This window comes from Falco biarmicus, chromosome 8, assembly GCF_023638135.1.
Source record: "Falco biarmicus isolate bFalBia1 chromosome 8, bFalBia1.pri, whole genome shotgun sequence".
NCBI lineage: Eukaryota > Metazoa > Chordata > Aves > Falconiformes > Falconidae > Falco > Falco biarmicus.
This window is the reverse complement of record NC_079295.1, coordinates 58143097-58423231: the sequence shown is the minus strand read 5'-3', so window position 1 is coordinate 58423231 and position 280135 is coordinate 58143097. Positions and strand designations below refer to the sequence as shown.

The window sequence follows — 280135 nt, the reverse complement described above, 5'->3', positions numbered from 1 at the left end:
TTTTTAGGCTTATCTGTATGTAACTGACATGCAGTCTTCCAAATCGGTTGAGGTTTAACCCGGAGGGCAACAGGTGCCTTTCTCTGTAAGTTTCCCTTAATTTAGAAAACAATTTAGATAATGTTGGTATTTGCATACTTTGTGTATGCCGGAGTGAACTGAAAACCCTTGGGAAGTGAGAGACTTTGGTGCCCAACTCTTCTTTTGGATTTTGGCCTGAGTGGATTTAAGGGCTCAGGCAGAGGGTGATCCTCAGAAACCAGCCGATCCTCTGAAGACCTGCCACCCTAAGCCCACAGTTCTTGCCAGTCAAGCCCTTGGGGTGTGTGCTCACATTTTGCTCCCAAGCAGCTCATGCTGCCTCCCTGAAGCTCAGCAACCATCCTTAGGCAGCCGTCCTCGGCATAGAGCACCCCTTGTGAAGGATGCCGAGTTCAGAGCACAGCTCTCACACCTGTGCGTGAGCTGTGTGGGACTCCGGGTGCTGCATTCAAAGCCCAAAGCTCTGGGGTGGAGGGGAGAGGAGGACAGTGCCCCGACACCCTTCCACAAGGATCCTTGAAGAGGTGCAGTAGGTGCAGCACTCGATTGACTTTGCCTCCATGCTTTGACTGTGCAAAATGACAAATAATCCCAGCTCTGTGTCTGAGAGGAACGGCTCAGCATCAAAGCATACAGACAGGTGTTAAGCATTTGATTCTTATGCAATATAGAGGCCACCTGGTACGTTAGGGCTAAGTGCTTAAGACCTGGAGAAATCAGAGGTCAAAAGCCTGTCTTATGCAGATGTTTTCAATTTGATCCTGAAGGTGCCTACAGACCTTTCTCAAGGACGTAGACCCCACTGTGGGAATCACAGAGCTGGAAGTTGAGCTGAGAGATGCACAGCACTGCAATATCAAAGTTTTATGTAGGTTTAGCTCTTGACAACATAGATGTAGTCATCACTCAAGTGCTCCAAAAGATATTCTCTTGTCTTGCCTTATTCTTCATACCTTGTCAGTTATGTTGGAGTACACCAAAATTTTTCTGTTCAACGTAAATGGAAGCAAAATGAAAATGCCCTGTTCCCTTTATCAGAATTGATGTCTGTATTTGAACTTTTCCAGTATTTGTTTATGAAAACTGCTTGTTTCCCCTTCTGAAATCTTTTGTCAGAGCAGTTCAATACAACTTGGATTAAAGGAAGTCACAAGAGGTTAGAGAATCCCTGAAAACTAGAAAAAGAAGATACTAGACTGTTCTGTAGCATTACCCTGCTGGTATCAAAATTACACTGCTACTTTTGTAGAGTAGGCATTTGGCTATTATATGTAAAGAAATTATGCAAGAAGCCAAGTTATTTCTAATTAAATCCAGGTTATGAAAGAATTATCTTGAGCTCACTACAGCTGTGACTTACCTGTCTTGGGCTTTTTTTGTGTAGAATTTTTCCTCACATTGAAGAGTGTTTAAAGCTATTTTAGGTCTGTTGTTTTGCTGGCCTGTAAAAGTTCTTGCTTTTGAGTAACTCTTGAGATAATTAGAAAAACAGAATTAAATTCTTTGGGGCTTTTAGGGAAAAGTGGTGGCTTCAGGAGGTTTGATTTGTATTTCTTTAGCATGCAGGAGGCCCAGTCAGTAATCTGCAAGGAGAAAGTAAAACACCCAAAGGAAGACTGCTTCCCATAAAGCAACATCAACTGAAAGTATTATTTATTTTCCATCCCTAAAGTTGCTGTATAGAAAATGCCTTAAAAATTAAATTGTTTGCTGGTACTTGTACCAAAAAAAGCAGCTTCTCAGCAGTGCAATAATTTGATTTTATACTGTGTAACAAATACTGCACAGCTTTTTGAAAGGGACAGCTGGATTTTCACTGGTGACTGAATCAAGTGTTTAAAGATCTTGGATGTTTTCAGTCGTCTTATGTGTGGTATTTCTCTAGGTTTTGTAATTGCTTCATACTTGAATCCACTGGCTCAGGCATGAGACTTATGGATCCGGTTTCTTCTTCCTTAGCTTATTAGAGCTGTGAAAGGATCTGACTTTGAAACCTTGACTATTTTTAATCTCTCTTAATTCCTTCCAACTGTTAAAGGTCTGAACATTTAAGAGGAGCACCAGCTTACCTCATTTGTGAGTCATACCTTCACAATAACAGAATGTCTTTGGTAAAATGTTTTCAAGCTCATTGAAGCTGGATCAATTAGTGATGGGTTTATGTGGGTTTTTGCCTCTATCTGCAGCCTGTTTTTTTAGCAGAAATACGTGTACTGGTGGCTCTTTGAAAGGGTGCTGTCCATGGATAGCAAAGGAAAGGCAGTGGCTCTGGCTGGAAGATCGGCAGTGAGGCACGATGTTCATCTTCCACTTCTGATGGAAGGCTGTTGAAATCCATCTCTCTCTTGTCCGTGAAGGGTTGTGATGCACTGTTAAGGCAGACTTGTTCATAGACTTCAGTGATCTCCTCCATTCAGGAGGTGGAAAAGAATACCAAAGAAAACTTTCTTCCATCCTATTTATAAATTTTGTCAGTTTAACATGAATGAGTTTGGGCATGTGTTCAGTGCAGCTGGGTGATGCTGTTAGGATTCTGTTCTGGCTTGCTAAACAGGAACGATGCATAACACCTTGCTATTCAGTGTGTGTGTGTAATCTGTTCTTGGTTCTGTGCAGTCAGCAGGAAGGGTCAGGTATTAATGAAAGAGAAGATCAGTTCATGCACCTGGATCTTGTTTGAAATTACAAAGCTTCAAAAGCCTCTAAAAGCTCTCAGTGGCTCCTCGAAAGAGGAAGCTAGTTGGCAGAGAAGACCCTGAAAGCTACTTGGTTATAGAGTACTCTTAAAATTTAATGAAATATGATCCAACATCTTAATTGCATCTCTGGGTTTACACATTTAATGTTGACTTTAGCAATTCTGCTTAGTACCTAATGGGGCTAAACTCCTTGTGTAACAATTAATCTCCTCCAAAAGATCTCAATCTTAAGGAATACTAATACTTGAAAAAGCAGGGGGAGAGAGACAGCAGTTGCAAAGGTATCACCTGGCTTTCTGAAGCTCCTCAAGTTTTAAGTGTCTTGTGGTTCAAAGCAATCTTGGCTTTAGCTTATTTTATGAAAATTTCCTTCCTACTATTCTGCAGAATGGCTTGGACAGCCTACAGCGAGTATGTGAGAGATTACTGTGATCTGCAGCCAAAATGGTGGATGCATTAACCAATGCTCTTTAGCAAAAGAACTGCAGAACAGCTTTCCACAGGAATTTATTGTTCTTCAACCGGTAGCCACAAATGCTGGCTTGTGTCCCTGGAACACTGAATGTTTGAGGCATGGCACGGTTTGCAGCAGGAGTTAGTCAACAGTTAGTTTAGGTCCATGGCTGCCATGTGATGCTGTACTATCACTTCAGCAGTCCTGCAATATTAGTTTTTTGCTTCTTTGGCTTCTGCTTACCAATTCTGCCTTTGCTGAGAGGTAAAAATAAAAGAACACAGGGAATGCTGCTGGACCTTTTATCCTTTGAGTGCTGTATCTGAGATCTTCATAATTTATATATTTGGGGTTGAAAGGGTAGACAGGGAAGGTGGTGTCATTCCTTGGACAGTCAAACTGTTAAGAGGTTTTTTTCTCTTACACCTTTGGTGTACAGCAGTGTGCCTAGTTTGGAATGGGATGCTGCCTGAGTGATTCTTGCTCTTCATCATGGTTTACATTCAACCCCAACACAGGACAGTAAGAGAACGAATGTAGTTCTTGCCAGTCACTTATTCACAGACCACAGGAGCGTCACTAACTGCACCCCTTTCCAGCTGCATAGTCTGATGTGGGAATGGGACTGGATGCACTTATCTGGAGCCGTGGACTTCAAGGGGAAGAGGAAGTAAATGTCCCTTTCTTTATCTTGTCCTCAGACAACATGCTATTCCAAACCCAGCTGGCAGAATGGCCTGCATTGGGCAAAACACTTGGCACTAACTCTTAACAAGGCTGGTGGTTTTGTAGTACCAGACAGCTGGCATCCTTGCTGGGATTGCCTGAGTGGGCTTAATTTTTCAGCAAGGTGGATGCTTTGAGTCCACGGGACTGAAGATGCGCTCCTAAGGCACCCACCCAGCTCAAAGGTGGGAACCATGTTCTGGCACAGCAGGTTAACGTGCAGCTGGTACAGGAAGTGCTTGCAATAAAGCAGCAGTCTTGGAGGTGGTGGATTGATTGCATATCCTCTCTTGCTGTCATCCGTCAGGATAGCTCTGGTTTCTCTAGTGGTCTACAGCTTGAGACTGAAAGAAAATGTCTATCATGTAAACGCTTTTGTGTGTGTATAACAGACTGTAAATGTTAAGGTGTTTTAGTATCTTGCAGTGTCACGTACCATCTAGAAACGGTGGCATCGGTTGGATGAGCAGCTTTCAGAAGGGGAGAGAGGTGTCTTTGCTGTAGCTTTTGCTGCTCCATCTTTGAGTTTCTATTGCTAGAAGACCTGCTGTACTTTGAAAAGGTTGTAGTTGAAAGAAGTTACAAAGCAGCACCCCAGCAGGGTATAATCTCCTCAAAGTAATCTTTTGGGAACTGCATGTACTTGATAGACATTTCAAGGCATAAACTTTATAGAAAGAGTAGAGAAAAGTTCATTGGTATCCAGGCGAAGACCCTTTGGCCATCTGGACTTGACTTAGATGTTGTCTGCTCCTTGTGGTGTGGGTAAGGAGTGCTGTCTGAGCTGTGGATATAAGGTGCTATGCAACATATTTTAGTACCACTTAAGCTCCCTTGACCTAATCTGCTTGCTTTTTTACTGGAGCACGGATTAGCAGTGGGTTGCTAGTGTAAAAGTAAGCAGCAGTTAATTCTTGTAAGTCAAGTCCTGTGTGACTGTGATTCGGGTAATGGAAACTTTTTGGAAAAAAACAGGGAAAACTCCTCAAATGAACATGATAGGGGATAGCCAGGAGTGATTCTCATGCCAAATAGTGATGTGACAGGCAAATTGCGTGTTAAGACTCGGATGATGCTGGCTACTTCAGCTGCTGCTTTCCTTCTCCAAGTCATGACTGATCTCAGCTCTTAGCCAGAGCAGGCTTCCTTTGGAGGCCTTAACACATTCCACAGGATTCCAGATTGTTCTGAAAATACTTTCTAAATGCTGTCTTAATTAAAGATTTCTTTAAGTCAGAATTAAGTTATTAAAATGTTCCAGGCATTTTCTAGAAGTCTTTGAAAGCTGACTGAACATTCCTTTCAAAGTTGACCTACTGCCTGTTGTGGGTTACAAAGTAATATTGTGCTGCTTGTGGGTTACAGATAAGTTCAAATATATGTTGGTGGTTGTGGGTTTTTTTTTAACTTGCAGGAGTTTGCTTTTTTGTGAGCTTACGCTGCCATTGAGTCACTCTTCAGGATTTTGCAATTGTGTAGTTGTGGTCTTTCAGCAGTAATGGAAAAACAAGTCTAGCGTTCCTAGGAGGGCATTTTGAAAATCTCTGGGTATGTCAGACTAGATAGTGCTGCATAAGACAATAGACTAACAGCCATCTAAACCGCTTTAGTTTTGTTTTGCAGAACCTGTGGCTGCTTCTGAAATACTGGGTGATCATACACAATAGGGTTTTTTGTACTTTACAGGAAAAACTGCATCCTGTGGAGTTGTAGACAGCTTGCAGAACTGTGTTGCTGCAAGCATTGAAAACACTGCTTAGGTGATTTGAGGAGATAAGAAATGCTGAAGAGATGTGCCCTTAAAGACTAGTTGCACTGTCCTGCGTCTGTCCCTGTCAAGAAGTGTGAGAAGAGGTGGTTCTCTGCCATTAAAGTAGTGATTAGAGCCTCAAACCCAAACTGTGTTGTGTGGATTGAGTGCTGCTGGTTTGGGGGTTTAATTAGGGTTTTAAGATTGTAAAGGCACACTGCAACTAGCTGTATTCGGTGTATCTAACTAAAAAGGCTGCGTATTGGAGGGAACTGAATTTCTGTAACAGTAAAGCAGTGTTCTTGCCTTAAAAGATGGGTTTGTAAGAGAGCTCTGGGTCTGCTGTCTTTCCAAATCAATGTTCTGCATAGGTTATGTTCTTCCTTGCATTTTGCAGGTAGTTTGGAGAAGCTAGTGGCTTCAGTAGGGTTGTCACATTTTCCTGGTGAGTGCCGTTAACTCCTGTAGAAGATTATATCCAATTTGCTGTTTACTTAGCCAGCGTTAGGCAGACTGGGCTGCCGGTTCAAAGATGGAGTCAGTGCAGAGGTGTCTGTCTGAGCTTGAAGCTGGCCTCTGACACTTTGCTGTTCAGTTCTATAAAGTTTCAAGAGTTGGTTTTTTTTTAAAAAAATAATAATCAGAACATTGTCAGTTTATGTTGCTTCTGCTGGGACCCGTGAGCAGCTGTGAAACTACTTATCAAGTTAATGTTCAGATTCTCACTGGAAATTGCAAGAGCGTGTCAGACCAGGACTCAGCCCTAAAACAGATGTGTGGTTATAGATAAGCACTATTGTCATGTACATCAACCCAAAATTTTTTACAATAACTGAAATAGAAGCAATTAACATTTGCTTTGCAATCTTCTGATGTATCAAAAGCAGTGTAATTATTCTCATTAAAGGTTCTGCAGTGGGAATGGATGACTGTCTCCATATTTGCTTGCAGTTACTGATAAGTAACAGTAAAGTCTGCTAAGTGGTTAGTCAGCAAAAGCATTACTGGGAAACTACAGGGCTATTGAGCACTTAAAAGCTGAAGACAAATTTTGAAGTGTCTTTTGTGTTCTGAAGGAAGGAGAGGAGAGAGAGAGGCAGCGCTTATGAACTTTGCACTGAGATCAGAGACTAAGCGGTGAAGGCAGTGAGTGAGTGCATTAGTCTATGGGGCTGAGCAAAACATTTCCTTCCTAAGAGAACAAAGTTTGACAGGGCTGTTTATCTCCCTTAAGTTTCCCAGGAGATACGAACCCAAAATACATTACACTCAACCTCTTCTATCACTGTACTAGATAATTTCTTTGTAGAACAACTTACCCGGAGAGGTCAGTTTTCTAGCGCAAGCCTTGCTCCTCTGTTCCTGACAGTGTTTTGCAGATTTGCCTTGTTCGTGCAAGGTCCTTCCTCCAGAGCAGAATAGGTAAAAAGAGGTTTAGAGCTGCTCACGTTACAAAGACAAGGCAGTAACAGTTGTGTGACAGTTGCTTCTCTCCGACCCACAAACCAACATATATTGGGAAGCTGCAGTTGGGGAAGGTGTACATAGTTTTTGTCCACTTCACTGCAATGTGAAGTACAAGTTTGGTGTTTTTTCAGAAGATTTCCACTTGGCAGTGTGTCATTCTCCCAGTTCTCTCACTCTGGATCTGGACCCTGGCCTGTCCTTATAGGTGTGGGGCTCTTTGCTCACAGACCAGGAACTTGTGCTGAACGCTTGCAATTCCTTTTGAGCTGGACACACTTGCCTGCTTGTTGGGCAAATTGTTTCAGTTGGCTTCGACTTTCCATACAGGAATGCCCGTTTGGGCTGTAGGAACAGCTGAAGTAGCTGGGTTTCCAGAGTGTTTGCTTGAGTTGTCTCTGCCAAAACCATGGAAGGCTTTTTAATACAGTAATTTGGCATGAGCAAATGAGAAGTTAGGCAAAGCATGTTGAGCTGGTGGCAGTTGAAGGTTTGTTTAGAAGCACTTCCTAAAGGAAGGGAGAGGCTTTCCAGGGTGCCCTGTCAGTGGCTGGTCCATGCACAGCCGTGAGACTTTGCCCCTGTTATATTGCTGGGGGTGAGTCCCCAGCCCTGTCAGTCTCAGCTATGCCTGTGATGCAAGTTGCTGTGCTTTTCCAGCCTCTGTGTTGGTGTACCTTACATCTGTGCTGATTTATATAGCTCAAGCACCTTTGGAGCAGAAAAACACTATCACCTTGTTTGAATGGCTTTCATTCAGAGGGAATGGAAGACCTGGGTCAAAACAGGGTTTCTGACTGGATTAAAATCCCTGCTCTCGGTCACTTCATTGGAAGCAGTAAGCCACTATTTGTTTGAGATAGAGTTTAAATTTTAAAACCACAACGTAAATCACTGAGGAAAGGGTGTCATTTTGTGCACCTGTAATGGTGATAACCTGGATAAAGCAATCTCAGGAAACTTATTTCTGGGGGAGGAGTGAAGGGAGGTATTCTGGGCATGGCACTTTAATGATAACTTCTAGGGCTTATGCCTCTTATCAGAAAGATTTTTGGATTTTTGACTGGTAAAATCAAAACCGGCTGGATTACGGGAATTTTAAGTATTTTTTTAAAAGCATTTTTTTTGAAAAGTCCAAGAAGTCCAATTAGTAGAATTCAATTCATAAGAGTTTAAAAATAAATGGTAGGTTACCTTATAAAATATAGATCACTTGAGACTAAAGTAAGAGCAGGCATATGGTTTTGATTTTTTTTTTTTCCTTCAAACACTGGCACAGTACTGAGGCCAGACAACTTTATTTTCCTGATGCATTATAACCAGCTGCAGATGTTTTAGACTTTATCGCTTCTAAATGGGCTTTGACAAATGTCTCCTGGAAGCCAGCAGCTCTAAATATTACATGCAGTGTATTCTGAGGAAATGTTGAAAATAAAGTTTTAGGAATTAAACGTTCAGTGTATGAATCAAGAAAATTTACTTTCTGCTTTTGTCAGATTTGCTAGCTTAAAGCATTCTTTTGCGAGACATGCACAGATGTTAGTTGGGGGACACAGACTGGGACAGATACTGCCGTGGTCTTGCATGGTATGTTATTTATTGATCCTCTATTGCTAATACTAGAAGGTAGACACTTGCTTGAAAGGGTACTTCAACATCTGGCTAAATGCTGAACTGAAATTTGTAACAGGTATTCAACTTTTCAGCATTGAGGCAAAAAAAAATTAAGTATGTATTTGAACATCTGGAAACAGTTTCATTCTTCAGTGACAACGGCATGGCTCTTTACTACAGAAACTTTTGTGATGTTTCAATTACTCTGTTCAGGATTAAAGAACTTTAAGTAAAGATCTCTTTGTGCTTTTTGTATTTACATATTCAAATGTATGGCTTTGGGGTGGAGAGGAACTGACTGTATGATTATTGACATGAGAATTGCATCAGATGTCCTTGACTTCCAGAATTCAGACAGCTTGATTCATCGCTACATAAACCATTCACTCATTTTTCCATACCCTGAGAGAGACTGGGAAAATATCTGTGCTTTGCTGTAGACGCCTCACTGAAGCAGGATTCAGTATGCAGCACCCTGACTTCTCAGCCTGGTGAATGCAGGAGAGAAAGGAGGTGTCCTGAGAGGACAGGCTGAGTGCCTAAAAGCTGAATGCTCAGAACTAGGTAATGGAAATACCCCCCAATGTCAGGATGTGCCAAACAGGCAACGTATCTGATAAAGATTGTTTATATGTTGGCAGTTCATCAAGTAATGATAGTCCTAATTGTTTGAAATTGTTGGGGGATTGCCAGAAATCTTCATATAGAGTTTTAAAGGGAAATGGGGATTGCTTAAGTGTTATCAGTAGCTTTTTGTACAAGGACCTGTTTAGTAAACAGGTATTTCAGAACAAGGTATGTACCTTTATATATATATATGTGTGTAAGGTTAATGATGCATCTAACTTGTACCACACAGGATAACCAAAAGGAATCTCCTTGCCTGTCTGTGTTACCCCTAAAGAGCCTTCCTCCAGCTTTGGACCAGTTTAAATATAAGCCAGCTTGTGCTCATTGAAATCCTTAGTGTCTGCCTGGCACTGGGGAGCAGTTCCAAGAGAAGATTAGAGATGGCAAGCATCAATGGGTAACTGCTTGAGCAGGGACCTGCATGCTTTGCTTGAAGGGGCATGGCATACTGCCCTGCAGCGAGGAGCCGAATCAAGCAAATGCAAGTCTAATGATTTGGATTTTGCTACTTCACATCAGTGTTTAAAACTGCTTAGATATAATCCTCCTAGCAAATCTCTCCATGCTTTGAGATGGTGAACATTCACTGCTGCACACTGATGTTTAAGTATGAACTGGTTATACTGAATTCTTGTGCAGCTGAACAAAGGCTCTCACTGATGCCTGGCAAAGAGGAGAAGTTTTCATGTTTGATTCTGTTTGTACAGAAGCATAAAATGGTTCTTTGTATCAATGTACTATAACAAGTGAAACATTCAGCCAGAGGGTTGGTTTTCATAGTTGCCAATTGTGTAGTGACTCTGGAAAGTGCATATGTCAAATACTTGGCAGGGTGGGGGGAATTCTGCTAAGTTGCTGTGGAGCTACTGGTTGCATGGGTTTAGTTGGACATGTTTTCTTGCCGTATGAATTATTGTTAATAGAGGTTGCTGTTCATAATATGATTCTTTTCTTAGCGATGGCTCACCTGAGCCACAAAGGAAGTTGTTTTTTTTTTTTTCCCCAGTTACCCAGGATGATTCTACAATCTGTAGAGCTTGCTCTGGTTTCTTGCCATGACTTAATCAGAAAAAAAATAATCTCAAAGGTAGTATGTGCCCCTCATATGCTGTTATCTTGATATACTTATTCTCAGAGGTTCCCTCTCTACTGTGTATGGAGCCTAAAGTCATCACATTTCTGACTAAAAGACAAGCCACCATTCATTTTCTGAAACAGCAGTTAAAAGCATATAGTATTTTTATGTTGCACTTGGAAGGTTGATGGAATACTTTGAAATCCATACTAGCTATGAACTTTGGCTTGCATCTTCTTGTATGGAAAAGAAAATTATTCCACCTTTAATGGAAACTAGCAGAAAGCTGCTATTTAACTTGAAGGAATTTGGGGTGCTTTCTCATCCCTGTAGTTTAAGTGGAGTTATCTTAGCTTGTCTGAAACAACTGCTGCTTTTTGAAATGCATTTGAAGGAATTTTGGAAGATAAAGTATTGGATTTCTCCCAGATTGCCACAGTGTACTGTAGTTTCTTCATACATTCCCTTCTTAGATGAAATGTTCAGCTTACTGCAGTGAGAGCCGCTATGTAAATTGTTCCGGACAGTCAGAGTAGTTCTTACCAAGGATGTAGGATTAAGTGACGAAGACTTTTAACTATACGTGAGCATTGGGGGTTTTTTGCATGCAGTGATCTTTTGAAAGCTTGCAAAGATTATTTAAATAGAACAATGTTGCTGTGGAGTTGTTGTTTAATCAGGATTTTCTTCGGCTTTTACTGAGATTAAAAAGTTAGCAGGGACTTCATGTACTTCTGAAAACTAAGGCAAGTGCCTGTTTAATGTTTTATATAGGAAGGTGCTTTTAAGTTGGAGCAATCAATTAGATTCAATTGTTTGGAGAGGTTAAAAAAAGGTGTACTAAGCAGCCAAAAATGTGTTGAATTTCCCACCTACTAGTAAGCATTTATTGATTCCTTTAAGGCTGGCACTGAGGCTTTCATTCTGTTTTTACAGAAGCAACTTTCTGCTTTAGAAGAATTTTAACCTCTGGTTCAATAAACCTGAAAGTTGGGGGAAAGTGAAGATCGATACATGTTCCTGTATGAGGGAGTATGAAAGTGTGAATTTGAGTTTTGTCAGTTTGTGAACAGGAAGAATAGTAAATTGCCTGAATAGGCTCTTCTGCCTGATGAATAATGGTCCAGTAACCAAACAGTGCATGTTAAAGATGGCTTTGACACAAGTTGCCTTAGTAATAGAGGTTTATTTGAAGATCTTGCCCCCATCTTGCAGCTTGCTTCCCCTTCCATTGTGCTGGTATGCCTCTGGTTGGGCACCTACTGTAAACTAGATCGATGAGACTAGCTGGTTTTGAAACAAGAAAAAAGCCTTTTGACCAAGCTTTGCTCCCAACGATGATGAGGACAGAATAACAGTGTAATTCAGCAAGCTGTTCTTGCCCAGCTGTGTGGAAGAGAGACTGTTGGTCTCACATGTTCAAAGAATTTGCAAAGATTTACTTCAGACCGTAGACAAAAGTGTCAGGATCTATCAATCTAAGATTAGTTTTACTTGAAAGTACATAGCAGCCTTGATTTTGCTTGTTTTGTTATGTGAATTGGAAAGTAATTCCACTAAATTGAATGTATTAAGGATTTTATTTTTTGCTTTTGGCAAGATTGACATCTCATCATTACAGTAAGCGTTATGGTCCTTCCTCCTCCTAATGTCATTTGTGAAAATCCAGCCCTATGTGGGCTGCTTCTGAGCAGCTGTCCTAAATGGGATTACTGAAACACTGACATTTATCTGAGCTTTTTACTTTTATAATTCATAATAGCCAACTGCTCTGGCTTATGCTTTTTGGGATGGTGAACTTGTCTTGCCTCTCTGCACAGTGGTAAATCTATGGTAAACATAAATATTTCCTGATCTGGGAGCATCATATGGATAGTTAAATCTTGAAGTCTCTTTGCTTGTTACTTCGAGTTTCAAGAGATGTTGTAAGAAGTAAAAAAAGACTAGTTCATTTAATATGTGGCCCCTAGAGTATTTTATAACATGAGGTGTGGGAAAATAGGTCTAGTTAAAGGTGCCTGTGAAGCGATACTGAGAGAAGTAAAATCTTGAGGAGGGGTGAACGTATTTCATTGGTTTGTACGCATGTTGAATGAGTTTAGATGCATCTCAGAGACCACTCTGGCTGGCAACTTGTTATGCAATACTGAGACTGACCTTTAGTATGTGTTAGATATGAATTATGAAGCGATCTGAGTCCATATTCAATGTGCATCTCTTAACAGCGTAAAATTATTCAAAGTTGGGCTGTTTCTAGCATTAAATGTCTGGCATATTTATGATTCTCTTGCCTTTCTAGCAAAGGTGGTAACTTTCACATGTAGCGTTTTACTTCATTTTCAGGCGGCCCTAGAACATGTAGCTTGTTTCCCAGTGGTCTTGTGTGTGCTGACATGCAAATTTAATGGATTTAGTTTGGGATTCAGGCTAATGTTCTTGGGCAAGAAAAAGCTTGTCCCGTTCCATGATCTCCTGGGGAGAGATCGCTGGCAGGTTTAAGTATGGCCAGCTTCGGTTTAGGCTAAATAATCTGCTTGCTTATTACTACTAGTTTTGGCGAAGTGTGGTGCGCTTTTCCTGAAGATTGATAATCAGCTTCCCTCTTGTGGTTCCACTTCTATTTAAAAAGCCATCTTTCTTACTGCAGCCTTTATCTTCCATGCATCCTTTCCCTAAGAGTAGCAACTGCAGAGGTGGCATTTTCAACAACAGGTTAGTTGATTAAATGCTATGACAAATTATTACAGCTGCTGTTGTATTTAATTTTACAGTGTCAAGTTACTCTGTCTTAAGTAAGTGCCCAAAATCTCCAGTTCCCTTTTGTAGAGGTCGTTATATGTGGCTCACCTGTAAACATGTCATCCCTGTATGTCCTCTCCTTTAAAGAGGAGAGAACAGATGTTTCTACCTACCAAAAGATGCTTCAGGCACTTGCTGCAGGAGATGGTCACCAGGCTGTCAAAAGCAATCTTTATGGGCAGGCTGGTCTTTCAGAAGGAGATGTGTTTACAGAGCATGAAATTAACATTTTTGCAGAGAGGCAAATAATTGCTTACAATGGAGACTTTAGTAGCAGATTTGAAGCTTGAATGGTTATTAGTAAGGTCAGATGGAGCACATAGTGATGTCCACCTCCTGAGCAAAGTCATTCAGAACTTTTTAGCCGTTCATTTATGCTGAAAGGTTTTAAGGTGTTGTAATGTTCACGCCTTGAGCTTCTCACTTTTCATAAAAACTTGTAATGGGCTGTATCTGTATACATGGTATGGTTCCTTCAAAATCGTTTTTGAATGGAAAACTATTTTTTGACTTGCAGAAAGAGAGGGGAAAGCCTTATCCCTATTATCTTAGTCTTGAATTATTATTAGTAGTGCTCTAGTGATTGCAGGGTTTTAAGATGCTTTGCACGAAAAGTCTGTAAGTAGGCAGTTATTATAAACAAAAGGGATCTCTGTGAAAGCTTTCTGTGGTCAGGAGATGGGTCTAGAGGGCCAAAGGTCTCAGGTGGTGTTGGCTGTCCTAAGCTGCTCTGGTTAATGCTCTTGCTTGTCAGGTCAGGGCTTTTTCTTGAGCAGCAATGTAAAACTGTCTCCAAAGAATGGATATTGGCAAAATTAATCAGATTGATTCTTTGCTTATGACACCGATCAAGTCTTGAACTTCAGTCTTCTATGGTAATAGGACCAGTTCATCATCACTAATTGCATCTCTTTGTTCCCAGTTTCCTCAGCCTGCTTACTCCTTCAAGGTGACTTCCCCACTTCAACAGACGTGCATGTGTGACAACATTTAAAAACCACAGAGCCTGAAGTAGATGAACTTCTTGTAAAAGAAATTCTGTTCTATTGCAACTAACCACGTCACAGAATTAATGTTAAATGTAAGTGTTCAGTCAAACTTCAAAGTGGAAGTAGCTTTTCCTCTCTGCACGCCACAGTTGTAAATGGCACTTAAGGCTTGGGGCACTCAGTTTTCAAAACATCTGTGCTTCTTCAAGGGCAGAGGGGGTAACCAACGTGACAAAGGCTGCTCTGAAAACCTTTTTAAAGTGCTGCATGTTACACTCGTGATCTTCCCACTGCTTTTCTGTAGGACATCATTCTTCAGAGTTAGTGGGACTTCTTACTCTGTTCACACTGTGCTGAACAGCCTTAATCATAACCCCTTTCGGTAGAGTTGTCCTTGTCTGTACTGAAAGCCAGTGAATGTGGATCTTAAAAACATCTAAGCATTGCCCAAATACTCCCCAGAACAACTGTCTTCATGTTCTGGGAACACCCAAAATCTATGATACAGGATATATATCACTCCCTGCCCCTATTAATAGAAGGCTTTAAAATAGTTTAAGCTACTTCTTCGCAAGACCGAGCAGAGATTCACCTTCAGAATTCTTCCAAACAGGTGAAACGGAACTCAGTTTCTGCACACTTTGTGTAAGCTGTGCAGTAGCACTGTTTTGCCAGCACTGTTTTTGCTGTGAGTTACACCATAAATTTGCGGAGGACATGAGAGAGGTCATGCATAGAATGAATTACTCAGATGCTCCGTAACAAGACTTGCTAACAGCCTACCCTCTTTGAAATAGTCCTAGCAGCGTGAGCTTTTTGTTTTCCTGTTTAATGAGACTTGGTAAAACAAACACCTAAGCAAATCTGAGGAGTCTGTATCGGTCATTCTCTGCTGTATCTTATGTACAAACATGCATTTTGTTTCTTTATTGATTTTTTTTCTTTTTTTGTCAATGCTTAAACAATATTATTTCAATATGAGGTGAGACACAAAAGTACTAGATATAACATGTTTGAGTCAAACTGGGTAGTACTTTATTCTGGTATGACAAGGTACAAAGTCTCTTTCAGAGAATGTCCTACTATACAGCGATTTTTCTCAGTCCCATGGAGCTTCATTATCGTGAGGTCAGACTATGTGCTGTAGAAAAAAAGAGGTTTTGTTTTTATTATAGGACTAACTGCTATGCACTTGTAATGACCATGAAGGACAGCAAATGCTCCAAATCAGTTTCTTTGGAATATAGTCCTATTGTGCTGTAGGAACTAGAGTAGATCTAGGAAAAGAGAAAATACTGTGATTCCTGCTGGATGCTTGTGAGATTGTTCAGCTGCCATAGTCCTGTCCAGAAAGCGGACAGTGAAGATTTCTGGAATTCAGTGTTTTCAGTGTATTCTCAAGGGAGAGATCTCCCTCATGATAAGATGAGACTCCTCAAAGTCTAATTGCCTCTTGGCCCAAGACAGAACCTACTAATTTCTCGTGTAGTTGAAAAAAGCCTCTTTCATAATTTCATGTGTTCTGCATTTAATTTCATGTCTTTCAGTTTTCTTCTTTGCAGCAGTGTGGAAATGATTGAGGACTATTTGTAATACTTGCCCTTCCTTTCCTTTCTGCCCAGTCATCTCTGCCTAGTCAGCACCCATTATTTTGCATTTTTCTGTGTATGATGTTTCTGTAAATATCTCGGGCTGAAACTTGCTGGTTTTTTTTTCCAGACAGTAGGACACAGATTCATACAGTCTATGATCTATCATCACCGAAAAATGGTGATAAACCAGCTGCTGAACAGCTGCATAAGAAGTCGTTCAAGTCTTGCGTTTATACAGTTAGTGCCTTCTTTACCCACCCTTTGAATTGTATCCCAGATTTTTTTGATGTATTGTTCTGTTGTCAGGGCCACTTTTGAATTTTAATCCTGTTCTCCACTCAGTTGGCAACATCAGCAGATTTAACAAGCATGCTTTTCATTCCAGTATTGAAATCGATAGATAATTTTACAGGGTCTAGAAAGATTCTTGCAAAGACCATTGTGACACGACCTGAATGTTCACATCAAGATGTGTAAGTTTTGATTAGATTGGGGTGAATTCCTGTTTGAATATTAACAAGACTCTGTATACTCAGGTCTGCATGGAGTGATGCATCTGTCCTCTCTCCTGCCTGCCCAGTTGTTACCTGTCCCAGAAAGAAGCTGCTTGTTTCTTAGCTTTTGATCCCGACACTGCTGTAGTTAGTAGCTGTTTGTCACTTTCAAGGTGACGCCCAAAAGAGCGATTTGTCACTTCTTAGGCATGTACAGTGTTTTTATATCAGCATCCCCAGCCCTGCTCTTCCTCGGTTCCCCAAATGCGTTCGTTATCTTTCAGTTATTGGAAATCTCAGGCACCCTGAGACCGTCAACCAGCTTCTTCCCAGGCCCGACCAAGTGATTTTACCAGTTTCTATTTTTTCCCTATTGTACCCTAACAAGGCTTAGTGTGCCCTCTTGCTACACTGGCACTATGAGCAATCGGGTAGTTTCTTGCTGTATTACGTACTTGTAGCTGCCTATGCCAAGTGGTGAAGCACCTCTAGGAGGAACCAATGTGCATACGTAGGATCTAGCCTTTAGATTCAGCATTTTAGTGTCGATCACTTGATCTTTTCCTGGCCTTGGGTCAGCCTCATCTCGGCCTAGGGTGGAGGCATGGGCAGTTAAAAGCCTTGGGATGGCATAAAGATGTGTGTTGTTCACAATGTCATGCTGCATTCAAGAGGGGTAGAGTCAGACCTCTTGAGCAGCTTGCTTAGGAGACAAGTATTAAACCTGGGAAGTGTGATCAGATGGCGCATACAGTACACATAAGTGCAGGGAGTTCTGCCAATGCTTTCCTTGTAGAAGGAGTGGCAGAAGGGTGGTAGACACTCTTTTGCCGGGTATGCATGCTTGGCACTTCAGCTTTTAATGGGTGAGAAGTCTTTATCTGTTATTGTAAATGCAATTTATTTTTACGGTCCCCAGAAGTTCCCATGGAATCGCCCTCCCCATATGGTTCATGGTGGGATTTTAGTCCTTACTTGTGTGATGTTCATGTTCTGCAAGTCGTCTTTGCAACCTGTCAGTGGTGGCTTGGTTTCCTGAAGAAGGTTTAAGGCTGAAATTGGGATTTTTGCGCTTGTTTTTTTTGTTCCCAGTGGCATAATGGAGCTTGTGCCTTGTCTCAAGGAGCAGCTCATGCTTCCTGGTGAGAACAACTGCTTCCAGGAACACTGTAATGGTACAAAGAGTCACCTACAGCTATTGCCCAGCTGCTCTGCACTGCAGTGTACAGCAGGACTCCTCCTCACCATCGACAGCAGTAATTCTGTGTGCTGCCTTCTGTAGAAGGAGAATCTGGAGATGCAAACAAAGCACAAGTACATCAAATAACTGACAAGATAAACAGGGGGAAATTGGTGGTAGCATGGCTCAGATTTTTTTCAGTAACTGGGGTAATAGCAGTAAGTCTCATTCTGAGAGGAGTGTGATTAATCCTGGCATAGATCTGTGCATTTGCTATTGCTGTGTGCAATGTACTAGTTGTCTGAGCAGCAGTTAAATAACTTCTTAGGAAGAAGAGGCGTGTTAAATGTTGCTTTTTAGTGCTTATGTTTTCAGTTTAACGTAACACTGTCAAGAAGCATCAAGTCTCCCAGGAAGTTGGTAGAGAATTTACTTGAACATCTTTAAAATAGCTAAAAGGCAAATAGTGGTATCCTGTTGCTGAAAACCAGAAACGTGGTTTTGCTGCATTGCTGCTAACAAAAAGCTGTGCATAGACCAGTGCTAACATTGTCAGTCAGGAAGCACAGCAGAAGGTGGGCTACTTCAGAGCACCACCTGAAGTAACAGTAAATGAATTGAAAACTATGATTTTTTTTTTTAATTTTATTTTCTAAACCAAAGCTGTCAAAGTGATTGTTACAGGTACTCTTGGTTTCTCAGTGACTGGAAGACAAGCAAACAGTGTGTCGGCACTGAAGGTACTGCATGAAGAGTATAGAAAACAAAATAGAAAAATGCTCATTTTATTTATTATTAAAATTTTATTTATTAAAAACTTTGTCTTATTAGAGTTAGCAACTATTTTGTTCATTACGTTTAAGTATCGTGTGAGCATAGTATTGTTCTTGGTAGCAGGAGATAACTGGGGGAATGGTCTTCAGTTTTGCATAGAATTCTTTTGGCCTGGGTCTTTATTCAGCAGGGGAGGTTGGGAGGGAGAGGGGGGTCCTGTGTCACCTGGCCACATTTCCTGGGACAGCTTATTGTTAAACTGCAACTGTGATCTGCTGAGCAAGGTGAGCTGTCTGGCGATTATGTCCTGTACTAACAGGTGAATGCTGCTGGTAGATGATTCAACATCCTCTGGTTTTGAGTCTGACTTTTCAGCAGACGACATTGTCATTCTTGGGCAGATTGTATCTCCTTTCAAAACTCTTGACGGGAGATATTTCTATAAATTTATGTGTAACTCCAAATGATGGATAAGGGCTCAAGAAAAAGCTAAAATACAGACTTTTTTTTCCCCCCAGTATCTTTCAAAATTCATTAGGGGAGAAAGCAATTCCTAAGCTTGACGTGCAGCTTACGATGGGAAGTGCTCTGTCCACTGACATAAAACAAAATCTAAGTACCTGGCACACAACTAAACGGGAATTATCATTCCAGTTTTTGAATCGTATCTGTCACATAGCTTTTGTATGGCTTGGATATAGTTTTCAGTAGCAGTAAATGCTGAGGGATTTTTTTTTTTACCTTTTTGGAGTGTTTCAGAACAGTGGTATTAATCTTCTTGAAACTGGTGTACTCTGCATGCTGACAAATCTTTGCCCCTCACTGGGCTTCAGACTTCTGTAACATGCCCTTGAATTTTGCTTAAGTTCGGCATCAGCCCAATTTCTGCAAAGAAAGCTAAATATCTGACCTACGCTGTCAGCTGTTGCAAAGACTGCTGCAGCTCTGCGAGGCTTATAGATAACTTACGGTGCTGTGTCTGCTTTTCCAGGCAAAATCTAGATCACTTCTGTTTACTATTATGAACTATAACTGTTGGCAAGCCTTCAAACAGCCTTGAGCATCCTACCTCAGAAAACATGTTATAATGCAGTCTCTTGTCTTACTTGTGCCTTTCTCTATGACAGTGCAAGGCATCCTGGTAGTGTAGTTTGCACACTGGTAGGTCCCAAAATTGAATAGTTTTCTCTTGATTTGTCTGTTTCTGGAAAATATTTAGACTGATTCCTTTGGGTGGCTAGCAAGAAAGAGGTTTTATCCTGTCCTTGCTTCAGAGATTGTTGGAGCATTAGCAGACATCTCTTTTTATGCCAGGATTTCCCCAGGACCCAGTGCCCATCCAGGTAGATTCCGTTTTATGAAAGGGAAAAATTGTCGTAGTTTTTTCATCATTCAAATAGTTACAAATGCTGTAATTTTTCTGTGAACTGGGCAAAGTCAAATTTGCAGTCACGTGTTTGCCAGGTCCACCTACGCGAAGCACCAAGCCTAGCTGTAATCTTGTATTGGCTGCCTGAGTGCTGTGAATTTTGATTCTGTGCAGTATTTCTGTGTTGAGAATATATGGGATGCTCATGGGTGTATCTTTAATGAGACTTCTGCTAGTATGATACATGGTTTGATTCTATGCTAGCATTCAAAATATTTGGAAGTCATGTTCACTCGAGCAGTCCTTGATTGGCTTAATGTTCCTATAACCTGATCGGGAGTTTATAGCCCAAGTACAGGGAGTTCACGGAAATGATGGAATTAATAGGTTTTGAACCCTGCATTTTTTTCTAAATCTTAATGCAGATTATTCAGGTGTTTCTGCATATGCAGCATAATCTGTAAGTCTTAACTGGTAAGTCAGATTTCAGAAATGGTGCTCCAAAGTGTGTTCTTACAGGAAACCAGTATAGCTTGTGTGCCGTTTGCCCAGGTTAAATGGAGCATGTATGTATGCAGACATCTGGAGGGTTCTGCTTCAAATGTCTGTTCCTCTAATTATTCTCCAAACCAGCTTGTTCACTCTTCTTTCTGTGAATATCAGGCGTGTTGTATTTAGGACAGCTTCAGATACCACTAAATGCTGTGGGAAACAAAGTCCATCTCTGTGGATTTCATACTCGCGGCTTCTGCCAGGAGTCGCAGTCAAAAACCAGCTCTGGGACACACAGTAAAATATTACATGTATGTTGGTTCCTTGGGAGAGCTCACCCAGTTTTAAGTTTCCAAAAAGCATGTAAAGCAGAATGGGAAGGTGGGAGGAGTGGGAAATCTTCAATGTCATTTGGAATGGCAGTTCAGAGATGTCTAAATCTCTGAATTATCTACATCTTCATACTCAGTGTATTTTCTGTCAGAGTCCCTCCTGGCTGTTGTGCCTCAGGCAGAGTGAGTAGCGTGTTGTATCCCATCTTGACCGGAGGGTAGCCCAGAGAGTGAGACTTGTTTGGGAATTTTATAATGTGTTGCTGTATCTTAAAGCAAGGTCAAAGAAACGTGCTTATAGCTTGAGGGGGAAAAACAAGGAGGTTTCTGATGCAACTAAATGCCTGCAGGAGCTTATTCCACAGTTTTGAGCAGATCCCCGCGACATGCTACTGTGTGGGAAATGGAGCGTTTCTGCAGATGGGAAGGGCTGTAAACGTTTTAGTGAACAGAAAAAACGAGAAAGCTGTTGTGGGCAAATGAAAGCGACGAGTCCTGTTCTGAAGTCTAAAACTAGGCCAGCTGGGTTTTTAACAGCTGAAAGAAAAGTCAGAGGCTAAAACTGCTGCGCTATCACAAGGTGTGCTAAAACCCAGGGGAGAACTCGCTGCTTGATGCTGTGTGCTGACTTCAGAAAGGCACTGTGCGTTTGGAAGCCTGGATTGAATTAGTCAAACAGTAAGTTTAGAAGAGCAAACATTGCAAGATTGTAATACCATTTCTAAAGGTAAGTGAAGACCAAAGCGTAAGGTGTGTTGGTAGAGACAGATGGCTCAGCTGGATGTTGTATCGCTGTCCTTAGCTGATGTCTTTAGACTTCAATAGGCTGATGAACCAGGACTTTTTGCTAGATAAAGCTGTTGTGCTAAGGGATTTTCAGCAGCTGAGGTTGACTAAAACTTGTTACCTGGAGGAATTGAAAGAAGGGGAAAAGTTTCAGTTTGAGCAAATACTGTTCTAGCACTTGATACAAAAACGATGCTGCATTACAAAGTAGTCAGCTAAAATTGGGTCATGCTCGAGCAGTAGCTTGTCCTGTCCACCATGGAGCTGCAGGAACGTATTTCTTCAATAGCTCTACAAGCAGCTACCAAGTATCACTGGGTGTTCTGCAGAAAAGACTCTGCTTTGTGTCTGTATGCACTGATCCATTCAGCTGGTTCTGGTCCAGCTCTGGTTTAATTAGCTGGCACAGGACAGGGACTGATCCTAGAGTGCCCACAGTTATTTGTGGTGTTAACTTTCTGAAGGAAGTAGGCAGGTTATTTCCATACCTTGAAGCACAGCTTTCTCCAAAAAAAAAAAAAAAAACAAAAAAAACCACAACCAAACAAAAAAAAAAAAAAACCCAAACACAAATCTGAACATGTGGATTCCAATATTACCAGTGTTCCAATATTACAGGTGTTTCAGAGCATGATGGCCAAATGGTAGCATCGTGCAGGAAACTTAAGTCTGGTTTGAACCTATTGCCTGGATCCAAGTCACAACACAGCGGTGAAGATGTACTTGCCTTTTTCTGTCTTTGAAAGCACTTTATCGTTCCACCTGGTGTGCTGCCATTTAGTCCTGTGTTGCCTTTTAATAGTTCCTGAAATGTTGAAGGTATGGATTATGTTAATGTAGCTTTGAAATTTTTAATGGACTGAAATAGCTTAAAAAATTAACCTTTTGAAAACACTGGGGTGGATGGCATGACAGGCTTTTAGCAGCTTGCTTTTTCTAGTACTATGCTATCTCCTGTTCCAGTAAATGCAGAGCTTTGACTGACTGAGGTTATGCTCAGCTTCCTGACTCAGGACAAATGCTTCCAGCTGATGCTGGAGATATTTTTGTTTTTCATTAGACCATCTGAAAATCTCAGCTGTTTTTATGGCAGTACAAAGGATGGAGGCTGTATGTGCTGTGCAGGTGTTCTACCAATTAGCATGTTGAACAACCAATAGATCTCTGAGAACCCAAAAAGGAATTATATTTCTTCATGGTGCAATAAGTCTTGATATCTCTTTATTTATGAAAGTTACCTATGTTTAGCATGGATTGTCCCACAATCATTAAATCCTGGGCTTCTCCTGCAGCAAGATGGAGGATTCTTCCTGATTTTTGCCAGACAAGGCTTCTCTCATGTTTCCAGCCTGCCAAAACCCCTTGGGTGCTCTAAGATTTGGAAGACTGGAAAGAATCTACCTATAGATGTTTCTTATTTCTGCTTTGCCATGACGCAGATCGTGACAACTAGGTTGTTTCCAAGGTGCATACTCTTGTCTTCCACGGAGTCCACCTCGGGTTGCAACTTTCTTTAATAAATAGAGGAATGGTGTCTGTTTTGCTCTCCCTTTTCCTGTTGTTTTTCTGGATTGTTTTGTCATCTTTGGCATCTTGTTGTAAGGTATAAGTGCAAGATATACTTGCTGAGGTGCTGGGATAAATGAAGAGACCGGGGACAGAAGAGATGCCCCATTTAATGCTGTCCCCAAAGACCATACTTGGGTCTGATCATAGTTCCTTGTATTAAAAGAAAATAATAAATCGGCAAAACAAATTTTTGAACAGGGTTTAAGATCTGTACAGCATTACGATTAGTTTATGCACTTCACGAAACCTTTTTTTTCCCTTGTGTGTAAAAAAAAAAAAAAAAAAAAAAAAAAAAACCCCACCAAAAAAAACCCTCTTGGCTTATGTCTCCATCCACCTTTTATTTTATTCTGGCTGGAGCCACTGGAGCCAGGCACACTAAATAGTGATTAAACAGAAAAATTAAAATTCCATTTCTGTGCATTTGGTGTTTGAACGCTGATCAATTGCTTTGGCGGCATGTTAAGTAACAGGATGGTAGACAACAGAAGGGGCTTATTTACAGCAATCTGTCTAAATCCCTTTTCAATGTATTGCTTAATATGCCTTTCTGCTTTAATTCATTTTCAGTTTTTAAAAAATGAAGGATAGAAACAGGCAGGAGTTTAGTTTAAGATATTGCTGGAGAAGTAATCACTCCTTAATGGTAAACAACTTCCAGTTCTTAAGGGAAAGAAAATGTGCTTGAGCTGAAATAGAACTTATGGGCTTGCTGTAGAGAGTTTATGGATCAAATTCAATGGCTTATGCACTTACATAGCTTGACTAGATGATCATAATGAACTCTTCATGCTTTGAAATCTGCTTTTTGCATTGCTGTTTACAACTGTCCATTTCAAAAACAGAGATTTTTGCAAAATGAGAAGCTAAGGTAGAGCAAAGCAGAAAATTGTAAAGACTATATGCTGCCCTGTTTTACAGGGACAGAAGTCCAGATCCATAATGTCAATTTACGCTGGCCATGCAGCACTGATAACTGCAATGTTCAAACAATGGTCACCGTATTGCACCGTTAAAATGCAAATATGGGGGGATGTGCTGGTGGCTTTTGGACAAAAATATTATGCCCCCTGCTATGCAGTTAGAATTAATGGAAATTAGGATAAAAGTGAAAATTGATGTGAAATACAACATTACACATAAGACAGCTCTCTGCAAATGAGATGCTTGTTTAATAGTTAAAGCAAAAGTTAATCCTAGGAAACTTGCTGCATTTTGCAGATTGCTTAGATATCACAGTCTAGAGCGTCTGTTGAAGGGGTATCAAGTTATGTAATTTGCATAATTGAGTCAAATCCCATGCAGCATCCCTGAAGGAAACCACTAAAAAAAGCAACATTCTGGTCCCTGTGTGCTGTGTCTGGATTTCTAGAGCTCAGACATCTTCTACAAAGAGGTGGGGGGGGGGCTTCCACAATGACATCAATGTCAGCAACCTGCCCATTTTCCCAGTGAGAGAGACTCTGAGTGCATATGTGTGTATCTTCCCTCTGCCCGTGATGGCATGCTGCCCACAGCTTTACACACTGCTCTGCTAATAGTGACGATATGAGCATAAAAATCGCAGTCAAGGGGCGGAAGGCAGTGTTTTACCATTCACACTATTTTTGGTAGTCTGCTGAAATCAAGTTGGTCTTGAAAGCGTGTTTCTTAACAAGAAATACAATGCTAATCAGCCTGCTGCAGCTACACCTTCCCTTCGGGGCTATGTGGATTGTGGGTGCTGGCAAGGTCACTGAGGCAAAGACAGGGATATTCATTTTCTAGTACAGAAAGTCACTTCAGAATTAATGTTCAGACATTGTTGACAGAAATTGTCAGTGACTCACCGCAGACTTTTCAGATACGGTGTTTTAATAGCAACCTGCAAAACCAACGTAAGCGTTAACGTGTTTGCTTGCCGGGGATACAGTTAGAAATATTCTAACCTCTTAACATTTACCCAAGTTGAATTAAATTTAATGGAGCATTTCTGATTTGGATTGACTAATGTAACTTCTTTACCCAAGACTAAAAAAGCTCCAGAATGCAGCATGTCTGTCATGACCATCTGCAGCTATGTCTACCCTTCAAGATTTTAAAAGCTACTTAGAGAGGGATGTCGATCCAACAGAGATTAATGTTGTGTTTATCTTGTGTGGATCTCATTTGGCTTTAGTTGTCCAGGGCAGTAACACCATGAGCGCTGCAGCGGGAGGAACGGATAATGTCACCCTACTCTGTCCTCATTTTACTTTGCCGGTGCCAACATAGAAGACAAGTCGGTCCTTCTGAGTCTCTGAGACTGAGAACTACACAGAGCCTGTTCCTCAGGAATTAAGGATCAATAACTCATTCCATGTGCCTCCAAAGTCCAGTACTGCAGTTTGTAAAGGTCTAAATAACTGGTACACGTACTCCATAGCTTCTCCTCTTGCTTAAAGTTCACAAACTAAAGTTTCTCTCTCAACATGTGTGGCCATGACAGAGCTCAGCTTAGTCCAGCTCAAAGATGTTTTCACGTGTAAACTTATCTGGGAGTGGGAGAAGTAATGCGTCTATCCACTAGACTTCCTACTGTCTGCCTGCCTGATTTGGGCTCTACGCAATACCATGGCGGTCTCTGATTTCTTTTTTTTTTCTCCTTTTTTTTTTTTTTTAACAGCATTGGAGGATGATGTGCTACTGCCTACTTTCACTCAGTATCGCAGTGTTTAAATGGCTCGTGTCAGGTTGTTGCTTGCTCTGAGGGTATTTCAGTGCACGTTGCTGACCTCTCTTGAAGAATGGCTTGAAGCTGTGCAGAAAATTGACTTCCCTGTTCACGTTATCCTATATTGAGTGTGCAAACACAAGGGCAACTCCAGCCCAGAGCCTGGCGGTGCTCGGATGGCTAGAACTACTTTTTCATGGCTTTTGGGTTGCTGCTTGGCCTGATGCACATTGGCTGCTTTTGGTGGTGCTGCTTTGTAATGGCGTGAGATGCCCCTCCTGAAACAGTTGATACCCAGTGGTGTGGCTTCCCTCCAGAGGATGCTGGAGATGTTGGTGTGAGTCCTTTGGGGTATTCTTTGAACTTGTCTCCCATCTCTTAAGAGCTGTTGTGGAGGGGCAGCTCAAGATCCATCCCATCAGCATATTTTGAAAGGAGAGTAATCCATTGCAGCTACCTGCAGCAGTAGACAGCTATCTTCTAAGGGACATTTTCAGACGAGATTAGAGGGAAAGGAGATGCCCCTGCAGTTCTACTTTAAGTTGCCTGAGTAGCAAGAACAGGCGGTATTTAAAACACGCTTACCAGTGTCCTGTTAGGCAGCTTTGATGTCTTTCTGCTGGTGGGTCTCTTTTTTTTCCTTTTTCTTCAGGGTGCCTGACTTCCCCTGGTCACTTCATGGGGCTTGGCATAGGGTGCTGGGTTACCACATGCACAGCGGGTGTAGCGAAGCCCAGAGTCGCCCTGTGTCTCTCTCCTTTTAGGTCTAGTCCCTAGAAACTCTTACATTGCTCTCCTCTTCAGTGGTGGGTGGGATCCCTAGAGTAACTGCTGTAGGGGTTTTACATGTGTTGAACCGCAGCAAATGGCAGAAGGGATAGAGACATTGTAAATGATTCTCCTGGTGTGTTCATTCAGTCCAGAGCGCTATAAACAAGAGACAAAAGAGACTTTAAATATTGAGGTTTCAGTCTTGCCAGTTGTTCCTGTGCCCAGTATGACACTCGTGCACAAGCCTAGCGCTCAGAAAGTTGCCAAAACTCTCTTGGCAAGAAGGTGCTCTGGTCTGCAAGAGCTTTCCAGGACTTTTCCTGGCAGGGGAGTATCCTGCAGAGGAAATTGGCCAGTAAGCAGGCCTGGAAAAGCAGGGATATTGCAAAGCAGAGGCAGAAATCTCATGGAATGGTACTGCGCTCTGTGGGTTATTTAGTGGAGATGATCAGGACAGTGACATGTTGTCTGAAAAATTAGAAAACCACTCTGGTGGCCAGACAAGTAGATGTGCTGGATTGTTGCAGTAGCACAGGATGGCTGCTTGATGGTGCTGAAAATTTGATCTGTTTTACACCCAAAATAATGAAGCTGCCACTTCTTCTGTCTGTCACACAGCAGTCATCCAGACCTGATCACATTAGCTGCTACAAGCTAGCAAAAGTCAGCTAGAGTGTGCATAAATTATTTGTGCAAACATCAGGTCAGACTGAGCCATATATAGATGCAGAGGTTGGGTCTGCCTGCCCCTTGCCCGTGCCGTGCCCTTGCTCACTGCACCCCGAGGAAGCATTTCAAACCATCTCTGCTCGCACCCACTGTGCAAAAGCAGCAGCAACCTGCTGGGGTGGAGCAAACATCCGGTCTCTTGCTGGTGTTGGCATATATCCTGTATTTTTTTCAAGGTGCTCTGTGGTTGTGTTGCTGGCACCCACCTCAGATTGACCCAAGGACTAGCTGCATACTTAGTTTTTCCCCAGAAGTGCTGTTGTCCATGGTGTTCGGTTTGCCCTCCCAGTGCTTTCTTGCATGTTTGGTTCCTGGCTCACACATTCATCTTGACACTTGAAAGTATTTTTTCATTATCGGCAAGTAGAAATTCAGGTATGAACAGTGGTGTTTAGTGGGATGGCTAGAAAACCACAAAGCAGACTGAGCAATTTAGTTTGATACTTCTATCTGGTGAGTTTAGGTGAGCCCTTCCGGGAAGGTTCCTCACCGCGGCTGTGCTGCTCTGGAGCTGTGCTTACCTTCGGAGCGATGGGAATCGGTGAGGCTTTTGCAGTGCCTCTCAAGAAACCACTTTCCCTCAGCAGATGCAAGTCTTCAAAACGTGCAGTCAGAGATGAACTGAAGACATTGGATCACTGGTGGCAATCTTCATTTTATGTCCCGATAGGCGCAGAGTGAAATTCAGGAAGGTGCACTACCCGTTTCTGTATTTGAACAGAAGTAAGGGTTTAAAAGAGTAGAGTTCATGCACTAAAGGGACAGTAATTAACAACATAAAAATGAGCTAGTGCTTTTGATGCATATAATTTCATCAGTGTAATATAAAAGAACAGGTGATGAAGATGAAGAAAATTGAGCAATCGTGTAGTAAATGAAAGAAATAAAGTATACCATCTAAATGCTGCTCTGCTGGGATTTTTCTTGTCGTTGTTGCTTTTCTTCTGAGTGTAACTGTCCTTTCCTGCTAACAACCCTTTTCTGGCAGTTGTCTGGTTTTCACCACTGTTAATCACATCCCATAGTGTGGTCCTGCTCTTCCTGTGCCGCCCTGAGGGTTTCCTTCCCTTCATCTTCCCGCATCATAAGTATTTTTTTGAGAATATTCTTGTTAGCTCTAGGTAGCACAAGTGGGAGTTCCTGAATACCTGTTCACATCGTGAACCAGCTGTGTGACTGACTTCTGGTCCATCCTGAGTGCCCATCAGCTCTCCTTCAGTGAAAATAAAATTAAATTGCAGGAAGGAGGCAGCCTTGAATATTGATATTAGTTAACTGAAATGTATAACTGAGTGTTTGGATTCATGGGTGAAACTTGGCTTCTGCCAGGTGTGTTACCATCTGCAAAATGTCAAGAAGCTGAGTGTAAGTAATTTTATGATCTGTGATTGAAAGGATCTATGTAAAAATCTCTTATGTGGGGTGAAAAAGAAAGTTCTAATAGTTCACAAACCAGCTTTTAATCAGATCGAGCTCTGAATTTTAGACCGCTGGTTTATTATCCTTTGCATGGTAATACAACCAGCGCAACTTGAGGTTTTCAGGCATCTCCTTAGCCAAGGGTTACCACCCGGAACAGAACAGCAGGCGGAGCAGAGCGTGCACCTGTGTTCAGCCACTCCAGGTCACTGATATCTTAGCTGAAACCTGTTGTCGCTGGTGGTTTTGTAAGCTAATACACAGGACTGCCTTCCTGCTGACTGGTGTAAAAGAGGGGTCATGCAATGGGGACAATCTGCAAAACCTTCACAGCAACGTTCACCAGAGCTCATCTGTCAAACTGCAGTGAGGTGGATCACATCAGTCTGAAGTGTAGTGCCTTGGAATAAGAAGTAAAATGTCCAAATGTCCTATTTTCCCAAGACAAATCTAGGCATGAAAATGAAGAGTTTGTAACTAGACAAGCAAATGACATCTGTGTCCCAGATGCCAAAGATGCCTGATAACCCTGTAAGGTTACTGTGCCAGCCGTTGTTTTTTGGTTGTGCTTTGGTTTGATTGACCCATTAGTGAGACTTCAAACCTCTTGCCCTCCAAGCGGGGGAAGCTTGCTTTTTCTTTTTTAGGAAGCTCTGGCCTATGGAGTTCTCTCTGTAGTACTTGAGGAATTAAAAAGGGGAAAACCTCCAAGTTCTTTGTGTAACTACTTTTGCAGTAATGATGCTACAAATGACTTGTAATATGCTTGTAGAGTATAAATGCAACATAATTGAAAACTCATTCTCAGAGATAATGTTCTCTTCTTTACCCTAAAACCTACTTAAATATATTACTTTTACATAAATTTCCTTTGAATTTTGGGGATGTCAGTGTTTGACATCAATATCATGGTTTCTTTCCACACACCATAGTCTCTTTGATCCTGAATTCACCCCGTCTTTCATTTGCTAGCTTCTTTCCAAAACACCCATTGCTTCTGAATTTCAGGAACATCATCAAGAAAAGAGGAGCTCTAATTGGGTTCAGTGCAGGCTCGTGCCTTGTGTAAAATTTGCTTTTAAGTTCAGCAGCAAGAGTCTTAATAAATGACCTTTTAAATCTTATTTTGATTTTTTCAGGTGTGCTCATTAATAATGATCCTGCAATAGGTCTCCCATTACAGCTTTTTTGTTAATTAAATAGGATGTAAGATGTATTGGATGTTTTCAAAATGAAAATGGGAGTTTTTAATGGATTCCCTGATTAAAAATACTGGTCTGCATACATGATGGTGCCCTGAAAAAAATATCACTTAACAACTGTAGATAAAGTACTGTTCTGAGGCAAAAACCCCTTGATTCCTCCCTCACCCCTTTCAGGCTAAAAGCTACTTGCTTGTGATGGTCTTACCTTAAGGAAGGTGTTTAATCTCTTACAAGAAGGGGTGGCTGTTGAGGGAAGGTTTCACATGTTGTGTATTTAATATATCCAATCTCTTGTTTAAAAGGCATCATACGTGAGGCAAAAGAAAGACCCTTACTTTGGTGATGGACAAAGGAAAAAGGACTGGCATAACAAAGAAGCTATAAGGAGGGACTCTGAGCGTGTAGGTATGTGAAATTACTATAAAAATGTTTTAATACTGATTGTAATTTAGTCTTGTTTTATTTGGTAGGCTGAATGCAGAACAGCATGTTCAACTTCAGTCAAGATGATCTTCTTGACGTGATGCAAGTTATTGTTTCTTAGTCCTAGTTAAAGCCTTTTCCCTCAATGTACAATAAACATTTTGAGGTGAAAATGTATTGGTAGCATCTTGGTATTTTTAGGATAGGTGCAGTATTGATTTTTTTTTTAACTTAATTTAAAGGGTGTGCCTTTATCTCTTCCTAAAATTGGAGATCCAGAAAGGAAGGAGGGATAAAAAATACATTCCAGATTATAACATTCATGCAAGTTCTATTCCATAGTTCTGGGATTTTGTCTTGCATTGCATAAGAGCCCATTTTCAACATCACAGCTTTACACTGGTGTGTCTGCAAGGGCTCTACCTCCTCTGTGCAAGAGCTCAGGTTGTTAAATATACATATCCATCTGTGCTGAAAAAAACAACAGTGATGCGGTATTCAAACCGTATGTATTCTTCCTGCAGTGAAACAAAAAACATTTTATAGAGCCTCCACAGCATTGTCATAGCCTCTTCATCTGTTTCTGATGTTAGAAGAAAGACTTTTAACTTCTGCCATCTGCACAATTGAGTAGTTTGTAGCAAAACTGCTTATCAAATAAAATTGTTAGGCTGACATGGTTGACCCAGTGCTAAATATGACATAGAGCACAAAACTAATGAAGGAATTTTCAAAGAGCTGTAAGATGACTGCTGTTCTTTTGATATATGGATTAGTTTCTGGCCAGTTAAGCACCAATTAGTAGTAATGATGAATGTTTACTTTCTGTCTATCCATAGGAAATGGAGAACAGGGAAAACCTTACCCAATGACTGATGCAGAGCGAGTGGACCAGGCATACAGGGAAAATGGCTTTAATATCTTTGTGAGTGATAAAATTTCTCTGAATCGTTCCCTTCCGGACATCAGACATCCAAAGTGAGTATATAGTTTGCATTTCTATGAGTGAAAGTTTACAAGCTGTAAATTAGCACATCTGCAGGAGCATGCTCTTTTTGTTGCTTTTTTGATGATGGACTCTTTTTTTGTTCATCAAATACAGTCCTTTCACAGCTGGGTCCGGCAGTCTCCTTGGTAGAGGACATTGTATAGTAATTGAAATGAGAAATAGGGGAGATGAAATCTAGGGGAAAATACCTCCTTTTAATTCCAAAAGACTTAGAATTACCGAAAACTTGCAGTCCTGTGCAGGGGAGATCTTGAACTTAACCCAGAGGTGGCTACTTCTTTCACCTCTTGCAGTGTGACAGTTCAGTTCCTGAGCCTGCTGACATAGCCAACAGCTTTTAGCAGCTGATAAGGTGGAGCTATTTCTTTCTGTAGTGGCAACTGATGTAAATGTTTGACTCTGTTGACAAGTGCCCTAAGTGCAGTTGGGTGATGACTGTCACTATACACTCTGTCCAGTTCTGATGTTGGCTCCTGGCTGGAAATGACCATGAAATGCTCAGGAGCAGAACGAGATTTGAGTAACTCCACTCAACTGTGTATGAAGAGTTTTATCAGAAATCCTTCTGATGTATGGATTAGTTTCTTAGACATCTTCCTCATAAAAACCTCATCAATGTTTAAGAGTAGAAACTAGTTCCAGTTGAGTGCTGGCTTTTGAGTTCATCTATTTTTGGACATTATCGCTTAGGATGGTGTCAAACTGGATTTTGTGGAAGCCAGAAGGAGTTTTTAATCAGCAAAAGTGCTTCAGTTAGGACTTAACCCTTGTTTATACAAAGCTGAGAGGTTTTTAAATACTGTTTGTGCGGTTCTTAATCTGATAGCATTGTTAGACATTTGAATGGAAGGTTATTTTGTGTAAAGCCGCTTTTATCACAATTTGGTGAATCTGAATTCAACATCTACTTTATTCATGAGAGATAATTTCCAGAAGTCAGACTTTATAATTTGTTAGCGGCACATTTCAGAGATTACCTCTTCAGCTGTCACAGCAAACTAACCAAATACACTGGCATGACATCCCTTCTCAATGTATACTCATGAGCCAGAGTAGTGAGTATAGCTCCATAAATATGTTAGGCATGCAGCTGAAATGTTTAAACATAGATATAAAGCAGGTAACTGGAGATGTTTGTTGATCAGCCCATACTCAATTTCTAGGAAATACAGTTTGAGTTTGCTGACCTAAATTATACCTGGCCTCCATTTACAGGGGTTGCCATGGGCTCTGAGAATTTAAACATCAGCCAATGCCTGTATTTCCTCATCTGAGGATTTAATATATAACTTCACATTCCACATTGTCTCCTGACTCCTCGTTACTAATCCTGCTATTTAAACTTTTTTAAAATGTGAAACTTCTAACTCCAGTCCCCAGTTAAAATTAGTAAGTGAAGTGTCTGGGTCACCAATGACTTAAGCTGTGATTAATGGTGCTGCTGCAGCTGGTTTGCTTGTTGCTTGACACATCCTTTCCCCCAAGGTAGCGAGTTATAATTGTGGATGTTTCAAGGAGGATAAACAGCGTGTGTATAATGGATGCTGGGATTAGCTGGGCAGGGGTAACAGAGATTTGCAGTAAAGGAATACACAACTGAAAAGGTCTGTTCTGCTTTCTGTGTGCCCGTCAAAAAAAAGACATACTTGAAATGGTATGGTTTATGTTATTTGGGAGGTTGATGAGGGCAATTTATAACAAAGTTAGGCTGAGACAAAGTCCATAAAGAGGATTCTAGAAAGAAGGGAGCTGTGTTTTAGAGCACTTACTTTACCTAGCGTTTTATATATAGTAAGAGGTAATAGAGGCTTTGTCATCTGGAGGTGTGCCCTCAGCAGAGAGTGTAAGGAGGAGGAGAACTGGGGGAGAATGTGGCATCTGCCCTGTCCTAAGCTTTGGGGCCACAGCTGGCATCCTCCCCAATAGCTGGCCTGGGTGGGGAAGGACAAAGAAGCAGCCAATATGTTTACACGCTTCTGAGATGGTTTGTGTGGACCGTTACATGCCGAAGCATCACCTCTGCTTTCTGTTGATCAGGGAAATTGAGGGGCAGGCATGTACTGGATCTGCCTGGCGCACACATGCAGTTGTTTGTTTCAACAGTCATGTCTTCCCCGGCTTATATTTCCTTTAAGTGCTTCTGGGTTTTTTAATATTAAATACTAGTTTTGCAGGTCTTGTAAAGCAGTTGTAGTTGTGATAGCTGGAGGGAAAGAATTTCTCTCTATGCTTAATGGTTAAACTTAATAGCTAAAGTTTCCCACTTGTTAAAGTAAGAAAATGAGAATTCCAGTTTAAGAAGAGTTAGAAGGGTTTTGGAGGCTCTTGTTTCGTATTGGAACAGAATTGTTGCTAGTAGCTATTTCAGAAGAAGGTAAAGATTTCAATGCCAAGGGCTGGATGAAAGCAGTCCATGCAGCTTTATTTTGCATCTTGCATCCGTGCATTGCAACCATAGCGGGCAAGCTCTTGGCAGCACCCCAAGACAATTCATTAGACCCAGAATAAGCTACTGTCCTTTCACTCGGGCACCGGAGTAACTTCCTGTAACCCAAGATTTATTGAGCTTATATAATGTAGGTGCATCCTTCTCCATTCCCTGGGAAAGGTACCAGGGAGAAGCTGCCACTGCTAGAGCTGCTTTCATTCCCATCTGGCCTTTTGAGGAACAGGGAGGGAGTTACCGTGTGCGTGCACGTGCTGCGTTGTGGGCAGAGCGAAAGCCTCGCTGTGTGCCTGGCAGCAGAGCGTCTGCAAATCAGCTCTGGGGCAGGCTATGCAAGGGGTCTGGTGCTGGGGCAGGGCAGGGAACAGTGACCTCCTGCTAGTGGAAAGGGGGCAGCCCTGCTAGCAGTCATTAATCTAGTCTAAAAAACTCTGTTCACGTAGCCACCTCTGTTTTACACTGGATGTGTGGGGTTCTAGGAATGTAATAGATTTTTGTCTTCTAGTGAACAGTTACTGGGTGTTTTTTAACGGCAGTTGTTCGCTGTATGGCTTTAGATGTTATCTGTTTAACAAGGTTCAGATTCCGCTTAGGGCCACACATGCAGGAAAATAAACACTGCACGTACCGCCGCAGTTTGAATTTTCTTCATGAAGCTACTCTGCAAACCCCCACAAGCCAAGAGAGCGTTAACCCTAATTCAAAATCAAGAAGATTAATGCTGTGGGGAAATAGTCCCATATTCAAGACATCCATATATGGGGTCTCTGCAGACCTAACTCTCCAGCTTTATCCAAGTTCTTCAGCGCTTTGTGTTCAAAGCCTAGCCTTCTTCACTTCTCTCTGCAGAACTGATCCCAGGTGTCAAACTAGACCTGCTGAAAAATGGGGAAGACAAGATTGATTGTTTAGGAAAATTGAATTGAATAATTGTCCAGCGTGACAAAGGAAGCCTTTGGTAGAGGTTGGAGGTTGATATGTTACTGAGAGAGGTGGGTTTCTTTATTGAGCAGTTCTTACCATGCAATTATCCTGTCTCTTCTGTGTGTTCTTCACGATGTCGTGAACTTCTGGGACTGTTTAGGGAAGGCTGCTGTCACACAAAATCCTGACTTCCTGCATGTTCTGTTTAAAATATTTGGATGACAGTTATACATGTGATTAGAGTGATTTGGTTCTCTGAAAACTGGGAATAAGTGAGCTAAACCCACCTACTGATAATGCCTAGAAGAGATACGTTCAATTTCTGAAACAGCTTTGTATAACAATTTCCTCTTCTTCGTTACCTTTGAGGTGTAAGGACAGGGAAAACAAGTTTTATAGAGACTTTTGTATCTGAAGCCGTAACTGGAGTTTTCTTTAAAAGCAGCTTTGGCACCTAATAGATCCCTCTGACCTTCTGTGTGGCTAAGTGTCACTAGCCATTAACGGTCCCCACTTCATATGGAGGTTGGTTTGTGGGGTTGTTTTTGCGAGGTAGACTAGATCAGGTCAACACTGGCTTGATAAGGCCTGAAAGTTGGTGGGTTGTTTTCAGGCACTTTGCATCAGTTTGAGGAATAAAGAATAAACTAAGTTACTAGATGGCAGTTAATGTGGAAGTGCTGGTGTGTTTTGGCACCACCTTTTGACTTACTCTATCTGTGTCCAGCTGCAAGAATAAGCTGTACCTGGAGAAGCTTCCGAACACTAGCGTGATCATACCGTTCCACAACGAAGGATGGTCCTCTCTCCTCCGGACAGTGCACAGTGTCCTAAACCGCTCCCCTCCTGAGCTGATAGCAGAGATAGTGCTGGTGGATGACTTCAGTGACAGAGGTATGATAATTTGTATGTAACACCTCCATTTTTGCTTACCTACCTAAGGGATCAATGAACATGCACGTGTGTGTATAATGGCTTGAGGTTTTTTTATTTGCCAGCAGTGGAGATCAAGTGAACCTTGCTCTGGTACATTTAAAAGGCTAAAAGTCTGACAAAAAAACTCACGTTCCATATTCAGTTTGTGCTGGTTTAGCTGTTTTGGCATGGGCTGTCCTGTGTTGTAGACAATGGGAATCAACAGGGAAGCTGGTTTTAATATTCTAAGGGCCTGTGTAGCCCTTAACATTTAACTCCAGGGTTAAATGCTTGATGCTTGGAATACAACACACAAAAAAAAAGGGCGGGGGGGGAGGGTAGGAATAGTTCTCTCCTCATGTTCTGCTTTGCTTGCTTTTTTTTTTTTTTTTTTTTCTAGACACAGAAAATGATAAAAGAAGCCTTGATAATAGGTTTCCACCTTGGACTGACTATGATTTGGCTTACTTTTCTCCTGAATATTGTACTCCTGAAAAGTAAATAAGCAACATATAAAACTGTGACTGCGTTTGCTTGCTGACTTGCTTGCAACTGCACTCCTTATTTTGTACTGCATTGCCAGTAGTCATTTTGGATTGGGTTTAAGTGCTACATGCAAAGACGTGTAGTCACTGGCATTAACGCATCACCACAAAGGAGCAATCGCTTGTAAATGCAGCAGCAATGTGTAGATATAGTTGCTGAATTTACTTGTTCAGGCAAGGGTTTTTTTTCTCTGAACATATAGTATTTAAATGCTATATGATATGAATTAAGGTAGGCTTTGCCTTGTAGTTCACACCCTTGCTATGGTGACAAAGGCAATCAGGTAAAGGAGGAATGAGTGCCTAGACATTGCAGAGCTAGAAGGTTCACATGGAAAGTCCTCTGAAGTAGCTGGTGTTCTCCTTTGTTGAAGAGGGTACAGTGACTTTAAGAGGTTACGATCAGATCTAGCAACTCTATTTTCTCCTTTAAAACTGCTAAGACTATTTAGCTTTATGACCTGCAGAGTTAGAGTCTTGCTGCTGAAACTGCTCAACTGAAGGAAAAGAGCTCTCTACACAGATACTAAAGGGTACACCTCCAAAAATCTGACATGTAGGAAGCTCCTAAAATGAGCTTGAAAACAAGCTCGTGAGTATTTAGTGTTCTGACCTATGCTGACTTTCAGGTAAGCACTACCCAATGGCTATAGTATTTGTTTTAAAGTACATCTCTAATTAGTTTGCAAGCAAGGCATGCTGGTTTGAACAGATCAATGTTATATGAAATAAGTATTTCTTTAGAGGATTTTCAGACTAAGCTGGGGAGAGAAAAAAAACACCCTCTTAACAAGGTCTCTTTATTGCTGCTCAGTCTGGAAGCAAATTAGACAAGTTCATACTGTAACCACAGCTGAATTGTACAAACAGGTTTCTTTTGAGAGAAATGGAAGTAATGAAATCTGGTTTCCTGTGGATCTGTTTTTCTTGTTCTCTAGATGTGCCCTTCTGAACAGGCGAAAGAGAGCACTCCCGGCTCTCCCACCCGTGCTCCTCATCAGTCTATACACATGCTGTTTGTTCAGGTTGTTCTTGCACTGTTTCACCTGCCTCTGATAAGATGCAAACTCTTCTCCATCAGTCATCCATCTTTCATACAAGGTTGCAAGAAGTAGCTGAGATTAATTTGCGTGCAGCACCCATTTATGGATGGATGTAATAAACTACTGGTGTTAGACAGTGAGCTGAATTGTCAAGGGAAGAAATGACATGCAGGCAGAGTGAGTGCTAATATTATTTTTTTTTTTAACCAGTGTTTTCCTGCTAGCTCAGTTGATCTATACATGTTGAGACAATTACTAGTTAGGCTGAGACATTTTTCCTTTACTGCTGTCAGTTCTGTATCCACACTGTAGCATTTCCTGCTGGCTGCTGCTCCTTTTCCAGCAGTCAGTGTTCTTCCTTAACCAGACTGGGGTTGGCTTCCACATCCCTCCCTGGGTTTGAATAGATTCTTAGTCTTCAGGAGGCTGTTAAGTCCTAAACACACAATTGAATTGACAGGCAGCTGGTTACAAGTTTCTGGTTTAAATTTATCCATTGTATGTATTTAAAAAAAAAAAAAAGAGAGAGAAAACCAACAAACCCACACTTCAGCCCAATACCTGAGAACTGATAATTTAACACATCAAACTGAACTGCATAAAGGAGCGGAGGCTCTGGGAAACTTACTTTGCATGTTACGTGTTTGAAAAGGGTACATCCTTGGATTTGGACTGTTAGGCCACTGCTCTGGTTATCTGTTTCTCATGATTAAATTGGGCAAGTGATTAAAGACTCTGTGTCCAAGCTGATGATCATCACCACTGTGCCCCAGAGCCAGTGAGCAGTAAAAAGAACAAGAGATTTCTTGATTTTCTTTGAAAATCATAAATTATTAGTCCTCTGCATTGTCTGCAAGGTGAAATGCTGTGCTTCTGTTTCAAATGTTAGTTCCACAAATTTGTAACGGCATCTTTCTTCTGAAATTATAGAGTCACTGTTGGACATTGTGATAGTAGAGGCCACTTTTGAGATCAGAGAGGCATGGTATGAACAGTAAATGTCAGCTTCTTCCCCAAAGAGATCTGTAAATAGTCATAAGCTCCAGTGAAAAGCAAAAGATGAAAAGGAAAATCGCTCCATAAAAATCTATTATTAATTTTTTTTATGTGGAGAGGTTACCCTGACAAGACAAAATATCAGATACTCTACTGTACCTCATGATGGCCTTTCACTTGAGGGTTTTCTAAACAGAGCTGTAGCACTTTAACTCTTCAAAAAGTCTAACCTTTAAAAACTTGGCTTTCCCTGGCAAGGAGACTATATCCCTCTTGCTAGCATTTCTTGTGTAGGGGTTAAACATACTGCGCTTTGCTGAGCTGCCCTTGAGGTTCTGTTGGCGTTGCGCTCTTGCTCTGCTATTCCGCTGGTTTCTGTAGGTGCTGATGTTGGTGCCAATCCATCAGCCTCTTTCATCCGTGTATCTCATACATGGGGAATCTTTGCTTCAGATGAAATAAAGAGGACTTTGCTAATAATAGAAACAGTAAGTATGGAAACCTGGCTACGGCACACATTGGTGTGTTTTCTGACAGATGTTACTTTCATGTTTTTCATCTGTTTTTAAGCTTGAGAGTAAGGAATTTTTGGTGTCACTATGAAGAGGATTGAGAAGTTGGCAAACAAAGTGATAGCAGAGTGAAGACAGATTTCTGGATTAGTTGGTGGCTGCTGTGGTCTGCAGCGTACCTGAGAGGCAGCTGTGTTGAAGCTTTCGGACAGATGAATCATCATCTGGAAGTGTCAACAGCTATTTATTTCTTAATTTGTTTGAAAGAGGCAATTCTGTGACCTTTAGCAATAAGCATTTTTCAACCAAAAAAGGCTGTCCTGATGACAGCAAATCTTAACAGCAAGCAGCAAAAGCTTTACGACTCGTGTTTTTAAAATGTTTCCTTTGCTTTGTATGTGGAAAATAGAAATGTGCTGGAACAACTTGCTGTCTGAAATATTTTTTGCATGTCTGTAGTATAAGGCAAATGATCAAAATCTAGCCTTACTTCAGACAAATTTAGTGCTGGGTTCCACATCAGCCACAGTGCTCTGGGAAAGGCTGCCGGTTGGTGGGATCGGTATAATGCAGTACAGTTGTAGCATCCAAAAAAAAGTAGTTTGCCTTGAGATGCGGACCACGTTGTTGCCTCCAGCAGCTGTCTTTGTTGACACTTGAATCTTTCTTTGTGGGGATTCCCTTGTTGGGTTGGGTTAGCTTAAAAGAAGCCACTTTCCAGCATGTGCCATTGGTCAGAACAGATTAATATTGTGGGGCTGTTTCTACTTTCTCCAACAGTAGTCTTTATTATCAGTGTAGCATTGCCATTAAGACTGCTATAATAGCTTATGCTTTTTTCCCCTACAAACTTAGTTATGATGTCAGTGATATAAGGACTTTTGTCTCCTGACTGTAAGGATTTTGAAACAATTGTAGGGATTTAACGTGCAGAAGAATATAGGTTATTTTAAAGCAGGAGGCACCAGTTTGGCAGACTGTTGTTGGTAGGTTAAGAATTAACCTGCTCAGCGTTGTCTGCCACTTGCTGCTGAGGACTGCTAGAGACCCACAGACTGACCTCCACAGAGTAACCTCAGCTATTTCAGGGTGGTCTGAAATAACACCTACCTTTCTGGATAAGCAGAAATCAGAATGCAATACGTGTGAATTATGACTTTAGAATTCCTCGTCATAAAAACGCTTAGCTGTGGCAGTCCTATGTGGATTTGTGACTTCACTTTTAATTTCTGTAGCTATTCTTTAGTTCTGATCTCAGTTAAATTAAGCCTTTTCATATGCTGGCTTGCAGGGTACTAATTATATCCCTCTGAGCTTGTTGTTACCAGAATGGCCCTAAGTAAACTAAAATGGTTTTTTCCATGTATATCAGTTTTCTCCTGGGGACTGTCAGATGTGAAATTTGTTTGCTTTTAGATTATTTAATTACAGCGCTGCTGAGTGGTAAGTGGGTTCTATTATATCATAGAAATGGGAGGAGGGGAAGAGAAGTTGAAATGCAGGTCAGTTTGTAACACTGCAGGTTTTTATATTGGCTGTGATGGTATTTTATTGTTGATAGCATGCATCAAATAAGTCAGTTCATGATTCTTCAGGGTCTGCTCCAGACCCTAGAACCACAGTCTGAATCTGGCTGTGGTTGTGAGAAACTGAGCTGTTAATCTCTAGTGTCCTTCTTGTACAAAATGGACTGGTGGTCTCCATCTAATTCTTGTAGCTTGTGGACACCTCTGCCGTATAGGCTATCTCTGTGTTTACATGAACAAACGTAAAGCTGTCCTCTGTCTCTTGCTAGATAAATGAACAGCCTTAAGCTGAAGGAACAGAGGATGGCACACTTTCTTTTTGCAGGATGCTTGTCTAAATGTTCTTTGCTTTTCTCCTGGTATGTATTTGGTAGCTCTATGCAGCAGTGGAACATCAAGTATATACTGCTACTGGGTGAAAGGCAGAAGTCAAACTCTGCTCCCTTTTGCCTGTTGTGGAGAGATCTCTTTCAGGTGGAGGCTGAACTGGAACACATAGAGAATCGCAAATAGCTGAGGTTGGAAAGGACGTCTGGAGATCATCTAACCCAACCTCTCTGCTCAGCTACAGCAGGTTTTTTGAGATCTTACTCAAAATCTCCAAGGATGGAGATTTCATAATGTTTCTGGGGAACCTGTTCTGCTGTTCCGTCACTGTTACAGTAACTTAATTTAAAAAAAAAATCTTTTTGAAAAAAAAATCTTGTGTTTAAGCAGTGTTCCCTGTACTTCAATTTGTGCCCAAGAACTGCAGGTATTTTTCTGCAAAGTTCCTTCCCGGATGCTGTGTCCTCAGTCAGTATGGGTGCATGGGGTTACTGCTCCCTGGGTCCAGGAATCTGCATTTCCCTTTGAACTTCACAAGGTTCCTGTTGGCCCATTTCTCTCGCCTGTCAAAGTCCCTCTGAGTGGCACATCAGCCATGCCTCCCAGGCTTATATCATCTGCAAACCTTCTGAGGGTGCATTCAGTCCCATCATACAGGTCTTGAAGGAAGATATGCAATGATATTAGTCCTGATGTTGGCACCTGGGGCGAAAAGCTACTGATGGTCCAGGCCTGCAGCTCACCTTTGTGCTGCCCATTGCAACCCTTAGACCTCAGCTGGTTTTCTGTCCACCTCACCACTGTCTGCTTATCTTGCCCAGATTTCATTAGTTTGTCAACAAGGATGTTATGGGAGGCAGCGGTGAAAGTCAAGATGCCTTTTATAGGTAAGAAAAACTTAAGAATGAGGGAATCCAACCTTATGGAAGAGCAGACCTAATAAAATGGGCTGCGTGAGCCTCCTGTGTGCCCCATTGGCCTAGTTCCCTTGTTGAGTCACAAAAAGGTACAACTATCTAGGGAACACCAATACCTCTAAAACTTTAACTTTAAAAAAAAAACACTTTTTTTTTGCATTTGTATGTTTATCTGGAACAAACTGACATGTATTTTTCAGCCTTTCCTTTAATGTAAAACATGGTAAGGTTTTTACCTTTTCACCCTTTGCAGCAATTGAAAATTTTAAATTATTCAAGACATTGTAAATGTAATGTGTGCTAGAAGGCTGACTTAATTGCTGAATGTCATTTAAAAGAAACATTTTGCAGTGTACTTGGGGCTAGTTATGTGCAGAGAGGAAAATGTGCATGCCACACAGGTGGTTCAGAAATACTTTGAGTTTATCTTATTTTATGGCTTAGCTTGACAGAAATCAGTGATTGTGGCTAAGTGCTTAAATTAAATATAAAAGTCACGTTTCAGCATTCAGTTATTTGCATATTGACTGACAGCCTGTTCTTACTCATTTTTGAAACTACTTTTGTGTAAATGACAGTGTTTTAGAACAAGTGCTGTCCCTTGTTGATGCTGTGGTTCTCATTCTTCAGTCATCTCTAGAGCACGTGTGTTATGCAAAGCACTGTGTTGATACAGTAATAAAGTTGAATGAGGCAGCACTGAAAATACTGCAGTCTCCAAACATCAGGATTGTTCTGGAAGTGTTAACCCAGCTGTGCTGTCTGCCTTACAGCATTGTATGTCTCTACATTGGCAGTACATGAAGACTTAACATCCTTCTTACAGTAACTAGTCAAAATCCGCACCTGCGACTGGGAGGCAGTAATAGTTTCCACTGAAGTACTTGAATATACTTAACCCAATGTGACAATGACATTTGCAAAGTCAGCCTTCTGGCTTTTAGAGTATATTCTAGGGTGTTGTTACCCAAGAGGCATGCATACTTGGCTATAGTTGATTTTGAGGAGACAATTTTGTTATGACCAAGGTGTATGGGATCTCATTTTCCCTTGGGGAGTCGTTAGGGAGGTTCCAGATTTCATCTTCATCTTTCTTCCAAGACTACCCTGATTCCTTGAGCCTTATTTTGATTCATGAAAATTATGTCTGTTTAGGAGTCCTGAACATTTCGCCCTTCTTTACGTTTTTCTTAGTCTTTCCCCAGTTTTACTCACTTTTTCTTAGTTGTGTGTTTTCAGCAGGACTTTGTGCAGTAAGAATTAGAGCTGCCCTTTGACATTTAGGAGACAGCAAAGCATCACGAGCCTAGACACTGGTACGTGGCCACTGCTCATCTTTGAAAGGCAGCAAGATGCTTTTAGACCTTTGAATAAGGGAGTCAGAGAGTGTTTTCCCCAAGCAGCATCATATCAGCCATTGGCTCTGACTAACATTTTCCCCTTCATTTGCCTGCTCCCCTCCTGAGGGCCAGTCAGCTTCCTTTGCTTTGCCCCGTTGTGCCATCTCCACACCATCGTGTAGCTTGCTTGAACATTGCAGGGGAGTCTCGGAGCCCATCCATTCACCGAGTGTCAGAGGGAGCCAGAGCCAAATCCTCCTTTCCCCTTTAAAGACAAATCCCTGTGAGTTTCTAAATCTCCCTTTATATTGCAGTACCAGTAATACTGGAGGTAGCCACATGGGATAATCTGAATGGAAAAACAAATGTGGGTAAGGCTACTTGGCTGAACCACAAGCAGCATAATTTGGTCTGAAGGGCAGAAGTCACTAAGTAGTGTACTGAAGGGAGAAGGCAAGGGGTGATTAATGTGCCATTTGGTGCAGCATCAGGTATGTAGCAAATAGAACTCTGTTCCATTAACCACATCTGCCAGGCCTTAATTGAAAGAAATCATGTTCTTAGTACCTGAAATAGAAAAGGGTTTAATACTTGAATTGTTTTTGGTCTTTAAATGGAACAGTAAAGGATTTATGCAGCTAAAGAGATTATCTTTTCATCTTTAGGCACATGCATTGTGAAAGTAATTTTTTTTTCTCTTAAATGTGCTAAAGTGCATCTGGTTAGTATATCTCTGAATATGGAGTGACTGTGCTTAGGACAAAGTGGTGACAGTCTGTCTTACTGAATTTTGAATACGGTTCTTTTAAAGCTTTTTACCTTAACATATTTCAAAAAAGAAAAAGCCAAGCTTCTCTTAAGCAACTATGCTTTTCCACAACCTTTTCATAAATGTTGCTTTCAAGGTCTCTTGTGGAAGTTGCAGTAACTATTGTCTCAAACAACTGATAAGGGTTTTTTTCTGTAAATAAGTCCACAGAATAAAGAGATTTTTTTCCTTTCTGTTAGAATTCATTGCATACTATCTCAGATCTGCTTAGACTTTCATAAATAACGGCTTTGAAGTAACTGACAGAGAGATCTCCCCTTGGGTAAGTGGGAGAAGGTTGGCTCTTCTAGGTGGGGAGAGACCTGGAAGTCTGAGAAAACAAATGCACTCTTAACTTTCATTAAAATGAAATTCTGTCATGGAACGCAGTCATTTTGATATCCATATCTCACTATACCTCAGGCTCTTGATGATGCTCAGTTTGCGGGCCTGGTCATTCGTCAGGTGGTTTAACACTACCAGGTGCATCAAGTCACAGTGAGCAGTTCTTAGGCTACGGTCAAGTTCTAAGGATCTCACTGTCAAAATGCTTCTGATGGAAGCAGATACTGGTGTCACTTTTCCATGTGGAGAGTGACTTGCCATCTGTTTCTGCTAGGGGCACAAATACTACAGAGTGAAATAGGGTTCAAAGTCGTTTAAGGGGTTGTGACCCAGTCTAGATGTGATGTTTGTTGCCCAGATGCCAGTGGGACTTACAAGTAGCACCACAGAGCATCTATACTGGTGTAGGGGTGAATTTGTCAGTATATACTTTGTCAGAATACTTTGTTCAGTAGTGAGTGCCAAGTGGAGTGGAGCAATAAAATGAAACCTGATGCACATAGCCAATTTTGGTTTATAAAAAGAGAGTAATTTTGTTATTTTCCATTTCTGGCAGTGCCTTGTGGGTGTGGGATACTCTAGAGAACTGCTAGTGACAGAACTTGCTTTGGATCCATCGTGGAATGGGGAGGGATTTGATTTTAATGTTTTCTTTTTTTGAGCATTCATTTTTAATGTGCCTTTAAACACCATTTCTGTACTTGTGTATACCTTTCATGAATCTAAACCTTACATTGTTTGTTAGTCATGAAAAACATATTCTCTACTGTTTTAAGGGACCTGAGGGCCCATTGTAGTTGTTTACTTCAGGGTTTTTTTGTGACAACCTAAATTAACTAACCAGTTTACTTTTCATCATCTTGTATTTATTACTTTAAGACCAGTTGCTATGGCTGAAGGATCCTTCTAGAAAGGAGATGAAGTGGCTTTAAAAGGTCCAGTTTACTATGACCTCCTCCTCAGCTAATTATCGTGTAGTGAAGGATGCCTGGTAAACTGAAGTTTAAAAAAAAAATAAATGAGGAGCAGAGTTTCCATTACAACTCATTAAATCAATAAGAAACCCTATGCATGTAGCTTCTGTTAGTGGAATTTTGCAGGAAAGCAGCTTTAATTTTATTCACCTCACCTTGAAGTACATGTCCTCGTCTGCTAGGAGTCAAAAATCTAGATATCTGCCAGCTGCAGTGCAAATCAGCATTTTAATGCTTTACAGCTGCTTCTCTATAGAAGTTAATTAGAAATGTGATTTGAACACCCTCTGCCAGTACTCATACGATGTCTATTATTGGTAATCATAGTTTCTGCTATTTAAGCATGCATTTTGGGTGGTATTGACAAAGCAGCTGTTCCTACACAGGGACTTGGATAAAGGTGGAAACTTCCTCACTTTGAGAAAATTGGAAGGTAATGCTGCTGCAATATAAAAATAAAAGTGGACAATCTAAAACACATTCCTTTTCTATGTAGTTTTAATTTCAGTGCTATTTACTTAGTGAGACAATGAGGGTGACATTACTCTAGCATCTATTCATAAATGTCACGAGGACCACTGCTGCCTCTTACCCGCAAGCTAGGTATGCATTGATGTCTCCAGTGAAACACAGTAGTTGACCATGCTGAATGGTGCAAGCCGAGGGTCAAGATTTAAAAGCAAGCTACCTTCAGCTATCAGTACTACCCTCTCCCCTCTGTCATCCAGCTAAAATGAGCGTGTCAGTTGAAAATAATATTATCCATGAGATGGTTTCGTTTTGGTGTCAGTACACTGTGAACAGTCTTGGGTTTGTGCTTTAGGATTTAATAGATTTATTGACCTTTCTGGCAGATGTCACTGACTTATTGTGATAGTTGCGTTTCTTGCCAACAAAGTAAACTGGCGTTGGGAACTGATGGCAGAGATGTCTAGAAGAGTAAAGTGTGAGTTTGTAAAATACACTTCTGACATACTACAAGTCAAATGTGTCTGCATTTTTCCTGCAGCTGTTTTGGTAATATTTTCGTGTGCCAAATACTTTGTTTTCTGTTCTCTTACAGGCTACAAGACAATCATGTTTTTGCTTTGTCATTCATGGTTATTAATGTATGAGCGTTATTGTAGGAATGAAGGATTATTGGTTAGTTTTCCAATATTCCATTTGGCTGCAACCCCAAAGCAAAAATTTTGTATACCTGTGCTATTAATTTTGGGCTTCATAGTGGTTCTTCCTCACCTAGATACTTGAGATCAAAGCCTTTGGACTCCAAAGGGATGCATTCCTACCAAATCAAAGCAACTTTCAAGCAGGTTATGTCTTGGACCTAATGGAGCATTCTCTAAAAAGACTGGAGTAGAATTCTCTGTTAATTCTTGTGCTCTTTCTGGAATCTTTCCTTTTTTGTTGGTTTGCACAGAGCGAATACTTTCAGGCCAAGAAGTTACTTGTAAGTGAATTGCTGATAAAGGCAAAGCTGAATCTCTTGAGAACTGGTTTGGTTTGGGGTTCTTTTTTTTTGTTTGTTTGTTTGTTTCCCCAGCAAAACATTACTTCTAAGGCTTTAATCTCACAGCTTTGATATTTTCCAAAATGTTTCAGCATGAAATGTCTTAACGCTTCATCTGCCTGCATCTCTCCAAATGATGGCAAGTTTTGTCTTGCTGTCGGTCATAGGCTTTAGGTTTGTGTTGTGATATACTATCCATTGCATTACTATCAGTAGTGGGTGTAGGCTCTGACATGCTCACCAGAAGCAGCTGCAGCTAACCCCTCTAGTACAGCAGCTTGTTCTGACTCAGTCCATGTGCACCCACTGTTCTGAGCCCTGTGGGTCACAGAGGAGTTGTGTTCACTTGTGTTTGTTCTGTCCTGTGACCAAACTTCTGAAATGCTTTTGCACCCCGGCTTCTCTCTCCAGCGCTCAGAAAGCGGTTAACGATGTAAGTTTAAAGGCAGTTAGACTAATCTGGTCTGTCACAGTTTAACTCTAGTACAGAAAGTAGAGGATAAATTCGAAGGATCCTGAACTGCTGTGTGGTGCATATATTAGCCTTGCACTGCTGGAAGTGGTGATGCCATTGGTATGGTGGCTTGTCTTAACGTTTTCCAGTGTTTTCACCTGCCCATACAGTGTTTATCAATTTAGTAGAAGAGTGTTGTCATCGAGCAGGAGTGTAGACATTGCCTTGGTTAAACAACTGGATAATCAAAACCACTTACTTGGCCTTAAGATGAGGGCACAGATTCCCCAGGTTGAAGGCAGTGTTCCGGACAGTAATGCCCTTCCTGCTAGTCACCATGGCTACACGAAACTTGAGCAGAATATTAAGTGTGCTGCAAGGAGTTCACTCTTGTTTCAGCAGCTATAAAGGCTACAGAAGCCAAAAACTGCAGCTATCTTGTTTGTACGTCAGCAAAGCAGTCTGATGTTAAAGCAATCAACGAGGAAGTGACTGAAAGTCACAAAATCACCTCTTTAGATCAAATGTAGTCAACAGAAGAAAAAGCCAAAGTGTGTGCTTTAATCTTGATACATATTTAATGAAATGGGAAGGCAGAAGAGTAAACTAATGAGAATGACTCTTTCCTCTGGGAAAGATGGGTTGTGGCACAGGAGGAAAAACTAGTGTTGTGGGTTAACCAGGGAGTCGGTGTGCAGGACTTGGGAACTGATGCATACGCCACAGGCTGGCTTCACTGCTTCCAACAAACAAAAGGTGCTTAAAGCCTACAGCATGAAGGAAGGACAAGTAAATGCTTTTTCCTGGATTCCCTCAGGAAGAAACAGAATAGACTTCCATTACAAATGAAACTCTACTGAGAGATTAAGAAGTTATGCTGTAGCTAAGATGATTATTCCCTGTGTATTTCCCTGCTTGGAAATGCAGCCTACTAAAATTTCACTAGGGTCTGGGTGTATTTATGTGCTAATGCCATTAAATGTGAATTTTCTCATTTTAAGATTACACCTTTGTCTCTGCATTCAGGACTACTATCTCCCGAAGCCATAACTGAGCAGGGTTTGGATGTCTGCTGTAGGGTGGAGGAAGCTAAGAAATGGTTCCCTTGGCAAATTCAGGAAGTAGTTGATGATACAGGCAAGACAGCAGTTTGTGCACTTGGGTTTATTGAAGTGCACAGCACAGGCTCACACAAGTGGTCTTTGCCCCAGCAACTTGCGGTCTGGCTTATTTCTTACACCCCATGCTTCCAGTTTTGTGCACTATGTTGTACCTAAAACGGGTGCTTAGTTTTAAAACATCTAGAGGGAGAACAGTAAGTCACTAACCCTTCCAGAAGCCTGACTCTTTTAGTCTTTGTAACGATGTTTGGTGACTGCTATATTAGCAAGTGGGGTGGTACGTATTCAGCTATTATCCCTATGTGCAGAAACCCTTTCCTCCCCCAGTTTTTGTTTGTAAAGATGTGCTGAGACCCAGCACTGATGCAGAATGGGCAATGGAAACTGGGCGCCCTCCCCTTTAAGAGTCTACCACAGAATTGTAATCAGGGAAGCAACAGATATTAATTTTCTCCCTTCCCAAGCCTTTTCTTCTTTGTTTGTAAGAAGATTCAGCTCGGAAAGCTGTGATCAGCTTAATCAGTTTGCTATTATTGGGATTGGTGTTCATAGTACAATTTATTAAATCAGTTTATTATCCTCCCAACCAATTTCAGTGATCAGAGTGTGAAAACATTGAAAGAAAATTAAAACTAGTGTAAGTGCTGCCTGTTTGGATAACAGCACATTTTGCTATTTAAAAGGATTGCTCATCTGTACCAAAACAGGGAGAGCAGTTAATTTCAATGATGTAGAGCTTTCTATTTCAGGGAGGCCTGGCTTGCACATTGTGATGGATTCATGAAGAAGTATAATTCGTTCTTAAATTGTTAAACAGCACGTTAGGGCCAAGTATCTAAGTAAAGATGAATGGATTAATTTGTAATCTTAAACAAGCATGTCTGTGTGTGGGAGGATAGGGATGGGAGACTGGGATAACCCGTAAACAAATGTCAGATGAACAGTTGCACTTCAGGTTTTGGTGGCTGGAGAATAGCCAAAACAACTGGCAGGAAAGGGAAACCAACCCAGTTTGCTTCAAAGGGAATTCTGTAGATCCTCCAGTCGTCTCCTCCCGTGCCATGTGCCTTCAGCAGGATGGGGAATGTTCCCTGAATTTCCAGAGTGGCTCTCCTGTCTTCATAGTGTCTTCAACCTTCTGAGCATAAACTGAAGCAATGCACCTCGGCAGGAGGCAGGATATTGTAGGGCAGAAGGAACTTTGGTGTCACCAGTGGTATCTAAGTAATGCAGGAAGGTGTCTGGAAACATTTCTGATTTCAGTGGTGCTGCTCATTCTGGATTAGGTTGATGGTACTCATATGAGCAAGGGCACTAGAGTTGCAGATGTGCTGTACAGTGTAAAATTCAGAAACCAAAGCTGATAAGGTCTAAAGTAACACAAACCATAAAATGTTGCACTAGTAGGACAGGGGAAACGTTTCTCTCCTAATTCTTTCTCTGAACATAAATCTGTATCATAGTTTCAAGTTCTACTGGTACTTAAAATGAGTTACACTTATTATTTTTTTTCTATGACAAATGGTACTTCCTTCCTTGTCAAATACTACAGAGGTGTTACAGAGACATATATAAAAAGCCGTTAAGCCAACCGTATTATTGGCAAACAAACTGTTTGAGTCCTAAAAACCTTACCCTGTCCTCCTCTGCAGAGGACGGTTTGCCTGAGTGAAAGTGAAGGATTTGCTTGCAGCTCCTTTGAGTTCAAACATCTGTGAAAATGAAGGTTTCATGGGATGGGACCAAAAGAAATCTGCTGTCTTTTCAGCCCTGGGATCAATTAATGACCTTGACAGCTCAAAAGCCTGAGCAATGGCCACATTATTCAAAACATTCAACTTGGATCATTCGAGCACAGAAAGCAAATGTGTATCGAGCACCTCTTGGCTGCAGCTGCCCAAGATTCACTGCAGTCAGAGGTGGAGGTCGTCTTAATCATCTGAGCTCTGAAGAGTGCCGAAGTGCTACCAGCCCATGAGTCTGTTCTAAAAGAGCCCCATGATTTCCTCAAGGCAGCACCCACCTTTGCATCTCAGGAGAGAATGACCTGAGTCATCAGCTTCAAGAAGCATCCGCTTAAAAACAAAACAAACTTTCAAGAACTCAGCAGGCTGGTTACAATCTCTTTTCCATAACTCTGCCAACCTACCGGGAGGCAGCCTGGCAGGTTTCCCTCCCGGGGGAGGTGTGTGCTAGTTGCACGTAGCAGTGGGGTTTGCAGGTGTCTATGGGGAAGGTCACCACCCCATATGCAGTTAGCTCTAAGCAGGTGCTTCAGGTCTTGGTGTGTGATTTGGGGGAGGGAAAAGGGCACAAACAGGCCAAGTTTCATCTGTGACTACAGTGGCCTGCTGCTGCCTGCAAAACTGAGCTGCTTGGGCGCGAGGGAATGAGGTTCCGTGTACTGCAGAGCAGCTCTTGAGGCGAGTAGCTGTTGAACTTAAAGCGTGCGGGCCAGACGTCAGAAACTTGAACCGCTGGATCTCTTCCACTGATTTCTGTGGGGAAAAGAACTTTGGTCAATGCCAAATCAATTCAAAATAGGCGACAAGCCTCCTGGTGATTTTGCACAAGTCTCTGTGAAAATGTGCCCGAGCCAGTGGGATGTGGAAGACAGGGGAGGGATCCAGATGCTGCTGAGCAGGGACAGGCTGCGTGGTTTGCCGTGACAAGATGTATTGAGTTAACTTTTGCTTTGACTTGAACAGTCTAGTCCCGTGGACCCTGCGACTGCAGTGCTATTGAAGCTGTTCTGGTCCTGAGGATCCACATCTAAGCTGCCTTGTTTCTCATGCATTTGCCTCTGTATTTTTTGCTGTATGCTCTCTATATTTTGCTGTAAAAAGAAAAAAAAAATAATAATCCTTGGCCTCCTCTGTCCTCTTCTGGCTTCTGTATATGTTTGGTTTGGAAGTGGTAACATGCTTAGGTGTCTGTTCCATTGGCAGGCAGGCAGTGGCTGGGATGGAAACTCAGCTGAATGTAAGAAATGCCTGTCTTGGAAAATCCTTGCCGTGCTATAAGCGGTCACCAGACTAATGGCATCTGAGGGCAGCTCTGCTTGGCTGGTGAGGCCAGTAGGGAGAAGTGCAGTAAGACCACCATAGGAATTTGACCTGGGGGGGAGGGGGGGGGAACAGTCTTACATTGGCAAGCTTTGGGGCTGCTTATGTTAAGCAGGCCTGCTGTTGAAGCTTCTCTACTATCTTCACACAGTTTTATTTACAGCTCAAAATAAAGCAAGCAGTAGTTCTTGACTGGTACTGTTAATGTATACACTGTATATCAAGTTTATTGCGAAGTCTGTTAGCAAGCTAGAAGCCTAGTTTTTAATCTGCACATAATCTTACTCTCATTTATGTGTTTGAGCTGTATTACTTTGCCCAGCATAGGCGCAGCCATTGGAATCCATCCAGTTCACCTAACAACTTTCATTAAAGAAAATTGCCCTTGTAATAAAAATTACTCAGTGTGACAAGATTCCATAATATATTTTTTAAAGCCTCATAAAATTTTGTAGCAGTTAATGTCACTTGTTTGGGGTTTTTTTGAGATTTTCTTTTAAAAGCAAAAATTGACTTAATTGTGACAACATTTGTAATAGAATGAAATAACTGTTTTCTATCTCAGCATATAGAGGCTGGACAGCAGGAATAGCACAGGGATAATTAAGTAAGAAAACGTCTTTGAAAAGTATATTATATTGTGTTTTGTACATTGTGAGGTTGCTTGAAAAGTCTGTGACTCTTCAGTAAGGGAAAGCAGATACAATAAAGTCTGTTCACTTGCATACGTCATAACCTTATAAAATACAATGATAAAGCATGGGGGTTTCTGCAGCAGTTGGGAGCAGCTTATCTGAGCATCATCCCTCCTGGCCACAAGGACAGCAGTTGATCCATGTGTCCCCTGCATCAAGCGAGAATACATGGGTGCTGCTGGAGCACCTGTAGCTTTTCCTTGCTTCTTCCAGCTGCCAGAGACATAAGATGGTTCCTAATACGTGACACCCTTCTAACCAGTGTAGCATAGAGCAGGCTCCTCGCTGCTAGCGTGAAATGCTTTGGTAATTTTTTACTATGGAAACATAGTAAAGAAGTGCTAAAGAACCAAACCCAGTGTTTGGGAATGGAATGGGAAGTCGGGATTAGACTTTCTGCTGTCTCTTTGCAAACTACTCGCCTGAGAAAGCAGTGTGGCTCCTATGCCGCCTTTTCTTCTGTTACACAATAAAAATGGGGAAAACTCCCAGTTCTTAACTGCTTGTTCATTAGTAGATATAAATCAACCTGTCTTCAGTTAGTCTGTAGCAGAGCAGCCATCATCATTGCTACAGATATGGCCAAGTCCAGTGTCATTTTGTTCACTTGCTGCTGTGTGTGTCTTCCTGCGTGAGACCAGCTCCAAAAACATGCTAGTGTTTCGGGGTAGCAGGCTCAGCTGCGCTGTGCTCCTACCCCTGGAGGAATCTGTCAGGCTGCCTTCAGGTGTCACCACAGATGAAATTGCTCAACAAACCAGGACAGTTCAGAAAGATGTATGATGCCAAAATATAAAATGACCAGCACAGAGGTAGAAGGCAAACCTGTGGGATCTTTCAGTTGCTGAAAGTTGTATCTTTTATTTGTTTGATTTTATTATTTTTTTTGAGCTTTGGGTTTTTTAAGACTTAGACTTTCCAGTGCTTTGTCAGGCTGGTTTAGATAATGGAAATATTGTGGAGTCTGATCTTGCAAGTGCTGCAGCATCTGTGGCTGCTGTTAGGGGAATCAGAGACAGAACTTCTGTGTGATGGTTGCCTCCTTTATTATAATGAGCAGCAGCAGCCACTCTGGTGTTTGTCTTGTGTTAGGTACACTAAGGTGTACCTCCTATCGCAGGCTTAGCTGATTTACGCCTGAAGCGAGGATTGCTTGTTCTGTTTTCTGATGAACTAATCTTTTCTGATAAACCAATAGTAGCAACGAGCGGTGATGTTAAACAGGGGTGGTGGCTTTTCTTTTTTTTTTTTTCTTTTTTTTTTTTTTTGTTGCAGGGGGAAGTAGAGGGTGCAGGAAGCTTTTTAAATCTACCCACTGCCTTAGGAGGAAGGCAGCTGCACTAATAATATATTTAGTCTCTATGGAATGCCCTTATTTGAAAAATCAGTAATTGAGTAGACAAAATTTCTGGTTGCTTGAGAGGATCTATTCAGAAGAGACTCAAAGGATGAGGGAAAAAGTGTGCTAGACAGCAGGAAGTTCTAAGGGCTCTATTGAGCAGGGACACCTATGAAGATATTGTGGGACAATTAGACTTGTCAGGCAAAACACTAAAATGCGTTTGTGAGCAAAAAATCCTGGGGAATGTGAAATAAAGCTTTGAAAAGAGCAAAGAGCTTGCTAGGAATACCTCAAAAGCAAAGAGGTTGATTTTGGTGATCTTTGAAGGAAGGCAGGTGGTGGCTGCTTCAAAGAGAAGATACAGAACGTGTGTTAGTCATAGGGATTTTTCCCATCTTTTGTTTTCTTCCAGTAGCTAAAACCCTGAAGCACAATTGCTGGGTCAGCACCATGGGGGAGAGCTCATAACTCAGCTAAGTTTATTTGCCCCTTTGCTCTTTTTAGAAAGCTATTCCAATACCCGGCTTCCCTGGTGCCCTGTTTGGGGCTACTTCCACGCTGTCCGCCTTTTCAGCCCCTGCCTTTCATGCCTGCTTTGGAAGCCAAGGAATACTCTGCTAGATGGAACGGAATGGATGTTTTCCCTATAGTCAAGCAAAATAAACCTGTGAAGTTGTTTGTATTGGAATGATTGCCTCTCTTCAAGTTTTGTTGCGTGAGATTTTAAGGTTAGTTAATTGCCTAGATTTGACAAAATAGCTTTTGCCTAGCGAGGCTTGTTTCCTTGATCAGTTGCTGATGGCAATGGATAGTACAGTGCATTAATGAACTGTCCCTGGCACACTTTGAATAGGGTTTGCTGTCTAGTCAGTCAAAACTTCAGATGCCTAAAGATCAACCCATTAGTGGTTAGGCCAGCATCAGCTCTTAGTCTGTTTTTAGGTTTTTCTATGGTGCTTCACTCTGATGTAAAGACAGCTGTGTGCCCCTCAGTCTTTATGTAGACCAAGCTTTTTATTTCCATTTCTAAACAAGCTGTCTGTTGTTTTGATCACTCAGTAATCTTTGTCTGCAGTTCTCCTCTTTGAATTCTTGTTAATTGTGGTGACGTGTGTCTGTGCTAATTCAGGTGTGGCTCCAGTCTGTATTCAGTAGAGTAAATATTTCCGTATTTAAATGCAGATATCTACTCTGGCATTTAATGTAGCCATCCAGATACATACAGTGGCTATGCCTGCCTTGCCAGCTTGGAGGGATGGATGGCTGACTGCGCTTTTCGCTGGGTTGTGTATTTATGCATGACTGGATGGTCATGTGTGTTTTGAAGAAGCCAAACGCAACTTAAATGCACTGAGTGCAGTTTCTGAAAGTAAATTGTCCTGTGTCTCTTCTAAGCTACATCATTTTTCTACAAAAGTGTCTGAGAATCCCTGCTCTGATGAAGTTCTCCCAGAGGTCTGCCAGCTGGGGCTTTTTATTCCTTATCCTCTTTCTCTTCTGTTTTCTTTCTCGTCCTGCACGCCATCTTTTCCTAGGTTTTTTTGTTGTTGTTGTTGTTTTTAATTGTTTCTAAGGTTTTGGAACATCTTCAGAAGTCTTATTTAAGCACTTACGTTTAAACCCTGGATTCAAAAGAAATTCTTCTTACTTCCTTTTTCCTGTTACAGCATTTGTTAACTGTTCAGGCTGTACTTCCAATCTGGTAAACTTCTGGTAAAGAAGGAACTACCATTTGGAAGAAATCAGTTGTTACAGTGTTTAATTTTTTATTTAATTACAGTGTCTAAATTTCTCGTTTTCATACAGAACACCTGAAGAAACGTCTGGAAGATTATATGGCCCAGTTCCCAAATGTGAGAATCCTCCGAACCAAGAAGAGAGAAGGGCTGATAAGGACTCGAATGCTGGGGGCCTCCATGGCGATAGGAGATGTCATCACCTTCTTGGATTCCCATTGTGAGGCCAACGTGAACTGGCTGCCACCTCTGTTAGGTAAGTGTGTTGGTCTGTACAGGCTGAAAACTGAAAGCTAAAGAGCTGGCAACAGGTGTTGGTGTTGAATTTTGTTTTATTTCCACCTGCTGCTTTCCCCTCATGCTGTAAGTGAACAAAAGGAAGATTAAATGTCTTAAAAGGGAAAACAAGCCTACCACAAGACTTAAGTGAATTGTTGGCAACTTGTAGCCTTTAATACAAGAGCTCTTTTTCTCTTCTGGAGTCCTGCACTGTACAATAACCCTGTCATACGCTTTGTTTAATTAAAGAGCAGAGATCATATTCTTCTGTTTCCTCATTAAATGAAATCTTAAATAATTTACAGCTCACTAGAAGAGTAAACTATAGAATGGTCATTCAATAACTTGCAGAGAGCAATGGCTTTATGATATAGCGAAGATCTTTACATACAGTTTTAAGTAGCTTTTAAGGGTTTTTCTCGGCTATATAACTATATTCAACTTCATACTCTGCAAGCCTGCGGAAAATACTTCTTGTGAATGACAGCTGCTGGTATGTGTTTGTAGAACATGTGCAGTCCTTTCCAAGGCAGTGCTTCATCTTTAAGGAGACATCAGTTTTACAATGTCAGTTCTTGTCAAGGATGACTAATTGAAATGACAGTACCTTCTGTTTCTGGTACCTGTATGCCTCTGGCCAGTACCAAACTTCTTTACAACCTATTGCAAGTGACCTGTCAAAACTCTTTCTGAATTGTGACTTTGTCAAATAAACTGTGGGTAACAATACTCAACCAGAGATTTAAGAAAAACTAGTCAGATTTGTCAGCAGGATTGTTGGATGGTAATACTGTTGCTTTCAGTACAGTTTGTATCTAGCGATAGCGTAGAAAATTTGCAGCTTCATGAGCCGCAGGGAGGGAGGACAGAATTAGCTCAAATGCCATTTAAATGCGAACACATACAGTATGTTTTAATTTTAAAGCATAGAAAGGATTTCTGTTGGATGTGTATTGGAAGCTGAAACGTCATTTGTCACCTCTGCTCTGAAAGTTAACTTCCAACAAGAGACCATCTCGGTAATAAAGTATTTAAGAAGTTCCAGATGTTTGTGGAGGAATTAATCCGGTGTTGTATTATTTGGTTGGAAGAAAATGTTAAGGGGAGGGGATAACACTTGCATTTCTTGAGCCTGCTGAGACTAGTTATGCCATTAGTCTGAATCCCTTCCTGCCAGATCTGGCATAGCGGTTAAAGCGAGGTGGTACGATGGGCTGTTGCCCTGGCTTTGAGTCGGTGCAGAAAGGGTTGACAGCCTGGTTGCTTGTTAAAACGAGGGCTGTTCACCAAGTACAGGATTATTTGGTTCAAGCCTGGCGGTTTAGGGATCAATGGTAGCGTGGCTGTGTCTTTCTATTCTGCTTCTGGGTGATGGTCACTGTAGCACGAGTATCTCAATTATTGCAGAAATACCAGATAAATGGATATAAATTGGAGCATCTGCCCAAAAAAGAACAAATGGGAAGAAAGCTATGTCATTCTTGGACAGCTTCATATTTTGATGCTCTTTTCTGTAATTTCATGGTCGAAGGAACCAACTGGTGCAGGTTTTCTAACATGTTTCTCCAATCTTCAGATCGCATCGCTCGAAACCGCAAGACTATCGTTTGCCCTATGATTGATGTTATCGATCATGACCACTTTGGATATGAAACTCAGGCTGGAGACGCAATGCGAGGTGCATTTGACTGGGAGATGTATTACAAGAGGATCCCTATTCCTCCTGAGTTACAGAAACTTGACCCCAGTGATCCCTTTGAGTAAGTTACTGAAATGCAGTGTGCCAAGAGCTGGCTAACAAAGTAACACCCTGTTACAGGGTCGGTTTACACCTCAGTGTAGTAAAAGTCAGAAGCTGGTGTTAAGCTACTTGCTTTTTGGCAGCTATTTGCTTTGTTGGTTTAAAAGAAATGCATTGTGTAGTAGCTGTGAACACTTTCCTTTTCATTGCTATTTTTTGCCACCTTAATTTCCACAGTAGTTAACGTTTCGTTTAAAACTGTAATGTGTAACTTTTAATGTGGTCATTTATTACTGAGATCTTTCAAACTTAACTTAGTATCGCTAAAGCTCTGCCAAAACCAACAAACCAATGACGGCTTATATGTCACTCCCAGGTGGGGAAAGAAGAAAACCTAGCAGAATAATTACAGCAATTTTGTTGATTGCAGTGCATTGCAGAAGTAAATCTGTGATCAAGTTATGTTCTGCTGTTGCTGTGCTTGCCAACATTGAGGCAGTTCTGCTGTCCTTTATACTTCTGCAGTGTTCAAAAAAAAAAACAACCCAAACCCTACAAAACACTTTTTGAGGTCAAGCTCAATTACTTGATCGTACGACTGAGATGGAGCACCACATGTGCAGCATATGGGTCCCTCTGGGAGAAGTTATGTCCTGTCACTCAATGGAGAGCTCTTTATGCCTGTTCGGAGGAGAGGCATTGGCAGGTTCTGAAGGGAGCCTAGTCTAGTCCTCCTCATTTGCAAGTGGGAAATTAGCAGATAATGCAAAAACAACTGTCTCGTGCTCCGGCAGGGCTGCAAAGGCACTGGGAACACTGAGTGGTGAAAAGAATATTTGTCAAATTTTGCTTTGTTTTTTAAATGTTTAGCTAGAGATCTGTATCTTTGAATGTGTTTGTAATATGGAGTCTGGTTTTTCCTTAAGGTCTCCTGTAATGGCTGGAGGACTGTTTGCAGTCGATAGAAAGTGGTTCTGGGAGCTGGGAGGGTATGATGCAGGTCTGGAGATATGGGGAGGAGAGCAGTATGAAATATCCTTTAAGGTGAGCTACGTTCTCTGGAAATTACTTTTGTTTTTAAAAGTAAGAATTGTTCCGAAGCGCAGAATGTGAATGATCTATCTTGTCCTTGCTTTTGCGTGTGACTAAAGGTGAAAGAGCTGGGAGTAGTAAGATAGTACACAGAAGAAACAGCGATGATGTGACCAGTCATTTGTGAGGGTCAGTTTTGGAGCATGATTAGCTGGGGTGTCCCCTGTTCTGTGGTCACAGCTCCAGATTCATGCACTCTTCGCAGCGAGGGTAAGTCAGCTTACGTGGAGCTCTCTCTGACTGTTAGGCTTCTTAGTAAACGCTCGGGTAAGATGATGAAAGACTCTCCTCCTTGAGGGAAGGAGGATTCAGGCAGCTCAGTGTTTGCCTATTTGAGTACCTGGGTCCTAAGCTTGAGCTCCCAGAGATGAGAGTAACTTACTGTCTATAGTCAATCCATCTGACTCCTGGCTGCAAGGAACAGAGACTATTAATTACCCTCAGAAAGGGTAATTAATAAGTAAGAAATCCTCAGCAATTGGAATAACAACACTGTTGCTGGCAGTGACTTCAGATCGTTATCTGCCTGGCTCGGGGACAATTCTGTTACTCACTGATCGACCAGGCCCTTCAGTTGAGGGCTTCAAAATAAGAGCCAGCCAGCTGACCAAAAATGCATAATAATAGTAACAGGTCACTGGGACCCCTGAAGACCACTGGTACCTGTGTTATCTTGGAATACGACATCTGAAATCCGTTCTAGGAAACCCACTGGAATGTCCCAGACCACTGAAGGCGGGTGGCTAGTCGTCTCTTCAGTGGTGGGAATCCCTTCCATAGCCCGGAGCTAACTGAGGAAAGATTTCTACGTTAAAATCTGTCTGAGCCTCCATGTTGTGTCTCTTTCAGAGGTTGAATATATAATCTTAGAAGTGTCTGAGTGCCACTGAACTAAGCTAATTGACCTCAGCACGGGACTAGAAGATGGTAGCGATGCGAATGGAGTGCACACTTCAGCTTCAGCAGCTAAAATTCTTCATCTCCCCTGACAAACAAGCCGTGGCTGATCTCTTGCAAAACAGATTTCTAAATCTCAGTTCCTCTATGCAATTCAAAGGCATATCGAACTATATTCAACAAGCCATATTACCATACATACGCACTCCGTACTACTGCACGGCGAACAATGGAAGAAAAGACATTGTTTTCACAACAATGTATTTTCTTCTGTTGTTTGCTCACAAAAAAACCTCTAAGTAATAAAGTCACATTGGAGGTCCCTTGTCCCCTGTAATCGTAGCAGGAAGGCAGGGGCGGGGGGCACCCTCTTTGGAGACGTCATTACAGTTAGAGCCATTTATTCTTTGTGTTGCACGTAATGAAATTGTCTAACGCTGTCATTCTCTGCAGGAGGGGCAGTGGCAGTATTCAGCCTCTTTTCCTTGGCCCTTTTTGAAAATGCTGGTTTCCAAGAGTGATGACAGTGGCTGGGCAAGCCCTTTGTCTCTTGTGCCACAGCAGACAGTCACACTGCTTGATCTGCAGGAAATAAGACTACTTCATTCATCTGTTTGCTTATCCTCTCTGAAACACGCTGTGTTTTAGTTCAGTCCAGAGATGGTAATTTATGGAGGGATAAATTTGCTTTAATTAATCTCTGCAAAGACCCCCTTTTTTCTTTCATTGTGCAACTGAAAAATGAAGTTTTAACTGAAAGAGGCTCAGTGTATTTTCAGAAATTAAGATAAATTGATACATTCATCTATGGCTGATAGATTTAATAATTCTGCTGGAATTGCAAGAATAGAAGGTTTGTTCATAGAATTTATGAAGCTATGACATTTCCTGGCGAGCTTAGAGCTACGTTTTTACCTTTAGAAGCAGACTGGGATTTTGTAGTTAAAGGGGCACTGTCAAATAATTTAAAGCTCGGGGTACCTGCTTTCACATTATTTATTATCTAATGGGAATTCAGATTCTAAGCGTGCCAAATTTACAGCCTGGCTTTAACAAAGAATCCGTTCCTGTGCCTGGGAGTTGTGGGTGCAGGTACCCTTTTGTACTGCTGGTCTTTGATCCATCGCATCAGATCTGGCCTTTGTGAGCCTCCCCAGGAGTAGATATTTATTTTTTTTTACCCTTAAGCGTATTCTTTTTTGGCCGTGTATGGATTGTGCTTTACAGGGGGGTTTTGCCTTTATTTCAAAATCCAGGGCTCTGTTGCTGAGAGACTGGAAATAAACAAGTTTATTTAGGAGCCTCTTGCCTTTCCGTTTTGAGATCATACATATTTCTGTCATCAGCTGGCTCCGCTTCCTTCTAAGAAGAAACTTTCAGGCTGAAGGCAAGCCAGCAGATACCGTCAGTGTTCAGCATCTCAGAAAACATTTAGCTGGAGAATGGATCAAACTCTATTAATAGAAGCCTTGCTCCTTGTGTGGAATGTGTACACCAAACATCACTAGAAAACAGCCTGCTGGAGGGACAAAATATGTAGGTGAACTTCAAATTAGAAACAAACTTTTAAACCCTGACTGCTGGCTTGCAGTTTTCTGGGTCTTCCCAGTCACTTAAAACAGAAATTTCTAGATTAAAAATGAAGGAACTGCTGTATTTGTTTCACATTCAAGCAGAAAACGCATGCTTCTTCCTTCTCTTGATCTGTGTATATCCAGAATAGCTCAGGGCCTATAACCCAGTACTTCTGCAGGTCAGGGGACTTCCTATTTCAGGTCATCCTCAGATGCAACAGGAAGATTGCAGTCCTGAATTCTAGTTGCAGGCATTAACACTTGCTCAAATGAGCCACGTTTTTTCATGACCCTCCTCGCAGAACGCTCCAGGCAGACTGCTCTGCAGACCTGTGTGGTGTTAAGAACCATTCTCCGTCTCGGTGGATTACCAGATGCTGACCTTTAAGTACATCCTTGTAGTTTGGAGAAAGGGTAAACAAGCATGCACATCTATTTCTGTGTAGCACTTCTTACCTTTCTGTTCTGCCGCCCCCTAACCCCACAGCCATAGTTTCTCTGTTCAGTGAACTTCGTTGAGGTTTGGGGTTTTTTTTTTGCTTTTTGAGGGTTGCTTCCATACCTCTCCTCTCTCACAGTTTTTCCTGGCCTTTTTTTCTTTCTGCAATGATGTGAACAAAATTGAATACTTTACCCAAAGTGACAGTGTCTCTTCTAAACACAACTTAATAGCTCCAGTTTTCTCAATGTTCCTGCGTACTTAACACATACCTGAATTCTGCTGCCTACGTACCCACTTTATTTTCTTTGAAATTAATGTATTTTAATTGGGAGTGGTATGCATGAAGCATTTAAACTGTTCCTTTCTGTAAATGCTACTTAGTACAGCACTTACCTATGCTCAGTTTTCTTTGTGATCGTGTTGCCTCTTTTTCCAGTATTTTTATGGCTTCTCTTCTGTTTGGCTTATATAATCTTCACTAAACTGCTTCACGCCTCTCTTCCATAAATATATAGTCTCTGATTTTTTGGGGTGTGGGGAAACAGAAGAAAAAGTGATGTGTCTGACTTGTATAGGCATAAATATAGATGTACTTTGTACCTCAGATCTTGAGTGGTGTGGTTCTCAATCCTGTAATTGTCCATTGTACTTCAAGAGCAAAGAATGAGAATCCAGAGTGTCCCTTGCTAGGTGATGATCATTGCAGTCTTAGAAACATTTGTCTTGTAATTCAGAGATTGTAAAGCCTTCATAACATTCAAAAGGCTTGGTGCAAACAAGCCTTACCAACAGTTGCCCTGAAAGAGGGATGGGCAGAAGGGATGGGCAGTACTTGTGGTCTTCACTCCTTGCTTCAACACTGGTAGCATCCACCGCGCTTACTCTGGTGACCGTAGATCGTTCCCTTTTTGCAGGCTGTTATCCCAAGGCATCAACATGGATTGCTTCTCCTGATTTCCATAGCATAAAACATGTCGCGTGTTTTCCAGGAAATCCAAGTGCTCCGTAGCTTCTGTTTGCATATCAAATACATGCATCTCTTTTGCCCTGTGTCAGCAGCACGTTTCTGATCAACATGTTGCCACAGGCCTCCTGGCAGGTGCATAGTTAGGGTGCAGCTGCCAAGGGATCGCGTCTGACAACATTTCTAGTAGTATTGCTGAAGTTAGTGCTGATTGTGAGACTCCACTGCTTATTCCAGGCACATACTCTACCACCACTTTCCAGCAGCTCACGTTTGCCCACACTGAAACAGGCTGGGCATTCTGCTACCTTTTTTGTGCGTGTGGTTTTTGGTTTTGGGGGTTTTTTAACCCAGCACATGCTGCTTAATTCTAAGGCTGTCAGCTACAGTATAGGATGGCTTCTTTCTCCTTTGCTGGTGATGCAGAGATCAGTTTCAGACCACTGGCTTGTATTTTTTTGCCTGTGTTCACCCTATGTGCTTGGTTCAGGTTCCAGAGCAGCCTCCCCCCAAGCAGCAGCAGAAGGTGGACCCCTCCACTCTCCGAAATGTGATTATTGGAAAGTGCTGTCATTACTTTAACATGCTCCAGACTGTAAAGAGAGACCATGGTGGTATATGTTGTGTGAGAGAAGGCATTGTGCAAACATAGATCCCTGCGCCTTTTGAGCTACCTTAATCTGTTATAGAGCAGTAAGTCCCAGCTGCGACAGCAGCTGATGCTTACAGTACAGAGGATTACAATTTTCCTGAATTATTGGTTGCCCTTGCTTTCATCCTATCACCTACCTTGTTATGCAGAGAACCCCCTTGACTTATCCACTGTGTTCTTTTCTTCCCACCTTTCAATGTGTGCCCAGACAATCAGCCAGCTTCTCTCCAGTGGTCCATCCCATGGTCTGTATTTCAGTTGTGGCTGGCAGAAGCAGCTTTCTTCTCAAGGCTTGACTCTTTTCTTTTTGTGTGTTTTTTCCCTCTCTTGGGAAGCGCTGGCTCATCATGGTGCAGTCTTTGGAAACCATAAACCTTGTATACCCAGATAATTTTTGTTCACACACCAACTGCTGTATTGTATTCTGTGTTTGAGAGGAGAGGTTCAGCTGTTTTATGTGACATTGTTTTCTGAAATAGCAGAAAGGGAATTGGATAAGCATAACATTCCCATGTAGAGAATAGGTGGCATATTATCTTGTGCTTTCATAGCATACTAGCTGAGTCAAAAGCTCTTGAGGCACTTTATGAATATGGAGTTACAGCTCTCCAGGCTACTGAGAAGATGGAAGTAATACCACTGGTGTTTTTATTTTACTTCCCTTGTATATAGTTTTATTATTAGTGTGAGATTGTGGCCTTAGAAAAATCTATTGCAGTATGCCCACTGACCTCAGTGTAGCCAGATTTTCTCTTAATTCTAGCAGATCTGTCAGCTACTAGATTCCTAGCTCAAAATTCAGATTGGTTAAAATCATGCCTGAGGAGGAAGAGAAATTTCCTGTTCTCTTCGAATGAGATCCGATTACATCGTTGTATAAAGTACTGCCTGCCTGACCAGCTTTAATTCTTTTCCTTATGCTGTTCTAGTAAACGGCTGATTTAAATTAAGTGCATCAAGTTCAGGCTCTGGTGTTTACTGTCATGTCAGCCAGGGAGATGAGGCACCATCTCACCCTTCTGTAAAACAACAATGGGAAGAAACCGGCCTAAGGAGAACCCCGTAAGTGACGGTCAGTGTGGCTGTGAAGGCGCGAGGTGCAGCCCCACAGGACAGCGCTGTTCGGCTGTTTGACAGCGCTGTGTTTTCAGCAGCCTAAGTTCTGGTGTGTCGTGCCTGTGAACTGTACCCGTGTTTAGAAACAACCAAGTATCGCTAACGGAGCGGAAGCGTTCTCTCGGCTTGCATGGAGCTATTTTGGGTTTGCTTCACTTGCAGTTATTCCTTGACAGACCCTTGGATGTGACTCCCCTGACCTTTAACTCTAGCTGTCGAATGCTTTTGTTAGCTGTGTTTTACCGATGCGTGTCACGTGCTTTCCCTCTTCTTCCAGTTTTATAGATAAGGACTGGTAATTGTCTTTATGGAGGTTGTAATGAGTTCTGTCACCACACAAAGCAGCTCACTAATAAAATAAATCAAAGCAGCAATGAATGAATGGAAAGCATGCTTTTAAAATTAGATTTGTACTGGAAGTGCCATGCTGTCACTTGCAGCATGAGACAATGTTAAAAAGGCACTGAGTTGGCAAAGTACCTTGAAAGGGTCACTGAGCAATGCTAACAGAAATTGGGGAGCTTTCCGTTGCCTCCATGCAGCACTGGTAATTAATTGCAGCATCATTTGGGAGTAAATATTTTAAAGCACAATTAGGAAAAAAACATGTAAAAGTGATCTTAGATTTTACTTGTTCAGTAACTCGGGTGGCTTTTCTTACATCATTACACGTGTTTATGCAGTGTTATCTTCTGTGCCTGGAGTCTTGTCCCGGCTTGGAGCTCTTGACCCAATGTATCAACATATTATCGGTTCTGTCTAGCCGCCCATACCCCCTGCCTCCGGTGTACCACTCAGTAGGTACGTGCTGCCTGTATTATTGCTTCACAAGATCCGCAGTGCAAGGACAGTGCTCCCCTCTCCAGCTGCACATTGACTGCAGGGGTCTGTCTCTCCCGTTACTTAGGGACCTTGTCTTTTCAGAGATGTGGATGCAGGGTGGCCTGACTGAACGCCTTTCCTCTGAGATCAGGGGCAGGTGAGGCACCCTGTGGGCAGGCAGCAACGATAACAAGCTGGTTATCACATTCAGGCTTGTGTTACGCTAAAATGCAGCTGCTTGTGAACCAATAGGGCTTCCTTCATGCAGGGTGCAGTGCTCCGGGTAAGAATATGGGTTGTTGAGGAGTATGTGTGTCTGTGCGACCGAGCTCCAGGCTTTCTCAGCTGTTCCTGCGGGTTTTTTTATAGTTCCCAGATCTGTTGCAGCTCTTACAGCCTTGCACAAACCATTTCAGTTATAGGAACACAAAACATCCCCAAATTCCTGTTTTCTCAGCCTACCTGTTAATTGCCTAGCAGAGAAATCACACTGTGGGCCTCTGCAGCAAAAAGCACAGCGGCTACAGAGTAAGAAGCATTTCTAATTCCACTAGAAACTTCACAGAAGCTGGGTGATAAGTTTTTTTTTCATCTTCATCTCTTGAGAGGTACCAGCCTCTCAAGGCACAGCAGGGACAAAAGGAATGAAATTCTGTCGAAGGAGTGTTTGTCAACTTTCTTCTTGTCTTTCCCACCATAACGATACATAATTAAGTAGCTTGAACTTTAAAAGTTGCCTGTGAAAAATATTCCTCTAACTGAGAGCAACCAACCTCCATTAAGTTATACGCAGTCAGCAAATGACTGTAATTATTAGGGCCAGTAGACAGAGCTGAAACTCCAGAGGACTTTAGTGTCAGAGCTAATAATTATGCAGCAGCCTTGGCCAAATATTTCTCTTCCAAGCTAAGTATTTAATATTGTCACTGTAGAATATTAATGGAATTGCCTGCTATGTGCGAAGCTGTTGACTAAGCTCATTGTACAGTGAACTGCAGTCGCTCAAATTAGCCACAGTGAACGGAGGGATCAAGAACACTGCATCAGCCTGCAGCACCAGTGGACTTTCTTAAATAACTGCTGCCTTCGGGGCATTAACATAAGATCTGGAGACAAAATGAAGGGCAAGACAGTGTCATGCTTTAAGAATTCAGGAAGTCATTTGTGTTGCATACTGAAGGATGCTTTTTCTTGAAGTATTGATTAGATAACTCTGGGAAGCACATATTAATATATTTCTTAAACCTAGTGAATTAGATTGACTGGTTCAGAAAACATCTCCTTTGGTTTCACTTGGACGAAATAATTGCATCTGTGCTATAAATAAGGAATAAAAGAAAGTTGTTGCAGAGTGTTGGCACAAAGTGAAATCTTCCCAGGTAGGGAAAGACACTTCTGGCCTAATCTAGACATTAACCGTGCACCAAGGTAGTTGTCTTCAAGTAGCAGTGTGTTCCAGCAACTTTCTGAGGGCTTCTTTAAAGCTATTTGTTTTCACCAGGCAGGGATTTCCACTTAATTCTAAAGCTGCAAAAGCAGTGAGTGCATGTCAGCAACGAAACCATATGAGAGCGGTGATAACCATGGGAAAAAGTAGCAGTTTCTTCTGGTTTCCGGCACTTGAACAAGCTAATAAATTCAATGGAGTGTTTTGCATAACACAACCTGTACTACAGAGGTGACCTCCCTTCTAAGCAACATTACACAACCTACACCCAGGTCTTACGTGGCAGTCCAGTTTAACTGTTGTGATTACTATTGCTGTAATAACATATATCAATGTGAAGTGCGGTGTGTGCTGTTCTCTGGGTGCTTGGATGCTTTTTTTCAGTTCTTTTCTCTAAAGAATGCAAAATTGAACTGTTTAGCCATTAGGCTTGATAGCAGTTGTGCTAAATCACGGCTTGCTGCATGGCTGCAAGCAGGTAGTTCTAGGATTTGAGTCTAAGGCAGGGAGGGGAGGGTATTTGGGAGAGAGTGTACTTTGAAGTAAAAAATCTGGGTTAAGCTTTTTCATGACTTGAAAGTCTTTCTTTTTTTTCTTTGTATAACCATGAGTGAATCTGTATCTCTGCTGTTCCGTAGGTATGGATGTGTGGGGGTCGCATGGAGGACATCCCTTGCTCTAGAGTTGGTCATATCTACAGAAAATACGTTCCATACAAAGTTCCTACAGGAGTAAGCCTAGCAAGAGTAAGTGGCAATGGCATTTCCCGTGACAGATTTCTGACTGCAATGTGACCATGCTGTTGTCTCCTCTCATGCCACAATGGGAGGCAAATGTAGGTTTTGTAGTCCATAAACTGTACTTAGGCAGTGATGAAATTGGGCAGTTTTGCAGCGGTGAAATGCGTAGCATGAAGGGCAGAGAGCTAGGGGAGCTGCAGCCTCGTCGCAGCCAGCTGCCATCTCCAGACAGCAGCCGTTGCTAGGTGTTGGGAAGGGACTTTGCGATCAGGCGCTGGCTACGGAATCACCAATAAAAACAAGATATGGCTTGATTTGTATAATACTTAAGTCGTTTTATGGCTTGTGCTCTCCAAGAGCAGCAGGCTTCAGCACGGTGATTGTGTTTTGGTGATTGAAAGACCTCTCAACTTCAAGCATCACGGACACTGAATGGGCAAGCTGTAATTTTCTACAATGGAATGTTCTATGCCATCTTATTTCTTAATCTAGTGTAGCCCAAAGAGGAAAGAGCTTTTGCCTACCGTGCACTGGGTTTCTCCAGTCGATTGCCAGATGAGAAGGGATTGTATTGCCCTCTGGTGGGAGAAAAACATCACAGGAGCCGGGAGGCTGCAAAACTAACAAACACAAAAGGATACCCTGCTGTTCTGCAGTCTTCTGGCTTGCACGCTGTTAAAATGTTTCCCAGTTTAATAGCATCACCCTAGTTATAGATTCGGGTTTATTACTGAGCCCAGCAATGACCTGTCAGACGGACGGAGTGCTCTCCTGTCTGTGCCATCTCTTCAGGAAGGAGCTGTATTTCTTTTGATTCAGTATTTGGTTCTTGCATACTCCCACAGTGCTGGAAGGAGATAGTGGACAGGTGAAGGAAAGGCTGTTAAGATCATACAGTCACTTTGAGTCACCTCAGTCACCCGCTCTTGCCTGTAGGCTGCATTTGGGGCAGGGTCAGCACACTGCTTATTGTTAACGCCCTAATTTTTTGGGTAGTAAATGACCACTGCTGGACTGACCACCGTCATGCAAAGTGGGCAGTGCTGCTGGGTCACTGAAGTCACGACTGCACGTGGCACGCTGCTGTGTGACACCAGGAATCTATCTGATGTTCCCAGAGAACAGTCCAAGGTCCAACAGTCTCTTGAGTGTGCTGTGACAAGCAGTTGGGTGGCTATCTCAAGAGGGTGGTGTTCATTGCTATCTTGGAATTGCACAGTGGATTAAGCTTTAGTGATATGTGACATATACTGCTGCCAGGAAGTAAATGCTTCTATTCTGAAAGTTCATTACCTGAAAGTTCCATATTCCTGCAATACCTCAGAATTTCTCTTAAACAGCTTTTTACCCAAGAAAATGGAAAAATAGTAGTAAGAATGAATATTGTGAACTTTCCAGAAGGGAGTACTGCAAATCCCATTCCTAGATGGATATAAAAGATGCAATAAGAAGGATTTAAGAAAGCAGCTTTTTGTCAGGGACCTTTTAATGTCCAGTGGTATTTACCAGCATCATTTTCTGACTAGCTTCTTTACAGAAAAAAAAGGAAAAAAAATCCCCAACTTTTTTGATTAATGTTGTTTTTCTTAGCTACAAGGAACTAGATATAATGGCCAAGTGCCAGGATTCTGTTTTGACCTCAACTGAAAATATCTTTCTAAAAGTCCCTTGGAACTAGAGAATAATAAAAATAATCTTTGTCCTGAAGCTGGAGAGAAAGAGTGGATGTGAATGAAAATCCTTTCTGAGCAAAAACATGAGAGCTGTTCTGAATGCTAATGTCAGTAGTCCATGCAGAGTGTTCTCAGGTGTTTTTTCCTCTCATTTTCATACATGGCTGTTACCCACAAAGAACCTGAAGCGGGTGGCTGAGGTGTGGATGGACGAATATGCAGAGTACATATACCAGCGTAGACCAGAGTACCGGCATCTCTCTGCAGGAGACGTCGCAGCTCAGAAGGAACTTCGCAACAACCTCAACTGTAAAAGCTTCAAGTGGTTCATGAATGAGGTCGCATGGGACTTGCCCAAGTTTTACCCACCCGTGGAGCCTCCAGCAGCTGCCTGGGGAGAGGCAAGTTTGTGCTTTGAAATCTGCAGTGGGCAAACAGGCTGCAGTTTGGTTTGTTAAAGTTGCCTTACCTGTGTGCTCCAGTACCAGCTCGCTGTGAGTAAGGTGGCAAGTGTTTAAAGATCCTGCTTGATATGTTTCAAAGACCAGAACTCCTCTACCATCGTGTTGGCCTGATCAAAGGCGGCAGTTATGCAACCGTTTCTGTTAGTGCCCAGCTACACAGAGAATAGAGACTTGGCTTGTTCTGCACATTATGTATTTAGTAGAAGACAGAACATGCCAACAAGGAGGACTAGGGAGAGGTGGCAGCTAAGCAGTAGTAGAAATCTTGTATTTCCAAAAGCCTACATAACTGTGCTGAGCTACTCTGCTCCTTAGCTTTCCCATCTGAAAGCCAGGAAAGCCATCCCTGTTTTTGAAAGTTGGCTGTGTTCTGGGAGAAGAGTCACCTAGGAGTGAAGTCATGAATTGTTACACACCACAACATGGTGGGCTCTGCGGTCCTGTAGCTGATGGGTTTTGCTGTGCCCTGGAGGTGGGTCACATTTTGAATTCCAGTGCTTTCTCCTAGCTGTTACCTGCCAACTCAGATGTATAGTTACGTGAGGGTGTCTTCATACAAATACTGCCACTATTTGAGGAAATTTAAGCTTTCTTTTCTGTCACTTGATAAGAGTAGGAGAGTCAGTGACTGATTTACTGTTTCAGATACGCAATGTAGGAACTGGCCTGTGTGTAGATACTAAGCATGGAGCCCTGGGATCCCCACTGAGGCTGGAAAACTGTGTGAAGGACAGAGGAGAGGCAGCATGGAACAACGTGCAGGTAACGGTCCTTCTGATAAATTATCAGCCCCTAAATACATTTGGGGAGGGAGAAGTTATAAGAATAAATGTTTGAGAGGGAAAACCGTCGCAGAACTCTTAGAGGGTGCTGTGCACCCCAAGGCTCATGTGCTAATTATACTTGACAGGCTTGTAGCAGGACGTGGCTTGTGCTTGTGGAAGGGTCTGGAGCCTGGCAGACTTTGTGCAGGGCTTTTACCTCCGCTTTGAAGTTCTCAGAACAAGCAAAAGAAAGCACAAGAAAACAATATGCCAAAATAATAAACCAGTAACAAGGCAGCTGTAATATGTAACAAAGTGAATATTAACTTCAAAGGTTGTGCTGAAAGAAGTGATAGAGGAGCATCATGCATATTAATGAACCTGCAGGAGCGTTCAATAACTGCTTACTATCATCCTTCTGACAGGAGGCAAATGCATTATAAACACCCAACCATTGTTGGAGAGAGATGAAACCGGCCAGGCTATAGATTCACCCTCTCAACATATAAGGTGCCAGAAACGACAGCTTTATTGTAACAGAAAGGAGGGAAATATTAGTTTGTCTAAACTGTAGCAGCTGAGCTGAGAAAAGATCAAGAAAACAATGCCTCTATTACAGAGCCATGCATAACTCTTCAGGGGAACAGCTTCAGTAGTAGAAGACAGAAGGTTGTTGCCTATCAATTTTGATGCATGAAAACTAGAAACCAAACAAATTTTCTCAGGCACGGTCCAAAACTAAGCCTCTGTCGTGTCAGGAGGGTCTTGAACAATTAGCGTTGGCTTATGTTTAGGAGGAGAATGTATTTTGAACTTCTGTGTAGCATTGAGCCTAAATGCGGTCATTTCCCTCACAAGGGAGGTTTAAAAGAGAGAAAGGAACAAAGCAGTTTCTGGGTGCAAGTTTTTGGCCACATTGCCTCAAGTAGTAGCACCCTGCTCATTACTGGTCTTTCTTACTGCTATGTGAAGTGTCTCTGAAGAGAGGATCATACCTCCACCTGTCTCCAAAAGGAGCCCAGAGAACAGCCCTTATCCTGAGGGACTGAGAGGGAGGTGTGCTGGCTAGTAGCCTTGCAGGACCACATTGGCTAGTGCTGGTCACAGAGGACACTTGCATCCTTGCCAGAGATGCTGTTCTTGTCAAAGCAGAAAGCAAAAGCTTGACACCGGTGTCTGCCTTTAAACAAGTTTATCTTTTGTGGGGTTTAGTCCTGCAATGCTTAAAACATGTCATAAGGCAAGCTGCGATCATCAGACCGAAGATGCAGCTGAACCACTCTACTGCCTCAAGCCAAAGGGCAGGGCAAGGGGCAGAGCTCGTATGTGGTGGTACCTCCACCAGCCCGTTGCCCGTGGTTCAGCCCTGCGGCTCAGGGGTCTCCAAGCCCCATGTGCTGGCATCCAGCAGCGCTCATCACGACCGCAGCACTGCCAGGCGTAGGCTGCGCCTGGTTGCTAGAGCTCAAACCCTTCTCTTCTCTTTTCATTTCACCCGAAAGTGCTGAGACGTCGTTGCAGGGTCAGTAGAAGAGAGCACCAGGAAGCATTGCCCTCGTGTTTGCCCTTCCGACACTCCTGTGGAGTGGGGTGGGGAGCTGAGGGCTCCCAGTCTCTTGTCCCAGAAGGTGTGGGGCAGGCTCTTCTCAAGGTGACTGCAGCCTGCCTGTGCGGACTCAGGTGTTTACTGCCCGTGGTAACTCGGAGCTCCTGTAGCTCCCTGCCTTTTTTGCTGGCTGAGAAGTGCTGTAATTGGTCAGCTGCTCACTTAATCCATGATGTATGTCTGCATTGCAGAGACGTTCAAGGCTGCGATTAGTACCCAAGCTAACTGGCATGGCTGTTGGCAGCAGCACGGTCTCGTTTTGCATGCTGTGTGGCAGTCTGCGGGGTAGCTGTTACAGGCTCCCCTAGTCAGCAGTCCCTGTCACCAGAGGTGGAAGCAGTTTGTCTCTAGAAGATGTTGTCCTTTCCCTGAAGCCACCCCACCCTGTGGGCAAAGAAGGGGCTATCGTTCTGCCGGTGAAAGCACGGCGCCCAGTACCAGCCATCCTGAGGGTCCTGTCTGTTTGTCCTGGCAGGTATTCACGTTCAGCTGGAGAGAAGACATCCGTCCAGGGGATCCTCAGCATACCAAGAAATTTTGTTTTGATGCCATTTCCCACAGCAGCCCTGTGACCCTCTATGACTGTCATGGAATGAAGGGGAACCAGCTCTGGAGATACCGAAAAGTGAGTGTGTGTGCATGTGTGTAAGCACATCTGAACGTGCGCATATTCTTATTTAAGGTGTCAAATTGCCTATAGGCGCTTCAGTCTCCTCAAAATGTCACCACTCATGTATTCTATTCTCTTCATGTAGCTGTAGTAAGAGAATCTGCAGACAATCTGTTGTCACTGTGCTATCAATTACCCTTGATTAGAAAGAGGTGATTCCCCTGTTCCACTGGTTAGAAATGGTGAGGACTGCTTCGCCAGCGCTTGCTAAGCAGGACCCTGTCCTTGCTGTGGACACTGTCCTGCCCACAGCCGGCCCCGAGGTGATGCAACACTCCCTGCAAACAGGTTTTGCAAGGGGTGTGCTGTGTTTATTGGTTTGTTCTGAATACTAGAAGATAGAGATCATGGCAAAAGTAGGTAAGGATTTATCCATCCTCCTACTAAGCAATGCTTTTGTGGGCAACAGGTAAGTAAGTTCTTGGCTAAATGCTCTATCGTAGTCCTTGCAGCCTGCACGGCAGTGCCACAGTGCCTGCAGCAGGGTGTGAGCCTGTAGGCTGGAGAACACGGCTTCAGACAGAGCTTTAGACCTTCCTGGTGCAGCTGTGAGGAGTGGGCCGGATACCGTTGCAAGGGGTGGGAATGTACCCTGACGCTTGCCACCCCTTAATTGCGGAACAACTTCTTCGGATACATCCAAATGACAAAATAGCTTGCCTTGGGTTTTAAGATGTCTTTCTGTTGGTTTTAAAACAGCTTTGCTTCCCTGCTTAGCAGTCTCATATCAAATTTCTCTTCTCCAGGACAAGACCCTTTACCATCCAGTAAGCAGCAGCTGTATGGACTGCAGTGAGAGTGACCGTAAGATCTTTATGAATAGCTGCAATCCTTCATCTCCAACACAGCAGTGGATATTTGAACATACAAACTCAACCGTCTTGGAAAAATTTAACAGAAATCTTGATCTTTAAAAGACTGAGAAAAAAAAATATATTTTACAATTATAGTTTTTACTGGGGAGGGTTACAAAAAATTTTTTTAAGAATACTTTTTTTTAAATAGTTAATGAAGGTAAAAGGGAGAATCTCAGGAGAAGGGTAACTAGCAGGCCAGTCTTTATTGCAAAGATGCTGCATCCTTCTCTTCTGGGGATGGTGGAATTTTAAAGGCTTTGCCAGAGCCACTTCTGTGCTGAGACTGAGCAGCAACTCTGTTTTTAGAGGAGTCTGAATGTGATTCAAACTGCTTTTGGGTTTTTTTGCTTTGTTGTTTTGTTTTCTTTCCCATCTGGGTCTGGTGTTAAATGATTTTGTTATCTGAGACCCTCCAGGACTTTTTGTAGCTGCTATACCACCTGCTGAAGCATTCCCATATAGATGCTTTATCTTCCGGAGTCCATATAAGTAAAATCTTGAACAGAAGATTTAAGCCTCAATAAAAAAAAAGGCCATCAAAATGTAAAACGGAATTAATATTTTTTTCCCCTAAACCAAAATATATTTCAAACAGGTTGAGTATTATTACTTTCCAAACCATAGCTCTGATAAAGGAATGAGCTCTAGTGGAAGTGCAGCCAAGTGTTGGGAATATCACTGTAGTTATTAATGATGAGGAATCTGGGTTTCTGGTCCATTCACTTTGCAGTCAGTTTGTCATTCGCTGTTGAATCTTCAAGGTGAAAGATTAGCAGAGGGGTTTTAAGTAAGCATAGTTCTTACAGGTGAAGATTTTTGCTAAGAGCCTTTGGATATCATGTTCCAAATTTGCCTTTTATTCAGTTTTAGCACAGACAGTTTCTCAGAGTTAAATCTACATGAAGGCAACTTCCATTTTTTTCTTTAGAGGTTTGAAGGCTAACTTAATTCACAGCCAGTGTGAGCAGATTAATTCAGGAAAAATAAGTCAGGGCTGAGATTATCCATTGGTCTTTATCCATTTGTTCATCAGTCTGTAGTTCGTTGCAGTCATGTGTCCTGTGGTCAGCAGTGTTCCAGACCTGTGGGAGCGTGCTATTAATCTCTCCTCTTCTCCCAACATCCACAGTGCTGTACAGCTTACTGTGACTGGAAATCTGTTTGCTGAAGTGGAGATGTGGGACTGATGGGCCCATTCCGCTGGTACCTTGTCCCTTGTGTAGTCAATTAGCAGTGCAAGGTATTACCCTTCTGATTTGGCTGCAGGATCTGCCAAACACTGAACCAGAATTGTCTCATCCCAGGAGCTGGAAAAAGGCACTGACACTAAAGGATGGCTGGAGGACTGTTGGTTTCAAGTGTTACCTGAAGCAAGTGTTTTTAAACCAGGGTGGGGTTTTTTTTAGTGAAGTTGTTGCAAAAACTTGATTTACTAGTTCAGCTTAGTCTTATACTGAAGTCGGCAGCGGCATTTTCTAGTAAAAGCTGGGGGGGATGTTAACCTTTTGCAAAGGTGCTGTATGAATAAGTAAAATTAGCCCTTTTCTGGTAATTGCCCAGCACCACAGTTGGTCCAACTGCCCGTGCAGGAGTGTTGTGAGAAGGTAGTGTGCAGGCAGCTCTGGGAGTGAAAGGCTGAAGCACTCGGGGTAGGAGCAGGGCACCCTTCTGGGACTCTCGATAAATGCAGTTAACAGACTCCCCCTCCTCGGAGGAGCAGGGACGCTCTGCTCTGGGATGTCTCTCATGTGAAGGCAAGGAGATTTTTTGCCTAGTGTCAGCAAACAAGCAGGCTGGCTCCCTCTGAAGAGCTTCACAAGGAAGAAGTTGCTTTTGCAAACTGTAGGATCATTGGCCATGTTTCAGGTGTCTTTGAGGCTGTGTAGTGCTGTGTCTGTCAACTGGGAGCAAACTAGGACACAAATATCTGCCTCTCGAGCTCTCAAGTCTGATGTATTGACTGTGAGGCTCAAAATCATTTCCACCTCTCATCCTCGCAGCTGAGGCCGTGTCTGACCTCTTCTGCCAACTTAGGCGGTACGTGCAGCCACAAAGCAAGGGAGACACAGGCACCGTATTACAGCTGGGGCAAGGCTTGCCAAATGTGTTGGTGTCTGATGTTTGGGGAGTGAAGAAAGAAAAAAAAAAAAAAAAAGCTTTAGGCTTTCCTTGTGACAGTTTTGCAGCGCTACTTCTATGGAAGTGAGACCAGCATCAACCAGAGTTGGCATCATATGTTCTCAGTAACCACAGTATGTCTGTCATTAGGATTCCTTCTCGTTTCTGGGAGACAGAGCCACCTTCCAGTGCTTTGTGTCTGACTGTTGCTTTCCTTAAGTTATTCATGCTCTCATTGGTCTAGTGGTGCTGACTGTGGATCATTAGATGGCCTGACTAGATGTCTTTATGAATGTTTTAATACCTGTGGAACAAGAAGCTGTTTGTCCATGAACAGTGCTAGTTTTTTATAATTGGGTCACAATCAGCAAATTATATAAATGGACTGTAGGTCATTCTGCTTGCAGCTTGCAACTTTGTGTGTCTTTCTTTTCCAATGAGAGGATTAGTTTCTGTTTCTAAAATGCATGGCTTGCTTTGTACTTGGGCTCACCTTGTGACAAGAGTCCTAGCCGCTTGGCTTGCTGGATGCTTGCTTCAGAGAGAACTGCCGTAATGAACAGGTCTTTTACCACTTAGTGATCTTAATTTGGAGAGAAAGGACAGCTCTTAGCAGCTTGCACCAAAAGATTAGGTAATTTTTGAGGCAATTCCTGTTTGACAGCCAACCACCAGTACACGGAAACTGGAGTTTTAGTGTGAGTAGCCATACTGGCTCCTTCTCGGTATGGATGATCTGCTCTGTTTTCTGAAGGTTTGGGATCTGAGTGTGATAAGTGCCTCACAAATTCTGTACACTTCTGACTTGCTTGCTGGGCTTTGAGCTATTAATTTATTTACATCAATTATATTTTTCAATACCCTAGAGGCTTTGCTCACTAATGAGAAGAGTGAATATAGCCAACCATCCACTGATGGAAAAATAGAAGCTGTATTTCATCATCTACATCTTTAATTGAGCTTTTACTGGGCAATCTGGTTAATTATTCCAATTATTTTTGGTTATTTGTAAGCAAAATTGCTAAAGCATGAATACATAAGCAAATCTTCACATCCACATGCAAGTCAAGACTGGAGATTAAATACCAGTGATCATCTAATGCAAAATAAATGTTTTCATATTTTTTTCCCCAAATGTATTTAAACGTTCCTCTCTCTGTGGCTGTATGAATTCTGTTCCTTTTAAGTATCAGAATCCCAGACAACCGAGGGGATCCCTGGATGTGTGTTCTGTCGCATAATACTGCTTTGGTTTGTTCTTGAAGCTGTTCTTGATTTACACTGGTGCTAATCTCTTAGGCCTGCAGGCAGAGTAATAGGTTTGGGGCTCTCACATGTGCAAGGTGTCTTTTTTCATGCCTGGGAAATTAACTTTCTTTTCCACATCACAATAGAAGAATGTGTGAGCCTTACTGAAGGGGGAATACAGCATCATTAAAATAAAGATGTGCCTTTTTAAATGTAAATGTACAGCAAATGCTTAAACTTGAACCATTTCCTAGTGCCTTGCTGGACAACAGAGAAGAGGGGAAGGGGTTGGGAGATGAGGATGTAAGAGAAAGCTTGATTCTGATTTGTGCAGTGTTTGTGTTTGTGTGTGTTTTTTAAAATGTCTGACTTTAAGTGCAGAATTTGTTTGAACAACAGTAATTCGGAAGCTCCTAGGTTTCCTCTGTTAAATTGATATTAATGCCTCTGGGTGGGTTTGTCACTCCTCACAGGAGGACTTGGAAAGGACGGCAGCTGCCTCTTGGTATGCTGTAACGACTAAAGCTAGACCAGAGGATGCCTTGGTTGGCTGTTGGATGTTTCGCCTCATGGTGAAGGCTCATGCATTTCACCAGCATGCAAGATCCTGCATTTTCTTTTCTAAGTATCCAAATCAGAAATCACAAGTAGTCCCAAAGGCATATAAAATCTGCAGCAGAAATGTCTTTCAGAAAGTCAGTGCCCTCCATCCCTGGGAAACTTTTAAAGGGTGTGTTCAAATCTCTAATACAGAAGTAGCAAGAAAGCAATGGCTCAGCTAAACTTTCTTCGTGGTTTGTTTTACAGTAGTCTATGCACAGGGCTTTGCTTTCCTTTACCTGGAGAGTTCCAGTCAGCAAACTTTCCTCCTCCCTGCTGCACTGAGATATCAACGTTCTGCAAGTCAAACAGGCACCACCGGCAACCAGCATTGCAAGAACACAGTGCTCTCGTAGCTACTGTAAGATCATTATAGTCACTGTGCTGGCTTACATCACCGAGGGGAGAGGAGAGAGGTCTCCTGAAAGTCATATCAGGTAATTGCATAACTGCTCGGTAAAAAGGGAGAAGCTTTTATTTTAAATTGTCTTTCAAGATACGGACGGACACTTGAATGGGTTTGAGGCGGCTGGAGAGAGCAGCCAGCCTCTAGCAGTCAGCCTGTCACGCTTTCAGTCAAAAGAGCCCTGGTAAAGTTATGTCTGAAACAGTCCGGCTCTGCTAGCACAAGGGACTCCGGGTGTACCTTGCATCCCACGTCCACTCCCAGCTGCTGTGGTTCTTGTTCCTACTCGCCTGCCTTATTTCTAACCACTTGCATCAAAGGAGCCCGGTGGTGCCTAAGTCAGCCCTTATCTGACAAGCAGCAATCTAGGTTTCCATTTTAGCATTCATTTAGCATGAAAAACATCACAAATATTTAGCCAACTGTTGCCAAAATGGTGAGTAGCTTTACGTTAATGTCAGAGTTTGGGGCGGTAGAGTTAAAAGCTCTTTCACAGGATACATAGCAAAAGGGGAGCTGAACTGGGAGTCAGGACCCCTCCCAGTCTACCGGTGGCCTATTACTTGCTCTTAAGCAAGGAACATCTGTGTCCTGCAATTTTCCAACCTGATGATTCCAAGATGTAGCTTTAAGTGCTTTATTTGCTGACCTAGTGAGTGTTGAGCCCGTATTTTAAAACAAGTTGCAAGTCCTCACCTGGTTCAAGTGGAGAGGAGAGGATGGGAAAGCTGAGATCTGAAATTTCCATCAGCATTCAACACAGCGTTGTCAGTTAATTTCATAATCCTATTAACCAGTCAGATTGATTTATTCACATTATAAATTTAGAACGTAACTGAAATAAACTCACCTCCTTCTCTGGTTGCTCCTTTGTAGTGTCACACTTTAACTTGGAGATCTGTGTATGAAACTAGGCAGCGATAGGTTATGGAAATACTAATAAAAAGCCTATGTCTGGGTTTTTCGACACTGCCTCTGCTAGATAAGTATGTTCATTTATTCACTGCATTTGAGCTTTCTTGATGCTTCTGTATGACCCAGAAGGCTTCAATGATTTCAGCAGATGTGAGGGATTTGGGAGTTTTACATAAAGCCATGGGATCTATGTGGTCTTAATCTGCTAGTGTACCTCTAGGGAAAAAAGTCCTAATCCCGGTTAGTGAGCAAGAAAATATGAACTTCGACCACAAAACAAGATAAAAACTGATAAAGCTAACAGACTAAAAAGTTAGCCCTTATGATAACAGTAACAAATAGCTTCAGCCTCTAGGGTGGAGAAGGGAATTGGTTTCAAAATGCATTCTCCAGGATCTCGGTGATAAGGTCCAAGTTTGTCTATTCCTTGTACTGCATGCATTTTATCTGTAAAACTGGATGGTGCCTCTTGAATCGGTGTATATTTATTTTGTGCATATTAGGACCAACAGCCTAATATCTGGGGGTGGTAAAGGACTTGTAGCACTTTAATGTAGTAGCTTTCATAAATTGGGAATCATTGATAGAATGCCTAGTGTTTTTAAAGTTGAATGGACTTCCTTTTATAATATATTTAAAATAAATTTTTAATGTGTTTTATGAAAACTGTGTATGCAGAAATGACTGTCCCTGCCTGTTTTGCTCCAGTGATTATTTCCCTTCTCTCTACTTCTTATGAGAATAAGCTTAGTTACGGGGGTCTGGTGTTTCCCCAGGGTGGGCCTCCTGCCACGTCACGCACTGCTCTCCTCCAGCCCCCTTGGGAAACATCCTTCTCAGCTGCCCTTTGTGTTGGGTGTAAGTCGCAGGGTTTACTGTGTTCATGCACGAGCAGCCAAGAAGCTCGCACCTGAGCGCCGTGTTGGGCGTACGTGGCAGGTTCAGGCAGCTGGGGGCTGCAGATGCCTGTTGGCATCTCTGTGTCTGCCCTTCGCAGCTGCTTCCAGCCAGCTCTGAAACAGATGGAAACAACCCACCGCGCCCCAAAACTCCAGCCTGTCAGAGGACCCTGCAGCACCTCAGCTCAGACAAATTTAACAAAGAGTGGCAGCTGCAAGGGGAGGAGACGCATGAGGAGAAAGATAAGGAGATGTGGAAGGAGATATGTTCGTGCAAGGTGGTGTTCCATGCCCAAGGATGCAGTCCTGGAGGGACTGTGGCTGCGGTGGATGACTTGTGCCAAGGTAGGACACCCCTGAGGGGCAGTGGCCATGGACAGTCCTTGTTGGCAGGGCACACTGAGAAGCACAGAGGAGCGGAGAGAGCCCAGCACAGAGAAGTGAAGACAAACAGTTTCGCACTTGACCCTGACCTCCTGCAGCACCCAACCACCTCACTGAAAGAATGGGGAGAAGCTGCATAAGAACTGCAGCAAGGGGGAGGTGAGGCTGTGAAGGACAGGTATGGGGATGAAATTTAGCCAAAGGAAGGAGGAGGAGGAGGAAAGGTGTTTACTTCAGTGTGGGTTTTTTTCTTTTTTCTCAATAACCAAATCAGTCGTTGAAAGTTTGTGTTAATTGGCGACTATGTAAGTAAAACTTCTCCGGGTTGATACTGTTGCAGATGACACAGTGCTGGAGCATCACCTACTGCAGTGACTGCCTCGTGGCCAAGCTACAGCTGGCTTCCGTAGGGAGGAGCTCTGGAGTGTAGTTGGCTGCTGCTCTGTGTGGGTGAGTACTTCAGAACAGGAGCTGGGGGGGACTCTGAGGCACTCCTGTCCCCCTGACCACACACTGCAATGCAGTCATGCCTGGATGGTGACCCTCCGCAGTCCTCCTCGGAGCATGGGCCTCGCTGTCCTTTCAAGAAGAGCACCTTGCAGGTGAGGTCCTCCGAGAGCTGACACCCACACAGCAGCCACCACGTCCGGGATGCTTCCCTCCCTGAGCCTGCCATCAGCCACGTGGTCAAAGCAACACAAAAAGCTTTTCTCAAAGGCAGTTTGTGTGTTTACTGCTGAGATACATGGCCATGAGAATAGAACGTTAAAGTCACCTGAGCCTGTACGTGCACCTTGTCTGAACTGCTTTGTCCTGCAGTTTGGGGGAGTTCAGCGTCCCACAGGTGTTGCCCAGCTTAGGGCAGGATAAAGCTGTCGCTCTCTCTGCGTTTCTGCCTTGAGAGCAACTGCTGGTAGATCCGTCCTGTGCCTTGGTTTGCAGGGGAGGGTTTTTAACAGCTCGCTGCCCTGTTTGTCTTCTAATCCTCGTGTGGGGAGCGCAGTCTCTCGGCCCAAGCCAAGGTAAGTTTATAGGCATTGCTCATGGCCCTCTCCCATGTTCCCGTTAGGACCCTCTGCACTTTCTACTGTCACCACTTCATTTCTTTTGTGGCCTTCCCAACGTTCCTTTTTACTTGACTCCTTGGGGTGAAAAACTGTAATAAATGGAGGGGAGACAAACAGTAGCATGTGGGAAAATGTGCATGTGTGAAGGAAAGGAAAGCCTTGCTGCCGGGGGACCAGCAGATAACTGCAAGGTGTGCTCCCAAGGGAAGATTGTGCCGTGATTCTTGGCTACGGGAACATTTCCCGGGGGGAGTATGTGCCAAAAGCTGTGACAGAGTAAGCTTTTTAGCAGGTTCAAAATGTGCCACCATAGAAAAATGCTGAAGAGAGTGGGAGTCTGGGGGAAGGTGCGAGGGCAGTGTTTACATTGGTCCCCAAGGTACGGAAGGTGGAAATAGTCCGGTTTTTGATGGAGGTATAAAAAAATAAAAAAGCTTCCTCTCTGGACATCTTTGGCAGCACAGGCCTTTTGGAGAGTAGTGCTTCTGTCCGAAGAACCCCAAGCAGCTCCATTAAAACAGTAAGTTCCGGATGACAGCTACATCACAGACTTATCTTTAGAGGGTAGTGCTGCTCCAGCTAAGATTTAAAGGCCTGTGCAGGTTCCCCTTATTTGATTAGAGGGCTGACTTGGATGGGCAGGCTATTACAGCTTCAAAGGCACTAAAGCTGCCTCGGCGCTGATGGGTTTATGAAACATTGTTTCTCACTTCGTTGCAGCTCCTGCAAAGAATTATTAGATCAGATTAGTGATAGATACCTAATAAAGAATGTCTCTATGAGGCAGTTTATTTCACAGCAAGCTAGTTCCGGACTAGCAGACTGTGAAATCTTGAGGTTCCCACGAGGATAAATATTCTGAAATAAACTGCAATTACATGAACACCTCCATGCACCTTTTTTTTTTTTTAAGACTGACAAAAGGTGTCATTGCGTTAGCCTGAGCTGGAGGTATTTAGCATTGAATTAGCAAACAGTGACAAAAGCAGGGGTGTTTTCCTTTTAGTAGGCATTGCAAAACGACTTAAAATCTTTCCATTTGCATGGGATGAGAGCTTGCAGCCGAAGATGAAATACAATCTGATGGTCTTACAAACCTGTTCTAGTACTGATGGTGCCTGTTTCTCCAGTTGCTCCCAGTTTCCCATTGAATAGTCCAGGGAGCACCTGCAGAATCTCCTCCTCGCAGGGTCAGGAGTAAGTCCTGCCTGTTATGATCATGTTCCCTTTTATCTGCTTGCTTGCTGCTACCATCATCTGTCCCTACAGTCTGTTTTCAACTTCCCGAATGTCAAGACAGTCCTTCTGCGAGATTTCCTCAGGCTGCCGTTGGATTTTTACTCATAATGTTAAGATAAACCTAGAAAGCTTGCTATCAGGAGCTCTGAGATCACTGTCAGCCTTTTGGCGTTTTCTGTTTCCCAAAAAAAAAGGGAGTATCTGTATGGCTTTTGCCAGGAGGGTATTACTTCAGGCAGGCAGATTCCAGGCAGTTTGGCCGGGGGCTTTTATAAGCGGTAGCATCTTGCTTTTTTTAAGTCTCTTTGCTCTTCTCTAACTGCTTGTTGGTCTGTGGGTAAAGTCATTTGTTTCCACCACTTTCCCATTGGAGTGGCCGGCTCTGGGGAGTGGTGTCCTGTGTGGCCAGTACAGAGCACCCTGTGGTTCCCTGCTAGTCAAACGGACAAACAGAAATTAGTAATTGCCTGAGGGCACCAGTAATAAAGACTGAGAGAAGCAGCCAAACTGTTGAGAGGAGAGTATTAAGTCCCTGCCCTCCAGATTTGTTCGGAGGCATTTTTGGTATTGCAAGGACTGCCTGGAAAATAACAGATTTTAGTGCTTCTTGGTCGTCTTGTGGGGAGCAGGCAGAACAGGCTGCGAGATGTCTGCGTCAGTGTTGCTGGAGCAGGCTGATCTGTAACCAAAGGCTTGGAGGAGTCTCTTGCAAAAGTATTTTGTGTGTGTTTCACTGCAGTCCATCCCGTGCTAGCGCACGTTGTTCCACATGTGGGATTTCAGACTTTGAAGTAATTTTAGTCCATAGAACCTTTTCCCTGCTTGTGTAGAAAGTCTTTTCTTCAGGAAGGTGAAATCCTTTCCCAGTTACAGCTGCTCACGCACCCTTGACAAGGGCATGTGCTGTCTGGTATTACAGAGGTCACGGCGTTCCCAGTTCTTTTCCTCATGCATCGGGTAGGAGTTTCTCTTTTCCCCCTCATTCTCCCCACTGCCACCCCCCCTTTTTTACCTGACTTTGGGGCTTTTGGGGGATTGTTTTTTTACTTTCCCTTTAGATGATAGAAATGCTAAGTTTCAAACCAAATTGCTTTGGGAAAGGCTTTTGCAGGTCCCTTCTTTTCATTATCCCAGTCATGTAATTAGGGGGAAACCCGCAGCTTTTAATGACATTCCAGCCAGGGGCTCCCGCCTGCTCCATGAGGAGCCTGGGGGCTGCAGCCGGGCCCGGGCACCAGCCGGGGCTGCCGGCAGGGCTCGGTGCCAGGGCCGGGCTGGGCGCCGCGGGCTGAGCCGGCACCGGAGCGGGGGGCAGGAGGAACCCGGGCGGGGGCCCGCGGGCCCGGGGCTGCGGCGGGCGAGCGCTGCGGCAGCCCGAAGGCCGCTGGGGCCGGGGGACGCGTCCCGGGGCACGGGGCCGGGCACCCGCTCCGGCAGCGCCCGGGCCGAGGAGGGGCACCCGGCATCCTCAGCCGCTTCACGGGGCCGGGGGGCTGCGGGCCGGGGGCTCGGGGCTGGCGGACGGCGGATGGCCGCCCCTGTCAGCGCCGGGGGGGGGGGGGGGGGGCGCTGCGGTGCCCTGGCAACGGCGCGCGGCTCCCCCCCCGCCCCCGCCCGCGCTCGCGCGCCTCTCTGCCGGCGACCTTCCGGCTGCCGTGCGACCGCGGAGGCCGGCCGGGGCCGGTCGGCGGCGGTAGATGGGCAGTGACTCCTCCCAATAGGCTCGCGGAGCGGCGTCGGCGCGCCCCGCCCCTTCAGCCGCGCCGCCCAACCAGCGCCCCGCCTGCAGGCCAGGGGCGGGACTTCCGCTGCCGGGGAGGCGGTTTTGTGTGTGTGTGAGTGGTGCGTGTGGGGTCCCGGCTCCCCCGCGGGCGGCGGCGCTTGGGGGGCCCGGCCCGGCCTCCGCGGCCACCGCTGAGGGGCGGCGGCGGGCGGCCCTCCCGCCGGCGCGGCCCCTTCCGCCGGCGCTGAGGGGGGTCCCCCCTTGAGGGGGCCCCTGCGAGACTGGGGGGCCCCCGCGGGGGGCGCCGGGCGGCGGGGTCCCCCCGAGGGCGCGGGGGCGGCCGGGCGGCGGCGGCCACGGCGGCTCTTTCCCCGGTTCTCGGCTCCCCGGGCGGGGTGAGGGGCGGGCAGGTGGGCGATGAATGGTTTCAGCACCGAGGAGGACAGCCGGGATGGGCCTCCCGCCGCCCCCTTCTACGGCCAGAGCTGCTGCCTCATCGACGACGGGGACCGCTGCGTGCGCCCCGCCGGCAACGCGTCCTTCAGCAAGCGCATCCAGAAGAGCATCTCGCAGAAGAAGCTCAAGCTGGACATCGACAAAAGTGTGAGTGGCGGCCGCCGCCGAGCCCTCGCCACCGAGCCCCCGCCGCGGCCGGCCGGGCGCGCCCCGCCGCCCCCAGCCCGCACCGCACTGCGGTCCCCGCCGGCCGGCCCCGAGCTGGCGGCTGCCCCGGGGGTTCCCCAGGCCCTGCCGGCTGCGGGGCGGGGGCTGCGGGCCGGTGCCGGGCCGGGGGTCCGGCTCGTCCTCACGGCGTCCGTCGCGTCCTGAGAGCCGCGGCCGGCGAGCGAGCCCCGGGCGGGGGCGGCGGGGGGTGCGCAGGGGAGCACAGGAGCCGGCCGTGGCGGCTTTGGGGCGACAGCGCTGGTTTTAATTTCACTTTCGCCTCGAAACCCGCTGATGCTGCTAGGTGAGCCGAGCGGTGCGGGTTGCTCGCTCGGTCCGGTGTCGCTGAGGTTGCTTTGTTAATTAGTTGGAGTTGCGGGGAGGCAGGTGACGGGACGCGAGCTGTCCCAGCGCCCTGGGAAGGTGAGCTGTGCTGCCGTGGAACCGGGCGCTTGGCCGCTTCGCTGGGCAGCGCTGGCGGCCCCATGTGCTTCAGGACAGTGAGTGACAGCTGTCAGCTCCGGAACGGGTCGCTTGCCCAGCGGAGAAACAGGCAGAAGCAGCCTGGCAAGGTTACAGAAGGAAATTCTCCGAAGTGACTCAGCCGACAGAATTCTGCTCTGGATTGCTTTTTATCCCTGAGCTTTAAAGATTAAAACCTTTAAAAACAAAAAGGGTGAAGTTCCCCAGTTGGTTAGGTCCCTTCTGCAGAGCCAGAATACATCAGGGCATGGGAACAGCATGACTCAATTTGAAATAAAATCTTATTCTTAAAACCCAGAGTATTTCTCCTGGTTATGGTCCTCAGCAGATTTGTCTAGTGGTATAGTCGTTTCTTTCATTTTAGAAATGATTCTTTGTTGACAGATGTAAGCCTTTAGAAATAAAAGGAGGTAATCAGACTAATGAAGTAAAAATGAAGGGAAGGTACGACCTGGGCTGCATAAAGTGATTTCGAATGTACAGTCCCTGTGTCACCTGAAGATATTTCTGCCTTCCAGTACCAAATAATTTTGATCATTCGTGGTCCATTGTTTTATATATGCTAACAGTGTGAGATAATATTTGTTACAAAGCGGGTTCTGTGGCAGGATAAGCTATAGGAAAGAGACATTTTTGCTTGTGGTTTGCTTGTTTTAGTTGAGGTAATTAGCCAACTTTTATTTGGTCTAGATTTTGAAATACTAGCATTAATAATCTTCCATGCTATTGAAACCAGAAAGTTGACAAGACCAGCACAGAATAATATTTTTCTTGATAGTAGTCGCCTGGTAGTAAGTCCTGAAGCAAACAGATCTCCTCCAGACAATTACCTATTTTTTTTCTGACATATGACTGCAACCATAAAAAAGAAATATATTGTCTGCAGAGGTTCAGGTTCAGCTGGAGCTGTTGAGTCCTTCATTTTCCTTGCCTTTAGTCTTTGTAATGTAAATTACCTCGAACTCAGGAGTGCGATACCAGGCCTGGGGTTTAAGATTAGAAATTCCTTAATGTCATGAGGCAGTCAGTCATGCCAGTCATGAGCGATGCACTCTTGAATGCTGGTGTCTGGCTGCTGTTGAATGCTGTTTCCACAGTACCTGTTTTGATTGTTTTTTCACCACTTCTGATTCTCAGGTGAGACATCTGTATATTTGTGATTTTCACAAGAACTTCATTCAAAGTGTCCGAAACAAAAGAAAGAGGAAGACAAGCGATGATGGAGGTGACTCTCCTGAGCATGAAACGGATGTCCCAGAGGTTAGTAGGTGCAAGTGGGTGTAGGCTGCTTTACCAATTTTGAGCACGTTGAAGAAAACATCACTTGGATGTTTCCACGTATTGGAAAATATTTAAATTTTAAATTGCAACTCCACTGAAACCACCATGGAGTTATTCTCACTTTTCAGGAAGGCTTTTTTGTAATGTGTAATTGTCTAATTTTCTTATTCATTCCTGTATGAGTTCTTTGCCTGTGTGAAGTTTTCTACAAAAAGAGGTATGATAAGGTACCTTATCGCATAGCTTCACATATGTACTGCTTCCAAACAAAAAGCTGTTAAAAGAGTATTTGGTACTAATTCTTTTTTAAAGGTAAAAATAAGTTACTTTCAGTGGTGATTGTGGCCCTGATACGGTTCTCCATTACCTAGCATGCATTGTTTTGCAAATACAGTGAAGAATTCAACAGGTCACTCTCTACGTTTGGGTATTTGGTATCCAGAGAGATTAAGCTTCTCCAGACCTTTGTGTATATGGTATTTTTGGCACTATTTAAAACTGCCTTCAAATAATTCATAACATCTTTTTATTTTCAGGAAATAAAAGCCTGGGGGAGGTTTTCTGTGTTACGGAACTCTAGAATAATTTCTTCTCTGTGCTGTTGTGCACTGTATTTGCTTTGGTGATGTTTCTGGTACTGTTGACATTGCAAAAAGTTGTGCAGAGGTAATGTTCATGGAGGACCAGAGTTCTGGCCATGTCAGCAGAGCCCTCTGCTGGAAATGCCACCCATATTGGCAAAAAGTGTTTTATTTCTGGGAAAAAAAAAAAAAAAGCCACCAAGAATCGTTTTGCCAGCACAGCTATGTCTTTGCTGCAAAGCTGTGTCCACACCTCGCTGTGTGGAGGTGTTGAAAGAGTAGAAAGGGTTTGGTTTGTTTTTTTCAGGATATCTGACCTTTTCTTGAAGCTCTTTTTGTTTCCATTCCGCAAGATTCTCCATCCAAACTTTCCTATACAGGCTTTATGTTAGTTGCCAGGATAATTGGTGAAGACTCAGCTGGCATCTGAAAATGCTAGTGCTCTAGAGCATGCAGGGTATTTGGTGGTTAAAACCTGAGGGATGCAGTCACCTAACTGAAGAGGGAGCTCTGCAGCTGTCAGTTTCATTGTCATTTTATTCTTGGGTTTCACCAGAAATTCCTTTTGTCTGTGAAACATGGCATTTTCCACATGATCTTTATCTTCCTTCCTGTAACCTCCCCCACCACCACCCTTGCTTTTAATCTCTGCACTTCCCATTTCAGTATTTGAATTTCGTTTCTTCTCTGTCTCTATGCTCTGTTTTATGTCACAAACCATTTGTTCGCTGCCTGCTAAATTGATATTTCATGTGTGAGCTTTTTAAACCTTGTGGGAACAAAAGGTTCCCCTTTGCTTGAAGGTTGCAGAGGTGTAATTGAGAGCAGAAATTGGCCAGCAATTCTGTTGACAGCATGTGAACCAGAACAAAATTTTGTATTTCCCTGAGGCTGTTTTGGTCCTTTAGCATTAACAAATACAAAATATACTTAGATTTGTCAGTAAGGCAAGCTGGTGTGGTTCTGAATACAGGCAAGGAGCAGTCCTGTTGAGGCAGAAATAATTATTTTTAGATAACTCTACGTTTCTGCCTGATAGAAGCTAAAGGTAGTGCTCATCCTCTCTTCTCTGCATCACTTCCAGGTTGACTTGTTCCAGCTCCAAGTGAACACCCTGCGACGTTACAAGAGACATTATAAGTTGCAGACTAGGCCTGGACTCAACAAAGCTCAGCTAGCAGAAGTAAGTGACGACAGAGGTAGTATTATCTCTGTTACTAAAAAACTTCTTATCTCCTCTGCTCAAGTACACGTTTTGTGGACACTAATATCTGTAGCGACTCTTGCTAGTACGTACTGTGTGCTCTGCGAAAGGTTTCATGGGATGATGCCAACAGAAAGCTACATGCTTTCATTCACCTGAGACAGTCGTGGAAGACATGGAAGCTGGCTCTTGAAGGCATGTTTTAGTAACTTGCTTTTCTCTGCTTCCTTTCCCTCCTTGTTCATAGTCACAATTCATTACCTGTAGGGAACGGAAACAGAACCTAGTTTCCAGCGACCTGGGTGTTAGCTGAAGATTTCTGTTCAACTGAAAGTCAGACTTACACATTACCAGTCACCTTAGGTGCCCTGTTAGTTTTTCTTTCCTCACAGGCACTTGACCTGGTTGGAATTGCTTATCATTAAAGGCAGAATCACTGACCATGACTTCAGATTCCTTATTTTCCTCCCTTGTCCTGACATCTTACAATTCTTGTATTAAGTCAATAAAAGGCTCTTTCCTTCTCACCATGTGGGATACTTGTTAAGAAAGAACTCTCTGTATCTCTTTGTTATTTGAGCTAGTTGTGCTTGGTACACATCTGCTCTGCTCTCTTTCCTGACTTGATCTGAAGGCATGCTGTGGGAAAAGTCTTCTCTAAACTTGAAAAAACTGTAGCAGTTAATGGTAACAAGGTTGATTTTGTAAGCTGAGACTTTCACAACTGTCTGCCCAAAACTAACTGTTTTGCTTTAAAGAACAAAAAACGGCAGACCAAAAGAGACAGCAAGACACTGTCTTGCTCTCTTTCAAAGTCAGCTAGGTAATGAATATACAGAATATAGAGAAAGTGTAGTGCAATGTAGGAGTAAATTGAACGAAGCAGGGTTGGGTGTATATCCTCCATATTAGTTCTGATTTGTCATGTTCTAACTAACCAGTTCATAGTCTCTCGGCTACCTCCTGCCACAAAGGACTTCTTACTTAGGCAATTTACCATGAATGTGCCAAGGAGTTAAAAAAAAACAAAAAACAAAAAAACAAAAAAAACAAACTACTATGCAAGCGGAAAATAAAGGGAGCCTAACTTAAAGTTGTCACACACTTCCCAGATTTCCTGTGAAGTCTGAGCAGCTTTGACCCTACGCTGGATCCTCGTCCAGCTCCCATGCTTGAATCACTGCTGCCTGAGGCTCTTAGACTCCTGCTGCTACCCCACCGTAAGGAAAACTCAAACTTCCATAAATCTTCTTGGAGTGACTTATTGCTCAGCCTGCATCAAAATCCAGTTCTGGAGCTGTGTTGGGTACCAAAAAAGAACTTCTCCCATATGAGAAGCAGATCTTGTCCAGCTCCAACATGTTTTCTACGTTCATTTCCTGAGAAAAAAAGCAGCTAATGGTTCAGGGCTTATGTTAGTGTCAGAGAGGGGTAGCCCTAACCCTCCCATTACAAATCCCCTGGTGTTCCTTTCAGTGAAAATTCACTCAGTGCGTTTTCCTTTGGATTCTAAAACTTTGCTACATAGGGTTCACACAGCAAGGTGTTTCAATATTTCTGACACTTTAAAATACTGAGATGCAGGGAAAAATTGCTCTCCAAATAATCTCGGCATGAATGTCGCTTAGGAGAGGCTATGCTGGTTTGGCAGGAGGACATTCTGGCTTCCAAATTCCGCTTGTAGGTTGGCTGCAAATACTGCTGACGTAGCAAGACTATGCTATGTTCATATGCACATTCCAGCTGTAAAGAGAGAGAGGTAAATGAGGACTGACAGTTTGAATTGGTGCATGTTTGACTACAAGTATATTACATTCAGTGGCCATAAAGTCATTTTTGGAAAGTGAAGATAAACCTGTTCTGATTATTTCTACTTTTTAATTTCAGAATTTCTGTCTCTTTACATGTTGTCCTTCTAGACTGTCAGTCGTCACTTCAGGAATATTCCTGTGAATGAGAAAGAGACGCTTGCATACTTCATCTATATGGTGAAGAACAACAAGAGCAGGCTGGACCAGAAATCAGAAGGTAGCAAGCAACTAGAATGAAGATTAACAAGACTTGGAATAATAGAGACCTTGAAGGATCAGATGGTATTGTGCATTTTAGGTATACAAAAACTGTTGAAGTATATTGTACATTTTTTTTTTTAATGCAGTAAGTCTGGATGACAGAAAAAAATATAGACATTCTTATCAGGAGTATTTGAAAACATGTGCCCAACATGTTTCTGAAGACTTCTTCCCCTCATTTCAGAATCACATTGGAATAAAGAAATGGGGAAACCAATTAAACCTGTAGGACTGTGGAGTTTGTCAACTCGGTTTTTTAAACCATTTCTGGAAATCTGCATCTCAGTGCAATTCAGATCACAGGTGGAATTTTTTCACTGAATTCAGACTGCATCACAAACCACCATGCAGTTTGTTTTGGTGCAGGACTGGAATAGCGGCAGAGATAAAATTCATTATCAAGGTGCATGGATCAGAAGTTTTGTCTGATGTTTGCTCCCCACCTACACATTCTCTGTCTTGCCTTGAGTCAGTGCTTCAAGTCCCAAACTTCTACAAATGCTCCAGCTCACCAAATCTACTCCGTGAACACTGCTTGCCTAGTCTGAAATTGATTATTATTTTTTTAATCCGTTTTTCCTCCTGCCCCCTTCTGACATGGATGCCAAACAACTCTCTGCAATCTTTTTCTAATTTCTTTCGTTTAAGAACTCACTAATTAATTGCCTGTAAGCATTTTAAAACTTCCGCATTTCCTCAGAATATGGTATTAAGGCAAATAGAGCTTATTTGCTGGGTTTGATCACATTGGTAGAAATGCTCATTTAATTCGCTTATGCGTATTTCCCTTGTATTCAAGGCTCAGTGATGGTAGGTGAAACAGTATGACATCTGTCTCTTGATCTCTGTGTCAGATCAGGTATCAATCACAAGTGATGTGAATTTTATACTGCAGCTAGTCTTGAGCAGGTGTCACAAAACTGCTGTGTGGATTGGTGGGCTCGGTGGTCTGTGTTTAGCGTAAAGCAGACTTACACGAATGGGTGTAGCACCATAACCAGGGTAGTGAACTGGCTGGAGCATGATGCATTTCATCTGTCTTTGCAATGGGCAAGAAGCAGCGAAGCACTTGCCTTTCGCGAGCATTACGTGTGCTGTGCTTTCATGAGAGCTGTGTGAGTGGTGGGTGGCATGCGGGTGCTCTTTAACTGGGCGCTGCAGGAGGAGATGGCTCTGATTTTGTTATTGCAAGCCAAGGTGTCCTTACAAATAACAGTGGTTGTTTTGGCAAAAGGAGCATATAAAAGTGTCGGTTGTGACTGACTGTTCTCCAGTGACCTCAAGTTCTATTCAAGGGGATCTCATGATTTAAAGCACCACTCTGTTTCTTTGCTGTCCTAACCAATGTCTCCGTTCTGTTACAAGATGCCAAGACTCCACACAGAGCATATTCTCAACAAGCCTTAAGCAACGAACTGAACAGTAGAAAACTTTGGCTAGCATTTTGTCAATGGCAGGTTTTAATATTCCAAAACTGGATGAAGCTTTGCTGAAGAGCTAAATACACAGGTCACGATCCCAGCTTAGTACTGCATCATGTGTCGTAAGGCATGAAGAGTTCACGTAGTGAAGCTCTTGTTGAAGCTCTCCCAAGGTCTCTTTAAAAATCAAGTCACAACTTAAAGCAAGCTGTTCACATCAGCTCTGAAGTGTTTGCTAATACTCCAAAAACATGTTCAACAAACTTCAACATGTCTAAGTCCTGTGTCATAGACAGAAATACTCTGTTATGGTACACATCCCATTTGTGAAGTTTTGGAGAGTGTGATTGTTTCAGCATTTCCTTGTTCGATTCAGTATGGATTTTAAGAGTATCAGACAAGAGAGAGGTTCAAGGAATGAGGAGAGAATGTCTTGCGTCGGTATTTAATGAATGTTTAAAAATTTCCTAATTATGCTGGTCCTTTCCTTATTGAAAGGGTGGAGTAATTCCCACGTCAGTCAACATGATCTGGCTTCTCTCATTCAGGACAGATAGCTAAAAGGGTGTGTTCTCTGACTGCATGTTAATCTTCAAAGTGCTCGTGTCATCAGAGGATATTACCAAGGGAAAATGAGTTTCTGAGTTGAGAGGGTTATGCCTCATTGTAACTTCTAGACCAAAACTGTAAAAATGTAGTTTGTTTGGGATTTACTTTTTTGTTGTTGTATTTTGTTTTGTTTTATTTCAAAGAGTAAATAAATCTGTTGGGGTGTTTTAGCAGCCAGCAGCAAAATGATTCTTTTCAAGGAAATATGGTGGCAGGTTCCATCTGTTCAGGTGTATTCACTGGAATGCTTTTGTGCAGAGGTGGTATCCAGGAAACTTTTTTTTTTTTTCTTTTTTCCTGAAAATAGTCAATTGATGTGAAATGTGATCCTTGTTGGTTTCACTCGTAAAGCAATTATACTTTTTTGAAAAAATTCTTAATGAAGTGTGATGGTGAAGAGATGTTTACCAGCCATTAGCAGTTGTTTATAAGGTGGAAAGCTTGGAGGCAAGACACCAAAGAAACAGAAGAATCTTTGGCTGTCGGACCCCATGGCCTTATAAACCCTTGCAAATGCCTTATTACCTTATTCTCAACTTAGCTAGAGCAAAACGCCTTGAGCAAAAGAAAGCAGATGTCTTGTTGGAAGGGTTAGCCACTTTATGGCTCCCATGCTATAAACTGAAACCACACGTCAATTCAGTAGCAATATCCATGTTCAGGGTGCCTGTGATTCTTGAAAAGCATTTAGTGTCTAATAACCAGAAAACGCAACAATGCAATTGTCGTTCTGTATAATACCATTCTGTGTATTTGATTCCTTATGCTGCATGCCAATTAAAAAAAAAAAATAGACTTTCCAACTTTTTGTTTTAAACTTCAAAGTAAATGTGTTTGAACCTCACACTTGTGAAGCCATGAGGTGGGACATTTGCTCAGCACTTTTAGATGGGACTTGTTGGAAAGGTGGAAGACCCAAATCGCTTTGGCTGGTATGATAAGATTTTTATGGTTTTTTTCCTTTTACATTTTGCTTTTCACAGATGGGCCTTAAATTCTGTCTAGCTTTGAACCATGGAGCACAAGCCTTGGGGGCATGGAGGATGGCCAGATGTCTTCTTCCATTTATAATAGTGGAAGATTATTTCTTACAAACCTGCATAGGTGACATTCACCCTGGGGCAGAGGAATCGTCTTTGAAGCCCTCCAGCCATTATATAGCCTAATTCAATTACATAGCCTAATTCAATTCTCATTGAAGAGTTGCATTAACTTAATTAGACTTCTGAATAGCTCCAAAGCCATTAGTATGAAATCCAAATAATGCGGAAACATCTCTTCCGGGGTTAATTTCATCCTGTATGCTGACCCTCTGCTCGCTTTAAGGGAAGAAGAAGAAATCGTTGCTGGTAGTTATTGGCTTGAACTCAACTCGAGGGAGTTAGAAGCATGCAAAGACTTGAGTCTGGGGCAATCTGTTGGCTGGAAAGTGCAAATATATCCAAGGAGACTGTGTTAGAATGCAGGGTGTTAAAAAAGTCTGCATCTCAAAAAATATTGTATATCAACCAGAAGTAAAGAATTGCATTAAAAGCTAATGTTTCTTTTACCAGGCACTTCAGATGCTCAGCCTGAGAAAAGCAGAGCGGGCATGTTTGTACCACTTGTCCCCAGCACTCTGCTGTCGGTTTTCCTCAGAGCAGTGGCTGTAAACCACTAGATACCCTGGTGTGCAAGACTTGACCAAAACGTATCAAGTCTGGCATTTCAAGTTAGTCTGAAGTGCAAGCTGGATTCAGAGAGGCTTTGAAAGCAGAAGTCGAAATAATCCACAGTACGTGCGAGTTTGCAAGCGGGTCATGATGGCACAGAGAAAAGGAAACGGGACATGGCCCACAGAGAGACTGAACAAAACACGCTTCCAGTTAGCAACGTGGAAGGAGGTTTGTTCGGCGTTCGCTCTTGTAATGGATGTTTTACGAGAGGGAAAGAAGCGGGGAGCTGCGCACTTTACATCTTTCGCTTGAGCCAAGTGTAAATACCAATGGGAGATCTTCAGCAGTAACTGCAGTTGGAGGGGAGAGAACTGGTCTGCTGGGGGACTGTTTCTTTAAGTTCACGGATCGTTTTACTTCCCTAGAGCACTAGAGTCACTTTGCCTCTATGGTTTGAAAGAGCGGGTCATACAAGGTAGCCTCCCGTACAAAAGGAGTCCTTGTACTGCCCGGAGCATTGACTGGAGAGTCCCAAAGGTGAAGGAATGTTACTGATGCCTCACTCCTCTTGTCACTGACGCCCTTTAGCCATCTCTAGCTTACCGAGTTAGGGAGTTTTCATTTTCCACTTTCCAGGTGCAAATGAACCGTTCGGATGTGAGATACTCCTTGCACTTTTCACAGCAATGCCTGGTCTCGCGTTTTTTACTTGCCTGTGAACACATCTGTGTGGAATTAATTAAATGGTTGAAGAAAGTGTGGGGAGAGGCTGGGGGGGGGGAGGGGGGCTTCTGCCTTAAACCTGAACTTCCCTCGCAAGCAGCTCTGCAGGCCATCCTGTACATCAGCAGGCTCCAGGAGCTCAGCAGAGCCCTCGCAGGGCTGGGATCCTCCTGTCCTAGCTGCCACTCTGCTCCGCAGCTAGAGAGCAGGGGAGGTGAACAGCAGGGAACTTGCAGAATGGCTTGGAGTCTTCTAGCGGGCTTACTGGGAGAGAAAAACTGTGTTCCCTCTTCTGTTTCTGGCCTCCATGTGTTGTGCTGATCTTATGCCAAATGTTTTGGACACCTTGTATTTTTAACTGTGTAATATAGCTGTGCATTGTTAAAGCAACTTAGTAACTTATAGCAAAAACTGTAGAACTCATTTCTCTGAGGTGTAGGAAATGTCCTGCTTCCACTGTGTATGAGACTTTAATTCTGTACTGTCTGACAAAGATAAAATGCTGAATTTCACTTTAATAAATGATCTATCTAGCAACAAGGCCTGCATTCCCTTCTGTTTGCCTTTCTGCCCTTAGCACTTTTGGCTCTGGAGCCAGTGGCGTTCTGCTTTGCATGGATGCTTTGTGCCAGGCTTCTCTGATTCACTGTCATGTCCCACCTGCCTCCCCAGGGCTGAAAATGCTGCGGACTGGGAGGGGAGGATGGCACTGCTGACTGGGATGTGTCAAGCCTGAAATAGAAAACTCAGGTGGTGGGCTATTTCGTGACAAACCCATGGGGGTTGCACAGGTGCAAATCACGGAGCCTTCTGAAAGCAACAAAAAGACCCCTCACAAGAAGGATGGAGGTTGTTGGAGAGCCACGTGACCTTGCATTTTGGGAAGTATGGGGCTCCTCTGTGATGGGGAATGCCTCTCCCCTATCGTGAACAGTCAATCAAGTGCAGCATCTCGTTTGATTTATGTTTCCTAGTGAATCTTCTTTGTGTCTAGCTCGACCCTGTGCTTCTGCTGCCTTCGCGAGCGCGCCCTTGGCTGCGTCTCATGTATGACTTCCAGCTCCTGTTGCCCAGAGTCGAAGCTGCACGCCTGGCTGACGAGGTGGGTGCTACTCCAGAGCCACGCGGACATGGAGCATCCCGATGGTCAATCAGTTAGCTGGCAAGATCCTTTTCCATCTAGCACTGTGTTTCTTCTTCCCGCATTGCTCTTCCTCCTGACCATCAGCCATATAGGCAAAGATGCCTCACTTTTTTGTGGCAGCGAGGAAGCAAGTGATGCCAGAAATGGGGGCTTGAATGCTTGTTCTCCTGAACTCTGTCACGGCATTTCCTAAGACTTTGCTGGCACTGCCCGAGGCATGCTTTAGCCTCGATTTTTAGCCTGGAGAGAGGTTGTAGTGTAGCTTTTCAGACACTTGGGCTCTCATGGGGGAGGATGATAGGATGTTGAGAGCTGTACGCTCAAAATACATGACCTGAACTGTCAAATTACACAGTTGATGTGCAGTAAAGATTGGCACAGACAATCGTCCCTGAAATAATCTGACAAATCTCCTGTATCCCATTCCTTGGTGCTGTCCTACAACCAACTGACCTGTCTCCTCATGACAGTTCAGTTCATGGCAAGGGATGAGGTGCTCCCTGGAAGGAGGGTGGCAGCTCGTGTTGCTGCTGTAGGTGACTTCCAGCCGTGCAGAACGTGCCTCCCTGTAACGCACTGATGCATGCAGGAGATGCTGGGCTCCCCCTGCCCGACGTCCCGGGGTGTTAGCTTTCAGTGTTAGGGAGTGGGGACCGCAGGGAAGAGACCTTAGAGCGTTGAATCAAATTGTGTTGGTGCTTTACTCTGCTGTGAGAAAGGAGCAGTGATCAGTAGTTATGTCTGAGTCTAAAATTCTCTTAGCTAAAGACTGACCTTGATGTACTGGGGAGCCAGGGGAGACGGAGCTGGCGCATCAGAAGCAGATTCCGTGTCCTCGGTGCCTGCGTTTGTGGATGTGTCTGGTGGCCTTTGCAACAAACCAGGATCTTTCTGTGTGGGGCAGCACGCTGCCGCGCTGCAAGAGCCTTGTCCCTGTCTCCGGGAGCTCCCAGCTGAAGGTGGCAAGACCAGAGGTGACACAGGTGGGTGCCATGAAACAAGGAGCAAGGGTGGGTCACTTTACAGGGCATCACCTGCATGTTGTCAAGCTCTTTTAGGAGTTATCGGGGAGGGGGGAAGTCCTCGGGTGAGGGCAAGGGCAGCGTACCCCAGTGGAAGGGGAAAAGGCGGCCGTTTGTGTCCCCACGCCGGTGAGTGCAGGCCCTGTCCTGCCAGAAGGGCTGCAGGAGGACGGCTGTAAGCTGCAGCCTGTTGCACGGGTGCTGCCTGTAGCATGAGAGGGTATAACGGGGACTCCAGCCATACAAATAAACTCATCCAATTAACCTGTTATTTGTATAGGCTGACGAGTAATGCTGCTTAATCTCATGTTTGGTTTGCTGCCTGCCGAGAAACTCACAGGAGATTTCAAGCTCAGAACCAAGGAAGCGCCTTGCTCCGTCTTTTTAATGTATTCACACCGAGAAACCGAGCCCAGCAGGCCGAGCTGATGGGCCTAATGCTGCACACCCCTCCCTCGGCTGGCAGCTGCCGTGCGAGGGCAGTGTTAGCTCGGTAACCCGGGTGCTGTGCGGCTGAGCCCCGCGGGGACCAGAGCCACGTCCCGACCCAGAGCTGCCTCCTGGGTCAGAGCTGCTGCGCTGCTCAGGCGCCGGAAGCAGGGTGATGCTGGAGTGGGATGTGGAGATCATAAAAATGGTTTGTTTGGTTTGGTTGGTTGGTGTGGGTTTGGTTTTTTTTTTCGTGGTTGGACATTGAAATTGAACACGTCCGATTCTCTGCGTGAGCCGTCCTGCAGCCTCCTTGCAGCCCTGATGGAAACCAGGCTCCGGTTCCCCTCTCCCCAGTACAAAGGGCAGCGCGGAGGACTGGGGAAAAATGTGAATGTGGATTTAATGGTTTTGTGTTTTAGAGATGTGGTTGAGCAGACTGAGTGTGCAGGGGAGAGCCTTAGGGCTTGCTTTTCTTTTTTCTTTTTTTTTTTTATTTCCCCTGTATCCAATAAGGAACGACTGCACGGCTCTGCCAGCACTCAATCTCACTTTGGCAGGAGCTGGAGCCGATTTCACATCTCTTACCCTTGCAGGCAACGTTGGCTTCTTCCCTAAGTACCTCAAAGCCCTCTGATTTGCTTTTACTTAATTGTTTTTGGAACTTTCTCCAAGACCTGTTCCCTTTAGTGTTGCAGGAACTACTCTGTGATCGCTTGGCATCCTCAGCAGAGCGCACTGTGGTGCCTGTGGGAAAAGCAGAGACTGAGACAGGGGAAAGGGAGAGCGTCAGGTAGCTGAGATGGCTCTGCTGCTTCTCCTCCCACGGGCATGGAGTGCCAGGGACCAGAGGGCACGATGACGGGCATCACATCGGCAAGCTGACTAACCCCAGTCGTGGTGGCGAAGCAGAGGAGGCTCCGAGCCCAAGCGGTGTGTGCGCGTTGCCTGTGTCTCCTCCTGCTCTTGACACCTGCGTGGGCAAATCCGTCCTCAGCAAAGGGAAGGTGGTGGGATGTCTCCCGCGGTCCTGGAGCCAGCTCGTGCGTACCTGGGTTTGGTGGCTGGGTGTCAGCCAGCCCCTGCGCCTGTGGAGCAGACGGCTGGCAGGCAGCCTTGAGCAAGCTGATCTCTGGGGGGGGGGGGGGGGGGGGGGGGGGCTGGCCGTCCAAATGGCAGACCCTTCACTGGGGTGGGGTGGGAAAGGCGAGCACCACATCCAGCACCTCTGCACTGGGACGTGGGTGAAACAGCTCAGCACCTTCCCAGCTCTGCCCGGCCACAGAGGGCAACCAGGACCTCTGTAGAGTCCCAGAACAGGACTGCTCAGCTCTTCCCTGTCCAGTCTGCCCTGGAAGGATCCCTGCACCCTGCAGGTTGAGGTTCTTTTTGCTCCACACCCACCTTCCCAACAGAATCTGGTTGTTTAACTATTTCCTTGGATTTCCACTGGTTTACTGGCCGTAAAGCCTGACCCTCATGTAAGAAGCGGAGCCCTTGGTGCTGGGCTGGACTCACCTCAGCCCTCTGCATCTCTGTTTTCCTGGGGATAAGAAGCAGGTTGAAAGCTCTTCATTGGCGCAGTGATAGCATTGTGTACACACAGGGCTTTTCTTGTTAAACTAGCAGAAACTGCAGTGCCAGGGAGCTGCTGTGCCTCACCTGGCCATACCTTGTCCTCCTCCTGTCTCTCCTGGAAAGGGAGAATCCTGTTTTCCCCACTCCTCCCTGCTGCTCATCCAAAGCAGGCCAATAGGCACTGCAAAGGTCCCCACGGGGGCTTTCCCTCCTCCTTCTGCCATGATCCTAGAAACAGGAGCCTGAAAAGGTGTTGGGTGTGGAATTGCGTGGGCTGAGCCCTAAGCAGCCGCCTTGGTTCCGGGGCGTTTTGTCGGGTGAGCTGTTGAAGACAGCAGCCCAGGCTCAGGTCTGAGTCAAGCCGATGAGCTCCAGTGCAGAGCCTGCCCTCCCGCTCCCCGTCAGACACGGGACCAAAGCAGCACGGACTGAGCGGTGAAGGTGAGCAGAGGAGGGAGTTTCGGGGTTGACGCAAGCTTTGTGCACTAGCTCAGCCTCCTAACTCCTTCCAGCTTCCCCGTTTGGGAAGGAGCTCCTGGCTGAGGCAATTGAACCAGCCTGCTCCGGCCCCCACATCCCCCCCGGCTGCTCCTGCAGGTCAGTTACAGGCCATGAGAATTTTGTCAAGGTAGCTGCTGTCTAAGGAAAAAAAATAAAAAACCCTTTTCCTCTAAATTCCTCAGCTTTCAGCCGCTAGTGACGCCATAAATTCCCCTACTTCTCTGGTTACTGTAAAGTCTTTCAGGGTGGTCAGGACCTGAATTCCTCACGCAAAAGAACAAGCGGGGAAAAAGGAAACTTTGCGAACAAGAACCTTCCCCGCCTCAGGGATCCGTCGCAAAGAATCGGCGAGGCTCCAAGCGTGTGCTCTTGCTTTGCAGTCCCTCAGCTCAAAGCTCTTGGGTAACTGCCCGTCTTGCTTTTTTCTCACCAGTAAATACCCTCCTCCCAGCCTGGGCTTCCCGCTTGTGCTCCAGCAGGTCCAGCCGGGTCCTTGGCTCCTCTGCTCTGCAGGCTCCTGGAGCTGCAGCAGCTCCGGTCTGCTGTTGTGCTTTAGCTTTGGAGTGACCAGGAGAGACAGAGCTTGTCCAGCGTCCACAGCTATGGAGATGGCATGGAGTCCTGCTGAGCAAGGTGCCCAGCTCTTTTGACCCCCTGCCCTGAGCTGTATGGCACCGATCCTCCACCACCCCAGCCCCAGCTCCCAGCCAGCTTCCATCCTGGACCTTAAACCCAGCTGTTGTGTGGGACACAAGTGGGCCGCTGTGCCAGCTCACACCGCCCAGCTTCGCCTGAGGGCTGTGCTGAGATGTCATGGGAGAAGATCAGCAGGGAGCCAGCAGCAAAGTGTCGTCGCTGCCAGAGAGGATGCCTGCTGATGGGATTGCTCCACCACTGAGCAGGACAAGGGTGGGTGGTTCTCCAGAAAGCCATGGTGAGCACCTTTGCTAACCCCACACCAAGCACTTGAGTCTTGTGAGAGGAGTAAATACCCACTGGTACCAACACCCTGCGCTGGGTAAGGGCCTTCATGGAGTGGAGCAAAGGTTGGCTTTGGAGAGGTAGGGGCAGGAGGTGGGCGGTGAGTTTGCCTGTTGCTTGAAGGATGGTCTTGGGAAGGTTGGCCCAGTGTGCAGGGCTTGTGGTCTTCTCCCAGCACAGGCAGCTACATGGAGAAATACACCCTGGGCAGAGCTCAGTGCTAGCAGACCCAAGCAGGAACAGCTATAGGGGTGAAATCGCAGAGAGTTTGGATTTGTTTTAAAAAATGAAAGAAAAAACAGTTGGAGCCTTCATATGCCTTGTGGCTCTAGAGCCTTCCCATGCTTGGACATCATTTCTACAGCTATGGAACGGAAACGCATCGTCTCTTTAGATGGGTCTCAGAATCACGTGACTCCAGAAGCGTGGAGATTTCAGAAAGAACTATCGCATGTCATGAACTTTGCAGCTGAGGGGGCCTCAGTGGGACAGAAAACCTTCCCACTTGAGTGGTGTTCCCAGGAGACAGTCTGACTTGGGAGCCAGCAACTGGGCTGAGAGGCTCCAAGTGTTGGGAGAGGATCAAAAAGCTCCCCTGGCAGTAAATCTTTCACCTGCCATGTTACTCACTGGGGCTTGTGGCCATTCCTCCGAGGTCGGCCCCGGGTCAGGATTTCTCCTGTCTCTTTAGCCCCAAACCTGGAGATTTTTGTCTTATCTTTGACGCCATCTTGACACCGAAAACAAATTATGGCCCAATTACCCTTACTGAGAGGGGCTGGGGCTACCTTAAGTGGCCAGAACTATCAGGCGCTTCCTTAAGAGGGGGTAATTAAAGTGGGGTGCAGGGCAGGGAGGGGGCAAGGACTGGGGGGGGACCGCTGGCATGGGGTTACCCTTGTCCCCCTGCTTGGGGTGGCAAGAGGAGCCATCCCATCCAGCCCCAACCCACCCTACTCCATCCCACCTGGCCCCACTCGCTCTAGCCCAGCGGTGCTGCATCCTTGGGCTCCAGAGAGGCCAGAGCAGAGACAGGGCTCCTCACTGCCCCCCACCAGCACAGTGTCCGGGGGTTGCCCCCTTCCCCCCCAGCCCTGTGTCACCCGCTGGGGCCAGGCCAGAGAGGCCCTGTGACAGCCGTCAGCCGCCCTGGCCCTGGCCGTGACCTTCAGAGCGACCTCCAGTAAGTCCCTGCTGGGGCTGGGGACCGGCTGTGCCTCTCATCCTGAGCAGGGACATATCTGTGCTGACCCCGGGGAACCAGCAAACAGCAGCTTTATGGCCAAACAACCACCCTGAAACTGAAAAAAATGTTATTTTTCTCTCCCTCTTTCAGTGCAAGCGAAAGGCACCCTCCCCTGCTGTGTGCCTGGGCATGCCTTGCCAGGTGGTCTGCTGCCTGCCCGAAGCCAGCAGCCTTCCCTTCACAGATCCCAGTTCTGGGAGCCGATGTGCTGAGCTGGGTCCCAGCCCGCAGCCTGGACCGTGCTCATCTGGGGGCTGCAGCCCATGTCCCCTGCCCGGGCTGGCGATGCCGGGTGCCTGCGGAGCTGGGTCCCTTCCAGGATCCAGTCCATGGAGCAGAGCAGTGGAGCTCTGCAGAAACATCCCCTGGCCTTGCAGGTTTGCTCCAGGTACCCTCGCACTCCTGGGTGATGGGGTGGCTGGGTGTTTCTGTCCCTTTTTTTTCTTTTTTCTTTTTTTTTTTTTTTGTCAGATTGGTATTTTATTTGGCTCCATACTGTCTACCAAGCTGTCCAGTGTAACCCTTCCCTCGCTGCTTCTGAGATAAGAATAGGCTCCCCTGAGATCAGATAAACAGGCCCATAAATACCTACAACAACAAGAAGCAGGGTCTGGGTTTGGTAGGAAGGGAGAAGGGAAAAAAAAAAAAAAAAAAAAGGAGAGGAAAAAAAAAAAAAGAGCACCATTTCTTTACACGCCAAACCCCAGGGGTACAGAGTGTGGGGTGGAAAGTGCCTGGCAGCCCCTCTGCCCCCAGCGCTTGCCTCCTTGGCTAGGCAGGGCAGACAGCAGGGTCCCCTCCACCATCCCTGTGGTTGGATTCCAGTGGCAGGGGACACGGCACGTATGATGTTACCCTGGGGCCAAGCGATCCCTGTGTGCGTGTGCTTCTGTCGGGCAACTGCAGACTCACGCCTGCGTGCCGGGAGCATGCTGCTTCCCAGCGGCATCAAGTTCACGGCAAGGTCGAGCCGTAGGTGTGTGCAGGGCCACCTCCCCTGGCCGATGAGCTGGGCTCTCAGGTGGCCAAAAATTCAAAGCTAGTGGCCAAATGGTTCTTCTTCCACCCAGGTTTGGTGCAGGCAGCACCGGGAGCCCTGCCGCAGGCTGCTGGGATGCCTCTCCCAGCTGCTCAGGTTTGCTGCCTGAGGAAAAGAGGCTTTCCCTGTGCAGGGCTCCCACCCCCCCACCCCCCACCCCCAGCTCATCCTGCTTTGGGGGTGAAGGGGGTGACCCCATCCTAGGCTGGAGCCAGTGCTGAGCTCTGCATCGACACCCCTTCCCGTCCCTGGAGCGGCAGAGCTGCCTGTGCGGTGCCGAGGTGGGGACGGAGCTTGCTGCTCGCAAATCCACCCCTTTTTGCATGCGTTTTGGGGAGCAGTGAAGCCCTGGTGTACACAAAATGTTTGGTCTTTTTTTTTTTCACCCACCCTCCCCAAAATGCTGAGCCAATATCTCACAGGAAAATCCCCTTGCTGGGCAGGGAAACGCTCTGCAAACACAGAAACAGAGAGCGTTTTCACTTGCAAAAGCCCGAAGGAGCAAGGGAGGCTGGCGGTGAGGACACCTTTCCCAGAAGTTTGCAGCCAGCAGGTACCACCAGAACCGCGTGGTGAGAAAAGCAACAGCCCTGTGGATGCTGGCAGAGCATCGCCTGGGTAGTGCAGGGTGCCCCCTTCCCAGAAGCAAAGCCGGAAACCCACAAGAAAGAAAACACCAGAGGTTTTTGGTGCAGTAGGGGAGGCTTCCCAGGCTGCAAACGACGTTCCAGATAGAGCCCAGTGTGCCGGGACCGAGGACAAGAACTCTTGTACAGTGTCCCCCCTGCCTTACACAGCGGAGTCCTGGTCCCCATGTAACCCTTTCTCTCATCTGATGCCGAGGGGCAGCCCTGACGGGTGCCATACGGATACGGGGATACAGGCTGGGACATGTAAATGGGATTGGGGCTGGACACTTTTATGGGGCACGGGATTGCAGCGTTAGTGATGGCTTAGGAGCTCTCCTGTCAAAACAGGCCTTTAAGGGACTGTGAAATAGCATAAAATAGGATATTTGGGGCTGATTTTCTGTATATTATCCTTTTTAAATTTTTTTTTTCCTTGAATATTTTTCGTTTTAGAAAAGCCCTATTCCAACTTCACTCTGGGACTTGATGCCATGCTAAACTGTTTATAGCCCAAACAAAACAAAACAAAAAATATCACTGTGGGCATCGCTCTGCTCAGGCAATCAATTTTCATCTTGGCCTCATTCAGAAAAACCAAAAATTAAATCAGAGGCTGGGAAGGCAGCCGTGCAGCAGTTCCAAAGCGAAGCAAGGCTGATTCATGCAGCCTGATCATTCTGCAAGCTTTAATTACGCTGGCCATACCCTCCAAGGTCTGTGTGTCTGTCCATCTGTATCTGTACACACACGGAGCGGTCATAAAACCCGAGCTGCTTCCCCACGGGTGAGCTGGTGTCTTTGTGGTGTGTGCGGCTGCACACGCACAGATTGATCGATGTGTCAGCGATTTACGGGTGTTGCGTCATTATTTCTATACCTTCAGTCGCAAGCACGAGCTTGGTTTCAAATAGAAAATCTAATGCTCCCTGCCGAGCCCTCAGATTAACCCTACGATAACGTACAGCTCTTGCCCACGCTGGCTTTCTTTGCCCCGAGCAGCCAGCCGAGCGTCGGGGTTTATCCGGCCGCTTCTGGGAACAGCGACGTGGCCAGGCTGGGAAGGCAGGATCGGGCCCTGAGCCCGTGCATGCATACCGTGGAAGCCACCCTTCAGTAACAGAGCTGTGCGCGCACAGAACAAAGGAACGAGGATTCGGCTTTAATTATTAAGGATTATTAAGGATTTATGCCTGAGAGGTGACAGAGACGACTCCGGGCTGTGTGAGTGTTGGTGTGTCTGAGGCTGGCGGGATCTATCGTGTTCGGATGGCGAGGAGGGGACATTGCTCCTTCAAAATGTGGCCAAGGCTAGCACCTATGAGGGGGTTCTGTGCGAAAACGCTGCCGGGGTGCCAGCACTATCCAGGGCAGCTGCCTGGGCAGGGGAGGGGGCTGAGCCCTGGCTCTGCATGGCAGCAATAAAACCGGGGGGCTCCGCAGCTCTACGGTCGGTGCTCATGCCATCCAGACGCTGTAAAGGCCTGATCCTGCCATCCTTCCCCAAGCCAAATACAAGTCGGTTCCTCTAGCAAGTCTCCCGGGTCAGGAGGGAAGGGGTTGTAGGGCAGGGGCAGAGTTTGTGCCCTGGGCAGACGGGGGGGTACGTGTTCACAGAGCCCTGCCAGCTCCTGGGGCAACCAAGTGTGGTGTAAAGAAGCCAGAAAGGATTCCACGGAGCTGCCCGAGCCCCACAGGAGGGAATTCCCTCATATGGATCCCCACAGCAGGGTACTGACTTCAGGGGAGTCCTCAATCCCACAGCATCCCTCACCCCGGCCCGCAGCAGCGCGATCTCAGGGGAAGGCGGAGGGGTTGGACCCAAAGCTGTTTGCGTAAAGTTTAAATTTTATTTTATTTAGTTTTTTTTTAATTATTCAGTTTTTAAATACGTGGTGTGGCGCGCCCAGTCCCTCGGGAAGTGGTCATGCAGATCTGAGGTAGAAAACCCGGCACAGGAGTGTTCCCAAATGCACCTCTAGGTAGTTTCACCGCAGCCACACGTCGGTCAGGCAGCGGATGGGGGGGGGGGGGGGGGGGGGGGGGGCCGTATTTACAACAGCAAACGAATCCAACCGATTCAGCCCGGCCCGGGAGGGCAGGAGCCGCCGATCGCTGTGACACGGGGAAGGAGCAACGATTACTGCGAACGGGGGGAAGGGGCGAGGGGGGGGGATGGCCCGGCCGGTGCCCGCTGCCGACGGGACGGGCAGGATCCGGCCCCGCCAGGCGCCCTTCGCTTGTCTCCGGCGGGGGGAGCCGGGCCGGGTACCCGCATCCTGCGCCTGGACGGGCTCCGGGGGCCGGGCCGGGCTCTCTACGGCATTGCACATGGAGGGGGCGAGCGGGGGGGGGGAGCGCCGTCGGGGCGGCGGGGGCAGCCCTCAGGGGTTCAGTTCCAGAGCCCAGACCTGCTGGGGCCAACCCGTCCGGCCCTTCAGCTTCTTCTCGCCGTGGCCCAAAGGCTGCGAGTAGACCTCGGGCTGCTGCGGGAGAGGAGACGGGGAGGGGGGAGAGAAAGCAGCGGTCAGGCGCGGAGCGGGGCGGGGGGTCCCGGGCCGCCCGCACCTTGTGCCCACCTCGGGGCTGCAGCCCGGCCCCGCGGCTCCGGGCGGCTTTGTCAGCCCGAGGATAACGGGGGGTTCGGGGCCTCCCCCGGCCCCGCTGCATCGGAGGGGGGGACCGGCCGCCCTTGCTCCGAAACGCGCCCGCTCGTCCCGGGAAAAGCGGCCGGGGGGGAACACGGCCGGGCCCGGGGCTTTATCCCTCGGGAAAGGCGCCCGGAGCTGCCCGGCCCGGCGGGGAGCGCTGCGGGCAAGTCGGGGCGAGCTTTCCTCCGCCGAGGTGTCCCCCACGGGTCTGTTTTGCTTTGTTTTGTTTTTTTAATTTTTTAATTTTTTTTAAGCTGGCCAAAAAAAAAAAAAAGTGGTCCAGCGGGGCCGAGAAGGGTTTTTTTTCCCCCCATCCCCGGGTCTTCCCCGCCCGCTGCCGGCCCGGGGACAGCGAGGGCAGCGGGGTCCCGGCCCCCTCTTACCGTCTCTCTTTTCCTCTTGTTCTCCCTGCCGTCGGCCTTCTTGAGCTCGGCTTTGAAGCCCTCGGTGTCCCCGGGCTGGCTGTCCTTGGCCAGCACCTCCATCAGGTAGGCGATGTAGCTGGTGGCCAGGCGCAGGGTCTTGATCTTGGAGAGCTTGGTGTCGGCGGGCACGTTGGGGATGCACTCGCGGAGCTCGGCGAAGGCGCTGTTGATGCTCTCCGTCCTCCGTCGCTCTTTCTTGGGACCCCCGACCCCTTTCCGCCGACCCAGGCGGCCACTGAGAGCCTCCAGCCGCCCCCGGCCGGCCGGGCCGTACTCGGGGGGGCCGTAGCTAGGGCTTTGCCCGGCGAGCTCGGGGGTCACCTCGGCCGGGTTGAGCACCCAGCCGGGGAAGTAGGCGCGCTCCTGGTGGCACCGCGCCGCCGGCCCGAGGAGGAAGGGGTCGTGCAGCATGTGGTGGTGGTGGTGGTGGTGGTGGTGGTGCTGGTAGCCCCCCACCAGGTTCATGGTCCGCCCCGCTGGCCCCGGGGGCCGCGCTCAGCAGCGCACCATGGCCGCCGGGCGGGCGCGGCAGGCAGCGGCGCCGGGGAGCGCGGCTCCGGCGTGGGGCTGCGATGGTGGTGGCTGCCTTTGGGGGGTGGGTCGGTGCCTTTGGGGTTTGGGGGTTGTTGTTGTGGGTTTCTTTTTTTTTTTTTAACCCCTTCTGGAGCCTCCCAAGCCTGCCTTTATATAGGGCCGGGGGCCCCCCCGCCGCGGAGCCAATGGGCAGGGGAGGATGCTCGGGGGCCCCGGGGGGAGCGGGGCGGCGGAGGGGGGCGTGCGCCGCGCTGTTGACTCGGTTTATTTGGGCTCACACCTCCGCTGTTTGCTCTCGCCTCCCTCTTGGCGCCTCGGTTGCAGGGAGAAGGGGGTGAGGAGAAACCCGAGGGGGGACACCAGCCCCCGCCCCGTCGCGTTTCTATCCCCTCCGCTTCCTCGCTCCCGCGGCGGGGGGTGCCCGGCCCCTCACCCCGGAGAGCCGTCGGGGGGGACGAGAGGCGGCAGCGGGTGCGGGGAGCCGCGGGTGCCCGGAGCCCCGACGGCTGGGCCGGGCCGGGCGCCGCGGGCGCTCCGGGGCCGCAGTTGCCCCGGGGCTTTCAGCTTTCCGGAGCCGGCGGCGCTGGCGGGGGGGGCAGCGCCCGTCCCCGGGGCCAGCGGGTCCCGTCCTCACGCGGGGAATTCTCGGGCCCGTGGGAGCAGAGCACGGGGAGGTGGTGGGTGCCCGGGCAGCTCCTGGGGCCGGGGCATGAGCAGCCTCCCTCGAGGGAGCTGGGCGCTGTGGGAGGCTGCGGTGGGCATGGCGGGGTGGTTCCTGCACGCACAGGGTGCATTGCCCACGCGTGTTTGGTGCGTACACATGCGTTGCACAAGCTCACGCTGTGCACAGATGTGCGCTGCAAGCCTGCAGGCGCTGCACACGTGTACAGCACGCACCCGCGTTGCGCAAATATCTGCTGCATGCACACGCATGCTGTGCACGTATGCGGTCACACCATGCACGTATGCTGCTCTCACAGGTACGCTGGATGTGTTGCCTTCACGTGCCACAAACGCAGAGGTGCTGCATGCACTGCACACCTATCTGTGCTGTACACACCCCACGCACAAACACATTACACAAGTGCACTTAACTGCACTCATATATATTACATACACGCACCAGCAGCACATATATGCTACACACAGTGCCACTGGATTACATATATGTAACATATATCTAATACATACACACACTTGCTGCACACGCGTACTGTGTATACACACATGCACATTGCATGTGTGGCATATAAAAACACACATGCAAGCTGCATATCCATGTACCGATGCTGCACGCACATACATAAATTTATAAATTTTGTGCTATCCACACACACAAAGATATTTATGATACGGCAGCGGGGACCTGCCCTGTGTTCCCCTGTCTTAGCCTGGCCATGGAAAGGCTGGGAGGGTCCAGTGGGGCTGGCATCTTCTACTTCACCGCAGCCCCCAAACCTGAGCCCAGCGTGGGGCCCTGCAGCAGACAGCATGTCCTGCTCACCTCTGCGCCTTCGGGAGACAGATCCCCAGGGCGACAGCTCCCAGACCCTGTGCTTTGCCCCCAGCCTGGCTGGGTAACATTGGGGCCAACCCCTGCTCTTGCCCCAGTGCCTCCCAGTGAGGACGGCCTGGGCACGGCGGTGGCGATCACAGCGCGCCGGGGCAGGAAGGGGCTGTGGGCCCGAGGTATGTTAGCGATTAACGGCGCTTTCCAGCGATTCATCTTGCAGCGGAGGGTGGAAACGTTGGAGGGTTGTTTGCAGGCGCTTGTATTAATCATCCGGGCTAACACACCATTAACGTCCTCCTGCATTTTAAAGATGACAAATTTTATTTGACTTCTCTCAATCACGGTTCCCGGGCGGATTCGGGAGCCACTTAAATGCCTCGGATTTTCCATCGTTAGTTGTTACAAGGCGAGTTGCAAAGGCAGGAGGCCGGGGGGGGCCGGGGCAGGGTGCAAGCGGGTCTCCAGTTCTGCCGGGCCCCGGCAGCTGGGGGGGGGGACAGCCGTACCGGATCTGCCCAGCCTTGCTCCCCCCGGCTTTGTTCTTAGCTGCTGCAAAGCCCCCCGCTTCCCCACCCCCTTTAAACAAGCGCCCTGCAAACATTTGCTAGTGATTACTCTCCCTTTAGAATCAGGCCTTGGGTAGGGCATCGTGTCCCCCATTTCCTCCAAAACACCCATGGCTGGGTGGGATTCCTGAGCCCAGCTCAGAGCTGGTGGGGGCCAGTGCCCACCTAGGAGAGGTTCAGGGGTTCCCACTTCATGCCTTGCCCCGGCCCCCCCATGCTGGCAGAGTATCACCTGCAGAGCTCTGCTTCCTCTCACAAACCACCCAGGCTCCTTATTGAGCCTCTCTCCAACCCTGCAAAAGCCCTGATCCAGCAAACTGCCATACCAGGGTCTGTGCCACCCAACCCCATCCCCGGAACACCCCTACCCCCCCAAAAAAAAACCCGCAACCCTTCCATTCCCATAGCCCTGCATTGCACAGGCCACTCACAGCCGCGTCCAGCTCGGAGCCGTCGCCTTGAGCCGTGCACCAGAGCCACCTCCAGCCTCTGGCCAGCAAAGCCAGGTAAGCCCAGCCCAAGCTTGGGCATTGTCTTGCTTTATCCCCCCCCCCGCCCCCCCCCCCAGGTCCCCGGACCCTGCACAGTTTGGAAGTGCTCAGCTGAGCAAATAGTGCGACCGGCGGGTTGATTTTCCTTTGGAAAATTGTTCTAATCTTTCGTGTTTTAATAAAATAATAAAACCGGAGCCCTTTTCACGCTGACACCTTCTAAATCAAACCAGACTGCCTTTGTCATGGCGTCCAAATTTAGCACTTCTCAAACTTTTGGTGAGTTTCTTTAATTTCACGTCTCCCCACTCGTGCAGAAGGGAAACGCTGAGCGGTTCGGATTAGGCGATTTATGGCTGGCATGGCAGGAGGAACCACGTTTCTCCCCACCTGTTTTCCTTCAAAACCTTCCCAAAGAAAGATTTTCTGCCCTCACGGCTGGGCGATGGCGAGGGTGGCCGGTGCCGCATGTCGGGGCCTGGGGTTCTCCCGGGTCTCTGCAGCCCCCAGCACCCCGACCGCAGCAGGAACCACGCAGCTCCAGCGCACCCATTCCCTGCCCTGGGATGGTGGCTGCGGTTTTGGCCCCGGCCCCTCCGCCGCTTTCTTATCAGCACCCGGAGGGCTGCAGCCTGGGGTGTCCTGTGACTTTGACGCCAGCCCTGCTCCCCCTGCTCCAGCTCCCTTATCTAAATAGGAGCGTAAATCAGGACCTTGGCAGATGCCCTGGCAGGACAGGGACTCCATAAAAAGGGGCTCTGCTCCAGCTCTGTTTACATTGCAGCCCCGTAAAATATTCCCCTTGTCTTCCCTGCTAGCGGCTCCATGCAACATCCCAGCACCCTCCTGCATCCGCATCCCCGCTCGCCCCCCCCCTCCCCCCCCTCCAAGCTCCACTGCAGCCTCAGGGTGCAGCTGGGAAGGTCCCAGCCCTGCCACCCCACGTCCCTGCCATGTCCTCCCATCAGGTTATGCCCCGAGGTACCTCCGCACCCAGCCGCTGCCTCCGATACAGCTGCTGCAGGCACAGAGCAGGGCTCGGCCGGCTCCCCGGGGCAGCTGGGTTGTGTCTAAAGGTGCCCCTGGGTATTTATAGCACTCGCCAGAAATAATGCAATAATAATCACTCAGCACCTTCCTAACAGTTCTGCTCCTGGAGGCCTGGGGGGAACGGTTAGAAAAACCTTGGGAAACTGAGGCACGAGCAGAGTCTGCTTCGAGGAGAGGTGCGTGGGGCTGGCTGCGTGCGTGTTGCTGCTCTGGGGGGATTATTTTCCTCCTGGTGATGGGAGGTGGGAGGGAACTTGCAGAAGTGAATAAAATCAAGTCAGTTTGGCAATGAACCTGGCCCTGGGGTCACAGCCAAGGCTGGGCTACGAGTGCCACAGTTGTGAAAACCCACTCAGGATGGCCCTCCCCCTCAAGAGGGTTTGCCACGCGTGTCTTGCTGCACCAGCACGGATCTTGTAGGGGCAGGGGGAGCGCTGGGATGCAGGGGGGCTCATGCGTGCTGGTGCTTGTGCACTCCTGTGCCCGCACGCTGCCCGAGTGCCCCAGACTGCATCACTGGGCTGCTTAATCCTACAGCATCACCCAAACAGCCCCAGGTGGGGTTCAGGCTGTCAAAGCCCCGCTGAAGGAACAGAAGGAATTGGGGGTGAGCTGGGTACCCAGTGCTGTGGCTGTGCCGTGCTGAGCCCGGATGCTCCTGTTCTCAGCCACAATCCACAGCATCTCCTCTGCACATACACCTCCCGCGCCACCCCTCCAGTGACAGAAAGGATGACGGCAACCATTGCCTCTCAAGAAATACAATCTATTTATGGCCAAGCAGCCACTGTCCTGTCTGGATAAATCAAAAGGAAAACAAAGCTTTACGGAAAAAAGTATTAAATTTTCCATGTGCTCCTGAAGGGATGCGCCAGGCACTCGCTGTTTATTTTTTGTGCTCTCTCTTTGCTAGTGCTGTAAATGACATTGTGTTTACAAAAGTTTTTATGTCATCAGAGCAAAGTCACAGCTCAGCTTCCTCTCCTGTGTATTTTATGTAGATGGATGTGTCTGTGAGGAACATTCAAACTAAACAGAGTGCTGGTTTATAGGAAAATGTATTTATTTGAAAAATCGTAACTCACAATTTCGGCAAAACCGGGCTCCACATTTATTGCCGCTAATGGGGTGTGGCGGCCATAAATTAACCTGGAAAATTGCTGCGGCCATATCAACAACGGCTCATTGTGCTGACGGAGCAGAGCAGAGCAGCCGCTCCCCAAAGACGGCTCATGTCAATTTGCAATTAGGATTGCATGCAAACAATAGGCAAAGGGAAGGTAACAGCAGCCTCGCAGCTCACCACTGGAACCGGACCCAAAATCATTACTCCAAGCTGGCATGGGTGCCCTGAACCATACTTAAAACAGCGCTGTTCCCCCTTCCAATAGGCACGGACATCAGTGGAAGGAAGCTTTGCCTGCCATAAAGGGAATTTCTGTTTATATAACGTTACCCATCATTGACATGCAAATAGAGGTGATGGAAAAATGAGTCTGTGAGCTCCGACTAGCAGCCCAGGTGACCCATGTGTACAAAAACTGGTCCAGTTGCTCCCTGGTTGACGTCTCTTTATCCAGAAGAAGCTTTTGCACTGAAGCAGGAGTGATGCTTCTGCCCTAAAGCCTCTTCTTTCCCCATCAGATTCCCTGCCAAGACCAACACTGATCTCCAAAGCCCTGGGACAAGGTGCTGACCCTGGGGCAGGAAGTGCCACCATCACCCCCCTGTCCCTGATCCCCTGGTCTGGGGCAGAGTTTGGGTGCTGGCCTGTGGTAGCACCTCTCCGCTTGTGGGGAGAAGTGGAGAAGAGCTCCCAGCTGATGCAGGTCCCTGACAAAAAACAGTGCCTTCCCCTCCTCCGTCCGCTTTCCACTCCTGAAGCAAATTTACAAGGGCTCTAAAATGTCCTGCTCCAGGGCATCAGCCAACTGCTAATGGCTGGGGATTGGGAAAGACATTTCCTTCGCGCGAGAAGGATTGCATAAGCGCTTATTAAGGCAGCTCCTGGCGTCTTCGTCTAAAGCATCTGGTTTGGGGCATGGCTGGAGACGCTGCTGGATCTGGATGGGGTAGAGCTGGGCTCGCTGCTTCCAGCATTCCCCCTGTCTGGATGTGGGTGCGTGTTCAGGTTGTCTCGTACATGCTGGTGGGGAAAGGGGCGGTGGGTCATGGCATGAGTTGTGTCTTTCTGGCTCCCCCTCTTCTCTCCATCTCACCATGGTGGTGCTACCACAGGGACTTACCTTCACACCTTTTACTCTGTTGGCTTCTGCTTTGCCATGTTTGGCAGGAGGAGGCACAGTTGGAGCTTGGGGAGCTTCCCACCCCGGGGTACCACGATGCCCCATGCGCTTGAAGAACTTCCCTGGTCACGCTGCCATCCCACCTTCCTCGAAAGAGAGGCTCCCCTCCTGTCCCGCTGGCACTGTGCCTGGTGCAGGGACTGCCCCATGCTGGTTGGGCTCCTCCTATCCCACACCATGTTTGCGTGACATTGCAGGTAGCTGGCTTTGCGGCGGCAGAAGGCTGGTGACAGTGGCCCAGGCCACCGAAATAGGTTGGGATGCTCTAACAGGGCTCTGCTGTACCCCAGGCTCAGTGCAGTGTGCTGGCTCTGGGGACCAGCATCCTGCCCATGTTTCCCTGTGGTGGGACCATGTCCCAGTATCCATACTTCCCACCTCCTCTCCGTGCAGATCCACCTGGGGTTAATTCATTTTGTCTCTAAGTTTTTTAGGGCAATTCCACTTCTCATCACGCAGTGCCTCATGCCAGGTCTGTCTCTGCCTTCCCAGGGTAGGAGGATGAGGATAATTAGTGGTGCCTTGTTATCCTAATTATCCTCAGCTTTCCCAAAAAGGCTTCTCTCCCCCTGGGTGCAGGAGTTACTACTCCACTCCCAGGAGAGCAGAGGGACTGGTTTGCCCGTGGTTCCCCCCCACCGCATCCTGAGAGGTCCATGCAGCCACCGGGCTGGCTGTCGGGTTAAGGCAAGAGTTGCAAGATGGTTTTTTCAAGGTTAACTTCGTTTTCTGCAGATTGAGAAGTTTTAAAAATTAACAAGCATCTGTTAAGACTTTTTTTGCAACTGAAAATTATTTGGGGGCTGGGGGTTTTAAATAATTTTAGTACTTTTTTCCACCCTTTTTTCCTGTTTTATAAATGGGAGGTGGCAGAAGCAGCAGTACAGCCGGCATCAGACTGGGCTGCAAATACTTTCCTTTTTAGGATGCAGGTTTGGGGGGAAAGAGATGGCAGAGAGTAGGGGTTCAATTATTTGTTTGATTTCATTGGGTTTGGTTTATGTTGTCCTGTCCCCCCATCTGTGCCCCCCCCCCCCCCCAACAAAAAACAGTGAGAAGAAGGGTGAATCTGAAGATTCACAGGGCAGCTGTTTCTGCAGTTAAAACCAATATTTTCACACGCAAAGTTGCTGCTGGCTGTGGGCTGTATCCAGCCCTCTGCCTCGCCACACTGGCTTTTATAAGCACAGCCAGTGCAAGATCTTGTACGGGCGACAGCGTGGGCTGGGAGGGGTGGCTGGGCTGCCCAGAGCCGCCGCCGTGCTGGCGCTGGCCTGTCCCTTGGCTCTGGAATGTACTCCCAAAATACACAATTGCAAAGGCATTGCAGAGCCACCAGCCCCACACTGGGCTGGGGACACCCCTGGAACCTGCCACCCTCTGTCCTTTTATCTGGCAGCGTAGCACCCTGAGTCTGGGTGTTTTGGGGCAAGAAACCATCTTTTTGATGAAATTATTTTTTTAATGAAAGTTGCCCTGGTCTCACTCCCCGTTATCCAGGCAGCCCCTGGTTTTCGGGTAGCCTCCCCCAGGGCTCTTCATCCCCACCCCAAGCTGGGACCCAGCACCCAGCCCAGCTGCGCTGGTGCCTCCAGGGCACCCATGGGAAGAGGTGGGTGGTGGGGATGTTGTTGGGGAAAGAGGCCCAGATGACTGGGTGTCCTACTGTCAGTGTGGTCTGTGATGCTGCTATGGACATCACCCCGCCTTGCTGTCAGGGCAATGGGGATGTGCTCTGAAAAGTGAATCCAGATCTGCAGAAAGTAATAACTTTATTTATTGTATATCAATATGTGACTCCTCCTAACATGCTCTGGAGAAAAAAACCTGTTTGAAATAGAGCTTATTGGAAGGAAAAAAACTTCTCACATAAAAATGTTGATCCGTCCCCAATTCTCAAAACTGAAACAAAATAGTTTGCTTTGAGCTGAAGACATTTCTGCTCTTGGCTCCTTGTTTCCTGAGAAGAGCAGTGAACATGAAGGAAAAACAAGCCTTCCCCATTAAAATACACTTAAGCGAAACTCCAGGTTTTCTCTTAAACTTTGCTTGGAAACATTTGGAGCAGCTTCGTGCAAACCAGTTCTGCCTTTTGAGAAGCCATTAAAATAACCCAACCCAAAATAGCCATTTCTGCAGGAAGCATCTCGTTTGGACAAAAGAGGTTTGTTTTACACCATAAATCCAAAAGCTCCTGGGGAAGCGTGGTGAAACCCGCCTGCTGGCCCTGGCGGTGGAGCAGCTCCGGGGATGTTCTGCAGGACTCAGCCAAAGCCGGCAGGCACTGGTGAGGCGAGGACCACCACTGGTGTTTCACTGCTGGTTGTCCTGGCTGGTGGAGTATCTCTGACTTCAGCACGGTGCATTTTCCACCTGGATGAAGGCTTGCAGCGGGTGTGTTTCGGCAGGGAGAGAATTTGGACCAGTGTTCAGCCCTGCTCCGAGCTTACTCCAGCACTTCTGTGGCCCCTAAAGGGCCCATCCCCTGCAGGAGCTGAGGACACTCACCCCAGGACAAACAAAAACACTTCCCCAGCAAGGTGTCAAGGCCCTTCATAAAGTCCTTTATTTTCACTGACACCATGTTACACCTAAAGCACAGAAAAAAAATGCCAGTAATTCCTAAGCCAGCAATATACACACCAGCAATCCCGATATATTTATATATATATGTATATTTTTGTATATATAAATAAACAAATTATATATATATATATATATATATATGGTGCTGTTTTTTCTGCTAGTGGCATCAGACTGTGATTTAGGCACGAATATTTCTATCCCAGGGTCTTTGGCAATGAATTTTTGACATGCAGCTGCTGCCCTTATGCAGAAAGCCCAGCCCAGCAAGACCCTGCTGGGGCGCTCAGCCCAACACGCGTGCAATTAGGGAAAAATTATTACTCATGGATTTCTGCCAACCTGCCAGTTTATAAGGGGAGCTGGGATCCTTCTGGACGGGCGCTTCTCCTCGCCGTGGCTTTCCAGGAGGAAGCTGTCTCAGCCTCATCCGCTCAGTGTGATGCTGAAGTCGCAGGGCGGAGGGTGCCTGCAGCCGGGCGGCAGCGAGCACCCGATGCTGCACCCTCACCGCCCCAAGAGCTGCTGCACCCCGCTTTCCTGAGAAGAGGATGGGGAGAGAAGAGGGCACACTGCCATGGAACTGCAGTTTCAGAGGGTGGCTGGTGTTTTCTTGAGCCAAAACGGCAAGAAACATCATGTCTAAAGATGACAGGCTTAATTTGCAGTGTCATTAACCAGAGCCGAAACCCTAGATGGGCTGGGTCTCCTGTGTGCATTGCGCCTGCTTCCCGCACTGCAGCTGATCTTTCTCTGATTCTGCCAGATAAAAGCTTTTGCGGGTGCATTTCCCTCTCCCAGACCTTTGTTTCTTCCCATGGATGTTATTATTTAGTATATGGGATGAGGAAGTCATTTGTCCTCCTCTCTCACACGCATCCACAGTGGGTGAATGTACCCCCTGTAACACACCAGCTCCCCAGCGCCCTGGTGCTCCCCCATGTACTTGCAAGGGGTTCCGATAAGCACAAGGCACAACCCTTGGGAAGCATCCCTTGTCACCAGAAGAACACTCATTTCTGAACGGGCCACAGCCTTGAGGTTCATGGAAAGAAGTCCCAGGATCTGACCCAGGTGTAGTTTGGTGAGGCTGGTGTGAGCTGCAGGTGGGCAACGGGACTGGGAAGGTTCACAGAAGCCCCATAACCACCCGGTTCTTGGTCCCAGTTGCGGTTACAAACCACATTCCTGGTGAAAAGCAGCTGCTGAGACCCAAACATGCTGGATGCGGAGAGAGCCTCTGGCCGGGTGAGCTAGGCTGTAGCGTTTGGCCATGCCAGTGGGTCTGCTGGGCTTACAGACACCAGCGCTTAAACACAAATCACTTTTTTTAACACATACAGTTGCTCTGGGTTCTGAGCAGCCCCTGCCGTGGCGAGGAGAGCTGGCAGCGAAGGGGCTCGTGCGAGCTTGCTGGGAAGCGAGCAGCAGCGCTGAGCATGCCGCCTGCCTGCACCACATGAGCCGGCAGGGTCAGAGCACAGTAGGAAAAAATACCGCAATAGGCAAAGCATCTCCCATTTGCCCCTAAGCTCCAGCTCTTCCTGTGCTGATAACGAGCCCAGTAAATCTCCCTACAGCAGCGAGATAATTTTTCCCCTCTCCTGCCCTCAGACCGGTGCCTTGTCAGACAGGGCTGGCTGCAGGAGCCGCGGCGGGGCTGCCCTCCGTGCCCCTCTGCGGGGAAATACCCCAAAGCAGTGCAGCCCCCCAAGCATCCTGGCAGGCTCTGGAGGCCCCCGAGCCCTGCCCTGTGATGCGGGAAAGCAGCGGGGTGCAGGCAGAAGCTGCCTCCTCTCTAATTGTCCCCCCTGGAGCCCTGTGGCCGAGCCACTTGCTGATATCTCGGGCCATCGCGGCTGGTGCTGGGCTGACTCAGGCAAGATGCAGGCTGATACAGCCCTTCCACCCCACGCTGACAGGGATGCAGGACAAGAGAGGGGGGAGGAAAACCTGGAGTGTATTTGTCCAAAGACTCCCTTACCTCAGTGCTTTGGCTGAAATGGGGAGCCTGGGTGGTGAGCAGGTCCCATCGGGAGGTAGGTTGGTGCTCAGCCCCAGGCTGTACGAACCCAAGTCACCTGCTAGATGTGGTTCATGGGTTATGGCTGGATGCACAGCACTGACCTGGGAGAGCTTGAGCCTGCTCAAACCCAAATGGGATGCAACATTGCTGCTCTGAAAAAGCAGCTTTGTGTGAGCTTGGCAGCAGGGTCAGGTTTTCTCAATGTGGGAGCTGGGGTGGGACCAGGGGGTTAATAATTAGCCATGCAGGAGATGGCCACACACTGCCTCCCGATTGCTCTCTCATGGGTGACAAAGAGCCAGGACCCCTTTTTTGTCCCACCACACCACTGTCCCCTCCCTTCAGCCAGGCTCCTGCCACCGAATCACCCACAGTAAATACCTCTGTGCCACAGCTGCTCTGCTGCCCACTTGGGACTTTTCTCCTTCCCACACCAGCAAACACTGTTGGTTTTCCTCTTCCTCTCCCAGATCCTTCATAAATATCCCATTGCCGGCTCTGCCAGTGCCATGTTGCCATTAAACCATGCAGGCTGATTCCATCTGTTAGTGTCAACTGTCTGGGGCTGGAATGTGTCACCCTGCTCCAGAGGAGTCATTTATTTAGCCATAGCAGAGCATTTCAGGACAAAGCGCTGGGTTAGATCACGGTGGGACAGTTTTCCTGCAGTGGCAAGTGCCGATCCATCTCGCGCAGCCAGAGGAAAGCGCTGCTGCTGGATTCTTTCCTATTTATTTTTCCTAAACAGAGGAATGAGGAGTGCGCCTACCAGCAGGATCCTGTACTTTGCTGGAGTGTCCTAAGGAAAGGAAGTTTGCTTTAGAAAGTCTCCAAAACTCGTGAGTCTAGAGCAGACATTTTTTACCACCCTCCCTGTCCTGTCTCACTGCTTCTGTAAGGACTCTTGGGGTGCCTGGCCAGTGGCAGGGGTGGCCCCACAGCTGGGTGTGCTTCAGGGACCCTGCCATGTGGTGGTAAGGGCTGGGGCTTGTAGGGTCTGGCATGTCCATGGTGGTGGAGGAAGAGTATACAACCGTGTCCCAACACGGCCCCATGTTCCTGCAGGCAGCACAGGCAGGGGAGCACTGGTGGTGACAGTGCGGTGACAATGGGGAGCTGCCAGCTGCGATGTGCCCATGTGCACCACACGCAGCAGGTCCCTAATGCTGAGAAGGAGGCTTTCTTTGTAGGTACTAGATGTGGTAATCAGACATTCAGGGTTAAAACAGAAAATGTAATTAGGCGCCTGCTCTTGTTACCCATGTAAGTGTGCAGCTGCATGCAGGACCCCAGGGTGCTGGGAAGTACTCCATCCTGACCGTGGCATCCCCCATCCCTGCCTGACGAGAGCTCATCCCTGTAAAGGCAGGGATGTGTGTTTGTGGGGGGACAGAATGATGGAGATGAGGAGCCGAAGGGATGGCTGGTCACCACTAGGACAGACACCCTTCTGCACCAGCTGTGCAGCAGGAGCAAGCCATCCTCGGTGCAGCGATGGAGGACTCGGCTGCCTTCCTTTGGGATACATGCCCTTGGGTGGTACCGTGCCACTGGTAACAGGTTTCCCATTACTTCTTCCCAGCTACCTGTGCTGGTGTCCTCCAGGGGGGCTCAGATGCGCTGGAAGCACCTCTCCTCAGGGTGCTGCCCGCTGACCTGCGTATGGTAGGGGTGGAAGAGACAGTCAGTCTGTATTGCTTTGTTTATAAGAACATATTTGCGGTGATTGATGGCTGAGCTGGGGAAGTATGCTTGCAAGTGAGATTTTAAAACATGAATCAAACAATGTTTGGAATATGTACACTGCTCTGTCAAACATTTCTCGGCGTTTGGAGTCTGCAGAGCCTGCGCGTCCAGAGGTACCAGTGCCTGCGTGGAGGTGTCTGGAGGGAAAGCGTCCGCCCCGCTGCGAGGGTGAGCGTAGACATCCTTCAGCCTCGGCATCGCCTCTCCACACCAAGAGGCTGCTGGGGACGGGCCAGGGTTTGCGCCTGCGGCCGCACTGCCAAGGGGTGCATGCGGAGGTGTCCTGTTAAGCGCCGTCCATCACGGGACATTCCTTTACTGGACGCTCCTTACTGCCAAGTTGTCCCCCAGGGCTGCCGAGGAATGAAAGCAGTCCTGGAGGACAGAGTCAGCTTTCAGGCTTCCTTCCCCTCCAGATAACCCAATTGCCCACGGAGAGAAGAAAGGTCTGGAAGGGGCGGGCCGTATCCAGATGTTCACTAAGTGCATTAAGACCCTCAGCCAGAGGAGCACATGCTTCAGGTTAAGCCCCTGAGCAGTCCCAGCTGCAGCAGTATTAATGAAGTCTTCAGTTAATTGCTTGCTGAATGCTCTCCCTGATAAGGGCCAGAGTCGTTTATAGGGGACAGGGAATCTTCTTGCAGTTTTTCTTTGCATGTGCTGCTTGGGAAGCCTTGCGTGGGCATCCCTCCCTACCGGCATCACTACTTCCATGCCACCTCCTTTGCCCATGGAGAGGCATGAGTGTCCCAGTTGGGAGAGCTGCCCACAGCCATCGTGCAGGGGTCATGGATCTGGCCCCCCATTTTCTGGCGCTCTGCTTTCTCCTCTGTTCATAGGGGTGTTACCGCTTCCCATCGCCCATGGGGTGGGGCTGGATGTGGCTCATCTCAGCAGAAGCAGCTGTGGAAATCACTGCCAGCTGTTGGGATACCTCTGCCCCAGCTGCCCCATCCTACTCTCTCCAGATCCCAGGGACATCTTGTCGTCTCAGCCCCAAGCTGGCCCTGGGCCACCACCTCACCCCACCGGAGAGGATCCAGCCATGCCAGCAGAGCTGGGTGACGCCTTCAGCCTTGGGAACACGCATACATGATCCGATGGCACCAAGTGACGTGTTATGCTTGGAGGATCATCCTCGCCCCAGCAAGCTGTCCTGGTGAGCAGATTCCCCAGGGTGACGCCAAACCCATCCTTCCTGGGAGAGGGATTGGTTGGGGACAGCTCGATGGTGCAGTTGCCGGCTGGCTGCCTTTCATCGGCCATAAATGATGTTTCCAGCCCTGGGCTGGGTGAGGGCATTTGGGACTGAGAGGGACACCAGAAACTGGGCATCCCTCCAGGACAGGCAGACCTTCCTCCTGTGGCCTTTCTGCCCACTGCTGCCCGTGGGGACAGCGAGTTTGCCCATCTCATTCCTCCACCCAGCCATTATCTATGTATGCATTTATTTTCCCCAAGAAAACCATTAGAAAGATATTTTTGATCGAAGAGAACCAGAAGGACCTCTGTTCCTCCACCCAAGCACACCACCCTTGTGCAAATTCTCTTTAACCTTGTGCATGGAAAATGCATCCCGTGAGCAGATCCCGTTCTCTCGCAGGTCCGCTTTCGTTGCCTTGTAGCACAAGGGAGATTTATTCACTCCGTGGGTATTTTTAAAAGGTATTTGCTTTATAGCTGGGCTTCTCCTGCTTAGGCGAGATTAGGAGATCGTATTTCATGAGTTCTTGTGGATCCCTTTTCTGAAGCTCTAATGAACTATGGATGAGTGACCGTGGTAATCCAGTCTGTGCAGGAGCTCGTTAAAGTCGCCGAGTCCGTTATAATAACTAGCTACATCTGATCAGATTACTTCTTTAAATCGCTGATTCCACTGGCATATGAGAGCCTGCTCTCATCCCAGTGTGGGCAGCAGGAGCTTTGCTCCAGGTTTGGCGAGTAGTGGGCTCTGGCTAATGAGGCACAATTAGATAAACGCATATTAAAGGCCAAGGGGCTGCCCTCTGCTGCTTGCCTAGCCGACCCTGGCCAGGGTAGGCAGCCCTGCATCTCACTGGAGGCGAGAGACTGGCACAAAGAGATGATCCAGCCGTTTTCTGCTTATAAATTGAGATTCTGGGAGAGGGCTGGCAAGCAGCTGCCCAGCTGCGGCAACCCCAGCCTGTGTGACACCAGTAGGGCAGATGGGTGGTGGGGCAAGCTGTGTGCCCAGCGAAGAGAAGCCTGCAGCATCCCCCTGCCCGGCACCAGGCTGCCTGCCCCGGGAGCCTGCAGCCCCCACCGTGGCATCGTGCCCTCCCCGTGGCGGCAGGGCTTGCAGCCCCAGAGCTGTGGGATGGAGCCCAGCCCAGCGTCCCAGTAAAACAGAGCCCAGCACACTGGTAAAAGGGGTTACAGCCCCACTGGCAGCAGGGTCTGCCCTCCTGCCCCACGCCAAGCTGATCATCCCGACCCCTGCCTGTATCCTTTCCTTGCTGAAAGCTGGGGCAGGCAGCCCTGCAAAGATCCGGGGCTGGGAGGGGGGAAGGCCAGACCCATCTGCAAAAACGCAGGCAGAAATGTTTCTTTGTCTGGGGAAGTGTCAGCGAAAGAAATTCCCTTTGAGGATAGGTTTGTGTTTGCAAGACTTCAAACCCCTCATCTGGACAATAACAGCTCCTGTCTAAGGGAATCAGGCCCGTAAGGTATCGGCCAAGCCTGGAGTATTAGACGTTAGGACAGTAATTAGGGCTCTGGTGCTGATAAGGGTGCAGACCTCAGCCACCTTCTGCTCTGCTCATGCCAGAGGGGTGAGTGTGCATCACGCCCGGCTGTTTGCAGGGCTCCCAGTGGTGCAGAGGCACTGGGAGATATAAACACCCGTGGTCTGCCCAGGCCAGGGCTCCCCATCGCTGCCCTACCAGCTAGCACTGCCGGGAGCAGCCTGGCTCGGCACCGGCACCCCACGCTTAGCAAAAGGGGGTCCGCTCAGCAGTCATGGCAAACAGGTCCCCACTGGCAGTGTAATATCAAACCTGATGTAGTACGGGCAAAAAGAAAATTATTTTATTCTCGTCTTGGCTGCCTATGCCATGCCAAAGCCTGGCAGTCCTCACTCAGCCGTGGGTACCATAGGGTACCAGCTCCTGCCAGCGTGTGGGTCCCTGATGTGCAGGCACACCCAAACACGTTCAGGACCAAAAAAAAGCTGGGTCCTGGGCTTGACAGCTGCCAACCCTATAAAAAACAGAGGGGCTGCCGCCTTAGTCCCCTGGCAGGGAGCCCTGGGCTGGCAATGGGGCTCGTGCCAGCGCCGCGCAGCCCTGGCTGCAGGAGGAGAGGTTGATGCACAGGTCTGCAGGCAAAGGAAGGCCGCCGGGGACTTCTGATCATCTCATTAACTCACGAGAACGGCAGAAAATAATTGCTCGCAGTTCAATGCAGTCCATCTGTGTGGGATTTTCTCAATAATAAGTGCATACGGCCTGGTTTTAATGTTTTTCAACGTTTTTTAAAGTGAAACATTTCCTAGTGCCGGAGTCCAGGCAGAAATCAGTTCCAGCCCTGGGGGCAGCGAGGGGATTTAGAGGCACAAGTCTCAGGTTGACTTTTTAACAGGGTTCGTACAAACTATCCTGCCCGTAATGCTCGTGTAATTGATGCTTTTGAATACTCCAAGGAGGCCGAGGTCCTCTGAGGCTTTGAAAGTATGTTTTACAGTATTTTCTGATGTGATATATAAAAAAAGCCTAATCATGAGTCAGGCAAGTAAAGCTCCTGAGACTGACTCAAAATTATTTACACGTACACACACCCCTTTTTAAGTGATCAAATTTATTAAAGTTTTTCAAAAATTTTTTGTGGGTTTTTTTTGGTTGGGTTTTTGTTTTTTTTTTTAACAAAAGCTGATTTTTCATGTAGTCACAGGACTCTGGCAGTTGTGGTGTAAAACCTGCCCAGCAGCTGGCTGTGGGGAGGGCAGGACGTGCCGGCCGAGGCTGGGCTGTGCCTTCCTGCAGAAGGGTTCAGAGCAGGAGCTGATTTGTCTTATTTCCCTGCAAGACGCGTTTGAGACTTAACTCTGGCCAAGCAGCCAGTGACTGTGAGGAGTTTTGGTCATCACGACAGAGGAAGCGATGGGCTCAGTCCTTTCCAGACCATGATTTTGCAAGTCCATGAAAGCCAAGCAGGTAACTGGAGCAATTTCTCAGGGATAAGGGAACTTCACAAGCATCTTGTGCGTGCGCACATGCACACACACTACACACTCTCTAGTTAAAGCCAGTGCTATTAAAGTGACGCTTTGACCCCTGCCAAAAATCTGCCCTAGTAATTTCCCTGTGTGGTGGAACGTCAGGCATTTATTGTGGCTTTGCTGTGCCACCTTCCCCCCAAATAAAGCGTGGGGGGCTGCCCACCCTGCCCACCCCACAGCTCAGCCCTGCTGCCAGCAGCCTCAGCCCCTATCGTGCCTGGTAATTGGGGAGGGAGGGAGAAATAACCCTCCTAATCCCTTATCAGGTTTGTATGCCTAATCCTTCTTTTAAGTGGCACCAAGTTAACTGGCTCCTTTTCCAGGGGCACTGCTCGGGTGGGAGCAATGCACCCCACGAGGGTCGTGGTGGCCCCCGGCCCCCCTGTGCCTGGACCATGGTGTGAGGCTGCCGAAGCCCTGGCAGCAGCCAGCCCTGGCTGTCTCATCCTGGCTCTTCGGCTCGGGGCTGCCTCCATGAGACAAAGCAGACCCCATCCCCCCTGTCCTCCCTGTCCTCCCCACCCCAGGGCTCCCGTGGGCGCAGCAGTGCCCACCCCAAGGACCCTGCGATGGCGTGGGTTCAGCAGGGTGGCCAGGGGCTATTTTGGGGAGGGCTTTTTTCTGGGCCACTGTTGAAAAGCTTGAACGGCACAGGAGTCCCAGTCTGGCCCAAAGCATTTCAAATATGCTTCGCCGTGGGCTGGAGCGCTGAGCCTGCCTTAAGTGGGCAAGGGATTTAGTAATCGCAGCCTCCCATCGTCCTGCCAAGGGCACAGGAGCCTGGCTCTGGCTGCCGCAAAATACTTGCTGGAGGCTGAATATTGCACAATTTTCCACCTACCCCTGAAGCCTGCAGTGGGAACTGGGGGCTGACCCCAAGCTGCTGCACGTGCCCCGTCCGCAGCTTGAGTGGGCTTGTGAGGTTTTCCAGGGGTTATTGGTTATTTGGATGATAAGGCCCTGGGGCAAACTATTGTGATTAGTGATACTCCAATAGAGAGAAGCGGGAAATAGAAAAATTGGATTTGGGGGAAGCCAGCATGGTGCCTCTGCCCGTGCCGAGTGTCCCTGCAGCATCCCCGGGAGATCTTCCAGCATGGCGGGGAAGCAGCCAGCATCTCACCGAGCCCTGCGTTTTAGGAGCTGCCACCAAACCAGGAGCTCCCCTTTTCCATACACCTACTGAATGGTTTGTATTTCCCAGCTGTCCCCAAAAATATATAACAGGGAAACGTGGAGATTTTGGTCCAGGAAAGATACCAAGAAGCTTCATTTAAAAGTTGCAATGTGCTTTAGGTAACCCCAGCTGTTTTGGTTTGGTTTGCTTTTGGAGGAGACACTTTTCAGGTTTTAACCACTTTTTGCTTAACCCCTTCAAATCATGGAAAGTGAATTTAGGGCCAAGAAACATCTCCCAGACACAGAAACCCAAGTCATGTTTTTAAATGGCACTTAGTGTTTCTCAGCCCGCCCTCCAGCCTCACCAGAGCTGTTTGCAGTTTGACTGGAATTTACAAATACTATTTTTTACTCCCAAATTTACACTTTTCATAGTGGATATATACTTCTCCAACTATTTTTTTGTTGTTGATGGGCAAGGCCAGTTTGGGCTATGGAAATGAAAGGGTGGCAGTGGTTTTTTCCCCTGTGTGGCTTTGCCAAGGTGTGGGGACTCCATGAGCAGCAGTGTCCCAGTGCAGCCCGGCTGGCACCTGCAGTGGGGACGCACACCAGGAGCAGGGTGATCCATCCTGGAAACAAGGTGGCATGCTGGAAATGGCTTAAAAAGCTGGAAATGGGTGGCATATGCTGGCAATTTGTGATGCATTCCAGGAAGGGGTGACACTCTGGGAATGGGGTGACACACACCAGGATGGTGGTTGGAACATATGCTGGGAAGAGCGTGACACATGCCAGGAACAGGTGACATTTGCTGGGCAGGGAGTGACAGACATCAAGAAGGGAGACACAGGCATTGAGAAGGGGGTGACCTAGTGGGAAGGGGGTGACACATGCTAGGAAGGGGGTGACCCCCACCAGGAGAGCAGGGCAGGACCACGTGTCCCAGCCCAGCAGCTGCAGATGGTACGGGACAGCCAGGATGGCACTGGTGTGCAGACTGGTGCGGTATCCTGTGGTTTCAGGCCACCTCGGCCATCACATGCATGTACCTGCGTGCGGAGCAGCCCCGACACAGCGTGATGCATCGCGGAGCTGCTGCTTCCCTCCGCCTGGCAGCGATACCCACCACTGGTGCTCAAGCTGTGGCTAATGTCCTTTCACCGTGTATTATACAAATAATATAAATAACTCGTCCTTGGACTTCAAACATGCCACTTCAGATGTATGGTGGGAGATTACAGAGTTTGTTAAAGCTCAGGTCCTCAATCATTTGGGCAGCTTCGAAGCTGCTCACTAAAATACAGATCAATGCTTCAATTTTATGGGAGGCCTGTCCCATGTGACCAGACTCAAATCCCTTATTTTATGGCTTGCTTATACATTCCTGGTGAAAAACGGTTTACATTTTGGGCCCCGGGAGCTCTCCTAAATCAGCTGCCAGGTTTTTGCAGCTGGTAGTAAAGGGAAGCGCTGTCATCGGGCTGCCCGGAGGTGAACAAACGAGCCGCCAGGCACGGGACTGACGGCTCGCCCTGAGCCATGCACCCGCTCCCTCGCTACTGCGGCAAGGACACTGCTCCGGCAAGGGGACACCGGCCATGGCAACCTGGGCACCCCTGGCGGGGTGCCAGCCCCATGGCAGCATCTCCCCCCAGGAGATCCCAAAGCTTTGGGGCTTCAGAGACACATGGATGAAGTGGTTAAGCCGGGCTGGACAGCTGGAGAGGAGAGGGATGCTAATCCCCCAGCTCTGGCCGCTGCTAATTATTTGCTGATTCAGCTGCCGAGTGGAGCCCAGCCCCAGTGCAGGGCCTTGGCCCACGCCTGCTATCGGTGCTGGGGATGCTCGGGGCTCAGCATCGCCTGTTTTTTCTTGAGAGGCAGAGCAGAGTGTGGTGCCTGAGCCTCGGCTGTGCTTCTGCCCTGAGAAAACTGCATGCCACAAGCAGATTTTGCAGGGAAACTGAGGCACGGGTTGTCCCTGAGCAGACCTGAAGGAGTCATGATTTTATCCTCTCTCATCTTCCTGCAGCACTTCACCCCTTCCCTTCACCAGCCAGCATGACAAAGGGGGCCGAGGCACTGTGGAGGCTCAGTCCCCTCAGAGGACCCTGAGCCCCAGGGAGAACTGGAGCTGCCACCCACCACGATGGCACGGGGACCTGCAGGGATGTGCCGCGGGGGCAGAGCTCGGCAGTGTACTCCCACCTTTGCTGACTGCATCACCTCTCCTTCTTAAAAGAGCACAACAAGCTTCCAGTGTTTGCTGGCAGCAAAATCCCCTGAGGTTGCCACTAACAAAGTCCCCTCCAAAGTCCATAAACCCCCTGTTGTCAGCTACCACCTCGCCTGGGCAGCGTCGGCGTTGAGTTATGGCCAGGCCACTTCGCTCTTGCCGGCGAAGCAGCGTGCGTGGTCGGTAGCAGGTGATGGCCATAACTCCTGCCTGTACAAACACCTCCTCGCCCTGGCTCCTTCCCGACGGTGCCGTGACAGAAAGCAGCTGCTTTGCCAGAGAAGGACTGTGGGGCTGCGGCCAGCGGAGGTGGAAGGAGCCTGAAGGAGGAAGGTGGGTGCCTAGTTGTGCTGATGGGGTGATGAGCCCAAGCGAACCCAAAGTGATGGCTGGATGTGGCGTTGTGGGGTGGGAGGGTGGCTGAGCCCATGGGGCACACAGCTTTTCCCTCCTGTTGCTTCCCGCTGAGGATGCTGGCATGGCACTGGAAAGCCCCACAGGGAAGCCTTGCCCGGCTGCTCCCCCGCTCTCCTGCACAAGAAGGTTTGTCTCCTCATAAGGTTACCACAGGTTTTCCCCTGCTGTGGCCATTCCCCTGGCCTGGCCACTGAAAGTGGCCCCACAGAGAGAGACCCTGTTGCCTCCAGCAAGCCCCGAGGCGGAGAGCAGAGCTACCGCTTCCCAACACAGGTGTCCTGTGGTATCTAAATCTGTGACAGGATGGTTGGATGAGATGGGTCTGAAATCCAGCTGGGCTGAGCTACTCCAGCTCCTGCCCAAGTGGTACCCAAGCAGCACCCCGGGAAAACCCAGCTCCTCTCACTGCAGCACCCAAAGCCGGGTAAATCCAGCCCTCAGCTCCTGACCCCCCCAGATGCTGGTGTCCTGCTGCAGGCGCGGCTGGGCTGGGTTCCCTGTCCCCCCGCTCTAGTGATGGCCAGGGCAAGGCTTCAGCAACATGCCAGGCGATCTTATCCCACCCATATTACACAAGGCTGAATTTCCATCTTGAGTCAAGCAGACAGCATCCTCCCGCTTCCAGCTATTTAGGGTATAGTTGCAATTTTTTTCCCTGTTGCAAATGGGTAGCTTTATAAAGAAAAAAAAAAAAAAGAAAGAAAGAAAAAAGGCCATATTCATCTTGCTTTGAAAATGCTGTAAATAAATCAATTCACTCGCAGGGATAAGCTCTGCCTTCTCTTTGCGGTTGACTCCTGCCAGTGCTAATTGGAGCCAATAGGCACATCATGAGGGGAGCAACCCCCTTTACAGGCAACACTTTAGCCTGGCGAGCATGTTTACAGCCTTATTTCAAAGCCTTAAGGAGGAGGGATCTGTCATAAACCCTGGCAGCTTTCGCCGAGCAAACAGTGCTGCTAGAATATTTAAAAACCCAGCGTTTGGGTGGAAAAATATAGAAAACACATGTGTTTCCATGCGAGCTCTGCTGCTGCTCAGAGCTGGATTTGTGGCAATGCGGGGCAGCTGGGGAGCCTGGCAGGTCCTGAGGTGACGAAGAGCTGTCCCTGGCAGGCATGGGGAACCGGGGCCCAAGGGTGCTAATGGCTCTGAGTGGCCCTGAGGACCCCCACCCGTGGAGGGGGATGCATATCAGCTCAATTCAGGACTTGGGGAGACATTCCCTGTACTGTGCTTCTCCTGAAATGAGCCCTCCAGCTTACGGGGTGCTTGAAGAGAGTGATTTAGGAGAAAACCACCTTTCCCATCAATCAAAGAGTTAGGTGGTGGTTTGGTTTTTTAAAGAAAGAAATATCTTGGGGAAACCAGAAGCTAGGAGAGGTGTTTTCAGGAGTACTTTTAGCTGAAGAAAATAGAGATTTCCTGCATTAAAGGTGCCTGGAGGGTTTATAGGACAAGTGCTGCACCGGGGTTGGTGAGCAGGAGAATGCGGGATGGGGTGACCGCGGGCTGGAACAGCAGCAGGACTGGCTCCCAGTGTGGGTTGCTGCACCTCCTGCTGCAGTGCCATCCACCCCATCTCCAACACCTGGGGAAAAACTAAGTACAAATAATTAGCAATAAATCAGGTCTCCCTGGCACAAAGACCCTTTGCTAAGCCCCCCCCCCCCCCCTTCCCCCCAGTAGCTAGCGGTGTGATTTCCCACCCTCCGCAGGGCTGGGACCTCTCTGCCTCAGCAGGGCAGGGAGCGGGAGGCTGGCCGCACTCCAGCAGGGACACGGCACTGCCACAAGCCTTCCCCCAAAGATGAATGGCTGCCAGTTTTCTTAATCCAACCACTTTGGAAAAATTGTTTGTTCTCATCCTGTTTGAAACAGCTTCAAAGTGGCTCCAGTCTAGACTGTGCCAAGATAAATTACAAACGCAAAGCGCTGATATAAACCATAGGGGAAGGAGTCATTTGCTCTAATGTAATTAAAACAAGATATCGTAATGTATGTAAGTATGCATATGTGCAGGCGTGCTCCCTCCTGGCAGGGCACACCAGGCAGAGCACTACCAGCAAAGACACCACAACCATCACCGGGGTGCGGGTTCTGCCCCTTTAAAGAGGGGCTGAGTGGGGAGGCCACGCCCCCAGCTCCCAGCAGCCAATCAGGCTGTGACAGGCACCTCTGACGTCACCACCTCTGGTATAAAAGGCGAAGGAGCTGAGACTGTCGGCTTGGTGGTTGCTCAAGGTCAGGATCTTGGGGTGGATGGTCAGGCCCTATAGCAGCGCTTGAGTGTTCAAAGGGGCCTTCTGAGAAAGGTGGGGGCAGGCTTTTTAGTAGGGCCTGTGGCGACAGGACAAGGGGGAAAGGCTTTAAGCGGAAAGAGGGTGGATTTTGATTAGATATTAGGAAGAAATTCTTTGTTTTGAGGGTGGTGAGGCACTGGATGAGTTTGCCTGCCGGAGCTGTGGATGCTGCGCTCCTGGAAGAGTTCAAGACCAGGTTGGATGGGGCTTGGAGCACCCTGGTCTGGTGGAAGGTGTCCCTGCCCACGGCCAGGGGTTGGAACTAGATAGTCTTTAAGGTCCCTTCCAACGCATCCTATGATTCTATGTGGGGCTGGTGTGCAGTGTCATTGCTGGAAGCAAAAGAGATGGTTCTGGAAGGGTGGCAGCATGCTAAGGAAGGCTCAGGCCATAGTCATGGTAGGAAGAAAAAGGCAGAGGCATTGCCCCGATGCAAGTGAGGAAGCAGGGGGTGCCAGTCTTCCAGCATCAGGATGCCTTTCATCAAAGTGCACCTGGTGGGATCCTCCCTCCACACCTGTGGGAGCAGATGAGGAAAGCAGCCTTTTCTCCACAAAAGGTACAGGGTGAAATAAATGCTTCTTCCTTCACCTGGAATTGGTCTGATCTGTGATAAACTAGGTAAAAAAAAATGTAATTCTTACACTTCTAATTCAATTAAATACAACTTAAGTGAAACAGAGGGGGATCCCCTTACCCCTGAAGTCTCTCCTCATTTACTAAAAATGAGGGAGGGAGGGAGGAAAAGGAAAAAAGAGGCTTTAAAACTTGGGGGAAAGGAAATTAGATCAAATTAAGATAAAAATTCTAATTTTGTGTCATTTTGTTGACAAATACAAGAGTCCTTGATGAACAATGCTTATATAAATTTAAGAGACTTTAAAAAAATTAATGATCATTAATTTTTCAACATGACTTGGCATACAGACAAAACTCAAAGAAATTAAGCCCTATAAAAAGAAAAAGAGGCAATTAGCAGCAAAGATGTGTGATATTTTATTTCAATAGCACTATTACACTTGAAAATTGATACGTGTGTGTACAGTTGGAAGTTAATCTGAGTATAAACATATGTGTATGCATACATGTTTGTGAGTGCATGCATGTTGCTGTACGTCACCCCCCACACCGCATTCCCGTTCTCCCTAAGGCCCCCGCTGTGCTGCAGCCCGGCTTTAACCTCCCTCTGATGTCTTCTCTGGGTCCCTTTCCCTGCAGCTTGCAGCTGGTGCGAGATGCTTCCACCCCCGCATTAACCGCAACGCAATTTTTTTGGTTTTTTCCTGTTAGTCCTGACCTATCTTTTCCCCCGGTGCTGCCCACCAAGGCGCGGCGGTGGTGCGGATGGTGGCAGCGACCCTACAGCCGCGATGTCCCGCTGTGATGTCTGATGGATGCGTGTGGAGTTTCAGCTCATGCCACAAGAGGTCTCTGGATTTCATTGGGATTATCAACCGAATAAAATCCCTGTTAATACAAGCGTGGGTGAGGCTCATGGGACCTCTCTGATGCAGGTGGAGCATGGCTGTCTGGGCTCTTGCTTTCCTTGGGGATAGCCCTAAATCTCCCACCTGACAGCCCGTGAGCTGGTGTCCAAAGCTACTTTATGCCTGGTGAGACAGCTGCATGTGAGAAGCAAATGGCCCTCATTGCTCCAGGCAAATCACTCAGATTTATGGGATGCTTTGGGAACCCACGGGTGCAGAGAGCCCACAGCCACAACCCTGCTGTGCCCATGGCTGTGCAGAGCAACCTGCTTTGCTCCTTGCCTGCATCCCATTTACATCCCACAGGAGACTTTGCCAGATCTACAGCCCCACATGGGCAAACCATGGTCCCGGCACTGCATCCTGCCCCCGTCCCCACCCTGGGCTGCTCCCACCCTCCCAGCACCCATGTGGGCTCTGTGGCCACATAAATTTCAGCGCAGCACTTTGAAGTTCCCAAGGAGGAGAGTTGTTGTTTTTGTTTGCAGTGTGGCTTATCGCTGTGATGCCTCCTGCTTGTCTCTCGCCGCATGGCTCCGGCCCGCCGTCCGTGCAGCCCTGCTGCCAGGGACCACCGGCCTGCCAGTGCTGGCTGATAAGGATGATGGATGAGGAAAAGGCTGGCTCCACCACGGCCCGGCTGCTTCCTGGGAGCCGGAGCCAGCCCAGTCCTCCCTGAGCCCGGAGGAATGTGTTTGAGGGATGGAGAGCCAGCCCGGGATGCTGAGCCCTCCACAGCCCCAACAGTGGGTGTTGGTACCACACGTGCCTATCCCCACATCAGCCAGGGTTCTTCCCATATCCCTTGCCCATGGTGTGGGGTGGACAGTGCAGGCCCAAATCCACAGCCTGGTGGGGGACAGTGGGGAGATGTCCCCCACCTTGCTCCAACACCTGCAGGGTGGCTCTGCAGCCCACCCTCGTCCCTTCTGTGGGATGAGTGCAGTGGGTGGCTTTGGCAGGTGATGGGGATGGACTGCCTCTGTGCTGCCAGGGTGGCACCACACCTATTAGCAGCAGCCTGATGGCATGGGAAGACCTGCAAGCAGGTGGTCCTCACTTGTTGTGCCAGGGAGGTGCTTTAGTTTAAATTAGGCTCCCTGGGGTGGGAGTGGGGCTGATGGAAAGAGGAACCAGAGCCCAAAAAAGGGACCCTGGTCCCTTTGGTGGGGTGTGGCGGCTCCAGCATCAACAGGTCCTTACCTTGGGTTTAGGGCATGTCAGCCAGGAAACAATGCTGCATCACATCCTTTCCTACCTGGGTCTCCCCAGCCTTCAGGGAAGCTCTGTGCAGTGATTTTCAGGTTTGAGCTGCTGCTAATATACATGGAGCAACTCCCTCCATGGGTCGGCTCTTGTCCCTGACTCAAACAAGCCAAGGGAAACATTTCCATGTAGCTACTACAAGGACCACGTTGCAGTTTCTTTGCAATGCCGCTCCTGCCTCTCTCCCTTACCATGATTTTTCTTTGCCTCCATTTGACCCAAACCTCCCTCCCTTCTATATTTCTTTCCCATTCCCTTTCTCCTAGCCTGCACCATGGAGGACTAAATGCCTCTGCTCTCAGTTTTGAGCTCCTTCCTCTGGCAGGAGTCTGGATTCAGTCCCCTCTAACGGGCAGGATAACGAAGAGCCCAGAGCACGGAGATTACCGCTAGCCCATTCCCTAAAGCATCGCTCACCGAACTGTGCCAAATGCAAACCTGGGATAAAACACACTAATTGCAGCGCCTTGGTCAGACAATGGAAAAATTGGATGCTTTTCCACGCCAGCCTCATTACAAGGGCTTCTTAAATGTAGGTTGTGCTTGTAATTAAATAGCCATATCTTGGCTCCTCAAGACAGGAGGAAAAGGCAATTTGAAAATGTATTAAAACAGGGAGTTTGGCAATTCTCCTGGATTTAGAACAATTCGTGGATTTAAATCATTCCGTTTCAAATATGAGTGCTTGCCTTCCGTGGAATTAAATAAAGATGTGCAAGATGGAGGGAAGGCAGCGCTTTCCTGGATGCTTTTCTCTCTCCAGCTACCAAGGGAAGGGGTAACACTGGGCTCTGAGAGCTTATTTGGTAGCAGTGTGTTTTCTGTGCAGCTGACGCTGTGGCTGACTCAGCTGACGAATATAGGAAAGCAAGAAGTCCTATTAATGCCAAATTTTCCAAAGTTTTCCAGCCTGGCTTCTGGTTTTATGCTTACTTCCTGCACTCCCTCACCATGCTCCTGCTACCAGTGGGACCAGCTCCCCCAGCATAAGCCATGACTGTCTGGAGATGTAGGCTCCTCTTCTCCAGCTGCTTTTTCTGCAGGGATGCCACATTAAAAATAATAGTCTAAAGGTTGATAACAAAGGACTCCTCAGGCACTGTGCCTTTATACATGCTCTTTGATTTGGCATGAAACATTGGTAATATCAACGTTATACAAGTTTCCACATTTATAGGGAGAAACACATCAGGTATTTGAGAACCACGTGGAAATCTAACGCCTCTTTTACTCCAATAAGAGAAAAAAACACCCTAAATTTCTTTCTAGATTGCAGCTGTCATGCTGGGAAGGTTTACTTCAGTGATAGCATTCAAAGCTCCTCACTTGACTGTGGGTAGCTGCTGGGGAGGAACGGTCCAGCAGCACCTCAAAAAGATGTCCCATCTCTTAGGTCGCTCCAGGAGAGAGCAGCCTCTTTGCAGAGCACTTGCACACCTTTGCTTGCTTGTGCATTTATCAGCACCTTATTTTAAGCCCAAGTAACAGAAAACTCCTTTCCCTGCTCCCTCGGGCTTCTCTGGTATCATGTGTGCGTGTGTGCCTGCAAGCAGCTGAGAGGTGAACCGGAGATGAACTATGAGATGACTTACTTGGGTAGCAGGGAGGATGGAGCAGTAGTTTGAATCCAGCCCAAATCCTGAGCTCTGTGGGCTTGACATAAGCATTTAAGCCTTTGGTTGGGATCTGGTGATAGAAGAGGGCTGGAAAGCACATTTCTTTTGTGGTTAAAGGTCCTTTTGTCAGTCCATAAATCCAGAGGGAGGTCTGTTTATTCTGTTTACTGCAGTTACCTAACCTGTAAGCCTCCGTGTAAATCATGGCAAGCCGTGATTTAGAGGGGAGCTGGTCTCCCTGTGGCGTGTGCACCGTGTCCCTGCCCAGACCCCCACGCAGGCAGCGCGCTCCTCCAGAAGCCAGGAGATAAGAGCAATAAAAGCCACAGCTCCCTCTCCAGTGCCACTACCGCTTCATGGTTTTTTGGCATAATCGCGCATTGCTGCTAACTGATGGAAAGAGGAACCTGAGCCCAAATTTTTTTTTTTTCTTTCCTTATTTTTAGGAAGCAGAAGGTACTTCCCAGGGCTCCCCAGCTGCAATGTCCCATTTCCACCCCATCACCCCCAGGGATGTCCAAGCGCCGCTGTCTGATGGGACTTGGGTAGACGAGAAGGTAACCAGGCTGATAACCCCCCCACGGGTGCCCGGCACAGGCAGATGGCAACCCAGCCTTCCTCACCTGAGAGGTGCTGACTTCCCAGAGCTGAAATCAGCTGCCAGATAAGGGAGCGACTCCCAGATAACAGCACCAGCTGCTCCATATGAGCCCCCTGGCTCCCAGGGAAAACCGCCTGGGTTATCTGTCAGTGGAGCACTGGGAGCAAAAGGAAGAGGAGGATTTGGGCAATGAAGAGCGGAAAAAAAATCACCTTTGAAACCCCAACCCTGGGACAGTGGGCTTGGACAAGCAGGCTTGGCGATGGAAGAGGGATGATGCAAAGCTGGAGGACTGTGGCCAGGCAGCCAGCTCACCCCAGGGGGAGTGAGCCCCCAGCGCAGGGGGTCCCTGCTAACCACAGCTTGGGCTTCATCCTCCAGGGTCCCTCCAGCCCTTCCTCCACCTCCTCCTGCCTGCCTCCATTAAGGAGCCACAGGATTCCCTTGGCCTTCTCCGTTAGGATGTTGCTGCCAGTTTTGATGCTAACCATTGCACTCCCCTCAGCCCCCCCCTGTTTCCAGGCTGGAGCGGCGCAGGGGGGGAATCAGCCCAGGTCCTCGCTGTTTAGTCTACCGATCAGATTGGTGACGAGGAGTCTAGCAGCGGTCAGAAAGCGCTTTTATAATTGCTCAGATGTGGGCTTTGAGCTGTTTGCCCAGTAGATCTTTCTTTCCTTAAATTCTAGAGCAGGGGGAAGGGGAAGATGATTGGCAGGGGGTGGGTGAAAAATGGTATATCCCCAACGTTCAAGTCTGGGCAGCTGGAGAGGGATGTCTGCTGACCCCAAATGCAGAGGGATTTGGGGTGTTGGTCACTGGGGAAAGTGAAGTCAAGAGGCAGTTGGGCAAAGCACAGCATCCTCCAGGCAGTCTGGGTTGGCTCGTTCCACCTTCAGGCTGGAGCACCCTTGGCTGCAAAGCTGGATAGGCAGTGCATAGCTCTGGGTGTGCAGATGTGCATGGAGATGTGCATGGGCATTTGGTCATCCCTCACAGGAAGGGTGAGGGTTCAAGGACCCCCCAGCCTGGAGCCTGTGGGCAGTTCTGTCCCTCCAGCCCGAGCTGTGATGCAGTGTGATGTCCTGACTCAATTTCAAGGCTTGAAGGGTTGAGGACCCCATGCCCCACGTCCAGCAATGGGTGAACCTCGTTTGCTGGAAACCAGAGCTGTGTTTCTGAGCAAAATAGATGGCAGAGTGCTTCGCTGCATGCAGCATCACAAAGAGGCATGCCGGGGCCGACACGTGCCAAAGGGGGAGCCCAGGTGTCCAAACCTCATTTGAAGCCAGCGAGTCATTCGTCTGGCTTCAACTCACGTGTGCACTCAAGTGCGTAGGCAAAGCAAGTGACCTAGGGTGGTCTTCAGGGCATTGGGGTTCCTCCTTTGAACACCGATCAAAGTGAGTCCTGCAGAGCTCAGGGCTGCTAGTCTGGGGCAGGATGCAGACACTCGGAGTCAGCGCAGTGGCAGGGGTGACAAAGTGGATGGTCCAACCTGGCCAAAGAGATGGTGTTTGTTTTCTCTAGAAAGCTGGAGACAGAGGGGGAAACGATAAGATCTTCCCAAGACCTCTGAGACAACGGTGATCAATTGGTCTCAGGGTCTGCTGGAGCTGGGCCAAGATGTAATCAACTTAATTTGCAACAAGAAAGCTAAAAGTTTAGATATTAAGACAAAAGATTCAGGCACCGTAGGGGTACAGCCAAGCCTGGGCCAGGCTACGTGAAGGGTATTTTCAGGCAAGGCTGGATGAGGCTGCGTGGGGAGCAGTCAGGTGCCGGCGTGGGGTTTGGAGCTTGGTGGCCAGGCAGGGGACACAGAGCAGTGCCATGAGCCCAGGACATCCCTGGCCCACATTGCTGGCCATCCCCATTCCAGCAGCTCTGTCTGTCTCCAAATTGACTGGAGAGGCTTGACAACCCCCCCTCTGTCACAGCACAGCCTGGACTGCTCGGTGTCCCCTCAGCAGCTCCTGCTCTGCAAGTGGATGGGCACTGGCGAGGCCTCCCCAAGCCCCCCCTCGCCCCCTGGCACCGCTCCAGAGGTGGCATTTCTAAGCCCAAGAGGGGGAAGCTCAGGGGCTTTTAGACGCTTACAAGCTATTTTACAGGAATTTTCTAAGCCTTGTTTTGGGCTGGTGCCTTTTGGCATTTTAAAGAGAAAAATTACGAGGGGGCTGAGGCTTATTAAAATCTGAAACTCGACCACTCCTGCAAAAACAACCCTGCTTGTTCCAGGCTGGCTTTTATGGCTGTTATACGTGTGTGATAAAAACTGGCTGGGGCTAGCAGCAGAGCGGTGTGGCTATTGCTGTATCCCAAACCGCATGTTCACGGGTGTGTTAGTGATTTGCTGAAGCGCTACGGCTTTGGAGAGATTTCATTCAAACAGAGAGGGTGGGGAGCACCGCTCATTTGGGGTTTCGATGGTTCTTTTAATGTGAAGTTGGATCTTTGGTTAAATAAGCAGAATTAATTAAGACTTACAAAAAGAAAAGCACTTTTCTCTCTTTCTGGAGGGTGGCTCCGAGGCTGCAAGGAGCCTGCACGTTCCATAGCCAGCAGGAAAAACGCCCAAATCCTGTATCTCCCCAAGCCCACGCTCCTGCCCGCATCCCTTCGGTGAGTGCCTGCTGTCTGCCGGTGCCTCAGGAGGTTTATCTGCAGGGCTTTGCAATCAAAGGGCTGCGGCGGGCAGGGGAGGATTAACCCCAGAAGGGGAGGAAAATCCCTGCCGGCCTCCTGCCCCATCCATCAAACGCAGCATCCCACGCCTGATCCCCAGCATTCATCCCGGCGGAGCCCGAGCCTCCGAGATGGGGCAGCCCCGACCCCCGGCTCCCCCATCCCCGGCCGGGCCGCACGGGCCCCGCTATGCGCCCCCCGCCCGCCGGGCCCCGCGCTCCCGCTGACGCCCCTCACCCTCCCCCGGGCCGCCTGGCACAGCCGTCGGTGCCGAGGGGCCCGGCGGAGCGGCCGTGGGCCACGTCGGGGATGGGTGTCGGGCACGGCCGCTGCGGCTGCCGAACCCCGGCCCGCCCGGCCGCGGGCAGCTCCAGCCCCGCGCAGCCCCGGCCCGAGCCCCCCGCCCCGGGGATCAGGTGCAGGGGCCGGGGCCCGGCGGGCCGTTAGCTCCATCTGGTGACAGCCGGAGACAGCGGCCAGCACCGGCGGTGGGCTGGGGCGCGGCTCTGCGCGGCTGCGGGGCCGGGCCGGGCGGTGCGGGGCAGGGCAGGAGGGTGAAGTGCAGGGATGCAGCGCAGGGCAGAGCAGTGCAATGCAGTGCAGGGCAGGCTGGCGCAGTGCTGGGGTGCTCTGCAGGGCAGGATGGTGAAGGGCAGGGCAGTGGGATGCAGGGCAGGGCAATGCAGGGCAGGACGGTGAAGGGCAGGGCAGTGGGATGCAGGGCAGAACAGTGCAATGCAATGCAGGGCAGGACGGTGAAGGGCAGGGCAGTGGGATGCAGGGCAGAACAGTGCAATGCAATGCAGGGCAGGACGGTGAAGGGCAGGGCAGTGGGATGCAGGGCAGAACAGTGCAATGCAATGCAGGGCAGGACGGTGAAGGGCAGGGCAGTGGGATGCAGGGCAGAACAGTGCAATGCAATGCAGGGCAGGATGGTGAAGGGCAGGGCAGTGGGATGCAGGGCAGGGCAATGCAGGGCAGGACGGTGAAGGGCAGGGCAGTGGGATGCAGGGCAGAACAGTGCAATGCAATGCAGGGCAGGACGGTGAAGGGCAGGGCAGTGGGATGCAGGGCAGAACAGTGCAATGCAATGCAGGGCAGGACGGTGAAGGGCAGGGCAGTGGGATGCAGGGCAGAACAGTGCAATGCAATGCAGGGCAGGATGGTGAAGGGCAGGGCAGTGGGATGCAGGGCAGAACAGTGCAGTGCAATGCAGGGCAGGACGGTGAAGGGCAGGGCAGTGGGATGCAGGGCAGAACAGTGCAATGCAATGCAGGGCAGGACGGTGAAGGGCAGGACAGTGAAGTGCAGGGCAGTGCAGTGCAGGGCAGAGCAGTGCAGGGCAGAGCAGTGCAATGCAATGCAGGACAGTGCAGTACTGTGCAGGGCAGTGCAGTCTCCCATGGGACTGAAGCACTTCTGTGGAATTACAGCCATCTTTAAGAGTCAACTGGAGCAGAAGCCATGGTAGTGAAGCCCAAGGTGGGGTGACCCATGTTCCTGCAGGTGTCAGTGTGGCAGTGGGAGCAGGGCCTTGCAGGGCTCAGAGGGGATGGGCTTTGGGGACAGCCCTGTTGTGAACCCCTTGACACCCCAGATGGAGGTGAGAGGTTGGAGGAGGGTTCCAGAGAGGCTGCCACATCCCTTTACCTGCGATTGAGGTGGCTTGTGAGGCCATCATGGGACATGCCCTTTGGCCTCTGCCTCACTTTGTGTCCCTATACATGGCTTCCCCCCATATGGTTCCCATCCCATGGGCTAGCGCTTACTGCTGATGATCCTTTTGAAACTTTTCCCAATAACCATGAGAGGCAGCAGCCTGCAGTGACAACCCCCCCACACAATCCAGCATGTTTATGAACTTACTACCTGTATGGTTCCCCCCTTCCTTTTGGACCAGCCTGCTGCACATCCTACACCCCAGCCCAGCCCTTCCCCTCCAGTGCCAAGTGCTGGATCATCTCTGCTGCAGGCTGGCAGCAGTGGGATGTGATGCCACCTGCCCCAAATGGCACCATGGCACACAGATCCCCCAAGAAGATTAACTCCCACCAGGACTTCAGAGGAGAGTGATGGTGGCCCTGGGAGCTGGATGGATGTGTCAACGAGAGTACACTCAGCTAGCACCTTGGTGTTTTGCCAAACACAACAACCAAGAGTGGCTATAACATCCATATGCCAGGTGAGTCGTCCCTGAATAAGCAGAGTAGTTTGATATTTGGAGAAAAGCTCAAGGGATTTTTTATGGGGAAAGATCCTGGTTTTGCAGCTGTAAGAGTTTTCTTGGGGGAGGAGATGGGTGTCTCTGCCCTGTCCACAAGCCGTCCTGTGGGAGGCAGCCAGGCACGGATGCTCCAGGCTGAGCTCTTTTAATCCATGCCCACCTCCAGTTTAGAGGGAAACCCGTGGGACCTGCATGGTAGCCAGGAGGGGACTAACCAACCCAGCATCGGATTTGTGCTGCCACTCTGGCAGCTGCTGGCTGGGCACGTTTTCAGGCAGCTGCTTGGCAATGGCCAAACCCCTGGAGAGCCAGAGAATCCCCCGCCTACCTTGGTACGTCATCGTCCTGGCAGCTCATCCTCACTGGTCATGGAAAGGACCAGTGCTGGAGGGAGAGCACTGCGCTGGGCAGGATGCGAATGGCTCCCAGGGCGCAGGCAGCGTGGGCAGGCTGGCAGGCAAGCGCATCTTGCGTGTACATCCCTGCTCAGGGGGTGGCGGGAAGGCAGGATTCCCGGGGAGGGCTCTGCTTTGCTGTCAGTGGTGGCTGCAGAGCAGCACAGACAGGGTAGTGCCAGATCTGCGAGTGACAGGAGCTGAGGGCCAAGCTGGTAAGCCTGGCCTGTCTGCAGCTCCATCTTGTCTCCCTGCTCATTCACAGTGGGAAAAACTCGAAGGAGCAATGCGGGATGTACGTGTTGCCCGTGCTGCAGGGACTTTGTGGCCACAGGTGACTGTCACCTGGCCAGCAGCATCCCTGGGCAGGAGGTGACCTGGGAATGGCTGCAGAGCCCATCCAGGAGAGCTAAACTGGACCAAGCCCCGAGTGGAGCCACTGGCCACAGTCCACATGTGCCACCGCCTGGACACTCGGGTAAATGACTGGAAGCCACTGGAGCCCGCAGCAGAGACCTTGGGTCTGGCTGCTGGTGGTGGAAAAGGCAGATATTTGGCACCCAAAGGGTCACTGGATGCAGAGATGCACCTCTGGATGAGGGGTGCCATGGGGTGACTTAACTGTGCCGCCCCACAGCCCTGCCAGCCCTCGGCACATCCTCCCAGCTGGGCTTTCCCTGTTTTCGGGGGGTTTGGCTCTCCCATCCCTAACAAGCACACAGCACTGCAGGGACAGCAGGGTTTAGGAGCCGTTCCATTAAATTCTCTCCAGATTTTCCCAGAGCTTGAAACCTCTCAGCTTTTTCACTGTTGGGGTTTCTGCCAGCCCAGCCCTCCGGGGTGTAGCTGGGGTTGGTAGCAGCTGCGGTGTCTGGAGCTGAGATTTGGGGAAACAGGGAGAGAATCAGCTCTCACTGGTCCCAAGAGCAGCAGACACAGAAACAAAAAATTGCCTCTTTTGGGAACCCATGGAAAATGGGATTTTATATAAATTTATTGTACCTATAGATATTTGCGTCTGTATGTATACAAAGGCTATCACTCTTGCAGAAGTGTTGCTGTGTCACCTGGCACTGGCGCCGTGGGATGCCGGCTCTGGGAGCTGAGATGCTATCTCGGGGACTAGCTGGCAGTCCCAGCCAGAGCCAGGGCGTATCAACCCGTCCTGCTCTGAGGACACTTTGCAAACATCCCAACTTGTTCCTGAGATTTATTTCTGGGCCAAAGCCAGGCAGGAGGAGGCTTCCCGCAGGCAGCTGTCTGCCAGCAGAACTTGCCCTGCCCGGGGCTTGCTGCTTTCCAAGCAAACCCTGTGCCCGCGCAGGTCAAACGCCTCCCTTTTGGAAGAAGGAGAGGGCTGGGTTTAATGTTTGGGGGCTGAAAGGGACATCCCCCAGCTGAGAAAATCAGTGCTGCGGCTTGCCCTGGGGCACGGGGGGGCTCGCCCGCCGCTGGCCCCGGTAGCCGGGCGGCAGGTGGCAGCGGAGCGGGGCCCGGGCCAGCGCCGCGCTGCGGGGGTGGCCGCGCTGCCAGGCTGAGCTGACCAGGGGCTTTTCCCCCGGCCCTGTGGCCCTGGCTCCTTTCCCAGCGGGAAAAGGGAAGCACGCTGGCAAATTCAAGCTGGCCCTGGGCTGCCCGCCATCGCCCCCCCCCCCCTCCCCCCCGGTTCCCCGGCATCCCAAAGCTGCCCCCAAGACCTTGCCAGGGTTCCGTGGGGCACAGTGGCACAGTGACGGTCCAAATATCTCTCCCTGCTCCATCTTGGGGTCTCATCCCTCCCGGGAAGGGTCAACAATTCCCACTGCATCAAGTGGTGGTTTCTGATCCCTCTCAAAAGAGAGCCCTGAGGGCCAGGGAGAGGAGGAAAGCCCCCCCCCCCCCCCCACCCCCTCCAGCCCCCTTCCCCAGCAGCACTCTCTGGGAATATAAAATTTAAAAAAAAAAAAGCAAAGTACAGGCTGTAAGAGCCATGAACAGGTTTTCAGTGGGTTTTCCATGGCACCTGCTCAATGGCTGGGAGCACAGCCAGAGCCCACGGGGTGCATGGCTGGCCAAGGCAGTCGAAGCTCTCCCTTGGCACCCGGCACCCAGGCGATGCTGGGAGGGGGCCAAGGACACCCCCCTTCTGGGACGCTCTGGGGTGCCTGTTTACAGAGGCGGGTGATTTTGTTGAGTCACAGGTTGGGGCTGGCAAGCACCCAGCCCTGTACCACCAGCCAGCCAGAGGCTTAGAGCCATGCCACCCTCAAAGAAACAGGGGCAGGGGTGTGTGTGTGTGTGTGTGTGGAGTTTAACCCCTGGCAGGGAGCTGGGAGCATCTTCTCCAACCTACCGGGCTCCTCTAACACCCCACTTGGTTAAAAAAAAAGTATTAAAAATAGAGAGAAAGCAGTGTCTGCTTTTTGAGCACGGAGTCCTTGCTGGCGGAGCAGCTCCTGCCAGGAGGATGGGCACAGGAACAGGGTTGAGCTGTCCCCAGAGGCATGGTGGGGGCTGTAAAGCTGTGGCCAGGTCCTGCTTTGGTGATGTATGATTTTAAGAAGCCCAATCCTGGCCACAGGGGCACATGAAGGCTGCTGCAAGCAAGTAACAAGTCCTCAAGTCTGCAAGTGCCTGTGAGCATGAGAGGAGGTGGTTGGGACCACATGGGGATGGTGGTGGTGGAGGGTCTTTAGTCCCCGGTGCGGAGACACCCCTATAAATAGCTTTCTTTTACTCTCTGGCTCTCCTTTCCTTGGAAACAGAGATGGGGGAATTTCTCCTTCTGGCGCCTGGTTCAAGGGAGGGAGCACCAGCACCAGCATCGCCAGTTCCCCAAGGACCGGCCATGCAGAGAAGCCCGCCACAGCTGCATGACTTCTTGGGCTGCACCAGCACCTGCCGTGGTGGGAAATTCTCCCTGTCAAAGGGAGCCCCCTCTCTCCCTTGCCAGCTCTGCCCCCTGGGGCACTGAGTTATCTCTGGTGCTGGTGTCCTGGGTGCCTGTGTCACCCCACCCAGCCTGGCTCACCAGAGATGCAGTTAAGAGCCAGGGCTGCCCTCTCCTGATTACACACGCAGGTGCTGAAGCTTTTATCATGGGCAAAGCCCTGCTGGCTCACTCGGTCCCTTTGGCCACTCCCGAGAGCCCTGTGCTCAGAGCCTGGCTGCGCTATCTCCCCTCTTCATGTGAACCACACGACTTGCAGCCTGCCTATCTGAAAAGCAACACCAAGCAGGACAGGGTCCCTGGCCTCTGCCCAAGGGAAAGTACCATTTGCCACTACCTGGGGAACTGGTTCTTCCAGAGAAGGACAAATCCTGATTGCTCTGGTGCTGGTGTTGTGACCCACTGAACACCAGCAGCTGCCCCTGGGACAGGTCCAGCCCAGCAGCCGGCTCCAAGCCCTGCCCTGTCCTTCGAATGGGATGAAGGGGTAGGATTGGCCTCCAGCAGCCCCTCAAGACGGGATGAAAAGGGTTACGCATTGTGTTACAAAATGTTTAAACGTAAGCATCCGACCTCACTGCAATTTTCCTGGGGGTTTTCCTGGTGTTTGGGCTATCACAAAACCAAGTGGGTCACTAGAGGGCTTGCGTGGAGAACAGCTTCACTAGGCACAGCATCCAAAACAGCAGCACATGGGGAACCTCCATGGAGCATCTTCCACTGCCCTGTGAAAGGACAGTGCCATCCCAAGTAGTCCCCAAAGAGCAGTTGGAGCCCCTGCATCAGTCACCAGATCTTCTGTTTAGAAAGGGGGCAACATGGAAGTGTTTGGTCCCCCCCAGGAGCCTGGGGCTGGGAGCCCTGGGAGGAGCTGCCTGTGTTTGAAGATCAAGCAGATGATGTGCCTGGGTGCCCCGCAGTCAGTGTGAGCACCAGTGGTTCCATGGTCCAGCCTCCACCGGTATTACTGGCAATTGTAATGTGCTGTCACCATGTGCAGAAAGGCAAGAGGTGCCTTAACGAGGTTTGCTAAAGTAAATTATTAAATCAACAGCTTTGCAGAAGCAACCAGTGCTGGCACAGGAATTGTGGCATGGTGTGGATGGCTCCTGCCTGCCGGAGGGAGTGTGTTGGGCAAAGCCACCTCAGGAACCACTGGGAAGAGCAACAGGGGCCGGTGGTCTGACAGGTGCAGGAGGGGAGGGATGTGTGCACAGGGACTGATGCTGCTCTGGGGTTTTCCCCTCTTTGGTGGCCCAGTCCCACCAGACGGGAGAGAAAGTCCAACGCAGCCTCTAACATGGCTTTTGTCCTTCTCCTCTGCTGTACTGGGGAGGTCTTCTGCCTCACCAGCATTAACTGTCCCCAGCTGCTCTGCAGGCTCCAGCTGCGGTCCCGCTCCAGGCTCCGGGCTACCATCTCGTGTTCCTCCCCACTCGGATAAACTGCGGGGATGTTTTGGTTTGGCACGAGCCTTGGTTTTGCATCTTTAGGAGCGGAATTACAAAATAATAAGATAAGGCTGTAGACTGGAAGCGAACTCAAAAAACCCTGTTTCAAGTGTAAAAGAGGTCTCTCCTGCCCAGCAGACCTGTGGGGTGATCTTGGTTCAGGACAGAAATTGCTGCCAAGGGTTTCTGGAGAGCTGGGAAGCCCTCAGTGCTGCCTTGGGGTGGTCCCATGCTGAGCTTGCACTAGCTTTACTGAAACAGGGGCAAGACTTTGTTGTGGGAGCAGGAGCTCGGAAGCAGCCTGCAGGGGTAGCGAGGGACAGTATGTGCTTTTCCCCCTGTTTTTTTTTTTCCCCGAGGATGGAGAGGACCTGAAAGGTGTCTCTGAAGAGGATGAGCTGCTGTCTGGCTCCTGTTGTTTCCACTCTGAAGTCCTGGCCCTGCTTGCTGTCAGATGAAAACCTGTTTAGGAGAAAACCAGGTTAGCTGAGAAGCATGAAATCAGATTGAAACATAGGTGAGAAATCCTGGCTCCCTCTACACACAGTTTTACATTGCATTTACTTTGCTCATGGTTTAAGTTCAGAGTCTAGCAACCAGCCCGGCAGGTCAGACTCCCTCACAGGTCAGCACTGTCCGTCTTGACAGGTGAGGGAAAGGTCTCGTGTCACCGCAAAATCGGGCAGCCAAAATATAACAAAATCCACCTGCAAATTCTGCATTTCTGGCCTGAGGTCCCTTTCACCCAACACAGCTGGAGCTGGTCAGTAGTTGTCACTAACACGACAACCTCCATCAACTAACATCATCAGGACTTTTTCATTTGCTTGATGTAATTGTAAAAATGAATGCATCAGCACAGAACATAGCCACTGCATCCCCAGCTTTACGGTTAAAGTCCCATCCCACAGTAATTTCCCCTGATAGCATTGGAGGCACAGGATGTCTCAGATCCCTGGAATGGGTCTCTTCCCCTTGTTGTTCACCTGGCTGTCAAGAACTTCAGGAGCTCATTGGGAAGTGCAGGGGCAGAAGAGGCAAGAGCAAGAATAAAGTCATAAAATACAGCCTCTTACAGCTTGGACTCCTGGTGCACTGGGACTCCGTGGGTAGTGGATTCAGGATCCTCCTGGATGCTTTACAGGAGTGTATCCATGAGCATCCCAGAGTCTCGCTTGCCCCCTGGAGCTGGGAAAGCAGACATGCTGTGTTCTGGGTTAATTAGAGATACTTACTTGATGCTTTTGCAGCTGCTGATCTCAATGAGCCTTTCCTACAGTGGCTTTGGGCTGACTTTTTAAAACCACTGACGGAGCAATTCCTTTCCATTACTCCCATCTCCAGAACAAGGTGAGGTTCTCCAGCCCTCCTGAGGGCTCCTACAGAGCCAGGGAGCTCCCTACAACCTTCCAGGTACTACAGCACTACAGTCCAGGTCTCTGCAGGGAGGTGGGCAGGGGAACAGGGGAGCTCTGCTGTCCCCAGCCCTGTCGCCCCCCTGGCTGCTGGGCTGAAGGGAGGGCTGACACGGACATCACACGTCCGCCCCTCCGCAAGCCATTCCCATCCCCGATGACCTCCCTGGGGACAAAGGCAGAACATGAGCACTATTAGCTGCTGTGTTTGTATACACAGGCCTGTTGCTGACACAGATCTCTTAATCCCCCTGCCTGTGTCCTACAGACCATGCTTGTACAGCGGTGGCCACGGCCAGGTGCTGGCACTGCACTTTACTGAAGCCCTTTTACCTCTGACTCGCTGATCAGCTGCTGACGGGGTGTTATCGGGAGGCTCAGTGGTGATGCCAGCGTCCTTGCTAAGGGGACTGTCCCCAGCTTGATTTGGTGGCACCAGGACAGCTTGGTGCAGGGTGGGGAGGACCAGTGTGTGCCGCTCTGTGCTTTGGCATTGCTTCGCTTCCGATTTATCATCTCTCCCACTTTGTGGGCCTTCAGCTCAGGGGTGGAGGTGGCTCAGCTCACGATTCAGCAGGCTGATGTTTTCTTTGCACCAGCAAAATATTTGGGAAAGCAAACACAAAGCTGGCGAGGCTGGGTGGGAGTTACAGCCAGAGAGCCTGGCTTGCTGCAGGGCACGAGTAGAGTGGAGAGGATGCTCAGAGCAGGCTGGAGCCGTGCCCCCTCCCCACACCCCGGGTGCTGGGTACTCGGGAGAAAGATGCTGGCTGCCAGAGGAGTATCAGTGCAGGATGGAGCTCTCCCCAGGTGACAGAGTGGGGAGGAAAGCCAGGAAAACCAGCTCAGCAGAGAAACCTCCCTGCAGCAGGAGCAGGGATGGGAGCAGAAATGAGCAGAGGAGGAAGAACCTCATGGCACCCAGGAGCATGACAACACATCACCACAGCTGAAGGGAGGTCATTTAGTCACTTCAGGGGGTCAGACAGAGCCAGGCATGGAGCTGCCCTCGCTTCATCCCCTTTCTTTATGTGCACGATGCAGCTCTTGGTCACAGAGACGTGCGGTCCCCTCCTGAGGTCCTTTGCCACCCACGGTGTGACGGCTGGTGCCTGGGGCAGGCAGCCAGGCTGGGCTGGGTGGGGAGTGGGTGTGTGCAGACCCTTCACTGTGGGTGGTGGCAGGAGACCCGAAATCCTTGTGGGAGATCTAGCCAGGCAGCTCAACCCCACCATTCAGGACTGGCTCTTGATGGGGTTCCTGTCTGGTTTCTCCTCCTCTGGTACCCCCGTGATGCCCATCAGAGCCTGGGCTGCTGGCTGCCTGAACTCTTGCACACGTAATAACAAGAAGCTTTTCACTTTCCTTCTCACTGTTTCTCAGTTCCCTAGCTATCCAGGGAGAACAGCACCCATCAGATCTGTATGCATCAGTGCAGTGCACAGACCCTAGTGTGTTGCTCGCCAGAGAAACACCCGGCAGCGATGCAATTGTGCTGTGGGTCAGGCTAGGATTTGAATGGCAAAGCCCAGGGCTTTGCTTTGACTGCAGAGGGGTAAAAAAATATTTAAATAACTGCCAGTCACTGAAAAGAGCAGGAGTCCCATGGGAAAAGAGAGTATTTGCAGCCGTGCATGGCTGATGGTTTTGTCATGAACACAGAGCCTGCAAAAGGAGTGAATGAAGCTGCCGGGAGCTGCATCTGATTTAGTATTTCATAACTTTGGTGGTTGACTCCAAGCCTTTTGGCTGTTAATTATCCTTAGGTGCTTAGTGGAAAATATCCCAGCAATTCCACCCATAAATCTTATTGATTCTTACCTTAAGTCTTTGGGAGCTTTTTGAGCACCTGCACAAGCTGCCACCACTTGAATTAATCAAGCTCCACGGAGCAGCTGCTGGCTGGTGCCTCCCTGCACATTAGGCACGAGGCAGAAAGATGTATGTTGCCAGCTCTGGTGCAAGGTGTCGTGGCAGAGAGGCACGGACTTCTGAGGCTGCTGTGGGCGGTCAGGATCTGGGAGGGATGCAGGACATCTCATCTGAAGCACAGAGAGCTTAAGACATTTTGAAGAAGCATGCTGGAGCATTTATGCCTGATATCGCTTTGTGGAAAAGTGTCTGAAATATTTTTGCTGAAATTTCTGGTGGCAGAGGGGTGGCATGGAGGGTAAATATCCACTGAAGAAAATCTCAGCCTCGGTGGTCAACTTACACCACGTTTTCATGAGCACCTGGAAACTGAAAAGATTTAAGGGACGTGTTAAGCAACCCTGAGCTGATATATCTACAGCAAAATATACAAGGTGGGAAATTCTGGTCTAGAGGAGGTATTGCTTTCTACAACCAATGTCATCAGTAACTAGGAAACGGGGACGTTTTCAGAATGTTTCTTGAGTAGGCAAGGTTACTTATTGGCTGTGGGAGATTCCTACAAGAACTGTGGATTTTGGAGGAAAAACTTGTGACGATAAAAGTAGTTATGTATGCTTAGAAATCCCCCCCCCCCTCCAATCCCTTGATTAAAAGCATGCAAAAAATGCACGGCAGACTTCAGGTTTTTAATTACAGGATATTTCGTCTCATTTAAAACTCATTCTTAATACCAGGAAAATCCACGCAGCACGCTGCCGACACAAACACGTTCACAGCACCACTTCCCAGTGGGCAGAGGAGGGTGGAAGCGGTGAGGGACCAGCGGCTCCGCAGAGCTGATGGGAGCTGGTTTCCACCCGGCGCGTGGCACGGGTGCCCTGAGCACCACAGTGCCTTGGGCTGGGCTGCAACATCAAACCGCCGAGCCCCAGCCCCTGGGCCCTGGAGTCCTGCTAAGTGAAAGCACTTTTTAATTGGGCTGTAATGGAACTCGTTAGTGTCTGCTGTTTTATTACACAGGTTGAAAATTACTTATTAGTGCGAATGCACTCACTCTTCATGCTGATCGTTCACATGCTTTGCTAGAAGGGTCCAGGCGCGTTTATCTCGGAGCCGGGGAGTACCTTCCATCCCTCCGGATCGCACGGCTGCAGGCAGGAGAAGCCCACCGGACTGCCTGGGAGCACTCGGTGTGTTTTCATCTCCCTGCCCTGGCAGGAGAAGTGGGGAGTTTACTGCTCTGGCTGCGTGTCATGCTTTCGTACGTGGCCCCTCTTCCCAGCGCAGGGGCACGAGTTCTGGGGTTAAAAACACGGAGCAAGGAGAGGTTAAAAGCTGCGTTGAAGAAGGAGATGTTGGAGGAGGTCTCTTCAGCAGAAACATGCGGGAGTGGGCGCCTTCTGTTTCTGAGCTAAAGCAGGCTGAAAGGCCAGTATGTGGGGTAGCAGAGGGTTTGGGTGTTTCATTTTAAAAGTACTCAAGTCCTTTGTGATGGCCACAATGTGACACTAATAGGTGCCTGATGGGGTTGGGAGGCACCTGCCATGGCAGGGTGGCAGGGACTTGCTGGCAGCCTGCCCTCAACCCCACTCACTGCTGGGGCTGCAAACTGGGACTGGCATTTGGGCTTCCACAGCTTTTGGGGGCGAACCTGAGACTGAGATGGGTTAGAGTTTCCTGATGAGGATCCTGAGGGCAAGCTACATATTTTTCAGTGGGAAACTGTCAGGTTTTTTTGAAATTGAAAATTCCCTGTTCAATCTTAGGGTTCTGCACCAGTGTGGCACCCTCTTCTCGAAGAGAAAATGTTTCTTTTCCAGGAATGAGCTCTGGGTATCCTTTGAAAAGCTTTTCCTCTGTGGATGCCAGAGGTAGCCCTGCAGTCTGGTCAGTCACGCTGCATTTGCAGGTCCCATGGGAGCAGGACTCTGACACCCATCTGGGGCAGCTGGGCTCGCTGGAGGGCGGCACTGCAGGGTTGCTGCAAGAAAATTTGCCCAACCTTGAGTGCATCATCCCTGACAAAGTTCCTGCCTGGCAGATTTCAAGGAGCAGTAGCAACTACATGAATAAGTCAAAGCATATGACTCAGAATAGGAAGTTTGGGCTTTCCTTGGCAAAATCCCCTCTCACTTTTGCAAAGCATTAAAGGTGCCTGAGCCTTAATACTCTGCCATCCACGTGTAAGGCTTGGGCTTTACTCATCTCACCAGGGAGCAGTGTGACTGGCACTGGCTGGCAGCAAGCAAGCTGGTCTGGAGGTGCTGGGGAGAGGAGAAGATTCCTTTCAGAAGCGCTGACTGCAAGGTCAGCACAGCCCTTGGATGCAGGGAAAAGAGATGAGGTCAAGAGTGTGCTGCAGCTGCTGATGGGCATTCGGTCCTCTGGACCGGACTAGAGCAAAACTGTAGGAAACATGTGTAATGGTGATCTCCTGTTCCCAGTGCCAAACAAAATTAGGCAAATGGGACCTGAGAAAGGGGCTGAGCTGCCATCCAGGCAGGATGGTGGAGCTAAGGGGTAGATCGGTCACATCTGCTGCTTTGTGCTTCCCCCCGCCCCCACCCCGGCACACCCCTCGTGCCAGGCTACTGAGTTAAAGCTGTTCCCAAAGGGAGGGTCAAGACCCTCGGTGAGGTCGCCAGACTGGCAGAAATGGAACTGGGGATCTGCAGGGCCAGGCAAGATGCTCAAAGATGTTAACAGCCACCATCAAAGCATCTTTAAACCCCCAGGCCAGCGTCAGAGCAGCCAGGGATCTGTGGTAAATATGCAAGCCACGCTTCAGTCAGGGAGAAATAAGTAAGCTGTTGTACAGGGAGCAAGGGAGGTGGGGAGCTCCTGCCCAAATCACTGCTCTGCAGAGGAGTTTCCCTGGAGCCTGCTCCCTGGGAGCCTGCGCGGGGCCAGCACGGGGCTGGGAGGCAGCACCCAGAGCCACTCGGTGTGGCCCAGGCAGGCACAGGGACACGTCTGGGGTGAAGGATGAGGCAGAGAAGCAGGCTTGGGGGTGACAGTTAAGTGCTTTCATTGAATTTGGGGAAAGCAGAGCTGGATTTCTTCCTGGTGAATCGTGCTACAGAAATGCAGAGACTTCTTGGCTGCTTCACAGCAAATCCCTGGAGCTGCGAAGCAGAATATCCATCCCAGTGCCGTAGATGCTGGGCAGAGCAGGGGAAGGTGGAACCAGCAGAGGTGGGGACACTGAGGGAGGTGTGGGGCGCGTGGAGCTTGCTAGGCACGGCCGGCGTGTTTACACCAGCTGGAGTTGGTGCTCATCCAGCTTCCCTTCACGTGAAGGGTGGGTGTTTGAGAGCTGACGAGCCAAGGCGATTTGTCCCTGTGGCTGATGCAGAAAGGTTGCCCAGACACTTCTCTTTCTCCCCCCTCACCCATGCATTTTTTTCCTAACGTTTAAAACTCTGCTGAGGTTTGGCTTGGCTGGCCGCTATGTGAGTGGGGAGGGTGAGACTCCCCCAGCTCCCTCCTGCCTGGAAGCTTGGAAGCCAGTTTGGCTCTCAGCCACCGCGGGCTCCTTCCCGCTCACGTAGCAGGCAGAGCCGCATCCCGAAGGGACCAAGCGGCAGGAATGCTCAGCCCTGGCTGGGGGACAGGACAGGGACCCCGCTGGGCTGCACATCCCCCAGCTGCAGCTTCCTCGACCAGCAACGCCTGTACTCCCCTTCCAAGGACCCGCTCCCAGAGAGGGTAAAGGTGGGAGCCTGGCTGGCAGGGAGGGCAGCCCGGGCCGATGGGAGTTGTGCAGCCCCCAAGCCGTGCTTGTGGGGAGCCCAGCGACCCCTGGAAAATCAGGGACTGGGCTACATGGGGTACAGGACACGGCTTGTGTTGCTGCAACTGAGGTATCAGAGCATCCCCTCCGCAATCCAGCCAGGCAGCCAGGCCAGCTGGAGTTACATAGAAACTTCCTTTTGGAATTTTAGCGGCCAAATTCTTAAACGTGTTTGGGATGTGGCACACACTGGTGATCCCTAAGGCTGTGGCACACCTCTGAGCCAAGGGGTTGGGGACCGAGGGACACAGAGAGCTGAGATGGTCTCAGTGGAGCATCCCCGACAGCCTGAGACTCCCTCTGCAGATCCGCCAGCCCGTGGACGCTGCCGCCCTTCCAAACGGAGCGCTGAGCTCATGTTTCTCTCTCACCCTCTTCTTTCCTTCTAACAGCTCCACTGTGAGATCAGCTTTTCATCCTTCTCCATGCCAGGAGTTGCATCTTCAGCGGCGGGTCACACCACCAGCTCTGTGGAGATGTCTCTCTGGGGCTACTGGACACACTGGGCTACAGGACACACACATGGGCTTCCAGATGCACTTTTCTGGGAGAAGTGGAGCGGTGTGCTCGCCCTTACAGAGAAAACGGTTGGACCTGATAATCTCAAAGGTCCTTTCCAACCTAAATGATGCTATGGAAAGGCCGGGAGAGGCTTGTTATGAATGAAAGAGGCACTTTTATGTGAATTAGACAGGTCGTGCTGAGCAATACTGGCAGTGCAAGTCGCCTTTGAAAGGTGTATGGCCCGGGCGCACATACACACGGCGGGGGGACAGCCTCGCCAGCTGTAAGGATGAGGGGACAGGCACCACGGGTGCCCATGATGATGACAAGTGAGTGACATCCCGTCAGCTAGAGATCAATCCAATATTTTAACCTCCCCAAAAGGAAGGTCTGTGGGTTTCGCCAGGCTCAGGACACAGGAGGGGCTCCTCGAACAGGGCTGTGCCCCCAGGGCACCGGGCCCCCTCCTGCACCCCCACTGGGGAGGGAACTGCCCGTGGCCGTTATCCCCGGGTGTGGGTACCAGAGAGCATCCCCGTCCCTCGGCGGTGGGCCGAAGCCTGCAGCAACATCCCCGTGCCAACCGTTGCTTCCCGGTTCACGGGGCCACCCCCCGCCACTCGTGTTCTTGCAGCAGCGTCGCGCTGCCGGCCCGGGGTGCGTCCCGCAGCGGGGAGCCCCGGACCCACCGAGCCGGCAGCGGGACTCCGAGCCGGAGCAGCGTCCCCTCCGGCCGGCAGCGCCGGGGTGAAGCCGGGGCGTGAAGCCGGGCGGGGGCCGTCCCGCAGCGCGGGGGCCGGGGCCGGGACCGGGGCCGGACGGGGTCCCGGCCGCGCGGCCCCTTTAAGCGCCCCCGCCCCCCGCGCGGCCGGGCGTTGCATCAGGCACGTGCGCGCCGCCGGCCGGCCCGCGGGGGCGCGCCCCGCCCCGCCCCTCCCCTCCCCTCCCCTCGGCGGCGGCGCGCACGGGCGGGCGGGCCGGCGCAGCGCGCGCCCCCGCGGCAGTCGCGTGGTCCCCGCGCGTCTCCATATTGCGGCGGCGGCGGCGGTGGGGGGGGGCGGGCAGCGCGGCGGCGGCGGGGCTCGGGGGCGCCGCGTGCGAGGGGAGTTCCCCGGCGGGGCGGGGGCGCGCAGATGGCGACGCAGGTGGAGGCGCTGCTGCCCGGCGCCCCGCTGCTGCCCGCCGAGGAGCGCGCCCTGGTGCTGAAGCCGCCGCAGGACGGCGGCCGGGAGAAGGGCGAGCCGCCCATGGGCCCCGACGGCGGCCCCGCGGCGCCGCGGCCGCCCAGCGCCAAGCAGCAGAAGGAGGAGAGCAACAACCAGGAGAAGGAGAGCCTGCTGCGGGCGGGCGGTGAGGCGGAGGACGGCGGCGAGGCGGGCGGCGCGGGGCGCCGGGAGTTCATCGAGGCCCCGCCGCCCAAGGTGAACCCCTGGACGAAGAACGCCCCGGCCGCCGCGCCGGCGGTGAACGGGCAGTCGCCTCCAGGTGGGTGCCGGGGCTCGGAGCAAGGGCTGGGGCCGGGGGGGGGGGGCTGGCTGCGCCGTCGACCGCGCCCCGGCCGGCCGCGCCATGCGGCACGGCGTGGGGACGGCGCCGCGCCTGCGGCCTTGCCGGGGAACGGGGCCGCGGCCGGCGTGAGGGGGGCGGCGGGCGGGGGGGTCGCTGGAAGTAGGAAGCGGCGGCGCCGTCCGGGGCCATGAGGCGGGGAGCGCGTGTGCGGGGGAGGGGAGCGGGGCCCGCGCCCGGGCAGCGGCCATGAGGCGGCGGGGTGGGGGGCGGCGCGGGGGCGGCTGAGGGCCCGGCGGGGGCGGGGGGCGGCCGAGGGGCTGGGTGGCCGGGCCCCGGGCGGCGGGCACACGGCGGCCGCCCCGCTGCGAGCACCCCCCACCCCCCGCTCCCAGCATTCCGCCGCAGCGCAGGCAACGTGGTCGCTTCCCCGGGCGCCGCCGCCGGCGTGAGCTTCCCCCGGGAGCGCGGCCCGGCCGCCGGCGCCCCCCGCCGCCGCCCCCCGGCGGCCCTCCCCGGCCCGCGGCCTGGCGCTGCCCACGTGTGCGGCAGCGGCGCCCCCGGCGCGCAGGCCGCGCCGCCTTTCTCTGCCGACTCATGGCGGCGGCGGGGCCGGGGGCTGCGGCCGAGCACGGCCCGGCCCCTGCACGCCGCAGCCGGCAATAGGGGGTGTCAGCCGCGAGCCCCCCTCCCCCCGCAAAGGGAGCCCCGTGGGGAAGCGGAGGGGCAGCGTCCCGCGGGGTGATGCTGTCCACATCGCGTTTGTAACCCGCTGCCGTCGTCAGCAAAGCCTGGACCCGCAGATCATCAGCATTTCGTGGGAAGCAGGGATAGGTTCTGCTTTTACCGGGAGGGCATCGCTCAAACCTGCTTCGAGGGAATCGGTAGGAAGAGGAAAACACGGAAGTTTTCACTAAACCTCTTGTTTGGGAAAGACTCTCTTAATTTTTCCAGCCTTCCCCTGTTAACTCTAAAATTGCACTGCCAGATATGATACCAGATTCCTAATTACTGTATTTGCTAGTGTTTTGCAAGAACTGTTACTGCTTAGCGTGGTGATTCATCAGAGGTATTGATCTTTGGAAGATGGACAGCTCTGCGTTTTCCACCTGGAAAGCTGTCATCTTAACGGGGAGTACAGAGGAGGAATTAATTGCACCAGGTAAAAGTCCACGTTCAGATTGTGGGGTGGGTTGTCGTTGTACGCGCCAGCATAAGTGAAACATAACGAAATCCAGGCCAGCGTTGCTGTCCGCACTTGTCTCTTGCGGTATGACATAAAACTGGTCGCGTAGCTCCTTTGTATGAAAGCTGCACTGCATCATGCTGCCTTCTTGGGTAACAGTCCCTAGAAATAAACCAAACGATGCGAAGTGGCAAGATTGAACATTCCCAGTTCAGGCTCTCTAAGGCGCATCCAGATTCGTTATGAGGCCCATCGCAAAGTTGTGTGATTCCTCAAAGCCAGCAGAAACTGAGGCAGTCTGCCCAACACAAGGAGGGGGCCCTTGTAACTCCTGAGATGTTTTTTTTTTTTTAGGGACAGAGCATGTCAGTAGCATGTGTCCACCCTGTGGTAGGGTGCGGGAGTAATGCCGCAACACTCAGAATTTTCATGGGCCCAGCACAACTGTCTTGGTATTCCCAAAGGTGTTTAAATAATGGAATTGGTTAGTGGTGCGTTTTGGGATGCTTAGCAGCAGCGACTGGTTCCTGCAGTGCCCCAGATGCTGCCGCTTGGCTCTCCTCTCTTGGGGCATTGTTTCTTTTGCTGCCTGTTCATTAGCAGAAGAGAGAAAACGTGTAAAATAAACATGGCTGGCAAACTCCCAGGAGAGGCAGGCTGGCAGCTGACCTTGCCTGGCAGCCCTTCACCCAAGTACCTTCTTGTAGAGTTTGCAGGCTCCAGTTGTGTCTTTACTGCTTTGGGTGGAGGATTTCTTTTGGCAGATGCTTACAAAAAAAAAAAACAACAACCAACAACGGAGCGTGAATTGTGTGAGACTGTACTGGTGTGGTGAGTTGTCATGTTGCAGTGACCTCCAGGAGGATCACCTAAGGGAGGTGACTCCTTTGTACGCTTGAAGTGGATTTAAAACTCTGGAAAGGCACTACTGGATGTTTTTGGTTTTTCAGCAGAGATTAGAAAAACCATGGCTCATGATCCAGCCGTGTTCTCAGAGTAGTGCTTTGCATGCTGGAGACATTAAATGTTTCCAGCCCTCATCCTGCCATAGGTAGTGAGAAGACCAAGGAGCCTAGTGAGGACAGCTCTGTAAAGATAAAGGGATCCTTCTGTGACTTGTTTTACAGGCTTTGAAAACCCTAATTTTTTAGAATGATTATATTAATTATAGACCCGTGGAGCAGATTTAATGGACAAGACCTACTCCTTAGGTGTTTACCCATTCTGTAATGGTCTGTGTTGGAATTGGTGCTTCTAAAAGTAAAGGCATTGAGCTCTGGCCCAGAGGAAACAGAGCCATCTTCAAGATCTTTGCGAGTTTCTACTGTCTGTGTTGGAGTATGGATAGGGAAAAGCTTAACAAACCCACCTCCAGTTTTGAACTGTTTGACTCACTGCAACTGGTAAAGTTGAATGCACTGGGGGTGCTGATGTAAGGGCTTGAAGAACTGTGTGGGTTTTTTTTTTTGGACTGATTAGGATTTATCTTCAGAAGTTGGTGTCTTGCCTACCTGCTGCAGCATTTTTATGCTTGAGGTTGGCAGTGAGGTCTCTTAGAGGGTGTTTGAGTGAATGTTTCTCCTTTTTCAGGAAGGAGGGCTATTGAAGCAAAGCGTCTCCTTGCTGCTTAACCCCTCCTCCAAAAAGCACAACGGCGTGGCAGTAAGTGGAGCAACCATTAGATCGAGTTAGACAACAGTGATACTGCTGATGCTGTAAGTGGAGGCTGAGGCTCAGCTGGAGTGGCACACCAGAAATTTTTCCTGGTGTCTTGACAAGATGCGTGTTACGTTTCTGTTTGTGTGCGTTTCAGAGTCGGTGTGCAAGAGAGCAGAGGGGATCCTTTTGAGTCCTGAGCAAACACACGGACCTGTCCTATGTGGCAAGTCTTGTACTTGGCACTGCTTACTGCTCGTGAGGGATGATGGTAGAGCTGGTAACAATGCCTCATTTTTACTCTCTAATGATCTAGTAACAGGTCTGTGTGGCTGTCCTCTCCTTATTGCCTGTTCTCTTATCATGTAAATAAATGCAGCCAGCAGCAGCCTGACTGGCGAAGGCACGATGGTCGTATGTGTGCCTGCGGTAGCAAAGGAAGCATTTTTCTGGCAAAAACAGCTTTGAGCTTTTGGCTATAAACAAAATTGAAAGTATTTTCTTAAATTCTTTTATAGAGGATTCTTACATAGTGGCTTGCAGTTAAGACAGCTCGACCTTCTGGAACACATTGTACTCCTCCACTGTGCCCTGCACCAGGACTGGTGCTGATGCAAGCATTGGTGCAGACAGGTGTTAACAGCACCCCGTTTTGAAAACCTGCTGGATTTATTTCAAGAAATGTTGCATCAAGGCACTTGGCACTTCTTAATGTTTAAAGCCGTTTACATCTTGGAAGTAAGAACACGCAGGTTTTAATGACTGGTACTGCAACTGCCGACTTCGCCTGCACTAACTTCTGTGCTGGTTTTCATTCTCGTTGTAAATGCTCAGCCAGGAGAAAAGCAGTGTATTTTCTAGTGGAGATGCAGGAGGTGTTTTATTTTCTTAGAGTTTCTTGCTTGCCGTTTGACAAATGCAGTGGGTGGATAAGCAGTACTTTCCAGAAGGCACACCTTAGTTGCTAGCAGCAAGCACCAGGTTAGCTGACTATTGTTCAGAGAGCGCGCGTGTTGCTTTATGCCAGAGCAGAGCCTGGGTTGGCTACCAGTACTGAGGAGAAGGCAGGGGAAGATTCATTAGCTTCTCACCCCTCGCTGACTAACTCGCCATAGGGCTTTCCTTGAAACCAGCCTCCAGTACAGGAGATAAGATGTATGGGAAGCTTATTTTTACCTTTGGCATTTCTTTGCATTTGGGGTAGGTGCATGCATCTGCCTGCTTGGGTATCCAGCTTGGATACCGTGCTGCACACACCTATTTCCAAAGTGTTGGGCAATTCGTGCTCTGTCGTGGCACGTAATTGTGGAGCTCTCCTTGCTGTTGTTACAACAGAGCTGCTATCGCAGCAGGAGTGTCATCCCCCTGCCGCCCCAAGTTTCCTCTCTGAAATACTGTTTTGTTCCAATCCCACAACTCGCGTTTGAGTAACTCTTCCCATCTTGTTGGGGAGGATGGGGGTAACTGGAACTTGCCGCTCTCAAAAAACATGAAGCTTAGTGTTTTTCCTCCCCCCCCATACCTTTGCCCTTCAGCTTTGTGCTGGACCTTTGCCCCGTTCAAGCACTGTTTGTTTCGGGAAGGCTGGGGAATGCTGCGCAGCTCCTGAGAGCTGACTCACTGGCCCTGGTTGCTGGGCTTCAGCGCTTCTGCTGTGACCACCAGTTCCACGTTGCCAGAGGTCCAAGGTGTCACTGGAAGATTCTCACCAACCACCACCTTGCCCTCATCACCTTTTAAGATGTTTATTGCCTGTGGTGCTGTGGAGGTTTCCGCCAGGGTTGCATTTGGGATCGCTGGACTGGGCAGCAGAAGGACTTGGGTCAGGTGTGAAGACAAATCAAGTGCAAAAAGCAGGGCTGGGAATGGGGGCACTGGGGCTGCAATGCTCCGCTCTCTGTTCCAAATTATGACACCTGATCCTTTTACTGTGCTCAAATAGTGTGAAATTATCCTCAAGGGAATGCCAAATGCCAACTTGGATAGAGTGAGGTTGCTCTTTGCATACTCGAAACTTTGTAATGAATCTCTGATACCACCTCAGTGGTGGTGCTTGTTTGGCTGAATAAGGAATGGGCATTTTAGAAAGCTGTGCCATCTAGACCAGGTTGAATGTTTTAATCCTTACTGTTACTATGGCTACAAACAGCAAAGGTTTTTTAAAATCATCTTAATGAAAACTTAAATACGCTTGAATACCGCCAGAGGATTGGGGTGTCCTTGGTGGTGGTGCACCTCTCAGAGGAGCTCTGCTTTCATCTCCGTAACCAGGTAATGGGGGTACAGTGGCCTCTCTGTAGCTCTGGCAGAGAACTGGTAGGAGAGCTGGGAAGGCTTTTTGCTCTATTCTTACCGTAAGTCCAGTTGGGAGTGGTGAGCTTTGTTCATTCCCAACCACGATACGCGTTTACATTACGGTCTTTATTTATCTTCTGGTCATTTTGGCATTGGAACCTTTGCTGACTTCCAACCAAGGGCTTAAGTCTGCATGCCGCTGGCTCTGTCAAATCCCTGGCTTGCTGTGCGCACAGGGAGCTCGGGGAAAGAGGCAGTACAGCCTTGGTGATAACTGCCGGGTGCTCTTGTGGTGGTAATGCCATCTAGGTGGAGCTTTGCAGGGCAAGAAGTTGTCTGCTGGAGTTGGGTAAAGCTCTGGGTAGTCTGTGTGGATGTATGGTCTCTGGCGTGGCCAGCTCTGCATGTGTCCGTTTCTTTGCTTGAGACAGGGCTTCAGTTCAAAACTTACTCTGCAGGTCCAGGTCCTTGTTAGTGATCTCAGTGGAGTTGGTAGAGTTTCCTCCTCACCTTGAAATAACTGGCTAATACGAACATCTAGCAGTAAATGATACAGCTGTATGACTTGAGCAGGTCAGAGAGAGAAGAGGTAAAAGAAAGGCTTTGAAGAAATTAATGCAGTGCTGTGAGAACTTAAGGCAGCTATTTGTGTACTTGCGCAACAATAATTGGAGACCAGAACAAATGGGAACTGAATTTGGCCTTGAATAAATCAATTACCAGACTTATGTGCGGGGAGAGTCCCGGGTCAGGGTCAGTCTGGATTGTTTGGCTGAAAGAAGTGGGTGCACATACGAAGGTCCCACAGCCGTGGAGTAAAATCTGACACAAGGCATTTGGTGCAAATAGGTTTGCTGGTGGCAATTCTAATACTGCGCAAGGTACGCCTTTGGAGAGGGGGAAGGGGTTGTGGAAATGGTGGTCAAGTGTCAACATGTTTCTAAGCAGAGGCTCACCCTGTAATCACAGGTTCCCAGAAGACGCTTCTAACTGAACTTTCCTCGTCAGAGTATGCATTTGTGCTGCATTTTGGGGGGCTTCTGTGGGCAGGCCCGGTGGATTGCCTCTTTGGAGCAAGTGGGCATGTGATGTGTTGTGGCTCTGCTGGTTTCGGTGTTGCACCGGGCTGCTGGTGGTGGTTGAGCTGCTGGAGTCATCCTTAGCCAGTCATCCGTCCCATCTTTGCTGTGATACTTGCTATGGATTTTGCCAGGATCAGGAGCTCTTCCTGCAGTGTTAAAGCTACATGTGGTGGGGGATATTCTGCTGTGGCATGCAAGGAGAGGGAGGGAGGGAGGACTGTGAATTGGCTTGATCTAATACCTGCATTATCAGTGGTTTACCTTCAGTGTCCTTCTGGAGGAAAGCTGACTTAGGAGTAGCAGCTTGCCTCGACACTCCCGTGTGTTGCAGTATGGTACGGGAACATGCAGCAGGCAGTTTGCTTCAGCACTCTGCGGTGGTTGTGATTTTTTTTTTAATTTTTTTTTTTTTTTGAGTCATTCAGTTCCTTTACATGGTCACAAGTCGGAAGGTTTGGTAGAGATCTTTGCAGTGGATAGGTTGGGGTTTACAGTGTGTGGGAGGAGACCGTGGTGGCCCTGGCTGGGTTGGATGCTCTGGCACGACAGGTCAGGTGGAAGCCTCTTTTTGCTTTAGAAATGGCCAGTGAAGGTGGCTGTTGGTGTGACTGAGGTCTGTCAGTGCTGGTTCTGGTGACACTCAGAGGTGACACACGTGTCCTTTGTTTGTTTGATCTAGAAAATGGCACTCCGGTTTCTTCCGGAGCATGTGTGGCACGCACAACGTGCTGGCGGGCGCAGCTTGCCCTGACCTGCACTCCCGGGAAGCACGTTCGCTTCCTGCCGGGCACCCCTTGAAGTGGCTGGAAACAGGTCTGCAACCTGCTGCTTTAGCAGGCAGAGCTGGCCTGTCACCTGGCCACTTGCCCACAGGTGCTTCGCCAGCTCCCCAAAGTGGCCCTAGGCTCTGATGGCACCCAGGAGGGTATCCCTGCCCTGCGAGGAAGGTGGAGGCGGGCGAGCATCCCTGATGCTCCGCGGTGTTACTTCTTGGCGATGAGAGCAGTAGTTGGGGGCCGGGGGGGGCGGGCAATGGGGAGAAACAGGGGCTTGGATGGGGCTTGTGAACCTCATGTGTCCTTGACGCATGAGCCAGAGTTACACCACGACTGGGAGGCTGGGGGCGGGGGGCAGAAATGTCCTGTGCCCTTCCTGCCCGGGGGGTGACACTTGGGAGCCCGGTGCTGCTCCACACACCCCTGCCCAGGTGCTGTGGGGGTGCAGCCCCAGTGGCTGGGGGGTGGCAGGAGGAAGCAGTCCCTTCCCAGCACACTGCTGAGCACGTTTTTCCAGCTGAGCGGTGGCGTGTGCCGTGCTCCTGCAGGGTGACTCTGCAGTCTGCAGGGCATGGCTGCGCGCTGGAAGGGATCTGCCAGCTGGGCGGAGGGCTCGGGGCGGGGGGGCTGCTTATCTCCTTCTCCTTTCCTCCCAGTCATTTGACTTTTCTGACTCGCCTATTGGATGCACACATCATGGGAACGGAGGGTTTTCAGGGCTAAATACATTAGGTTTTAAGAAGTCTGAAACACGGAGGAGGTGAGTTTTTCCTGACTAAATATGTGGGGAAACAAGTATGAAATTGGAAAAGCCACAAAAATGAGGAAAGGGTAGTGTTTTGTTGATGGGAAAGTAAGAGAAAAGGTGTGTGGGGAGATTAGTGTCTTACCTGCCTGGTAACTCGGAGGTGCTGCCAGAAAGTGGGTGCGTTGCTGACTACTTAGCCCTGTCTCTAAGCAGGTTGTTTGTAATATATATTCAGCCTTCACACTAAATCACTATTTTTTTTTTTTCCTTCCCCCTTCTTTATAACTGTGCTTTTGGAAGCTTCTGGTCAGTGGTGTAAATGAGTGATTATTAATTTATCAAATGTTAGTTACCAGACTATCTGGTTTGCGCCCTTACAAATGATGAAGCTAGTGATGGAATGAAGTAGTAAGAACTTGTGGCTAATAATCAACACTCAAATGTTTGATAAGCCAACGTTCACTTCACTTCAGAATACAGGAAATTAATTTATTTAGATTCTCCAAGGTCAGATCTCCCATTTTTATGTATTAAATGTTGCAAAAGCAGCAGTGAGTTTATTTCTGCAAGACACCTGGGATTCTCAGTACGAGGACTTTATACCTTAACTGTAGCCCTTCCAAACAGTCAGAGTCCACATAGCTCAGGAGCAATGTCTGTGTCAGCTCTCACAGCACAAGCCTACTGAAAATAAAGAACATAGTAACAAGTAACAATGCTCTTGGCCTCATCTAGCACAAAAAGATATTTAAGGGAGTGACTGAAGCACTTCACGCTACCTGTGTACCTCCACACGGGCTCACCTTGGCGAGTTAGTCACAAGGTTGTATAAGGGGCAAGTAAAGGTGAAAAGAGAGCCAAGAATTAAGTGTGAAGAGTGACATCAGTGTACATGATGCCGAGAATATGTGACTGTAGGAGCAGATGTTGAAATGTGGAGATAGGCATCCCAAAAACGTCGATGGGAGGTTTTACCCTGACTGAAGCGCAAGCGATGGGATATTTATGCATGAGATCCCACCTAACAGGACAGAAAAGCGAATCACAAAGGTGTCTGCATCATGTGCTCAGATGACAAAGCATGAGACTTTACTGGCTGTAATCATATTAAATTTCACTTCCCAACTCCCAGCTAAACCTTGAGAGCTTGGGGGAATACCTAATATGACCTAACGCATCTTCTGAGTGCTCAGAAACCCTCTGCCGCTGCGGAGGGTCTTGCGCTGAGCTGAACAAAAGGGGGAGTGATTTGACTTCCCAATCAATCTCAGGTGAGCTCTTCTAGCTCCCCCCCCTTTTTTTTTTTAATCAGAGGGTGACAGATGTGACATTTGCATGCTGTGCAGGGAGGAATTTGCTCTAAGTGACCCATGTTTTTAAAATGTAAAATTAAACCTGTAAGTACAACTGTGAAGATGATTTGGAAGAGACATAGCAGACAAGACAGACAACCCTCTTTAACTTCAGTTGGAGCCGACATCTGAGTTGATCGAACTGCCATCAGAGAAGTGGAACCAAGCAAGGATGGAGTTGGAGGGTGATTGGAAAAGCTGTGTGTTTGATTAAAACCAACCAGATAGCTCGGATGGGAGGGGGAGAACATCTCAGACTGTGAGCCTGATGATTTCTAATTCAGTTAAGAGATTTAATTATGTTGTCTTCACTGTGCTGCCTTGTGTATCCTACAGATCCCCTGCTTGGTGCTCTGCCCGCAGCCCTAAGGTGGAGAGAGCCTTGCAATGTTTAGTTCCTGGGGTTTCCACAAGGATTTATGGCACCCCCCGCCATCTTATGGGGCATACCCATGATACTGGTGTTTTTGAGGAGGTGGTGGGATCCTCTTTCATGGAGAGATGATTTCTGGCTACGTAATGGATCCCCCTCTGTAGGGAGAAGGATCTGTCCTGCCCACTGCTTATTGAACTGTCCTTAGGCAGAGCTTTGCTGTGGTGTCTGACACTGCCTGCCCTTAACTGCACGCAGGAGAGCGTGTTGCAGCGTGGTGTGCAATAGCCTGGTCAGAGGGAAATGCCATCCTGTATTCGTTGCCACAGCGTGGGATCCAGTTGGCTTCTGGGCTGCACCAAAATGGTTCCTGTATTTCAACATGAGTCTCTGAGATACGTTGAATTTGTTTGATCATGCCTGCAGTTCTAGTGCCTGTTCAGTATCCAGTAGCTTAAAGAACAGTTTGGGGAGGGTGTGATCGTCGGGCCCAGATTCATGTGGGGTTGGTCTCCTGGAAAGCTGGAGACTTCCAGCAGTGTTGCTTCGGGTTTACTGGTGATTAAAGGATGGGAGGCAGAGAGCTGGGTCACCAGCTGCTTCGTGGGAAAAGTAATCAAGCATCTTTAAGGTGCCCTGTACTTTATCTGTAGCTTTTTGTTGGGTGCATGAGTAGGAGTGTTAGGACTCGTACTTGGAGTGGCAGTGCTTTGCTGCTTCTCCATTTTGGAGGTGGTGGGGAAGGGGTTAATGGGAGAGAACACCCAGTGTTTGTTCTCTCCAGTGCAAGCACTGATAAGTGGATGGGAGAAAAAACAGCCGTGACCTTATAGTTATTCCTTGTGTGCCTACGCATGTGTGAGTGTTGGATTCGCAGGACTGTCTGTTTGGAGAGCTCTTGTTTTTTCTGGTCAGGCTGACCAGATGCGTTCCCCAGAACCCCACTGGCATCTCTGGTGCTTGGAGAAGAGACCTGGACTCTCTTTCAAGTGGATGTCTGAAAGGTGCTTTTGCTGGGCGCAGTGCTGATCCCACCGGTGACCGTGTGACTGCTGCTCAGTCAGCTCTTTTCCCCTTCTGTCCAGAAGAGACTGGATGTCAGCATTAAGGTACTGGTTCGGTTTAGTGTGTGGTATGAAGTTAAAGCTAGGGAGCTATCTTGGACAGATAATGCTCATATTTTGGAGTGGGTGATATTATTTTTTTGTTCCAGGGGTGTTCCTCTTGCACCTTGGTGATGCTGGAAGTCTTCATCCCTTTTCAAGTACGTGAAGTTAGCAGGGGCACCCCAGCTGAGCTTCACCAAAACCACAGCTGTATATACACTGAAAACCTATTTCAAGCATTTGTTTCCATGTGGTTTGTGGGAAATTGATGTTAGAGCTCACACTGGCTGCAGCTTTTCAGCCAGTGTAGGTGATGGTGGTGTCAGGGAAGGAACCATGTGTCTCCTCTGGATGGAGAGCGGAAAACCACGTATGCGGGTCTGGTGGTCTGGATACCCTTGCAGAGAAACTGATCTGGAAGCTCATGAAAGCTTCTGTAGTTCTTTTTCTTGCACGGACCTTACTGGTGTCTTGGGACCTAACCATCAGCTTGGGGTTGATCCATCTGTCTCAAAGTTCAGCTTCTCTTTGAAGGGGGTAAAGATCCTTGTTACAGTAGCTGAGCATTGGTAAGAGGCATGGGAGGCATTTGGCTGGACCTGGAAGCTGGGGAGGGTTGGGAAGATCTGCGTGACTGAGAGCTGGACCCTCCCTGAGCCTGCTTGACAGGTAACGAAGGAGGGAGCAGGAAGCAAGCAAGATCTCAGGAGGGACTTAATTGGCCATGCTAATCTTTGGGTTTGGGGTTTCTGGCTTTGCTACTTTTTCCTAACAGACCTCACCCCCTTCTCTGCTGAATGTTGCTTTGAAGAGGCCTGTAACTGTCTCTGGAACCTGTGCAGGCACTGCCTTGGCCTCTGAGGGGGAGCCAGGTGATAGAGATTTGAGCTGCAATGTTGCCTGGGGATGGAGAGGAGATTCAAGCAGCACTGGTCTCTTTGCAGCAGATGCTGGACTATGTAATTTGGACTTTTTTCCCGCCTGTGCTTTTGCACTGGGAGGATTGCCCTCATAGCCAGGGAAGCAGAACTGAATCGTCCCTGCTGGGTGGCAAGTCAGGTTAGGAGGAGAGAACCCCAGCAATCCTGCCGTCCACCAGCATTTCCCTTCCCTGTCTCTCTCCTGGGCAGCCAGTGCAGCCCTGCAGCTTTCGAGCCATTGCAACCAAGTTCTGGTCACGTCTCTGCTGCTGAGTCCCCGCATGACCTTGGAGAGGTCATTTTTTTGCTGACGTCCAAGTCTTTTTGTCTGCAAAATGTGGAGGATGATTTAATTACAACTGCATGGGTCAAAAGCCGGAACAAATCAGCTGGTGTCTTTCTGTAGCAGTGGCAGTGTGGGTGAGCCCCATGTCCCGCTGGGAGCTGCTGTAGAGCGTGCTATCATGTGTGCTCGTACCTGTGCATGCAGAGGAGCAGCACACCGGTACCAGTCAGCGTGCTTTGGCTACTGGCTGGTGGTGCAAAGCACACTGAGGTTGCTTTTCCCCCCCAGGTGTGGAGAGCCAGAAGGTTAATTGCAGGTGTGGGGGCCGGTGGGGTGCAGGGAGCTAGTTCTTGCTGGCACGCTGCCTGCAGCCTTGCTGCCCCTCTTGGCAGTTACGGCTGCGGGTTGCTGTAATAACGAGTCAGCATTTCTCTTGCGTCAGGGCTAATGAGCTGCTCTTCAGCCACTGCCTCTTGGGCCCTGCTGGGAAGAAGCAGCGTCTGTGGCGGAAAAGGGGTGCAGCTGCTGGCAGGGGGACTGGGGACAGGCAGTAGGTGGTGGTGGAGGTCCCTTCCCAGCTGTAGCCCCTGAGCAGGAAGAAGGCAGGCTTCCAGTGAGGGTGTCTGGATTTGGCACTGGAGCGTGGCTGGTGGAGGAGCCGGGTTGGCAGCGTGCTTCTGCAGTGAGTGGGGGGAGCAGCGGAGGGGAGATGAGGGCTCACAAATGGGGTAGCCTTTCTGGACCTGTCCCAGATACCTGAATAGCAATGGTGGCCAGGTAGCCCCTGGGGAGGGGTTGTGTGTGTGGATGCATCAGCTTTTCTCTTTAAATGCCCCATTTTAGCATACAGTCTTCTCCATATAAAAATACCATCAGGCAAAAATTGGGAATCTGTATCCACCCCCCAGCACAACCTAAAATGAGGACGACTGCCCTCAATTTACTCGTGTCTCCTGGGGTTTTTGTGCAGCAAGTCCGGGTATTGGTTTTCAGAGCAAGCACCTCTGTACTGTGTCTGCACCCTCACGTGACAGTCCTGAAAGGGATGCTCTGCGCCCGTCCCGACATCCTGCCAGCTGCAGCATGCACCCTTGACCTCCTCCTGCTCGCTTCTTCCTCCACCCCACTTTACTGATAACAGGGAGATTCATGAAATGTGTTTTCTGCTGAGATGTTGCAGGCTGTAGGGATAACCTACAGAGCTGAGGAGGATGTTAAAGGGCTTGGGATCTTCATCTAAACAGAGGGATTCTGATCACCACAGGAACCAGTGATCTCTTCATTGTAGCACCAGTCTCTGCCAGACCAGACCAGGCAGAGACTGGTGCTACAATGAAGAGATCACTGGTTCCTGTGGTGATCAGAATCCCTCTGTTTAGATGCCAAGTCTTTCTGGTTTTGGGCCCATGCTGAGGAACAAAGTGTCTGCATGCAAGAAGGGGAAAGAAACGTGAGACCACAGGGCCCAAATTTCACGGGTCTTCCTTGCTTGCATGGCGGTATTGTTACTTCTTGCTCCTTCACATTTGGCTGCCTGGGGGCTATTCCGTATTGGTCCAGCTCAGCAGGCTGGACTTGGCTGGGTGGTGGCATGCAGGCAAGGGCAGAGCAGCCTGGCTCCCACATAGGGAGTGCCTGCTGCCGGCAGGTGGATGGTCAGGTGGTGAAGAGCAGCTGTGAAGCATCATCCTCTGCAGCATCTGGCCTCTGTCAGGATACCTGGCATCAGGGTCCCTTGGGGGGAAGCAGGTGGGAAAGCAGTGTGTGTGGTGGGAGGAATCAGTGGGGCTGGTTTGCTGGCTTTGGCTTTCTGTGTTGGGACTTTGCTTGATCAAAATCACAGCCTGGTCTCTGTCCCTGGGTCCTTGGTGTTTGATTTTAATTTTTTTTTTTTTTTTTTTGCCTTGGGAGTGCTGGGAAGGGAGCTGACCTGGACAGACATCCTGCAGTGTACTGAACGGGCTCCTTGGAGAGCAGCCCTAGGGGTTTCTCTTTGCCCTGCCAGCCACATGCATTTCTGCCTCCTTCCCTGACATGGCTTTCTGGGAAAAAGAAAGTGCTGCCTGATTTAGACCTCTCTTGGGCACCACAGGTGCTGCCCTTAATTGGCAGGCTAATTTCTAATCTAGTCACTTGTGCTTGCAAGGGAAGAAGGTGTCCCAAAGGGTTGTTGTGCCTGGCAGTCCCTGACCAGCCCTGCCTGATACGTGTCCTCCCAGCAACCGTGCTTTTCAGAAGAGCAAGTCCTGCAGACTGACTGCTCTGTGCTGCCTGCAAACCCAGTGCTCTGGGTCTCTGCTGTGAAGAGCCTGGAGTCAAATCTGTATTATTTATAGGTGTAATGAGTTGGACAAGCTCAGTCTCTCCCAGACGAGAGGACTGAGGATTGGAGGCACGTGTTCTTCCTCAACAGGAGTTGTATTGGCAGACCTTGAGGTGAATGTGAGCAATATCTGCCCCTGGCCATCATGTGTGGTCCTTGCTTTCTACTGACCTAAGCCACTGAGGAGTTTCCACTGCTTTTCTAGTAAATGTGGCGGCAGATCTGCTGTTGGGTTGTGGCTGAGCTCAAAGAAGCCAGGAGAACCTTTTTGCGCATCTCTAGGGCTGGACGAGGCAGTGGGGAATATAGCGGTGAGCTGAGCAGAGGCCTTGAGGGCAGTGCAAGCTTGGAGTTGCAGCAGTGGCATGACTGCTGGGAGACATCCCTAGGGGGTCACCTGCAGTTACTACACGATCTGGTGGCAGTTGTGCTTTCTAGAAGTGGGTAGCCTGGACCTCTTGTGGATGGCTGGTCGTGCAGATGGCTGGCCAGGCTGTGGTGTGTGTTTGATGAGGAGCTGGCTGGACAGCCTAGCACGAATGCAAACTGGAGAACTGCACCTGGTGGAGTATAGCAAGGGTTGTCAAGGCTGGTAGTTCTTGGCTGGCACAAAGGAGTTCCTTTCCTCAGCCATTGTAGTAGCATTGTTATTTTATTTTGGTCTTTGGTAATAGCCAGTAGAGCTAGCTGGTCGAAACCAGTGCTTCCACCTTGTTCAGCTGTGGAGAAGCTGTCTAGGAGTTGCTCTAGTAGGGAAATGCAGAAATTTCCTCTCGTTTGGGACCTGTTAGATCAAGTACAGAGTGTCTCTGCTTGCTGTTGTAGGAGCCTGACCTTGTCAGCAATGATCACAGAAATAAGAGATGTTTAGATGCACTTGGGTGATATGGTGGAGGACTGCAATAGAACATGCAGTCTGCGTGTTATGGATGTGCCAGATCCAGACTGGTGCTTGGAGGCTTTTGTGTATGTGTTGGGTTTTCCCTGAGCTTGTGCCTTCAGCATGGCCACAGACCATAACCCTGTGTAACAGCAGAGATTTTGGTGTTCTCACCAAAAAAACCAGGTCTTTTGGGATTGGTGGGGATTTTTTTTGGTCCTTCTGCTTCTGCTGCTCTTACATGGGAGGAAAGCATTCCTGCCTCAGGATGCTTTGAACGTGGTGCACCATCAAAGGTAGAGCAATAGGAGTTCCTTTGGTAGAGGCGTGCTTTTACTGTTTCTGCATTGGTTGAGCCCAGGCCAGAGGCCATTGCCCTGTCCAGGGAGTAGTCCTTGCTGCAACTCTTGTGACTTCCCAGCTGACTGTGTGTTTGGGGTAGCTGATAAGCAGGAGCTAGGGGCCTGCCCCTGTCCTAGGAGGACCTTGCCTTGCTGGCAGCCTTCTTCTTCCAAGTTCCTTGGAGGAGAAAGTGTATTGATCTCTCAAACATGCTGTTTTCATGGGTTCTGGGGCAGCTTTTATCAATGGGGTTTCTTGACATCTGTCCTGCATGCTCCTCAAAAGAATAAAACTTTCATCTGATCCTTCCAGCTGCTTGAGTAAACATCTTCCCAGCAATAAATAGGGTCCTTCAGGAGAAGGACCTGTACCTCTGACTGGAAAGAGCTTGGGGGGGTGGGAAGGCTGAGTAATCTGTTTTGGGATCTGAACCCCTCTAGACTCGGGCAGCTGTGCACAACGGGCTGTGCTTGATGGCAGAGCCACCTGAGATGGGAAGGGGAAGGCATCTGCCTGGGGTGGTGTGTGATGTGCCAAGGAACTGGGTGTCAATTTGGGTGATGGGTGCCTGCTTCTGCCTGTTCTCTGGTATAGGTGTTGTGTTGGAGCTGGGCATTGGCTGTTGATGTCCCTTGTAGCTGTGAAACCCAAGAGCCATCAGGAAAATGCTCACTTTGCTTTTGCTTTGGCTGCCACCTGTGCTTCCTGGCCGGTCACGGTGTTAGATGCTTTCTGCAGGTTTCCATTTGGTAATGCTGGCCAGGGGGAGCGTGGGGATGCCACCAGCTAGCTCACTGTCTGGATCTTTGTACGTGTCAACAAGCTCTATTGCTCACTGCTATTAGAAGCCAATGTAGAAAGTTGTTCATTGAGAGCAATACATTCAGGTAAACACAGACTCCTTCAAAATCTTTCTTGCAGTAAGTGGTTGAATTGAGGTGGGTTCCAAGCTGGATTGATGTTTAACTTCGGACACTAAGAAAATACTTCCTCTGTTTAGCTAAAGCAAACGAGTAAGAGAGGAGGGACCTTTCAAATATGATTCGCGCTCCAGCTGCAATCAATACTGATTTTTGTCTTTTTTTTTTTTTCTTTTACAGATATATTTCCAACTGACGGCCAGTCTGGTATGTATTAATGAAAAATGGAGTTCTTCAAACCTCCCTCTCCTATGCCTTCCCTGCATTTCTCTTTCTGCAGAGTCAGCGCTAACCAGATTAGAAGACTGGTACAAGAATTTGCAACACACAGTAATTTAAAAAGCAAAAAATCCAAACCATGCAAAAACGTAAACAAAAAAAAATTCCTCAAAAAGAACCCAAACCAGAAAAGCCCCTCTAAATATTTGGCCATTCTTGTATGGCAGTGGCACATTTTATGCTTTCATGTAGTGGTGACTGCAACTGCTAGAAGGTTACCTTCTTCCTGTACATTGTAGCATGGCAAATTTGAGTGTCCAGAGTCAAAGAATTTGGGAACTTGCACATCTTGATCTTCACAGGTAACTGAAAGCATCAGTGTGTGACGATGCAAATGTAACTTGGAATTGCAGCTGTTGGTCTGTAGGTTAGTTGTATACAGCTTGATGTCCGTGAGCCTGAAAGTGTACAGTTGAATTTGCAATACTTCGAAAAGATGCAGACTTGCCTCTTGGCTTGTTTAGTCTGTGTGTTGCTGCTGAGTGTCGATGTTAATGACAGCTGAGATGCACTGACAGCAACACAGAATGTAAGACCGATGAAAACTTCCTGGCCCCAGTAATACATGCAGCCTTGCTAGGAGGGACCATGTAGAAGTGGATTGGGACACGAGGGAGGGAGGGAGGGGATGCTACTCTGGATGCAGGTCCCAAATCAGGAAGAGGATGTAGTTTTTAAGAGGATTCACTGATTATATCAATTCTTGCCTTTCCCAAACTGCCGGGAGCCCTTTGTCCAGGTTGATGTTGAAGTGCTAAGAGTGAAGGAAAGGTTTATGCTTTCCCCAGTGATACCAAGACCAGTCAGTAAGGTCCTGATGTCTCAGAGCTGTAGTGCCTTGTGGAGATCGCCCATAGCAGAGGCACTGGGAATGGGGCTCAGTGCTTGGCTTGGCCTTGTGCAGTCTTAGGCACGTCACTGTGTCCACCTCCTACCTGCATCTTTGAGTTGACGTGATAGTGTGAGGATAAATCGCTGCTGATTGTGGAGACGTTGCATCATCAGGATTTGGAAGTGTGGAAATCTACTCCATTGTCTTAGAGCTGATTTCAGTAAAAATAACTCACTGGTTTTAAGCGGTGTGATGTCACTTTGGAGACAGTGTAATTTGACTTCACGAACTGAACAGAGGGCTGGAAGTCATGTGTATGTATGTGTTTCCAGAGCTCTAGCCAGCAAACAAAGCTGTGGTGTAGAACTAGATCCACTTGCAGAAGATGCCTCTATGGTGTTGGAGAAGTAACCCAAGTAGTAAGCCAGTCCATTTCCATTTGTCTTCCATGATTTTTCTTGCTTTCAGAACGTGTGTGAGAACGAAACAGTAAGACTCATTTTGAAGGAGCAAAGATGTATTTCCATGTGTTGAGTTAGTAAGAGGCTTTTCTCCACCCTGCTGAAGATCTGCCTTCATCGGGTGTTGGGTTTTGTCTGTCTGAGCTGCAGACTCGGAGATGTCCTTTGGTTGGCACAACTCCATCCTGTGTTCTCTGGCTGGTTGGGGACCTTTGCAGCTGCCTCCAGGGTGGGGCATGAGTGTGTCTGCAGCAGATGATAGCATTTCAGTAAGTGCTTGTTACGTGTCAATAGCGTTGCAGAAAACATTACCTACAGAGCTTGGGGTTTTTTTACAATTCTGTAATTATAGGAAGATAAGTGAAAGCTTAAACAGGATTCCTCTTAATAGCAGCTGCTCAGGGCACTGCACAGTCCTTTCTCATACCTTCTCCAGAGTAGCCTTAAAGCTGGTACCTTGTTTTTGTTTCCCATGCACTAAGTTTATCTGGAAGCCCTGATAAAACACAGTGAAGTGTGAAGGCAGCAGGTGAAGGCAGGGTAGCACCACTGGTGGTGGGTGGCAGGCTTGCTGCTAGCATCAGAGTAGTTGTACACTCCTGAGCCTGTTGGATTTGACTCCTTCACCTCCCTTTTGTTGCTGAGGTTGTTTAGTGAGTTAATTTGCTCAAGTCTGTTACTGCAAAGCACCAGGACTACTGTATCTATGTCAGTGCCTATACTTTAAGGTTAAGCTTGTAATGCCCAGTGGGTTTGTGTGGCTGTTTTCCCCCCTCGGTGAGAGGTGCATTGTTCTTCCACCCCAGGAAGTAGTTGGCACAGTGGCGGAGGATGCTGAGTTTTCGGTAACAGGGTTGGGACTTGCATAGGTGGGGAGCCTGAGCCAAAAATTGGCCATTTTGTAGGCACAGTAGCTGTAGCATGCCCCAAAGCATGTTCCTGCTTGTTAGCGTATGGATGCTGGAGGCGTTCTGCCCTCAACCTGGTGTCACATGCAAGCACTATGGAGGTGGAAGGGCAGCAGTGTTTGTGTCCTGGTTACCTAACAGCATTTGGAAATAAAGCTGTTCTCGGAGAGAGGCGACTGACTTTCCTTCTTGTCTAGCACAGCAGTTCCTCTGTCCTCTCCCACATCCAGCGACTAGGATTTGGCAGCTGTTGGGTGCTTTTCAGAAGAAGCCACTTCAAAGCTTGTGATCCGGAGTTCAGGTGGAAAGCTGGGGGACTTCAGTGCACTTGAGTGATGCGGGGCTGGGCTTGGCAGTGTGGTGGCGGAGCAGAGGGACGGACTCTCTCTCATCTTCCCTACTTCTGCTGTTAAAGGAGGGCTGTGAGGGCACATCTCCACCCAGACCCCTGTGGATGCATTGGCTGTGAACCCCTACCCTCTGTGAGGCTGCCGATGCGGTCCATCTCCCAGGACTTGCTGCCACATGGAGTGCTGAAGTTTGCTGCCTGCTATTTAAGGAAGTACTTTTGCTTGCTTTAAATTGGCCTCCTGCTAGCTTTGTGTGCTGTTCCTGTGCCCTCCTGGCATCGTACTCTGCAGCCAGCCCTCCTCCTCGCAGTGGTGGGGGGATCCCTGCCTTTTTAGTCTCACCTCTTAAGGGGCTGCCTCTGGGTGATTTAATTGCTTTTCTCTGTGCATCTGTAACACTGCTGTGCCCTTGTTGAAATGCAGAGACCAGAGTTGACAGCAGGGTGCAGTTGTGGATGTGCTAGTATTCAGCAGAGCAGCAAGTGATGCTCTGTCTTGGTCTTGCTATTCCTGATGGCTTTTTTATTAATCTTCTGCTGCACCCTGAGCTGATCATTTTGGAGAACTGTCAGCAGTGGCTGAGATTATCTTTCTTGAGTTAAACACTATGAAGTTTTTCGTAGAGAGATGTGGGTAATGCTCCCACTGCAAGGAAGCAGCTTTTAATCCTTTATAAAGAAAAGGAGGGGAGATGGATCTTTAAATTAGGAGAGAAAGTGCTGTGTTGTACTCTTTTTGTAGCTGAGTATTTCTGAAGGCTCACTGATAAGGGTGGTTTTACTCCTATGCTGTGTATCGAGGCAGAGGAGGCAGCCACCTGTAGCACTGGAATTAACTGGACTAGAGGGAGTGGTTTATGTAGCAGGATCCACATGATTGTGCACTCAGGAAGGAAGTTGGCAGCATTTGTTATTTTAAGCTCTTTAGGAAGAATCTTGAATTTCCCCGAGTCTAGCTTAAGGTGGGGGGACATAGGTGAGGATGTTGTATCTTGTGCTTGGAGAGTCTGCCTTGAAATCTGCTTGGCTGAGGTACGGTAATCCTTAAGTAGCAAAAAAGGAGCCTTTCTGCCTGCTCTCAAAGGTTGCAAGGATATTTGGCTGCCTTGTTGTTGTCGTGGGTTAAATGCACTGGATTTGCCACCAGGAGGAAGCCCCCATACCTATGATTAGTTTAATCCAGGTGGTTACAGGACTGTAGGATTTCTTCAGCTTGTTTCCAGAGACACCCTGGTTCGTGGGTGATCTAGGTCTGGCCTCCTGAAATGCCTGGGAATGTTTGCTGCATCTGGTCCTACCACTAAATCGCTGTTGCTTTCCCCTGCCCCAAGAGATGGGGCTGGATTTCTGCCTGGTGGTGGCTTTGTCTTCCTTGGCCTCGCAAGCTGAGCTGCTGCTCAGTCTCCTTTTGTTACATGCATGCAAGGAGGCAGGTTTGCAGCTGACCTGGTGCAGGCTTTGAGGGCAAGGTCTAGCAGTTGCTTTGCAGGTGGCCACTGAGAGGGGACACGCTGGTCCTGTAGAAGTACCCAGCGTCGGGTACAGGAATCACAGTAGGGATCAACTAGGAATGATGTTACTTAAATTACGTCACGGTCTCCTTTCTAGAAACCCAGTCTCTGGCTCCCCTTTGAGATGACAGTTTTTCCGCAGGCACGTTTTGTGCAGAATTTGCACCTTTGCCTTGTGTGACCCCTCGCCCCCTCCACTGGCATGGGCAGTGGGAGCTGCACAGCTCCCTCCTAGACAGTGCAAATGCTCAAGAGCTGGAGGGTCTCACGGCAGGCGCTTGGCTCTCAGTTCCTGTCTCTTCATTGTTAAATATTTACAGTGAGACATACCAGATGCTTCCCAGGAAGGGTTTTGTCAGCTTCCAAGTCCCCAGATGCAGCTGCACAAGAGGCTGATGGCCATTAAAGGGATCACGTCAGTGTGATGCCCTGGGTTGAGCAGCAATGTGGTGACTTCTCGCTCATGCTACGGGCACTGCTGGTTGTGCTGTCTCATCAGCCCCAGCGGGATGCGGGCGGAGAGCACCCCTCTGCTGATGACAAGAGATTAATGATGTCTGGTCCTCTGGCTTTTTTTTCCTTCTCCTTGGAAGCTTTTCCACTGCAGTGGGAGAGGGAGCGGGTGATGCTTTTGGCTTTTATTGCCACACAGCTTTTATACGGGACCTTCTCTCTGCAGCAGCGGCATCCATATGTGACTGCTACACGGCTGCCTCTGCTCCCTCTCTGTTCTCGGCATGGCTGTGTCTGTCTCGGTCGCCCAGCTACCCTGCGGAGAGAGGGGTGCGCTGACCCAAGTGAGGCAAACTCAGTCACCAGCTCTCGGCATCGCCAGCCCTGGGTGTGCAGAGGCCAGTAGCTGAAGCATCACTGCTGAATGCCACTGGTCAGGTTCCCAGTGTGCCTCCTGCTTTCAAGATAAGGTCCAGGACCTTGGGCTGGGCCCTGTTTGTTGCTCGTGGTGCTTATCAGCTTTTGTGGCTGACAAGGTGACCTGCCACACAGCACTGAGGATAGGGAGGGAAGGTCCCCCTGGCCCAGGTTGCACGCTGGGCTGGCCCCCCAGGACAGCCTGTGCATGTGCACATACACCGGGCTCGCTCCGTGCTGGGCATCCCCATCTCGGTGTCACAACTCCTGCCTGGATGAGGGACTGTCCGGGTGCTGTGGAAGTAGGATCTCCGGACGTGGCAGGTCTGCTCCTCCAAGGGGGGGCCAGGGAGGGGCGGGCTCACTAGGTCATCGTTTTTTCCAACTAAATATAGTTGCTCGTGCTTTCATAAGGCTGGGATTTTTGCGTCACGTGACTGTCTTATCCCTCCCGGCCAGCAGTTGGTCAGAGTAGGGGATCGTGTGTCTGAATGGGTAATAATTAACTGTTAACTAGCTTTTCATTAGAGCCTGGCAGAACAGGCAGAGCGGTGCAGCAGAGGTAAGCAGGAGTGGAGGAAGCTGCTCCTGGTCCCTCCTGGAGGGTGGACACCCTCTTTTAATTTGCAAATTGCTTGCCCCTAAAGGTGAGTGGCTTGGGGTTTTTTTTGCTGTGTTTTAAAAGTTGAGTCCTGCCATGCCTTGTGTGTCCGTCCTTGCTGTCCTGGTCCTGTAGTTCCTGCTCGGGTCACCCTTCCCTCCCTCACCACTGATTTTTTTTTTTTTTTTTTTTTTTTTTTTTTTTTTTTTACCTTAGGTCATGAACTATTAGCTGGTCTCCAAGCCAGCTTGGAGGAGGGCCTGACCCTCTGGCTCCTCCACGATTTGGCCCGCCTGCATGCCCCAGGTCGGTGCAGCCTTGCCTCGGCTGCCCTCCTCTCCCAGCACCGAGGTGTCCTTGCTGTGCCTTGCCACCCTGAGCGGCAGCTGGATCAACTTGTGCCTTTTCTCAGGGGCCCCAGCCCACCCGTGACACACTGACGCCGTGTTTGCCTGGGAGCGCTGCTGGCTTTTCCCACCCCTCTCCCCGAACCTTTTAACCTGACAGAGTGTTTGCAGGTGTCCTTGGAGGCTGCTTTTCTCTCTTCTGTGATGGCAGAAGAAAATGCTCTGCTGGCTGGAGACTTGTCTGCACCAGACAGCCTGGGTCAGGCGCTGGTGCTGGAACAGCCTCTTCTGCAGGGATGGTGGGGTGACGGGTGCCTTTCTCCCTGCGCAGGGAAAGCAGGGTGGCTCAGCAACTAATGGGGGCCTGATCTAACCCGGCTTTCTCATTTTGACAGTTTCTGGAGTGTGGTCGGCTGGGTGACCTTGGCTGTGTCCCCAGTGCAGTGTCTCCTGGGATCTGGGAACCACTGGCTTCCCAGCAGAGACCCCTTAGTTTAGGGCTCAGTTTCCTTTAGGAACCTGGGGGGGGGGTGGGGTCCTGTGCAGCCTCATTCCACATGAACCTGGCATCTCGGGGGGAGGGGGGGGGGTTGTCAGCGTGGTGGTGTGAGCATGGGTAGTGTGTCAAAAGTTTCCTAGAAATCCTCTTCAGGGAAAAGCATTGCTTGAAAAGGCAGTGGAAAGATGTCACTCGCCCTTGAGAGAGTTCATTTGCTGCCTTGTAATAGCAGCCGTCGGTGCCAGGAGGAACCCGCAGTGCCCTCCCTGATGCCGTTAACGTTAGAAATGCCCGTCGGCGTTTCTGAACCCGCTCCTTCTGGAGTGTAGCTTGGCCACAAGTTGAAAGTTTCTGTCTTGGACTGGGAGGCTGCAGGGAGGATGGCTATGTATCTTTGGTAAGTCCAGGTCCTTCCTGCCCCTCATTTGCCCTGAAAATAAGTCAGACCCTGCAGATAACTTGTGTGTGTGGAGCTTGTAACAGTTATGTGCGTTTAAAAAGCAATACTGTTTGTCAGCTCCCTGTGACCAGCGCTGTTACGAGCGGTGTCCCTGCTTGCTCTGAAGGTCTCCGTGCAGGACTGCGCTGCCAGTGGGGTGGTGTCAGCAGAGAGACAAGCTCTGCAAGTGTCTTGAGTGGCTTTACCTCCCCCTGCTCCAGGCTGCTTTAGGACTATCCACTGAGGGATGCGAGGGCTTGAAGAGCTGGGAATGCAGCTCAGGTGCCCACATTCCCAGCCCGTGATGGTGCTGCCCTGGCACGCTGTATTGAACCTGCCTGTACCCCTGGCCTTTCTCCTTGCACTCTTCCAGGACAAACTCCCGAGCTCTCGGAGCCTGCCTAGGACATCCAGGTGGGAGTATTCTCATGCTCTCTGTGGAGCTGTCAGATGCCCTTTTTGAAGTTATTTTTAGCAACTGATCTTTGCAGCAGTTGCAGAGCTTATATTGCAGAGAAGTGTAGGCAGCTCCCTGCTTCCTTTGCTGTTAAGAGTAGGGCTTCTAAGGTGGAGCTGCCTGCTGAGGAGCTGCAGAAAATTGCTGGGAAGGCTTTGAGCCACGGTGCCTGCAGCTTCTTTTGCTCCTGCTGAACAGGCTTCCCACATGCTTTACAAGCCCAAATCCTGCTCAGCCATGCAGCTTACGGATCTCGTCTTCTGCTTGGTCTTGACTTTTGCCCATTCTACTGCACTTTTTCTTGTATGTGCAGGAAACTTACGATATTGCAGAAGTGTTGCAGATATCCCTCTTGCCTTTGTAAACAAGGCCAGATGCTGTGCTGCCAGGTGTGAGCTGCGAGACTGTGTGCTGGAGGTGATGGAGCCAGCTGTGCTTGTCTGTAGTCCCCAGGAGTGGGTGGGAGACCCTGTTGTCAAGACACTGACTCCTTTATGCTGGAAGATGTCCTTGTGATAACATCTCATTTAAAGCTGCTGGAGAACTCCCATCCAGTGCTCCCTTGATTTCCCCTCCCGTGCATACACCTCCAGTTATGACTGTGACTTGGTGGGAGGTAGAGCTGTAAAACGTTGCAAACCTAGAGGAGGTGCAGCCTGTGTGCCCAGTTTGCCGAGAACCTCGCTGGTTTTGTGTACCTTCTGATGTCTTCAGCAAAATGTGAGCCTGCCAAGCAGTCAGTGCTATAAATCCCAGGCTTTTCAGCTTGTGTGCAGAGCTGCAGAGACAAGCATTTCCCATCTCAGTCTGGCATTAGCTCTGACACATGGCCGAGGCTGGTGCTGGGAGCAGCTCCTCGGGAGACAGGCAGAGGTGGAAGCTGCACCTTGGTCTCTGGGGATGTCTACACCTCTGTCTGCACGCAGGGGTGCTACCAAATAGCTTCCTGGGAAGCTGAGGTCCCCTCCTGTCTGTCTGTGCTTCCCAGCCCCTTTACAACAAGGATGTGTTGCCCACTGCTTCCATCTTGATGAAGAAACAGGTGCAGCTCCACAGGAGGTGGGCAGAAAGTGTTTGCCTGTCCCTCAGGGCTTCTCTGCATGTAACTTCAGGAGGGTCCTCTTCCAACAAGAAAAACTCAGCACTGCCCGCAGCAGGTGGGCTTCTGACGGGAGGAGGAAGGCTGTTGTTGGCTTGCAGGTCACAGCTGGCCTGCAGGACTGATCCTGCAAATGCCTCTGGAGAAGGTGTGGGGATGGTGGACACAGAGTTCACCAGCTGTGTCCTCTGATGGCTTGGTCAGGCTCAAGTTCCAAGTCATGGCGTTTGCGTGCTTGGGCAGGGGAGCCTCTGAATTGGTGTCCCCTGCTGCTGTGTGGATCGGACTGCCCTGGGAGAGAGCTTGCTTGAGGCCTGGAGGAAGGACAGGCACAGGTTTGGTGCCCTGAGTTTCTCGTGTTGGCGAGGTGGGGATACACCCTTGTTGGAGCTGTTCTCTGCTGGCTCCCGAGAGCTCTCCTTTGGGGCCAGCAAGGGGATTCGTGTAGCCACAGTGGGGTCTGGGCAGGCTTGGCAGTGGCTGGCTGCCTGTTGGGTCCCTTTTTCTCATGGGAGCTGCTTCGGATGTTGGTGCTGTCCCACCACATCTGTCCTGTGTGTCGTACCCCAGGAGGGACTCTCCTGCCCTCCTGGGAAGACTCTGGAGGAGCTAGCGCTTTCCAGGGGAAATGGCTAATTGCCAAGCTCATTTTCTCTGTCTGGACAATGTGCATGGATATACAAAATAGTGTGAGCGAGCAGTAGTTCTCTTTAAGATGTCTAATGCTTTCTGTCTTTACTCTTCCCAGAAGTTGTCATACCCGGGTGTCCCATTTTACTTCTCGGGAGGTTAATGCAATACTTTTTCTTGCCGTGTCGTTTTGATGGGAGCACTATTCCACCTCTCATTTAGGGCTCAGCTCACCCTGGGCCCAGCTGCATTTGCTCGTTCTTGCCTAGAGAACTTGAAACAGCATTGCCAGAGCAGGTGTCCTGTCGTGTTGGTTGAGCTGTGGTCCTCGTGTGCCAGGACTGTCCCATGGAGCGTGGGAAGGAAGGAGGATTGTTTGGACGCTGTCAGGTAGCGGAGTGGATCGTGCTGGATGCATGGCTGGCTGTCCTATGCAGCACTGTCGGGCTCCTGCCAGGGCTCTGGGGAAACTGGGGATACCAGTTCAACTCTTCCAGCCCCAGTAGGACCTGCAACGCGGAGCATGCGCCCCTGCTTCAGCCTCTGCAGCACAAAGTCCATGCTCTTGGCTTCAAAACTGCCTTCATCTGCAGTTTCTCCTAGGTGCCAGGCTGTGGGCTGGAGTGGCCTGGGGGCAGGCCGGCTCCTTTCTGTTGACTTGGCTGCCGGGGAAGGAGGGGTGTGCTGTGTCAGGGACCAGGGACGGACTGCATGCCGGAGCTGAGGACTCTGCATTCCTGCTGGGAGCCTGGGCTGCCCTCTGAGACTGTCCCAGCTGGTGCTGGGTTGCTCTGAGCCTTTGTCTACGTTTCACAGGAGTGGTACTGTGTGCCAGGAGTGGGCACTACAGCTTTCTTGCTAGAGGTGCAGGTATTTCTGCTGTGTAATACCGGATCTCTGCCCAGCCCTGCAGATGTATTCCACCTCTTCATCTGCCTTCTCTAAAAATCCATTACAAGCTGCACTGGATGTAAGAAAAGGCAGGCATTGGGTTTGATTTTCTCAGCTAAGGTAGTAAATATGTCTTGTAGGCCAAGCTCAATGGTCCTATGGAACATGTTCCTTTTGGGAGGGGAAGGACACACACGACACGGACATTTAGGGGGGAGCTGCTGTCACCCTGGCTGTGTGGTCCTTGTGCAATGGCTCTTCTCCTTCCAGGTACAAGGAGTTTGCTCACCTGGATTCCCCTGTGAGCTTCCCGCCTCAAGGGCTGCTGTGCCACAGCCAGCTGCAGGCCAAAAGGAAAGCACAGGGTGTCTGCACAGCCTTGCCCTTCTTGGCGCTCACCAGGCGTGTTGGGGAGCGAGTGCCAAAAGCCAGCGAACGCTTTGACCGTGCCTTGGCCATGGAGGGGTTTGGCTGCAATACTGGCATTGGGGCCGTGGTGCTCCCACCTGTGCCTCGTCCCCTTGGTTGCTGAGAAATAACCTCCTCGTGGCTGGGCAACCCCATGGGCAAATGATCTGGTTCTGGCTGCAGGCGGCAGATCAAAATTCAAGACCTGCTTTTCTGTTCCTGGCTGTGCCAGCATCTGCTCTGTGGCTGCAGGCAAAGCCACTCCTTCCTTCCCTGCCCGCTGTCCCCTTGCCAGTCTCACGCCGCTAAAAGCCCTGGCTCCCACTGCAGCTGTTTGTCTGTCCCCTCATATGGAGAGGCCCTGATTTTTGGTCGGAGGAATGGTCATGCAGTGCTAGTGCAACTGAAAATTGTTTACTGCCACCAAATAAATGCAAAAGAAGGTCTGTGAAATGCCAGGAGGGCTGAGACATCTGTCAGCAGCTTTTAAGGTCTCGGCTATCAACCAGGGCAGTATCTAATATCCCTTGCTAGCACTGCTTGTCCTGAGCTCTTCTGGGGGGGGAGCAACGCCCACTTGCTCCCTATTTCCCAGGTTGATGCAGTGACAAAAGGCAGCAGGATTTTCCTGCAGAGGGTCTTGTTGGCTGTGCACCACAAGATGTGTTGCTGTCCTTACAAGGAGGGTTTTCTTCTGAAGCCTGAGCACATGGAATTAGCCTAAATGTGTTTTGGGTGGGTTGCGTTGGGTTTTTTAGACACTTGGCTTTGCTGGAGTCTCTGCAAGGGAACATGAAGAGCAGTTTGGGGGTTGATGTCCAGGAGCTTGACTGGAGAATTGCTGCTGGGCTGGAGCTGGGGCCCTTGGTTGGGCTGGCATGCCCTGGAGGGTGCCAGGCATGCACAGCTTCTGCTCACCATGGCTCTGGGCTCTGTGGATGCTACGTTTGTCTGTCCACAAGTCACAGTCTCCTGGTTTGGTCTGAGCAGTCTCCACCGTGACTTGCAGATCTCGACTCCTTCCATGCTGGTGAGAGCTGCCTGCAGCCCCTGCCACCGTGCTGGCCTGGCTGCACTCCCTGGAGCAGCCTCCCTGCCAGGCTGCAGCGCTTTGCTTTGTGTTTTGTCTTCTGCAGCACTCTGCAAATGCTAATTAGTCTTCTCAGCACCTCGGCTAGATAAGGGATCCCTGCTCCTATCTTGCAGATAAGGAAAGCAGCAGAACTTGTTTCAAACAATTTCCTCCCTCCCCCGCAAAGATGGTGGGAGTCTGTGGCACCCGCCCCTGCAGCCTGTGCCCCTGCATCCCCTTTTGCTAGAGGTTGTGAGGGGGCCTCTCTATGACTGGTCCCCAAAAAAGCACAAGAACATCTATGGCCGTGAGGCTCCTGAGCTGAAGCGGCTGGAGAAAAGGGCTTGGATGCCATTGCCGCGGACCCAAGGCTGCGGTGCGGTGGGAGCAGGTGCCCGGGTGGGATGCTTGCGGTGAGACTGAGCCCTGCTCTCCTCCAGCCGGAGAGATCGGTGCCTAATCAGCCTGCAGAGCAAGTTCAGATATTTTTTTTTCTGTGGTGCCAGGCATGTCAGTGCTGTCAGAGCAGGCAGGGGTGCTCCATACCTGTGGAAGTTGGGCTGGCTGTGGGTTTGTGCTGTATGTAGCGCTTGGTGCCTTTTGAAGCTATATTTAGTTGGTGACATCTGTGGGCGTTGAGTGGAGGATTTTAGGGCCTGTTTTGAAAGCACTCGCTCTTCCTACACTAGCAGGAAAGGTAGAAAGCCTTGTGGCAAGCTTTGTGCCACGGAGCCAGGATTCTCAGTGGGGTGCATGTGGAATAAATGAGGGAGACGGGAGACTGCTGCTGCTCGGGGGCAGGCAGTGCAGGGGGGCTGTGGAGGTCCTGGGGGGAAAGGAGATGATTTGGAGACCTAGCTGTGAGCTTGGGCTCTCCTGGGGGTAAAATCCCTACACAGGAGCCTTGGGGAAGGGAACTGGGGAAAGGGAGCGCACATGGTTCCATCCTGCCATGTCTGACTGCTGCCTTGACACTTCAAAGCCTCTAGCTCTGAGCAAGGCTGGACCAGCAGGATGAATCACAGATTTTGAGGCTAGGAAGGAGACTGGTTTTGATCATCTAGGCAAAGTTGTCCTGCCTTACGCAGGAGATCAAAGCAAGCTTTGTGTGGAGCTGGGTAGGCTATTCAGGGTGTTTCCTGGGGCACCCCCAGATAGGCTTCGCTGTTCCTCGCCCCCTGCCCCAGTTTGGGATGCTTTTCTTTTAAACAAAGACAGTGGTGGAGTTAGAAACACTGGCTCCTGCTGGGTGAGTGGCACCTGGCGTGGGCTGTCCCTTGGGTCAGGGGCTAGTGGGCTCTGCTCTCCCTGCAGAGCACCACTGCCATGGAGGAGACCCTTCTTGCGGGGCTGGTTTGTGTTAGGCAGCGGCGTGCTCTTCTGTTAGACGCGGTGTGTGCCCTGCGTGAGCCCGCTCCTGCTCTGGAGACCTTGCAGCCAGACCTGGGAAGGAGAAAAGTTAGATTTCTTTGTCGTCTTGTAAGGAGGTGGTGTGTGAGCAGGAGCCAAGGCAGGTCGTGGTGAGGCTGAGGTCTTGACTTGCTGCAGGTCTTGTGTGAGGTCCATGGTGGCGTGAACCCCAGCGGTTGCATTCTGATACCTGAAAGCACCCCGGAGGCACTCAAATGCCTAAGTGCTTTGGGCTGTAGTAGAGTTTAGACACTTCCCGGATCTGGCTCCTTCTGTCTGTACGTTCCCTCTCGTGAACTTGCTGCCCTGTGCTGGGATGCAGTGGAGATGGAAGCACGAGACGAGCAGCGCCCATGTGCCGCAGACTTGCGTGTTGCTCCGTCAGAGCCGCCCTCTGCTCCCTGGGGAGGGCCAGCCACACCGGCGCGGTGATGGGCATTGCCTGTTCAAGGGCATGTTTGTTTTGCTGTATGTAACAGCAGATCAGGTTCTGCATGGCGCTCTACCGAGCGAGCCGAAGCCCTTGCCACCCCTCCTCCCTGGCTAGCAAGACCAAGCCGGGAGGGCTGAGCTAAGTCAGGGAGTGCCTTCCTGTGGTGGGATGGGGTTAAAGGTCCATTTCTCGGTCACCTGGATTGATCAAGGTTTTTCTGATATTGATGGGGCCCTTTCAAGACCCACATCAGAAGCTGGTTCTATTCGTTCTCCGTTCACCTCTTTCTGTTAGACCCCCTTTGCCGAAGGGGCAGCTGGCTTGCTTCCCTCCAGAGCTAACACTTCCACAACCCTCAGCTGTGTTTTAACAGTTTTGTTCTCTTCCTCTTGCAGAACACACAACTCCTGCGAAGGTGGTGAGGGCTGCCAACCCGAGACAGCGGAAGGGAAGCAAGGTAAGGCTGCGCCTGCTGTCCCCCTTGCTGGCCTCCAGCTTCTGGTGCAGTTGTCAGTGCTGCATGAGCATCTTGAGGATCTGGTGAGCAGACCACTTCCCTCACAAGCGTGGTTGTGGAGGGGTTGACGTGCTGGTCTGGCTGCTTGCAAGAGCATGGAGGAGAACATCCTGATTCTTCAAGTCTCCTCTCTGGCACTTTAGTGGTTTTGCATGCTGCCTGGGCTGGTGTTATGCCCAGCTGGGCTAGGGGAGACTTCACCTCCATCTTGCAGGGAGGCACTTGGAGCACAGTCCTGCATGTGGAAAGCTGCTCCCGGCACCCCAAGTCCCTTATGGGCTTAGCCAGTGCCCTGCTCCGTAGTGCAGACATGGGGGCGGTGTGATGGAGCAGTGTGTCTGCAGGTCCTTCCTTCTTCCCTGTGCAATCTGTTCTTCACTGGCACACAGAGAGCCAGGGTAATTGGTTTCAAACAAAGCAACTCCTTTGGAGGAATCAGGGCAATCTGTTCCAGGAGATCAACATATGATGGAGGGACAGTTGCTTCTGAGGATGTTGCATGCAGCTGGGGCACAGCTAGGGACATGGGCTGTTGGTGTTGGCTCCCAGCAGCCAGTGAAGACTTGTCTGAAACTTGATGTGACTTCTTATCTGTTCCATCTCAGGGAGGGGAGGGCCCTGGATATGGAAGTGTTCCTGCCTGTGAAACAGGCATGGCCCTGCACTGGAAGTGGTTTTCCCAGGAAACCTGCCTCCTGGGGAGAGTAGCATGGCACCTGAATGTAGAGATGTCATCTCCTGAGGGACTTGGTGACTCCAAGTTAATTTAGAAATAATAACCCCCCAAGGGCAAGGAGGAGTTTCTGTGCCCAGATAAACTCAGTGCCCAGCCGTGATTGATCATGTAGCTGGGCAGCTGTGCGTGTCCTTTCCTGTCTGTCCTGCAGGTCCTCTGAAACCTGGGGCAGGTAGAATTTATAGTAATGGCCAAGTAATTTATTCAGCATAAAGTGACTGGTGGTCCCACATGTGGCCATGGGGTGTCCGAAACGAGGAAGCTCCCTACCATCAAATACCAGCTTGAATTTTTCTACCAGTTCTATGTGATCCCTTTTCCCTTTGCTTTGTGGTTGCCAGCACTCGGTTGCTGTTGGGTGCTCAGTGAAGCTGTGCCTGGCTGTAACCTGCTGCTAGGAGAGACTGCTGCTTTAATGGGATGTAGTTGCTCCAGGTGGATTTAGGACGCTGAAAGCTATGTGCTTTCCCTGTCCAAGGGATGGTGCCTATGATGAGTGAGTGACCCTGGTCAACTTGGTGCCAAATACTTCTGCTGGGGCAAAACGTTTGGTGGGAGCTGGGGGGCTGGTAGCAGCCTCATTACAATCCCTGACAGACAAAAACTTGTCTGCAGTTTATTTGGGATTAATCTGGGGGCCCTGCTTGGGTGGGGAAAGGGGCTGTGTATATGCAGTTTGAGTGTTGCCCCCCAGGCTCCCAGTGACAGCCACCCACAGGACAGCCGTGGGTGGTGGCTGTGACAGTGTGGCTGGAAGGGCTTCTGGCTATGGAAGCAGGGAATGGCGCCTGCAGCTTGTGCACTAACAAGACTTTTCTCTTTGGATACAAGGTTGGGGACTTCGGTGATGCCACAAACTGGCCAACACCTGGAGAAATAGCCCACAAGAGTGTCCAGGTGAGAACACAAAATCAGTCAGATGAGCAGGATGAGGCCCTTGCGCGCCTCCCCGTCCCTCTAAGAAGCGCTGGCTGAGCCAGGCCGTTTGGGGTGCTGAGTGCCAGTGTGGAGGCAGCCAGGAATAGCGTGCAGGGGATTTCCTTTTAGGGCTGCCCTGCACATTGGGCTCCTTCCCTCACTGCTATTCTGGGAGCCCGGAGCCCGGTCTGAACCCCTGGGCTGGGTAAAGCAGGTAGGGCAGCTCGGACCCACTCTCCTCAGGGCTGCTCACTGCAAGGAGGGGCCTGGGCAAAAGTCAGGACTTCCACAGGAGCAACTGAAAGTGCACGAGAAAGGGCTGGTGTGCCCGAGGGCTGTGGCCTTCCTCTTGTGCTGCAGACGTGGCTGTTGTTGAAACTTTTCTATTTTTGGGTGCTGCTTTGCCAGCTCCTGGCTGGCTGTCAGGGCATGAGGGTCACTCACCCATTTGCCTTTGGGGCAGTCTGGTCCCTTGTAGGACACCTCATCCAGGAGCACCAGGCCTCCCTGACAGTCCATCTCAGTAACTTCTGTGCCTGGGGCTTGTCTTGGCTGGAGCACTTCCTAGCATCTGTAGAGGCCCTTGCCCTGCTTAGACATAAGCCCATCCCCAGGAACCATACAGCTCTGAGAGGCATGGAGCAGGGATGCTTCCAGCCTAGGGCAAGGTCCTCCTGTTCCTGCTCCTGCTGGAACAGCTGGGTTCTGCCTCCAGCTCTTCGTTTCACCCACCTCTGACATCTTTTCCGCACTGGTGTGTCTCCAGCAGCCACACAAAGCACCATCCCTCCGGAAACTGCCTGTCAAGAAAGACATGAAAGAGCAGGAGAAAGGGGATGGGAGTGACAGCAAAGAGAGCCTGAAAACCAAATCAGATGAGTCTGGGGAAGAGAAGAATGGTGACGATGACAACCAGAAGTCAGCCCAGAAGAAGAAAGGTAAGGGAAGACCTGATGGGGACAGTTCCCCGTGCTCGGCCTGTGTTCCTCTCTGCAGCGCACATCCTGGTGGAAGTTTCCACTGCCTTCCTGGGAGCCTTGCTGCAGGACATCATCCCAGCACAGGGCCAGCTGCGGTGAAAAGATGTTTGCAGGCTTCAAGGGGGCAGGGTGTCATTTTTGTGGAAGCAGGTGGAGCAGGGCCCAAGTAGGGGCGTTGACTGGGAGGTGTGGCAGTAGTTCCCTCTCACGTGTGCTCTGTGGTGGCACAGAAAAGCCCCTGCCTGTGGGCTGCATCATCGTGCCTGACACGTGAGCTCTGTCTGGGCTGAGCCTCAGTGAACAGAAAGGGGCAGAGGAAGGACAAGTGCTGTGAAGCAACAGGGGAGTTTTGTGTTATGTCCCTTTGTGTCCGAGAATCCCAGTCGGAGCCTTTCTGCCTGGAGTGATGTGTGAGGACAGGGTTGATCCGAAAGGCCCTGCTGCTTTCTCTCCTCCGTTTGTGGGGGCTGTGTGGCACGGGGGGGCTGCAGGGGAGGAAGCAGACACACTGAACCTGTGTCACACCCAAACCCTGTCCTTTTGCAGGCAACAAACACAAGTGGGTCCCTTTGCAGATAGACATGAAGTCAGAGGTGCCAAGGGACAAAACGGCGTCTCGGAACAACCGGCAAAACGAGCAGCACAGGCACCCCTCCAACAACCGCAGTGAGCTGAAAGGTGGGGGCTCAGGCTGGGCACCCGCTCTCCCTGCCCTGGCCGTGGGGCAGAGCAAGCCATGATGCCCAGGCACGCCGTGGGGCAGTGGGCTCGCTCCAGGGAGGTGCTTCCATCCTGTAACACTCCTTCTGTCTCTCCTTCCCCATCTGCTGCAGGCTGGCACCCAGACAACAAGCACGAGCGCAGCTGGCAGGACCATGATGAAACCTCCAGTGTGAAGAGCGAGGGAGGAGCTGTGCGAGGGACCTTCCGGGGCCGAGGCCGGGGCCGTGGCAGGGGCCGTGGCCGGGGCAGAGGTGATCACTGTATGTGTGGTCTCGTGGTAGTAGGGAGAGAACAGAGCATGTGCCAAAGTGTGCAGGCCTCTGTGTGTGTGAGATCTGGGGGTCCAGGGTGGGCTGGGGAGAGGGCATGACGCTGTAGGGATACAGGGGAATATTGTGGCTGGTCATCCCAGCTGGTAACTTGAGCTTCTTTTATTAAAAGCAAATTGTTCTTACTAGTGTTTTAATACAGGGAAATCTCTTTCTGCTACTCGGGCCAAGCGCTTCCACCTGTTTTCTGCCCCTTGCAGTACCCCTGCTTGCAGGACCTGAAGCATGCTGATGCTTGTGTAGGCTTTTATGTCCTGTTGAGAGCCAAGCAGAAGTCATGGCTTGGATGAGAAAGAGCATCTGCACTGGCGTTTGACAGGGCAGTGCTGTGCTAAACCCAGGCACAGCTTCGCTGTAGGGCCTTTGTGTGTCACCTGGGCTGCTCAGCCCTCCTGGGTAAGAGGGCTCCTGGCCTCTCTGTGGCTTGGTGTGTTAAAGCTTTACTGGGATCCCTTCTGCAGCAGGGGCTGAGAGCAGGAGGAGAGTGGATGTGGGCGAGTGATGTGCCATCGTGGGCTGCCATAGGGGCCACAGGAACAGTGCAGAAGGAGCTGTTTGGGCAGGAGTCTGGCCCCATCCGGCCACGCAGCCCGTCTAGCAGGTCCCAGGGGCTCTGTGCTGACCCTTGCTGGTGTCCCACAGGGCACTTTGACTACCAGTATGGCTACCGGAAATTTGAGGGCTCGGATGGCTCCCGCACCCAGAAGTACGCTAGCAACATCACTTACTACTTCGACAACATCAGCAGCGCCGAGCTTTACAGCGTGGACCAGGAACTACTCAAAGACTACATCAAGCGGCAGATGTAAGCACTACCTCTTCTCCTTGTCTGAGTGTTGGTCGTTGGTGGGTTGTTCACAGATGCCATCCCCAGAGGCTGCATAGCTAATCCCGTGGGTAGGGATAGAGCCGAGGTGTGTTGACTCTGTGCCATCAGCTTATAGCACCAGCTTGCCCCAAGTCTGGGCTCCCCACGCTGTCTGTCTTCAGCTTTGCAGTAGCAGAAGTGCGTGTGTGGGGTTATTTCCTTGGGGGTGCCTAGAGGAAGGTGGCTTGGAGCTGCCTCTCACTGATGTGTTGTCCATACAGAGAATATTACTTCAGTGTGGACAACCTGGAGCGAGACTTCTTCCTGCGTCGCAAGATGGACTCGGACGGCTTCCTTCCCATCACCCTGATCGCCAGCTTCCACCGGGTGCAGGCGCTGACCACAGACATCAGCCTCATCATCAAGGTGAGGGCAAGGAAGGATTAACTTCCCTTCTTGTTCTTCTTGCCGCTCCTGTCTGAGGCTTGTTTTCTAGATGGGTTGCGGGCAAGATGCGAGTGGAGCCTTCCCTTGTCTTTGACTTGTTCCCTCTTCCTCTTGGCCCTCCTGGGGAGGAAGGGCTGGGGCTGAGCCACTCACTGTGCTGAAGCAGGGCCCTCAGTTAACTGGGTATCGCTTGGTTCCAGGCTCTGAAGGACAGCAAGGTGGTGGAAATCGTGGATGAGAAGATCAGGAGAAAAGAGCAGCCAGAAAAATGGGCTCTCCCTGGCCCTCCAATGGCAGACTACACGCAGACGGACTTTTCGCAGTTCATCAACTGCCCTGAGTTTGTGCCCCGGCAGAGCTTCCAGAAGGAGACAGGTGAACGCTTGGGGAATGTGGAGGGAGAACTGAGGCTCTGAGTCAGGAGTGTTCCCTAGGGCAGGGCTCTGCCGTTTGCTCTTTGCTTGGTGGTGGGAGCTGGTGTGGGCTCCGTCCTCAGAGCCCCAGATGCTGCTGCTGTACACGGGGAAACATGAGAGGCTGAGTCTGTGGCTTTTCTCTGGGGGGGGCTGAAGACATTCAGGGAGGGTCAGTCCTGCTGGAAGTCTCTCGGCTGTGCCTGGAAATCCTCTACTGCTGCTGGGCAGAGCAGGAGACACTCAGGAACCCAGCTTTTTCCATAATGGGTGAGGAGGTCCTGGGCATAAATGGGGCAGCATGTATGGAGCTGTAAACAGAGTGCTGGGGGAGGGTCTGCTCTCCTTCATAGGCGGCTCTGTGCTCTTGGCCCCCCATCCCGTGGGGGCTGGCAGGAGCCCAGGGCTGGGCCCAAGAGGCCAAGCGGAGGATCTTCTCGGTACTGTTGTAGGAGTTAGTTTTGGCAGCAGAAGATCTGTTCTCACTGGCTGCAGACTCTTGGGAAGGTTTCCCTGACAGCAGCAGAGCACAAGCTTTAGGACTTTGTGTGTCTGGGAAGCTGTCACCTACGGAGCTCTGTGGCCACCACCAGCGTCACAGCCTTAACTGGAGACTTTTTTTCCTTTGTTTTCTCTCCTCTCCCTCAAGCACTTATGGGTGATGTGCTGGTAAGCCTTGGCCACTGGATGCTAGCTAGTACCACAAGCTGTGCCATGCTGCCAAAATAACTCCCTCTTTGGTCTGGTACTTCAAGTACTCAAGCCCTCAGGCTCCCTCCCTCCCTCTAAAGCATCTTGTGGCTCTTGTTGGCTTTAGAGTCTGCTCCTGGCTCCCCACGTCCCTCCAGCCCAGTCCCCACCAAAACGGAGGAGGTCAGTAACCTGAAGACTATGCCCAAGGGCCTGTCCACAAGTCTGCCAGACCTGGATTCAGAGACGTGGATTGAAGTGAAGAAGAGACCTCGGCCCTCCCCAGCCAGGCCCAAGGTGGGTAGTGATGTAGGAGCTCTCAGGGTGGCGATCTCCCAGTTAACTGTCTGGATGACGTGAACCATAAGTAGGCGGGCATCAGATCAGATAGGGTCTGCTGGTCACAGGAGTGATGTCCTAGTCTCTCCTGGCCCCATCTGACCCCCTTAAGAGCTGTTCCTCAGTGGTGTAAATAACGTGTTCTCCCCAGATGGGCGGCTTCTGGCTGCAGTAAGGAAACAAAGGGCAATAGTTTGGTCTCCAGGCAGTAGGCTTGTGTTGCTGTGCAGCCTTTACCCTGTGTCACCTTTGCCCCCCTACCTGTAGAAACCAGAGGAGTCAAAGACACTGCAGCAGCAAAAGCAAAAGGACCAAGATGAACCCGAAGAGCTAGACTTCCTCTTCGATGAGGAGATGGAGCAGATGGATGGCCGCAAGAACACTTTCACTGATTGGTCAGATGAAGATTCGGATTACGAGATTGATGATCGGGACGTGAACAAGATTCTCATCGTGACGCAGACACCTCCTTACCTGCGCCGGCATCCTGGTGGGGACCGGACTGGCAATCACACATCCAGGGCTAAAATGAGCTCAGAGCTGGCTAAGGTGATCAACGATGGGCTGTACTACTATGAGCAGGACCTGTGGACAGAGCAGTTTGAGCCAGAGTATTCGCAGATCAAGGTGAGAGTAGCTGATCCAAGGAAGGGAGTGCATGGGGGGCCTCGTGGTGTGGTGGAAAGGGCAGTACAGCAAGTTACAGCCCACTCATGGGGTGGAGCTAGGCTGGAGTTAGTCCTCTTGCAGAGCTTGGGATTTCTGACTCCCAGTGTCATGCTCTGCTGCATCAGGGATAAACACAGCTCTGTAACGTGGCGTTAAGGCTGCAGCCAGGTAAACAAAGTACCAGTAATGAGGTGACCTAGAACATGGAGCCCATTACTTTGCTGTCTGCCAGGGTCTTGGCAGGCAGTGCTAGATCTATGGGGAGAACTGGGTGTCTCTGCACTGTCCATAGTGCCCAGTGCTCCATGGCACGGTCCCTTGGAGACTGCGCTTACTGGGGACAGGTTCATAGATGGCTAGGCTGCACTGGACCTGTGCTCTTCATTTTAGTGCCGGTTTGCATAGACCAGGGCTTTTTATAGAAATCCCATCTGCTGCTTTGGAACGTTTGAGTCCCAGCTTGGTGACTCTCACAGTCAGGGACTTGACTAGACTCGTTCAGCAGTGGAAGTTATTTTGGCTGCAAGGTGGGGTGGCCTGTTGGAGCTACCAGCTGGGCTCAGTGTTCCCATGTCTGGTACCTGGCACACTGCTAAAGCAGTGCCACTCTGGAGCGGCAGAAGCTGAAGGTGTGGGGAGAGAGGTGGCAGAGGGTCGGTGTGCTGGGGTTATGGGTTCCTGGAGCATTGTGCCCCACTCCCAGTGTGGCTGTGAGAATGCAAGGAGGAGGTTCTAGGGAGGCAAGAAGGTGGCAGGGGCAATGGGGTCCTGGCCAAGCACAGGCTACAAAGCTTGCTTTGAACCTTTCTGCACCGGTGCTGACCTGGGTGAGTAAAAGCCTGAAAGAAGCAAGCAACGGTTAGTGGAGCTGCCTGTTAGGATCCCTGAAAGCTTGGGAGCAGCAGGTGGCTCAGATCTGGCCCATGCAGTGCCCAGTTCTGTCTGCTGCGTCTCCCCTCTCTACCTCTGCACGGCAGGTCACCCTTCTGGGCACCCAGATGCCATGGCTGCACTTGGTGCCCAGCGTTGTGGCTGTTGCACAAGTAGAGTGGTGGTCATGATAAGCTGATGGGGTGAGGGGAGAAGAGGGCAATTTGTTGCTTCATCACCTTCCTCTTCCAATGCAGCAAGAGGTGGAGAACTTCAAGAAGGTGAATATGATCAGCAGGGAGCAGTTTGACACCCTGACCCCAGAGCCCCCTGTGGATCCAAATCAGGAAGTCCCTCCTGGTCCCCCCAGGTTCCAGCAAGGTAAGAGATGGGAGGGCATGAATGGGTGGAACTGAATTTGTTTCTGTTTCTCCTGATGAGAGATCCTTGGAGGTTGGGTAGCAGCTAGGGAGAAGGAATTGGGGCCACAGGTGCAGTTTATCTCTCCCAGAGCAATGCCTTTCTCCCAGCTTTATATTTTTGGGCTCCAGAAGAGGAGGCCCAAAAGCAGAGGTGTCCCAATTGAGCAAGGAAGCCTTGGCAGACTTGTAGCTCCCCTTGATGTGACTTTCCTCTTGGACCCTCTCTTGAGTACCTGGAAGCAGCTGCCTGTTGGGCCTTCCTTGTTTGGCTGCGCATGGCACCTGGTGCTGTGTCCTTCTCTTGGGGATGCGGGGTTTGTCGCTGCTGTTAGCCATGAGAAATTAGATACCTTGTGGGATCCCTGAAAGCTCAGTCCTTAGATCTGCTGCTAGGTTTTGGGTTGTCTGGCCAAGCTGGTGACGTGTTGTCACCATTTGAAGCTGTTTGTCTTGGAGAGCTGGGATGTGTCCCTGCGTTCCTGCCCCTGCTGCTTCCCATCGGCCAGATGGATGTCCCTTGACCATAGTGCTGCTCTCATGCTCAGAGCACAGCTTGACCTGGGGTGGGGGCTTTTGTCTCTGCAGTACCTACAGACGCTTTGGCTAACAAGTTGTTTGGAGTCCCCGAGCCTTCAACCATTGCCCGGTCTTTGCCTACGACTGTACCAGAGTCGCCCAACTACCGCAATGCCAGGACCCCCCGGACCCCTCGCACGCCTCAGCTGAAGGACCCAACCCAGACGCCCCGGTTCTACCCAGTGGTGAAAGAGGGCAGGACGATAGATGCCAAGGTGGGACCAGGGCTGGGGTGTGGGACGGGAGCTGGGGTTTCCCAGCGGGGTCTGGGGAGGGAGTGCGTGCATCCCTGATGCACCATGTCTTGCAGACTCCGCGCAAGAGGAAGACGAGGCACAGTTCGAACCCCCCGATGGAGTGCCATGTGGGCTGGGTGATGGACTCTCGGGAGCACAGGCCCCGAACTGCCTCCATCAGGTACTTGAGGTCACGGAGGAGCCAGAAATGGGGAGGGGAGCAAGTGTGGGAAGGAAGGGGAGAGGCAGCATCTGGCCTTGCAGGGGACGTCTCCTGTTAGGTGGCTGCAGACAGGACTGGGACCCAGCTTGCCCCTCCTGGAAGAAGCTAAGGAAAGTCTGGAGCCTTGGAATAAAGAGATGAGACTGTTGGAAACATTGGTTCCCTTCCTAGTAGGATACCCCGTGGCTCGGGTCCCAAACCCAGAGTAGACGGTTCCAGGGAGGCGGTGGGACAAGTGCTGTGGGGTGTGTGACCGCTCTGCTGTCAGCTGAGTGATGCCAAGGAAGGGTCTTGACAGGAGTCTCTCACACTCAGCTCGAGCCCTTCGGAGGGGACCCCGGCTGTCGGAAGCTACGGCTGCACCCCGCAGTCCCTGCCCAAGTTCCAGCATCCTTCACATGAGCTTCTTAAGGAGAATGGCTTCACGCAACATGTCTACCACAAGTACCGTCGGCGCTGCCTTAATGGTAGGGACGCCTGCGCTGTGGGGTGTGGGGCAGGGTGTCTGTGTCCGCTGTGTCCTGGGGCAGGGTATGGCCACAGAGCATGCACACGGAGATAAACAGGGTCCGACAACCTTGCTGGTAGCTGACGTTTCCCCGCGGTTTGTGGCAAGCGTGGGCTGTAGCTCGGGGTGTCCAGCACTGGGGCTGGGTGCAGTCACAGTGCCGCAGAGCCCTCTGCAAGAGCTGGCTCCATGGGAAAGGATCTGCCTGGTCATCACCCTTTCTTCCTGAAACAGAGCGGAAGCGGCTGGGCATTGGTCAGTCCCAGGAGATGAACACGCTTTTCCGGTTCTGGTCCTTCTTCCTCCGAGATCACTTCAACAAGAAAATGTATGAGGAGTTCAAGCAACTGGCTGTGGAGGACGGGAAGGAGGGGTACAGGTAGGAGAGGAGGGGCAGAGCAGCTTTTCCTGGGAGAGAAGTGAGGGAAGAAGTATTCGGCCCTTTGCAGGGCTCACAGCAAAACAAAGCAGCATCTCTGCCTTGCTCAGGGGCAGGGCTTGGATTGCCCTTGGCCACCTCCTGCTGCTGGTGCAGAGCAGGGCTTTTGCCTCAAGAGCCTCTGTCCAGGTGTTTCATGTGCCAGTGCCTGAGCACCATGTGCTGCTCCATTCCCAGGTACGGTCTGGAGTGCCTTTTCAGATACTACAGCTACGGGCTGGAGAAGAAATTCCGGCCAGACATCTTTAAGGACTTCCAAGAAGAGACCATCAAGGATTACGAGGCTGGTAAGTGCCTCCTTTTGCCTCCCCTGGGGTTGTAGCTGGGGATGTAGCTCAGCTGCGTGGCTGCCCCTGGGCCTCTTCTCATGCCTTTGGGGAAGCCCTGTAATGCCGTACATCAGCGTGTGTGGTGGGGACCGTGTGTGGTGGGGACCGGCGTGTGTGGTGGGGACCGGCGGGGCGTCCTGTTGCTTCATGGGAGAGGGTTGAATGGATGTTCACTGCCCTGAAGACTTCGGGGGGGGGGGGGGGGGGGGGGTTGGGGTGTGGAGTGGAGGAGGGCAATGGGAGGCTGTAGCTCTACCAAAAACATTTCTCTAGAGGCACTGGTTCCTCTAGGATTTCTCAAGACCCTGCAGCGGCCGAGCCTTGTCACCACCAGGTCAGGCGAGGCTGGGGACATCCCCTTCAGGAGGGCTGCCCGTTACTGACGTAGGGGGCTTCCCTCCAGGTTTTCCATCCTGGCTTGGTTGTGCCTACTAGTGGGACAGGAGGGCTCGTGGGATGAGTGGTGGAGAAGCTTGGAGGAAAGTGTTCTGATGTCTGGTTTGACACTTGTCCTGCTGACATCTGGTTTGGTTTTCTTCTCCTGCAGGACAGCTCTACGGGCTGGAAAAGTTCTGGGCCTTCTTAAAATATTCCAAAGCCAAAAATCTGGACATTAACAGCAAACTGCAAGAATACCTCAGCAAGTTCAAGCGCCTCGAGGACTTCCGAGTGGATGTGAGTAGACACAATGCCCGCGCCATGCTGACGGCCCCTGCAAACGCCCCTCTGCCCCCTCCGAGGACGTTTTGGGGACCGGTCCCCAAGCAGTGCCAGGCAGGGGGAGTCAGCGACACCTAGTGTCAGGCCCTGTCATTGCAGCCGGGCCAGGAACAACCTGCAGGGTTTGAATATTGCAAATCCACTTCGGAGCAGCTCTCTGGGGAACTGGATGAGCCCATCTTCCCTGATGAGCTGAGGAGGAGAGTGAGCCTTGATGGTTTGAGGGGAGCCAGCGCTGTGTGGAGCTTCAGCTCCTTGACTGTGCCCCTTGTCTTGGAAGGAGGTGCCTAGGAGCAAGTTGTCACTATTGTGCTTGGCTGGGAGTCAGTCTGTCTTTCTGGCAGCAGTAGGTTTGGAGAGGAGGACAGCTGTGTGCTTGCGGTTGAGGATGTGTGTTCTTTGTGGGTCAGGGAGAAAAGCTGCAACTACAGGTGTGCAGGCAGGCTGTTCCCTGATCCAGGGGAAGGGCATCTGCATTTGCAGCAGGTTGTGCATTTGCAGCTGGTGTGTTTTTTCTTCCAGCCACCCATGGGGGAGGAAGGTGGACACAAGAGATACCCTACGACGTCAGGAGATGGCAGGAAGCGCTACCCATCCCAGTCTTCCAGCAAAACAGTCAGCCAGTGCCCACCCAGCCAAGCCCACGCCTCGCCCAGCCAGCCTGCACAAGAGGATGCCAAAAACCTGAGCCAGCAATCCCCCGCCCTGTCGGCTGCAGAATCGCAGACAGTGGGGAAGTAGAGAGGCTGCAGCATCTGCTTCCTGCCGGGGGACGGGGTGGGTTGGTGGGAGACTGGCTCGGAGAAGGGGAGATGTGAGGGGGTGGGACAGGAAGGAAGCTGGAAGGTGGGTGCCCAGGAATAGGCTGCTTGGGAGAAACTTCAACGCACATGATTTTTTTTCTCTTGTGGCTGGAAAGCAAAGACGATTGCATTTAAAACACCATTTTGCTATTACAACCCTGACCAGAGCCAGACCCGCTCCCAGCAGGCCCATCCTTTGCTTTCCCTTCCCTCCCCTCCTGTGCACACACTCATGTCTTAGTGTCTTTAAAAAAAAAAAAAAAGTGTTCTGGCTGGGTTGGAAAGGGGAGATTTTTTTATTATTATATATATATATCAAGTTTTAAATTATTGCTAGAGGTTTGTCTGGATTTACCAAAACAAGTCTGCTCTGTGCGGCCCCAATGACTCCCCTCAGTGTCCCCCCTCGGATCGCAGGGCAGCCCGCTCAGGAAGCTCAGAGGAGCGAGGTTCCCTGATGGGGGACCGAAGCCACAGTGTGTCGCAGTGCTGCAGAGCCTCTGATCTCCACGACCTGGCTGACTTCTCCCATTCCACGCGTGGTGGTTCCTCTCCGACACCAACCGCCACGACAGGAGCATCACCCTGTTTGTCCTCCTGATCCCTCCTCCCCGACGTCTTCACCTCCGACCTTCCCGAGGGTCTGGCTCTCCTTCCGCCCGCCTCTCCCTTCCATCACGGACAATTTGGAAGTCAACCAAAGGACCTTTGCCAAGGATAGGCTTGTTCTAACTCCTTCCTGCGAGGATGGCTGGTGGGAAGCCGGCAGGCACCTGGACTCAAGCCTGCATGGACGATGCACCCGCTGCTCCAGGAATGCCCATCGCATGCAAAGACAGGACTTTGCCAAAGGAGGGTTTCTCTTCCTTTTCCCTTGGAAAAATGAAATGACAACAACAAAAACAAACACAAACCCCTCTGAAAGGAATGAAAAAAAAAAAAAACAAAACACTTTAAAAAGACACCATCTCCCTTTGCTTTCTTCCTTGGAAATACTATTGAAGAAAAAAAAAAAACAAAACAAAAACAAAAAAAAAAAACAAACAAAAAACCCAAAAAACCACACAAAAAAAAGTTGCCTTATGGTAGAGCTGGACCGGGAGGCTTGCTAGCTTCCTGCACCCTGGGGCACACTGGGCTCTTGGCCCCCCCCCATCCCCTCAGCCCGGAGACTCCTCATGGCATTGCTGCCGAGCTGATCTTCCCTGCGGCCTTTCCTCTGACCCCGCAGCTCACTCGGATATTTCCCCGCATCGTGGAGACCCGCTACCAGCCCTGGTTCTTGCGGGGGAAGGTGCCCAGGGCAGTCAAATCCAAGACTTGTGCTCATGAGTAAAGCCGCTATGTTGTGTATATAGCATTGTAGCATCTTCCCGCGACAGCGACTTGTACGTGCTTATGGCCTCGCTCAGCCGCCCCGTGCCCTCTCCAGGCAGGCTGGGGCAGGAGGTGGGTCTGCTCCAGCCCGCACCTTCAGCGTGGTCAGGGGGTGAGCGGGGAGATCTGTCACAGCAGCTGTGGAGGGACTGACTGGTCCTTGCTGCGAGCAGGTAGGAGGGCTGGTGTCTCCCTGGTGCCACCGTAATGCTGTAGCCTGAAGAAGGAGCAACGCAGCCCCAGGGAACCCGTGTCTTGCAGCCCTTACCGGCCCAGGGCTGCTGGTGGGACTTGTGCTGTGCGTGAGCAGGAGCCCTGCCTGGCAAAGGAGGGCTCTCGCCCGAGTTTCTTGTGCATTGTGTCTTGGCAGGCGGCTGCGTGGTCTCCTCCTTAGGGAAGTGTCCCTGTGCATCTCCAAGAGCTGAGATAACACCGTGCTGCTCCTCGCTTGGCTGAGGCAAGGAGGTGGCTGCAGAGCTGCTGTGGCATTTACTTGGTTCCTTTGCCCAGCACCGAGTGGGCTTGGGCAGGCAGAGTGTCCCCAGGCTCCGGAGCTGCATTCCCTCCCAGCGGGCATGTGTCAGAGGGGCGAGATCGGCTCCTGGGGCCCAGAAGTAGCACTGGAAAGTCGTGTTCCTGCCATGAGGGTAGAAGCTCCTTTTCAGCAGAGCCGCTTACCTTGCTGTCACCGTGCTCCATCTCCTGGGACGGGAAGCTTGCTTTGCAGCCGGCTGGGCTGTGGCTCGGGCGCTCTGTCCTTGTGAGCTGCAAAGCGTGCTCCTGCGCATGGTGTGGGGCGGGCACTGCAGCGGGCTGTTCATAATGCAGCTAATTGCGTTGCGCTCTCTGCAAAATCTTAAGCCGGTAACAAACAGCATTTTCCCAAAGTATCCAGTTATTGATCCAGAGGGCTGTCTTAGAGCTGGAGGATGGAGTCATCTTTCCAGGGCTGTCCCTGTGTGGCTGCGGGGCTGGTGGCTGAGAGCAGCCAGGAGCTGAGAGTGGAGATGGAGTGGGGTGAGCTTGGCGTGAGCTTGGGCAAGCTGCCCATCAGCAGCGGCCGTGGGCGTTCACAGAGCCCTGGCTGAAGTCAGTCGCCTTCCCAAACCGACGCTGCGTTGAAGATGCTGCTGGGGTGGGGGGTGGGGGGTGGGCTGGGGAGGTGGGCTGGTCCGTGTGGAGCAGCTTGGTGAACTGCTGCTAGAACTGAAAGCACAGCTGGGTTTGAGTGAGGCTGGGTAGCTGCTACTTTGCTGTTTCCTGGTGGTGTGATCCTGCCCTGGTCCGTCCGCCCCTGCCACATCCCCCTGCAGCTCCGTACCGCTCATGGGCCCGATTCGGCGCGCCAGCCTGAGTCTGTGGCTTGCCCCGTCACAGCAGCAGCGCTCTGGGGTTGCGGGGTGGTAACTGGGCAGGGCAGGCAAGTAACACTTGTACAGTGCTGTGGCCGTGACTGTTATTTCTGGATTTCCCCCCCTCCCCTTGTGAACTGGAGTCAGATCCCTGAGGTTATGGATGCGGCCGGGTTTGCCCCTGATTTGGGAAGGAGGAGCCTCGGAGGCTGGAGATGGGGGTTGATCAGAGACATGGGAGATGTGTTGCTGGTTGTTTGCAAGTGGAAACGGGTCTGGGTGTTTTGTGGCTGGTCCTTACTGCTGCGTCCCAGCGCTCCTCTCATGGGTGCGTGTTCTCTTTTGAAGCCAGTTGTCTGCATTTTAGCAACAGGTGAAATAGGAAACGAGGAGCAGCAAGCTCCTGCTGCGGAGTTGTTGCTTGTGGAGCGGACTGTGGAATTGCTTGGGTGGTAGAAGAGGTAAAAAATTTCCAAGAGAATTTCCCAAAATCTAAGTTGATCTTAATTTTGTAATTTCTAAGGCTGAGACTCCAGTCTTGGCATGGAGGAGTGTCGTTCGTGTCTCCCCCCCGTCTGCTGAGTCAGTGGTTTGTCACAACAGTGTGGCTGAGGGCCCCGTGAGAACCCCCCGTTTCCCAGGGGAAGGTGGATCAGAAGCGCGGTCCTGCTGCCCTCCACGTTTGCGGACCGTATGCCTCGTTTTACTCTGTCAGACAGCAGCCTAGCCAGGGAGCAAAGACAGATGTGAAACCAGCTGTTGGTTGCTCCCTCACCTCCCTGCGGGATGCGGGGCAGGGCGCTGCCCTCACGGTGTGGGGGGCAGGGAGCTCTGCGGGGCCGTGGTTACGGGGCAGCATCCTGCACCCCGGTGCTGCGCGGGGGCCGTGGCAAGGCGGGGGGTGCAGAGCGTGCGGTCCGTGCCGGGCTGGGGGGCTGGCCGCGGGGGGGCTGGCCCTGCCTGCGCCTCGCACGGGGGGCAGCTCTGCAGGGGCGCCTGACCTTGCTGCCTAGCTGCATGCAGAAGGCATCGCACGGCGCACGGTTCGCACCGCTGCTGGGCGAAGGGACAGCTGTCCAAAGCGGGATTTTGCTTTGGAGAAGGTTCTTTCCCTTCTGCTGAGGAAGGAGTTTGGCCTTGCTTTTAGTTTGGATGCTTCACCACAATCACGTTTTTGTGCTTTTTTTTTTTTTTTTTTTTTTTTTTTTTAAATTTTCGTGGGCTGAGGGGTTGGGCACACGTACTGCTGGGAACGCTGAGCCATCCCGCAGCTCTCGAGGGCTGCGTGGTGCTGGCTCCCAGCCCTTGGGAGCTCCGGGGGCTCTCGGCAAGGCTGGGGGAGGCCATAGGCCTGCAGGCAGAGCGGGGGGCGCGCTCCCCAACTCACCCCTCTCGGGACGGCCCAGGCTGCTGCAGCCCCGGGCTCCTTGCCGAGGTCAGCCCATCTTTGGGATGCAGGTGGGTGCAGCGGGTACGGAGCTCCGGCGTGGGGTCAGGAGTGGAGGTAGAAGGTGTGTTTCGGAGGCAGCTGCTTTGCTTTGCCGTGCTCATTTGGGGGGGGGGGGGGAAATACTAAAACTAATAATCCTGCTGTTCCGATCGCCTGTCTGTTGCTCTTCCTGCTGCCCCCCTTGCACCCCCGATGGCGGCTTGTCGCTGTAGCCCTTGGGGTCCCTCGAGTTTCGGCAACTGCTCGTCTTGCTGGGGACTGGTCGACTGTACTGTAACAAAACGATGTGTTAACCTCGGTACCCTGCCACGTGTCTGTACACGTTCCACATGGCAGTGCAGAGGGGGCCTTCTAGCTGTTAATGCCTTTCTAGTTATTTTATCAAAAGGAAGGAAAAAAAAAAAAAAAAAAGGAAAACTGTAAATGTAGCAAGCTGTGTTTGCAAATGCTTATTTTCTCCTGTCTCCTCTGAGACTGGTTATGTCACTTTGTCACTGTTTGAAATGGATGCTAGGCTCTTTTTAAGGGAGGGTTGCTACACTTGGTGTTAAATGCCTCACTGACTTCTCTCTTCTTTTTTTGTTTTTAAGTTTCCAATACAGGTAATAGTTGAATGACTTCTTTTTTTTTTTTTTTTTTTTTTTTTTTTTTTTTAAGATAGTGTTCATCTCAGTGGCATGGAGTGGGTGGCTGGAGGGCAGCATTTCAATGAGTAGTTTACAGTTTCACTTTCTGCAGACACTTGAACATAGGACCGATGTATCTGTGACAAGCACATCCCCTTGGTGGGAAGCCCCGAGGAGCGGAGGGGACATGCAGAGTGTGCTCGGGTCAGCCCCGGGGTCCCTGCGCTGTCCCCCTGTGGCTCGCTCTCTAGCCATCAGCTCTGCATGGGGCTGGCTCGTGCCGGTGGTACCCCCCCCCAGGAGGGTCCCCCGAGCCTCCCTGGTGCAGCCCCACTCCCCCTCCTCCTCTCCCAGCCTGTCCCGGTCCCGTTGGGGTTGGAAGCCTTTGGATCTGTGGCTCAGAAACCCCCAGTAAGCCACGCGGCCAGGGTTGGCCCTCTGCTCGCTTGCCAGGAGCAAAAGGGGTGATGGTTCGATGTGCTGGCCCTTCTCAAACCCTGTGTGTCCCAACCTCAGCCTTCTGTTTCCCAAAACTAGAAAGTGTGTGCAACCTTCTTCAGCTGCATTTATCGTAGAGACAAACTTAAAATGACTCATCACAGACCATGTATCACTTGGGAGGAAAATCTTGTTAATATGGCCCACTGTACATGATCCATCTTCTGTCGATAGTACATAATCTTTGACTCATGTGCTAGGATCATCATCACATATAAAAGGAAAAGAGAAAAATGTAAAATACTTGAATGAGAGCTTGTATTATAACATTAATATTATTCAGAGTATCTGCTTTCTAGGCTGATGTGATTCATTATTCTAGTAATGCTTTAGTCCTTTGTAATTTGTGGTAATTATGCTTTTTCCTTTTTAATACAAAAAAAATGTATAAAAATAAAAACTTCAAAAGACAGTGCAGCCTGGGTTTTCTGTTCTGCTGACTTGACCTCCCCAAGGGGACATGAACGGGTTGGGCTCATCCCTGTGCGGTCGCAGGGGCTGAAGGAGGGTGGGAGAAGAGCTGGTTCCTCAGGTGGAGCTTCCTCGGAGGACACGGCCTAGCAATGGTGACGTGTCATTTTTGTCCCAGGCCCCCAGATAGGATCGATCAGTTGTGTAGGTACTTACGGACACGCATAAAGGTATGGATGCTACGCTCTTTTGGGCCCTTTCTTACAGGGTTTCACTAGTGTCCACGCAACTCGGGACAGCCGGGACTCTTCTTCCCTTGGAAAGTCTCTTTCTGCAGTTGTGCAGACGCTTCACACACGTTGTGCGCTTCACAACAACTTCACGTTGTGCAGTTCTGGTTTGTGACCCCTCTTGGCGTGTGGGGAGCAAGATGGAGCTCAGCAGGAGGAAGTGATGGACCAGGGCTTCTGCCATGTAGCACATCAGCCCCCAGCTCTCCTGTCCCACGATGGGGAAACTGGCTTCACGTTTGCAGCTGTTAGTTTGTGGAGTGGCGATGTAGGCCGTGACGGCCCTTGGTCAGACCAGGATGAAGAAAAACTTGGGGGAAGTCAGGCCTCTGTTGCATGTTTCCAAAACTCTGGCCCCGCTGACTTTCCATGGGGTTGCATCTCGTATCCCAGGTGTTCAAAGTCTCAGAAAAGTAGTGGGTTTAATCCTATTACATGTAGTTACAGTGATCTTGCTGGTATTTCTGCAGAACGCTGCTCAAAGAGTGAAAACTGAAGCGCAAAAACCTTAATAACTCCCCAAAGCCATGTGGCCCAGAACATATCTGGCTTAAGTGCAGGCAGCTAGAACAAGGAACAGTGCAGGTAATTAAGAAAAAACCCACTAAACGTGGTTTTAAAATAGCTTTCTAGAGCAGTTCTTTTTTTTTCTCCCTTGGGTAGAAAATAGTGGCAGCAAAAGTGCGGTCATTTCAAGTCGCATGTTTTAAGTTCAGCTTCAGGTTTTCTTACGTGTGAACAGTAACTTGTTTCCCAATTAAAATACTATTTGGCATAAATCATTGTCTCTTGCTCTGCTAGTCACGGGGCTCTGCGGCACCCTGCAGGCTGCGGGGTTGGTTCACTCTGCCCTGGGTGCCTCAGGGATGCTCTCTGAGAGCGGCGTGAGGCTGAGGAGGACCCTGTGTCTCTGGTAGGCTTTGGTCTGTTTGAACACTGTGTCTGTGCCATGCAGATAATCCAACACTCCCAGGACTCCATAGCACTGGTTGAACCTGGAAACCAGAGAATAAACATCACTGGAAGTTACTGCGGTTACCTTGCTCTGGTATTTCCATCTCCTTTCAGAGCCCTAATGAGCCGTCCACAGGATTCCTGCTACGGTGCTGGGCCCCTTGCAGCCGCATCGGCTGTTTCTGCAGGAGGCAAACTGGTGGGAGCAGCGTGCCTGGATCTAGGGCGCACCTGGGGAATGGGAACAGCTCCTCCGGTGCTGTGTAGGTATCCCTGAACAACCTGCCGAACCTCTGCCCTCTCCAGTATAGGAGGTGGCTGGGAATCTCTGCCAGGAAGGGTTAATTGGGATTGATTGGGCAAGGTGTTACCTGAAAACGTTACTAATGCCAGTGTATTGGAGAGGGACAGAGAGAAAAGCTCCCTGCGGATTTATTTCAGCTGTGTGACTTGCCCTTGCTCTGTCTTCTTCTAGCCCACGTGCTGTGTCCTGAACTTCTAGGCAGAGCCTTGCAGAGAGCAGGCTCTGACCCTGTGCTTGTGCTGGGGAAGTCCAGGAATACCCGATACTGCAGGCACCGTGTGCTTTCTGCGTGCTTTCCTCCTCCATCATCTTTGGAAACTCGAAACGCCCAGCCCCACTTCGGTGTTGGTGCTTTGGAGAAAGTTTCTGCGTCAGCTGGTGGAGGAGGGGGGGTGTCAGTGAGGTGCCTGGCAGTTGCGTGGGCAGTGGGCTCTGTCCTCTGAAACCCCGACGGCTGTTTTAACTGCTTTGAGAACCAGCATTCAGCCTGCTGTCGGGCTTCTCCGCTCGTGTGCGAGTTACTGAAACGCTCTCGAGCCTCAGGAAGGGCGGGAGGGAGTGGGGAGCTGAGCGGTGCCCAGACGTACTTGAGGTGGTGGAAGTCGTGGAACTCTGGCGACGGTAGGAAGGGCAGGTGGTAGCCGCAGTGCGAAATGCTTGTTGTTACGAGAGCAAGGGAGAACCATGCTGCGATTGAAACGATATGGGACCCCATCAGCATCGGGCCAGTCATGACGGGCAGCGTGTTGGAGAGCTAGAAATGAGAGGCAAAGTCAGCCTCATTAATGGGTCCACAACAAGCAGCCTCTCCTCTAGAAGCTGAATTCTTTCACCTGGGTGATGCATCATAGCATCGTATTAGTTTTGTACAAACAGCATAAAGGGCAGATCCGTCCGCAAACACCTTGCTAAAATTACATAATCATCAAAGAAATAATTACAAAAATTACTAAAATTACGTAATCGTCAAAGGAATAATTACAACTACGGCAAAACATTGTCACAGCCCAAGCTCCCTACACTTGTAGTAGGAGTCAGATGTGAGATCAAACCAGGGGTGTGAGAGCAGCATGATTCCAGTAAATCACCCTGGAGTCAGAAGTAGGAATTTCAGTTTCACCTTGGAGTAATGCAGAAGCTGCTCTTGGGAAACCCGGCTGTAAAAGGGCATGGCCCGTGGACATGTGCAGTCAAAGGCAGCGATGTGATGATCCCGCCTGCATCACTTCATTGTGTCCTACTGGTGGCACAAACAGCTGTCGCTGCCCAGAGCAAGCTGACAGCACCAGCTAGGCTCAGTTGGACTTACATAAAAAGTTATCCTGCTGCCCAAAGACTGTCAGTTAGGGACACTCACAGAGCTGGTGTGGCAGCCCAGGACTATTGTTAACAGGAGAAAGTGCCTATAAGTGGAATCTTCTGAAGGTGGGATGTGTTTTCGTGAGAAATCTCAGCTGAAGCAGTGCTGGGAGATGCTCCTGAAAACACTGATCCCAGCTGCGAGCATGAAAATCGTAACAGAATTCTGAGTCCATGCAGTAACCTGGACTGTGTAAGTGTCACATCTGGTGTGGAAAGCACCGTCTGTGCTACTAGCCCTCTCTGTGCTCAAGGAATCGCCATGCAGTTGGTTCCTTATCTGTTGGAGGCACTTGCATCTGGGCTCTTAAAGCTAGTGGAGTGCAGTATGAACAGGTACTGTGACGCTTCTACAGCCAGGCTTCTTGGCAAAGCAGCTTAGCTTCCTCTGCCTAAGAAAGAAGCGTCCAAGAAACATTTACTTTTCTTCTCTTACGACTCCTCCTCATCCCACGGTAATCACACTCCGTGCAGAAACTGGGAGGTGACCACATGAGAACCCACTTACTATGTGTTCTACTGGGTGAGCATAAATGGAGACCACACCGATGGGGGCTGTCCACTCGTGGTGCTTCTTGTGAATGTGCTTATACAGGACCGGGAGGTGAACGAGCCTAAGCAGAGAAACCAGAGAAAGGCAAGTTTTGAGCTCCGCAAGAAAGGAACACAGAGTAACATAACACAGAATTTCTGCTGGGGACTTGCTCATGTCTCCTCTTTAACTTAAAGATTTCAGAGCAGCTGGGAATAAGAGCGCAGGACTCCTGGCTTCCCTCGCTCTCTCTTTAGTATTGATCCCTCTTACAACTGATGTGTCCACTGGCTGATGTTAAACTTAAATCCAGATAAATTCCATACATCAAAATCCCTGAATGACTCATTTGCTCAGACCTGGGAGAGTACTGCTTAGGGGAAGACTCGCTTTATATTCTCACTGTTTTGACTTTTCCCACTGGCAACTATTAGAGTCAGAATTTTATGTTCTGTGGGTGCTTTGTAAGAAATTTTATAATATATAAATTATATATATATATAATATATAAATTTATATAAATAATAAAAATGTAAAACCTTTTTACAGGGTTTTTTTTTTTTGAGTGCATTTGTCCAGAAGGGAAACCTACATACTTCTGAGATTGCTGTGCTTGCTTCTGCACAGCCTTTTGCAGGTTTTTTTTCTTCCTTGCTTTAGTTTTTTCCTCTAATGTTGGTGTCAGTGCTTAGAACGCCTGCGGTGTCAGCTGCCAGGCCCCGTTTCATAGGTGCTGTACAAGTGAATGTGAGATCAGTCACTGACCTCTTGAGCTTTTTTCTTTCAGGACAGTCAGTCTTGTTCATCTCTTTTCAAAGAATGCTGGGCCACAGCTTTTGTGTAAAGCTACCTGGGTTTTTTCTTCCTTTGCTTCTAAGCTGCTCCACCTTCGTAATTTTACCCATTTTTGCCTACTGTAGTTACTGACAGCACCAAAGCCTCATGTTGTAAAGGTGGAGTTCAGGACCTGGAAGTCTTCCCTTATAAATACAAGACTGGTGGAACAGCGGGGACTGGGACCATTGCTGTTGCAGGAGAAGGGTATAAGCTTAAAGGCATGGAGGAAAACCACGGAGTCCTGTTCCTGTGCTCCACTCACCTGTGTGTATAATAGAAGAGAACTTCCTCTATTAAGGTAAAGATGCCTAGCTCCATAAGAAACCAGTGGAAGGTGGGTAATTCCTTGTTGAAGGTGCTGCCCCACCACTTCATGACGTAGAACATGGGCACAAGCATGGGCAAGGAGATAAAGAACTGATTACACAGCGCTGTGTAGATGGCTTGGCGCAATTTCTTTGTGTCCACCTGCAAAAGAGAAGTCAGGACGTGAGGCTAAGTCAGAAGCAATGCAGCCTTGAGTTGGACGGATAAAAAGCTTTCAGATTTGTAGGCAGTTTCCATATTAGTTTTGGGATCAACTTTTTAACAAGCAGCCCAGCCAGATCTGATCAGTAGCCTAATTACAAGAACCGCCTTCCTCTCCGCCATGGATATACAGGACTCAGCTTGACTTCCCTTGAACCCTACCTGGTTGCAAGACAAAAGCCTAACAGGTTCTTCTCCCTGCTCCTAGCCTAAGGAGACTGCAGGAAGCGTTTAGCCAGCAGAAGAGGCAGAGTGGGAAATACTTACAGGATCATTCTTGCCCAGCTGAATGCGATAGCGAGTAATGAAAGCTGGCTTTCCTGTTACATCAGCCACCATAAGGATTCCATTGAAGCACCAGAAAGCAAGGCAAGGCACCAACGCAGCCCCTGTGGCGTGGGGAAAAGGCAGAGATACGTGAATGAATGGAGAGCTATGGCTAAATCAGAAACAAAATATGGTGGCATAGTATCCAGAGGATCTTGCTGGGACCCAGGTGTGCCAGGTGTGTATCCTCTGCCCTGAGATGCTTTAAAATGGAATATGGGCAAGTTCTGACATCCAGGTAAGACCTTGGGAATGGGGAAGAGGTTAGAGTAGACAAATGTCTCCTAGGTTGAAATGTGCCACAACTGAGGCTAAGAAAGGGCTTTTCTGGATGGCTGGGGCATCTCTTGTCATGGGTGGTTTTTTGTAAATACAAGTAGGATATGGTTGAGTTGGTCCCTGGGACCTTGCAAAGTCTCTACCAGGCTGTTCGCCAGCTGTTAATCACAGACAGAGAAGAGTTTTATAGGTGCTATGGCAAGAGTAAAATTCGCTATTTTAACTTTAATTTTCAGTAATGGGTTCTACTCATTCAGCTCTCACTGAGCCAAGTGTTTTCACAGGAAAGCCATTTCAGCTTTTCAAAGGCAGCTCAGGTGTCCCACATCAGCTGGGGCTGGCTTTGAAGCCTACACGTGCTTTTTCTGTGGGAGGGTGAGTGAGTTTGGGAAGGCTTGTCCATGTCCCACTATTAGATGTAATACACGGATTGTTCCTCCTACAGCACAGAGTTGTTAAAACTCACCAAGGAAGAAGATTGTCCGCTCCTTTCCCTCACACAGGTAGTAGAACTTCAGCCATGTTGTCTGCCAGAAATGGCCTAAAGTGTCCCAGATATTCTGTGCATACCTGTGGGAATAAGTGTTCTTGGTTGCCCATCTTTTCATCATCCACTTTTTCCTCTCTCCATCCACAGAAAAGTGTTCGAACAATGGGGCTTGAGGAAAAAATCTTACCCAGAAACAGAGTTCGCCAAGACGGTGAATATGAGCAAGCCCGTACCAAGGACACGGGCAGTGATCTTCACAGCATCCCTGAGCTTCTCCTCCTGTGAGCAAGCAACAAGGGTAAGTACGTCCTGCTGTGTCCTGCACTAGCGGTTTTTGTATTTAAAATGTTGTTTTTTGTTTGTTGTTTCAGAGACTCTCGAAAGAAGGTAACAAAGCTGTTATGGGCTGTTGAGTGTAGCTGAGGGGAGGGAGCACACCCACATCCCTCTGCCGTGCTTACAGAGACCCCAAGTGTCACTGACATGGAATTTCTCTGGAATAACCAAAGGGAGAGAAAGGACCACTGATTTCGCCCCCTTTGGTTTTGTTTGGCATGCTTCTTGCTGCCTGGAGGATTATAACATAAGGAGCTTCTGGATAACTCGCAGCAGTAGCAAAGGAAGACCTGGGGGTAAGGAATGGTGATCCACCTTAACACCTCCCTCGCTCCGTATTTTTTCCCTCCCAGTATGCTTTCCCCCTGCAGCGGCCAAACTGTTGTGCTTCAGATGATCTGGTTAACAGCTCCAGTTAATCCAGAACCACTCCTCTCAACTTTCCTCTTTGCTTTGAAGACCGATGCTGAAGTCAGGCTCACGTGCCCAGAAGCTTGCCTTTTTCCCCCCAAGTGTAACAGAGGTTTAATACACGATGTTACCTTTCCTTGCATAAGTCGCTTTGCTGTGCCTTTAGGCCATCACAGGTACAACTCAGCTCTAGTACAACTAGTGCAACTTGGCTAGTAGGTGCCAGCTGTATAGGACAACTGCACATTAACAAGGACGTTAAATGCTTCTAAAATATTTTTTAAAAATGTATAATAACATGGTAGCCACTGTTAGAAAACCGCAACAGCTGCTCTTAATGAAAAGTGTAAAGTTCTCTAAACCCCTGCTCTCAGTGACAGAAATGTCACCTACTGAAGAAATACTCTTGGGCAGCTGTGATGTTAGCATTACTCTTTTATCACGGTACGGATTTGAACTATACAAAGCAACTGCAAGACAGTCAGAAAACTACCAGCGAGATGTTTTGATTCCAGGAATTAGTATATTCAAAAAGCAGTATTCAATATATTTGAGCATTTAAATATTCAAACTCAAGTTTTTTAGCAGATATATGACCAATGTATAATTAACTATCAGTCTTTTAGAGTAGCCCAAGTTGGAACTGGTTCTGGAGTTCCACAGTCTTAGTTTGGGTTTTCTTGGGTGAATATGTATTATATTTATCTGCAGGACAACTGTTTTAGAAATATCAACGCAATTCTAAAATAATACAGTGTAATAACTGGCTAGCGTCTTGTTCATTACTCTGTCCTTCCTGTTTTTTAACTGTGGTGTTGTGCTTCACAAACAGACTGGAGTAAAAATAGCATGATTCATAGTTGCTGTCCTGCTTGCCTCCTGTCAGAGAGGACAAACAAGAGAGACGGCTCACTAATAAATGTTGAATGCAGGTGTGTTTAAGGTAATGCAATATAGAGGAATCCTCTCTATACAGCTTTTAGCGCTAAAAGCTTTAAGATTCTGTAGCAGCTACAGAACATTAAGCATCTCCCAGGACTTGTCAGCAATATTTATCTGTCCCAGGACAGAACTTTGCTCATTAGCACTGAAACTTTCCTTGTTAAATGAAACAACCGTTTCCTCCTATCATCTTTTTTTTTTTTTTTTTAAATCAATTTAGCAACTGGGAAGGAAGTAATTTAAAGGACTCTTGCCCTACAGCTTGATGTTTGTGAACCCTATAAGTTTATATTAGAAGTAATGTGATCTGTTGCCACCATTATCACTGGGTGTACTGAACTACAAATGCAAGGCTGGCAAAAAAAAAAATGAAATCCCTTCCAGCTTCAGATAGCGCACGCTGGGCTCTGGGCTGCAGAGTTGCTCTCTTAGCAGTTTCGTTCTTCCAATTGCATCCACGTTATGCCTCATGTATGCTGACATGAGATAAGACTTTCTCACTCTTTAGACCCTGAAACACCATCTACATATTCTTTAGAAAAAAGGTTACAAAAGCTACAAAAAGCTTAGAGCTTTTTAGCAGAATCACGTAAGTCTTTCCTACCCTTGGGTTGAAGAACATACCAAAGAAAAACTCTGTTGTCTTACAAGTGTAAGACTTTTTAGTTAGACTAAATAGTATTGCAGATTCTTTAGCATCTTCCAGCTGAAGAACTCGGAGAGTTTCAAAACCTAGTAACTCCTAATATTCATCAGACACTGTGTATGTCCTGCTTTGAGACAGGACAGAGGGTAGCTAAAGCTTAACCATTTTAAAAGCCCTTTGGCTAGAAACTGTCTTGTTTTGAGGCTGTGTTTTTATTGCATGTGATGAAATGATTATGTGAATGAATCCCACACAGTGTCATTACGTGAGCTGTGGAAGCAGAAAGTTTACATAGAAAATAAAAAATCTTGTTGATCAAGTCCAAGTGCTAACACCCTGTTCCTCTTCATGCCAACAGCTCCGGCACAGTAGTTTCCAAACCCTGATCTGTGGATTGCTTGAGATCTTGCCCTTGAAGGGCTTGGACAAGCTGGCAATTTCCTTAAGTGCAGAACAGGGTTGCTGCCTGCAAGGTAAAGAAACTGGGGCACATCTGCTGGGAAACATACTGTCTAGCAGGACCACTTTGAAGGACTGGGTCCGGTTAGGTGGCGCAGCTTCTGGTTACAGGGGAGTGTTGTGGTCTCTTGCCACGCAAGCAAAGAACACAGGCCCTTCACCGCGTGGTGCCGCAGCTGCAGTCCACTGGAAGGGAAAAATGCTGGGAAAATGTTGCTGTAGTCATAAGAGATGAGCTCCTAGTCGTGCTAAAGTGATCAGAGGGTGGATGTATCTGTCACTTCTTTTAGAAGACGATTTGACACATCCAGCCTTCCAAAGCACCTGCAAAATGCTTTGTTTAAAAGATGACTATAAGCCTTTACCTGCTTCTGCTGCTCAGCCATGGTGGAATATCCAGAGCCTCTTTTCATCTGAAATAAGAAGTGATCTAAGTAAATGAACCTTGTACGGCTGGAGTGTGGAAGAACACACTGCTGACTCCAACAAATCCCCTCAACTTCAAGTTCGGTTGCAAAACTGTAAAATATTTACTCTCTGTGCTCTGTCCTGTCCTGCTCCCTCCTTCGTGTTGGCCATCAAGCAACGCTGAGCTTTTGAGAAGAAAAAACTCCCGTATTTCCTGGTGAGTTAGTATTTTCCTGGGAGACTAACAGGGATGCAAGAGTAACAAAGAAAAACAGGAGAAAAGGCAAACCCAAAGCTTTTGATTGTGGCACTGTTGTGTTGTGGCACAGCTGCCTCCCTTGATCTGGCCCAGGAATACACTGCACTCAGTAGGAACTCCAGCACTTCACAGACTGCAAGGAAAGGAGGATATGGGACATGTTCTTCCGTTAATGACAACATGCTGTTAAACTAACAAGGATGAAAACAAAAATCTGACTACATCCAAGTGAGGTTGTGCCATGAAGAGTTAACACAGTAGAGCCCCAGGAAACCTCCCCTCACATGGCAGAGGAACAGCTCAAGAACACGGTTAAGTGAGAAAATCATCTTTGCTGCAGTTCTGCTATGGTCAATTTGAGTGTTTGAAGTCCTAAATGGACAGGTGGCCATCTCATAATAATTCTCCCTGCATTTGGCTCTGGCTTGACCATTTGTTGCTGGGTTTGGTAATAAATAAAAAAAATATACAAAATTAACCCAAGGTTTAAGTAGTTGCTGGAGCTTCACCGCTGTTGGCTATGGAAAGATCTCTATTTCAGGACACGCTGTCCTAAGGATTACTGTGTTGCTCTTTTTATATTGCTGCACTCTTACCATAAATAATAATTAGCAAAAGCTAACAAAACATTCCTTAAGGTTTTCTTGGTTTCATCCCATCTTTAAGAACAAACACGTGAATTACAGTATGAAGGCCAGATTACTGTGGATTGCAGAATGTAATCCATTTTGCTTTTCATACTTAGGAGACTATTCAAGCAGAGGCAAACCACGTTACCTACGGTAACAAAGGAAAGCAGAAACAAGGTAAAGGCACCTGTCCAAGGTACAAAGAAAAAAAGAGCTGGAAAACTATAAATTAGAAAGATGATATTCTATTACCTTTCCGATGGAGCAAGCCTCTTAGGAGTAGTCCTCTTGCAGTGTTTCGTTTCAGAAAGGAGGAATACACTGCCAAAAAAGAATTCCCCGTATTAACCAGGAGGTTATACTTTGAAAAGCTTGAAATGATAGCTTTCTGGGTACGTTCTTACAAATGCAACTCTGTTTATTTACAGCTGTTACCAGCTCTGTTTCCCTAAGTTGCATGTTAGTATGCAGGTCAAGGGGCACGAGACAGAAAAATTGGACACCACCTTCCTGCTTGGGCTCCTGCTTACTCCTGGACAGAAAAGGACAAGGCCAAGTCCATCAAACTACATACATTAGTGGAAGAAACTGATGTGAAACAGTTCGGAGAAGGAAAAAAAAAAAAAGGCAAAAAGTGATTTGAAACTTGAAACCATGAGCCTGAACTCCCAACGCCCTATTTTAACACTAGTGTTGTATGTACTCCTATGGGAAATGCTAACTTTTGGTATCAGCCTAAAAAGAAAAAAAAAAAAAATCAAGTTAACTTTGTCTCCCTTGGCCAAAGAAAGTAAGAGTGAGAGGTGCCCTAAGTTGCTATTGCTTAAAATAAGAATGTGTTAAGGAAGTCACAGTGTTCTCAGACTTCTCGTCTTTCCCCAGATCTAGAGCTCCTTGCTATTAGACTTTGTGAGCTGCTAAAGCCAGTCTATGCAATCTTCTGTATGTTGATTTTTTTTTCTCTGATATATCAAGTTTTTCCAACCACAACCTTATTGAAAAAATATAGTTGGATTCCAACATATCTGATGAAGAATACCTATAAGTAGCAACCACAAATAACCTGCTGGCCTGGGTAGAACAGCATAAATAACTTGCCACAGGACGATCTGACCTCATCTTAATTTCCAGTGATGCATTTTTATGTTACATAACATGCAATACAGTCCCATCTTGTCACACGGGTCCTCTCAGTGCAGGTATGCCCACTGTCTCCGAGAAAACACTGCTAATGTTTGAAATATGTCAGGCTTGAATAATCCATTCTTTTTTGAGGCTTTGCTCCATTCCAGCTTCCTTAGCCGGTTGTTTGGAGTCTTGTACAGTTGAGTTTTGAGTATCTGCATGGAAGGAGATGCCACAGCTTCTCTAGGAAATCTGTTCAAGTATTCGACTACTTAATTTCTGCCCCCTCCCCTAGTATCTAATCGGATTTTCCCTTGCTGTAACTCGTATCCCTTGCCCCTTTGCTGTGCACCTCCCCTCTCTGTCTTCTCTACAACCGCCCAGTCGGGAGCTGAAACAGCAATATGAAATTATTCTGCTGGGACAGCACAGTAAATAGTGTTGGCCATAGTCTTCTGTGGTTAAAGAGATTATTTTCTTCTCTGATGACCCTGTGGCAGACAATGTTAGATCTTTGAGAGAGAAGGCATAATAGGGTTATCTCAGCTGCTTGCCGGAAGGCTGATGCTCTGGAATGGTTCCTCCATACAGCAGTGCTGAGTCAAACCCTGCTGAGTCTTTGTATGCAAAGAGCTAGAGCAGAGCACAGCAGAAAGTGTGGCTCTGAGTTTTTAGGAAGAGAAAGAGCCACTGCTTCACTGAGTCCCATATTCTTTGAGTTTAGGAAAGAGTTAAAATTATAATAATTTTAGTAGTACTCCTTTTAAAATAATCAAATTATGATAGAAGTCTCGCTTGGGCAAAGAAACAGTACTGCCATATCTGCTTACCCTCACTCTCCCTAAAATCTCAGTGTACTACCTTTATTAAGTCACATTTACAAGATAAACTTTTACATTATTTACATTAAAAAAATAATTCTACATTAAAAAAATGAAAAAAAAAAAATTTGATGGATTAAGCTTTCCCCAGCATCTCATGACCTACTCTTTTTTTGTTGGATAATGCCTCTTCTGACTCAGAATACACCAAATACATTAAAAAAGCATTCGCGTAACCACGGCTGTTTCGGCAAACAAGAAAGCCATTCAACTGCTTGGCACTGATCTCATGTTGGCACGTTATACAGCCCCGAATCAACCAGCGAAGATCTCAGCTGTCTGCAGCTATTTCCAAATATGAACTAGAACTGGTGCTGTTTAAAAAAAAAAAAAAAAGGTTCCTTTTCGGTTATTTCAAAGTAGTTAACACAAAATTGATCCAAACCAAATTTGTAACCCTAAAGTGAAAGCAATTGGTTTTCCAGTCAGTCTCTTGACATTTAAGGGGAAACATACACTAGTCAATAAATAATTCTAATACATTTTATTTATTATTATTTCCATGTACTTCATAATTTGTCCAACAACTGTTCATTAAGTCACAGATCTGTTTCCACTGAATTTTCCACTTCAGGTATCGGAAGAAGCTAGTTTGTCTAAGTCATGTTTTAAAATGCTCAACACAGTCTAAAAGGAAAGAACTACCGTATTTTCTACATTTGTTTTAAAAATTATGTTATTATTTATATCCCATCTCTGCTGTCCCCTTACATTTCGGTTTCCAGACAGCCCCAAACCACAGAAGTGCTTCCCCTTGTGTTGTACCCAGGGTTCTATTGCATTGCTTCCTGCTTCTGACACCAGCCCCGTAGCCCTGCTGCTGGCAGGTGCAGCGGAGGAACAGGGTACATCTGCTGTGATGGACGTGCTGCCCACCACAGTTTCTTGGTATTCCTTTTTCTCTCCTGCTTGGATCTTCTGTAGTAGACCTCACTTCACTAGAATCAACAGTTACAGTGGAGAGATAGTGGGAAACAACCGCGCCTGAGAGAAAAAAGGCTATGATTATCCATGAAAGTATAGAAAGGAAAACATAAGAGCTTACCTGGTCACCCAAAAAGTTGCTTATCAGCCACACTGTGTGGACAGACACAGGATTAGATGTTGTGCTTGGTGGATGTCCTACTGTGCCAAGCACTACCTGCATCTGAAGGCAACCACAGTGCCTAGGAAAGCTTACAACCATACTTTACACAGACACATGCCATTGCCTTTTAATGATTCCCTCAAAGTTTCTATCGTATCTTTTCAAGCTAGTATACCCCTGAACTCTGGCTGCACATTCTTTGCTCACCTCCTGCTGATGGTAGTCTAGGAGAAGTCCTTTGTGTCTATTCAGAGCCCAGAGTTCAACTCCTCACCTTTCACTACTGCTGTGGAAACTTTATGACGGTTTAGGCAAATGTGACAGGGGTGTGTTTCCAAGCAGGAGCTGGCTGTCCCCTCCCAGACGAGTCATGTGAAGCCAGTGCCATGTCACTGTTAGTACTGGCAGTGTTCCCTGTGCATATGTGCATGCTGTCACTCAGTTCGGGGTTTGGAATACATCTCTGCAGGTAAGAGTTTTTCATCAAGAGTCAATGGCTGTATCTGAGAATAAAAAAGCCACCTACACCTTAAAGGTAAGTAGTTTTTATAATGCACTAACTCACGTTTTGAACACAGAATCGCTAATGCCAGTGCAACTCAATGGGTTAAAGGTCTATCTGTTAAAAGCAATAAGGGTTACTATGAGATTCGGCAAAAGACCCCAGCAGTCCAGTTTTCATTGTGTTGTACTAACTCTATGAAGTACACCAACACTATGTTGCTACATAGTGTTCTCAGCCAGTTACAGGTATTGATTCCAACTGTAAGGCAAGATACAAATAGGTTAGAATGTGCTTGGGCTTAGTTGTCTTCAAATATGTTTACAGACCATAACGTCTGTAATTATGGCATTGCAGAGAGGGAGATGCAATGTGCAGCAGCATTGGTCTTTATTATGCAAATGTGGCCCCAATCTGTTACTTACCTAATGTACAGTGCCCTATTATGAGCTAAGCCCTGAGAACTGAGGATGTTACTTGCCATAACCTTCCAAATTTATATTTCCACCCAAGGAAGAACAAGGAATATGACCTCTGCCTCACAGCTACCCTTGCATGGCCATTCACAGGTAAAGCAACACATGCTCTTTGGTAAGCAACATCTCAAGCCAGCAGCAGCTAGAGCCGCAGAGCGATCTGCGAGCATGAATAATGGTGCTGCCTCGTTGTCTGAGCCTGGTTTCTTGTACCTACTACTACATCTGTATTTTAATCAATTAACTTTTTTTTCAGGAGAGTATTCCCAGAACTCCTGTCCCACCCTCATGGTGTTTGTCCTCTTAGTGTGGTAAACATTTGCTGTTCCTTCATTTCAGATTTAAGACTGTGTTACTGTTTTCATTGACACTTTCTCTTGACTAATCCCAGCTATTCCTTGGTGGGGAAAAAGTCTGTAATTCTTAGCTGTTGCTACTAATTGTTATTTATCATAGCCAGCACACTCACCTAGGAGGAATGCAATTCCTTCAAACTATTTACTCACGTGCAGAGGAGGAAGAGGAAATTGGCATTTCAAGAGAGGAGTGCCATATGAATGTTGTCCTGAGTCGATATTGATTTGGATTTGAGCTTGCACTGGGAGGACTATCCATCCAATAGCCAAAAGTAGGTGATAAGCCAGTGAATTTCACAAACCTCAGTGTTTCTTTTTAACCGTTGTTCAATCCCGACACGGGTTATCTCTGAAATATTTACACCCAATAGGAACAGACAGCTCAGCATATTAGTCATAAGGATGGAAGTGTAATTTACCTTCTGGTGCAAGTTTGTGTCTAGCGCAGGTTGGCAGTCATCTAAAAGTTGCTTCTGTCTGTTAGCTAGCCTGCGCCCTGCACTGGCATCTTCATCACAAACACTCCGATGTTAGTGTTGTCTTTGCTGAGGCATGCACGAAGTCTGATGTCTTCTCAGCAGAAAGACTTTTTGATCAGACACTTCATAAAATAACTTCTCTTTGTTCACTCGCCACAGTTTTTGTAATAGTCACTGTTTGTTTCGCTGTTTGAAAAAAACATTAGGAGAAAAACTACGAATTATTTTTCAGGATTGTACAAACCCACACTGATAGCTCCTCTAATGCTGAAGAGGAATCTGAACTTTATCGTTAATTCCCTGCGTTCTGAACTATATTTCTAACCATCTGCCAGGGCACACATGCCACCACCCAGTACTGTGGTGGTTTTTGGTAAGCATCTGTGGAGCAATGGAAGGGTTAGGAAAATGTCAACTACAGCCTTGCTGTTATGGTTTAAACGTGTTCAGCCAGCAACAGCTGCATCTTTTAACTCTCAATTCACGTTTTAACATTTCCATAAGTAAGTTTTCTACCATTTGCAGTGCTGTTACTAAGTTCTAAAGGAAATGCACAATGATTTCAACATGGCACGATCCAGGACATGCAGCTCAAGCTGACCAAGGTGAAATTGTTGAGTTTAAAGCCCTTTATTCCACCTCAGGATGCAGTAAGTCTACAAGACAAACTGTTTTTTCACTGTGGTCTTAACAGAACCGCATGGAGGGTTTGAGGACTTTTCAAGGTCCTGCTTTTGAGTGTTGGACCTGGAAGCAAGTTTGGTAACTAACTTCCAAATACAAGAACTATGGGACTTTTCATAAAGAGTGGGGTGCCTTTCCCAGCTATTTTTCATCTTTATTAGCCGTGATCAAAATTAGTCATGATTGAAAAAAAAAATTCTGTTCGCCTTGAGCAACATTTCCAGCTCTCACCACCAATGCTCGTAAACATCCCTGAAGAGCATTTTTTTTTAAACTACATGCAAACCGTTAAAACACTGTAAGTGCAGTTTATCACAAGTGATTATTTCCTCCAATACACTTTTTATTAGAGTAGCAAGGCACACATATTTTGGTTTCCTGAGAAGATTAATCCTCCATTTTTCCCTTGGATTTAACATATCTTCAAGCACTGGGTTTGTAAGAAAGAAAAATGGTTGTATTTTATTCTGAACCCTTTAGGAAAAAAAATAATAAATCTAACCTTATATTTACAGAGTGCTGTAATCCAGCCTGCTGTATTTACTTGCTAACAACGCTTTCTTGCACAAAATCCCAAACTCAAGTGACCACGGGAAGAAAGGCGATTACTTTTTGCCAGTCTAGCATATTGCATAATACATAAATTACACAACACAAGAGACTGCAGAGCTAAGGCAAAATGGTAACTATCTATCATCTACGAAGATAAACTTTGAATCCAAATAATGTTCAATAATGGGATGTCATAAGATGCTGACAGCACCAAGGTCACTTGATAGAGAGCAGTACTTGGAATAACCTCTTTTCTAAAAGTTACACTTCTGTTGAGGTATGAACATTAAACCTGAGACACTGAACTATGTCTGAACTGTAAAAGGTACCAAGATTTGTTTTTCCAAATACTTTTTATCAAAATGGTAGGCAAGTAGTTAGGATTCAGTGGGAGGAAATACTCCCAAATGGTGGGCAGAAAACAATTCTGCAGCAGCACTAGAACTGCAGGATTTTGTAACAGATGCAACCCCGTCCAGAAGGCTGGCAATCTAACAGAAAGGAAATACTATCTATGCTTAATGATCAGTAGACAAACTTCCAAATAAATTGCATATCTGCTGTCAGCATCAACCAGCAAAGCAAGCATTGGCAGCCACCTTACACAAGAAGTTACATTACGCTGCTTTTCTGGATACAAACTTCTGTTGCTGATGTAATTTAAATAGCATTTCTGGGAGAAGCCAGCCTAGAAGTCTGCAGACATAGTAGATATATTAAGAGTTACTTCTGAACTTCTGCAGGAAGAAGGAGAATTTCCTCAACTGAAGAGTCTTGCTACAGACGACAACCTGTGAGCAACACGTGCCAGGACAGCAGCGGTTTGTGCTCTTGGCCTCAAAAAACAGCCCCTCGTCCTGCCCCGCTGGGCCGCACAGCCCAGGCCTGTGAGTCTGCGGGGGACCATGGCGCACGGCAGCCCGGGCCTGAGCGGGCTCTGCAGCGACCCGAGGGCTCTGCTGTGCCCCACTCGCCTCCCGTGAGGGAGGGCCGCCATTTCTTTTAGGGATGCTCAGCCGGGGCCTGGCGCAGCCCCTGCCCCAAGGGACCTGGCGCTGGGGCGGCTCCCCACGCCGCCATGCTGGAACCCCACCCGAGGCCCGGTGGGTGCCTCCGGCCACCCAGCCTCGAGGCTCCCGGTCCCTCTGGGAGAGGAGGGCACCAACTCCCTTATCCCTCACCCCCGCCCGCGGACTTTGGACTCGCCCGCCGCGCCCAGAGCACGGAGCCCGGGCGAGCCCATAAGCCCGCGCTGGGGGTGGGGAAAGACGAGCCACGACGAGGCCAAGGCCTTCGCGCAGGCGCGCTGCGGGCCGCCCCACCGCGCGGCGCTCCAACTCCCCCGCCCGCTCCCTTTCCCCTCCCCTCCGCGGGAGCGCGCGCAGCCGCGGGCCAGGCGCGCGCAGCAACGTACCCCACCGCGCGCCCCGCCGGCTTCTCCCCATCTCTCGCGAGAGCTGAAGCGGCAACCCGGAAGTCTTGCCCCTGGCGGGGGCCGCATCGCGCCTGCGCGGAGGCGAGAGGCCCGGCCCCGGCTTCCGGGCAGGTAGCGTGGGGGCAGGGACGGCGATGGGGAGCGCCGGAGCAGACGAGTCGCGGGGGGGACTGAAGGCTAGAGCGGCCGGGCGGCCCGGCTCCCGCGGCGCGAGCGGCGGGGCCTGGCGGCGCGCAGGCAGGTGCGGGCGGGACGGCCCCGGGTGCTGCGCGGGAGCCCGCGGCGGCGGGGACGGGGGGGGGGGCGGGGGGGCCTCTGGCTTCCCGTCCGGGATGAGCCACGTCCGGCCAGGCCCCGGCCCCGGCGGGGCGGACGGCGGCGGGGAGTCTGCGGGGGGCAGTGCGGCGCGCGGGCCCGGGGCCCTGAAGCAGCGAGGCCCTGCCGGCGGGCTGAGGGGGGGGAGGGGCGGCGGTGGGCTGCGGCCCTCCGGCCGGCACAGGCAGCCCCAGGTAGCCGGTCGCGCAGGGCCCGGCCGGTGCGTGCGGCGCTTGAGCCCCGGCTGCGGGCCCGGGAGCGGTTTGCCCGCGGTGCGGCGGGAGCGGTAAACAAGCGGTGAGGTACCGTGGGTGCTGCGCCGCCGGGGCTGCTGTCAGTGTGGGCTGAAATGCATCACCCGAGCGTTTCCTGAGTTACCTCAGAGAGGCTCACGCCTGTAAATGCAGCCTGTGAAGCATTCTGTTACTGTTTTTTAAAACTATCGCAATAGTTCCATATTAAGTGCGAGGATTCCCTGCTTGTACATCTTATGCCCAAAGTTTCAGAGCTTATGCCTGGAGAAGAGGAAAGATAGGGAGAATGACTCTTTTCATAAATAACTGGACTATTAATTGCACATCCCCTCTTGCAACCCAAAAAGATGCTCTAGATTTTCTTCTCATCCAGCATGTTTGCAGGAAGTGATAAAAACAAGAAAGAACTCGATGTGAACTTTAAACGGCCTAGTTGAAGGTGAAAATGGAAGTGGGACGTGACTCTCAACAGAGCGTTCATTCTTATACGTCAGTCTTTCTTTGTATAAAGTATTATTTATTTGTTTAATGCAGCACATTGGTAAGATCGCATAGCTTGCAGTTCTGCGCTGTCATCTGAATTCAACATCAGCTGTCATCACTCTGGTCCCTGCAAGATGCCAGCAGCCCTTGCAGAGAACAGCCAGGTTATCTGTGAAGTATGGGCAAACAATCTGGAAGAAGAGATGAGGAAAATTCGAGAGATTGTTCTAAGTTACAGCTACATTGCAATGGTAAATATCTTATACTTGACCTAATTGCCTTAGTCAAGGGATTTTATTGGGTAGAGGAGTAAGCTGATGCTTGAGTGAGAAATTACTTTCCGCATCCCCAGTCAAACTGATCTGGAAGTTAAGTGGTGAAAAAATAGAAAGCTGTTCAGTAGAATCTTTCCAGAATTTAATACAAGTATGTTGAGTATGGATCGAATGAAGGATGGGGAAGAGAGGGACCACCTTAAAAACCTGAATTAATTTAACATTTAGCTACTCATAATGTATGAGTTTGTGCAACAGGAAAATGAAACTGATTAGATGTGCAGTTGGGTTTAAATTTTTAGTTTTCCATCAGTGTATTTGTCCTTTGAATGTCTTTCTCCGTTTGGTTACGGAAGATGCCATGGTCCTGCAGGACAAAAGGCCTGCAAATGACAACTAGTCAGCTAGGCTGCCTCCTTTTTAGTGAGGTCAGATGTTGATTCTTAGAGAAGGAAAGTACTCTGGTTGTAGGTATGACAGTGTGTTCAGAAAGCTTTGTTTAAGAAGACCAGAATCTCCCCCAAGTGGGAGGAATCTCTTCCTGCTCATAGAAGTCTGCATTTGCTAGGCAGGAGCCAGTTAGTTACAGAAATAACTGGTTTTTGTTAGGATACTGTAAGTTACGCCAAGTCTGCTTAGGAACACTAAACTTTAAAGTATGAAAAGTCCTTAATAAAATTGTGCCATAAAAACACGTGCCCCTGTAGAGCGTGGGGTATTTCAGTGTAAAATGCAGTTGTGTAAGTGAGTATGATTTTTTTTTTTGTTACCATATATCAATGGGAAATGATCTTTCTTGCTTCTCTTTCTTCAGTCTCACTGAAAGTGTGCTTATGATCAGTTTTAGTGGCTGTGCTGTAAGTGTGGACGCAAAGGTCTTGGGCAAGGGAGAATTTTTTTCAGATACACAGCACTGCATCCTTCATGGAAGTTATGTGACCTAATCAGAGTAAAAATAGTATGGAAGTTTGGGTTTTAGCAAAGATAGCACACTATCGCTAGCCAAGTAAAATGTTTTTCATCTAATAGATAGTTGCTGTGTTGTTAAGGTCTGTTTTGATTGGCAGTGGTTTTCGTTAATGTAGGCGTTGGCTGTTCCTCAAAAATGGTGAAGGTTATCACTATCTCTGGACTATTGAATGAAGATGGTCAGAGTGCTAAATTTAACTGGTATTTAGAATGTGAAAGAACACTGATTAAATAAATAAATAAAGTCCACTTTAGTAGATTTAGGGAAAATGAGTTAGTCCTTTGAGAGAGAGATGTTTAGTTTGTACAGTAGTGCGTACCGGATGACTTTGTAACAGTTTTGTTTTGGACTAAAACAAAACTGCAAGAAGGGATACCTGTAATAAATGAATGCAAGTTAACAAATTGTGTAGGTTTTTTTAGTATCTGACTTGTAGCGGTTTAAAAGTTGCATGAATAGGGAAAACGAGAGGAAAGAAAAAAGTGATTTTTACAGAGCAATTCACAGAATGAAGTGCCAAGACCTGCAAGTGTGGAACTGAATAGGCTTCTGATAAAGTAAGTGGTGAAATAAGATTTTTCCCTTCTCTCCTAGGACACAGAGTTTCCTGGAGTTGTTGTAAGGCCAATTGGTGAATTCCGCAGTTCCATAGACTATCAATACCAGCTTCTTCGGTGTAACGTCGATCTTCTGAAAATTATCCAGCTGGGCCTGACTTTCACAAATGAGAAAGGAGAATATCCTTCTGGCATCAACACCTGGCAGTTCAACTTTAAATTCAACCTTACGTGAGTCTTTTGAATAATCACCTATTCCTTGTGAAGTGATGCTTTCCTTTGGCAGATGCAGGTGTCCATATGTTGGTTCTGAGTGATAAAAATTTAGACTCTAACACAGATTATGTGGGAACCTCTTTTGGCATGACAGGAATTTGCAGTGTTTCTGGAAGTCTATGCTAAAATCCTGTCCTTAATACTCTTTCTTTCATAAATAGCCTATCCCCAGTAATTTTATGTGCCTTAATTTTTTTTTTCTGGAACAATCGTCAGAAACTTTATGTTTTATATATAAAAATCCATCTCTTTCTGCTAAAAATAAATGGATGTACTGTTTTCAGCAAAAAGGAAAATGCCTGTTCACAGATCCATGCTAAAATATAAACTGTGTAATTGTCACACCTGTTCAGGAGAATGAATCTTGTTAAATGGAGTGTGGCAGTTCCTGTTTCCTCCATGCTGTAACACCCTGGGTTACTGTTGAAACAGGTATTATCCCTTCCCCTGTAATTGTAAAGAGAACTCGGCATAATTACCACTACAGCTGCCTGGAAATAAAGAGAGGGTTTATCTGGCAAAACCACACATTTATAGGAAATCCATCTCTATTCTTATGGGACTTTATTGGAAAACGTTACAAAAATATATAGCTAGTATGTGCAGGTCATACAGTTCTTGAACCCAAAAGCTGCAATATTTACTCCCACAAGTTTGTAAGCCTCTTGAAAGTACCAAAGTCAGAGTGAAGTGGTCATAAATTTTGCTGTGTTATGTTCTTCCCACTCCCACCTCGCCTCTCAAATGAAACAAACTACAGAAATCAGGTTCCTGCTCAGCTCTCCACCAAGCATATCATCACTCATCCCTGTCCTTCCATAGTCAAGTATTATGCAATTTTGTTTACTCCCAGCGATGGAACTGGAGGAGATGATGATATGGTGGTGTGTGCTGTGAAGTGAGAAAGAAAAATGTAGACAGGAATGATGCTTGGTGCTTTGGAGTTGTATGTCTTCTTGTCTGGGAGAGCTCTCCTTTTCTTTGTGCTCTCATCTGTGGTGCTTCCATTCATGTTGCAGAAGTGACGTTTTTCAAAACATCATTCGGTTATATGGAGGTGGGATCTTTGGAATTTGCACTACCAACAGAATTACTAACTAGCTATGATTGCAGAATAGCTTGTGTTGGATGTAGGAGGCTGCAGTAGTGGTATTAAAATTTGAATTTTCTAGAGAGAGAAATGTGGAACCCAGAGATAGCCTATTGGTCTCCAATTTTTGAAATACAGTGTGGGGAGAATTTTTCTGAAATGAGCCTTGACTTGGTAGCATAGCACCTTGAGTGCAAAAGCTGTTTTTCTCCTTCAGGGAGGACATGTACTCTCAGGATTCCATAGACCTCCTTGCCAGCTCTGGGCTGCAGTTCCAGAAGCATGAAGAAGAAGGGATTGATACCCTACACTTTGCAGAATTGCTTATGACATCTGGGGTCGTCCTTAGTGACAGTGTGAAGTGGCTGTCCTTCCACAGGTAGGTCTGAGATGGTCACTGATGCTGTGAAATGAGAAGTCTTTCTGACTGAAATACTATACTTTTGTCCATGGAGACTGACACATTTGAAGGAGAAGAATTAGCAGCTCTGCAGTTCTTAAAATAAGTTTAAAGATACGAAGGCCAAGTTTAAGAAGTAAGGACACTGGGCACTTCATTTTCTACTAACTAATTGGCTACACGATCCAAGATATCATGATCCAAGATCACTGTGGTCTCAATTTTGTGTGTGCGTTGCTGGCAAGTCCTTTTGCTGTTACAAGTCTTCCTCTCTGGCGGGAGTTACTAAGTTGAAATATGATTTCTACACTTAGTAACTTGTGTGCGTTGTGAAATAAGGTTTTTGTTCCGTCCTTAAAATGTTGGTGTTTACGTAGAGGAAGAACTTAGTTGTCCGTCTTGTAGCCTCTGGTCCTTGGTAACAGCAGGTAAAAGGACTTGAAGGAGGTGCTCACAACAGATACTTACAAGGTGTCCTGCTTTTCTGTATTGCCTATAGCTACAGAAACTTGCAGTCTTGGGAAGAAAAGTATGTTCTTCCCAAAGGCTTAGCTGTTCTGTAAGAGGTTAGTGGAGGCACCCAGAGAACATTCAAAAGTCCAACATTGACACAGGTGATCAGGATGAATTCTGGTTCTAATCCAGAGAAGTTTTACAAACATCAGAAAATGTTTTGAAAGCTACAACATGTAAAACTCTTGTGAAAAATGAGATATTGGTACCGACTGAGTACAGGTGTTGCCTGCTTATCTGGTTTCTGTATGTTTTTGGTTTTCAGTGGTTATGACTTTGGCTACATGGTCAAATTGTTGACAGATTCCAGGTTACCTGAAGAGGAACATGAATTTTTCCATATTTTGAACCTTTTCTTCCCATCTATCTATGATGTAAAGTACTTAATGAAGAGCTGCAAAAACCTCAAGGTACTTCTGTCTCCCCAGCAAGCAAATGATGGGTGGGCATCAACACTGTAAATGTACAGTAGCCAAGTGACAGAACTGCTGCATGTATCAAGTCTTAATTAAGAACTGGAACGTGTATATAAGCCAGTAGTCACACATAAAGCATGTATGACTAAGTCTGTATTTAATAGATACTGCCTCCCCAGTTTTAGACTTATCAATATGTGTATTATATAGGCGACATTACCATAACCTTCCGTTTGTGCATCAGTAATTTCAGAGGCCAATTATAATTCAGCATGCTTATCTTCGCTATGCAAGGTGGAGTTCTTACATGAACTACTACATGACTTGATTAACTGGTTGACATGCAGAGGGTTGAAAGTCATTTATCTACTGCATCACAGCCTTGTTCAAGGCAGGGGAGGGAAAGGTCCAGCATTTGTAACCTATGAATGTACCCACAGTCATCTCTAGTATCTGCAGCAGGAAAGCAAGGTACTAAACCTGAGAAGAGTATTTACACATTCTTGAACAGTATTTATTACTATGTTTAACTCACAGCTGGTGTGTGTGTGTACTGCTAGAATCTGCATGGATTCATCGTAGCCAGTGTTTGTCCTCACGTTTTGGGGAAGTGTGGCAATTCTGGTAAGAGATGAATCTTCCAAAATAAGATCTGTTCTGTTCCCATGGCAGGGTGGCCTTCAAGAAGTGGCAGATCAGTTGGATTTGCAGCGAATTGGACGACAACACCAGGCAGGATCGGACTCTCTTCTCACAGGAATGGCATTCTTCAGAATGAAAGAGGTACTGCGGTATTCTTTATGGTTCTTCTTTCTCCAGTTCCTATCCATAAATGTCAACACACAATGTGGGTGGGGTTTTTTTGTTTGTTTGTTTTGAGCCTTGTGACCCTCACACTTTGAACTGTCAATAATAGTTGTTGTTGATACTGGCACAGACTTCTGTTTACTCCTCTTCCATGTGCTCATTTTGATTTGTACACTGCATCTTAGAGGTGTCTGACTTCAAATGTGCTGTTTAATTGACGTTGGGTGCTTTCTGATGTAAAGACACAGTTAAAAAATACCTTTTTTTTTTTTTTTTAATCTGCAGTTGTTTTTTGAGGATACAATTGATGATGCAAAGTATTGTGGGCGGCTGTATGGTCTTGGCACAGGAGTGGCTCAGAAACAAAATGAAGATGTGGACTCAGCCCAAGAGAAAATGAGCATTTTGGCTATTATCAACAACATGCAGCCATGATAAGTGGTAACCCTCAGTAGAACATGGTTACCATATTGGCAGCTGCTGTCCTCAACCATTTTCCCCAATAGTGTCTCAAACACAAGGCATCTACAGTATACAGCCTGCAGAAGGCCTGCAGTTTTGCTGAAGAGCTGCATCTTCATTTGAAACCCAGAAGTTGACTGAATTCCTAATGCCAGCATTTGTGGTTTGCCATTTTTTTAATACCAAGGGCAAAAGACATAACCTACTGTGTATACCTCTGGTTTTTTTCCTTCTTTATACTGTACAGAATCCACAAGGAAGACTTAACAGTAGAATATTCAGTAGAGCTAAGGGTCTGGATATCCAGTGAGAATGGACACAGACATGCACAACAATTTGAAAATTGTGCTTTATACAGCTTATTTTAAAACTTCTGCATGTTGTGAGGGTGACTGCTTCACCTCATGTTTGCTTATTTTATCTTTGTGTAGTCTGAAACTTGCTCCCTTTGATCACTGCAGAGGTTTGGGAACGGATGACATTAAAAATGATCCTTGCAGCTAAAAATACTCAGAGATTTGCTTTAACAACAGTGGGAATGGATAATATTGGAGCTGATTTGATCAGTTCTCCATAGTTTCTAATCCTGTGTGGTACAGGTTTAACCCAAACTGAGCCTCAGCTTAGTTCTTATGGGTATTAAGAAACTGTTCTGGCTTAAGAGGCCTAAAACTTCACCTTTGATAGGGGGTTGGACCAATACTCTGACTTCGGTTTTCTTCAACTTAACCTACGAATTTTATTCTTCTTGCAACACAAGTAGTTCAGCAGATGGATAAGTATTTGTTCCTCTTCTTCCCCATACTCCTCCAGCCCCTGATTCTGCTATATGCTTAACAACAGCCAAAACAGCTGTTTCTCAATTATAAACATCTAAGAAGTTATTAGATGGAAGAACAACTTGGGATTCTGACTTTTTAAAAAATGAACTATTGTATAGTGTTTTTTTTCAACAGTTCTGTAATGACATTTCTTAAAAAAAACCCCAACAAACAAATGCAAACCAAAAAAACCAACCCAACCCCTTTTGGACATGGCAGACTTTAAATTTTAAGACTTTGTCTTGCATTTTAAACAAGCTTAAACAATCCATTATTAGAAGTTGAGGTTTAGAGCTGGTATTTAAAATGCTTGTAAATACGATTTGTTCTTAATTTTTGTAAAATAAATTTTTTTTTTAAACGAGGCCTTGTTTTGGATTTTCCATCAAGCATTAAAATTCCTGAAGTTCAGGCTTTGGAATCTGAATTTGAGCGATACACAACGAAAGATGCTCAAGTTCTTTTCTTCTTTTACCATTTATGATGTGCTACTGGGGTATTTCTTAGCAAAATCTGCTTTTCATAGAATCATTTAGGTTAGAAGTGTAGGGGGGCCTTTGGTTAAGCACTAGCTCCCCCTCCTGGTTTTCAAGTATTTTGTACAAACGTAGCAAGTGGCAACAGTTCACTACATTTAACACACCTCCAGAAGGATCTTTTAGTATAACCCATCTTTTCACCTACTGCTCTTAAATGTTTTTCTGAGGCTTTACTCAGCTTGGAGTGGGAAGTCTATCAGTATCAAGGCTGCATCTTGGCTAGAAGAATCTGGAACAGCTGTTAATCTAAAAAATCCATCCCTCCTACTTTTTTTCTTAAAACAATCTTTATTGTAAAAAGCAGTTTGTTCAACCGCGGATGTTACCAAAAGCAGGGACTTTTCTTGACCTGGAGAAATCCCTTATCTATTGCTAGTCAAGCTCGAAACCTTGCCCTCCTTTTTATGTTGTACAGGTGGCTTTGTAACACAGCTAAGTCGTAGCACACACTTGTTTTATCTAGTTTATGTAACACATTTAACAGACACTACCCCCCCCCCCCCAACAGGCTTATTTTCAATGCATTTGCTGTTAATTGACACAGATTTCTTACATCATTTAAATGCCAATTCACAGTAGTAGAAGACTTTATTTAAAGGAGGGAAAATAAACTCGCAATGCTTTTAAGAACAATACTGGCTTAAGGGTCAGTTTGCTTACAGAAACCATTGTTATTCCTGAGGGCAGCTACTATTCCTCCTCTGCTGCTCACAACTGTTCCTCTTACAGGTAAATAGCACGAGCTTTCAGCAGCATAACTTCCAACAAATAATAATAAAAAAAAGACTCTACAAAAATCCTGTATAGTGTTCAAGCCCGCAACGCATTGCTTTTCAATTTTCTAACACTCATCTCCTTAAGTAGTAGCAGTTGATGATCCCAAGTGAGTCTGTATATAAATTTTTGTAGTTTTATCCAAAATAACTGTGGCCATCAAAACAAGCCTTCACTTGAAGAAAGAACAGCCTTGGTGTTAAGTAACTGTAGGCAGCTCAAGGAGATGGTTTGGTCTCAAAATGTCATGTCAAGAACCTCCTGGTAGCCTTTTTGTAAATGTCAGCAGTACCGTGTTTCCTAAGGAAGTCCAGTGCCTGCACACGTAGCTCAGGAGGGCACTGCGATCCGGTGTGAAGGAGTACCAGGCAGCACTCCAGCACGTCGGGGAACGGGAAGACCTGCAAAAAAAGGAACGTGAGGCGATGTCTACTCTTTCAGTTATAATTTTCAACTACAACATACTCGGGCAGCCAGCTCTCTAAAGACACTGCTTTATAGTAGTATCTTTGGAACAGACAGTCACGAGTCAGATATGTTTTCGCCTTTTCTTCCAGTACATTAGCTCATGCTTAACCAGGTTTGCCCCCTCTTGCACAATCACCGTGATTGCCATAGACTACAGAACAGAGGGGATGAGACAGCCTAGAAAACATTTTTTTCAAACATGTGATGCGTAGTTTCTACAGTTCCTAAGGTCTCAAAGAGGATGGTGCCAGACTTTTCACTGGTGCCCAGTAAAAGGACAAGGGGCAACGGGCACAAACCGAAGCACATGACATTCCATCTGAATTATGAGGAAAGACTTCCTTCCTCTGAGGGTGACAGCACCGGAACAAGCTCCCCAGAGAGGCTGTGGAGCCCTCTCTGGAGATACTCAAAATGTGATCCTGTGCAACCTGCTCTAGATGAACCTGCTTTAGCAGAAGGTTGGGCTTGCTGACCTCCAGAGGTCCCTTCCAACCCTGACCATTCTGTGATTTTATACCTTAAATTTCTGATTTTACTGTTTATCTTTGTATACACAATTCTAAACAGCAAAGAATTACTTTTAAAATGCATGGGAGAGATTCATCTCCCATTGAATTCTCCTATGCAGGAGCTTTACCTACACTTTCCAAGTGCATGGAGAAAGTTATGCTGGAAAGAAAAATACCACCCTGATGCCCTGTGTCTGTTCTCTCTCAAAATTGCCACAAGATCACAACGTAAAGTCACTGTTCCTCGCTTGTGTATGAAAGGGATTGTATGATGTGGCTGCCCTTACAAAAAGACTGTCTTTTTTTAAAAACCGCAATGCCTCTTCTGAAAGCTTACCTTTAAATTGTCTGGAAATTCTGCTAGTTTCTGCTTCGCTTTTAGAAGCTGCTTGGTTAGCTCAGGGAGTGTAATCGGTTGCTTTACTTCATCTTTACTGTCAAGAAAAGAGCAGGTGTCATGAGTAACTGTTTGGCTTAAATGATGGCATAGCTTCCTTCCTGTGCAGGGAGCACAGGAGAGAGCCGGACAGGTGTTCTATGCTTTAGCTCCTTCTTGCCAAAGTCCCAAATAATTGCTCAACAAAGAGACAGACCTCTTAGGTCCTTTTCATTATCCTCCCCTTTTCAAGCTGCCCTGTTTATTCACTGCAAGAACACACCTTGCGTTTCACAAAGTTATTCAGCTGTAGGAAGTTTATGCACATGGTAGACAGTTGCATTTTGAAGTGTCCCTGGGGTGACAAGCTTGAGATTAGAGGCAATGTGAGCGAAACAAGAAATTTGCTGCAAACATACACAGAAAAAGTAACACTTTTCAATCAATTCATTTATGTTCTAAGGCTTACCAATTCAACTGGGTGCTGTCAGAGCATGGTTTGTCTGACTCGGTCTCTGAACTCTGCTGCAGGTTGCTTTCCTGGGTGTTTCCATTTGTGTTTTCCTGGAGATTGTTCCTCTGCTGCTGATGCTGGCAGATCATATCTGCTAAAATCTGCTGGACCTCAGCTATATCTCTCTGGGTATTCTGTAAAGCAGCGATCTCTTCTGAAAGAAGCACTTTGCAGCCATTCAGCTTTGACTGTATGTCTACCAAATCAACCGAGCTAGTTTTTGAGTCACTTTCCGTCTCACACCTGTGAACTTCAGTTGTATTCTGGAGGTTTTCATCCGTCTCAACCACCGTTTGATCAGGAGTTTCTTCAGGGGAGGAGTGACCTGAAATGCAGCTCTTCTCAGGAACTGTCTGCTCACTGGGACACAGCACAGGATCCAAGCCAGCCTTCTGGATCACAAGGGAGTCATTGGATAGATTCCACCACAGGTCATACAGCAGTCCATAAGCCACAAAGCCCTCTAAACTTCTGCAAGCATCCATGCTCTGAGAATTTGTGCTGTCCAGTTTGTGTCTCAGGTTATCACAGCCTAATAACGAAGAAAGGATTACAAATAGTTTATAGAGCTTTCAAAGAAAAAGACCAGATCTGGTAAAAACAGCTATCCTGGAGACCCAAACCAGAGATTTACTTAAATGCCAGCAGAGTGGTGCAGGAAGCAGGAAAGCAAGAGGCAGACACCTCTGGCATCTTTTTAAACACAATACTCTGTTCTAGCTAGCATGGCATTGCATGTCCTCATCATCTACAGCAAACTTCCTTGGCCGCAAGCTGTATGTGAAGATATTCACATGATCAAAAGCTGCAAAATACTCTGCATACTCTAAAAGAGAATGAAGGGAAGGGCAGGTTGGAATGATATACGAGATGAAAACAGCTTTCCAACATCCCCATCTCCCTTAAAGGACAGAATTTGCTCAGTTTCCAACATCACACACACCAACTGACACTGCTGAGCTTCCTTCCACAGTGGGGAATTCTGATCAGCCAACGGCCAGACTGCACGGGTTTCCACATATATGTGCATGTCTTGCTCCTTCCAAACATTATTATGCCTGGTAATATTAATGGACACAAGGTGTGTTACATCTGTTAGTGCCAGGAGATACAGAAGAAGAGACTTACCTTCAGGAAGGATGATACTGCAGATCTCTTGCATCAGAGTGAAATTACCAGCATCATAACTGCGGGTCACAGCTCCAAGAATACTTTTCACTGCCTCATTCCAGGTAGCAGTATGATAGCTCAGGGCAGCAAGGGTCAGGTCATGGGAGATATGGAAAAGCACCTACAGGAAGCACCGGAGAGCACAATTAATAGTTTTACTACAAAGTATGAGCTTGTGATCATTGCGGAAGAGCCCAGAGACAAAGCAATTTTAACTATAATGCAATTTACATGGCTTCCTTCACTCAGGAGACAGAAGTAATGTAGAAGTGCTCCAACTGTAAAATGAGCAGCTGTGCTTGCATGTGTCCTGCTAAACAGATGACAAGAAGGAGCGTGCCAAAGGTCATTGACTCACTGCAGTCAGAGGGGAGAGCTGCAAGAGCACTAGTCTATGAACAGACCTGAACTCAGGATATTCTAACAACAGTAGCTGTGCCTCTCCTAACAGCTTGACACAACCCCCTGAATCAGCGCTGAGACTACTTAGCTATGCCAGTCCCTCTCACCCAGCCAGCACATCTCAATGATCTCAGTGCTCATGACTGACGCTGTAGGTCAGTTCTTACCCTGCACAGAAACAAACTGGTGGCTACGCAACTTCTCCCAGCTGCCTGTCATCTGCTTCTCCCAGACTATAGCCTCATCCTGCAGCAGGCTGCAAACATCAGTCCCCTGGGAATCGCTGGCACAACACCACAAAGCGCCTGCGTTTTACTGCGTATGCCATAGTTAAGGCTCAGTGTGTGTATCAGACCTAAATCCATTTACCTGCTTTGGGTGTGTGTTGCTGGTAGAAGGAGGATGCTCGATACTGTGCAGCTGCTCACATGCACTTGTGATTTGTTCAGTGGTGTCCATGCCCAGTACCTTCTGCCACACTTCCGTCACCATGTCAAAAAACGAGGCCTCTCTGTTCAGCTCCCAGCTGTGATAACAGGGAGGCACGGGGCTCTTTCGGTCACAGGGGTTTCTTTCACTAAGGCACTTGCAAAGGAGTTCATTGAGGCAGAAAACAAGTCTTTGTCCCTTTAACAAGAAAAGAAGAGTATTGAGCTGCTGCTGAAAGAAAAGCACTCCCTTACTGACCATACCAGCTAGACAAATGTAAGAACATCACGGCTAGTAGCAGCTTGTTGGTGACAAGACTGTTTTACAACTGCAGCGACCAAAGAACAATGTTGATAGACTCAGAGACTCTAAGGTCAGAATGAAACCTCAGAACAAGCTAAGCTAGCCTTCTGCTTTTTAGTCTGCAAGAAAATGAATTGCTGGATTAAGCTTCCAGCAGATGGGCTTCCAGTTAGCTCTGTTGTCCCTTTCATGTAAAGAGTGAATACTTTCCTTCACTTCTTTCCTCTTATGATCTGTATTAAGTACTTAAAAAAAAATAATCCCAGTTTTCACAACTACCTGTCATAACTAACAAGCGTAAAGCCTGCGTGCCTCCCTACCGTGGGCCCTTTGCCTCTGCAGAGGCACATGCTTTTTCTAGAAATTGCGGTTATTCTGTGAAACAGTTTGAGGCAAAACTAGCTCAAAGGATTACTTACTAGTAACATAAGTGGTGCCACGTTAATCAAGTTAATCTGGAGAAAGAGATAATGCTAAAGAAAGCAGAAAGAAACAACCAGACTCACAAATAAAGTTTTATGTTGCTGAAGGACTTCCTGAGCTCCCACCCAGTTCCTGGATAACAGCATGTCTTGGGCACATCTGAAAGACAAAGTTGCTGACAACTCCTCCTCCCCAGATACCAGCGCAAGCTCAGCAGCAGTTCTAAGGGATGCCACATCTCCCTTTTTTGCCAACACCTTAACTGCATCATAGGGTGAGGAAGCCCCCAAATAACTGGAAAGAGATAAAAGCAAGTCAACTTGATTAGTATGAAAATACCATTTTAAAATTGTATTACAATACAGCAGGACAAACATATAAATGAAGATAAATCTGTATTTTCCACAGGTTCTCAGAGCTCTTACCAAAGTTTACTATAGACATAAGGCGCACCTGATCCAGTGCAAAGCTACAAAGGGAAAAGTCACACAGCCTGATAACCTGGACTAAAACCTCTGGTGGTGTGCACACTGTGCTTGGCTTGGATGAGAAACACAAATACATAGATGGAAGTGGCAAAGGTTGTATGCGGTAGTTTATCCCTACTGCATTTCTCTGGAACCTTTTCACAAGTGTGAACACTTTCAAAAATGCCAAAACTGAAACCAGTGTCAAGCAGAGGACACTATTCCAGCCAAAATATTTGAAGCATTATTAGTAATTTTGGTAGTCACAAATCTGAAACACTCTAGCTGGAGGAAGATAACCCATCAGGTTTATTAGGATATTGGCTAAGGCCTCAAGAAACTAAAGATTAACTGTTGCACCGCGCATTTCCAGCGGAGAAGTTGAAAACATCACAGTCTTTTCATATACATCCTAATCTTAGTCTTGCTAGACTAGTTTTTCAAAGACTTCTAGTAAAGTCTGTAGAAAGAAATGGCTCTACTGTAGTATGGCATTTAGACCGTCTGCTCTGAAGTGCCCTCTGGAGCTGCTTTTCCTACCTACATTAGGGGGAGTCTAGCGAGACCAGGCTCAGAAAGCACCTTAGGCAAATAATGGCCAGACCAGTTAACAGATTTCAACTGCTACAAAACCAAGAACCTTCTTTGTTTTGGGCATGGAACCAATTCTGTCTTCTTCCCAGGAAAACTCACCATTTGGCGGCCATGGAGTAATGACCGTCTTTCTCTAACAAAGCTGCCCAGCTGTTGTAGAGATCCTTCAGAATCGGATCTTCTGGACGCAACCTGGCCTTGGCAATTACAATTGCTTCCCTAACGCAAGAGAAACCAGTTAGAAAAGTTAATTGACTGTGTACAAAAAGTGAACCAAAATGTCAAATCTACCCCACTAAAAAAAAAAAAAAAAAAAGCAAATCCTAAGCATAAATATACAGTAACCTGTAAAAGTTGTTCACTTTCAGGAGGTCGACAGCCTCATACACTTTGTGGATGGACAGGAGATGGGAGGCAGCCTTCACATACTGCTCCTGAAAACACAGCTGCTTTGCAAAGGCTTCTACTGTCCAAACCCAGGCCTGATAGCCAACTGCAAAAGAGAAGGCAAGACAATTGGAGGCAAAGTTTTAAAACTGGAAGAATTTCTGTGGGATGACATCATCACTGGTTTCTTTAACATGCACCTCTTCTCTGCCCCAAATTAAGTTTCTTCTTTCTTAACTATCCTAATACAAGTCAATGAAACAGGGCAAAGCTAGGGCTTGAACACGACTGTAGAACTTTACTACCAGTAAAATAATGTTAAAAAGCATATTTAAGCCAACAGCAAGCTGGAAGGACTGGTACAGACTGTAAAGAACCAACCTTGTGCTTGGAAGGATGGGTCTGCTCCTGCAGGAAATCCCAAAGGAAACCACTCTGTTTCCTGCTGTCCCAGCCTAAGGGCACTTGTGGAAGCATCCAGGTCTTTATCATCAATAGAATATGTTTTGTGTTTGATTTTTGTTATCAGGCAGTTAAAGAAGCAATTTCCTTCTAGTCTGGGACAACCAGGAGTTTCCAACCCAGAATAATCAGAATGAGGCTACCCTTGGGAGCTAATTCTATCTGCTTATATGTTGTTACAAGAACGAACATACCCATGGGTGAGATTGCTACCAGCTGGTCTGTTAGCTCTCCCCTCTCAGCAGCTGCCTGGAGGACACCCTTCATATCTCCTTTCCACAACATGAGCTGCTGAAAGAGCTCTGGATGCCCATTCTCCAAGTGATGTTTTCCTGTTGGAAGCAAACACACTTCCTATCAGCATGCATGCAACAGAATTATTTGCCATAGTAAAATAACTTGGCAAAAGTGAGATTATTCAAAATTGAGGTGCTTCAGGTTTGCATCAGAAAGACATAAAAACTATTTGGGTAAAATAGGTCTTTTCACACAGACCTGCATTCTTAATCCTACATTTTAATCCATAGTAAAGAAAATTCAAACATTTTTCCCCCATTTGTTTTCTCCTTGAATGTAACAGTTAAAATGAACATATCGTCAAAGTGGATTCTTTATTCCACTTACCTTCCATATCAATCATCTTGTGCACAGAAGCCCTGTCTGTGAACAGCCCCAAGTGGATTCGATCCTTGAGGTCAGAAGACACATCGTCATTATTATCTAAATCAGATAAAAAGAACAAAGATTTAAGATTTGGTACGACACTGGGAGCTGGGACCTGCCAAGTCACTGTACCACTGCAGTATCCTCAACTGTTGGCAAATACTTGTCTTCTACTTTTTTTCCTTTACATAGGATATATATGTATATAGGATAGTATAGCAGATTTAATAATTTGAAGATCGACAAATTAAGATTAGGAGGACCAGGTTTGTGCAGAACATTTATTCTAAATCAAACCTAGCTTTGCATGCTCTAAGGAACAATACTGTGAGAATATAAACATCTCCCTCATGGCTCATTGTCTCCTGCCCATATTATATACATCTGAGGGTGAAAAACACTGCACATATGCAGACAATTCTACCCTATCTCCTCAACATAGGAGCCTACTCAAAACCTGTCTGGAGTGGCTACACAGTACTGAAACTCTGCAAGAGAAGTTAGATAAGAGACCGCAACTAGTCACACAATTTGATAAGAGTAAAGATTTTAGAAAAAGTAAAGCCTAGTGGTCAAAGTTAAGTCCTTGGGCACATGCTTCTGAATGCTTTAGAGCACCTGCCCTCTAAATATTTTAGTTTTACAGCGATACCTTTGGTTTTCAGACAGGTAGCCAGCCTCAAGCAGTCCTGATGCAATTCATCTTTTGATCTGTGATCCATGAGCGTGCTGAAGGGTAGAATAGAACGAGGCTTCCTCTTCTTCAGAGAGGCATCAGAGGCTGAAAAATCAGACACATTTCAGTTGCTGCTGCACAATCACAGCAGAACTCTCCACTGTATTCTAAAACCTCCTCTTCCTCACACAGGAAAACAAAACAGATGCTCAAGTGCCACATACACCTCTATTATGACAACTTTTACTTTTGAATACTGATCACTTTGCGTATTTTTCTGCCCATCTTGCCTGAAATGAAACTAGCAACTAAAAGGCAGTATCTATGCCCACATTAGACAACTACTCAATTGACCTGACAAGCAGGGCAAATAAAAGAAGCAGCAACTTAAAACATTTAAAAGATTTTACAAGCACGTTCTGCCTTCTCTGGCACTTATTTGGTGTCACGTTTGGAAGGGAAGCTGCAGCCAAACACAAGCCTAGAATGAGGAACTCTGCCTTGATGTAGGACTGTTAAAAGTCCCTACAACATACTAACTTGGTTTCTCTTTAGGTGGGTCCTTTTTCACAGGAGTGGCTTTCTGGGTCACAAAAGGCTTTGGCAAACTGAACGAAGAATAATCGTATGCAGATGAAGATGTATCCTTGGACACTGTGGAGTTAAGCAATAAAAAAACAGAAAAAGAATGTATGGAAAGGCCCATAGCAGAATACTTGACATGTTCACATTCTATTACATTGATTTCAGAAATATACAGAAACCAAACTTTGCTTTGCCATATAACTGTATATTTTCAGGGAAAGGAAATACTAAGAAAACATTACAGAACTCTCAGAACGATAAACAAGATGTCAACAGACACTAACGAAGGTCTACCAGTAGTGTAAGATTTATTACTGCAAGGCAATACTGATCAAAAAGTACATTGTTTCAGGCCAAAGACAGCAACTTTGTTAGGCCAGAATCTTCTTATTTAAAGACAGTGAGTCCCAAACTAGATTAGAAAATTATGAAAGGCATTCCAGAACTGCATTTCCTTCGAGTGGACTATTTCAATAGAACTATATAAGAAAATCTGCATGAAAATACCAAACTTGGTGAAGCTCTGAGGGCTAAACAGTCTGGTAACCATTGAACTAAGACGATTTGATTATTACCAGTCATGGGGACTTCAGCAGGCAACTCTGCCTCCCGAGCTTCTTTTTCTCCTTCATGGTCCGACACTCCATTTTCCTCTAGCAACATTTCCTTCACACTTTCATCTCCATTCATAACATCACTTAGATCCTGTTTGGCTGGACTCTTTCCTGTAGGCTTTTTCTTCTTCTTGGCTTTGACTTTTGGTTGCATACTTCTTTTTTTCTCTAATTCTATACTCTTTTTGCCTGTAAAAGGTTGCAAAAGTTACCCTGATACGATCTGTAGAGGTTTTTAGTGTATTAGCTCTCTGTCAAGATCAACATTTAGTTTCCAGATGCAGATACAACTCAATTTAAATCTAGACACAGTATATTCCTGAAGTAGCAGGAAGACTTGGAATTCTGTGTAAGAACTATTTCATACTATTTCAACCTGGCAACCCTCTATTTCCCAGCTCCAACATCATCTTCAGGAAAGGATCTTCTGTTTGAACATACTTACCCTGAGGAGGCCGTGTATGCTCCTGCTTTGAAATTTGCCATTTGTGAACAGAAAAATCATCTGCTCCTGTATAAATAGAATCTGAATCCACTGGTGACCACTGGACACTCAGCAGCCGGCCCTGGTGCCCTCGGTAGTTGCAGAGTGGCTCTTCCTTCATAACATCCCATACCTTATAAACAAGAAAGAAATCTGGTTACTCAGAAAGTCTCATCTTCCCCTAATACTCTGCATTTTCTCTCCAGTGAGTTGCATTTGTAGGAGCTTCTCTTTTTGGGGTGTTTGCACATGTATTTCAAATACCGACACACAAATAAAGAGAAAATTCAGGGCTTCCTTTCTTTGTATGGATACATTTGCCTAACATTTCTCTTTTTAAGGATCCAAAAGTGCTAGTATGAAAATGGTAATGACTCAACTCAAATCAATTTGCAAGTCGCAAAAACATGCTGATACCCGCGTATCAGGTATCCAGAACCAGGAGATGGTTACCAAGGGTAAGTTTGCAGTAATTCAGTAGTCTATCTTACAAAAGAAGCTTTGCTGTTTAGTGAGCTTGGCTCCAAAACACTGCAGAATGGATGATTTGAAAAAAGAAATATGCTTCTGAGTGGCTGTGGAACAATACCTGTGCAGTGCCATCATAGCAAGCAGATACCAATCTTCCCTCATGGTGGGGGCTCCAGGAAAGACTTGTGATTTTGGCTGTGTGCCCAGCCAGGGTTCGAAAAGGCTCTGTTATTGTCAAAGGACTTTCTGAAGCGCTCTCTGAAAGAAAAAAGAAAAGGTTCAAGTATGGCCAGCGAGACAAACTGGAAGTAAACCAAAACAAGATACCAAGACTTGAAATATAATCTGCAAACTGTTACCTATGACGCTTTTCAGATTATGCACGTAAATAGTGGCATTGACTGAGCCTGATGCTATCAAGTAACTCAGCTCTGGCTGGCTCCCATGCTCATGATGCCAACGAATGGCGTTAATCAGTTTATGATGCTGCTGGATAGTGCAAAGCAACTTCAGGTTTGGTGCCTGAAATATTTCAATTGAGCTGAAATGCAAGAACAACAGTGTAAGAATTCCAGTAGTCAGTGAAACAGGAATTTTTTTGTTATCCTACATGAGCAGAATTACAGAACATGAAACAGAGTAACTAAATGAGTTTTTCTTTTCTGGATTCAACACTAACCCTCATTTAGTACATCAGCAAAACTGCATTTCAACCATGAGCAGATACTTGAAAAATAATTTAATGTGTTGATGTGGATCCTCCATGCCAAGAGTGGCTAAACTGGTAACAGCAGGGAATGCTGTATTATCACAATTCAAATACACTGGCAGTGAAAAAAAGAGAGAAAAGCCAGGGTAACAACAAATACTTTTGCTTCACTACAGTGATTCTAGTCAAGGTCAGCACATACACCACCCTAACCTCGAAGGCAAAACGTACCCATCTTCATTGCCAAGAGCCAAGAGTTTGCCATCGGGTTTCCAGCTGATCTCTGTACGCGCAGGCAGTTTGTGCTGTAGAAAGAAGACACGACTATTGCCAAAAATCCTTACATCTCTCTCGCATACATTCAGCTTAGCAAGACTGGCAACTAGACAGAGTTGCAGTTAAGCACAAAATGAAAGGCACAAAGGGGTCCATTGCTTTTGAAGCAGCAACTTAAGCTTCAGCAATTAAAGGCTGAATGAACTGATGCAAGAACCAGTGATTATTTTTATCCGTTTAGTCTCAAAGGAAGTTTGTCTGGATTCCAGTAGAACCTTGACGCTTGATCTCCTTATGCTCCTTGGAAAGCCTCAGACATTGCAGGCAAATTCTGTCATATTTCAAAGGAAATCAAAGTTTATTTGTTATTATTTCTATTCTTTCTAATTCAGATGAAAGCTACTTACAATTTAGATGCCTATAAATGATCGTTTCATTGCCTGAAACATTAGTCTCTTAACCCCCAGTAAGCCGCCTACTCAAGGAAGAAGCCAAAACCGAGTTGATTATAAATTGATATAGCTTGACTGACTTCAGTCAACTTATGCTGTCTTAAAGCAACTGAAGATCTAACCCACTTCACTTATTTTGTACTTTCACCTAAGAAATGACTGAACTTGAGCAGCTGCTATGGTCAGTTATCACCTACCACTCTGCATTAGCTGCAGTGTAAATGGAAACAGACTCCTGCAAAATCATGACTGCCTTTATGGTAAAATTTATTTTAAAAAGAAAAAGTTAATGTTTGAAAACAAGAGACCTAGAGAAATCAAGGTAGTTAACTCATGCATGTCAACCATGTGATCTAAGCTATGACATTATCCAGGATATTACTTCAAGTGCTTTGAAACTGGAAAGCTCTGTATGATCTAACTATTTTAAACAGTGACACACAGCTTTCAAACCAGACCCAGCATTTCAATTTAACTTTTCTAGTTAAGTAAATTACACAGTAGAAAATTAAGTAACTGATGCCAGGAACAGATGTGCCATGTTGACATTGGGGTGGGGGGGAAGACTCTTTTTCAGAGGCAAACGCACGATCTGTTTAAATAGTTTGAGTCAGTAGGTGCCTTTGAAGTTCATTGGTGGAGATGGTGGGTTTCAGATTTTTTATGTATTACAGACACATCATGAAGGCAAAATCACAGATCCACAAATACAAGGCCATAGAAACTATGACACGGTTACCACAAATCCATAAAACCCCCTCAGAATCATACTCACTTTGATTGAATTCGTGTCTCTGATGACTTTGTTGATGTCATTTGCCTCTCCGTTAAGCTTCCAGGGGTTGTGCTGAAAAACAATACCTTCTCCAGCACAACTATATAACGTTGCAGAGGGTTCTTCACCTTCTTCTCCTATCCAACAGAGAATAAAAACCAAATATATGTTCATCAGTCTTCCCAGAAGTAATCGCTTCCACTGTAAATCAAAACATTATTTTAAAAGGCTATATACATACTTTAATTGCCTGTGATGCGGCAGCAAGAAATTCTCACAATACAATCCTCAGAAAGGACCTCTCATTTCTACTAACAGATCTCTCCACAGCACAGTCACCACAAGCATTAAAATTCCCTTTAAAGTTTGGCAGTTCAAGTTGTGTAAGAAGAGCTAATGGAGCTGTTCTGTTTAGTTCAAATGGTAGAAATACTCTTCTGGAGCTAAGGAGCCCGTATCTGATCCGCTGCAGTTACTGCAGGAAGCCCATGCAGACAGTTAGTGGTCTGCAATACTCTGAAGTAAGCACAGAGGTGTGGTACGCCACTCCCACCTATTTCCTGAAGCGACCAGAACTCAAAACCAGGAGATTGTTTTGCTCCCTTGCAAAGTCATTAACAATTCGTCAAGCAGAACACATTCTTAGCTGCAAGGATTGCTACCAAGCAAATAGGGCTCCTTTTCCTAAGAAGGGAGAGCGTACCAACCTCATGGCATCTGTGCGCACCGCATGGGTGTTCTACTTGAGCTGGAAGACTCACCAGAAGACAGAGGAGGAGTTGGAGGCCCCCAGGCTAATGTGTATACAGTCTTCTTGTGGTAAGTACTGGAGATCTGAGGTGGCTTATTCTTAGCACTGGGCAGGAAGAAAAGGAAGCAGGGGCAGTCAGATTTCAGCAGAGAAATAAAAGAAGAAAGAAAAAAAAAAATCAAGGCAACATTATTTCCAGCTGTGAAAACAGACACCAAGTGCTTTAACATACTAAAGCCCCGGCTCAACCAGGCCTTCTTTAACATCTCCTGTAGGGACACTACTAAAATCGTAACTGCCCTGATGACCTTCATCACCATGTTGCTCTTCATTCTGTGAAAATGTCTTCCTGGCTAAAGTTTTCCTTGACCGATGTCCAGGTGATCTCTAGTCATGCAATTTTAAGTTTATCTTAAGTAAAGATTATCTTAGAAGCTGACAGACATAATGGAGAGATGAAAAGATGCACTGAAAATCCAACTGTTTGACTAATTTTAATTTAATCCTACTCTTGTCTAACAGTAAAGATATACCTCGGGAAAGACCACACCACCTATGCATGGTAACATACCAGGATCTGACACTGATGAATTTGAAAGCTACTTTCTTACCTGCTGGAGAAGGTGTCATATATGCCAACTTTTCCATCGTCTGTTCCAAAAGCCAAGCAGCCTTCCTTAGTTGGATGCCAGGATAACTGCAAGCAAAACAGAGAGAGCGCCATAATGACACAAACTACAGACACCTTATTTCCAAGTAACAAACAAAAGGAAAAAATTGAAACTGATGAGCAAGCACCATCCCTTACACCCACTCTTCCAACAACAGCCACTTGACTTGATCTCTCTGCTACGAGTATTAAAGTCTCTCCCCCAAACAGCTAGTGGTGTAAGATAAAAGGAACTAGAATTAAAATTGCTGAACTGCTATTTGACATCTACATTACAAAACAGAAATGGAGAATATGGTAGGGTGGTGAGAAAACTTTTGATGTGAACAAGAATAACTACCATGTTTTACTGCTGCCAGCAATTTTACCAGGTTAACTTGAGGTTAAACCCAAACGACATCCACGTTGGCTTTTGTGTGTGTCAAACTTCCTAGCAGAGCAAGGGCAGCCACGGATGAAGCAAGGAGGGATCACAAAGCAGGGTAAAAGTGGAAAAGTAATGTCATAGCTAGCTGGACTTCAGCTGATTTTCACTAGATTTAATGCAAGCAACTAGGGTTGTAAAAAGGGCTAAAAATTCATTGCCAGATTCTAAATGCATTGTATATCAAAAGAATCAAGTACAAAAGGAAGAGCTGGGCTTTATATTTAGTTGGGAAAAGCCTTCTTTAGAGAGAGAAAAATATTCTTGAAAGAAAAAAAGGGAGTCAGAAGGGAGTTAGAATCATACTTACTGCTGTAACCTTGGACTTTATGCTTTGCCAGAAGGTTTTAATATCATAAATATTGTTCATGGACAAAGTATTCCACACCCGGATCATACTGTCTCCAACACCAATGGCAAGACAGCCTGTGTCCACAGGGGAGAAGGCAAGACTATAGACAAATCCCCCAAGTGAGGGCATGGTCCAGCTACAGTCGAGAGTTGATAGGTCCCAACACTTCACCTGAAGAATATTTAAGGAACAAGAAATGGTTAAATTTAGTGACTGGTATGACAAGGAAAAACAAAGCACAAGTGAGATGAAGAATCAAAGGATCAAGTTCAAGGCTTGACACAAGTATGTGATCTGCACCTAGAGGATTACATGTCACAGACTGAGCTGCAACAGTTGGAAGACTCTAATGGAATGGACTATGTTTTAATACTATGGTCCACTTCTGACTTCAAAACAGGAGGCACACCGCTGCCTGTAAAAGGCAAAAAGTTAAAATTTTGAAAAAACAGATGCTTTAGTTTGTACAAGTAAATGATTTGAAGAAGGAAAATTAGGCCATTTTAAAATGAAACAAACAGGAAAAAAAACAGATAGTAAACTCCCTTCATTAAATGCTTACCATCGAAGTCCAGAATATTATAACCATTCACTCTACCATGGTAAGAGCTTGGGCTTATAAACTAACAAACATATACACAACCTGTGCTCAGAACAAATTTTAAGCAATGATGTTACAAAATGCTGTAATAAACCCACTTTAAGAAAAAAATCTGTAGCCCTAAGAGGGCTATTGGTACAGCTATTTGTATGTTAATTTTATAAACGATTCTTACATCTCTGTCCATTGAAATGGAAAAAAGGAGCTCTTTGTCCTGATGCTTCACAGAACTCAGGTTGAACACAATTCGGGAGTGATTCTGTCCTTCTGAAGATCCTAGAAGAGTCCACTTACGTTTTCCGGATTGGGTCAAATCCCAGAGTAGCAGTTCTCCTCTGCAAAATGTAAAATGTGTACTTAATTGTTCACTTCAAAAGAGTAACACAGGCTATATATAGACTGTATCACACATATACATACTGCATGTACAAAAGTAATACTGCTAAACACACATCTACAACAAGTGCCTATACACTGACACACGTGCAAACACCGCTTTACAAATTTTATCGATGGTTAACCACAATGAGAACTGATGTAATTTTCTCCCAGTGGATGGGTAAAACCACAACTAATACCTTCAGCAGTCAACTTTCAGTCAGATTATCAGCCAAACAGTAGTTTTCTAGAAATCTGAACTCCCACTTTTGGCCTGTCTCCTCTCTGGTTATACCAGGAAGGAAGCAAGAAGGGGTTGTCAATGCTTCCTATCCAGTTCTTCCTTATCAATAAATGCATCTGCAATTACTGATGGTACCCAGGCTGCTGTGTGCCCTACTTACCCAAAACAGCTGGATACAATTTCTGTGGAATGACCAGGCGGCCAGTGAACAGTCAGCCAAATGCGCTCTTTAACGGCAGGATCAATGGCTCCACCTCTTCTCTTCATGGGTGGCAACTTCAAAATCATTACACCTATGGAACCAAGAGGGATTGTATAGACGCAGTACATCATAATTAAAAAGAAGTCCTGTGAATCTCAAGCTTTGCATATGCTCCCCAAGCTTTAAACTATCAAGTTAGCAAATGAAGGCTGCAGTTAGAGAAGAACTCCTCCACCATATTATTACTGTTCATCTCACTCATCTTACTTACTTCTGCCTCTAGTACAGCTCCATATTCGTATGGTCTGATCTTTGCTTCCTGAAGCCAGGTAACAACCTTTCTTCGTGGTTGAGTCCTGTGTCAGCTCCCCATTTGGAACTTTGCCTTCCCCTGAAGGAACTACTGAATACCATTGAAGTCATGTTATTATACTTTAAAATTCAAAGCTTTATAGAAATCAACAGAAAATACATTGATTTTCATCAGAACATACTTCATCAGTTGCCTTTGCTAAGTTACTTACTGATTTCCTAGAAGGAATTCAATTTTCTAGGACATTTACATGAACTAAAAATTACTTCACAAACCATTAATTGCTTCTAAATACCTTGGAGCTCATCTTGCCAAGCAGGTAACCTTTCTTCACCAGGCACAGGGCACCAGGCCAGACAATGTATTTCATCCTCATGGCCTCTCAGCCGATGAAGTATTTCTCTTTTCCTGCTGATATCAATTATAACCACCATGCCATCCTTGTAGCTAAAAACAGGGATTCAAATGAATGAAGAGATTGTTAGATTCGTGTAGAATAAAATCTGAATTAACTTGTGAGCTCTTTACCAGAACTGCTATCATTGTAATACAGAGAAGCCAAATCACAAGCAGCAATGGGACTAGCAGACTTGATGGTCAACGGGAGCTCCAGTACAGCACAGGTATACCTGCATCTGCCTTTTTGAAAGGTGCAACAAGTACGTTTGGCTTCAAGAATGACAGCAATTCATTAGTAATACAGCTTTCAGTCAAGTGTAATGAAAAAAACCCCAGTTTTAAGAAACTCTGAAGTTGCAAACCAAACCTGGACCCTTACATTGTTATGGATTTTTGTGTCTTGCAGGTCTATCAGATATTAACGTTATTTCTCATTTGTCAGAAGGAAAAAACCCAGCCACCAAAGCCTCTTAAAATCAACCTTACAACTGTGTAGCAAAAGTTCATAATAAGGTTACTGCAGAAGAATGGAAAACAAAATGTAATAAATATTTACCCAACTGCCACCAGGTTTTCATGATGAGGAGAACAAGTGAGACAGAAAATTGTCCGAGGCTCTGGGAAGAACTGCTGGCTGTCACTTCTGTTGTGCCAGTAACAAACAATGACACCTTTTTCATCACCGGATACGATCAGGTCTTTCACAAGAGGTGACCAGTGCAACGCTGAGATTGCATTCTGAAGAAAGAGAATTGAACACATTTAAAGCTGCCTTACCACCATCTAACAGAGAGTGACAGGCAGAAAATAATCCGTGTGTGCTCCCCAGCATCAGCTGAGTTTGTTCTAAAGTATTTCAGTGCTTTAGGGCGCTGGCACAATTGATGTATTTGCTGATACGGTGTCCTGGGTCACAGTAACTGTTCAAATGTATGTTCTTAGTCTGCCCTGCGGGGAACAGCACCTTGCTGAAAAGATTTTACGGGAGCTGCGCTAAGTGGCAAGGAGTACACGCCGCGAGCAGACACGCCGAGTGAGGCCTGGATGGCAACAACAGCTTATTAACGTGATGCAACACCACCGCAGACCTCAGGCGACAACAAAAGGCTGCCCAGCAGCGTTCAACGGTTTTAATTCCACGGGTTTGAAATTCCCTTTTGGTTACAGTACCATCCCCCTGCTGTGTGTACAGGACCCCCCCCGTGCCCTGCCCCCCTACCTGGTGCAGGCTGTACTCCGCCAGGGCCGTCAGCGCCCGCGCGTCCCAGATTCTGACGCTGCCATCGTCGGAGCTGCTGGCGCAGAGGCTGCTCTGCCCGGGGCACTGGCAGAAGGCGAACCCGGTGATCCGGTCCGTGTGCCCGAGGAGCTCCCCTGCACCGACAGCGAGAGAGCGCCGTAGGCCCCGCCGTCAGCGCACAGGGCCTCCCCGCCCACCCCCCGGGGCTCCCGCCGCCTCCCGCCCACCCTCCCCGTGCCCGAGCGGGGCACGGCGGCTCCCGGCGGAGGGGCGGCCCCGCAGCGCCCCACAAACCGCGGGGGGTCAGGGAGGGCCGCGGCGGGCCCGGGGTCCCCGCGGGCTGCGGCCGTACCGTAATAGGCGGGTGTGGCGGCGCTGACATCCAGCAGGCAGACGCGGTGCCTCGCCGCGAAGCCGAAAAGGCGGCCATCGCTGCTGGCATCGCTGCAGCGGCTGTTGTACCAGTTAGGCGAGGCGGGCAGCACCCGCACGGCCGCCGCCATGGCCCCGTCAGGCCGCCGCCGGCGCTGCCGCCAAGAGCCGCGCACGCCGTCGCAAACCCGTCGCAAACCCCGCGCCTCACCGCGCCTGCCCCCGGAGCGCCTGCCGTGAAGCGCGGCGGGCAAGATGGCGGCGCCGTGGGCCCTTGGCGCGGGTAGGTCTGAGGGGACGGAGCGGGAGTGCTGGTTTCGGAGGGTCTCGTCTGCTCAATCCTCGCTCACTGTGCTACTCCCTTTTAGGTGGTGCCTGGGTGCGCCGTCTCCTCGGCTGGGCGCGGCCGGAGAGGTGAGTCTGGCTCTGCCGCGGTCCGGAGCAGGCGGTGGAGCAGGAGCCGCCCCGCTCAGGGGGTCCCCGGCCTGGAGGTCCCGGTCGTCAGGCTCGGCCTTCTTGCTGGCTTCTGGCCCTGCCCCGGAGCTGTGGGGAAAGGTCACTTTGTGCCTCTGTAGTGCCTTTGTGGGAACTTGGAGGTTGTGGCGTGATGGAGATGCCTCTCTCTCGACCCCTTTCTATCGGGCATCCAGATTTGCTCCAGTTTTATGGTGCGGGTCAGTAACACAGTACGTGTTGCTGCCCTCTGCGCTATCCCCAGTCGTTGCTTTTTCTGTAGTTACTGGTCTTTCTCTTCAGTCTGGGGAAATGGTGGAGCTGTGCTGAGGGAGTAGCTGTCATAGCTGACTATATCCCTGACTTCAGAAGAAAGGCTGATGTGGAGTCTCAAAAGTGCAGAGCTTTGGTCTCCACTAGGGCCTGTGGAGGTAAATGCATTGCAGAGGCCTGTGTCACTGAAGGAAGAAGAAATAGGCTGATGTTGGCTGTGCTTTGGGTACTGCCTTTCCTTGAACTGAATTACATCCAAATTGTTTTACTCTGTTCTTCTAGTCTGTATATCTCCCAGTTGCTACTTATGCATGATTCTTTCTAGAAAGGTGCTCAGATTTTTCTTTACTGTTCCACTTACTCATATATGAAGTACTTTTGTTTGTTGCTTGTCATTGTTTTCTTTTGCTTAAAATGTGTTTGTGTTCTCTTACTTCTCTTAAAGCTGTGATTAATAGAGTTGCTCTTCATATGAGGTTGGATTACCTTAAGAGAGAGAATATGTAAGATTCCTTAGTTCATCAAATTTATTAATGTGTTCTGTTAATACCGGGAAGACAATACTGAGTTCATACTGCTTGACATGTTAAATTGTAAAATGATATTCACGTGCTTGTCAAATATTTTCCTGTATTAATCGGTGATATTATGTCTGGTGATGATGAATTGTCTTGATGAGTGGAATTTTTAAGCATTAAACAAATAAACAGGGTTTGGTAAATACCTTAAAAAATATTCCGTAACATTTGAATTTGTATATTATGCTACCCCCTACTGATAGGATGTGAAAACATTACGGTGTACAGTGCCCTTTTGAAACTAATCAGTGTGTTCTGTTTGCCCGTTGTTTTTAAAATGCTTTTCACCGTGTGGTTACCTGCACAAAGCCGTTCAAGCCTTAGTAAAACTCGCAGTATCTGCTCCTGAACTTAACTTACTTCTTGTAGTTGCGAGTGGCCGCCCAGCGTACTGCTTTAGCTAGTCAGCAGGGGGCAGAACGTAACTTGGTTTTTCTGAAACTGAGGCGGGTGATCTGACTGAAAACGGAGGGGTTTTTGCGATCAGCTGTCTTGCATCGACATGATTGCATATTGAAAATAGTTCAGAATATCTTTCCCTTCAAATTTTAGAATGTTTATGAAACGCTAATACTTTCTTGATGCTCAGTCCCTTGAAAAACTAGGATAGTTTTCACTGCTAAAAATGTTGTTGGGTGGGTAAAAGTTAAATAAGCATTGGATGGTCTTGGAAAAGATGTAAGTTATTTTTGTGAGTAATGAACCCCACGTAAGAAGAAAGAGGTGACTGTGCAATGATCTGGAGACACTTAATGTGGAATCTCATGCTGTACCAATGTCAGTTCTGGTTCATGACCAGTTAGGTTAGGAATCCTGAGGCTACTTTTTGAATTAAAACCCCTTTCAATGTAAACTGTAGAGAATGTGGACAGTTTTATTTTGTGAGTAATCAAATGTGTCAGTTCTCTTTATCAAGATGGGTAAGTTCACAATTTTCCAGATAAACTGGGCAGGGACAAAGAACTCCAATGTTCAGCAGTGAAGACTGGTCGTGTCTTGCAGGTGGCTAGCATCCAGTAGCCTTTTTCCTCTGTCATGCATCCACACAAGCACATCTCTGCAGAAAATTGGGAAGTGGGAGAAAAAGAACAGGATTGTTTACCCTCCGCAGCTGCCTGGGGAACCTCGGAGACCAGCTGTAAGCATACACCTATGAATTTCCATCCCTGTTTATGTTTAGCAATTTCCGAACAGATTGTCTCTGGGCAATTCCACAAGGCACTAGTTTGACAGCTTATTCGTTTGTTTAAGATTTTAGTCAGTTTGGCATATCTATATTGTAAAAGTTAGCATCACTTAGAATACTTTCCATTTCTAAATTACATTGGAGCTTCAGGTTGCTTGCAGCTGATCATCTACCTGATATGTGATGCAGACTGTAAAGGTATACCATCCACTCTTTGTAGAAGTCTCTGAACTACAAGGAGGAAGAAATTACCCAGGATGTATCATTATGCGTTTGTTCTGTTTGTACTGACAGTAAATAACTAGAGAACAAAGTGACTGCATTGTTGCTTCTGTGCACAGACTTTTGCTAAGTAGTGGAACTAGCGGTGCCTGTTTGATGTAGGTACAATAGAGTGCACGCTATTCATTTCTTAAATTTGTTTGCGTTATAGATTCCTTGAAGTCTGATAGTGTGTTGCCTCTTGCTGTGGCCTTCCCTTAGGGAAGCTACTCAGAGGTTGTTTTCTATCATAGCAGTTGCTTGGAATGTTTAATGTGGACCAAGAGGTTCTAAAACTATGTGGGGAGGGATGTGTGAGTCAGATGTGGCACGTGATTGCAGGAGTCTTTTTTTTTTTTTTTTTTTTTTTTTTTTTCTCCTTAGGAAGCCATTCTATATGTACTGTACAGTGGGGTGGTTTCTTTAGTCTGTTGCACAATAACTTGTGTTTTACTAAGCCATAAACTGAAGCAAAGAAGCTAAAATTTTCTTTTCTTACCTGTATGCTTGGTGTAGGGCTTTCTAATAGCTCTTCAAGACAGCTTTTGGAAAAGTCAACATAAGTAACATTGGTCAATTTTTTAAATGCAATCATAACAGATTAGTTTCTGATAATGGTAGGTTTATGCCTGTTTCTCCCTGTCCCCTCTTACTGATCATTTTATAACTGGGAAATACAGTTAAATGTAAACAGAAGCAAGCTTCTTAATTTGTTGCAGATGAAAACCGTTTTTTATTGGATCACTGAAGGGATTAATCAGTGCTGCTTTCTCTACAGCAGAACTCATGAGAATTTTAGGTTAATTCTTCAGTATTTCCTTACTGTCAAGAACTGATATTTTGGAATTCTTTTTCTGTAATTGTTCTTCATTGGGAATTAATGTGTTGTGGCCCATTAGGCACACTGCTCAGTAAAGTGTTTGCATCTCAAAAGAATAGGGTTTTTTTGGACACATGCTTTTGTGGGCCGTGAGCATTTATTGCTCTGTGAACATCATAGCCTAGGATGTAGAAATGCATACTGTGTACTGTGCTGACTAATGCAGTGCATGTAAAAAATGCAGTCATTGACCAGCTTGCTTATTAAATCAGTTTTTCACCTGTTCCTAAAGAATGCCATCTCTTTCAAAGTTTTATTGATGTTAAATTTTACTAGCTAGTTTTGGTCCCTATTAGTACAATAATAATGTTAAATGGCTCTCTGGAGACAGCTCTTCATACCAATCAAACTTGAAACCCTCTTCAGTTCTGAAAAGCTAATTAAGTTCATTCTGGTGGTATTATTTAGTTGCTATCCCAGTAACTTGACTTGATAGCAGAGTAATATTTTGAAGACTGAATGGGCATGTCAGCCTTAGGCTGCTTCAAAAGGGGGGGAAGAGGGAAGGAAAAAATGATGAAAAATCTTCTGATTATCTTTTTCAGGGATTTCTGTTTATAAACTAATTCTCATAAGATTGTAGTAAAATTTTCTGTGTGCTAGCTGCTTTTTTTCAATGCTTTCAGTTTCGAATGTCAGAAGCTTATGCCTGGTTTGGTACGGACACGGTATTGCAGGGGGAGTCATGCTTATTTTATTCCTAGTAAGAAAATAGATTGTGGAGCAGATGTGTGTGCTGCATTGTTGTTTTCACAGCAAAGTTACTGATCCTCTAACTTTGTTTTTGCACCTAGGAAATATATCACTGTCGGAGGGAAATAAAATATAGCAAAGATAAGATGTGGTATCTGGCAAAACTGGTAAGCAAAAAGCACTTTGGACTGTATTTGTTAGAATGCAAAATTTAGTTGCTATACTTGCCTTACCAGCCTAGTTCAGTCCCAGTCTAATCAGCATCTTCATAATAGAGTCCTGGGGAAGAGTGTGCGTCTGTGCAGACCAACAGTTGTTTGTAGTTTGTTTTAGCTGCTTTATCCTAGTATGCTTTCAAATGTGTACCCAGGATCATATGCAGATTATGCGCTATGGAAGAATTTCTGTGTTGGTTCCTGCCTAGCAGGAGATGGCAAAGGGAACTGTGAAGGGCAGTAATGGGCTCTTTTTCTCATAAGGAAAAAAATATTGAATGTTTTATCAAGATTTATTCAATATTTAGCTCAGAAGTTCTGTATGTAAGATGTTGCATTGAAGAAATGGTAATTAAGGAAACGAAAGTCTTTTGATTTGCTCTTTTATAATAACAAAATAATTTAAATACTGTCTTCTGAGTAAGAGAAGGGAAGCATTTGTAATTGAAAAAAAAAATTAATTTTATCACTTTGATTGCAGATAAAAGGAATGTCCATTGATCAGGCTCTTGCTCAGCTGGAATTTAGTGATAAAAAGGGAGCAAAGGTGATCAAAGAGGTATGTAGTAGTATTCTTATAACACTCCTAGTTTCAATAAAATTTTAAAATCAGTATCTATCACCAGAAGTTTGGAGATGCTTCTGTTTCTGTGTTTTTCTATGCTTCTATTAAGCCTGTTGGGAGCATGTTCAAACAACGTATTTTTGTAGCCATTGTGTAATGTTGTGACTTATGGGTAATATGCTGAGATCACTTGTGCTGGCTGTTTTAACTTGTAACGATAATAAATTACATGTGGGTACCCTCTCTAACAATGCTTGGTGTTAAGTTCATGGTAAATAATGTAGAGTCCTTGTCACTAATGGCTGCTACATCTTTGTGCTTTGGTTCTTAAAACTGTTAGAGATGAAGGATATCATGGAAAGGACTGAGTTCTGTAAAGGCATGAAAGTTTGTCATACAGTGTAGTTGTTAGGAGTCTCAAATTACTCATTTCCTAGGCTGAAGCGCTTTCTGGCGTAATAATGACAAAGATGTATCCTATATTAGCTGAAAGTATTGAAAAGTTCATTTTGCCTACCTTGGAATTTGTTTCTAGTCTCATGTCTGATTAGGCAGAGGTCCATGGATGGATGGCTGACACATGCTGGTGGCAACCATCTTTTCCCCTCCCTTTCCTCCCCAAAAACATAGTAAGTTTTTCAGTCTGTATGCAAAGAACGTATTTACATAAAAGATGGTTGTCTTTCAAGAGTTCTGGTCTCTATAGAATACTTTTTGTGTTACTGACTTAAACATGCAATTTCTTCCCTGTTGTCTAGAGATAAGAGAGAGCGTTTCTTAAATTCCTACTCAATATTTCAATTTCTTTTCCTTTGGTTACAGGTCCTGTTAGAAGCGCAGGAAATGGCAGTAAGAAATCACAATGTGGAATTCAAATCAAATTTACATATAGGTACATTTTCTTCTTATTTTTAATGCAGAAAAATGTCATAAAAAATAATTTATCCTTAACAAAGTGTTGTTGCTTCAAATCAGCGGAAATGAGTAGAGGATGGTTTCTAGTAAACTCATGTTTACCGAAACATGAAAGGTGTGTGCTTCTGACTTGCAGCACAGCTGAAGTTAGTGTGGCTGCTGAGCCTTCAGCCATCAGTTTGTTATAGTTGATGTCTGACTGGTGGTGCTCTGGCATCTGCTAGATGCGTTGTTTATAAGATGCATTCATCTCAAAGTGGGGTTTCTGCTCCCTACGTGAACAGAAAGTCCCAGTGAGGAAGATGTTAGGTATGATTATGAAAGATTAAGCAAATGAGAAGCAAACTTTTACTATGTTTTAATGTATGTTAATACGTTTAATGTGAACATAGATGCTGGAAGCTTTGTCCGTGGCTAGTACTATTAGTTTTGCAGGATCAGAATCTAAACTTCTATTAGAAACAGAATAAAAATAAATCAATATTGACACTAGAGTTTTTATTAAAAAAGGCTTTGTTATAGATGATTACAGGATAAGCTTGTAATAACTACAGCACTTTCTTGCCTAGAAAAGTGTTAGAGAAATGTTTACTTGTAATGTTTTTAGTCCCAAAGAAAAAAATTCTCATTGTGCCAAATATGGTATAAATGTTATTAAGTTGACCTCAAGCTTAAAGTAACCTGGATTGTAGAGCAGGTTTGATTAGAATTCTTTGGAGCCTTCCAGGTCTCTGCCATAAGGTTTATCTGCTAGTGCAGGACTGAGCATGTAGATAATGAAAATACCCATGATGAATGCAATAAAGGAAGAAAGGAGGAAAAATGAAGTCTGTAAGACTTCTACAGAAATTCATGAGACAAACTACTGAAAAGCAGTGGAATTAATACCACCTTCAGAAAGAGCTATATAATCTAGTAACTGCTCCATGAGCTTCCTTTGGATTTGTCCTTTACTACGTATTTATCTTTGCATGCATACTTTCTAAATTCATCTTTTCTGGTGCTCCTGAAGTGTTAATTCAACTCACAGATTCCTCTAGCAGTAATCCACTAAAAGTAATAGAAGAAAGGTGGAAGAGAGAATCCTGAGTAGAATGAACTTTTCGTATGCAGTCATGAAAAATATACTGTCCAGACAGTATTTCAGTTGCAGATGTGTAGTAGTTTATTCTTGACTGAATAGTCTTCTCTCCCCCCCACCTTTTTCCTTCAGCTGAGTCAACAGCAGGCAAAGGCCGCTATATGAAGCGGATTCGTTACCATGGCAAAGGCATGTTTGGCATCATGAAAATCGTCAGGTGCCATTACTTTGTGAAGTTGGTGGAAGGTCCTCCTCCTCCTCCAGAGCCACCAAAGACTGGTTTTGACCAAGCAAAAGAATATGTGCAGCAGCTGCGAAGCAGAACCCTTATTCATACACTGTGACAAACTTTTGTGACTGTATAGGTATTTCTTGTTCGATAATGTAATTATATGAAAGAATAATAAAAATAATGTTTTAGTTCTGTCTTTGGTGCTGCTGGAGCTGCATGATGCAAGAATAACCATAGGGGTTTTTCTTATTTGTCAAACCATAGGTATGGGAAAATCTTGGAAAAGCAGCAAGAGATGTTACTTTTTCTGAGTTACCTGGACCACGGCATTCAAGCTCTAACCTGGACTATACAATCTAGAATATCCGGTGCTGTTATAAAGCTTGTAAGGAGCTGTGGTTGTCCTCACATAAGACAGTTGCATGAATTTAAGGTTGGGTCTTTTATTGTAAAAAATGCGTGCTTGATATTCACGTTGCAAGATCAAGACCTGGATTAAAATTACTAAAATTTGACAACTTAAAGTAGTTACAGCGTTGGAAGAAAACAAGTAACAATAATAGCTGAGATTATCAGGCATCAATTTATAGTTTCTTGATCTGGGCTTTAGTGCTCTTTCTGTACAGTTGCTGTTGTGCATCTTCAGCATTGTGTGTGGGAGTGGGGAGTAAGTCATTTAAATATCAGGTTTTGACAGAGTCAGTAGGTGGCAATGTTTAGTTTGTCAGAGAAGGAAGTGGTGGTGAAAACTTAAAACACGATGAAACTGTTCTTGATTCTGACCATGGCATTAATAGTCTGATATGTGCATGGAGTTCAGGTTGTTCTCTGGAAACTCAGTATGGGTAACAGGCACAATATGGAAAAAAGCTTGTCTTGGTGAAGAGTGAACTAATTATTCTACACGGTCTGGAAACAAATTGCTTTTGTAGTGTTGAGGCAAGTAAAATGCTCCTTGGATTTAATATGGAATGGCTTGTTGCATATACAAATTGGGCTTTCAGTTCTGTGAACACTCCTGGTTTTATAGTTACTTCTTTGAAGAGAAAAAGACTGCAGTCAGTAGGGGGAATCTCATTCCACCCAGTCAAATTTTCAACTCAGATGGCTGGAGATCATGAACATCAGCATAAATAGAATAAGTTGCTTGTTTATGCAAATGTCTGATATTTAGACCTTTCTTTTCCATTCTGGGAACATTAGAAAGGGAGATAGACTGCTTGCCTCGTTTGGATCTTTTTATCACATCAACTAGCGGTAGCTTTTCTTACATGTGTTGACTTTGGTCAGTACTTGAGTGATGGCAAAGGGACAGTTCCTATAAGGAAACAAATTACCTTTGTCTTCATGAAGGTAGTATACAGCTGTTTCTTTTGGCTACCAAAGAAAGGGTCTCATGATGTTAAAAAGTGTTAGGAGACTGTGAAGTTATAAGTAGTACATGCATAGCTCAATACCATTTATGGGTGCTTCTTTGCAGTCTGTTTTTCTGCAGTGGACTTTAAAGACTTATTACTTGCTGTAAAGCCACAATTCAGTAAGTTTTGTCTGAAAGGTATGATCCTGATAAAACTCTATTGGTAGCCCCTGATGTGTGATTGAAGAACTGTCTGTTGTGCTATGATAAACAGCTGTGCTTTGCTGTGCCAGCTGCCTTTAAACTCTTTTCATCATACCGAATCTTTTACATTTGTAGCAAACTTGAATGACTTAATACTTTTTTGGGTCAGTGATCTGGGAGAAGACTAAAGAATTGCAAAATAATCCAAGTTTAATAAGCACTAGTCACCTAAGCATGTAAAACCTGGCTTTCTAGATATTTTACTCCAGTACCTCTTTTTCCTGCATGCTGTAAATTTTTCTTTGTATCCCTTCTGGACCTCCAGCCAAGGTTGTGTCCTTATAGATATCATTGCTCTAGTTATGAATCTGCAGAGATGGAGAGAAGTGAAAATGTGACTGATGTCTTTTCTGGCTTTTTTTGTGATGCAGCAGGTGGCCCTGACACTCCTTTAAACAAACAGACCTGGGCTTTTAAAATTTTTCAGTCAAAAAGCAAAGTTGTTGCTTGTCATTCTTGTTTCCTTTCTCAAAACAGTAAGTGGGAGGACTCCCTTTTGGCATGCTTTTCAGCATTCCTCTTATTTCTTAGTGCCCTTTTCTGCCTGCTTAAAGCCGTGTTGACTAAGGAAGCTCCATAGCCATGTCTGTAACAGTACGATGATGGGACATATGGTGAGATGAGGGGTTTGTGCTGGCTTGATCCTTCCCTTTCACTGGTGAGATGGTAAGAGTTGTCTGAAGTGGTTTCTGTGATAGGTGCATCAGAACATTGGTGTGGGAGGCTGCCTGAACCTTTTTAATTAGTAAGATCTGGCGGTAAAGCTTTATACTGTTAAGTTTTATATATAAATAAAATTGAAAGGGATTGATTCTGCTGTGCTTTCTTGGTAATTAGTACATCCACACTTCAGTTAGATATTTGATATGGATTCAGACGGAAAATTCCATGCTAACTGCAACAAGTCTGTAGCAGAAGATCATTTATTACTGTGACCTCCAATAGAAGAGCATTCTTAAATGAGCCATCACCGGGAGGGAGGCACCTAGGCCTCTACATGATGCTAATTGTATTAGTAACGTCTGGGGGCACTGTAAACTCACCGCTTGTGTATGTATGTGCTGATGTTACAGAAACTGGAGAAGGAGCAAGTATGCGTGAAGGTGTAGTAAGGCTTCAGGGAAATCTGAAGAGAGCAGAACTGTGAGCTGTGCTCAGCAATGTGAGATTTAATTGAGGAAAACTTAAAAACCTGCTGTTGGGCTTGTTCGTAAACATTTTAAAGTATCCAGTGAGAAAGTCAAAATACATTGGTCAGGCAGCCTGAATGTCTTTTTGGATGTGTGGAGTGTTGTGGTGGCATGGTTTGTTTTTTTTTTTTTTTTTTACTTTTTAAGGCATTTACTAAGGTAGTTCGTCAAAGGTAGAGTAAGGAAAGACTCATTGATATAGTTAAGTGATCATCAGCCTCTTTAAATACATGGAAGATAAATGTAAGTGTTATAGCAATGACTGGACAGTTAGGGACCTGTGATTCTGGTCAGATCTGTACTGGAAATTGCCACTGTCAAGTGGGCTGCATTAGGACTTGAGTGGTACCTGGGCACAAACAGGCATGTTCTGCCCAGTGCTTCAGCTCTGTTGCTGTACATGGCCTGAACTTGACTAGACCAAGGTCATGCAGTGCAAATCTTCTGATTACACAAATGGGAGGTGTATAACAGTATTGCCACCTCTGCATGGTGGAGGTGCTTGGGGAAATCCTTCACCGCTGAGTGAAGGAACAGTAGGAATCACTGTTTGCTTTCTGCCAGTCTCTATGAAAATCCACAGCTGGGATGCTGGAAAGTCGTGTGCAAACAGAATTCTCCTTTGAGCAGAAATAAGGTTACTCCTAATATCCTTGGTGAACCACAGAAACAAAATGTGATGTTCTTCAACCATATGAGCTATAGCCTTGCTGAAAATGCCCCTGTTTCAAGCTTTTCAAAGAACGAGGCTTTATTGCTGAATGACGTATTCAGCCATGTAATTTAAAATAATTACTAATTAAATAAAATGAGAGACTGTAATAGCAATAATAATCACAGAAGTTACTGTTTGCTGGAGCCTTACCTAGGGAAAATAACTTGAAAGGAGGGGAAAGTTTCAGAAACTGACTTTCCAGTACTTAGACTGAAGTGAAGAACAAGCTATCTTCTGGGAGTAGTCAGCAAATGCAGAGCTAATTTTGTATTTGCTCTATAACATCAACACTGTCGTTTGGTTTCAAGGAAGTTGTACGCTAATACAGAGGGCAGACTGCCATTGAAGAGAATGCACCAAGGAGAGTGTAACTTTACTTGGGCAAATTAGGCATCCACCTCAGAGTATTAGCTGAGGAAATTAATCTGAAAGTCTGTGTAACACACTTGAACAGGCCATTCTTGAAACTGAAGACAAAACATGGGGCAGAGCATCTGAATAACTGCTCTGTGGGTGCTACTTCTGTGTCTTGCACAGTAGTACAGTCATCAAGTTTTGTGTGGTAAAATGAATTTATCCTATATGAACCTAGATTCACTCGCTTTTTCTTGCCTCCAGAAACAGTCAAATAAAGGCTTAAACCACATTTGTATTCATAGGATACCTTCGTTTTAAATTAGCTTGGAGCTGGGACCGTTGTCAACACTGCATCAAGTCACCTGTGTCTCTGTCTAACAATATCGGAAATCCGGCCACCTCTCTGGTAGCCTGTACTAGTCCTAGGCTACTCTTCCTGGGAAAACTTTTTGCCAAGCCCAGCCTGAGCCTCCCAAGCTGTACTCTGCTGTCAGTATACTTTGTTCCATTGCCTGGTGCTTCTGAGAAGTGATTGACTATCCCGTTGTAACTCTCCCGTTCTGTCAGATCACCCTGCTAACCACCTTTTTGGCAGGACGAACAAGCCCAGCGTCAGCCTCTTGTAAATCTTGCTCTCCAGTCTGCCTGTTTCTCTTGCAGTGGGGGATCTAAAACCAGATTCAATGTTCCAGGTACAGCTTCACTGGCACCCTTGGCTGATGACTTCCCTTGGTTGTCTGGCCATGCTTTTCATGGAGCCAAGTGCGCAGTTAGCTGTGTCTGTGATGAGAGCACGTTGTTGGCTCACATCCAGCCTGGTGCTCATGCAAATCCCGGGTTCTTTTTGGGGTTGCTCATCAGAATTGCAGTACGTACCTGAGGCACCTGTGTTCCAGCTCTCATTGCTTTTCTGTTTACGCTAATGAGGACTCCTTTACCTCTAGGAAATTGTTTTGTTATGTGGATGATAATTTTCTTTCCTAATAGAAAAATTGCAAAACAGTTTTCTGGCTCCTGTTATCAATCAAACTCTTAGGCTAGCTAAAAGTGGAGTAAAGGCATTTATTTGTACATGCTGTTGCGGTAAACTCCATCAATGTATGCAGCTAATAATGGTGAAATGTGTCTACATCTTGCTTATTGATTATCTTCAGAGCAAGACAAACATAGGTCCTTACTGTATGCTGGCCATGTAAATTAAAACTTTAATTAAATGAAAACAGAGTGGACTGTGAGGTACACTGCACTGGGCTGTTAAAGAATTGCTGTTCAAAACCAGCTCTTCTGGATGGCCCCAATTCTTTGCTTTCTTTTTTCCCCACTTAAAATTCCCAATAGTGCATTAAGATGAACTCAATAGTTAGTAAATTTTCCCCTGTGTAGTTTACAAGCTCAAGGTTATGGGCTAGAACAAGTAGTGTCATGCTATAAATCAGGTGTAATGGAACAGCTTGAGAGAGTGCACAGAAGTCCTACTTCCCCTCACACAGTGTGCATCCTAAAACTCTGAAGGTAGAGTTGGCACAGACCCAGAAACCCCCACAAATGGCTGATTAAATCATTAATAATGAGCCTTGTCCTGCTACCCTCTCAGTTCAGGAGTTTTTAAGTTTCCTGAATTACTCCAGTACAGTAAGGTGTACTGGAAAATTCTTAAAAAGGCTGCAAATCGGAAAAGACAAGCTTTCACCAGAAAGGGGATGTAGCTGAACCCCACTGTGGTGCAGAATGGGGGTAGGACATCTGCCTTAACTTGCGTAGTTTTAGCTTTCAGCTGTTCCTTGCGGTTCTGGTTCTCTACACGAGCTGAAAAAGTCCTTTTCTGTTTCTTTCTGTTTTTCCTGAAATGTGTCACTAGTTTGCTAAGTCTGAAGCTGGACCAGCTGAAGAACCACCTGCCTGCACAGGCGGGGGAAGGCAGTCCTGACTTAGCAACTGGGGTCCTCCCAGCAGGACTGGGCTCAGGGGCTTACGTAGGTTATTACTTAGGTTATTATTGTGGCTGAAGGCTGCCTGGATGGGTTTGTAGTCTGTCAGCTGAGAGCACAGGCTGAAGCAACGGTCTGTGCTGTGACAGGGGTGCCCGGAGCTGGAGCCGGAACGTGGTTCCTGTGAGAAAAAGACAAGCTGGAGACGCGACCCCTGAGCTGGAAAGGCTTAGGCACTGGGGTGACTTCTACACAGACCTTACGTTATAGCAGTGGAAGAACTATGTTATAATAGCATATCCATGCCTGTGCTTTAGCTGTGCTTTGTCTGCCCCGTCCACCTGAACTGGGGAAGCTGCCCAAGATCCCTTTTGGTAGCTAGGGCTTAACACTGTTGCTAAGTTTCATCCTGACTGTGGCCAGGGTGTAGGAATGCAGTTGCAGACAGCTGAATGAGGGAAGACAAATGACACCTTCTTGACCGAGGTATGTCTGGAGAAATTTGAGTGTGGACAAACGGAACTGTGATGCCCTTGGAAGAGGAAAGTGATTTCCGAAGTCAGCGAAGGGAAGGGACAAAATTATACGGAACCTGGATTTACCTTGGGCTGACTGGAGTAAAGAATAAGGGTCAGAAGTCTGGTGCAGTTACAATTCTTTTACAAAGTCAGTGAAAACTTCTGTCTGAGATCAAGGCAATACCAACTAAACTCTTGGCTAAGTAGCTAGAAATGTCTGGTTTGTCTCTAGTACGTCACATTTCAGAGCAGAGGTTCCAACCTGTTCTCATCAAGTCCTAGAAGTTTCAAAGATACTCCTCATTTTTCTTTTGCTCTGATTATCCGTCTCTTTAGGGGGCTGTGCTCAGTCTTTTTAAGGGGATGGATGCTTGGAAACCAATTATCGTTCCATCTTCTCCATCTGTTCTGATGCTGGATATGCCTGTCTTTTCGAAGGCTTTCAGAGCGTGTGCTGGGAATGCGTTTCTCTTAGTGTTGAGAGATTTGTATTTTTAATGGGTATTTGTTTATCTATCACGTGCTAGATTTATTCACTTGATAATCTCTCAGCAACACAGGCAATCTTCTCATGTCCTGACCTAGCATGCAGGGATTTTATTCATTTAACAGTTTGGCCTTTGGATCAGACGGCCATTAGAGGTAAATCCTGCATTGTGCTGAGTATGCTCAGCACCACCAGAAGTGAGAGCAGCAGTAACCTGCAGGGAGCCTGCAGCGTCTTTCAGGATTGTGCTCTTAGAAGCTTTCCACATGAAGTATATGAGCAAGTTACTGTGAGGTGCATGTCTTTCCTTCCTAGACCATACCCTTCTTTAATGTGATTTCTCACTGATAATTGAGATTTCTTGATGAAATTTTTGCAATGACTGCCTCTGCTCGGTTAATCACTTTCATTCAGGTCTCTTACAGGCTCTTTTCAATGTCTGTCATCTTTGATATGAAGCAAAGGAATCCTTCCTCCTTCAAGGTGTGCTTCATTAAAGTTAGTTGGAAAATGAAGGGGAAAGCACACATGATGAAGTGACATTTCTACCCCACTCCAGTACAGTACAATAAATTCATCATTATTGTCCCCAGATGAGAGAATTAGCATTTCTTTCTGTCTACAGTCTTGTTCTCTGACACATAAGCTTCCAACTTATTACTACTTGTTTATAAGAAATACTTAATTCAGATCCTTTATCAGACAGCATAGTATCTTTATTTCTCAAAAGCAGGTATCAGATGTTGTGTTTGTTCCTGATGGCAATCATGGGGGCTGAAATTCTAGGTTTCAGAAGGAGGCTAATAATAAATTTTCCTGATACGGCTCCTGGGATAGCAGGGCAATAGGGGTGATGGCCCAGGGGTGCATCGTATACCCACAAGGTGAAATGCAACAGCAGCCCGTGGTAGACAGTTCCTTGGCACAGCTGTGACTCTGGCAAGCCAAACAGTCATGGCACTGACAGCGTAAACATTTTGTGGCAACTGTGCAAAGCAGGCAGCCAATTATTTTACTAATGATTGCCTCTCAGCGCTCTCCTCCTTCATCTGCCCTAGAGAGGAAAACTTTTTCCCCCGTACTCTATCGTCTTGGATAATGGTATAAGTGGTTTCTTTCTTCAAAATGCAGTGCTGATATTGTGGTAACCTGTGCTGTATGGGACTTGGCTATGTAATTACACTCCTCCTCTAACTTCCCTCCTTTTCCAGACTTAAATTTGTAGATCCTGTCTGTGACTGTGACAGCTGTAGGAGGGATAGTCTGAGAGCTTGCATCTCTGCCACCTCTTCCTGGAGCTGTTCAACTGCTTCTTGTTAACCAAAGTGATAGAAGAGTTAATGCTTCCAGAGCGTTTCTAAAAATCTGGAGACATGCTCAGTGAGCACTTTGCCTAAGTGGGTGGTGACCTTCTGCTGACTCATTTGTGCAGTTAGTCCAGGTTGACTCCAGTAGTTTCAACTGAGGAACATAAAAAAACCAAGTTTGTGTGCCCATTAAACTCCTGGAGTAGCCAGGCCCATGCGGAAGTTAAGAACTATAACAGTGTATATACATAATCACAAAGAGAAAACGTTTGGTGCAATATGTGGGTATGTCAGGAACAGAGTAGTAATTCTTCCTGCTTGAAGGTATGTTCTTGATTCAGTGAGCTCAAGGTTAGTTGTGGTGCTCTAACTAGGAGTAGCATGGCTACTACTTAGGCGAGCTAAGGAATCCCAACTTAAAAAGTTATTTTTGGTTTTGGAAGCCCAGGATTCAGCTCTATCTTTAGTGAATCCTGCAGGTTAAATGAGCATTTAGGTTGTACTAAATTAACTGTGTCAGTTTCTGGGTAGCAGATCCCTACTGGAAATGATTCCCAGCTTCCTTAGTAGTCATCTAGTAGTATCTTCACAGAATCGTTGAAGATTTCTGGGCCTTATGACCATGGCATCACTTTGATCTTAGTTATGATAAATGCAAACTGAGCTCCATCCTGCTGGTACTGGATTGCTAGCAGCCTCTGAGCTACCTACCTAGGTTAAAGCCAGCTGGAGTGTTCAGCAGTGAAAAAGCAGCTTTAGATACTGTCCTTCTCCATCAGATTTCAAAGGAGAGGGGTATAGCTTCCTAATTGAAGACTCTCCTCTACCTCACTGCTGTTGTCAGCTATAGAATCCAACACAGCACTTTCATCTAGTGACAGTGATGAAGTAGTTATTAAATGCAATAGAAATCATTCAGGCCCCCTTTGATTAAAAGCTTCACGCTTATCTCTGGCTTTCTATGTTCTTGGAAAAGAGCTTGCCAGAAATACAGAACTAGAGAGGAATGCTCCCCTACTTTGTTATTTTGGGGAGACGGGACTTTCAAGCACATAAAGGTCAGTATTTGCATCTAAAGCAAGGGGTTGATATAATATCACCTTAATCTTGAAAGGCTAGCGTACCTCTCCTCCCCAGCTTGGGCACAGGGCTTTTGAGCAATGATCCAAGTGATCTGTGCTGTGTGGAAATGTCATCTTTTGGGTACTCATCGTGGAACAACGTGCCAAATGTTTGAGAAATTACCATTACTTTGCATATAACACATGACAGAAAGAGTGTGAAAAAATGTCAGGGGCCTTCTATTAGCCGGCTCTTTTGAATACAAACATAAAATATTAATTTAAATCAACTGAAAGGCATTAAAAACTTGATGTTCTCTTTGCCCCAGAAGTACTCTGCTGATAAGAAACAAATTAAAAATGCAGAGTTTTCAAATAGCAAAAATGCTGCATATTTCAAATGAAGTTGGTCTTTTTATGTGTAGTATTTTGGACGAAAAAAATAATATTAAATGCACATAAAAATGATTACTCTAAATGGTGAAGACATCAAAGTTTGCCATCAAAGTTAAATGAAAGCACTTGGAAGTCTGTTTGTTTGATCTGTACATAAATAAGCTTAAAAAGAAGCCCGGGCTTTTTTACACAGCTGGAACTGGGTAGCCAGTTCAAATTCCCCTGCATCCCAGGGATTCCCAAAGTAGGTTAGTTCCAAACATGGTCATTATTTTTTGTTGGTGTTTTTTGTGTTTCTCCAGCATGCTGCTATGCTAATGCACCAGGGAAAATGTGTTGGCAGAAGACACAAGTCACAGACTCTTGTAAAATGCTTTTGAGCTCATATGGAGAGTGGACAAGTTCTACGATACTGAAATAAAAGCCTCTTTCCTCTTCTAGTTTTGGAATGAGGACATCAAAATGAAGGTAAATGGATGAGTCCTTAACCTTGTTGAAGCCAAGGCTTGAAAAGTTAACTATGGTCATCTTAGCTGTGTTTTACGACCAAACATCCATTCCTGGGTTGGCCAGAAAGTGTGAATTAGGAATATGAATCAGAGATCTGTTAACGTATATCAGCTAAGGATCTGCTACAGAGCTGAGCCATACTAGCGTTCAATTCATTTCAGTTTGCTCTTAGGAAAAAAAACAACAAACAAACTTGATATGTGGAATCTGTAAGGAAATATATGGGACTTGACTTCTTTAGCGCCTTTCCACAAAAGATCCCACTGTGGTTTACAGTGATTTACAGGAATCTGCATGGTGCAGAGGAATTACTCTGCGCTCTGGGAGCTCTTTTGGTACAGTGCAAATGTAAGACCTTTATCTACAGAGAGCCAAGCTTCAGCTCATTTAGTTTGAGAGCTGGAAGTTGTAAGCAACTAGAAGCAAGACTTCAAAGAAAACCACCTTGGCTCCTGTGACTTCTGTTCAGTGGCCTGAACTGTTTGGGATCAGCAGACTTTCAACACTTAAAGGTGCGTGACAGTCAGTAAAACATGCTCTCAACCCCACTACAAATTTATCCTCCTTGATTTGGCCTCTAATCACGGCCTCTCTGAGCACAGACCTTTCACCAGTAACCTAAGCTGGAGCTGCATATGGCTCTGTGGTCCGCAGGAAGACGTTCTGTTTTGAAGAGCAGCTTGAAAGGCCATGCTTTACCCAACACAGGAGAATGTGCTGCTGCTTCACTCTGGCCTCTGTTTGTAGCCCTGGAGTTAGATGTGTGTCCTCCCTGGGAAGGCAGGCTCTCTCAGGAGGCACATCTGAGTCTGTACCTTCTGTAGGTGATGACTTCAAGGCTGCTTCTGGGACTGCTGTATGAGATCGCTGCAGGGCAACCAGCAAGGCAAGTCTTGGTGGAGGACTTGCCCTTCAAAAATTCCGTCACAGCCTTGGGGGGGTGTGTGTGCGCATTTCTGCCTTACAAAGGTGTTATTTTTCCCTGCTGAGAAAGTCTAAATTGTCCTCGCGCCATGTTCTCTGCCATTAAACAATTCCACAACACATCCCCAGAAACAATTTATTGCCTTCTTAAGGTGGGGTTTCTTTTTCTTCCGGGGAAACTTCCTTGGTCAAGTGCTAGAAGGAGAAACCTAAAGTCTCTGGATTGCTTTTCCATTTTCTTGCTATGAGTGGGAGTACAGGAAAGATGCTCTTTATGAAATCAGCTATTTTTTAGGTGAGAGAAATAATAAAACCCCTCCCTTGCAATGAAAACACGGCACACATCCTCCCGGGGCGGGAGTGGCAGGTTGCAATTTGTGGTCTGCTGTCGTCTGCCCTTTGAGCAACGTGCTGCTTTCTGTGCAGTGAGCCCAAATGTCACTGGAGCCCTGTGAGAGGGTGGCTGTCCTTGCGAGGGCGGGTGGCAGGGATGTCATCGACCCCCCTGTTGCAACACGATGCTGAGGCTGCTGGGCTTACCTTTTCTGGAAATTTAAGTCAGCTTTTCAGCCAGCTCTCCTGGGTCTTGCAGGTGTGTTTGGTGTAGCTGCCACTTAGCAATGGTTTATTTTAGTTTTGTACAGGCTACTGTGTTCTCCATTGCTTCCACGTAGTGCTAAGCTGAATTTCATGGGGGCCTGCAAACATCCCAGGGGAGGGCTGAAGAAAGGAGACTGCAGAAACAGACAGTGTTGGTATGTCACTGCTTAAAGTAAAATCGGTCTCGGCGCAGAAGGGGATAGCAGGCTATCAGTGCACGGCAAGCCAGTTTTCAGGTATGAAATTAGCTTGGAAATCCACATGGTTCTGCTTTGTGGATGAGAGGAAAAACTAGGAGGACTCAATGTTATCGCCTGCATCTCCCTTGCCTGGGAGAGCTTCTCTGCGAGTGCAATAAATCTGTTTTCCTGTGAATGCAAGAGAGCTCTTGAAATAATCTCAGTTCAGTCCCTCTTGTTATTTTTAATAGATTTCAGGATGAGCTGGTTGCTATGTATAGTTTTTTTACTTACAAATTTGGGTTTAAACCCAGCTGAATATTCAGTCCAATTAGAAACAAAGTCTTTGCTAAAACAAAGGCAAGAGGAACTGTGGGGAAGGCTTTCATGCATATGAACAAAACAACAAAACCAGGAGGACTGAATGTTTGTTATTCATACACATTCTTAGAGGTAATTATTGTGATTTTGATAGAAAGTTTAGAAATAACTAGGTAGAGTTTAATTCTGCAGTACAATTTCATTTCTTAAGAACTGCCCACCTTAAGAAGAAATGATTGTATTCTAATAAGCGTTTATTAAACTTGCAGTAACTGAAGTTGAATGTGAATTATTAAAATGTCTGTGAGGTGCAAGGTTGCTTTTCTTTTGCCAGGTGTCTGAAAGGTAAAAACAACAGGAGAACATGCAGCAAAGCAGGAGAGACAAAACGTAAGGCAAGAACTGGCCCCGGATCAGTCGCCCTGGTCCTGCTGGCCACTGCAGGACAGCCTCTACTGGGGCTGCACAGCCCAAGGAAGCAATCCGACAATTTACTGCTCTCATCAACTTGTGTAAGGCTAAGGCGTATTTTTCTCTTGAGGTAATAAGGGAAAATTTGGGAGGGGAATGAGAATGCCAGGAAGGTGAAAGAAATGGTGTGTTGCAGTCCATGACATGAGGAAAGAGGGAAAAGGGGATGGTCTGGGGTACACGTAGCATCTATCTGTGTATAAGGACATGGTTTACCCTGCAGTTTCCAAGGACTGAAAGGGTTTTGATGGGGCAGTAGCAGGGAAGTAAGAACAGAGCGAGGGAAGCCTGGAGAGCAAGATGGATTTAGCCTTACACGAGGTTAATGGCTTAGTCCTTTAAAATGTACAAACAAATACAAGGTGGTTTATGTGGTGGCTTTGACATATTCTGGCAATAGATGCAATGTGAAGATGTTTCCTCCATTTGCTCTAAGCCTTTGACTTTGTCACTGTGGGAAATTCACTGCACATAAGAGAGCAGAAAAGAGAGGATGTGAATTTCTATTGCAAAATACTTGTGTTGTTCTTTAGCATAGTTTACTACAGAAAGGAAGCTCATGCCTTTGCACTCTGTTATCTCCCAGACTTCCCAGCAGTGTCAAGACCTGTTGACCAAGTCTGATGGATGAGGGCAAGTGTGGAAGAGAATGAAGTTTGTAGAAAATGAGTGACAGGTAGAGCAGAGAAACTATAAGCACCTGAAAGAGAAAAGCTGTGATGACCTCCAGAAGAAAGACCCTGTCCTCGTCCTAAAACTTTCAGCTGCAGTTTGCATCTTCCTAGATCACGAAGTCTATCAGTCACTTGACACAAGCCAGTGGAAAATCAAGCTACGTTTTTTCTTTTTGTGCTAATGTGGGTGAATTCTGGAGAACTATGGAACTGAAATGTCCTGAACAGGTGATCCATCTGATTTCCCTGGGACATCCTGTGCTTACAATCAGTTCTCGTTTGAACAACACCTGTGCAATTGCAGTCTTTAATTTCCCCTATTCCTGGGGGTTTGCTGCATGGCTGTACGGTTTTGTCTAAGAGAAATGTAAGTCAAACTATTCTTCTTTAAGCCCAACAACCTGCTGGGTGACAGAACACAAGTGTAGTCATATACGTCGTTTTGGTTGCCGGTTTTTCATATGAGGTGGTGCAGGCATATGTGTCTTTTTAGCTGAGTTCCCTCCTGTGTAGTCCTGCTTCTGTCAGAGACTTCCAGTAGAGAAACATGCTTTGGCCCAGTGATACCTGCACGTTACTGTTTTCTTCACGGTGCTCATATTCTTAACATTTATAATTCAAACATCTTCAGAATGAAGTGACAGTTTCTCTTCTGCAAAATAAAGAGCAAAATGACTTGTGTTAATTATTCCTTCTCACTTACTTGCTTAGCAGGTCATATATTACTCCAAGGCTTTTAGTGCCTTGGGCCAAAAAGGGTCATTACCGCATGCAGTCTAATGACCTGACCAAAAAAATATAAGTGAGGGAGAATGAGTCCTTCTCTACTGAGCTCTCTGAAGTCATTAATGGATGCCTTGGGAATTCTACAAAGCAACAGCTCGGAAAACAAACAGAATTGTTCAGTGTTGGATATCACTCTCGTGACATCTATGCTATTACGAAGATTTACAGCTGGAATAATTCAATCTGGGTTTTTCTCTTTCCCCCATTGACTCACATGTTGGAAGGCAGGCGGACCCCAAGAGTTGGGTTTTGCATAATTGAAGCACCAGAACGTATTAAGTGGAACGAGTAATGGGGACGAAGCTTTTCCCTTCCTTCCAGACTGGGTTATCAATTATGAATTAGTGGCAATCTAAGATCAAAGGGGTGCCATTTTTGCAGCTGAATTTGAGGATTTTGGAACTGAACAGATGAAATACAGTTAATGACTCATTTCAGGAAGGCAGAGACAAGAGGTAACTGGCAGGGGTGGAGTTAAGTGCTTTAATATGTTTCTGAACATGAACATACATTTTTCAAATGTAAAACGGGATGCTGAGATCAAGTTATTCATGCAAAATGGTGCTGTTAGTTCCCCTTGTGGGGCACAGGAGATGGGAATTGGATCTGTAGCGTTTTTCATAGTGCTGTATGTGACCTACACGCTATAGAAACATGTTAGGGTTCCCATGTACTTGTTACACAAAAGGTTGGTTTGCATTAATACAACAAGTTCCATTGCTGCGAAGAAAATACATCTCTTGGGCAAGAACCATTTAACACATGCTTAAAACAAAAAATTGTGAGGTTTTTAATTTCAAGGTGGCTACAGCCTAATGGAGGGACATTCAGAAGAGCAGTCCAAGGCAGGACTTAGCTACACACTCCGTAAAGCAGCAAATGATAAAGCAGTTTATGATTCAAGATAGTAGATGGTGCCACAAAGATCTCAGAAGCTTTAGGGAACAAATTGTAATCTGCTGTGAATTCTGCAAGGAGAGTGCACGACCGCTCAACGAAGCAGACAGGTGCATCAGGTGCCTGCTGTTTAAAAGCCTTTTCTCCTTGAAATATTCCGATTCTGAGTAAGAGGGACCCGGGTCAGACCAGGTGAAAAGGTGTTTGTGATTAGGGGCTGAGAGCTTGCCCACACAGCTGCCCTGTGTTGTGGAGGTGATGGGCTCTGCGGGGTGGGAAGCTGTGCCGGGGAGGCGGCAGTTACCCGCTGGGGCTGGCAGGGAGAAGGTACCAGCCATGGTGCTTCCCTGCAGCTAGAGAAGAGGAATTCCTTAACCCCGAGGCTTGAAGGCAGTGGGAGCCTGCAAAGAAGCTTCCTAAGGAGTCCTGGTAGAAGTGAACGACTGAAGTAATAACATCCCTGAGTTTGTAGGGGAAAATATTTGGGAGGGTGAGAGGAGGGGGCTGGTGTGGGGCTGCTGCTGGGCACTGGGACCAGCCTGGGGGGTGAAGCCTCTGTGGCTGCCCAGCGTCTCTGGTTGTTTTGGCACTGAGACTGGCTATCTGCTCTCTCTTCAAAAATGCAACAGAAGAAGTCAATTATATTGCATGCTTTTCAGTAAAATATTTTTTTTTCTGGCCTCAAAGTTATCGTTTTTAACAGGATGTTAGATAAATTTCATGCTACACGCTACTTATTTTGTTTGGGTAATGCCTCATAAGTAGGAGTTTAGATTAAGTTAATTTTAATTGTTTCTTATTTTGGTTGGATAATGCCTCATAGTAAGACTTTTGAAATTGATGTGAACCTACTACTACATTATAATGGAGCAATTATGAAAATAATGGATTTATTATCACAACTGGTATTGGAATAAGGAGGGAGATTCTAATGAACTGACTCACCTTTGCTGATATGTCAGAAGAAAATGTGCTTTGGCGTACTAAATTTTATATTCAAACAGTTTCATATTTGGGGAGAAACTTTCAGAATTTCACACTTACCTGAAATATGAAATGAACATTTACCTGGGACCAAAAAAACCTTTTCTAATCGAGCTGAATGCAGAGGCCAAACTAATAGAACCTTCTTCAGCTTTTATTCAGAAATTGTTTTATTTTTCTTTTATCGAGGACTTCAAACACATTTTTTAGACTTTCTAATGAAAAATGTATGAGTTTTTTTTTTTTTTCTCCCCCCTCCACTTTGCATTGGTAAGGTGTGTCCTGTTCTGAGTTGCACGAGGCTTAATTGCTGTGTCTGGCTATAATGAGGATCACCTGGAGATGAGAGTATTCCCCTCTACAAAACAGCAAGGAATCTGCTTAAATCCGTGGTTTAAATGACTCTTTTTCTTTCTCTGAGTCTTTGCGTTCATGTTTCTCCAAGGGTTTGCCTACTTCCTGATACTAATTTTATACAAATATCTGATAATTTGTAAACCTTTGTGACACACAATATAAGGCGTGACCTAGGCATGGTCTTCTAGAAAACCTGAAACAGCTGTTACAGGGTGAATACTCAGCCCCTGGCAACTCCGGGCTCGGCTTGTCCTTGATGACTCCATCTTCAGACCACGATGTAAATCCTTTCTCTAAAGGATCTTCTCGTGGCAGCAGAGCTCCTGCTTGGGCAGTCGCTCTCCATCTGGAGCGGGGCACTAACTGGTGCGCTGGGAAGGGGGACAGGGCGACTTTGCTGTGGTGTTGATCCGTCGTTATCTGGTGGTTTAAGTCTGCTCCAGAAACGGGCAGCTCTGCTGCGTAAGCGGCTCAGCTAGTTAGAGGGAGGTGTGGAGCTGGGGAACCACTAGCTCGGGGGATCTTGTTGGAGAAGAATGGGAGGAGACCTCTGTGGTACCTGGGTTTTCACAAGCCTGCCTGGGCTCGTTGCTTTGAGTGTCGTGGGCTGGATGCGGAGCATCTCGCCCCTTAGGAAGAGGGAGCCAGCAACGCTGGCAAGTCAGTCGGACAGTCCCTTTCAGGCCCATCTGGAAGGCTGCTAGCTGCTTACCTCCTGGCTGTACGCCTAATTCTTAATGCTTTTGTAAAGGGTCCTCTCAGTGGTGGTTGGGCTTTGATCCTAGTTGCAGGCTCCCCGTGCGGAGAGCGCCCTGTGGTCCTCTGTGCTGCTGCCCTTGCCCAGCCTGGCCTGCAGGCAGAGGGCTGCTGTTCTTCACGGGAACCCAGGGGCTTCTGGAGGTGGAAACATGTCGTTGCAAAGCCGTCACGCTCAGTGGGCTGGGGGGGTCGGGGCTGGCCTGGGGAGTTAAACCCCATTCCTTATTTCTGCCACCTCTGTACGGCTCTGCATCCTCTGGGCTCTTCCCTTGTGCTGCCAGAACATGCAACAATTTCATTCCCTGAAGCGTGCCAGTGATGTGAGCGGGTAGGTCCTATCCCCTCTGCTTGCTGTTTGTTTTATTTGTGTGTTGTTAACCTTTACTCAGTGCACTTATTTACTTCAGGTTTTAATAGTGTGATAAGGTCACAACAAATTTAGTGGGAGGCATTTTAAACACTTGCAGCAATAAATCACAGTGTACATCACCCTTGTGCAGTTTATCCAGAACCAGAGAAATCCAATTTGGTCCATAATATGAAGGCCAAATAAAGCCAGGTATCATAGTGAGAAAGCTTTGACGTATGGCTCTGAAAGAACCTGCACACTTCTCCTCTATAAATTAACAGCTATTTTGCAGAGCTGACAAGTAGCTGATATTCTTGGAACCAGTCCTATTTGTGCCTTCCATCCCCCCTTCCATTCCATTCTCTTGATCTTTCCCTTTAGAAAATCCAAAGAGAAGAAAAAGCAGCCTGTTCGCTAATGTAGGTTTTAAAACACTGGTGCTATGGACACATCTCACAAGTGCAATGAACTTGCTGGTAGTGCATGAAACCCTAAAACCTCAGGGACTCATCTCTGCGGGAATATGTTCTTATCTATTCCTTTCTACACTGATTTTTTTATTTTATTTTTTTTTCTTAGACAAGACAGCCTTTGCAGGTAGGATCAAACCAGCCTGCAGGTCATCCTAAGAGCTGCAAAGTCCTGGAGACCAGAAATGCGCAGTAGCGAGCTCTATTCAAGAGCCATAGATAAAGCACAAGGGAATGTGTCATGGGCCACTAAACTGTGCTGGCCAGGGAACGGGCTTGATAAACTGGCATGTATATCCTGCTTTAATTCCTGTTGGTTTATGGCCCCTGCAGTACCCAGGAGCCCTGCTGGCCGTCTGACCTTACCCTTGCCTTGAGTCCAGCAAAATTGAAAGGGTGTTTGAGAGAGGAGGGAAGAGGGGGAGGAAGGGATTAGTTGCAGGCAGCAGTGTTGGACTCCTGACCTCTCTAAACGACCCAAAAGGAGATTGATTTTACAGATGTGTAAAGCCTAGCAACCACCTGGGTTTTAAGCTAACATTAAAAATTAAATGCCAGTTTCTGTGTTATTAAAGGTGGAATAAAAAATGTTGCACCTTACCACACTCAGAGCAAGAAAAAGGTGGAGGCTTTGTGGAGCTCAGCAATGCCACGACTGTGAAGTGCAAAAGCAGTGTGAGGAGGAGGGACAACCATCTCCTCGGGTTTCTCCTTCATCTGGGTAGTGAGAGAAGAAAAAGCAGTCTCTTGGAGTGAGAGACAGTGCTGTGATGTCTGCCAAACTTGCCAGAGAGCAGTGTCTGGCTGGGCTGTGTGAGCAGCATACCTGATAGATGCTCAAGCACAGCCTCCATGAAAATAGGCAAGTCAGGTTTTGCCAGGCACTGCTGCCTCTCGCTCAGTGTCAAATAATCCCTGCAGGAGCAGTGCCCTGCATGATAGATTAAAAAGCAGCAAGAGCCCATCAAAATCTGGATGCATCTTTTTTAGGTAAATAAACCCTTGCCATTATGGAAGCGTGGAGGGACCGGATGGATTTTTGTGGGGGAGGCAGATTTCCCTCTTAGTACAACAGAGGGTGTTCTGGGTATGTGCAGCCATTGCTGGTTCTGCCGTTGTAATGTTGAGTTCTTGCCTGATGTCTTTCTGAAGATTGCAGCTCCTAGAAATGCCTGATTTGTTTGGTTTTGAAGGCATGAGCCTCCTACCTTCATCTGCATAGGTGGCTCAAGAATACTCACCTCTGTGCCTCAGGCTGGGAGGAAAGCCAAGCGTTGTTTTGTCATCAAACCCTAGGACTTTTATCTAAGCACGTGTACTTTTGGAGCAGCGGGGCTGAGAATACCAAACAGATGAAGAGCTGATGTGCAGGACCTGTGTAACCTGATGGAGGTCCCCGTGACGTAACATGAAAGTGGTCAGTCCCTGCTGTGAAACTTGGGTTTAAATAAACTGTACGTGCCCTTGCTGCAACCTACCATAGGTGCAAACTCCGTAGCTGTCACTGGCAAGGAATAGAAGAGAGCAACAGTCACTGGGAAATGGGGCACTTGCCTTTAAATGGGGTCTGTGGAACCCAAAGCGCTGGGCACCAGCGACCATCGCTGCCATGGACTGAAAGCTGCAGCTCCAGAGAATTTTGCATGCAGAATAGTCTCTCTTGGTCTTTAATGCCTAACTATTCTGATCATCCCCTTTTAATTTTTTTTGCTGACTAACTACATCCATAACTTCTTTGCTCTAGTAAAAACTCTACTTAATGCACAGCCATGTTGTAAAGTCAAGCTGCAGTTCCAACATGCCTAATCCTAAAAGAAGCATTTGTTCAAAAAAGATCCATTTCCCTAGGAAATGTGCTTTGATTTGTGAAACAGAAAATGTATTCGTTTAACTGAGCCATTCATGTGACAGGTCACTCTTTCACCCTTTTGGTGCAGTAAAAGTTTATTCTTTTAATAGGTTTATTGCTTTTCGGTTATTCGTTTCCAAAGGACTCACTTGAGTGCTGCAGCTCTGATCTGGAGTACAGAAAATTAATTCTTTTTATGGTAGTCTATTCCTTTCACATGTCCTCATTTTAAGTGCAGCTCAACTGTATTACAAGTAACAGTATGTGGTCCTAGAGGGAGTACCAAGCCTCTAATTTAATATTGTACCAGAGGTCTTATAATGTCAGCGCTGCCGCATCGAGCTTTTCTCTTTTGAGCCCTTCTCTGTGTCCCAAGGGGAGTCATGAGATGCCAGGCTGGCTGTTGTCAACGTGCGTGGATGCTGCTGGGGGTGTGCATCTTTATTCTTCCGTTTTTGGGTTTTCTGGTCCTGAGCCTCATTAATAGAACGGAATGTGCAGGATGAACACTTCTCTCAAGACTGGGGCAGGGGGATTGGACTAGATGACTTTTAAAGATCCCTTCCAACCCAAGCTATTCTATGACTGCAATACATAGGAAAGCACCGTGCGTAAAAATCGCCAGTTACTGCCAGGGTTTCGTAGTGAGATGGCTTCTCTGCTGTGAAGGCACCAGAAGCCATGGAGATGTCCTGAGCTCGCTCTGCTGATGTGCAGACACAGCAGGCTTCACTAGGTGTTTGGGGGAGGACACCTGAGTTCCCGAGGCCAGCCTTGGGGATGGTGCTGTGCATTCCCTTTGCCTCTCCTCCACTCAGTGCTTTGGGAGGGTTTGAGGGATAAAAACTTACAAATATTTGTTTGGTACCTGTAGAACAGATTTAAGTGGAAATGACAGTCTTGCCATTTCTAACAGAAAATGACCTGTGTTTGGGAGTGGGGTTAAAACCACTCGGTGCCTCCCAGTGGCACTAGAATCCAACATCTCACCTCTAGGATGAATCAAAGCTCTGGAAGCTCTTCGTTTTTTGCAGAACTATTCCACCTTCACCTCTTAACTCCCCCCCTCCTTCATTTTCTCTGGGTAGGTTTCCTCCCCATCGCTGAAAGATGATGACCTAGGTCTGGTGCATCTTTTCTGGAGAAAGGAGTCAAACTCATTCTCCTTATCCTCCGTGCTCTTTGAAGCTAGGCATGGTTCACAGAACTCAACCGTTTTGCCATGAAGAGTCAATCCCAAGCTCCGAGATGCATCTTTACTGTTGAGCTTCATGCTCCAAGGACTGAAGTGCCTGTCAGGATTTCTTGTGAGCCGTGGGGATGAGATGATGCTCTCCACCTTGCTTCATCATGCTGACAAGGCGCTGAACATTAAATGCCGGCTGTCTCAATTTCGTTTTGCTTGTGTCATGTTGGTATCTCATCCTGTGTGCCATCAGAGCCCCTGCTTATTTTGCAGGACTGGATTTTGTATGCCCCTAGGGTGATCAGTGATTTGGCCTGGAGGAAACTAATGGTCTGGGCAGCCAAGACAGAGGGCAAGAAACAAAAATATGTGCCCTTCTGGTAGGGAAATTTGAGGCAGAGAGAAAAGAGGAGCAGCCTTCCCTAGGGAGCTTGCCAGAAGCCCTAGCAATGACTTCGGTAGCAAGTAGCTCCTGGTGCAGGTCTGTGACTCTTCCCCAGTGTGTGTGTGGGGAGTGGAAAATGGAGTTTAACTGTCTGGACAGCGCAGGCTTATTTTGAAACGATTCATTATTATTTACTCTGGTACTATTGCTGCATTGTCAACACTGAAGTTCCCAGACTTGGTGCAGAATGCAAATGCTCTGTTCCTGCTTGCTGGTGGTCGGGGGCTGGGGAGCTTTCGCTGGAGGCGATGCTCGCTGAAGGAGGAAAATGGCACAGTTTGGGAATGTCATTTGTAATTGTTACCTTGCTTTGAAAGACTTTGTGAAAGTTGGACATATGGACTCCCTCAGCGTTCAGTTGTTTTCAAGAGGCATATTGTGAGTGGGTGGGTGGATGAGAGGACGGAAATGAAGAAACCAGAAGTGTCCTAAATGGTGAATCACTTTTGGTTTTCCCTTTAACAGAAGGGCTCCCTTTCAAGGTGACACTATTAATTGGGACCTTTATGATTTCTTACATCATAGGGAAAGTGAAAAGATCTCGGCAACTGTGTGTGGCCCTGCAGACAGCTGCCATCTGCAAAAGGGAGCATTTTCCATCAAAAAGTAATTAAATTAGCCCAGATTCCATAAGTAATACAACTAGATCTCCCTGGTACCTCCCAAGACAAGCATGGTCTAAGTCAAGTGCACCCAGAGACCACATTTGGAAATAAGGCAATTATTAGTTTAATTCAGTCATCAAACTAATTTTACAGAAGCGGAGCATGCCAGTCACTGGAAGAGGTGGCAGCAGTGTGTAGCACACACAGAGCCCTGCGCCGGCTCCGGGGGGGCTGTGGTGGGGGCAGCAAGGGGACAGACAGACTGACCACGCTGTCTGACCGCTGGCAGTGCCCAGACCACCCTCAGCTAGAAGCAGCCCAAGAGTCTGTTCCCCCTGTGCTTTTCTAGCTGGGGTTTTTATTGTGTGCTGAACACAACAGCACTGAAGAGGCGTGATGGAAGGGCAGCCTCCTCCCCCGCTGTATCGCGTGAGCTCCGGAGAGCGCAGGGATGTTAAGACCAGGAGCTGGTCAGGGCTTCTAGACCACAACTGGCTCATCAGCTGCTGAAGAGAAGTAGTCATGACACAGAAATTAAAGTCTGATAGTAGACAGTTTGACTACAGCCCTAAGCATCGCTGTGAAATGCATTAAGTGACCTGTCACCTGTGGTTTGCTGTTTTGCTCGTCCTCTGCCCTGCAGACAGCTGTGTGCGCGAGGAGTTATTTGTGGTGGTAGAAATACACCCCTCTGTCTGCTGGAGAAAGCAAGCTGGGGTTGGAGATAGCTGCAGCAGAAAGTTCAGTGATGGGCGTTTAATCACACAAAAAACCATTTCACTTCACGGGCTCTGACCAGGTCCTATGACACAGCCTCCTGTGCCGAACACCACAAAACAGACGTGCTTTGCTCGAAGCTTGTGGCTGTTCCACCAAACCCGGTGTCACTGCTAATGTAGTTACAGATGGTGGGGGCTTGCACGCGCCTTGGTTTTTAACCACTTGCTTGCCAGAACTCCTGGAAAAGCCATGCGTGCGTGAGGTGTGCTTGCTTGCTTGTGTTCTTTAAAGTTTGTTCACTCTAGAACTCAAATATGACCTTAAAACACGATCACAGATAACCTGCTGACCCCAGCAGGGTTTCCATCTTTCTGCAAAACAGTGACAGTCTGACAGGTGCAAAAAGTACTGGTGCAAGTAAAAGATATTCTCTGATTATTTAAAATCAATATAAATATTTTAGCTCTCAGATTACTAGAATAAGGGGAGACCATGCCCACTGCAGTTGTCAAATTTACTCTAGTGCCGAGAGGTTCTCTTCCAACTAAAGTATCCCTGGATTAGCTGCTTGCTTTGTTAGAGAGAACCTGGACAGTCACCCTTGGAGACTTTCTGGTAGGTACAGAACCACATGTATGCAAATCTTTTCCTTTTATATTTTGCCTGGCTTATTCTGCATCTCCTTTACAGGAGTCAGAACTGGGTTTAAACATTTCCATTTTGGTGTCAATATTGACTGCGTTGCCTTCCTGAAAACATGCCTTCTCTAGGGTCTTTGGGAGCTCTGGTGTTACCTTGCACCAGTGGATGTGCTTGTTCCATCTATCCTCGGCTTGTCCTAAACTCGATAGATTTCTGGAGTTCCCTTACCTGCTGATGCGCTGTCTCTATTTGATGCCTGAATTTCTTACAGTTGCTTTCGAGAAGACATTTTGTTTTCTGCCTAGCACTTGCAGCTGTATTTTAACTTTGATATGAGGATTAAGTACTAGTGCTAATTGTTTCAGTCTGTCCAGCGTCGATTCCCTCTCTGCCCCCACAAAGCGATTGCTTTGACTGATCTTCACTCTCTATATTTATGCCTCTGCGCAGGTTTCTCCGTATGGTGTGCTTGGTGGGTTAGCTTCTTGAAATGCCTTCTGCCGTGGTGGTGTTTCTGGGTATCTGAGCTCCAAAGATTAGACACACCTAGGTGTAGGTCTACCTGACTTGCTACTTTTGCCAGGCTCTTCACCTTGTTTTTGGAGGAACAGCGCAGTAACTCCATGTCACCGGCCAGCTCTCGTCTCATGGTGTCTCTCGGACTGCTGTGGGGTTCTGCTGCACCTCTCCGGGTTTGCTTTCTTCTCTCTCTGACAGTGCTAGCAAGCAATATAGGTCCAGGCAGAAACCTTGTGCCTGGCCATTCACTCTTACAGTATCCTTCACATCTGGCCACTGAGGTATGCTTTGGGGCAAGGACGAAACTGTCAGCCTCTTCCTGTTAATGTTATGGGAGGCTTTGCACAATAAACTGACTTTTACAAAAGAATTATTTATCAAGCAGCTGGAATTCTCCTTTAGTGCAAGGAATCTTATGCAGCATGCAAGTTCTCAAAGCTGGGTGTAATTGGGTGACTCCAGGGTTTGCATAGGTTTTGTCTGGTATAGATTATAGTCCTTTTGTGATGAAAATATCTGCTTTAAGAAACAGTGCCACCTGAGTCTGTTTTGCCTGATATTTGACAGTTGAGGGGTTTCTTTTTGCTGGTACACACGGATAGTTCAGACAAAGTGACTTGGGATCTTTGGGTGATGGACAAAAATAAACTTCTCTTGTTTTGAATATTATAATTAGCTAATAGAAGAAACCCAGCACTATAGTATTTCTTTCACGGCTTCATGCATTAGAGAACGTCTCAGATCCAGGCCTGTAGTCAGAGTTGTGGTACCGTGACCTTGGGGCGTTTGAAACTGAGTTGCGTAGTGGGATAGTCTTTCCTGTCCAGCAGCTCAATCCAGGCTTTGCATGAAATAAGACAGGAGGGAGCACTTGGAGGTAAATATTCAGTGCTCCGTGTGGGGTGTTTAGCCATCCACATGATTGCCAGTAATGGTAATGATGGTTTTGAATCTACGTTCTCATGCATCAGGTTGCACAATTACCTCTTTGGTGCTATTAGAGCATCTCTTGAGGTTTCCTCTTTACTTTTTGCCATCAGCCAGAGCACCTGCCTCTCCTCCAGAGCCTCCCATGGGATCCACTTCACTAGTGTCATTATCTGGGGCGTTTCATCAGTATTTACCTTAAGAAGATCTAAATAATCCTGCTGAGGCATAATAATAAAAACTGGAAAGGGCAATAAAAAATAACTATAATACAGTTTATTCTTTGGTACCCAATACACAGAGCAAAGCCCTGTCAGGTTCACTCACACCTTCCATATGGGTCCCAAGTGACCACTTCTGTATCTGTAGGAACAGTTTCTACTGACAATTTAGTTACCTGTGTACAATTTGGTCCCTTCAGCAGCAGGAACTGGTGGGGACTGCTAGGCTCTCCACCCAGGGGGGTTAATCTGTGCATCTGCAGTGAAGAGTGTTGTCCATCAATTGATGTGTGCACAGCAGCTGGAGCTGCCTAGGGGCATCTCTAGTGGGAGGTGCCCCTGCCCATGGCAGAGGGGTTGACCTAGATGATCTTCTATCATCCCTTCCAGCCGAAACCGTTCTGTGATCTCCAGCACCATCCACAGTTCCCACTCTTGTAGCAGTCAATGGCTTTGTTGTGGTCTGTTGCTTCCAGGTTGTTCCATTGCCTCTGGGTACAGATTAGCTGAGGAGTTCCGGGACCACCCAGAGCAGTGATGGTCCAGTGCACACAGACACCTAGTTATGTCCCTGTTACTGCTTGAGTTTCTTGCTTAAATGCCAATTCTCACTTAAATGCCACGGAACTTGCCGCAGACCCCAAGTTAGCTTCTGGTTTTAGTGTCTGTTAGGAAAGTGCAAGGAGTTTGTGGTGTGTCTGCCTGTGAGGTTACAGCACCAGGCAGAAACCCCTTTGCTTGTCTTAAAGGCTGTAAAATAATGTGATGCCCTGCTCTTGCTTGACACTTTGGCTCAGTATGATTTTTTTTTTTTTTTTTCTGGGTGAATAAACCTGTGTTGAACTTGATTATCTGCAACTAGATGGTTTCAGGTCTTTGTCAAGTATCCCTGTTAAAATTCATTGGTCATTCATGCCGTTAGTCACTGCACCTGTGTAAGACCAACTTGTGGCTCCCAGCAGTCACCTAACTAAGCCTTGTGCAGGGGAAGCTGCCAAACTGAATATGGATGGCAGATGATGATGCCTCCCTGCTTCTGTGCATTCCTGATCAGACTTCAGTCACCTGCATTCCTTTTTAGTGAATTTTAATACAGTGGTGCCCGCACAGCCTCTGATCAAAGGAGTAGAGTCACGGTGCTGTGGTGAGACAGATCATAGAAAGCATATTCCATGGTTTCACAGAAGTTTTTCTTTACTGTTGTATCTCCCTTTTGCTGATTCTTTTCTGTTAGCCAGCACCAATGTGACGAGGTGTGGCACTTCAATGCTGCTAACAGTGTTTGATGTTCTGACCTTGCTGGTCTTACTGGGAAGTATCAGTATTGCATCAGAAGCCACCTGGCATAGCAGAGCTGTGGTGACCCATGGACCCATCCATAGCTGTAGGACTCGGTGATGCTTTGTGTTCCCACAGCTGAGCAGTGAGCCAAGGAGTCGGCTTGGTTCACGTAAGCTTTGCTTTACCAGATGACTTCCTAAGGGCCATTTAAGTCAGCCTTATTTTTGTTTTAACTTGTTGGTCAGACTCGGCATGACCACCACAGCCAGATAAGCTCGTCCTTCTAGGTGTGCTCGGATGGTGCTGGACACGTTTGTGCTGCATCCGGAGCTTGGACCACAGGCATGATCTGCTTCAGCATTGAGTTTCTGTTTTGTTTCGGATACATTCTTCAGTTTAGCTCTAGGTGTGGTGAGAGAGAGCCTGTCTCTACAAAACTATGGCAGTGGGAAGGGACTTTTGCTTTTGGGATGTCCAGGCCAGCTTCATGCTGGCTGGGCTCTGCTCCACAGCATTGGGGCTAAACCATCTTTGGTGCAGTTTGTGAGACCCGTTGGTGGTGCACCATGAAGGCGTCTGACCCCAGCTGCAGTTTTCTTGCCCTCTTAAGCATGTTTACTTAGCTTTGCCAAAAAGATGGTGCGTGAAAGTTGCTTTTATTACCAGAAAAAGAAATTTGCAATAAAACCTGTCTCCTTGGGTGCTCTAATTCTATTTTACGAAGAAAGAACATATTGTTTTAATTAATCATATGAAAGCAAAATTAGCATGATTATGTGAAAGGTGCTGTAAATCATTCTGATTCACATCATTGAACAAAGAGCACTTAGTTATTCCAGAGTTGTTAAAGATTTTATCTACCCAAGTGAAAATTCAATTAGCACAAACCAGTCTCATATAAAACTAAGGATTCTGACTGCAGGACAAACTTTGTGTGTGAATACTACCTTGTGCCAGCTTGATAAATTACTGTAATTAACTGTATCCCACGCAAGCTAAACAAAATTTACAGGAATATTGTTGTACAAAAGGAATATCTTCTCTCTCATTCTCAGGTAGAAATTCAAATAGTCTCCATGATATTGTTCTGAACATCCTACTCTACATCAAGGTAGGAAAAACATTGCTACAAACAAATGCAGACAGCTCTGAAACTCATTGTTTTGGGTTTTATTCCCCTCCTGCTGCATTAGAAACAGGCACTGCACTTAACATGTTTCAATTAAGCAACTTGAATTCAATTAGTTAACCCAAGACATTAGTAGTGATAGACAAAGAAAGAAATGAGATTGCTTAGAAAAAGAGCTGTATTCCTGTTCCTGGTCTAGCAGGGAGACTTGCAGGTGTTACAGAAAGAGGCAGAAATGATGGATACAGCAAGTTATGCCAGAAGGCATCATCTTAATGGAAAAATAATTGTACAAATAAATGGGTTTGTTCTTGGACACGTCTTTTCTCGCCTGTAATTATATTTGTTGGGTTTTGGCTGAA

General features: G+C 47.5%; 8 protein-coding genes across 23 annotated transcripts in view; 5 read left to right on the top strand and 3 right to left on the bottom strand.

Moving 5' to 3' along the window:
* Positions 1 to 78372, top strand: part of GALNT10 (polypeptide N-acetylgalactosaminyltransferase 10) — a 90537-nt gene extending 12165 nt beyond the window's left edge. The window contains exons 2-11 of one of the 2 annotated variants that reach the window (XM_056349303.1): positions 29949 to 30051; positions 30909 to 31047; positions 35176 to 35342; positions 54690 to 54875; positions 56475 to 56658; positions 57566 to 57683; positions 66284 to 66391; positions 68238 to 69284; positions 71368 to 71517; positions 72309 to 78372. In XM_056349303.1, coding sequence (XP_056205278.1) covers positions 29949 to 30051; positions 30909 to 31047; positions 35176 to 35342; positions 54690 to 54875; positions 56475 to 56658; positions 57566 to 57683; positions 66284 to 66391; positions 68238 to 68516 — 1284 coding nt within the window. In that variant the 3' untranslated portion in view covers positions 68517 to 69284; positions 71368 to 71517; positions 72309 to 78372. Of the gene's footprint in view, positions 1 to 29948; positions 30052 to 30908; positions 31048 to 35175; positions 35343 to 54689; positions 54876 to 56474; positions 56659 to 57565; positions 57684 to 66283; positions 66392 to 68237; positions 69285 to 71367; positions 71518 to 72308 lie in introns of those variants that run through there. The other variant, XM_056349304.1, reaches the window with a different exon arrangement.
* Positions 78373 to 83110: 4738 nt separating this feature from the next.
* On the top strand, positions 83111 to 94250 carry SAP30L (SAP30 like). 5 transcript variants are annotated; one of them, XR_008823566.1, is made up of 5 exons: positions 83111 to 83621; positions 85302 to 85424; positions 87111 to 87209; positions 89150 to 89339; positions 92886 to 94250. XR_008823566.1 is itself a non-coding variant. In XM_056349620.1 (4 exons), the coding sequence occupies exons 1-4, from the start codon at positions 83436 to 83438 to the stop codon at positions 89276 to 89278; spliced, it is 537 nt and encodes a 178-aa protein (XP_056205595.1). In that variant the 5' UTR covers positions 83111 to 83435; the 3' UTR covers positions 89279 to 94250. The 5 variants fall into 5 exon arrangements, 2 of the variants coding, with proteins under 2 accessions (XP_056205595.1, XP_056205596.1); XR_008823565.1 differs by having other exon boundaries at positions 92316 to 94250; XR_008823564.1 differs by having other exon boundaries at positions 89150 to 92264.
* A 10397-nt stretch (positions 94251 to 104647) lies between these two features.
* Positions 104648 to 105817, bottom strand: HAND1 (heart and neural crest derivatives expressed 1). The gene is made up of 2 exons (XM_056350450.1): positions 105311 to 105817; positions 104648 to 104762 (listed from the first exon to the last, which is right to left on the bottom strand). Exons 1-2 carry the CDS (start codon positions 105815 to 105817, stop codon positions 104661 to 104663), a joined length of 609 nt encoding a protein of 202 aa, XP_056206425.1. The 3' UTR covers positions 104648 to 104660.
* A 45962-nt stretch (positions 105818 to 151779) lies between these two features.
* On the top strand, positions 151780 to 198955 carry LARP1 (La ribonucleoprotein 1, translational regulator). 5 transcript variants are annotated; one of them, XM_056349633.1, is made up of 21 exons: positions 151780 to 152208; positions 162911 to 162961; positions 168655 to 168681; positions 182366 to 182427; positions 184055 to 184120; positions 184911 to 185079; positions 185668 to 185799; positions 185955 to 186095; positions 186816 to 186978; positions 187263 to 187407; positions 187629 to 187803; positions 188659 to 188828; positions 189138 to 189497; positions 190667 to 190790; positions 191417 to 191622; positions 191718 to 191824; positions 192182 to 192333; positions 192609 to 192753; positions 192991 to 193100; positions 193690 to 193817; positions 194385 to 198955. In XM_056349633.1, the coding sequence occupies exons 1-21, from the start codon at positions 151857 to 151859 to the stop codon at positions 194601 to 194603; spliced, it is 3204 nt and encodes a 1067-aa protein (XP_056205608.1). In that variant the 5' UTR covers positions 151780 to 151856; the 3' UTR covers positions 194604 to 198955. The 5 variants fall into 5 exon arrangements, with proteins under 5 accessions (XP_056205608.1, XP_056205607.1, XP_056205611.1 ...); XM_056349632.1 differs by having other exon boundaries at positions 151781 to 152208; positions 184908 to 185079; XM_056349634.1 differs by lacking the exon at positions 162911 to 162961 and having other exon boundaries at positions 151782 to 152208; positions 184908 to 185079.
* Positions 198956 to 200078: 1123 nt separating this feature from the next.
* On the bottom strand, positions 200079 to 218011 carry FAXDC2 (fatty acid hydroxylase domain containing 2). Of its 3 annotated transcripts, none has more exons than XM_056349638.1 (11): positions 217926 to 218011; positions 213421 to 215461; positions 210622 to 210690; positions 209439 to 209486; positions 206467 to 206558; positions 206256 to 206359; positions 205451 to 205572; positions 204918 to 205123; positions 203795 to 203900; positions 202515 to 202681; positions 200079 to 201664 (listed from the first exon to the last, which is right to left on the bottom strand). In XM_056349638.1, the coding sequence occupies exons 4-11, from the start codon at positions 209484 to 209486 to the stop codon at positions 201511 to 201513; spliced, it is 999 nt and encodes a 332-aa protein (XP_056205613.1). In that variant the 5' UTR covers positions 210622 to 210690; positions 213421 to 215461; positions 217926 to 218011; the 3' UTR covers positions 200079 to 201510. The 3 variants fall into 3 exon arrangements, with proteins under 3 accessions (XP_056205613.1, XP_056205614.1, XP_056205612.1); XM_056349639.1 differs by having other exon boundaries at positions 213670 to 215461; XM_056349637.1 differs by having other exon boundaries at positions 215216 to 215461.
* Positions 217949 to 225950, top strand: CNOT8 (CCR4-NOT transcription complex subunit 8). Of its 3 annotated transcripts, none has more exons than XM_056349640.1 (7): positions 217949 to 218057; positions 219050 to 219249; positions 220838 to 221031; positions 222384 to 222545; positions 223345 to 223489; positions 224168 to 224278; positions 224588 to 225950. In XM_056349640.1, the coding sequence occupies exons 2-7, from the start codon at positions 219133 to 219135 to the stop codon at positions 224735 to 224737; spliced, it is 879 nt and encodes a 292-aa protein (XP_056205615.1). In that variant the 5' UTR covers positions 217949 to 218057; positions 219050 to 219132; the 3' UTR covers positions 224738 to 225950. The 3 variants fall into 3 exon arrangements, with proteins under 3 accessions (XP_056205615.1, XP_056205616.1, XP_056205617.1); XM_056349641.1 differs by having other exon boundaries at positions 218050 to 218187; XM_056349642.1 differs by having other exon boundaries at positions 218051 to 218183.
* A 743-nt stretch (positions 225951 to 226693) lies between these two features.
* GEMIN5 (gem nuclear organelle associated protein 5) lies at positions 226694 to 245230 on the bottom strand. Of its 2 annotated transcripts, none has more exons than XM_056349630.1 (28): positions 245037 to 245230; positions 244664 to 244818; positions 244001 to 244182; positions 243341 to 243492; positions 243004 to 243135; positions 242691 to 242823; positions 242084 to 242243; positions 241266 to 241478; positions 240473 to 240558; positions 239872 to 239966; positions 239111 to 239247; positions 237839 to 237912; positions 237258 to 237439; positions 237017 to 237156; positions 236389 to 236560; positions 235905 to 236132; positions 235285 to 235398; positions 234721 to 234849; positions 234030 to 234125; positions 233600 to 233737; positions 232902 to 233049; positions 232656 to 232775; positions 231579 to 231789; positions 230710 to 230967; positions 229897 to 230059; positions 228724 to 229300; positions 228216 to 228312; positions 226694 to 227299 (listed from the first exon to the last, which is right to left on the bottom strand). In XM_056349630.1, exons 1-28 carry the CDS (start codon positions 245185 to 245187, stop codon positions 227144 to 227146), a joined length of 4599 nt encoding a protein of 1532 aa, XP_056205605.1. In that variant the 5' UTR covers positions 245188 to 245230; the 3' UTR covers positions 226694 to 227143. The 2 variants fall into 2 exon arrangements, with proteins under 2 accessions (XP_056205605.1, XP_056205606.1); XM_056349631.1 differs by having other exon boundaries at positions 243004 to 243132.
* An 8-nt stretch (positions 245231 to 245238) lies between these two features.
* On the top strand, positions 245239 to 253353 carry MRPL22 (mitochondrial ribosomal protein L22). 2 transcript variants are annotated; one of them, XM_056349644.1, is made up of 8 exons: positions 245239 to 245339; positions 245425 to 245470; positions 247363 to 247498; positions 249482 to 249547; positions 250077 to 250154; positions 250983 to 251052; positions 252289 to 252521; positions 252653 to 253353. In XM_056349644.1, the coding sequence occupies exons 1-7, from the start codon at positions 245312 to 245314 to the stop codon at positions 252498 to 252500; spliced, it is 636 nt and encodes a 211-aa protein (XP_056205619.1). In that variant the 5' UTR covers positions 245239 to 245311; the 3' UTR covers positions 252501 to 252521; positions 252653 to 253353. The 2 variants fall into 2 exon arrangements, with proteins under 2 accessions (XP_056205619.1, XP_056205618.1); XM_056349643.1 differs by lacking the exon at positions 252653 to 253353 and having other exon boundaries at positions 252289 to 252580.
* The last annotated feature ends 26782 nt before the right edge of the window (positions 253354 to 280135 follow it).

What these genes read in the sequence shown, in the direction of transcription:
- GEMIN5 (XM_056349630.1), bottom strand. Translation starts at nt 245,187, where the DNA reads ATGGCGGCGGCCGTGCGGGTGCTGCCCGCCTCGCCTAACTGGTACAAC. An exon ending in CGGAGTACAGCCTGCACCAG is followed by an intron (nt 244,183 to 244,663) that starts GTAGGGGGGCAG and finishes CTCTTTCTTCAG; the next exon opens with AATGCAATCTCAGCGTTGCA. An exon ending in AAAGTGAACAACTTTTACAG is followed by an intron (nt 232,776 to 232,901) that starts GTTACTGTATAT and finishes CTCTTGCGTTAG; the next exon opens with GGAAGCAATTGTAATTGCCA.
- MRPL22 (XM_056349644.1), top strand. Translation starts at nt 245,312, where the DNA reads ATGGCGGCGCCGTGGGCCCTTGGCGCGG. An exon ending in GCCGTGGGCCCTTGGCGCGG is followed by an intron (nt 245,340 to 245,424) that starts GTAGGTCTGAGG and finishes ACTCCCTTTTAG; the next exon opens with GTGGTGCCTGGGTGCGCCGT. An exon ending in GGGAACCTCGGAGACCAGCT is followed by an intron (nt 247,499 to 249,481) that starts GTAAGCATACAC and finishes TTTTGCACCTAG; the next exon opens with GAAATATATCACTGTCGGAG.
- CNOT8 (XM_056349640.1), top strand. Translation starts at nt 219,133, where the DNA reads ATGCCAGCAGCCCTTGCAGAGAACAGCCAGGTTATCTGTGAAGTATGG. An exon ending in AAGTGGCTGTCCTTCCACAG is followed by an intron (nt 222,546 to 223,344) that starts GTAGGTCTGAGA and finishes TTTGGTTTTCAG; the next exon opens with TGGTTATGACTTTGGCTACA. An exon ending in AGAGCTGCAAAAACCTCAAG is followed by an intron (nt 223,490 to 224,167) that starts GTACTTCTGTCT and finishes TTCCCATGGCAG; the next exon opens with GGTGGCCTTCAAGAAGTGGC.
- LARP1 (XM_056349632.1), top strand. Translation starts at nt 151,857, where the DNA reads ATGGCGACGCAGGTGGAGGCGCTGCTGCCCGGCGCCCCGCTGCTGCCC. An exon ending in GTCAGCCCAGAAGAAGAAAG is followed by an intron (nt 185,080 to 185,667) that starts GTAAGGGAAGAC and finishes GTCCTTTTGCAG; the next exon opens with GCAACAAACACAAGTGGGTC. An exon ending in ACATCAGCCTCATCATCAAG is followed by an intron (nt 187,408 to 187,628) that starts GTGAGGGCAAGG and finishes GCTTGGTTCCAG; the next exon opens with GCTCTGAAGGACAGCAAGGT.
- SAP30L (XM_056349620.1), top strand. Translation starts at nt 83,436, where the DNA reads ATGAATGGTTTCAGCACCGAGGAGGACAGCCGGGATGGGCCTCCCGCC. An exon ending in AGCTGGACATCGACAAAAGT is followed by an intron (nt 83,622 to 85,301) that starts GTGAGTGGCGGC and finishes TCTGATTCTCAG; the next exon opens with GTGAGACATCTGTATATTTG. An exon ending in ATGAAACGGATGTCCCAGAG is followed by an intron (nt 85,425 to 87,110) that starts GTTAGTAGGTGC and finishes CATCACTTCCAG; the next exon opens with GTTGACTTGTTCCAGCTCCA.
- HAND1 (XM_056350450.1), bottom strand. Translation starts at nt 105,817, where the DNA reads ATGAACCTGGTGGGGGGCTACCAGCACCACCACCACCACCACCACCAC. An exon ending in ACAAGAGGAAAAGAGAGACG is followed by an intron (nt 104,763 to 105,310) that starts GTAAGAGGGGGC and finishes CCTCTCCCGCAG; the next exon opens with CAGCCCGAGGTCTACTCGCA.
- FAXDC2 (XM_056349638.1), bottom strand. Translation starts at nt 209,486, where the DNA reads ATGAAAAGAGGCTCTGGATATTCCACCATGGCTGAGCAGCAGAAGCAG. An exon ending in CTCACCCAGTAGAACACATA is followed by an intron (nt 202,682 to 203,794) that starts GTAAGTGGGTTC and finishes TCTCATTTCTAG; the next exon opens with CTCTCCAACACGCTGCCCGT. An exon ending in CACGACTTCCACCACCTCAA is followed by an intron (nt 201,665 to 202,514) that starts GTACGTCTGGGC and finishes TCTGGTTTCCAG; the next exon opens with GTTCAACCAGTGCTATGGAG.